We start from the raw sequence: 288,358 nt of genomic DNA on the forward strand, positions 1-288,358 counted from the left end.
TCCCCTGGAATGACTAGGGGCGCGACCAGACTGCGCCGTCGCCTTTGGGCTGTTCGGCGAGGTTCGTGGTTCGTATGGTTTGGGGACAGCCCCTGTCCTTGATCCGGGGCGAGTGAGTTCGCCCTGCCCCCAGACGCGCGCGGAGGCCGAGTGGCAAGCGGCTGTCCCAAGCGGCGGGTGCGCGTCCCCGCGCGCCCTGTGTTCGTTTTGCAGAGCCAGCCTTCGGGGAGGTGAACCAGTTGGGAGGAGTGTTTGTGAACGGGAGGCCGCTGCCCAACGCCATCCGGCTTCGCATCGTGGAACTGGCCCAACTGGGCATCCGACCGTGTGACATCAGCCGTCAGCTACGGGTCTCGCACGGCTGCGTCAGCAAGATCCTGGCGCGCTACAACGAGACAGGCTCGATCTTGCCAGGGGCCATTGGGGGCAGCAAGCCCCGGGTCACCACCCCCACCGTGGTGAAACACATCCGGACCTACAAGCAGAGGGACCCCGGCATCTTCGCCTGGGAGATTCGGGACCGCCTGCTGGCTGACGGCGTGTGTGACAAGTACAATGTGCCCTCGGTGAGCTCCATCAGCCGCATCCTGCGCAACAAGATCGGCAACCTGGCCCAGCAGGGCCACTACGACTCATACAAGCAGCAACAGCCGGCGCCGCAGCCCACGCTGCCCTACAACCACATCTATTCGTACCCTAGCCCCATCACGGCGGCGGCCGCCAAGGTACCCACGCCGCCCGGGGTGCCAGCCATCCCCGGCTCGGTGGCCATGCCGCGCACCTGGCCCTCCTCGCATTCGGTCACCGATATACTGGGCATCCGCTCCATCACCGACCAAGGTAAGGTCTCCAGGGCCGGGGGTGTGAGTGTGCAGCGCCTCCCCTTCGCTGAGGTTCCAGTATCTGAGGCCTCCAGGCCTGAGTATGTTCTAATCACCTGAGGCTTTTGCATTTGAAACTAAGGAGTCCTCCCGGAGAGGGGAGGGGGAAGGTGTCCTGCTCTCATTAACTTGAAATTCATGCCTCTCGTTTCCTTGCCACACACAGTCTCCTGCCTCATCTCAAACTACCAGACCCATAACATCCCCCCAGCCCCAACACATGGTTCACATTTTCCACCCTCCCCCGCCCCCTGCGCCGCGCCAGGCAGCTTCAGGCTGGCTGGCTGGCTTGGAGAGCGCGGCCCGGGCTGGACTTGGGACCCAGCCGGGGAGGCCGGAGCCGGCTTGGGGCCGCCGGCTGCAGACGCCGCTGCAGGCACCTCGCTCGTGGAGCAGATTCGGCCGCGAGGAGTCCGGCGCACGGGGGAAATTGCAGAGTTTTCCGTCTCGGGTTCTGGCAATCAGGCCAAATTTGCTCAGGCAGGAAGTTCAAATGTCACCTAATTGGTTTCATTCTTATGCTTCACTTCATTTTCCTCGGAAACGGAGGTCCAGAAGTTACTACTAGTAACTTGCATGTAGCTCATTCCGGGACTAATTTTCTGCTTTATTACTTCTCTCTCTCTTGATCTAGTCGTTCTCTATTTACCTTACCAGACGTCAATATCTATCTCAGGCAGTGGAACCGATCACTGTAGTGATGGAAAGAAAATGCCTGACGATTCCACGCCTTCCTTTCTTCCGTCTTTCCCCGTCTTCCCCTGCCCCTGCCGGTCCTCTGGAATGCGAGCGGACATTTCGTTGTCCCTGAACGTTTTCGGCGATGCCACCCCACTGTTCCTTTCCATTTTCACCTCTGACCTTGCCGGGTCGTCAGCGTCTTTGCTGCGTGGTCAGGATGACTCCTGGAACCCTTTTGCCTAGTCTGGCTTCCGTAGGAGACCTGTTTGTTTTCCTTTACTGCGTTGTTTAAAAAAAAAAAAAAAAAGGCGTTAACTTCTTTCTTGATGGGGAGAAAAAGTCAAAAGGCCTTGAACGCAGAATTCAAGTAATGCAGATAGAGAGCCTACCTCCCTAACTTCTCGGTCCAAAGATTTAAAAAGCCAGAGGAAAAATTAAATAGGAAAGGGAGAAAATAGCTTCTTTAATTATTTCTTGCCTTTTTTGGTTTGCCACCACATTGGCACAATTATCTCTTTAAGTAATTGAAGTAGGTAGGCCCTTGATTTCTCATCTTGTTTTCTATGAATTTACAAGATCCTTCTAACAGCCCAGTTTTGTCTTATTTGGAGCTGGTTGGAGCTTTAGTTGGAGAGAATTTGCCCTTGATTTATAGGATAAACTGACCTCACTGACATTTAAAGGAAGCTCCTGTTCATGGGAAAGTGTGAGATCAGCAGAAATGGGGGCTCACAGGGGGATCTCAATTTCTTAAGATAACTTCAGGCTTGTGCCCACCAACTGCCTTTTGTCTGGGAAGGTAAAGAGATAGGCAGTTCTGGGACAAAACATGGTTTCCTGGTGCAAATAGGAACACAATCTAATGGGTGGGGGCGGTCATAGTGGAAAAAAGTCTGACAGAGTTGAAAAGAAAACTTTTTTTCCCCCAGGGACTCCTACAATCAGAGTAAATGTCAGTTGAGACAGTATCGGATTATGGTGAGGAGCAACTCAATTCCAGATATTGTTGTTAATTCTGAGTGCCAGCTTTAAACAACCTGGTTTTTGACAAATTTGTGAATATAGCACTTTGTATAAAATGATCATCCTGTTGAAGCACCGTGTCAGATGGAAGTATTTAAAATCAAGTTCCAGTGGCTTTGTCAAACTTCGCTCCTTTACCCACAGGTACCAGGCACAAAAATACATTCCTTGTAATCTTCAAATACCTTCTTTGAAATTACACTTGGTCACAAAAAAGATGCCAATGATTCAAAACTTCGCTCCTTTACCCACAGGTACCAGGCACAAAAATACATTCCTTGTAGTCTTCAAATACCTTCTTTAAAATTACACTTGGTCACAAAAAAGATGCCAATGATTCAATATCCACAACCCTCAGTATTGTAATAATCAGTTTACACCATATAATTTTCTTTGCATCTCCATTAAGAACAGAAAGGATAACTGATGGCTTGACTCCTTTTTTAAACACTTAATAGTATTTTCTGTTTCTTAACCTTTTATTTCTTGTATTAAAAAAAAAAAACCCTCTGTATCCCTGCCACTGCCATTTGTGGGGTTTAGAGTGGTAATTGTAAAATTTATTTTCTGAGTTATATGCATGTAACCTCACATATTTAACGTGTCCTTTGCAAACACTATGGGAGGGTTGTACTCTGCCCTATAGGGTCGCCATGAGTTGTGTCAGAATCTACTCCACCGCAATGGGTTTATGCATACTCTAGGCAGAAACCTATGCACGTGTACTTGGCATGTGTATTGTAGGCAACGTTTAGTTATTTGTTTGCAAATGATCTGTGGGTCTTTTATTCTATCTGTTGACACAGTACTAGCACTGTGAGCACTTTTCTGGATATCTCCGTATGCCAGCGCAGGCACCCTTAGCCCAGGACACTCCTCTCTCCCTTTCCAGCCGGCGCCAGTCCTAGATCTTTGTCAGTCCTCACTCGGCCCTGGGTTAGTATTGAGGAGGAGGAGGAAGAATATGGTGCATCCAGCCTCAAGGGTTCTTTCCCTGATTTGGGAGAATATTGAGGAAATTTGGGAAATCTCCCAGGTTTCTTCCACTCGTTTTCCCGGGGGAGCGAGGACAGAAGGAGGAGGAGGAAAAAATCAAAGGCCGGTAGAAAAAAAAAAAAAATCTCCCCACAGGCGTGGGGGAAAAAGCTTGGCAGGGCCTACTCTGAGGAGTGTAAAAATCCACCCAGGCCCTGGACTGGAAGCGGAGGAGGCCGCGGTTGGGCCCAGAGCCCCTGGGAGGCCGAGGGCAGGGGGCCGACCCGAGGTCGGAGTCCTCGTGCCCTCTGGTCTTGGGTTCGGGTCCAGTCTCTGGAGGGAGGTTGGGGCTCCGGTCTGATGCCTTCTCCTCCTCCCTAGGAGTGAGCGACAGCTCCCCCTACCACAGCCCCAAGGTGGAGGAGTGGAGCAGCCTAGGCCGCAGCAACTTCCCTGCCGCCGCGCCGCACGCGGTGAACGGGCTGGAGAAGGGAGCCTTGGAGCAGGAAGCCAAGTACGGTCAGGTGAGGAGGCGAGGGTCGGGCCGCGTGGGGCCGCGGCGGCGAGCGGGGGCGACCGGCTTAGGGCGAGGGAGGACCCAGGTCCTTTCTGAGCCTCGACCGAGGGGAAGCCCAGGCCGACCTCCCGGGACTGCCTCGAGCCTTATCCGGGCAGATTGGGGCGTGACCAAAGCCCGGCCTTCGAGGCGGAGCCGAGGCCTCGGCCCTCGCCCCCGGGAGCTCAGAGCCCTGGTCGGGACGTAAGGGGGCTTCGGGCCGCGGCTCCCCGAGGCAGGCGCGGCCCGGGAAGCGCTTCCAGGCCTGCTTGGCCTCTGGAGGAGCGGGGAGGCCGCGTGTCAAGGCCTTTCTGCTGCTGGTACAAGGGCTGGAGTTATGGAGATGCGAAAGGCACGGCCAGGTGGCCTGGGGCCCCCAGAGCAACGCGGGTGGGAGCGCCTCGGACGCCCGCGACACGCGCGCCCTGAAGTCGGGGCCCTGCGGGGACTGCGGGCTGCCGGGGCCTCGCGCTTGGACGTTTCGGTGACTCTCAGAAAACGAACAACCGTGGCGTGTCCTAACATGAAGGGAAGAGGGGCAACCAGACAAACTCAATAAAGTTACCATTTCCCCACTAAAGGTCACATCGTAATCTCCCAAGGGATGTTAGTGAGAAAACCTCAAATTAGACCGACTGGCTGTGGACCGTTTAATTTTTCCTTCCCTCTGTCCCTTCCCTCCACTCTCCAAGAGAAAAAAACACCCACTTTTCCCCCCTGAGAAAAGCTACGCTACCACCACCACAAAAGCCCAAGAATTTTGGGTCTAAATTCATCATCACCCCGGAGTCAGGAGTTGCAAACTTAAACAAAAACAAACAAACAAACGAAAGGATGTTAAGCCTCCTAAGGTTTCCTTTGGCAGAACTGGGTAGATTTGCAAGGTTCTTAATCCTAAACCCCAATGCCAAAGTCTGAAAATACTCAGCTTTTATTTTATTACTTTGAAGCCTTAAAACTTTTAGTGCCTTCTTATCTGTCAAAAACCAGCTTTTTAAATTAAATGAAATTTGCTACTTCTATTCACTTGTAAAAAAAAAAAAAAAAATCAAGGGTGATTTTTCTCTAACAAAGGCTATTTCCACTCCGTCTTCTCTCCCTCATTTTATTAAAACAGAGTCACAATACATTTTAGTAGCCCTTCCATGGCAAATTTGCCATCACAGAAACCTAACATCAAGCAAAGAGTCCCTTTCCTGAGTCTTTTTCTAGTGAAAAGAATGCCATTGAGAAATTATAATAATGTATATCATTTTCTTTAACAAAAGGGTTGGCAATTCTCAGGGAAGTAGCCGTACCATGGTTATGAGCTCTGATCACCTGGCGCCATAGGCTTTTTAAGCAAGTTATTTAACCTTTTAAAGCCTCAATTTCTTCATCTATAAAAAAGGGAAATAAGAGTTTCATCCTCAAGAGATGTCATGAGGATTCAATGAGATAGTGCGACCATATGGAGCCCTTGTGGCATAGTGGTTAAGAACTCGGTTGTTAACCAAAAGGTCAGCAGTTCAAATCCACCAGCTGCACCCTGGAAACCCTCTGGGGCAGTTCTACTCAGTCCTATAGGGTGGTTATGAGGCACCTAACAATACAACAACATGGCACACAGTAAGCATTCATTAAATATTACCTGTGATTATAAAGGGCAGTTAGAGCTAACTTCCAATAACAAGCAATTTTTATCCGAGTATTCTTTGCCCAGAGAGCTTATAGTCAACAAGTGTCAAGGCATTTTGTTCCAAACAATAGAGTCTATCTAAAGCATTTAGCAAAGCAGCAAGCGTTTAATAGGTGTGCAGTAATTTTTATTAGGTCATCATTTCTTAGAATAACATTGTGAAGTACAGAGTTGAAAAAGAGTCTGAATTCCCACATGGAGATGATGAATCCAGCCTGTAACAGCTGTCTCACTGGCCCAAAATGTTTTTACACTTATTTTCATTTTAACTGCTTTGAATTATTGACCTAGATTTTAAACTTGTTCAGAAATGGTTATGCATTCACTTCAAACCTAAATTGATGAAATATTTAAAATTCAAAACATTATTAAAAACAATTTACCCTGTGTGTTTTGAACAATAAAAATTGATTATATACTGAATATTAAATCACTAAATTCTTGGATTTATATAAGTAAGTCAGAAATAAGTGCTCGAATAAGTATTGTTCTAAATGCTTAAGAGAATAAGTTAAATTTTTTCCCAGAAGAAAAAGATGGTTTATATTAAACTCCCCTTTGGAAAATTCTTACATGTAATATGCAAATTTCCAAAACCCGGAAAAGTTTCTAAGCACAGTGCAGATCAGTGGATACTCTATTATAATGATTAAAATAGTGCTTGGTGCTGAAGATGTGCTAAGTAGCCACATAGACTATGTAATTTTTGTGAACAATTTTGGAATTTCCTTGAGGGTAAAATTATACATTAGTAGCTCTTCATAGACAAATATGCAAAGGTTAGATGTGTTATATTGTGTTTACATTGCTCTTACCAGTATTTAAAGGGCAGCTTTATTTTAAAAGTTATTTTTCAAAACGTTATCAGTATATTTCAACCAAAATGTAAACTCAAGTAACAGTTTTTTTTCTCCATTTATATTATGAACAAACTTTGAGGGTCTTTGGTTAAAGATAAAAATCTTGCAATTTTGGCACATGATATTTTCAGGGCATTTACAGTTATTAAAGAGTGCGGTATTATCTAATGCCAGGTTCATTTTAGTGTACAAAGGTAGAAATTAAGAATTCTACCTTTGAACATGTTTTCTTGGAAGACATCGGTACAATTACTAAAGGGGGTGAATTGACAACTGAGTACAGGTACAATTAATGACAGTAATCGAGAGTTTGTATTCTAGCTTAAACTGCAGATAAAGATGCCTAATTCCTGGTAATTATAACATTTCAGCCATACACATTTTATCTTTGGTTTGTGAAACATTAGTTCAGAATATTCAAACTTGTCTTAAACGTTAATATTACAGAGTAACTGATATTTTATAGTGCCATTCAGAAATCCATATTGTCTACTTCTGAGGATAAAAAAGGATAGAGGAAAGATAATATTTATTTTGACTTTTTCTCCTCTCACATTTAATTTTGGGCTAGAAATCTTTCATCTCAGCTAATTCTGAATGACAGCAATGTTCTCTGGCTCTTAGTGGCTGGTTCCCTTCTGTTGAAAGCCTAAAACCCCTATGAACACAATTGCACAGCAAAAGAACATTGTACAGAGAAATCGAGGGGTTGGAATATATCTGCCCTTTAAAATGCCTCCTTTTAAAAAACAGTATAAATAGCTGTGTATAGTTCTTGAATGGTTTTCTACAATTGGGCATACTTTCTCAGAAAAAATATATTGCATATATGGTACTTGAAGCAAAAGTAATCTAAATGTTAGATTTATAAGCTTTGAGTATCTTCATTTTTGGATAGCATATGTTAACTCAAACAGCAAGTTTAATATAGCATTTAGCTCCAAACTGGTATGTCAGAAATGGAGACTAGTCTGTAAATACTTGAACTTAAGAAAAAGTTAAGTATTGAGTTAAACAAATTGTGAAAATGGTTGAATTTGGAGACAAAAATTAATCTGAAACCCTTATGGTGCATTGTGTTTGAAATGACGATAATATTTCACAATCATGAGTGTAATTTTCTAGTGCATTATTTTAAAAACTGGCTGTCCATATAGACACATTGGTCTCATGAAAATATAAGTGAAGTTGCACTGAATTTTTCTTTATATAAAATAAAGTTAATAATTTTATGGTAAGCAATTTATAATTTTACAGAGAAGAAAATCTTAAGCAAACACTAATAGAGAGCCTTTAAAAATCATAATGTTATCCATTCTGCAAAACACCCTTTGACCTGGTTAACTTTTAACCAGTAGTGTGTTAAGGCAAAATTAATGATTATGTATCAGTAAAATGTGTGAGTAGATATACCAGTAAAAAGGCAATTAAAAATTTTCAGGGTCACATCAATTTTAATAAAAAGCTGGAAACATAAAATTTAGAAACAAAATTTAAATAGCAGCTTTCCATTCCCTTGGGACATTGAGATCTGCAGTGTAATAACTAAACATAATTAAGATCCTTTTGGATGAATGTTGAAACCATATTTACAACCATCATTTTATTCTATCGGATTTGTTTTACCAGGTCATTGAATAATAAATTAAGAAAGGAAGAATGACAGGCAGAAAAACAATTTCACAAAAGAAGAGAGAAATCTTGTTTATTTTCAGACCCGAACATTTTTCTTGCTCATGATGTCCAGGTTGAAATTTCAGGTGAAGCACATCTCTATTTATGGCTAAATCTACTTTATTATAAAGTCAAGGTAAACTCATTTTATCATAAGGAGAGGGCCACGTAGGACTGATGAGTGGATGGAAGATTGTAGATAGAGGACCAGACACTGTTATTTGCTTTTTCTTCAAGAAAGAAAATGTTGAGTAGCCTATTCCTAGAATTTGAAGGACAGCCTATAACCTCTAGTTGCCAGACAGTTGCCATTCCAGTTTCTTTTCGTGGTCACAAGTGTTTGGATACTAACGCATTTCCATTTTCTCTAGGGGGAATAAATGGAACAACCATAAATCAAATAATGAAATGCCTAGGTTAGAACTTTTATTTACTTTTTTCAACAGCTTTCTTAATTTTGCTTACTTAAAGTGTAATGCTTCCTCTGCGATAAAGAGTGCCTAGTTTCGTTTTGTTTTTTTAAAGCAAGAGTATCACATCTTTTTCTTTTACAAACCTGTACTAACTTAAGTTTACAAATGTTTATGAAACACCTGTGATGTGTCCTGTCTTGTGGGGATGTTGTTGTTGTATGCCATTGAGTCGATTATGAGATGATTAAGGCAAGCCTCTGTCCTCACACAGTTTACAATCTAGCCCTCTGCCAAAACATCTTCTCCACGTATCCATTCATATTGTTTTCTAAAAACTGGCAAATCTACATTTCTAACATTTTAGAGCAAGTCAAATGAAATCTCCTATTCTCGTTCATTCTTGTGATAACCTTACCTAGAAAATATATCCCACTTTATGTATTTTCCCAAATGTCCTTTAATGTCAGTGGGATGAAATCTATCTTTTTCTAAAAATGATTCAACAATGCAAGTACCTTACTTATACCAGGGTATGCAATCTGACCTATTTTACTTTGTATTAGTAAATCTCATTCGCAAAATTAGGTAGAAGAGAGTTTGCTTCAGGGAGGACCCTTGCACAGTTCTTTAGAGGAAAGAAATCCCATAGGCTCTAATGGAAGATCCCCATGAAAAAGGGGTTGATGGGCTGAACCCTTATTTATGGAATCTTTAGGTAAAGTAATTTTCAAAAATGAGATTTCCATTACATGCCCATTGCTGGGGTTTCATTTGGAAAATTTGTTTACTCTTCCCTGGGGATTCCATATGTTGGTTGATTTATAAATCATATTTACAATCCAATTAAATAGAGTAATTTAGCATGTTTGCCCCCACTATATTTATGGTGTACATTTGGTAGTCTCTATTCAGCCTAACTAGCTTTTCAGATTAATTACATGCCCTTCACTGAAAACATTAAACAGATTTGGGAAGTTTAAGTCATGTACTTTTTTACTGGAAAAGGATAAACAAATCAATGCTACCTGTAGTTGTTTTCCTTTGCGGTGGAAAATTTTACCCTTTCAGTGATTGCTTCATAAATAACAATTACTTTACCCAGTAGAGATTTATATCGTTCAGTAATGCCATGTTTCAAAATTAATAGTGAGAAATGGACGTGTTTATTGAGTTCTCAGAATGAATGGACAGGGAAGGTGGCAGGAGGCAGGTACGTTTTAAAGCACGTTTGTTCTCTCATCTTGCTTATGCCATTTTTCCAAATTTCTATATCTGAACTTTAAAAGCAAAAAACTAAAATTAAGACAGCCCCTCCCACCAATATCCAGGTTATAATTTAACCTGAAGAAAAGTCAAGAGTTGTTTATATATTGTTTAAGGTTAAAGATTTCTATCCATTTTTTTTTTTAAAGCAAATAGTTTAGCCTCCCTTTGCCTTTTTCTACAAGATGAGGAGGTCAAACCTCTCCGAATTTCCCTTCCTACCCTTCCTTTCTGCAATATAGAGGGGATTGCATCACTGAAATGCCCCGAAATACTTTGTGGATTTTGAAGAACATTGAAATATTGAATACTAATAAGAACTGTAACATAAAAGCAAGTTTGGAGCATTAAGCATAAGAAAGTGGGCAAATAGGGAAAAATTAGTAGTATTTTTTACAGTTGACAACTGAATATAGTCGTGAAATAAGTAAGACACCTGAAGCTAACACAGGCCTAAAACCAATATTCTGCTGCCCCTAAATCCTAGGACCTTTGTCCAAGATGAAAGTCCAATTCAGTCTGGTTTCTTGGAAAACCGTATTCCAGGGGGAACATCTCTGGGCAAAAGAAGTGGGTCCATGTGAGAGGATTGTAGACATTGCAGCAGAATAGCTGAAGAGCCCCAAATACAGGGTGCACATCAAAGAAGAGTAGAGAGGTTCCATAGGCAAGGGTGGAAGAGGAAGACAGTAAAGCAAGTATTTCAGAGAGACCTGTAATTTTGCATAATAGAAAAACAATACAAAGAAAAAAAGAATGGATAGGAAAAATTAAATTGTGATGAAAAATAGAACTTGCCAACAGATTTTCTCCTCTAACTAGAACATGGCTTCTGTCATGTATAATGGTGAATCTTTTAACCTTATGTACTTGTAAATCGCTGAGCAAACCTTTTCATTATTTTTAAAGTAATTTTCACCTCTTCATTTTCTCATTATCCTTATTTTATTATTCTTGGTGTGCACTGGTGTCAATAGTATAAAATATTGATTAATGCTAGAACAGAAGAAGCCAAATACAGATGCGGACACCTTTTCATTACCAAATTGGGATGATTCCGTTCCAAACTGGTTTCTCATGGATTATTGGGAAAATCCTAAATAAAGATGATCGGAGCTATGATCTCTATGTAATGCCAGATTTCTTCTGCAATTCAATAGCTCTCCATCTTGATACTCTCTTCCCGAGATCCTTAAAGTGTTTCTCTTTTGAAAAGGAATGAGTCATTCTCAAAAAAAAAAAACAAAACAAAAAACAAAAAAACAAAACAAAACAAAAAAAACTTTTTTTTTTTTTAAAGAAGTTAAGAAACAGAGTGAGGATCGAGAATCAAGTTCTAGAAGAGGAAGGAATCTTTTATCAGGTGTTATCTCAAAAGATGTTCTGGTCAAATTATATTTATCTTTTAATTAAATTGTATCTATCTTTTAATTGTCCAAAAAGAAGAGCACAATATGCTACATAGGACCCTGAATCAGACAGGGAGATAAATTCTTTTAATCCATGGTCACTGACTTGCTAATTGGCATTGGGTAAATGGCTAATTCCCTTTGTCTATATTCTTGTGTATAAAAAGAGGGTAAGATTTCATTTGTATTCAACAGTGATATGCAATGGTTAAAAAATACAGCGTAATCCTTTGGGACCCTTGAAATACATTTTAATTTCAATTGAATGTTATGCAGAGCCCCAGCGGTGCAGTGGCTAAGAGCTTGGCTGCTAACCAAACGGTCAGCAGTTTGAATCCACCAGCTGCTCCTCGGAAACCCTATGGGGCAGTTCTACTCTGTTTTATGGGGTCGCTATGAGTCCAAATGGACCTGACTGGAATGGTTACTCATTATACTTTATTTTATAATTATTATAAACCCAAGAGTTTATAGTGAGCTATAATCCATTAATCCTCATTATTTGGTAAAATATGTTGGATATTTCTTGGTGCCCTGGTGGTGCAGTGAGTGGTTAAGAATTTTGCTGCTAACCAAGAGGTTGGCAGTTCAAATTCACCAGCCGCTCCTTGGAAACCCTATGGGGCAATTCTACTCTGTTCTACAGGGTTGCTTTGAGTCGGAATTCACTCAAAGGCAACAGCGCTTGGTTTGTTTTGGGACATACGGCATACTCAAGAAACCTTTGTTTCCTTCTCCCTTCCCCATTCTTCAAAGCATAAGCACTTTGACAAACAGAAAATCATGAGGTGTGCATTCTTGCAGGCTAAGGACACAAGGCTAGCCTCTCTACTCTTATTCTTATTTTGACAGAAATCCATAAGTACTATTAAATCACACCCATGTACTTACTCTGTAACCTATTTATCTACTCTAAATTGAGAAAATAGTTTTTAAGACTCCACTATTGCATTCTCATAGATGTGGGGGTGAAAATTGAGCAAACAATTTGTATGCTGCAATTGAATTAGAAAACAAGTATCTAATTAACATGTCTGATTTACTTAACTCTAAGGATTAAATTGCTTTTCATAGTACTAATTCTGTTACTTAGGTTCACAAGGAAGTACAATGATATGTTAGTTCATTCATGTTAACAGGAAACAGGACTTAGTCTTTATTCCTGAAAAATGTTGAAACTGAGGGGAAAAATTAAGTTACCTGAAGAAGGATGCATAGTGTTCTTCCCAGAACCAGGATTAGAAATCAGGGTTTTTGGTGTTGTTAATAGTAGCGATACTAACAATAATTTATCGAATGCCAAGAGAGCGCTGGTTTCTAATGGAGCTTGTCTGATAGAGCTGCTGCATTTTGTCTGCAAACTAAGATTTTACATTCAAATTTGCTTTAAGAGATTTATTTGTGTGGCTTTTCAAAATCCCCACCACAGGGCCCAAAAACATTGCAAGCAAATTTTCCAATTTAAAAACCATGCATATACAGTTCTTTTGTATTTGGATAGACAGTTTCCTTTCTGATAAAATAGCTCTGGAAGAAATATACCCAATCTTCATCAGAAGCTCTTACGAGACAAACTACCTGGTTTTGCATGTCCTTTGTTCAACAGGCATTTTCAACATGACATTTTAAAACACTGCCCATGTTTTATTTAACCAAGGTCGTGCTCATTTTGAGTTTCTACTCTGACAGCCCACACTCCGTGCCCTTCTTTACTGGAAATGAAAGCTACACCAGGCTTTTCAGAAATGCCTCAACAAAAGAGTCAAACAAAACTGAAGGATGGGGAAGTTGACAAAGGCAATACGGATAGCTAGACAGACTCTAAGAGTATTTAATCATCATTAAATCTTTTCTCACCCTCCATCTCCTTCCTAGAGTTCCAAATAGCGAAAGCAAATACTGTGAATATTCCGGTGGCAACCTCCTCGAAGCCTTTATGGAAAGAATAATATCTTGCCTTTTGACATGTTTGTTTAGGTAGCAAGATCACGAATGTCTTTAGAATTGTATAATTAAGGGCAAACCTAAAAAATCAGTGTACAGTCAGAATATGGCAGGTTTAGTCAGAACTCACATTCTGCTTCTTTCTACAAACCTGTGAAATGTCAACTAGTGTAATGTGATTGTTTTTTTACCTCTTCTCTTTCCCTACTCCTCTCAGGCACCAAATGGCCTCCCAGCTGTGAGCAGTTTTGTGTCAGCATCCACCATGGCTCCTTACCCTACCCCGGCCCAAGTGTCGCCTTATATGACCTACAGCGCTGCTCCTTCCGGTTATGTTGCTGGACATGGGTGGCAACATGCCAGTGGCACCCCGCTCTCCCCCCACAACTGTGACATTCCGGTATCACTGGCGTTCAAGGGAATGCAGGCAGCCAGAGAAGGTAGTCATTCTGTCGCGGCCTCTGCACTCTGATGGGAGATTCTGTCTCCAGCAGCTTTACCCAGGTCTCCCCCTCTCAGCTCATCCTCTTCCTCTTCCCAGGTCTCAGACCCCACCCCTCCTGCCCCTCAACCCTCCTGCCTCCGAGAGCTGGCTTTATGGACTCACATCCTTTGTGGTGACAACACTTAAATATTTCTTGCCACAACTTCTCTCTCACAGAAAACCGGACCTGACTTCAGGATTAAAAACCAAATGCAACGTTAAGGATTGAATGAGACATTTGGGTTGCCCACACACTGTTTTAAGTAGTGAAGAAACCTGCACCCCTCAAAGGGCTTAAAGAACTTTTTAAAACTAGTCTTTGGTAAAACCACACATGTGTATTTATTCTAAATCAACCTGAACTTTTGAAATGTGCAATTGTTGAGATTTTGCAAAATCAATAAAGGAAAATACATATAGAAAAAGAAGTTATGCTACACCCTCTAATCAAATAACGTAACCAAGAAAGCCTTAATTCATCATTAGGAAACCAATCAATAATTGACTTGTTTGAGTGATCCTTTGTTTATTTTTAAGAAATGACCTATTTTGTTGAAAAACATGCATAGAACCTGAACAATGTCTGAATTTAGCACCTCCTGGCATTTTGACTTGGTTCCAAATATAATGATGTTTATGTTTTCTATTAATTTGTAAATATGGACTCTGAATGGCATTTGTGTTTTCATTCCATGGGACAGCCCCCTCCTCCACCCTAGATATAAATATATATATATATTTTTCTTTCTTTTCGAAAAGGTGACTTTTTGGCAACATCTTTGTCTCTGTTTGGTGGTGGGCTGCTCGGGCTCCCGGACCTGGCCTTGCCCCCAAATTTTGCGTGTGCCGTGAAGGTTTCAACATCTCATGAAGGACGTTTTTCCCCCCAACAGCAGAGGACTCAAAAAAAGCAGATAAAACAAGCCAGTTTCCCATTTTGTATCCTAATTAAACAACACACATGCCAAGCATATAAAGACCAGAGGGTGGAAAATATCTGAACAACAAGGCTCTAAAGGAAGTCACTTAGAAACTTAAGTTTAATGTGAAATGCTTTGAAAGACACTTAAAATGAACTTTATGTCGTGAAAACCACTGTGAAACAAAATTGTACTGTTATTGTTGGCTTACCTGTGTGTTCAGCTATCTCAGACCAAAATTATGTTGTAATTTAAGGAAAATGTAAAAGTCTGCTCTAATGAATGTAAAAATGGCTTGCTGTGAAGTTTACATTGTTGTACAGAAGCATGTTTCATGTATAGGCAATGGTGGTGGTATTAGAAATACAAATGCTATTTAATTTTAACAAACTCCCCTTATTCATTTTTGGAGTTACAGGACACAGTTTAACTGATAAATCTTTCTAGATCAATTAATTTTTTCCTTTAATGTTAATAATAGAGCTGTGAGATGTGTGTGTGTGTGTTGTGTGTGTGTCTGTGCATGCATGCATGAGTGTGTGATTCTGTGTTGTATTTTAAAAATAACTGATTTTCTTGGGCGTAATGCTACAGCTTTTTTTTTTTTTTTTTTAAATCCCTTCTGTTTAGAAAGTTCTTCCTTGCTTGGCAACACAGGTTTGAAAATATCTTTTTAAATAACTGGTACCATTCATCCATTGGAATTGTTAATATATTGGGGTTTTTTTTTTTTTTTTGGTGTGAATTCTGTGCAATAGCTAAAAGGGCACATCACTAGGTACGGACGTTGCAGATGCAATCCTGAGGTGATTTTGATTTCTTCCTATTTGTGCTGTGCACAGCCTACATGGCAATCCAGTTCCGCCACATTGGTTTCATGGCTTTACTTCAAACTCAGATGGCTAGATTAGCTAGGTTTTTCAAATCACTAGGATATAAACAGTAAGCAGATTTCTGACACACAAGTTATGTTCAAGGAAATGAGTTTACCAACCAGCAGATATCTTATAGAGAGCTTTGAACTGCATTTATTTCTAAAGCACCCAAAATTCAGTGCTACAAACAGAGGATTATAACTTCAGGAGAAGAATAAGCAGAAGGAGCAGATGAACTCTCAGGGCCATAGTCTTCCTTTGATCTTGTAAAACTCCCATTGACATCTGGAGTTCCCAGTCTGGTGAGAAAATAGACTATAAACCAAATGGAACAAAAGTACCAGTCTGATATTTTGGTGGGAACTTTAAAACCACACCGAACAAGGACTCTCCTACTGTCCAGAAAAACTGACATAAGGTACAAAATTATTCTTTGTCCAGTGTTTTTAGGTGGCCATAGGAGTCTTTAAAAAAACCCCAATTGTTTGTATAGAAACACAACTAAGTGTTATTTTCTTTAAGTTAAGAAATCTCTTGTTATTATGCTATTTATGATATTTTTCCTGGTTCTTGTATTTTAAAAAATCTAATATCGATGGTACCAAGGTTTTCTTTTTTCTTTTTCCCCCAGGTCTTACCCACAATGAGTTCACATGGAATAAGTTTAAAAAGGCAACAGAAAGCCCCAATACAATTTGCTATTCAAAGCAAATTCTTATTTAAAGCCACTTTAAAAAACAGGAGATGGAAAATGGGATGGGATATGGGCTTGGAATTGTTTAATTAAAAAAAGTTGGTATTGTTGGTTAATGTTGACATATCTCCTCTGTTTCTCAGAGTGTAACAGTGTTGTTTTTAAACTGGCAAATGCACTCTTCAGAGAGCCTGTTCTATCCCATCCACATGGAGAGGTTCAAGGTTCAATTTCATGGCCTTATGCGGCCAGCATGCTTCCTCACAGGATGTGGGAGTACAGTTGTTACCTGCAAGGATAGAATGCACTTGTGCAACAGATATACGTTCTTTTTCTTAGCTTTTCTGCTTTTAATGACCCTCTTATTGGATATTGGGCTGAAATATAAATTAAAAAAACACGTTGGAAAGGATGTACAACAGAAGGCTGTATATGTATATACAGTATGTCAAAAAGCCTTTTATTTTTATACTTTGCTCTAAATTAATAAAAGTAATAATTATGATGTTATCTTTTACTTTTCATTTTCAAAATACTTTAATGGAATATCTACATAATTGAAATATTCCGTAGTGGTAGTTAAGAGCAGGCGCCATCTGGAACATGCAGCCATTTTAGCTACTCAAGTAGCGTCATTTCAGGGTACAGATAGAGAATTAAGTGTGGTTCTATCAAGACCAAGAGGATATTTTTTTGGAGTGTGTTTTTAACACAGGAATCCTTGGAAATGCTAAGAATATACATCTATTTTAAAACATTTCCCCCTTCATAATACATAATTTAACATTGTAGATGGCGGACTTCACACCTGAGCTGTCACTTAAAATTAATAACCTGGAAATGCAGTTTTACTCTACATGTTCATAAGACTGAGGTAGGTAAGGGTTCTGAACAAAGACATTTGGAAGCAAATACAGACAGCAGAAATGGGCCCAAGGAGTGGTTCCAAGTTATGATTTAACATCAAGAAATTTTAGCAATAAAATTTGCCTTCGAAGAGAACTATGCGAGGGAAAGTAATAATAATTTTATGGTTTATATTTGTAAAAAAAAGAAGACTTCACATATCGTGGGTTACAAATAGGAACTTCTTCAAACAACAGTTCCAAATGTAAAAGAGATTTGGGGAAATACAGCTGAGATGTGTCTTATTACTAAAGAAAATCAACCGATTTACATTCTAACATTGTACTAAAAAACCCCAAAAAGATCACTTTTGTGTACTTTAACAACATTTCCTTGTGCCCTTTAAGTATCATTTATGGACAAATTTAATTCCTTATGAAAACTGTTTAAATTTTTTTTATCCACTCTTTCTTTGAGTAATTCTTAAAAAACTCCCCACACGATGATTTATTTTCAAGAATTTAAACATTTCTTGACCTCTTAGGAAAAAATAATCATCCATACAATGAATTTTAATTGTGAAGCAATGCAAGAGGAACACATATGACAGAAATTATATTGCTTTTATTAAATGTCTCTGATTTCTCTATTCAATTTATATACCTCATTACTTTGTATTATTTTTATTCTCCCAGTTTTATGTACATAGCCAAAACTATAGTCTTAATGTACCTAAAGATATATATTTTTTAAGTATTGAAATATGTTTAGCTCTTCACCGAAACTGTTTTCCCCTTTATAATTGTATGCCCAGCTTGGGGATCCGTATTCTCTCCTCTTCATGGTGCTACTTAGCAAATACTCATTATTTCAAGGAGGAAAAACACTTCGTAGGCAATCACCAGCTCTTCTGAAGCCATGAATAGGTGTATTCATAAACCAGCAGCATCACTGCACCACCTAGAAAAGAAAAGGACTGGTTGTTGTAAATCTTGTGAAATATCGACATCTTTCCCACTGGACTTTTGAATTCATGAAGGCCCATGCAGCCTACCTAATCAACAGTTCTCAAACTCCAATATATACATACATGCACATATGTATCTATGCATATAATATATACATATGTATATAACTATTGTGTAAAACCAAGACCATCTTGAGTCTTCAAATACATTTTTCTCCAGTGGTTTCTATAACTTCTATCATTTCTCATCAGATTCTTTTTTCAGGCATTTTAATTTTTAAAAGTAAATAAATATAGACATTTAGTCACCTAAGGGCATGTGGCTTTCTTACAGACAGAAATCTTCAGATTTTTTTGTATGTAGGCAAAGGATTTATCTTTTTCAGTTCATAATTAGCATTTTCAGTCCATAATTAATCTAATTGCATTCAAGAAAGCAATCTCTAAAATGGTGCTTGATGATGAGTCTGGTTTTCTCTTTATAGCTTTGAAACTGGATTGCAATGTGAAAAATGGCTTCTGAATATTAAAAAAAAAATGTACTGCAAAACTTAAAAAGAGGCTGAAAGCTAGCTTTCATTCGTTTATCTGCCTCAGTCTATATGGATTGAACTTGAAAATCTGGTAGTGGGAGTTGGGTGGCATGAGACTGTTATTCGACTTGAAAGAGAAGAGTTATGTAACTGGCAGCAAAGAGGCTTGCTGTGTGATATGTCAACAGATAAATGATACAGGAAAATAGGCACCGAGGCTGCTCAATAGCCATTGGGAGAAACATTTGTATGTGGGTGATTCTGTGTTCTATCTAGTGCAGTGGTAGCACTTGCCTTGTGCCTTTTAGGATAGAAAATCTCTATCCTTTCATGTGTAACTGGGTGAAAAATATTACAAAATCGAAATGTTGACAAATAGCCTGAACATGACTTAGAGAAGACTTGGCTGCATCAATAGAAGGCTGACTTCAGACAGGAAAAAATACAGCTTGGTTTTGATCTTAGTTATTTTGTACCCACTGCTGTATGCTGCTGCTTTTTTTTTGTTGTTGTTTGTTTAATCTACAGGGTGCACATGTTTGTGTAACCATATACCTAAGATAATTATTGGCCTTTAATTTTCATTTTTGACTCATGAAGACACTGTTTTATTAGACTTTTCGCAGCTGCTGTATCCCTCCTCGAGCTCTGGCGAACACAAAGGAACACGCCACAGAGGGTCGTTAATATGTATGTAATAGCTATGTTTACCCTTATTAACTGCTCACAGTGTAAGAAAAGAACATGCAGAACTGGATTAGTTTCCAGCCAAGTGATTCTAGAAGTTTAAACCACAGACATCAAGATTCTCTTCTTGTGGAACGTGCCTGATCACTAGCTACATAGAGCTGCTAGGCTGTTAAAAAATAAAGGGGGCATTAGATTGAATGTTTCTTGAGAATAAAAATTCCAGGTTTACCTTTCTTTTCTTCTTTACTGTCTTTTTTTTTTTACCCTAAACTCAAAAGTCTTGCCTTTTTACCTTTCTTTCCTTTGAAGATGCTGGGACTTGTGCATTTGGAATGAAGTTCTTGAATGAGGTTTCCAGTTATTTCCAGTTTGGTTTAGCCTGGTCAGTAAGTTCACAGCAACTCTTTTCATTGGATTTAACACCATAGCAATTCAGGACACCTCATGCAAAAACATTTAAAAAGCGAACCAAACATTTGCAAGCCTCTAACAATACTTGGGGTCAGATTATTTAAGAGTTTTGGATTAAGGTTCCAGTCAATTGCCATTTTAGCTAAACTTTCCCTGGTCACCACCCTTTCTGGGCCCATCCCCTTCTGAGAAAGCTGGTTTAGGGCTAGTTCAGTGATTTTCTCTAATACTAGGTCTACTTGTAGGTTTGTGTTGTGTGGTGAAGGAAAAATGCCATATATTTGCCGAGATGCACAAAATTCTTAGCATTTTTTATTATTGGGTTAGTTTTTACACACAGGCCAATGACTAACAGAAGTCAGGTTTGCATCTCAAATATGAAATAAAATCCACGCTTAAATGCCTAGAAAGGTTGGGACAGGTAGATGGAGAACTGTGGAAGTGTTCTCTAAATCCATGAAAGTGTCAACTGTTCACCTTCAGTTTACAGACTGTTCTATTTTTCCGGTTGGTAGAAATGCTGGTTCATTGGGCTGAGATCTAGATATAAATTTGCATGTGTGTGAGTGTGGTAGGGGAGGAGGATGTTGGAAAAGGAGAGAATGAGAGGACTGGGAAAGAGAGAGGAGAGGAATGGGAGAAGGTTCTAGGGAAGCTTACCAGGATGTCTAAGTAGGTGAGTGTGGCCTAGTTAAAAAACAAAACAAAACAAAACAAAACAAAACAAAACAAAATGTGTGGTTTAGTGCATGCTTTTGGACTTATTCACCAGGCTGCTATAATCCAAGAATATTTGCCCAGGCGGTTGAGTCTGCAGCAGTTATTTTCTTATCTATTTACATAGAGGCAGCTGACTCTCCCTGTGGGAATGGCAGCCAGTTTTTTTGTGGGCTAGAGTCTTCAGGTAAGGCCCTGAGCCAGGAGCCTCCACAGCCATACTGACAGAGGCCAGGAAAGGTTAGTGCCCGGCTGGGCCCTGGCTTCCCACTCTCCAGAAATGACTGTGAAGACAAGTGGCTCTTGCTGTTCATGGAGGCAGGTTCCCTTCCTCTTCTCCTTCTGCAATGAAGTTAGGCAGGAGCAACAATGAACCAGGAGCACAAGGAAAAGTTTTGTTGGGTCGGTCCCTCCCCTTGAACAAGAAGCCACTGTATATCCCAGTGCTCCCGCAAACACCAGTGGCTGTGAGTCCTTTTCTATTGACTTAAGCCAGCATTTGGCTTCTCAGCCTCCAGCAAGGTCCTAAACAGCAATTTTTAACAAAGTAGAACATTTCCAATGGATGACTTCAGTATCTTGAATATTCTACATAACTTTATATCCTCAAGGTTTCTCTCTTTCATAGTGTGGTCAACTTTTATTGTGTTGCTGATAGACACAAATAAGAAAAGAAGAGGTACTAGAACAAAAAGAAGGAAGGATATAAATAGTAAAAACATCATTACCTGGTCCAAGCCTCATAATCTTGGGAATCAGACCTTTGTACAAAGCTAAAAACCTGTAACCAGAAAGGAAAGAGCAATGTTCTTATTCTGAAAATGAAATGGGGTCATACCTCAGTTTTATTCAGATGCTGGCCCAATACACACACACACACAAATTTATTTGAAATTACACACATCCCAAACCAGACGGTATGTGGCTTAGTATTCTCTGCAGCAAATTGGACAAGGGGAAAGAGTTAATCAATTCTTTATTACCCAAGCTATCCTGATCTTGTCCAATCAGAAACAAAACTTTCAGCAGCGAGATGGTTTTTGCTTTCAAGACAGGTCTGACTTTCAAGACAGCTGTGTATATGGACAAAATGGCTTTTGTAATTGAATTTAAAAGACCACAAACTCAATCTTCACATTAGGAAATATGATGCAGTTTAGATCAAAATAATAAAATATTACTTGTTTACTGGTGAATAATAAGGCATGGGTGAGGAGGGATGAAGAGACGGAAAGATTGGAAAAAAAAAACGATCAGAAAAAAGGCACACACTTTAAAAAAAAAAAAACTATTTCCACAGAACTCTCATATTTAATATTCCCAGGAGAATATAATTAGATGATATTTTGATTAGATATACAGCCAGAAGATAATTATTCTTCAGCTAGCCCATATATTAATAGGGCATATAATATGCAATAGCATGTTATGAAAACTGGCAAGTAAAATGTTCACCTTCGTCTTCTGAGGCAAACGTGCAGCAGACTGTAAGATTGTGGCTCCTAGTTTTGCCAGCATCTCATTACTGTGTTTATCTTGCTGAGTTTATCATACATTCCTCAGAGCTTCTTAGACACACACCCAATTTTGGAGGACTTAACAGCTCTCCTCAAAATGGAAGTACAATATGGTTTTAACAATACCTGAGCCTTGCATATTTATTAAATAAGAACGTGTTACCCTTCTTCCTGGTAGACTGTTGCTATTGTTTTAAAACAGGTTCTGTACTTGATCTGTCCAGGAACTGGCTGAGGCCCTTGAATCCTACTTTTGGCAACATCAAAAGGGATGTTAATGACTGAGGCTATTGTCCCCGAGAGAAGACCAATCCCAAATTTTCTCAAAAACTCCAACTTTGGATCCTGAAAGAAAAGAAGAACAAAATAACAGAAAAGGAAGTAGAAGCCCCTAAATAGGTTAAACACTATAAAGCAATATGTATTTAAGCAGAGCATTGCACTCCCCGGCACCCTCCTGTTATTCCAGCGGAACACATTAGGATTTCCTAGGCTGGAACTTGTTTTCTTGACAATCCCATTGGCTATGTTTTTACACATGGTCTAAATTGCTGAAGTACACATTTCCTCACACAGGATTTATAAACACAGTTCATAAAGAAAGACTGGTATGGCATATGGGGATGATTTGTATAATTGGGCTTCACAATGTACTTAGTATTACTGTATCAAAACAGGAGAAATCCAAGCACACTATTAGCTAATTGGCCAGAATATTTTACAAATGACAGCAACTTCCACCATGAAGCCTACTAAAATGCTCATTTGTGTGTGGACCCCCAAATGTTAAATTAAATCAAGGCTACTCTCGGTCTGCTGCTATTCCCCTCCAGGTTTTTTGCATTTATTTTCACGTGTAGCTGATCCACTGTACTGAGAAGTGCTAGCTTCCTGTTATTAACAAACCAACTTGGGGCGGCTGCAAAACAGCCTGTGACATTCTGTGCATTATAAACAGTAGTAAGTCACTGGACTAATTGGCTGAAGAATTTACAACCCATTGTTTCTGAATCTTATTCTTGCTCCATGGCAAAGGAAGAAAAGGAGAGAGGGAGCAGGAGAGAGAGAAAGAGAAATAATATTTTTTCTTTCCATTTGAATTTAGGTCCTGCAAATTGGTCTGATTTAATTTTCCACCCTCCCTGCTCTGTTTTCTGACATCAAAGTATTTAATTAAGTCTTATGTGGGAGTCACTTTCCTTCAGCCTATTTTTATGCCCAGTGAGCTCACATTATGCTTTGTTATAATGAATTTGATGGGAAGTTCTCATTATGTTTTCAACTTCAGTTTGTGCCCTGAAACGAGGTCATATCACATACCCCAAGCTGCCGACTGAGACCCCTCTTCTCCTGCCTTCCCCATGCAGTTGGGAATACAGCAAGCACCCCTTTTTTTAGTCAATAGATCAGAAGGAATCTTTGCAGAGGAGCAATACAGGGTTGTGCCACGGTACTATTTTATCTAGCAGAAAAACTAAAGGGGAGAAAACATCCCTGCATAATTGAAAAAAAAAAAAAAGGTCAGGTCTGAGCATTTCATATTTCCATCTTCTATGGAAAAAAAAAAAAAAAAAATTTTTAAAACTTCCTGAAGTTCTGAAATTTTCGACTAAACCAAGGGCCAGTAACCACCACAGAAACTCCTATGTGGTTACATAGAGCAAGGGGTTCCGTAATAATGCTTGGATCTAGGCCATACAGGTGCTGGGTAGGTTTAAAGGGATTTAAAAACCAACAGGGTGTTTCAACAGGAAAAACAATGCAGTGATTGCAGTGTGAGTGAGGTGTGTTTAAATAGTCCCCACCCCCCTTTTTTCCTCTTTTACAAGGAGAGAAAAATGCCTTTATATTACCTCTCTCCATTATGGCATAGAAGCAAACTGGATGTGGTCGCTCTGGAAGACTGGAAACTCAGGACCAGCTCTGGCTGTCTGACCTCCGATGAATCACCTACTCAGTGTCCCCGATATGTAGAAGGGAAGAATTTAATACCTGCTTACCTATGTACTGTATGATTATTCTGAGAAATAAAAGTGGTACTAGAAGTGACAGTGCTATGAATGTTGTACAAGCCTGGCAGAAAATAAATGGTATTATTATGTAGCCTGTTTCCCAAAGACAGAAAGCACCCTCCTGTCAGATACTCTCATGGCATCCCTGTGACACAGCCAAGCTGTCTTTCTTTTCAACTGAGGACAGAATGAAAATGATGATGATGATGATGTGTGTGTGTGTTGTCCTTTGGAAAGTTTGGGAGACCTCTTTAAGCAGTCAGCCTCTTCCTTCTTCTGATGTATTCGCTGAGGGTCAGAGTTGAGGACAGAGGATAAAATAAGAAACTCAAATGAAGGTCATTGTGCTTGAGACACTTTGTTGGAGATCAAAACCTAAGATCTCCAAACCATCATACTGTTCACTAGCAAGAGTACTGAAATGGGACAAAGAAGTGAAGATATTTGTGTCTTATGTGAATGCTCATCAAAGTGTGGCCTCATCAGAGGAGAATTTTAACAATTAAGTGGATAGGATATGTTCTGTGGAAACCAGTCATCCTCTTTCCCCAGCCAATCCTGTCATTGCCCAACGGGCTCATGAACAAAATGGCCATGGTGGCAGAGATGGAGGTTATGCTCAGCAACATGGACCTCCACTCCCCAAGGCCGACTTGGCTACAGCCACTGCTAAGTGCTCAATCTGCCAGCAGCAGAGGCCAATACTGTGTCTCTGATATGGCACCATTCTTCAAGGTGATCAGCCAGCAACCTGGTGGCAGGTTAATTACATTGCACTGCATCCATCATGGAAAGGGCAGCGTTTTTTCTTACTGGGATAGACATTTACTCTGGAAATGGATTTGCCTTTCCTGCCTGCAATGCTTCTGCCAAAACTACCACCTGCGGGCTCACAGAATGCCTTATCTACCATCATGGCATCCCACACAGCCTTGCCTTGGATTGAGGGATTCACTTTACAGCAAATGAAGTGCAGCAATGGACACATGTTCACAGAATTCACTAGTCCTATCATGTTCCCCATTGTCCTGAAGCAGCTGGCTTGACCGAATGAGGGAATGGCCTTCTAAAGAACAATTATGGCTCCAGCTAGGTGGCAATACTTTGCAGGGATGGGGCAATATTCTCCACAAAGCTGTATATGCTCTAAATCAGCATCCAATATATGGTGCTATTTCTCCCATAGCCAGGATTTGTGGGTCCAGGAATCAAAGGGTGGAAATAAGAGTGACACCACTCACTATTACCCTTCATGACCCACTCGCAAAATTTTTGCATCCTGTCCTTGTGACCCTGTGCTCTGTGGGTCTAGAGGCCTTAGTTCCAAAGGGAGGCATGCTTCCTTCTGGAGACAAGACTAATTCTCATTTACATCTTATAAGTGAATGGATAAGGGAGGGAAGAAAACAAAACAAAAAAATTATACATATATGTATACACACACGCATACGCATATTAATAAACCAAGGAAGAAATACTCATAACAATTACAGTCCTTGTTTCTGCAGCTGGTCACCTGGTTGTAACTGGTATTTAGAACTACCTTCTTTCATCACTCATTCCACATTCCCTTTATACTGGGCAAGTACCTCAGCTGGTCATGGTTCTTTGCCTGGTTGGGTGACCCAAACCTTCATTCCTGAAGGGTCTGGGCCGTTAGCAGTTATGTGAGAATTGAGTTGCTGTAGTTTTTCATTGACTTTAATCGTAGCTCATGGTAGTACTAAGAGATGACCTAAGGGTTCCAGATATGCTCTTCTTTACCGCCATTATGCAACACCAATCTGATTTCCCCTTGGTAATCAGGATCAATCACACCCTTCTTTGGCTGTTGATCCAGAGGCACGAGTGTTGAACCCATGTTTCCTGTAGAGCACTTCATAGCACAATAGTAAGGTCCAACCGAGCCAAAAAACCAAACCCATTGCCATAGGGTCAATTCTGACTCATAGCGACCCTATAGGACAGAGTAGAACTGCCCCATAGAGTTTCCAAGGAGCACCCGGTGGATTTGAACTGCCAACGTTTTGGTAGCAGCTGTAGCTCTTAACCCCGACACCACCAAGTTCCAACAGTAGATCGCAAATCCACATGTGCATCAGAATTTCCTGGGGGAGCATTACAAATACAGATGCTTGGGTCCTACCTCAGATCTGTTGCCATTATTGTTGGTTGACATCAAGTCGATTATGACTCATGGCCACCCCTTGTGCATCAGAGTAGAACTGTGCTCCATAGGGTTTTCAAGGCTGTGACATTTGGAAGCAGATCACCAGGTTTGTCTTTCAGGTTAGCTCTGGGTGGGTTTGAATCACCAGCCTTTTGGCTAGTAGTCCAGTGCTTAACCGTTTGTGCCACCAGGGATTCCCTGTCTCAGACCTACTCTGTCAGAATCTCCTGGGAAGGTGCCTGAGACTTGATTTAAAATTTTTTCAGGACTTCGAAAGCTGCCAGGTGGAAAATCCTTGTCTGGGAACCTTGGATTTTGATGCTCCATGCACTCAAAGCAGATGGCCAGTTGCAATCCCTGTGGGCATTCTAAACTAGCTGTTGTTGAGTCATCTCTAACTCATGGCAACGCCATGTGTGTCAGAGTAAAACTGTGCTCCATAGGGGTTTCAGTGGCTGGTTTTTCAAAAACGGATCACAAAGCCTTTTCTGAGGCACAGCTGGGTGGACCTGAACCTCCAACCTTTTCGTTAGCAGCCCAGTGTGTTAACTGTTTGTACCATCCAGGGACTCTGTGGGCATTCTGGGGAGTAGAAAAGTCCTCTTTGGATGACCAAGGGGGTTTCTCTCACCATTTGGCCTCTGGGTACTTGGTCAATCTTTTCTCCTGACCCCATGGTCTGCTTTATGCTAGCAATCCAGTCTCTCTGCTCACTTCTGCTTTCTTTGCAACATGTCACCAGCCATTCTTAAATGAATGCAGCCTCTCAAATATCCCTCCTGTATGTCTCCCCCTGGTTGTTCCTACCTCCCTAGGTCTAGTTCCAGTGTTCATTACCCTCACCATGTCTTGCTGTCTTTCTATCCTTTATCACAGTGGCTCTAGAGTTCTCTTTTTATAAAACCAAACATGGTTCTACTATTTCCCTATAGGGTCACTATGAGTCGGAATCGACTCGTCGGCGCTGGGTTTCTGGGTTTTATTTCCCTACTCAAAGACCCTCAATAGTTCCCCAGTACATGAAGAGGAAAGAAAGACAAAACTCGATTTGACATTTGTTTCTTTTCTACATATGCTTCCAACTTATCTTTCTTCTACAAGTCCTACACTCCCCTGCCCCCCCACCCATATTATAGTCACAGAGATTAATTCATAATTATTCAAATATGCCAACCACTTCTGCAACTCCATGACTTTCTTTATACTACTCTGACATTCTGGGATGTCCTTCTCCATCATATTCATCTATTGGCATCCCACTCTTCTTTTAAGGCCCAGGTTTACTACCACATCTTCCAAGGAATTTTTATGGATTGTCAAAATTGATTTCTCCCTTCCCTCTACTCCTGAAACACTCACAACCATTGCCCTTGCTGTGGCCCACTTTGTGTTTGGTTTATTTTTGCATGTATCTATATTCCCGGATGGAAACCCTGCTGTCATAGTGGTTCAGGTGCTAATCAAAAGGTTGGCAGTTCAAATCCACAAGTTACTCTTTGGAAACCATATGAGGCAGTTCTACTCTGTCCTATAGGGTGGCTGTGAGTCAGAATCAACTCGACGGCAATGGCGTTGGCTTGTTTTTTTTTTGTATATTCCTTGACGGAATATATTCACACAGCATAGAAGCATGTGTTACTGTTCTTTGTGTCATCCATTGCACAGTGTGTACAGTAGGTGCTAAATATATGTTTGCTGATTGGCCTATCAATGTGCTTATTTCTTTATTTTTGTAGGGATAATTAGAATTAGGTTTACCGCTTAATCACTCTTTCTCAAGACAAAGTGTCTTCTAGCTTGGAAATGAGTTCCTACTAGAATTTTATATTTCTGTCTTTCTGTCAGGTGGCATTAACACGGGGCATGATAAAGCATGGGACATTTGGAAAGTGGACTATTTCAGTGTGGATGAATTGAGACTCTCAAGTCATAGAGGCAGACTAGGACTCATCATACCCCACTGCTCAGTTACTTACAGGCAACAGCATGACATGGCAGCCTGTGACCCATTTTGAGCAAAAGAATGCAATGGGCATGGAGCAAAGTCTTGAAATATTAATTTTTGAGCTTTTCTTTCTTGATCTTTCTGACTTTTCCTCTAGTAGGCAGAGGCATCCACTTGCCCCAAGAAAAATGAGGTTTGTTGACTTCGTTTTGATTATCAAGAGCCTAATTTGCAAACCAAAAACACTTAATATTACTTTCTCTCTCTCTCTTTATAGTCCTGCTACATCAGTCCTCATTCCTCTTGGAGGCATAATCTTGGAGAAGAATGGGTACGGGGGCAAAATGGATAGAGTCCGTGTGGAGAGAAGGTATAAGGGGCCCCACTAGGAGCTGTAGCCAGAGAGCCATCAATGTGTCAGACCCTTCCTTGGCATTCTGGTGAGCACTGAGTAGCCACCGAACAGCATCTTCCTTGGAAGCTGCCCTCATAGAGTTGGGGGAGGAGGGAGTATTCCACAGCTGCTGCCGAAGCAGGCCCATGAGAAATATACAGAGATAGACCCCCTAGTGCCTGCGACACTGCTGAGTACCTCCAAACTGCCCTGGACAGACAACCTCCTTGTCAGCAGCCCAGGGCCCCAGTAAGCTGGGGAACAGTGAAGGTGGTGTGGAAGAGAAAGTTCCAACCCTGGTCCTTGGGTAAGGTTACTATTATTTATTTAGAAACTTTCCTTTGAGGCTCTCAAAGAGGTGTACATCCTTGTGAGATGGTCAACAATTCCGCCTTCATTTTGAGGGTTAAAACTTCATGGCAGAGAGGGGTTACATAACATTTTGCAGTTATCCTACTGGGCAAGTGGGGGCAGTGCTGGTTCAGTGGTAGAAATCTCACCTTTCATGTGGTAGGCCTGGATTTGATTCCAGGCCAACGCACGTCATGCACAGCCAACACCCATCTGTCAGTGGAGGCTTTCGTGTTGCTATGATAGATAGGTTTCAGTGGAGCTCCCAGACTAAGACAGACAGGGAAGAAAAGCCTGTTGATCTACTTCCAAAAAATCAGCCTGTTGATCTACTTCCAAAAACCCTATGGATCAATAAGGAAAACAATGCTTGAACAAAATGAAGGCCTAAAAAAGAGATATTGCAACTGAAAGGGATGATAACTGAAATAAGAAATACAATAGAAAGACTTACCAACAGATTTAATCAAGCAGAAGAAAGAATCAGTGAATTAGGGGATAAAAAAAAAAAGATAGTTAAAATTACAGACACTGAAGAGCAGTAAGAATGGGGCTCAAGAAGGCTGAGCACAGTTTAATGGAATTATGGGACAACAACACGAGACAATATATGCATTATGGGAATTCCAGGAGATGAGAGACCAAAGGGAAAGAAAGAATATTTGAAGAAATAATAACAGAAAATTTCCCCAATCTAACAAAGGACATGAATCTACAAACCCAAGAAGCTCAAAAAACTACAAGCAAGATAAACCCAAAGAGATCTACACCCAGGCACATCATAGTTAGGCTCTCAGAAAGTAAAGATAAAGAGAAAATCCTGGCAGCAGTGAGAGAAGCAAACAGTCACATACAAAGGATTCCCAATAAGATTAAGTGCAGATTTCTCCTTAGAAACACTGGAGGCCAGAAGGCAATGGAATGCTATGTTTAAAGCGCTGAAAGAAAAAAACAAAATACAACCGTCAACCAAGAATACTATAAAAAACCCAGCAAAAATATCTTTCAAGAATGCGGGTGAAATTAAAACATTCCCAGACAAACAGAAGCTGAGAGTTCATAACCACCAGACTGGTCCTACAAAAAATACTAATGGGATCTCTATAAGTGGAAAAGAAAAGCCACTAGAAAGAAATTCAAAGTATACATAAAAAGAAAGTTCCTCAATAAAAGGACATTCATGAACAAGTATAAGGGCTAGTAATAAGGTATTTATACTTGATAATTATAAATGTTTTATCCTTCATGTTCTTTAAAAACAAATACATAAAAAGCAAGGACAAAATTATGTTGCAGAGCACATGAAATATAAAGATGTAATTAGTGATAACAGTAACAAAAGAGGGGGAGAGGAATGGTATAGATACAGAATCTCTTTCATGTTACTGAAGTGAAGTTGGTACCAACTTACCCTAGGATGTTATAAATACAAGCTATTAAGTGTAATATTCATGGTGAGCACTAAGAAAATATATTAAAAAACACACACACAAAATGAGAGAAAGGAACCAAAAAGCATCACTACTATAAATAGACAAAACAAAAAGAAAGCAGTAGTAAAGTACAAAGACAAAGAAGGCTTACAACACATGAAAAACAACAAAGTAGCAGAAGTAAGTCACTTTTTATCAGTAATTACAGTAAATGTAAATGACTAAATACTCCAATCAAAAGTCAGAGAGTGGAAGAATGGATTTAAAAAAAATCAAAAACAAAAACAACATGATTCAACTATATGCTATTTACAAAAGACACACCTTAAAGCCAAGCACACAGATTGAAAGTAAAAGGATGGAAAAAATATTTTATGCAAATAATAACCAAAAGAGAGCTGGGATGGCAATCGTAACATCAGACAGAGTAGATTTTAAGACAAAATCTGTTAGAAGAGATAAAAATGAACATTATATGGTGACAAAAGGGTCAATTAATCAAGAAGATCCCACAATCATAATTACAGTTGCATCCAACACTGGGGCACCTAAATATATAAACCAAACACTGATAGAATTGAAGGGAGAAATAGATAGTGCTACAATAATAGATGGAGATGTCAATACACCACTTTCCATATTGGACAGAACATCTAAAAAGAAGGTTAACAAGGAAACAGAGGACTTGAATGACACTATAAGCCAACTAGACTTAACAGGCATTTACAGACCACTCCACCCAGAAACAACATAATAGACATTCTACTCCAGTGCACATGGATCATTCTCCAGAACACACCACATATTAGATCGCAAAGGAAGTCTTAACAAATTTAAGAAGATTGAAGTCATACAAAGTATTTTCTCTGACCACAATGGAGTGAAGCTAGAAATCAATAACAGAAACAAACTTGGAAAATACACAAACATATGGAAAGCAAACAACACATTATTAAACTACCAATGGATTGAGAAAGAAACCAAAAGAAAAATCACAAATTTCCTAGAGTCAAATGAAAATGAAAGTACAATATACCAGAACTTATAGCGTGCAACAATGAAGGCAGCACTCAGATGGGAAACTTACGCCAGTAAATGTCTACATGAAGAAAGATCTCAAATCAGAAGCTTAACTTGACAACTCCAGGAACTAGAAGAGAAGAGCAAACTGAGCCTAAACCTACCAGAAGAAAGGAAATAACAGATCAGAGCAGAAATGAAATTGAAACAGAAAAATAATAGAGAGAATCAATAAAACTAGAAGTCGGCTCTTTGAAAAGATCAATAAAATTGACAAACCTTTAGCTAGACTGACAAAGAAGAGAAAAGATGCAAATAACCAAAATAAAAAATGAAAGAGTGGCTATTACAACTGACCTGAGAGAAATAAAGAGAATTATGACAGAATATTATGAACAGCTGCATGGCAACAAACTGGACAACCTAGATGAGATGGACAAATTCTTCAAAACACACAACCTACCCAAACAGATTCAAGAGGAAATAGAAAGTCTCAACAGACCCATAATAACTGAAGAGATCAAATCAGTGATCAAAAACCTCCCAACAGTAACAAGTCCTGGACAAGATGGCTTCACTGAGGAATTATACCAAACATTTAGAGAATTGATACCAATACTGTTCAAACTCTTCCAAAAGATAGAAAAGGAAGGAATACTCACTAATTAATTCTCTGAAGCAAACATAACCCTGACACCCAAACCAAAGATACCACAAGAAAAGAAAATCATAGGCCAATATCTCTTACGATATAGATGCAAAAATTCTCAACAAAGTACTAGTGAACAGAATCTAACAGCATATTAAAAGAGTCATACTCCATGACGAAATGGGATTTATTCCAGGAATGCAAGGACTCTTCAACATCAGAAAATCAATCAATGTAATAAAAAAAAAAAAAATCAATGTAATACACCACATCAATTAAAACAAAGGAAAAGAACCATATGATCATCTCGATGGATGCAGAAAAAGTATTTGATAAAATCCAATGTGCTTTTTTTTGATGAAAACCCTAAAGAAGATTGAAATAGAAGGAAAATTCCTCCATATGATTCAGGGCATATATGAAAAGCCAACATCCAACATTATACTTTAAGAAGAAAGGTTTTTCCTTGAAATCAGAAACAAGAAAATGAGTGCCTGCCCTCTCCACTTGTATTCAATATTGTATTAGAAGTCCTATCCAGAACGATAAGACAAGAAAAAGAAATAAAAGTATCCAGATTGGAAAAAAAAAAAAAAAAGCAAAATTATCTCTAGTTGTGGATGATATTACCCTATAGATAGAAAATCCCAAAGAGTCCACAAGAAAACTTCTAGAGCAATATATGAATTTATCCAATTTGCAGGGCACAAGGCCAACAAACAAAAATCAGTTGGGTTTCTATACACAATGAGAAATGAGAAATCTGAAAGGGAAACTAGGAAAACAATTCCATTTACAATGGCATCTAAGAGAATAAAATACCTAGGAATAAATCTAATTGGGGATATGAAAGACTTATACAATGAAAACTATAAACCCTGCTGAAAGAGATTAAATAAGATATAAATAAATGGAACCCCCACTCGTCTGTCAGTTTGTCTTACTGTGGGGGCTTGCGTGTTGCTGTGATGCTGGAAGCTATGCCACTGGTATTCAAATACCTGCAGGATCACTAATGGTGGATGGGTTTCCGCTGAGCCTCCAGACGAAGACAGACTAGGAAGAAGGCCCCAGTGGTCTACTTCTGAAAAGAATTAACCGACAAAAAGTCAAATAACCCAGTCATAAAATGGGCAAAGGACTTGAATAGACATTCACCAAAGAGGACATTGAAATGGCCACCAAACACGTGAAAGGATGTGTCACTAGCCATTAAAAATCAAAGCAACAATGAGACACCACTTCACTCCCACTTGGATGGTTAAGATAAAAACAAAATCAAAAACAAAAACAAAATCAGAAAGTAACAAATGTTGGTGAGGATGTGGGGAAATTGGAACCATTGTACATTGCTAGTGGGAATGCAAAATGGTATAGCCATCTTGGAAATCAGTAAGGTGGTTCCTCAAAAAACTAAAAATAGAACGATTATATGACCCAGCATTTCTACTCCTAGGTATACGCCTAAAAGACTTGAAAGCAGAGACTCAAACACCATTGTTCATTGCAGCACTATTCACCTTTTGGTGGAAACAATCTAAATGCCCATCAACAGATGAATGGATAAACAAAACGTGGTACATACATGCAATGGAATACTCCTCAGCCAGTAGGAGAAATGAAGTCTTGATACATGCTACAATACGGATGGAATTGGAAGACATAATGCTAAGTGAAATGAGTCAATCATAAAAGGACAAATACTGTATGACCTCACTTATATAAAAAGATAAGAAAAGACAAATGTATAGAGAACAGAGTTTACTAGTGGTTACCAGGGGTGGGAGGGAAGAGTAAAGGGAGGGTTAACAGTGATGGAAATATCACGTTATTTAAGGGTAGAGTTGCACAACCAATTATTACAATTGCTGTCAATAAGTTATACAGCTGTAAAAAAGTTGAATTGACAAAAGTTGTGTGATACTTACAACAATCAGCAAAAAAGAAAAAAAGAAAGAGTAGCTCCTGAGGCTGATTATGTACAACCAAAAACCTCATGAGATTTCGTTTCTTGGTTTGGAGGTTTAAAGTCATGGTTTCAAGGGACATCCCAGTTAATTGGCTTAAAAATGTTTAATTCCTCTGTTTTACCTCCTAGTTTGAAGTGTAGTGCCTGTGGTTTTGAAAGATTGTAAGTGGCCATACAATGCACAACAATTGGTCTCTATTTGCCTGGAACAACAGAGGATGAAGGACAGTCAGGAATAGGAAGAGGATATGGGATGTGTGGCTAATTGATTCCATGAGCAACTGCCTCCTTTGCTGTGAGACCAGAAGACCGGATGTTACCTGGCTACCATTTGAACATTTTGATCAAAGATTCCATAGAAGAATCCTGATCAAAAGGGGGAAAGTGTAGGACAGAATTTTAAATGCTAATGGACTCCAGACTTCCTGGAGCCATGAAGATTAGATGAATCCCTGAAACAATTGTCCTGAGATAATCTTTACACCTTAAACAATAGTTTAGCTTAACTAGTTAAAAAAAAAAAAAGTCTGCCTTGACCATTATGCTCTTTTAAGAACAATCTATATAGGGCCAAATTGACAACAACAACTTGAAAGATTAGATAGGAACCTTAGGGGACAGTGAATTTATGCAAATGGTGGAAAAAGAACTCAGAAAACGAGGGTGAAAATGGTTATACAACCCAAAAATGTTATCAGTGTCACTAAACGATACATGTAGAAATGGTTGAATTGATCTATGTTTTGCTGTGTATATTCTCAACAACTACAAAATAAATAAAATTACATAAAAAACAAAACGAAAACCCTATGGACCACCACTGTCTGATCCCATAACGCATGGGACCGAGTCATGAGTCAGGGGCTCACTGGATGGCAGGTAACAACACCACCAACAATAGTAGGCAAGTAGTGGCATTAGTAGGGGGGAGAAAAAGCTTCGGGGAATTATCCTTTACTGTTCTAGCCTTGAAATAAGTTCTTAACTTGAGGTCCTGGAGCAGAGGAGAAAGTAAGCAGTATAAGGAGCTCATTCCATAGAGCCCAACTGAGCTCTTGTGGGAGGGGATAAGAGGAGGCGAGGGCCTTGCCCAGGCTGAGATACTGGTTGCTGAAGATGACAAAGTTGAGTGAGGCTGACCTGCCCCAGGAACAAAGGTGGGGTGGGGTTGTCACCTCTACTTAGATCCCATTAATTCTGGTGTTGCCTTTGGAAGCCCCTGCTACCTCCCATCCTACCACCCCACTCCCAGAGAAAGAAACACTCCCAGCTGCCCCTCTTGACCTCTTCCCTTCCTGTGAGCACACCATTCCCCGTCCACGGAAGAGGTAATGATATAATAACACTAAACATTTAAGCACATTTTTTGTGCCAGATACCGCTAAGTGCAAATTTTTACGTGTTACATCAATTAGTCTTCACAGCCTTTGAGGTAAGAACTATTATTACTCCTGATTTGCAAATGAGTTAACTGAAAGGTTGAGTATAAGAAGGAAGTTTTTGTTACATCCAAGTGAACCCACAGACTTTGCTTCAGGGCTTAGTTTTTCTCCTGATACATCTTAAGGGTTGATGGGTGGGGTGGTGGAGGAGGTGTCCTGAAATTATAAGCAAGGCTTCTGTGTATGCGGATATGGTCTTTTCAGGGGAGACTGTCTATACTATTTTATTAGGCTTGTAAAAGCTTAAAAGCAACTTCATCTGACTGTTTTCCCTATTGGTAATTTTATAAAGGAACCCTTTCGTAGCCACATTTTTTCTCCTACACATATATTGATGGCATGCATTTTCAATATTGAAATGCATGCTCACTAATTGCTTGTGTTTCAATTTTTGGTTGGTAATATGGATCTTGAGAAATATCTGGTAATGCAAGCCACCAATCAGGCTAGTGGCACTATGGTGCCACCGATCTGTGGTACGACAATATACCAAGAGAGTTAGGTAAGTAATTTATTTCAGGTGCCGTTCCATTAGATTACATGGGGAACCTTTGGTTTTCTAAATATGACACAGAAAAACAAAAGCAAATCCATCAGGACTCCCAAACTATCACACAGGAAAGCCATAATTATGCTTGCAAGCATTAGCTCACAGAAATAAAGGAAAAAGAAAAAGGCAAAAGTTTATAAAACTAACACATCCAGGAAGCATCACCTAATAGAATGCTCAACCTGTACAACAATGAGGCTCCAACTCTGATCTGCTGAGCTTGACGTATTTCAGAAGGGATCTACCTTGACACTAAATGCATTAGAACCGGAATAATGCCTTACCTCTGAGGTCCAGAGGCGTAAAAAATGGCCGGCATGTGGTTTATGCCAATGTAACGAAAGAGGTAAGGAAAGAGCAATGTGAGGTTCTGAACACTGGGTTTGAAAACAGGGACACTAATTTCATGGGAGTTATCAGGCAATTCACCTTGGTGAAAAGATTTCCGTACACATTCCCACTCTAGAAAAAGATTACTCATACCTCAACCATATCTGTTAATTCAGTGGCTCTCACAGTTTGGTCTTGGGACCACCATCATCACCATCGTGTGGAAGCTTGTTAGAAACACAGGTCAGGATTCAACCCCAGCCCTACTGAATCTAACACTCTGGGGGTAGAGCACAGCAATCTGCTTAACCAGGTCCTCCAAGTTATTCTGATTGATGCTAAGGTCTGAGAACTACTACTTAACTGATGTGTACAGTTCATCCTCTTTGGGCCTTTGGGCTGTATAAGTGATGCTTTTAAGCCTACTCTTAATTACTGGCCCCTAGAGATGCTAGGAAACATTTTAAAGCTTTCTTTGGTGAAAGGCAACTCTGGATAACTCTGCCTTACTTCTCCTACCTCCAGCTTAGAGGTCCTGGTGGTATAGTGGTTAAATACTTGGCTGCTAACCAAAAGGTGGGTGGTTCAAACCCACCAGCCTCTCTGAGGGAAACAGACTGCTTCTGTAAAGATTACAGCCTTGGAAACCCTATGGGGCAATTCTACTGTCTCCTATAGGGCCACTATGAGTCCGAATTGACTCAACTGCAATGGGCTTTTTGGACCCCCAGCTCACTCCAAAGAAAGAATATATTTTGCCTATCTGTGAGGTCACCTGGTCTGAGTGATATCTAGTCCCACAATTAGAATGGGTCATTCTGTACTGGCTATCAGTGAACCACTCCAGCATTTCTGTCAATAACCATAACAATAAATAACAAAATCAGCAGCAAAAATAAAGTAAGACACTGGCAAATTTTTTAAGAAGTGGATCGCCAGGTCCTTTTTCCTAGCTTATTTTACTCTGGAAGCTCCATGAAACCTGTCCACCATGGGTGACCCTGCTGGTATTTGAAATACGGGTGGCATAGCCTCCAACATCACAGCAACACAAAAGCCACCACAGTAAGATAAAATGACAGACGAGTGGGCAAATCTGCAGCAAAAGGCCTCTTTAAAGTGTTAAAAAGCAAAAATGTCGCTTTGAGGATTAAGGTGTGCCTGACCCAAGCAATGGTATTTTCAACCACCTCATATGCATGCAAAAGCCGGACAATGAATAAGGAAGACTGAAGAAGAATTGATGCCTTTGAATTATGGTGTTGGTGAAGAACACTGAATTATACCATGGACTGCCAGAAGAACTAACAAATATGTCTTGGAAGAAGTACAGCCAGAACGCTCCCTAGAAGTGAGGATGCTGAGATTACGTCTCATGTGCTTTGGACATGTTGTCAGGAGGGATCAGTTCCTGGAGAAGGACATCATGCTTGGTAAAGTACAGTGTCAGCGAAAAAGAGGAAGACCCTCAACAAGATGGATTGATACAGTGGCTGCAACTATAGCCTTAAGAATAACGATTGTAAGGAAGGCACAGGACCCGGCAGTGTTTTGTTCTGTTGTACATAGGGTCGCTATGAATCAGAACTGACTTGACACACCTAACAACAACAATAGCATATGTTTTGTAAATTTTTTACATATAACATTTATATATATGTAACATTTATATTTATAAAAATATGATATTTATATATATTATTGTTTATATGCCTGGAGCCCTGGTAGTGAAGTGGTTAATTGCTCGGCTGGGTCTACACTGGATGCTAGTGTTGGGTTTGAAGGTAACAGTCCAGAGAGGGAGGGTGGTTGTATAAACAACAATCCTGGGGTTTCACCACCAATGTTGTGTGACACAGTATCCAGCTTCTGTCTCTTGAAAATTTAGTCACTCTTCGAGTGTTTAGGAAGTCACCATGCATTAGCAGCTAGTCCTCTGACTAGAGTATCACATGGCCTTGGAATCTTATTTTGCTTTTTCTACTAATTTATTTTAAAAACTGGAAGAAAGTGATGATGGTAGTGATGACACTTACTGTATGCCAGGCATTTTGCTAAGCACTTCCTGTGATTTAAACCTCAAGAAAATCCTTGAGGCTTACAGAAATTCACTACCTTATAAAGGAATATAATTTTGAATTATTCAAAAGAGAGCTAAGATTCTATTATTTGGAGGTAAAGAAGCCAAAGCAGTGAGGAGGCCTGAAACTTTCACACATCTACAAGTAGAATGAGAGACACACGCTCATGCTTGCCTCTCAGGACTGTGTTCTAATTTAAACGACCTAAGGAGATTCAAGGGGATCACCTCTTAGTCCAAGAAAAGACTTAAAGCAGTAGAAAATAAAATCCAAGAATCACAAGATTAGAAGTGAACTGAGGGTATCGCTTAACGAAAAACCCCCCAAAATCAAACCCATTGCCCTCGAGTTGATTCTGACTCAGAGTGACCCTATAGGACAGAGTAGAACTGCCCATGGAGTTTCCAAGGGGTGCCTGGTGGATTCGAACTGCCAACCTTTTGGTTAGCAGCCATAGCACTTAACCACTATGCCACCAGGACATCAGTTAGCCTAAGTAAAGTATTTAGGATGGATTACACCTAAATGATGTAATTGAATACCATTATTGATGGAGAATCCATTCTGTTATTCAAAATTCCCAACTTCCTTCCATAATTTTCTCCAACAGTCACCAATCAGGAAACTCCCCTTGCTCCTAGCCTCCTACATTCCTCATGCATAAGCTTAAACTATTTTACTCTGGTTCTTTGCCCAGTGGTAAAGGCAAGCAAATGTCACAATTCTGTATGTAATTCATCAGGATTTACAAACCTTTATTGAAATAGGCTTTTCTTCTTCATGCTTAAAAAACACAGTTCCCTTTAAATACTTATTTACAAGTAAATTATTTTTGCATCTATGGGTTTTATTCTTATAAGCGTTTTCTGTTTTTGTTCCTTGTAAGATATGTGGCTTATAACTAAACTGGAGCTGAGTAGCCTGAAATATTAAGAGATCTTACATGCATTGGCCTTATATTGTGATGGAGATACAAAATAAAATATTCATAGTTTATTTTATAGTTGAATTCCCCTGCAAACATTTGTAGGCTGATGTTACTATCCCACTTGACAAATGAGAAAACTGATACAGACAGAAGATATAACTTGCCAAGGACACATGGCTAACTAGCAAATACCAGAACTGGTAATTCACACCAGCTTCTCTAACTAGAACTGCCTGGCAGTTTGCACCACACGAGATCTTTGCGTGAGTGTAGAGCAAGAGAGACATGTTCTCCAGCCCCTCTTTAGGGAGATGAATGAGTTTCCCTAACAGGACACATTATTTATGGACTCCCCACGGTGTAACAAGAGATACTAAAAAATCAGCACAAAATGTTGGTGGCTGTGGCATTCCACAATCTCTAAAAGTTCAAGGAAAGGTGCCAAGTTATCAAATGACTCGAAATAGTTAACAATTAACCTGCCACGTATTTGTAACTAATTTAACCATCTCAACCAAACTATACACCCAGCAGCTAACGAGAGCATCAGTAATTTAAGGCAATGGGACTTAAGGAGTTAATATGCACAGAGGCAAGATATTTTGATTAAGAGAAGTATATGTGCCCCCCTTTACCTTCCCTGGCACGGGCTCTGATGCCCTGCTTAGTGACTGGCCAGCTGGCTGCTAGTTTGATAAACAGCAAACCTTTGCCCATCTCACAGGCCTTTGTGATTAGGGTCTGGCAACTTCAAGCAGACATTCCACAAAGAGACATGACAGAAGGAGGAGGTTAGGGAAGATAGGGAGCAGGATTTGTTAGCTAGTGAGGACCGGAAGGGGGTGAGAAGACTGGGCAGGAAGCCTGCTACTCCCCACAAGGCAAGGTTGAACAGAGTGTGCAGTGACGGGGCATTAACATATACATAAATGTCTAGTCCTAGAATCCTCTTCCCATCTTCTGCCAACCCAAATCACACTTGCTTTGCTTCTTGTAATTCCTTCACTCTTTAATTCTCCCTGGTACCACACCAAATCTGAGATCCTCTCTGACTTTGGCTCTGGGTCATGTTAAAAAATTCTGTAATGACCTAACCTGAAGTTGGTCCACCCTGGTTCCCCAGACAACCTTAAAATGAGCACATTGATAGGAAGGTCTTCTGTTCATGATTGGCTTTGGATTAGCGTAGACTGCGTTTGACGGTGCTTGTCAAAAATTGCTAAAATAGGTTTTCCATCTGAAGAACTGAAATTATTGTTCAAAAGCAATTCAAGGAGACTGCCACAAAATCCTTTAGATAAGAAAATTAAAGAACATAGTACGAGGAGCTGGATAATTTTCAAGGTATCATGAAAGTATTTCTTTGCAGAGCTCTTTTATTCTGCTCCGTCTACCTCAAATGGGTTCATGAGTTGTTTGTTGAAGAGAACATCATGGCCACGATAGGGCGTTTCAAAAAGAATTGAAAATTTTATAAATTTATTACTCAATAATTAAGTTATATATAAACGTGTAGTCCAGGAGCCATGGTAGCACAAACAGTTAAGTGCTTGGCTGCTAACCAAAAGGTTGGCGGTTCGAACCCATGCAGTGATTCAGTCGGAGAAAGTCCTGGCGATCTGCTTCCGCAATAAAACCCCATGGAGCACTTCTACTCTGTCACATGAGGTAGCTATGAGTTGAAAATGACTTAATAGATCCCAACAACAACAACAAACACGTAGTCAAAAGGAGTTTGAATAGAACCTATGAGAGGTATTTCCATAATCTTACAAATGCTCAATTTGTACTAAGGGCACACAGAAATTTTATACTTTAATTTACCCCAGGCTCTTTGTAGCACATTACCATTCAGAAATTCAAGCCGGATTCAGAAGAGGACTTGGAACAAGGGACATCTATCATTCTTGATGTCAGATGGATCTTGGCTGAAAGCAGAGAATACCAGAAAGATGTTTACCTGTGTTTTATTGACTATGCAAAGGCATTTGACTGTGTGGATCATACCAAATGATGGACAACATTGAGAAGAATGAGAATTCCAGAACACTTAATTGTGCTCATGAGGAAACTGTGTGTAGATCAAGAGGTAGTCGTTTGAAGAAAACAAGGAGATACCAAGTGGTTTAAAATCAGAAATGGTGTGCATTGGGGTTGTGTTCTTTCACCATACTTATTCAACTTGTATGTGGAGCAAATAATCTGAGAAGCCAGACTATATGAAGAAGAATAAAGCATCAAGATTGGATGAAGACTCATTAATAGCTGGTGATATGACACAACCTTGCGTATTGAAAGCAAAGAAGACTTGAAGCACTTACCGATGAAGATCAAAGAATATAGCCTTTAGTATGGATTACACCTCAACATAAAGAAAACAAAAATCCTGTAACTGGACCAATAGGCAATATCATGATAAACGGAGAAAACATTGAAGTTGTCAAGGATTTCATTTTACTTGGATCCACAATCAGCACCCATGGAAGCAGCAGTCAAGAAGTCACACAATGTATGGCATTGGGCAAATCTGCTGCAAAAGACCTCTTTAAAGTGTTAAAAAGGAAAGATGTCACCTTGAGGATTAAGGTGTGCCTGATCCAAGTCATGGTAATTTCAATCACCTCATATTCATGGGAAAGTTGGACAATGAATAATGAAGACTGAAGAAGAATTGATGCCTTTGATTATGGTGTTGGAGAAGAATATTGAATATACCATGGACTGCCAGAAGAATGAACAAATCTGTCTTGGAAGAAGTACAGCCAGAATGCTCATTAGAAGCGAGGATGGTGAAACTTCGTCTCACATGCTCTGGACATGTTATCAGGAGGGGTGAGTCCCTGGAGAAGGACATCATGCCTGGTAAAGTGGAGGGTCAGTGAAAAAGAGGAAGCCCCTCAATGAGATGGACTGACACAGTGGCTGCAACAATGGGCTCAAATATAGCAACAATTGTGAGGATGGAGCAGGACTAGGCAGTGTTTCCTTTTGTCGCACATATGGTTGCTGTGAGTCAAAACCAACTCGATGGCACCTAACAACAACAACATAACGTCATCAGTAGCTATTATGGTGATCATGATGCAGTTCTTTCAAGGCTATGAGCAAGAGGTGATACAAACACTAGGCTCTTGATGTATCCCTGCCAGAAGAAACCACAGAAAATTCACTCTAGTAATAAATCTTTGAAAGTTTTATTTCCTTTTGAATCATCTTGCACATTTTGACTTCAGAAAATCAGTTGGAAAAGTCTACCAGGACATCCCAATTAATAAGACATTGAATGGAGGATGGATGAAAGTATAGATGGAGGGATTCTCATCTGGCTAAACTAAAGGCTGTTCTTCTGTGGAAGATGAGTCCATGTGGCAACCTGGCAAGGGGCCAGGTGAACTAGGTGAAGATGTGGAAGGCCTGCTTGTTGGGAGTAGTCTAAATAAAAAAGACTCAAATGCACAGATATCTACACATTTGAAAGAGTGTAGTACGATGATTAGGAGCCCTGGTAGCGCAATGGCTGCTAACCAAAAGGTTGGTGGTTCAAACTCACCCAGTGGCTCTGTGGGTCAAAGACCTGATGATCTGCTCTCATGAAGATTATAACTTAGGAAACCTTGTGGGGCAGTTCTACTCTTGTCACATGAGGTCACTATGAGTTGAAAACTGACTCGACAACACCTAACAACAATAACAGTACAATTATTAAGAGTTCTTTGGTCAAATTGCCTGGGACCAGACCTTTGACAGGATCCAGTGAAGACGGCCACCTGTAAGCACCCTTCAACCTCCAGCTCCTGAACTCATATGCTCTCTGCAGGCTTCCTCAAGAGCCTCTGACAGGGCAGCATTGTGCCATGTCACATTCATCGTTGTATATATACTGAGTCTGACGCATCATAGGTATTTAATAAATGCTTTCCCTCTCCTTTATAAAGACATAATAAACAAAGAACCAAGGTCTCAGAAGCAAATTACAAAGGAGGTACATACACATGCTAGTTAAGCACCTGGTAGCAACCGCAAGGCAAATAATAGCAGCTCATCATTTTGCCTTGCCCACAGCTGGCAATGGTGGTCATGAAAATGATGTGGTGCGTTAAAATTATAGTTGCCTCCTGGTAACTGAACAAGGAGGCAGCTTGAGCGAGAATGAGCTGCATTTTTTTTTTTTTTTAAAGAGGAAATTTGCATTTAGATATTGTTGGTTTTAGTGGCTCCAAGTCAGCTAGGGGTAGAGTCATTCTCTCTTACCTTGGCTCTCTTTTTTGTTTTGTTCATATGCTCTCACAAAAGTATTTTTTTTTCCTTGATGTTATGGCATCATGCCGTTTTGTCCCCAGTGAAAATGCCTGCTATTAAAACTTAATTAAAAATACAGTTGTTTCCACTTCACAGCTATCAGAAGAATCTGTTAGTGTTTGTTTTCTCTTCATGTCAAATAATTTTAGGAAATGCTAGCTCCTTACTCCACAGAAGGTCACTAACTAAAATGAGATGGGTTTAATTGATAAGCATTCTTTAAGGAATGTGGAGTATTCCCAAGATCCTATCATTGCAAGGCTCTGGGCTTTGGAATGAAATCAAAGTCCTTGTTAAAAGCTCCACATCTAAATGTAGCCATTCAGAAAATAGCCATGAAAATTCCTTTTCCCCCCTAAGCTGTCTGTTCTTTGGACATGTTATCCGGAGGGACCAGTCCCTGAAGAATGGCACCATGCTTGGTAAAGTAGAGAGTCAGTGAAAAAGAAGACCCTCATCAAGATGGATTGACACTGTGGCTGCAACAATGGGCTCAAACATCTCAACGATTGTGAGGATGGTGCAGGACCGGGCAGTGTTTTGTTCTGTGGTACATAGGGTCCCTATGAGTCAGAACCAACTCTACAGCATCTTACTTCAACAACAACGGCATTTCTTTAAAGCGCTGTCAAACTGAAAATAAGCTCAAAGATCTAACCCACTTAGCCAAAATTACAAAATAAATACAATGGCAAAATGGGTTAGCATAAAAGTTATCACTTCATTATTTCCAAAATACAAATACCTTCTGAGAGTCAATTATGTCACTGGGTATTAGCGTGCAAAATGAAGGAAAGTATTTATGTATTTCCTTTGGAGCCCTGGTGGCTCAGTGGTTAAGAGATATGGCGAGCTACGGCTGCTCACCAAAAGGTTGGCAGTTCGGATCCACCAGCTACTCCTTGGAAATCCTATGGGGCATTTCTACTCTGTTCTGTAGAGTCGCTATGAGTCAGAATCTACTCAACAGCAATAAGTTTGGGTTTTTTTTGGGGTTGGGAACCCAGCAGGATTTTTCTGTTTTGGCATGTTCTGTTTCTTGCCTCTATAAAGGCACTGATTCCAAGGAAAACTAACAATGCAGGTTCCCAAAACAAAATTCTAAAGGTTGAGAAGCCAGGACAAGGATGCACTGAGATGCTCTGATATTGAGGTAGGCAGCTGATCCAGAAGAATTCTTTGAAGCAAGTTTGTTCCATGACAGTCTACTTCTGGACATCTTTTATAAATAAACTTTTCCCACACAGATTTAGCTCCACTTATGTAATATGCTTGTTGGATCTGCACCCTCAGTTAAATAATTTAAGGGGAGTAAATTGCTAATATTACATGTCTAAAATATTCTGTCCCAGTTGACCTCTGAAGCCTCTACTTTCCCCCCAGTTCACCATGTGCCAGCTACCCACATTCTTTATCTTCTCCCAGGTCCCCAAGCCTCTTTTTGCAGTCGCACACCCTGTTCTTCATCTTGGTCTGGCTAACTGTCATCCTTAAGGTCCCACCTAAACATGCTTTCCAAAAGAAGACCATTCCTACACCCCCGCCCCCTTGCCCTGACCCCATGATAGGTCTAGATTTAAGGTCCTTGGCTTCTATACATTCTAATAACTTGATAGTTGTCTTTTATGGAATGTATCACAATTGCAGCTCCCTGTGTAATGATTTGTTCATTGCCTCCTTTGGAAACCAGTTGCCATGGAATCACCTTCGACTGATGGCGAGTCCATACCCACAGAATGAAATGCTGCCCTGTCATGTGTCATTCCCATAATCAGTTGAGGGTCAGATGATTGTAATCTACAGGGTTTTAAGTGGCTGATTTTCAGAAGCAGATCTCCAGGCCTTTCTTTGGCAACTCACAAACCTCTACTCAGTGGCTGTGCATGAGGTGTATTGTCAGGGAATGGAACCTGAGTGTCCTGCATGAAAGGCGAGAATTCTGCCACTGAACCCCCACTTCCTCCATCTGTTTCCTTTACTAAACTGTAAACCCCATTAAGGAAGGGGCAGTGCTGATGCTTAGTAAGACGGTGCCTAGCACATGGTAGATGTGCGATGGATACTTTTGGAATGAATGAATAGAATGAACCCACTGAGAATCTAAAGGTACTTGCACCTCATTTCCATCCACTTGGGTGGTGCCTGACTGGAAAATTTTGGCCTGAAGTTTATTTAAGAAAGCATCTGAACCCCTGCCCCCCTTCTCTCTGCCTTCCCCCTTCCTTCTCCCCAACGCACACACTCCAGGGAGTCTGTGCAAACTGCCGATGAAAGATACGACTTTTACCACAGAATCTTGTGTCACATATCCTGGAACTTTATAGATAATACATACTTGTAGTTTCCCTTTTCTCCTCCAGTGGTTACCAGAAAGGAGAGTTGTTCTTAATGAAACTTTAATGCTCTTGCCCTTTCCATTACCGGATGATTGGTAAGACTAATGATCAACTAAGAGAGAATCAGAAAAATATATAGTCATAAATTAAATCCTATTATGTTCTAATTCTACTGAGATTCTTCTCTTCAAAATACAGACAGATCTGTCCAAGTTTTCCACTTAAACCCAAAGGTACATTTTTCATTCAGCTCAGTGCACACCTTAGGGAAGAATACAGAGCTCAATCATGAAACTAACACGTTTCCACATTTCTTCTGATAAACTGAAGCGTGTCTGGCACCACCATCAGATTTTCTACAGGATTTACAAAACAAATAAAATATTAAAAACCGAAAAGAAAAACATTTGTAATTCTAAAAGGCCATCTTCTCTGGACATTACATTAGAAGAAAATAAAATATGTTCGACTTAATGCTGTCTGTAGTAAAGCGACCACAGGGACGGGTCTAAAATGGCTTATTAAGTAAGAAAGATTGAACATATGAAAAATTGTTCTTTCTTAGAACATTTCTAACCCACATATGTCATTTATATCATGGCAAAATTCAAAACAAAACGTCTATTGTTTTTGGAAAAATAACCTGCAAACATCTTTAATTAGGATACAAACTGAAAGCATAGTTCAATGCCGTTGACAGCCATGAGCCTTGGCAAAGATTTCTACTATTATTTTACTTCTGGAACATATGGAAAGCAGTAAATATCGAAATAGAAGACAAACTTATTAAAGAGATGTAACACTTTAATCTTAAAATTCTCATTTGCGTCAACATTGCAAATTATATGCTCTGAACATCCCCAACTTGGAATGGGAATGAAAAAAAATTCATTTTTGCAGTGAAAGCTTACTCCCATGGGTATTTGAAAAAGATGTCAGCATTTAAGTTAATTAATATCTGTTCCTAGTTTGAGAAGTGACAGCCTCTTTCTGGGGAGATGGGATAATTCTTTATACTGACATTTCATTAAGTGCAGGATGTAAATGAATGCCTTCATTACATGAATTTTATGGTCAGTTAATATCCAAAACAACCTTTTCTCTATTGTAACCACTTATTCACCATTCAATGGGAACAGCCAACTCTAAAAAATAAATCTGAAAGAATATATAACACAGGGCATCATTTTCAAATTAGTAACCCCCAGTTATCCTAGAGCTGTGTCTTATAATTCCATGCTTCTATGGATTATAGACTAAGAATGTGAAAAGGGAGGACAACGTCACAAGGGTGAATGAGGGAGAAGAGGAATGTAGTTATATTTCTGGGTATTCTGGCTATTTCACGTATTTAAATTTTTGTCACTGTTTTTAAGAGATAATTTATGTGGTGACAAAATGGAAGGTAAAATGTAAGGTTAAAGCAGTACGTGGTGTACGGTGGAGAGCTCTGACTGGTTTGTCTCTCCCACCCCCTGCTGTGTGACCTCAGAAAAATCACTGCAGTCACTTTCACCTCTGATCTTAATTTCCCATTTGGTTTCCTTCTCTCTAAATGACAGTTATCGTGCTGAAGATCAGGCAGAATCAGAGTGTACAAAAATGGTTTTAATAGAATCAAATGGCACAGACGGTCAGGCCATTTCCGTAACTTGAAAAACATATCTGTAAGAGAGCACGATTCTGAAAAGTTAAAGTTAAAAAACCCTCTCTCCCTCAGGGGTGGATGTCTGACTGAAGTTTACTGTTTACTGTTTCAAGTTCTACTTGAGCGCTGTAGATACAGCTGTAGAACTGAGTCAAACAGAAAAAGACAAACTAGGCACTCTATTTTATGAGGTCATGTTAAATTTTCCACTGATTTATTTTGTAATCATTTTTAAATACATGCTTAATGTAAAAAGCTTCCAACAGCTTAGATGGTTAAAGAAAAAGTACCTTCCCTCTGCTTCTGCTTGCTCTCTCCTGCTCAGTCTTGAATTCTTTTTCTCTCTCAAACACACACACACACACGCCCCTCCCCATTCCCACTTCCCAGAGATAATCATTATGAACAGTTTCTTGTAAAATCAAAAGCTTAGAAAATGGAAAAGATTGCAAGACAACTTACAGATTTTTAAACAATATTACATTAAAGGAAAGCTAGACTTATCCCATGCCAGTCAGAGTTGGTGAAGTCTCAAATTCCCTTGGAAGAACAGAATGACCAATTGCTAGGTGAGGGAATTGAAACAATAACCCTGTAAACAAACCGTCCAAAGCGTATGGCCAGAGACAGCCTACAGCAAAGATGGAATAAAGCCTTCGAGGAACACCACCTCCTCATCATGGTTTATAACAACTTGGTGACGTTCTTCAACATGTTTTAATGATTATCATACCTTCCCCTTCACAAAGGATTGATTTATTATGGTTTAAATTTAAAGAATACTGGTTTCCTAGTACTGAATCAGGCTTAGATTACATAACACATGAAGTCGATGACTTTGTTCTAGACAAAAAAAAAAAAAAAAAAGAAAGAAAAGAAAAAAACCCCAAAACTTAGTGTTCATTTAAGTGAAAAGGACTAGTTCTGGTGAAAAATTCCTCACGCAGATCAGCTCTGTTAGTTGCCCTAGAGTCCATTCTGACTCCTAGCAACCTCATCTGTGCCTAGTAGAACTGCTCTATAGGTTTTCAATCTTGTGACCTTTTGGAAGCAGATTGCCAGACCTGACATAAGAGGTGCCTCTGGGTGGGTTCGAAACTTTAGGCTAGTAGTCAAGCGCTTAACTATGTCTGCAACCAGGGAGTTCGGTTATACATACTATTTCCACCACGTGCCTCACCACCTCTCCTCCTTCCCCCAGCACTGGCAACAGCACCATTACGCTTAACTGTTCTATGGCAACTTGAAGTTCACAAACTACTTCATATATGAATTCTCAACACAATCTTGCCAGGTACAAAGAACAATCTTTGCTTTCCAACCTACAGATAAAAAAACTGAAGCTCTGAGCAGGAAACGAAGGGCCCAAGCTCATTCAACCAGGAAGTGACAGTCTTCCTCTCTCATTTAGGTATGCTGATGACGTCTATCTCCAACTCAGATATCTCCTCTCGAGCTCCAGAGCCCACGTCCAACCCCTGACTCAACATCTGAATTTTGGAGTTCCAAATGCAGTTAAACTCATAGCTTCCAGGCTGAGCTCATATTATTCTGCATAAACCAGTTTATCTTTCATTGGTTTTCTTTCTCAGTCAATAGCATCATTATGTTTTCAGGTGTCCAAGCTGAAAACCTAGGCGTCATGTTTACTCCCTCCCTTTTCTCAGCATGCATACATATTCCATCACCACTTTCAATATATTTTGTCTCCTGAATATTCCTCAAATCTGTCCACTTTGTTTCTCCACCATGAACACTGTAGTGCAAGACCCCACGATTTTGAATTTAAATCATTTCCCAGTGTACACTATGCCTTTCCCTTACCACCACCCCTACTCCTTTCTCTCCCCACACTGCAGTCAGAGTGATCTTTTAAGAGTACAAATGTGACCAGACAATTCCTCTCCTTAAAAACCTTTGTTAGCTTCCCATGCTCCTTAGATAAAAATAAGAAGGCTTGGCATGGCCTGCAAGAGCTGGTATGATGTGATCCCCACATGTCCCTCTAGCCACACTACTGTCTTCATCCTTTTGCTTCAGCTGCATGAGCTATTTTATTTTATCCAAGGCACTCAGCTCCCTCCCTCTCTAGAGTCTTCACGTAAGATGGTCCTTATGTCTGGAATGCATGTCCCCATCTGCTGTCATCTACTGAATCCTAACTCATTCTTTTGCTCAAACGTCACCTCCCCATGGAAGCCTTCCGTGACCACCAGCATTATACTGGGGCTCTCTATTGTGTGCTCTCTTCACTCTTTTCCTTCATCATTTATAATTGTGTTTGTTTGTTGACTTGTTTTTATCTGTTACCTCCATGGCCTTGTAAGCTCTGAGACAGCTTCTCACCATTATATCCTCCAGTGCCTGGCACAGGGCTTGACACATGTTAGAGACTCAATACACATGTGTTAAATGAATGACTGAAAGTCAGAATTCACACTTAGAGCTGCTGACTCCAAATTTTATGTGCAGTGTTTTCCCCATCCCACAATATAGGAGAACAAGTGCCCAAGTCATTAAATGCAAAGGAATCGGTTCTTTTAGCTTGGAGACTTACCTCTGAACCACAGGGTACATTTTAGCACTGTCAAATTGTTAGTAGTCAAATATGCAGAAAGTAGTTCTTTGGTTTTCTCCATTAGTGTCTCAGTATAGCAAACTGCAGTGGAGTTTGATCAACTTTCACTTTTTTCAATGACAAATGATATTTCACTAGATTTCTTCTTATTAAATACTTTAAATGGGGGCTGCAGGAATATGTTCTAGTCACAAGCTCTCAGTATGATAAGAATTATAACAAAATACAATATTAATTTTTAAAAAAGTATAGTAAACAAAATGTATCCTTTCTTTGAAAAAAGTCAGATAATACTTTTAGTCTTCTGCGGGTCCTGGTTACTTGATTAATAACTGCTTACTAACTAGCATAATCTAGATATGGGAAGTGCTAGTTAACACAGAATTCCTTTTGCAAAATGCTGGTTGACAGTTCAATGAATATAATTAACAAAAATTGAACAGATCCTGGATATAGTAAGACACAGGAAGAACAGTTCACTTCACACATTTTCTGCTCTACTATATTCTCCAGAGGGTTTCCTGGGTAGTGGAACCCTCTCTACACTGCTGAAGTCATTGTCAGGATTTTAGTTACTGCCCACAAACGTGCCTGCTCCAGCAGTCTGCTGAGGCAACTTGGCAATGAGGAAACTTCCATTTTCAGAATCATTTCTCCAAATAAATATTTCACTTTCTTAATATAAAGATTCTATTGTGTTATATGTGACCTTAAAATCCTTAATTCTTTTTCCTCTGGAGCTCTGCTTTTGGTCAGACTCATTACGGTTCTAGCTATAAGCCCTTCAGCTGTACGTTTTCTCCTAGCTACCTTGTAAACCAGTATCAGCTCATATAGTGACCTTCTTAAATGCCAACATGTTTCTTTAAACCCATTGGCATCAAGTTGATTCTGACTCATAGTGACCCTATACAACAGAGTAGAACTGCCCCATAGTGTTTCCAAGAGGGGTCTGGTAGATTCAAACTGCCGACCTTTTGGTTAGCAGGCTTAACTCTTAACCACTATGCCACCAGGTTTCCAACATATCTCTTTAGTATCTGCTAAAAAAAAAAAAAAATCTTTTCCACCTCCCTCCCTCCCTTACTTCCTTCTTTCTTTCCTTAGTAGTCAAGCACTTAACTGTTTGCACCACCAGTAAGTGGTTTTATAACATATAAATTGACAAATAAAAGAACATTCAATCTATCTATCGTGTGTAATTTCTGTCTGCCTGAAGTCTTTGGCTAGCTGGAGAAACGGAGGCAGGCCACTCACCCATACTACATGGATTACACGTCTGAGAATCTAAAAAACAGGGCCAACTCCGTGGGGTGTGAATGTGCAGTCACACAGGGCCCTGTCTTTGGAAGAGTCCCCGACTTGGTTTAATGCTGTACTGCTGCTGTCTTGAAATGTCAAATGGTATTTGAACAAGTGGCCCCACAATTTCATTTTGCACTGGGCCCTGCAAATTATGTAGCTGGTTCTTGATAAAGAGAATCACAGAGTCTTAAGGGTTGACCTCTGATGTCACGCAGGACCTGAGTGTTTACACTATGATGAGCTTGACAGTAGGAGAGCTCTGAAGGCCACAGGACTCAGAATTATCAATCAATATACATCGCAGCCAATCAGCAGAGATCTCGGACCAATGAAACATAAGCTTCTACTCAATAAATGAGATTTCCAAATACAGTGAAACTTGGTTAACAACTGTGGTTTGTGAAGCTGAGGCAATGCCAACAGATGGTTAATGTGGAACAGATCTTGCATTCAGCTATTACTTGAGATAAGTCTTGGTCTTTGCTATAACACAAGGGAGAGCTGGGCAAAGACAGGTATAATCAACTTTACTGAAAAGTTTGGTGATAGCCATATTTGAAATATTTTTATGATTTACAAAGCATCCTTTAATACTATTCTACCAGGCAAAATTAAGAATTGAATTCCCATGGGAAAATGCCTGCATGTGAAAAATGTTTCCCCAACTGGTGTTTTCCAGGATGGCATTGGGCTTCAAGCAAGCAATTTGATGGTGGGGTGAAATACTGTGATGTTATAGCTAAAAAGATGCTCAGTTTTAAAGCATATCATGTGCTACTGTGATCTTCTTGAAGAAGCTGAAGGGATGCTGGCATTTGTAAGCTACCATTCCAAAAATTATCATTATTATTTTTATTTTACATCCAAAGCATATGATCCTTGTCTGCCTTGAGCACTATGCTCTTTTAAGAACTATCTATATGGGACAAAATTGACAACAGCAACTCGAAAGATTAGATAGGAAACTTAGGGGGGGCAGTGAGTTCATGTTAATGGGGGAGAAACAACTCAGAAAAGGAGGGTGAGGGTGGTTGCGCAACTTGAAGAATATAATCAATGTCATTGAACTGTACATGTAGAAACTATCGAATTGATGTATGTTTTGCTGTGCATAATCTCAACAAAAACAACAAAATAAAACAAAACGAACTCCATTGATCAACAATTTCCTCTTCCTCAGACTGGCAGATGATACAGACGTTTGGTAATATTCTGTTCACAAGATTGTAGGGAGATAAACACACTCTTAAAAAAAAAAAAGCTAATGATCCTAAAAAAAGTTGATATACTACCTACCCTAATTAACTCAAGTGAATTTAAAAATTAATATCTAGGTAAAATTTAAATATTAAGTTGACATTTTTCCCCATGAGCTAAAATTTTATTTGGGATATTAAAATTTCAACTGTTATGAGAAAGTTATACTTAAGAGATAAAAATGAAGTAATAACACATTTCTAGAAATTCTTACTAGTGATAAACAGAAAGCATTCAGGTGTAATAGCACATTCTTCAAGGGGATGAATTTTGGCATTAGACTTGGGTTCAGGTCTCTGCTTTGCTATTTACTATGTGACCTTGGGTAATTTACTTGATCTTTTCAGGCTTCAGTTTCCAGATTCGAAATAGGAATAACAACACTCAGTGCATAAAACTGGTATGAGGATCAAATTAGATAATAGGCAATTAGATAAGCGTTCAGCAGTGCCTCCACATCTATCATTGATGGGATTTTCCAGGATTTTACCCTATTAAATAGTTACCTGATTGACAGGAACAATGTTTTTGACATTGTAGTAGAAGCCAAAATAAACCATGTTAAAAATCCCATGGCGTCCCAAAGTTGCGGTAAATCCTTTGTTGAGGCCCTGGAATCCCAAGCCTTCTTTCTTAATGATGTGTCTTGCATAGCTCATAGTGGATGGTTGCTGCAGAAGAGACAAGCAAAGTCAGAAACTTCATCTTTGGGACCACGAAATAAATTACTGTCTTAGCTTTCCTTTCAGTCAGAATTATTAGGGACCTCTTTCCAAACATGAATCATCATGCCTACATCTGTGCTTTTAAAAATTAGAAAACCCAAAAACTAAACAAAATTACGTGCATAACAACGGGCTTTACAGGGAAGATAGCTGGCAAAGAAATAAAAAAAATCTTTGGTGGAATTAGTGAAACCAATGTCATGTAATAACTATCATCACCTTCATCATGTAAATGACTGTATCCAATTCTGTATTATCCACACTAATGGAGGGGAGTGGCTGTATAGACAAATTGGTAATACATAACTGGGCATAATCCAGAAAGCATTTATATGTGGCTCCTGAATCCTTTATGTGATTTTCTAACACAGCATTTCTACTTTTGGAGTTATGTTTTTCTAAAGCTAATGTTACAATTAGTCTTGATTCCATCGCCTCAATAATTTAAATGGGCGCTAGGTTAGATATCTGCCATGGATAAATAGCAGTTGATTGTACACTTCCTCAAGAAGGTGGGCAATCAACGTGTGCATCACTTGCTGTGATAAATTATAAATCAATGGTGTTGGGAGTACTGGGTTACCTTTAATTTACTCCTTTCCTGTCCTCTGATTGATTACCCAAGGCTGAAAAGCCTAGACTGTTGGAATCCAGGCTGTTGCTACTTCTGGAACTTGTTAAAGAGCTCACTTCAGTTTGCCGTGAGGTTTACAATTCATTACAATACAATTACAACAATTCACACGGGTTTTTTTAAAAAAGATTGAATGATTGTTTCTTTTCTGGAGGAGCTGCACAAAGGATACCTCTCCTCATATTTGGCTGAATAGTAAATACGGGGAAATGCTCAATATTTTAATTCTTTTGCCCGTGAGGCACGCACTGACATGATGTCTGTTTGATATTTCATCTGGAGCAGTTGTTGGAGGGTCCTGGCAGACTGATGCGCTTTTCCTATTAGCCGATGTACAATTCAGGCTACTTCAGCAGAACAGAATAGAATAAATCCAATCAAGGCTTTCATCCAACTTGTATTTATAGCTGTCTAATTGATATGATACATTTAAATGAGCTTGTTTATATAGTAAATCCTGTAGTTTTTGCTGATAAATGTTTTAAAAACCAACCAGCTACAATTCCGCATTCAAGTTCATCTTTTCATTTAAGAGGGTCAATTATATCAAATTACATTAACCTTAAGGAAATCCTTTTTTGTAACATGAAAAAATCCACATGAGACGGTATCTTAAACAACAAAAGACATTTCATTTAGGAAAAACAAAAGTTCTCAGAGGGTTAAAGTTTACTCTCTGTTCTGCAAGATGGGATTATTTTTTTGGTTTGTGTTCAGACGCAATGTCTGTCAGCCCAAATTATTTATTCTGGTTTTCAAAACAGACTCAAGGACAAGTTGAGCAGAAGCTCATTTCTGCTGGAAGGACCCCAAGAGTGCTGAGCAAACCACCTGGGCACCTCTAAGTCTCTTTGTCTGAGGAAGGCAGCCTGGGGAGAGAGGAAATAAAAGAAAAGCCTTCCTGGGGATGGGAGGAATAGGGCAGAAGTGAGGCCACCCATCCCAGGCTGACCAACACCAATGCTCCCTGTATCCAATCTAAGCATCCTTTCCACCCTCAATCTCAGGACCCCAAGAGAGGAGGGACGGGGAACTCAGAGGCCATCTCAATTCTGGAGCAACAGAGGAACTTGTTTCTTTGAATGAAAGTAAAGTGGCTTTCCTCTAAAAAAACTGAAACAAAACAAAAAAACTGGGCCTAAAGGTGCTCCTATTGTTTAGAAATCTTAGTGTGCTAAAGCATGGAGGCAAGGATGACTGAACTAAGTGTTAATTAATTATCATCTTATCATCAATATCTTGCAAAGAGAGGACTTCTACCAGATCTTGCCTTGGGTGGTGGGTGGGTACAAAGAAGGGTAACACATAGATTTTGAACTCAAGTGCTTTGTCGTCTAGCTGTCCATAATTAAGTAAATCAGAGAGTTAGTAGCACAATAACTTGGACAGCCCCAGGTTTGAGTCTCAGGACTACGACTTTCTAGCTTGGGCAAGTATTTTATCCTTTCTGATTTATCTTCACTTCCCTCATCTGTAAAACAAGGATAATAACAGAATCTTCTTCATAGGATTGTTGTGACGATTAAGTTAGTTGAAGAACTTAGCCCAAGCTAAGTTCACCATAAATTAGCTGCTAATAGTGATGGAAATTTTGCTGATAATGATAAAATAAATAACAAAAATAATAATAGTTGTAATAATAAAATATCAGGTAATTTTTTTTGTTCTTGTTAGTTGAAGGCAGTGGCAATCAAAAGGTGGGGGCTGATTTGAGGGGGAGGAAGAACACACAAAACTAGTCCCTTCCTTCCATTTTATCTGGTTGCCCTTTCTTTTTCCCAGAGTCCTGGACTCTTGTGCTGAGGTCCACCAGAAATGCAACCAGAAGGCAAGATAACAGGTCTGTCTCCCCTGAGGCCCAACCAAATCCAGCCCCAGGGCTAGAGATTTCCTTTCATATCCTAGGAGCTTTCCTTTTAGGAGCAGTAGAGGATACTGTAAATTGGCCTCCTGCCTCTCCCTCAAAGTTAGCATCCTTAGTAAAAAACCTCCTCTTGGCAAGTATCTGGACTATAGAAGCAGGTCTGCATGAGAGCAATGGAAGAGCGGACAAACTGGGCCTCCATCTCTACATGTCTTACAGCCTGGAGAGAACTTTCATACACGTTATTAGGTATCTGAAACATAGTAAGTGATCATAAATGTGATCCATTATCATAGATGTTCAGTACTTTAATATACTATCTTATTTTATCCTCTCAACTCACCACTTCTCTGTCAGTTTGTCGTACTGTGCTGGCTTGCATGTTGCTGTGATGCTGGAAACTCTGCCACTGGTATTTCAAATACTAGCAGGGTCACCCATGGTGGACAGGTTTCAGCTGAGCTTCCAGACTAAAACATACTAGGAAGAAGGACCTAGCAGCCTACTTCTGAAAAAACTGGTCAGTGCAAATCTTATGCATCAGAATATTGTCTGATATAGTGCTAGAAGATGAGTCCCTCAGGTTGGAAGTCAGTCAAAACATGACTGGAGAAGAGTCGCCTCCTCAGAGTAGAGTCAACCTAAATGATGTGGGTGGAGTCAAGCTTTCGAGACCCTCGTTTGCTGATGTGGCAAGACTCAAAAGGAGAAGAAACAGCTGCCAACATCCATTAATAATTGGAATGTGGAATGTATGAAGTTTGAATTTAGGAAAATCAAAAATAAAATGGAATGCATACATGTCAATATCCCAAGCATTAGTGAGCTGAAATGGATTGTCATTGGCCATTTCGAATAGGACAATCATATGATCTACTATGCTGGGAATGACAAAAATAAAGAGGAATGGCATTTCCTTCATCGTCAAAAAGAACATTTCAGATATATTCGTAAGTACAATGCTGCCAGTGATAGTATAATATCCATATGCCTACAAGGAAGACCAGTTAATATGACTATTATTCAAATTTGTGTGCCAACCACTAATGCCAAAGATGAAGAAACTGAAGATTTTTAACCAAGTTCTGCAGTTTGAAATTGATCAAACATGCAATCAAGATGCATTGATAATTACTGGTGATTGGAATGTGAAAGTTGGAAACAAAGAAGACGACTCAGTAGTTGGAAAAAACAGCCTTGGTGATAGAAACTAAGCAGGAGATTGCATGACAGAATTTTGCTAGACCGATGAATTATTCACTGCAAATACTTTTTTCAACAACATAAACAGAGATTATGCTGTGGACCTCCCCGGATGGAATATAGAGGAATCAAATTGACTACATTTGTGGGAAGAGACAATGAAGAAGCTTAATATCGTCAGTCAGAAAAAGGCCAGGGGCCGACTGCAGAACAGACCATCAATTGCTCACATGCAAATTCAAGTTGAAGCTGAAGAAAATTAAAGAAAGTCTACTACAGCCCTGGTGGCGTAGTGGTTAAGAGCTACGGTTGCTAACCAAAGGTTGGCAGTTTGAATCCACCAGGTGCTCCTTGGAAACTCTATGGGGCGGTTCTACTCTGCTCTCTAGGGTTGCTATGCGTTGGAATCGACTTGTCAGCAACAGGTTTGGTTTTGTCTCTTGGCTTACTAGAGCCAAAGTACGACATTGAGTATATTGCACCTGAATTTAGAGACCATCTCAAGAATTGATTTGTGCATCGTATGCTAATAACCATAGGCCAAATGAGTTGTGGTATGACATCAAGGACATCATACATAAAGAAAACCAAAGGTCGTTAAAAAGACAGGAAGGAAAGATAAGACCAAAATGGATGTCAGAAGAGTCTCTGAAACTTGCTCTTAAACGTAGAGTGGGCTACAGTGAACAGAAGAAAATATCAAGCAGAAGAGCTGAACAAAATATTTCAAAGAGTGGTTTGAGAAGACAAAGTAAAGTACTATAACGAAACATGCAAAGAGCTGGAGATAGAAAAACAAAAGGGAAGAACACACTCAGCATTTCTCAAGCTGAAAGTACTGAAGAAAAAAAATCAAGCATTGAGTTGCAATACTGAAGGATTCTATGGGTAAAACATTGGCTCTGGAAGCATCAAAATAAGATGGAAGGAATATGCAGAGTCGCTGTACCAAAAAGAATTGGTTGATGCTCAACCATTTCAGGAGGTAGCATATGATCAAGAACCGATGGCACTGAAGGAAGAAGTCCAAGCTGCACTGAAGGTACTGGTGCAAAACAAGGTTCCAGGAATTGACTGAATACCAGTTGAGATGTTTCAACAAATGGATGTAGCACTGGAGGTGCTCACTTACCTATGCCAAGAAATTTGGAAGAAAGCCTCCTGGCCAACTGACTGGAAGAAAACCATATTTGTGCCTATGCCAAAGAAAAGCGATCCAACAGAATGTGGAAATTATCGAGTAATATCATTAATATCACAAGCGAGTAAAAGTTTGCTAAAGATAATTCAAAAATGTTTACAGCACTACATCGACAGAGAACTGCCAGAAATTCAAACCAGATTCAAAAGAGGATGTGGAAAGGGTGTCATTGCTGATGTTGGATGGATACTAGCTGAAAGTAGAGAATACCAGAAAGATGTTTCCTGTGTTTTATTGACTATGTAAAGGCATTCAACTGTGTGGATTGTAACAAATTATGGATAACATTGGGAAGGGTAGGAATTCCAGAACACTTAATTGTGCTCATGTGGAGCCTGTGCATAGACCAAGAGGCAGTCATTCGAACAAAACAAGGGGATATTGAGTGGTTTAAAATCAGAAACAGTGTGCATTAGAGTTGTATCCTTTCACCATCCTTATTCAATCTGTATGCTCAGCAAATAATACGAGAATGTGGACTATATGAAGAAGAATGCAGCATCAGGTTTGGAGGAAGACTCATTAACAACCTGTGATTATGCAAATCACAAAACCTTACTTGCTGAAAGTGAAGAGGACTTGAAGCACTTACTGAAGAAGATCAAAGAATACAGCCTTCAGTATGGATTATACCTCAACATCAAGAAAAAAAAAAAATCCTCACAACTAGGTCAGTAAGCAACATCATGATAAATGGAGAAAAGACTGAAGTTTTCAAGGACTTTGTTTTACTTGGATCTACAATCAGGGCCCATGGAGGCAGCAGTCAAGAAATCAAAGGACATACTGTATTGGGCAAATCTGCTGCGAAACACCTCTTTAAAGTGTTAAAAAACAAAGATGTCACCTTGAGGACTAAGGTGCACCTGAAACAAACCATGGTATTTTCAATCACTTCATATGCATGTGAAAGCTGGACAACGAATAAGGAAGACCAAAGAAAAATTGACGCCTTTGAATTATGGTGTTGGTGCAGAATATGGAATATTCCATGGACTGCTAGAAGAATGAACAAATCTGTCTTGGAAGCAGTACAGCCAGAATGCTCCTTAGAAGCAAGGATGGTGGGACTTTGTCTCACATACTTTGGACATTGTCATGGATTGAGTTGTGCCCCCCAGAAATATCTGTCAACTTGACTGGGCCATGAGTCCCAGTATTGTGTGGTTGTCCACCATTTTGTGTGATTTCCCTGTGTGTTGTAAATCCTATCACCGTGATGAAATGAGATGGATTAGTGGCAGTTGTATTGATGAGATATACAAGACTAGGTTGTGTCTTGAGCCAATCTCTTTTTGGGATATAGAGGAGAGAGGCAGACAGAGAGACATGGGGACCTCATACCACCAGGAAAGCACTGCCAGGAGAAGATCATGTCCTTTGAACCTGAGGTTCCTGTGCTGAGATGTTCCCAGACCAGGGGAGAGCTGATGGCAAGGGCCTTCCTCCAGGGCCAACAGAGAGAAAAAGCCTTCCCCTGGGACTGGTGTCCGGGGTTCAGACTTTAAGCCTGCTGGGCGGTGGAAGAATGGACTTCTCTTTGTTGAAGCCATCCTCTTGTGTTTCTGTTATAGCAGCACTAGATGACTAACACAGAAGTTATCAGGAGGGTCCAGTCCCTGGAGAAGGACATCATGCTTGGTAGAGGGCCAGTGAAAAAGAGGAAGACCCGCAATGTGATGGAATGACACAGTGGCTGCAATAATGGGCTCAAATATAGCAACAATTGTGATGACGACACAGGACTGGGCAGTGTTTTGTTCTGTTGTACATGGGGTTGCTATGAGTCGGCACCAAACAACAGCACAACAACAATCCTCTCAACATGTGTGTGAGATAGGAATTATTATCCTCATTTGACAGATGTGGGAACTAAGGCTCAAAGGTTAAGTTTCTTGTCCAATATCAGGGTAAGTGGTAGATTCAGAGCTCAAACCAAGTCCCCCTGACTCCAAGTCCATGGTTTTATACACTGTTCAGTTCTGCCATCTTAAAGCAATTTATCTGATTGTTTCTTTCAGCAGCCCTGGAAGGTAGGCGTAGTTTCCTTATTTTGTGTGAAAAAACTGAGGATTTTAAAATGACGTTCCCAAGGGAAAAGGCCTGGTAAATGGCTTAGCCAGAATTCTACATCTAATCCAGTGTCCTCTCCACATTGATTCTTGCTATGTAGTCAGTAAAGTTTTCAGAATTTGGTAATCCAGCTAATATACATAACAGATACACAATAGCACAAATGTATTTTTCTGGCAACTTGGGGTCTTGAGGTAAAGGAAACTCTGTACTCTAATTCCTATAAAAAGGGTGATAGTTTTTTTTTTTTTTTCCTTCATTCAGGGACACTGTATCACATTTGTAAACAAATATTTAATTAGAAAGGCAAAACATGACTTCCACTAGGATGCTTAAATAGGAAAATACAGAATCATTTTGACTAGATCTCTGTAAACACAAGGAATTTTACTAAACTTATTTGATTACTGGGCTTCCATTTCAAAACAAAATGGTGACTGATTAGCATCATCAGCCAAATGATTCCAATACTATCTAATCCAAAAGGTCTGTGGTGGGGGAGATTCCAGTTCAGTTTCCCTCTAATACTTAGATTCACTTCAATTTTCATATTTAGTTACCAATTGTGGGCCAAATTGCAGTCTAACTTTCCCAGGTGTACCTTTCATTGACTTCACCAGAGCTGTAGGCAGAGAAGAATAAGTGCATCGGGACATAGTTAATATTTGCACTGCCCTCCATATTGGTTTACAGAAATCTTCAGTTCACTGGTACCTGCTGGAAGTATTTCCATTTGAAGTAACTCAAAGTCGTCTTTAATTTTGATTTCTTCTATTGCCAGCTCCTATTTTAGGAACTCCGTGTTCTTTCATATATTTGTACATTGAACAAGTATCTACTGAGTGCCTTCTAGTTGCCATGTACTGTGCTAGATACTTACCTGACTTAATGTCTTAGCCTCAGTTTCAACATCCATCAAATGGGGATAATAGTTTCTAGCTCTCCTGCTTGTTGAGAAGATTAACTAAGATAATATATGTAAACCACTGAACATCTGTGATAATGGATCACATTTATGAGCACTTGCTGTTTCTGGTACCTAGATGCCTAGTACACTGTTTTGTTCATATACTAGACACAAATATTTTTGTTTTGATTTTAACTTGGAGAGATATGCTGATAATTTCTATACATACCCATGATAATATTCCATGATAGTATGGCATATGGAGTAAACGTGGAATCAGATTTCTGTTTAAAAAGTCCAAAAGTGGTTTAATTAAAACAAGATTCTTCACTTAAACAGTGGTCTCAGGCACCACTTTGGATTACTGATTCTTCATTCTGAGAGCCCAGCGTTACCAACAAATCATCAAGATGACTTATGGCAGCCTGAGCTATTTTTTCTTGAGTTCTTCCATCCAACTACTGACCATACTTGGCTCTGATTAGCTTGTGAGATCACAGACAGAAATGTTGAGCAGCCAGCATTGTTTCCTGGGTAAACAGCTATCGGAGTATGGCCAACTGGTGCAGGCCTTTGGCCATGTCAGTGGATTTCCTCCATCTCTAAGGCCAGAGAGGAACTATAGGCACACCATGTCAAAAGAAAGCACGCTCCACATGTGTTCCTTTACTTGCTTCCTATGGCAAGGTGAATTCTGTTGTGTTTTAGCGTCAATGGAATCATGGTGTTGTATTGGATTTCATCACGTGGCTGCAAAGCAAACCGGATAAGACCTTTACACAATGGAGTGAGTGTCCATACTTAGGGTTTCAGAAAAATATGGCTTTGTTATAAAAAAGGAGACCCAGTTGCTACATTCAGGTAGGAAAATAGCCTTGCTTTTCAGGAGACAGAAGATCGCCTATGTTTTTCATTACTCAAATGAGGTCTTGAAGCATTTTCATAAATTTGAAAAAAAAAAAGAAAGAGAAAAACTTTCCTTTTATTTGAGAACAAAATGTAAGCAAAAGGCAAGGAATCAGGTTCAGACGCTCCCATTTTATTGTAGCTTAGATCTTTCATTAATTCATCATTACAGTTTATTTTAATAGGGCATGGTGGTGGACCAAAGAAAATACCCCAAATGTCATTATATTCTACCTAGAGTTTGACAAATAGTTCTATTTTTAAACCATCTGTGAGTGGAGAATAGTTTGTTGTAAACAAAGTCCCAGATGTTGAGCCACAGGGCTATGTCAACATCAAGTTACCATCCAGCCATCATTCCTGGAGGGGCACTTGGCCCTGCAGGTGAGGAGAAGCTGACGCTGTTGTCTTGTCCGTGCACAGCTGGCAGAGTGGGAGGGAAGGCGATTGTGCTGGTGGCCACAGGAGTTACAGCACAGAGGAGACTAGAAACAACAAAGGCGCCTTTGCTTCTTCACTGGTTCCAGAAACGTCTGATTTTCCTTTGAGCTTCTTAATTCTCCAGGTATCTTTATCGCAGTGTAAGCAGTGTAATTGACTAGAGACCTCTTGATGCTCAGCTCCTTAGAACTACTAACTTTGTTGGGCTTTATTTTCCTTATCTGTAAAACGGGGTTTAAAATGGGGATAAACCCCCAACCTTGCAGGGAAAATGGGAGGATGTGAAAAATCAAATGTGTGTGATTCACAGTGGCTATCAGTGCAACATCATTGGAGGGACACCTTGGCAGAAATCCTCAATAACTTTTTCATTACCCAGCTGTGTGTTATTTTGTGACATAAGCATATATTACTTTTATGATTTAAAAATACTTAAAAAATTTAAAAGATCAAATAAAGGAAAAAAAACATTTAAAGTATCTTGCATGGTGTCTGGCATATAGTATATGTTCCATAAATGGCAGCTATTATCATAACTTCAAAGTCTTTATCCTGAAAGCAAAAATCTAGGGTTCCTGGTGCAGCTGAATGGAAGACTGAAGTATATTTTCTTTAAATGATAATAGAGAGGCAACTTGGCTGCTGTCTTAAGTATTGTTGAAAGATAACTAAAGGAATGGATTCATATACATAATTCACTTTTCTGCCCACAAGAATCATAGACTGGAAAGAAATAATTTATGTACTGAACACTTGCCAGGCAGTATTTCACACAGTAATGCAGGAAAAATCTGAACTTAATTACATCATCATGAATGCTGACATGCCGTTGAATCTGGCTTCTTACACTATCTGTAAACAGAGCCACATACTCACTCTCTATATAACTTAGTTTCTACTCTTCCCCTTCCTTGAAAGAGATGATCACAAAATACAGCCCTTCTATCCACTTTATGTTGACTCTCCATAGTATAATTAAGTTCCGTTAAACACTTATTGATTGCCTATGGACCAAGTAATCACTAAGCTTTGTGATATCATATATTATCTAGTTGGTAACTATTACATTATTAAGCTCTCAGGATAAAGTGTGTAGAACTATATGTAGAGGTGTTATCCAAAACCAGAACCAAACCCCAAACTAATTAAAAAAAAAAACAACTCTGTCTTTAAAGATTCTACCATCAATAACACATTTGATATCTCTTCACTGATCCTTAAAATTATAATCATGGAGCAAGTAGGTAGAAGACTAATTATTCCTTCCTTAGGCTGAACATCTTTAAAGATAAACAGAGGTAAAACAGACTTTTGCAACTTCTTAAAGGTTTAGTTTCATATTTGGGGGTGAGAATGATTATGCTCATATGTAACGGAGACAAAAATGACAGAGTAGAAGCGAAACCTGTGCCCCAGCCACACATCAGAGGCAAATCCTATAGACCTCAAGGGAAGGAAAACATAACCCTGTAGCCAAATAATAACTTTGAAGTAGATTTCAAAGTGGAGAGTAAAACTGGGAAACAATTCATACAAGACTGCTCCTGGGGAGAAATTCACATTTTCCAGGCGAGCAGAGAACGTGCCAGCCAAACACCAGTTGGCTTAGCACAGCCGATAGGGACTTCTAGTTCTAATAAATACACAAATAAAGAACTAGGCACCCAGTTAGATGCGAGAAAGTTCCTATAAGGTCAACAAGCTAGAAAGTCACATTTTTGGGCAAAACTGAACGTGTAAACCATATCCTAGAGAGATATATCCTTATCTATAAAATGGGGATAAAACCACCAACCTTATAGGGATAATGGAATGATTTGAAAAATCAAATGCGTGTAAGCATAGTCCAAAGCCAAAGAGACTACAAATCAGAACAACACTTTGCTTGGGTTTAGTTTGAAGGACAGGGGGAAATTTGGGCCTATTCCTATTTTATCTGAACATGTTTTCTCACCCACTGAACCAAACCAGAGCATGACAAAGCTGTGATTACTTTGCTCCCCACAGAAGGTCAAGCATATTTAAATTAGAGACCGGTTTCCTTTATCCACTGTGAATTTTAGATCCTGGCCAAGATTCTGGTGTTGGAGTTGGAGGAAGTGTGGCTGGGATTATAGTCTTTGACTGATATGGAGGTAATTTAAAAAGTAGAGGCGAGACAAACACACCTATTGAAATAATTTATACAGCGGTTGGAACAATTTGGGGGAGGTATCAGGAACCAAATAACCACAATTTCCTTTAAATTTTTAGAATAGTTTATGGCTAAACTGGGTGGGAGGGCATATTTTGTGGGTAACATATTTGTGACTGTCTAGAGAATCAGCCCTAAACCACAGAGTAGAGAACCCGGGCAGCTGGAACCACCAGATACCTGCCATTATTGCACTTGAGGCTCCAAAACTGTAGTTCCTATCACTCAGCTACCAAGAACCATAACAGAAGCTGCTTCTGCTCTCAATCAATACTGCTCTTGGTCCTTGGTAAGAGGTGCCCCAGCTCTGGACCCCATGCTTCAAGGGACCTGTTCTGGCCCTCTGTCAGCCATGTCCTACCCACAAGGCCAAGTAGACATCCACCCAGATCACATAATTTTCCGTCTAGATCATGCTCTTTGTACCCAGGACTGGGCATGCCCTGTCAAATGGCCTCCAGCTCACTTACAATAAGTCTTGTACAGGCCTTTTCCATTGAGGGTGGACCAGGCAATGAGTACAGCAATAGCATCTTATTAGAGGGATATGTGTGTGTGTGTAGGGATGTGGGTGGAGGGCGCTTAGACAAAAACTCTGTAAGTAATATCATTTAGATTACAAAAAAAAAAAAAAAAAAAACAAACAAAACCTGAGCCCTGTTGTCATTAGGTGTAGTTGAGTCGCTTTTGACTCATAGTGACCCTATGTCACTATGAGACAGAGAATGAAGCTCTGCCCAGTCTTATGCCAAACTCACAATCATTATGCTTGACTCCATTGTTGAAGCCACAGTGTAAATTCATTTCATTGAGGGTCTTCCTCCTTTTTTTTTTGCTGAATCTCTACTTACCAAGCATGATCTCCTTTTCCAGGGACTGTTTCCTCCTGATGATATGTCCAAAGTATGTGAGACGAAGCCTTGCCATCCTTGCTTCCAAGGAGCATTCTGGCTGTACTGCTTCCAAAATGATTTGTTTGTTCTTCTGGCACTCTGTGGCGTATTAAATATTCTTCTTCAACACCATAATTCAAAGGCACCAATTCTTCTTCAGTCTTCCTTATTCATTGTCCAATTTTTGCATGCATATGAAGTGATTGAAAATACCACAGCTTGGGTCAGGCGCACCTTAGTCCTCAAAGTGACATCTTTGCTCTTTAACACATTAAAGAGGTCTTTTGCAGCAGATTTGCCCAATGCAATACACTGTTTGATTTCTTGACTGCTGCTTCCTTGGGCATTGATTGTGGATCCAAGTAAAACAAAGTCCTTGACAACTTCAATATTTTCTCCATTTATCATGATGTTGGTTATTGGTCCATTTATGAGGATTTTTGTTTTCTTGATGTTGAGGTGCAATCCATACTGAAGGCTGTATTCTTTGATCTTCATCAAGCAAGATTGTGTCAGCTATATAACGCAGGATGTTAATGAGTCTTCCTCCAGTTCTGATGCCATGTTCTTCTTCATATAGTCCAGCTTCTTGGACTATTTGCTCGACATACAGGTTGAATAAGTATGGTGAAAGGATTCAATCCTGACACGCACCTTTCCTGACTTTAAACCACTCAGTATCCCTTTGTTCTGTTTGAGCGACTGCCTCTTGGTCTGTGTACAGCTTCCACATGAGCACAATTAAGTGTTCTGGGTTTCATTCTTTGCAATGTTACCTATAATTTGTTATGATCCACGCAGTTGAATGTCTTTGCATAGTCAATAAAACGCAGGTAAACATCTTTCCGTTATTCTTTGCTTTCAGCCAATATCCACCTGATATCAGCAATGATACGCCTCATTCCACGTTCTCTTCTGAATTCGGCTTGAATTTCTGGCAGTTCCCTGTCGATGTACTGCTGCAAAGTCTTTTGAATGATCGTCAGCAAAATTTTATTTGCATGTAATATTAATGCTATTGTTCGATATTTACACATTTTTTGTTGATCACCTTTCTTTGGAATGGGCACTAACATGGATCTCTTCCAGTTGGTTGGCCATGTAGTTGTCCTCCAAATTTCTTGGCATAGGTGAATGAGTACCTCCAACACTCCATCTGTTTGTTGAAATACCTCAGTTGACATTCTATCAAATCTTGGGCAAGATTCTAAACTCCATTCTCTTCCAACATATCACTGTCTTCCTTTTGCTGCATCTTCATCACTCTACCATTGCCTAGAAGACTTTATGTGTAATAAGTATAATATTGACTACTGTTGCCCTAAGTTGTCTTCTACTGCAGAATTCCTCTCTGCTGTACCAACGTCTTAGGAAGTTTTCATGTTTAAAAGGACCACCTTCTTCTTCACCTCTTCAGGCTGAAGAAGAAGGGAAATCACAATTAACTGTGTAGGATTCTACCGTGGTTCATGCATAAGACATGGGGGTAGAAGGGCTGAACAGAAACAATGCCTGAGAACTCATACTATTAGCTATACAATGAGAGCTATCTACCTGCAAAATAAGCCTTCCATGGGGAAATTGGAGCCCTGGTGGTGCAGTGGTTAAGAGCTACAGCTGCTAACCAAGGTGCTGGCAGTTCAAATCCACCAGCTGCTCCTTGGAAATCCTATGCGGCAGTTCTACTCTGTCCTATAGGGTTGCTATGAGTTGGAATCAACTTGACGGCAATGGGTTTTTACAGGGAAACTGCTTTGTTTTTCTGAAAGGTGGTTGTCGAGCCATTTGGCCATTCAACATACAGCCCATCCATTGAGTGTCCTAACACAACTGGTAGCTATAATTGACTGAAAATGAGCTTAGTTCACAACCTTCCACATGAAAGAACTAAGAAAGCTTGATCAGGAACCCATGTTAACTTTATAGTACTACTTCAGAGGAAGAATATCTTGATTATGGTAGAATTCTTCCCAAAGTGGCCTCAGATGTTTTGAGTTTCATCTTGCGCTTCTGTTCCTCTATACTAGATATTTGTAGCAAATGGATATCCAGCTATTACTGATTATGACTTTGGCCCTGCATCTGAGTTTAAAGGCCTTATGAACAGGTGCTATAGCTTGGCTGCCAGCTCTTGAGCCTTGATAAAAAATTCAAGCTGAATGGATGATATCAGCAGCTAAGAATGACCTAAGGTGAACAGAAGACTGACCATCACTCAGTAAGCGGTTTTTACTCCCATAACTGGAGTCAGCTGTGACTGACTGCCCACTATTAATGGGGCAATATCTCAAGATAAATCTGCTTCTATTTAAACTTAAAGATTTATAAGATCAACTTGCATCTAGAAATAAGTATCATTTGTTGAGTGCCTACCATGTGCCAGGTTCTGTGTCAAGCCATTTGTATACATTATCACATTTAAATTCTCATAAAAACCATGTTGTAATGATAACAACCAACATTTATTAAACCATCACTAGACACCAGATGCTGTATTGACAGCTTTATGTATATTGTCTCATTTAATGTCCATTATACTATTTGATATGGCTCTTACTATTATTCTACCCTAACGAAGAAGGACACCAGGGTATAGTCAGGGTAGGAAATGTGAAGCCATCACATACTCAATAACAGAGCTCCCTCCAGGGTTTGTGCTTCTAACCACTGCACTGCAACACCTTGCTGTAAGATCGATGGACTGATCAGGTACATTTTACTAATGAGGGAACTGCAAGTAACTTGTTCAAGGCCATACTGTTAGGAAATGGTAAAGAACATTAAGGGAAGCTGGTGTGTCTGTCCCTAAACCCTGAGCCTGTTTTTGCCAGTTCACAGTTTGCCTTCCTGTTCTAGGCGGCTCTATTTATATGTGTGCTTCAATAATTTGTACACAAGGTTTACACTTTGTTAAATTATAGAGCAGGAAAAATGGAGACCACTGCTTCTATGAAATCATAGAACCTGAGCTATGCAAGGCTGAACCCAAAGGTGAGCCAGCAAGTCATTCCCACTGGATCAGCTGAGAAGGTTTTCCCCCAAGGTGAAGTTAGACCCTGACAGAACCATTAGTAATTTTGGATGCTTTACATACTCTTCTGCTTTATGCTGTTCTGTATTTTCTAAAATTTCTGCAATAGCAGGTATTTTTAGAAGTAAATATTCACAGGTGATACATGAATATACTTCTTATGTTAAAACATTCAGCTACGCAAAGACCTTCCCTTAAACTCTTAACTTCCCCTTCCCTATTCCAATCTTCTTCCCAGAGGTAATCACAGGTAGAATTTTAGTATGAATTCCTCTAGTCCTGTACTGTCCCCTATATGGTAGCCACTACCTACATGTGGCTATTGAGTACTTGAAATGTCATAGTTCAAATTGTGATATGCTGTTAAGCATAAAATATATATCAAATTTAAAGACTTAGAATGAAAAATAAATAAATAAAACATCACCGGAATAATTTTTATACTGATTCTTGGATAAACCAAAAAAAAAAAAAAAAAAAAAAAAAATCCCATTGTCTTTGAATCAATTCTGACTCATAGTGACCCAATAGGACAGAATAGAGCTGTTCCATAGGGTTTCCAAGGCTGTCAATCCTTATGGAAGTAGACTGACATATTTTTCTCCTGTGGAGCAGCTGGTGGGTTTGAAATACGGATCTTTCAGTTAGCAGCCAAGTGCTCAACCACTGTGCCACCAGGGTTCCTTTTGGTTTTTGGATATTAAGGGTTAAATAAAAAGTATTATTAAATTAATTTCTCTGTTTCTTTTAACCTTTTTAAATACAGCTACTAGAAAATGTGGCTCATATAATATTTCTATTAGACAGCCCTGATCTAGAGTCTAGATCATTTTCAGTGCATTTACATATACACACCCATTGCTGTCTAGTGGATTCAGACTCATACTGACCCTATAGGACAGAGCAGAACTGCCCCATAGGGTTTCCAAGGAGCAGCTAGTAGATTTGAACTGCCGACCTTTTGGTTAACAGCCATAGCCCTTAACCACTGTGCCACCAGGGCTCCCATGTACATACACTTATCTGTATATAGAGAAATATGTAGCTTTTTGGTGTTTCCTAACACAAATACGCATTACTTTTATATTTTGTTTAAAACTTTTTCTAAAAGGAAGTATAATCTTTAAATATAATAGACATTAAGGCTTCTCTGTCTTTCTTTTATACTTATTGACAACCTACAAAGCCCCAGAGTGAGGGAAGCGATAATCATTCTTTCTGAAACAAATGCTGAAGTGAGCACACCTAGTATTTGGATTAATTTAACACAGGTACAGGCATACAAAAGGATATCCTCTTGCTGGATAAAAGAATGTGCTAGTCAGTGGAGAAAGACACAGGTGACTTTGGCATTAGTGGGTCCTAGACAACAGACGTACAAGAAGCGGCTGCATTTGCCAAAAATGACCACTAGTTATTTTTAAAAAAGTAGATCACAACTTTTCTACTCTTATCATGTCATCTATTTCTCTCAGACATTTTTTTGCAGCAGGTATAACCCTATTACTTTATGTTAGTCACTTTTAAATGTGATCCATATGGCCTCTAAAGTGCCACATCAGAACAGTGCGTTAGTTCAGCTACTGAATCCTCACAGCTCGTGTAAATAGCGCTAATGTGTGTAACCTATGCAATCACGATTTTGCTAAGTTCCGACTAGTTGAAGTAGTATTGCAAGGTTTTATAATGTATCTAATAGTTTTTATTTTGTCTGAGTAAATATCCGACAATGGCCAGTTCAGTGGATGATGCAGAAGAAACGCTCCCAAAGAAGCTTCCCCAACCCCCCACTTGAAAAATGGCTGAATCTGCATAAACAATTTGGGGACTGAGAACACATCCACATGCAGCACGTTCTTGTGCTGGTATGGAAGAGCGTTTACTGTGTTCTAGTGGTTAGCAAGAAAGGCCTTAGCACGTGCAAAACACCACCAGCTCTTACTTGGCCTCAGTATAGCACCTCCTTGAGGCCAGAAGAGAGAAAAAAGAACATTTGGCGTGAACAAGCAGAGGTGCTGTGATAACTCTTATTATTTCCACTCCTGGGAATGCTCCTTGGTGCTTGGTCCCATCTGTGCCCCTGTGGTTACAATTGCATGCTGCCTTGGTAAAGGACTGCACTTGAAGGCTGGCTTTTTCTCTTGCCCATTCATTGCTGCCCCAAGACAAGCTTCCTGATGGGTAAAATGGGGTATTGGATGAGGGATTCCAAATTTTCTTCTAGCTGGTCATTCTCCCAGTCTAACAAACCAAATTTTTCCTGGGTAGATTCCATGGGGGTTGTTTTAAATGTTCCATGTTGGTAGACCATTTGAAAAATGTATTTTTTTTTCTTTTCTTCATATTTCTCGTCATCTTTTTTCTTCCTTCAAGGAAGAATAGAGAGAAAGCAAAACGGAAACAAAGACTAGAGGAATACAGAGATTTGAACTTTTTCTGAAGTACTATATATACTGCTACTAAGACAACTGTTTGAAATTAAAAAAAAAAAAAAAACTTTGAATTAAGATTGACTTCATCTGAGTAGATACCATCTGCTATTGCAGCCCAACCCCATCCCTCAGGTCTTGGCAGCTACAGGTGAGTAGGGCCCCCCTTCTTCCCCACACTCTTGCCCAAGCAGCTGCCAGGGAACTCTCAGGCAGTATCAGCAGGCAGGAAGCGGGGTGGGGGTGAGGGAGTCTCCACCCATTAGCAGCTGCTTAAATAGTAGGCAGGGGGGATCTTTTCTACAGAAAAATTCAGGTCAGCAGATACTCCAAACCAATTTATACCACATGCTACCCAGTTGTGGAATTAAATTAAAAGGCTAAGAAAGGACCTAGAATGCCAATCCCATTGTTTTTTCCCCTACCTTATGCTTGGCACCCAAGAGAATAAAACAAAAACGGTTGGACTTCGTGGTTTAAAGGGGATTCTTAAGCAACTGGAAGGAAGTGAAGGCAGCATACACTAAGGGAAGCTGTATTCATGAAACATCATGTACCAACGATTAAATGTCAAGATCCATCATTGTCCAAGCGGTGACGTCTACACAGGTTTAGTAACTTGCTCATTCAGATTTAACCGAAAGACAGGCTTGACAGATTATCAGAATCTCTGGGGGAGGGGCGTGGGTGGAGTGCAGAAAGGAGTGAGGTAGTTTTTAAAATGACTTCATAATTTAAAAAAAGCACAACAATGTTATCAACTCAGTTGTGCTTGCTACAGTCTATTTTATTTTCATGTAAAATCAAAATTTTATTTGGAAAACATTTCCAAATAAATCATTATAGATTACATTCAAATTCAAAAATAAAAATGTGCAAACATGTATTTGTCCATCAGACCTCAGTGCATTTTTGTTAACACTTTCCTTGTGGAAGAAATTTGACTTTTTTTAATACTGCTTCCTGAACAATACTTTACTATGTATTTAACAAGTGGATAAGAGCTGGGCTCATATTTTTATATAAATACTTAAAAATGTATTTTTTATAGTCCCTCAACAACAGGAAAACATTAAATGGTTACCTCTGCAAATGTGTCCCGATTGGCTTGCAAGCCAACTTTTACTACCTCAAAAGGGTTAACCACGATGGCTTCTGTTAGTCCAGATCCCAGTCCAGCAATGGCAAATGTCTAGAGGAATTAAACCAATCAACACTGTAAAGCAAGTTATCATGCGTACTGGGTTAAGCGTCCTATTCATTACACTATGCAGCTGACTGTAATGATGGGAATGGAGAAGCCTACATAAACGCACCATACACCATTACTAAACAGTTTAGTTCTTGATTAGATGCTGACAATTCATGAAGAAGAAATTACAGAAGCCACAAACCACACCCTAACAATTCAAAATAAAACGTCAAAGCCCCATCAACGAAGACTTTTTTACCTTAACTCAAGGGACGGCTGTTTTACTGATTCAAGGTGGACACTAAAACATCCACTCACATCGCAATTAAAAGAGAGTTTGAACTGTAAAAGGACAGCTTCATTTTTTAAACATCTCCTTAAATACATTTATTGAGCATATAAAGAAATCCAAGGAACAGAACCACAAAACGTTTATGAAAAGCTAAATTTCAGGTAACAAACAGCATAGCTGGAAATATTTAAATCTATAGTCATGTTCCTAGAGTCACCATTCTAGGCTATGAATAAACAAAAATGATTTTTTATTCATCCCTTCCCCATTTTTTTCTTTTTACAGTGATTACCTTATTCTTCTGGACCAGAATTAAAAGCTTAGGTCAGAAATGGCTAGGTTGTTCTGAAGGGCTCAACTAAAATCTACAACACTTATCAAAGGATGACTGTTTGTAAGGTTCTCTTTGGCCACCTGCTAAGAATTTCTTAGGGGAGAAATATGTGGCAGTCTTCTCTCGTAAAGATTATGGCCTCGGAAACCCTATGGGGCAGTTCTACTCTTGGCCTATAGGGTCATTATGAGTCGGCATTGACTCGATGGCACCCAACAACAACAAGAATTTCTTCAATAGGAAAGAACAATTTTCTAAAATTTTCCTCTAAGTAGAATGCTTAAGAGTTTTTTTAAGAAAAATCTGTGTCAAAAATAACCACTACAACAAAACAAAAACAAACAAACCCACAAAGCAGAAAACAAAACAAAGAATCAAACCTCTAAAAGAGATGCTGGAAAAAAATAATTCTTTAGTGCTAAAGCTCTAATTTCCAGGAGAAGAGGCAGTGCTGTACACAACTAAACCAAAAAACCAAACCCACTGCCATCAAGTCAATTCCGATTCATAGCAATCCTATAGGATGGAGTAGAACTGCCCCGCAGAGTTTCCAAGGAGCGCCTGGCAGATTTCAACTGCCAACATCTTGGTTAGCAGCCGTAGCACTTAACCACTACACCACCAGGGTTTCCTGTACACAACTAGGAGAGAAAAAAGCCAGCGAAGATAAAAGAACAGATAACTCTTATTAGGGGTCTCTAATACCTTTAAAAGAGGAGAATAAAAGAGAGAAGGGAGAACGAATGTTCTAAAACATTCCAAGGGAAGGCAAGGTGGAATGAGGGCAGAGTTCACAGCCAGAAGGTCTGCGTTCAGGTCCTGGTTCTGCCACTTACTGCCTGACCGACTGGGGCTGCTATGTACAGTAGTAGTTTGTGCACAGACAAAGGTGCCCAGCTACGGGGGTGCTTGGAGGCTGAAACCCAGCCTGCATCATGCTTGCCAAGCCTGAGTACTGGAGCGCTATCAGTTGGAAGTAAGGGGAACCTTTCTGTAATTCTACAAAAGCACCATATGTGCTAGCTGCAGCTCTGTGTATAAATCATTTAACCTCTTTGAAGTCACGGTTTTCTCATCTGTAAAATGGAGATAATAATGTCCAATTCCCCTACTTCACAAGAGTACTACAAGGATCAAAAATATGGATGAAATCCCTTTGTAAAGTGCTGTATAAACACCCTTGGTTTTGTTGCACATAAAAACAGAGAGGAAGAATGGGATTACATACAGATTCTGGGAGAGAGGGAATAATAACTAATGATGTTTTCCTTTTATCCCCCTTCATTACGATTTTAAACACATTTGTATAGGGTAACAGACCAAATATTTTGTTCATGTGTCTCAGACTTCCATCACGGAAGCCAAAAGTGGGGGGAAAAAAATACTAGTCCTAAATTCTTCTGACTGGGAAAGTTCAAACCCAGATGTTCAGGATTTTATTGCTTACTAAATGAAATCTTCCAAGTAATTCACTTTTTTGTTCTTCTATAAAACTCAGCAACATTTGCTGTCAGAACTAGTGTTCAGCAGTCCCTTGTCAAAAGAATTGACCAGCTATCAGCAGATCGTGTTACTGAGACTGCTCCAGAGACAGGAGTTAACCGTCTGTTTCCAGCCTCCTGGCTTTTCATGTGAGAACACCAGGGGACATTTAAATGGCTGTTTAAGTGTCTAGCTGTAGCAAAAAGAAACTAGAATGAATAAGTTGGAGAAAAGAGAAAAACTGTATACAGTTTACACACATTGGGTTATAGTAGCTGGAGTGGCCAAATGCTTTTTGGTTTCAATTCTCAAAAGAGTTGAAAGAACTGCAATCTCTCACATGTACCAACGCTTGACACAAGAACAGCCAGCTGGCACTCTGGAGACCATATTTTATTGTCTCTTGCTAGGAAGTTTTTAATCCTCTTTTTACCAAGATGTTTCCAAAGTTAAGAATGACAATAAGGGAAAACACCAGGGGATTTAAAAAACAAAAAAAACAAAAAAAACAGATAATTTTAGGTCTCATGTTACCACCTCTTGATTCCTATAGCTACCTTGTTTCATCAGAAGGCTGGAAAAGTGATTTCTTTATCATAATGGAAAGTGATACAAGTAGGGTCCCCTTCTTAGAAAGGGGATATGTATGTATGTCTTAAAATGAAAGATACTTCTTCTTGGATAGTCCATTTGGCAGAGTAAATATTCTGAAATGAACCTTTACAGGTAAAGTAATTAAAGAGTTGAAGCTCAGAACACTGCCTCTCTGGTTGAGTGTGAAGATACAATTCAACAGAGCAACTGAGGCATTTTCCTAAAGGCTGGAAGATACAGCGCCAATTGGAAAGCCAATGCAGATCTTGTTTTGTTTTGCAGATTTGGAGAGAGCAATTCTTTTTCTGAGGCTCTTGTTGCACACATATTTGTAGAATCCATTTAGTCAATATAATTTCACACCAAGAAGAAAGAGAGGGGTGTAGGGAAATGTTCCAATTACCAAGTGATTTTCACATAATAGTTGAAAAATCATTTTAAAATCACTATTTTCCCTGACTAAGTTGTTTACAGACATTCCTATAAAAGGTCCTTCAGTCTGCATCTAACCACAGAATGCTTTTATTCTGAAGTCCAAGAGTCCTATTTTTACTACAGGTTGAGTAAAAGCTGGAAAAATGATCTGTTAGGTAATAATCTTAGGCATGTTGACTTTTGCATAAATAGATAGGTATTGTATGTATGTAAACATGTGCATGTTTTGGCGTTAAAAGAGTCTTTGATAAATGTACTATTTATTTTATATTATTGACCGTATCTCAAATGGGCCTTTCCACATATATCATTATTATCATAAATTCATCACTGGGAGCTATAAAATAGCCAAATTGTGAGTTATTAGGAAGATAGCTTTCAACAAGTAGCTGAACATTGAATAACTTGAATTCACGTTTTAGTAGCTGGGCTTGGAGAATCAAAAGAGTTTTTGTTTCCAGATTTTGCTTTATGAAATAACACATACACTTAAGTATAATAAATACTCTCACTTACCAATGCTGGTGACAGTGACACATATTCTAGCAATTTCTTGTACTGCTCAAAGGTGAAAAACTGTGAAACAAAACCAAAACCAGAGATTTATAACAATTTCCTGCAACAAACCCTTTAATTGACTCAAATTTCTTTAGTAAATCATTATATTAGCCAGCATAAAAAAAAAATGATAAACTATCTAACAGTTTTTAATCTGGTCTCGGGTAGTTGCTATTGGATCATGCTTTAACATTCACATTTTCAAATGCAGCAATAATAACCTACAGAAGAGCTGATGGAGTCCTTTATAGCAGTAAATGAACCATACAGCTTCCATTTACCATGACTATTTTCGGCTTCCCCAGACATCAATAGACTTCTTTTTTATGGCAGTGAATCAAAATTATAGGCGTGAGACCTGAAATCTTTGGTCTCCTATGTTTTCTCTAAGAACTGCTTTCCCAGTGAATGCTCAGTTTTCTGACCCACTTGTAAAAGACATCCACTTCTCAGCTTTGACTTGCGTTTATATTGCTCTGTCTCCTCTCTGTTCCATGGACTTTGTAGACACTACATGATGATGAAGATGCCATGATAAAGATGGAAAGACCTGATGAGTTCATCTAGTCCTTCTCCTGCCTTAAAGTAAAACTGTCTCCAACTTAAATGAAGAGAGATGCTTATTTTTTTCCTTTAAAATCTGATGATGATGAAGGTTTTCTTGGTTCCTTGAGCAGATGTTGTTTTATACAATTTTCTCTGCCAATTAATTTCTATGGAGGTAAATCTAATCAATCATATCACATAATATGGCAAAGATTAATTTTTTCTCCTCTCTCTCTGTATTTTATATTTTGGGGAACATCTCTGCTTGAACACGATGTTTTGCTCCTGGGTACTCTGTCAGGTAACTGCCATCATCACTGATAAGGCCTATTTGTAGGTCCCACTAGGATCTGATTTTAAAGTCCCCAGAAATGATATAAGATTAAAGGGTACCAAATGTTCCCTACTCTATTACCTTATCTTGGAAGACAGTCCTGGTGATGTGCTTCTGAAAGGTTGCAGCCTTGAAAATCCTATGGAACAGTTCTACTCTGCACACATGGGGTCTCCATGACTCAGAATCAACTTGACAGCAACTAACAAAAACATTACCTTATAGTAAAATGGAGGAGAAAAAAAATACAGATATGGGGGCCAAATAATACTCTGGTGTTAGAACGAGGTAGTTCCCTGTAGACATGGTTGTAATGAGTCTTTGGTCACAAAAGTCTTTATACCACTAGCAGATTTTAAAGACCCAGATACAGCTTTTGTGCCATTGTCCTTTAAATCAACAACAGATGTAGACTTTTCTAGAAAGAGAATTCATTCATTCACTCATTCAACAAATACTGGGTGCCTCCTGTGTTCTAGGCACTGGGACTGCAGTAGTAAACAAACAGGAACCTCTGCTACTCGATGTAACATTCCAGTAGATGATGATAACCCTGAAAGCATCCTGGGGTTAAAATAGTACTCACCACGGACCACCACATTTCTGATGAGATGTTGTTGTGGTTATGTGCCGTCCAGTTGGTTCCAATTCATAGTGACCCTGTGCACAACTGAACAAAACACTGCATGATCCTGTGTCATCCTTACAATCGTTGATGTGCTTGAGCTCGCTGTTGCAGCTACTGTGTCAATCCACCTCATTGAGGGTCTTCCCCTTTTCCGCTGACCCTGTACTTTGCCAAGCACGGTGTCCTTCTCCACGGGCTGACCCCTCCTGACAACATGTCCAAAGTATGTAAGACACAGTCCTGCCATCCTTGCTTCTAAGGAGCATTCTGGTTGTACTTCTTCCAAGACAGATTTGTTTGTTCTTTTGGCAGTTCATAGTATATTCAATATTCTTCGCCAACACCACAATTCAAAGGCGTCAATTCTTCTTCAGTCTTCCTTATTCATTGTCCAGCTTTCACATGCATATGATGCAATTGAAAATACCATGGCTTGGGTCAGGCGCACCTTAGTCTTCAAGGTGACATCTTTGCTCTTCAGCACTTTAAAGATGTCCTTTGCAGCAGATTTACCCAATGCGATGTGTCTTTTGATTTTTTGACTGCTGCTTCCATGGCTGTTGATTGTGGATCCAAGTAAAATGAAATCCTTGACAACTTCAATCTTTTCTCCGTTTATCATGATGTTGCTCATTGGTCTAGTTGTGAGGATTTTTGTTTTCTTTATGTTGAGGTGTAATCCATACTGAAGGCTGTGGTCTTTGATCTTCATTAGTGCTTCAAGTCCTCTTCCCTTCCAGCAAGCAAGGTTGGGTCATCTGCATACCAAAAAAACCAAACCCAAACCCAGTGCCATCTAGTCGGTTCTGACTCATAGCGACCCTACAGGACAGAGTAGAACTGCCCCATAGAGTTTCCAAGGAGCGCCTGGCGGATTTGAACTGCCAACCCTTTGGTTAGCAGCCGAAGCACTTAACCACTGCGTCACCAGGGTTTCTGTCATCTGCATAGCAGGTTGTTAATGAGTCTTCCTCCAAATCTGATGCCTCGTTCTTTTTCATATAGTCCAGCTTCTTGTATTATTTGCTCAGCATACACATTGAATAGGTATGGTAAAAGAATACAACCCTGACGCACACCTTTCCTGACTTTAAACCAATCAGTACCCCATTGTTTTATCCAAACACCTGCCTCTTGATCTCTGTAAAGGTTCCTCATGAGTACAATTAAAAAAAGTGTTCTGGAATTCCCATTCTTCACAATGTTATCCATAATTTGTTATGATCCACACAGTTGAATGCCTTTGCATAGTCAATAAAACAGAGGTAAACATCCTTCTGGTATTCTCTGCTTTCAGCCAGGATCCACCTGACATCAGCAATGATATCCCTGGTTTCACGTCCTCTTCTGAAACTGGCCTGAATTTCTGGCAGTTCCCTGTTGATATGCTGCAGCAGCTGTCTTTGAATGATCTTCAGCAAAATTTTGCTTGCGTGTGATATTAATGATATTGTTCTATAATTTCCACATTCAGTTGGATCACCTTTCTTGGGAATAGGCATAAATATGGATCTCTTCCAGTCAGTTGACCAGGAGCTGTCTTCCATGTTTCTTGGCATAGATGAGTGAGCACCTCCAGCGCTGCATCCATTTGTTGAAATATCTCAGTTGATATCCCATCAATTCCTGAAGCCTTGCTTTTCGCCAATGCCTTCAGAGCATCTTGGGCTTCTTCCTTCAGTACCATCGGTTACCTCTTGAAATGGGTGAACATTGACTAATTCTTTTTGGCATAATGACTGTGTATTCCTTCCATCTTCTTTTGATGCATCCTGTGTCGTTTAATATTTTCCCCATAGAATCCTTCACTATTGCAACTCGAGGCTTGAGTTTTTTCTTCAGTTCTTTCAGCTTGAGAAACGCCGAGCATGTTCTTCACTTTTGGTTTTCCATCTCCAGCTCTTTGCACATGTCATTATAGTACTTCACTTTGTCTCCTTGAGCCGCCCTTTGAAATCTTCTATTCAGTTCTTTTACTGAATGTGTCTGTCAGTTTGTCGTACTGTGGGAGCTTGCGTGTTGCTGTGATGCTGGAAGCTATGCCACCAGTTTTCAGATACCAGCAGAGTCACCCATGGAGGACAGGTTTCAGCTGAGCTTACAGACTAAGACAGACTAGGAAGGAGGACATGGCGGTCTACTTCTGAAAAGCTTTAGCCAGTGAAAACCTTATGAATAGTGGTGGAACATTGTCTGATATAGTGCTGGAAGATGAGCCCCCAGGTTGGAAGTCACTCAAAAGATGACTGGGGAAGAACTGCCTCCACAAAGCAGAGTCAATCTTAATGACATGGGTGGAGTAAAGCTTTCAGGATCTTCATTTACTGATGTGACATGACTCAGAATGAGAAGAAACAGCTGCAAACATTCATTAATAATCAGAACCTGGAATGTATGAAGTATGAATCTAGGAAAATTGGAAATCGTCAAAAATGAAATGGAAAGCATAAACATCGATATCCTAGGCTTTAGTGAGCTGAAATGGACTGGCACTGGCCATTTTGAATTGGCCACTCATATAGTCTACTATGCTGGGAATGACAGCTTGAAGAGGAATGGTGTTGCATTCATTGTTAAAAAGGGAATTTCAAGATCTATCCTGAAGTACATCGCTGTCAGTGATAGGATAATATCCATATGCCTACAAGGAAGACAAGTTAATATGACTATTATTCAAATTACTGCACCAACCACTAAGGCCAAAGGTGAAGAAATAGAATATTTTTTTTCTCAGCTGCCGCAGTCTGAAATTGATCGAACATGCAATCAAGGTGCAGTGATAATTACTGGTGATTGGAAAGTGAAAGTTGGAAACAAAGAAAAAGGATCAGTAGTTGGAAAATATGGCCTTGGTGATAGAAACAATGCCGGAGATTGAATGATAGAATTTTGCAAGACCAACAACTTCTTCATTGCAAATACCTTCTTTCACCAACATAAACGGCAACTATACATATGGACCTTGCCAGATGGAACACACAGAAATCAAATTGACTACATCTGTGGAAAGAGATGATGGAAAAGCTCAATATCATCAGTCAGAACAAGGCCAGGGGCCGACTGTGGAACAGACCATCAATTGTTCATATGCAAGTTCAAGCTGAAACTGAAGAAAATCAGAGCAAGCCCACGAGAGCCAAAATATGACCTTGAGTATATCCCACTTGAATTTAGGGGCCATCTGAAGAATAGATTTGATGCATTAAACAGCAGTGACTGAAGACTAGATGAGTTGTGGAATGACATCAAGGACATCATCCATGAAGAAAGCAAGAAGTCATTGAAAAGACAGGAAAGAAAGAAAAGACCAAGATGGATGTCAGAGGAGACTCTGATGAGATATGTACTAGAAACCATTAACCATGGAAGTAAAAGTGTTATCATTTTAGGTTTTAAAGATAATTTATTTTTCTTCTATCCTTATGATCATAATCATCGCTATTCTTTGACAATCACCTTGCTGAGATTTTGAAGTGAGCAGTCCTGGGTCTGAATCCTGGCTATGATACTTAGCTGTGAAAGCATGGGAAAGTAACCTAAACTTTCTGACTTCCCAAAACATAAAACTTACTTTTTGGAGTTGTTACTAAATAAGATAATTTAAGTAAGATTGCCTGGCACATGGAAGACTTCCAGTAAATCTTAGTTTCCATCCCCTTCTTCACTTTAGTTGCTAAGGGAACCATAGATGCCTTGGTTATTTGTACCACTTGTGAGAGCCTACTGTGGCCTAGGAAACATGCTAAGACCTTTGCATGTGCTACTGCATTTAATCCATACAACAACATCATCAGGTAAGACGTTATAGTACAATCATGATTGCCAATTTGTAGATGTATATCCTGTAGCTAGTGAGTGGAAAGATTGGGATTTCCCTCTAACTCCAAAGCTTGTGTATATTCCTAACTACTATACTATACTGTACTGTACTGTACTACACTACACTACACTATACTATACTAGGAACTCTGTACTGTACTAGGAGCCCTGGTGGCACAGTTTAAGAAGTCAGCTGCTAACCAAAATGTCAGCAGTTGGAATCCACCGGCAGCTCTTTGGAAACCCTGTGGGGCAGTTCTACTCTGTCGTATAGGGTTGCTATGAGTCAGAACTGACTCTATGGCAATGGGTTTTTTTTTTTTGGTTTTTTATACTATACTGTACTATACTATACTAGAAACCCTGGTGGTGTAGTGGTTAGTGCTACAGCTGCTAACCAAAAGGCTGGCAGGTCAAATCCACCAGGCGCTCCTTGGAAACTCTATGGGGCATTTCTACTCTGTCCTATAGGGTCGATATGGGTCAGAATCGACTCTACAACAAAGGGTAAAAAAAAAAAGGGTACTATAGTATACTATAGGATACTTATTCATTGCTAAACTGTGACTGCTAGTGGTTCAGGAAGAGATTCTCTGCCTTAGGGGTTTTCTTGCTGCTGGGGGACAGGGTCTTCTTGCCTCCTCTGACACCTGGAATAGCCACACAGACCCTGGAAATCCTGGAGTGCCTCAAGGCAGAGAATTTCAAACTTTTTTTGAACACAATCTACAGCAAAAAATATTTACCCACCATACTCATAACACACACACACACACACACACACACGCACGTTAGTAAGGTCAACACGTAATTAAGTTATTTACTACCCAAAGTATGACTAATGAGTTTTGAAAACATTCATATTTAATCAAGGTTTTTGGAACTTGGACATAAAATTCAAAATCCAATTAACTCTGCTATATTGTTAAACCCTGGTGGTGTAGCGGTTAAGAGCTACGGCTGCTAACCAAAGGCTCGGCAGTTCGAAACCACCAGATGATCCTTGGAAACCCTATAGGACACTTCTACTCTGTCCTCTAGGGTCGCTATGAGTCAAAATCTACTTGACTGCAGTGGGTATGTTGTTGCTGTATACAGTCAAGTTGATTCTGATTCATAGCGACCCTATATGACAGAGTAGAACTGCCCCCATAAGGTTTCCTATGTTGTAATCTTTATAGGAGCAGACTGCCAGGTTTTTCTCCCATGGAATGGCTGGTGGGTTTGAACTGCTAACCTTTTGGTTATCAGCTGAATTCTTAACTGCTGCGCCACCAGGGCTCCATAACTACGCTATATAGGACTTATATCTTAGAATGTAGACAGTGGTAGTCTGGCTGCATTTGTCCCAGGGAGAGGGGGCTGGATCTGGAGGACAGGGCACTGTGGTCCCTGGAGAAGTATAACAAAATTGTGGTAGGGCAGGGGAAGGTCAGTACATTTTGTCATAGTCTGGGTGAACCAGCTCTCCTAACTGCTTTTCCCTTTGCTTTCAGTCCATGCTCACTAAGCAATCTTCTGATGATTAATCTGACCGTAAGAATACTCAGGAGAAAGATGTGGCAGTCTGTGTGTTCTGGGATGCCATTAAATTATGGGCGAAGAGTCGATCCATTTGGGTCTTGATTTTTAACAAGTTTAACTTGAGTAGTGCTCAGTCTAGGGCTGATTATTTCCCACTAATTTTTTTTTTTTTTAATGAGACAGGATTTTTCTGAGTACCCTTCCCAGTGCTCTGTGAATTTTGAGGTTTCCCAGTTTGGCTGGTGAGAACAAGTGCTACTCCCAGGCCTGCGTGAGTGCAGAGCACCATTTCCTCTAATCCTTTTGGGTGGTTCTTTCCCTGGCCTCTGTAGCTTCCTCACCTGCATGCACTGCCCAGTACTCAGCTGAATACTTGAGGGGCTGCAGATTTCTGGTGTTTTTTCTCTTTGTCATTCTCTCAGGTACTCTGTCCTGTGAACTCTAGCTGCTTTGGTCTCTGCAGACTCTCAGCCCTGTCTCAATTCAGGGGGTTTACTGGGTTCTGTCTGCCTGAATCCCCTTCCCTTCCAGGGTGCCTGGAATTTCTCTCAAGGCAGTTAAAGTGGGGCAATCCTAGGACTTATCTCATTTGTTCCTGGTTCTCAGATAGTGTTATCCTTTGTTGCCTGATGTCCAGTGTCTTGAATACCATCACATCATACATTTTGTTCATTTTTGTTGTTGTTGTTTCAAGCGGGAGAGTAAATCTGGTCCCCGTTACTCTATCCGGGCTGGAAGTAGAGGTCTTTGGTCTTCCAGATTCTCCAATGTGGAAATTTGGGGGAATAGGACAGGAATGTCTTCTGTTATAACTTAGTGAATTTTCTTTGTTTCTCTCTATATATGTTTTGTTTATTCATTTAATATGAATTGAACATCTACTATGAGTTGTTGTTAGGTGCTGTCGAGTGGGCTCCGACTCACAGCCACCCTATGTACAACAGAAAAAAAACACTGACCTGGTCCTGCGCCGTCCTCTCAATGGCTGTTATGGTTGAGCCCATTGTTGCATACACTGTGTCAATCCATCACTTTGAGGGTCTTCCTCCTTTTCACTGATCCTATATTTTACCAGTATGATGGTCCCTCCTGATAACATGTCCAAAGTACTATGATAGTTCTAGGGATCTAGGGACATAGTAATGAACAAATAGCCTTCACAACTTACCATCTCTCATGACTTTAGTTAGCATTATGGAGTCCTTGAAAATCTGAACATGGAAAATGCTGTGTCTACACCTATAAAGCTCAAGACTAGACTCTGAAACCTGGAATATGGTGACTCCTATCTCCGAGGTCCAGTTGCTCTGTTTCTGAAGTCCTTTTTTTTTTTTTTTTTTGCTAACTGCAATACTACCTTAATTTGCAAAGGGAAAAATTTCATTTATTTAGCATTGGTAAGCCTTATTATTTTAATGATGAATCTCATTTCAAAGAATAGAGCACAGAAAAACTTAAAATTGCTTCTGATTATAGTAATGATGTAACTAAAATGTGAGTAACATGGAAGATACACACACACACACACACACACACACACAGTCTCTGAAGTAAACTTTGAGGACATACGATGAAGCAGTTTATGATGTATGAAATCATTACCATCAGGTGATCGCTTTCCTTACGGATCCTAAGATAAATACCTATAAAATGAATGTTTTCAGAAGTTGTGTCGAAAAACTAGTGTTATCCATCTGGCAAAGATACACTTAACTCCAAGTTATACTTAAAAAGCCAAAGTACTTACCATATGTCTCAATAATTTTAAGGTAAAATCTACTTGAAACAAGATGTCTGGGATACATACACTATATCCAGTTGCCCAAAAGTTCATCTGTTAACCATTGTTCTGGCAGAGAACATTGCTTTTTTACAAGTAGAGACTAACTCAGTTTTGTAAAGCTCAACTTTTTTTTTTTCTTTTTCATAAAAGAGTGTTCAACATTGATAAAACCTAATCCTTTTAAAGTTTAAATTGTCTCCAATACGTGGTATTATGGAAAAAAATTCCAGGGAAAACTTTAATTATAATTTACTTACGAATGTAAAACACTGAACAAATGAATATATCATTTCATGGAGACAAAGTGACTTTCCTTTTAGGCAGGAACTCTGCTCTGTTTGTTTACTTGGGCAATCTTTTATCAAGTGAAGCCATTTCATAATTCAATTCAGCCCTTTTGTGTACTCTGGTGAACTTTTTCCAGATTCTCCACGGCGATTCAGATCCTTATAATGAAATTTGTATTGAAGTAATAATACAAAATCACAAAAGCTACAGCAACAGAGAAGATGAATTTATAAAGTATGTTTTTAAGCTTTGTTTTCTGAAATTGAGACTCGAACCAGGTCCAAGTCCTTGACATAATGTAAAAGTTTGGTGTTTGTGTAGGTACGGTGGTTATTTTATAATTTTTAACTTAGTCACTGAGTAAAATTATGTAAGCGGCCCCTTCTTACCTTCCGAGAATATTGGGGATACAATTGAGTAATGCATGTGAACAAAAGCTTTATGTTATTAGTCGGAAAGGAATTCTTTAAGTCTTTCTTATCAGTATTATGGAAAGACAAAGCCATATTTGGTCATGTCTGTGGTGTGGGAGAGACTGGTAAGAGTCACTGTTACCAATTCTTTTGTCTCAGAAGACATACGAAAAAAGTGATCAAATTTAGTTCTTTCTTTCCTGAAGGTCCTGCCAGATCCCTTTGTTCCTATCCAGATACTGAGCCAACAAGTATACATAAATCTCCACAGTTATATGGTTAAAAGGATGGAAATCCAGGTAGTGGAAGTAATAATATCGTAAGACCCAGAATAAAGGATTTTTAACAGAAGAGACCAAGAGATAAAATGAAGTTAGTAGGCAAATAAATGTGTTATATAAGAATCATATCCAGTGAAATCTAGTGTATTTGATCACTTTGTTTGTAAGATGCTGGGAATGATTTGGGAGAAGTATTTTTCTACCTTTCTTCTCCCTTTCTCTTTTAAATATAATTATTGCTCCAAAGGAAAATTTCTAAATTTCTTTGAGAAAATGTCCAAGCTATTCTGTGGCTGCTGTGGTTTGATTACATGAATTTCATTCACTACTATGTTTTTTGTTTAATTTTCCCATTAGAAAGAGAATGCCTTTACCTGAAAAAAACAAACTCACAGTATATGCTTACTTGAGAGATTGACCAAGCCTAATAATAGTAAAAATTACACTATAATTTCTAAATTAAGTTTTTTAGCTTATTTTCACTTGATGGGAAGGTAGGCAATACTTACCTTCACTGCCCTTTTTGGTGTTTCAGCCATAATGGGTGGCAGAATTCCCTTGTAAAAGCCGAACAGCCTATTGGAGAAATAATTTTACACAAGGATAAGTAAGGGTGATTCTGTCATTGCTAATGGATAAAGCAACAAATCCTAAAGTGTTCCCAATTATTCAATGTAGTATACAAATCATCAAGTCTTTCTTGTTTTAATTCTAAGGTAGAGAAATGATGAATTCTGCGTTTATTTGAATTATGATATTCAGAAGATAAATAAATGATACTGAGGCTAGAGTCCTTTAAGTAAGGTGCTAAACACAACCATGAATTGTACCTTAAAGATGAAGTTGACCCTCCTGACACTAAGAAATTTGTTTTCTCAATTATACAGTACCCATAACATATTGCGTCAATTCTGACTCATAGCAACCCTATAGGACAGAGTAGAATTGCCTCATACAGTTTCCAAGAAACACCTGGTGGATTTGAACTGCCGACATTTTGGTTAGCAGACGTAGCTCTTAACCACTGTGCAACCAGGGTTTTCAACTGTATAGTAGGTAGCTTCAAGCTACCTGTTGTTGTTGGGTTGAGTTGGCCTCCCACTCATGGCTACTCCATTCACAATGGAACAAAATGCTGCCTGATTCTGTGACACACTCATGATGGTTGGGGATCAGACCGTTGTGATCCACAGGGTTTTCATTGGCTATAAATCAAACCTGGGTCTCCCACATGGGAGGAGAGAATTCTACCACTGACCCACTAATGCCTCACTCAAACTATCTTCAGGCCCGCATTTACTTCCTTGTGGTAACCAAATGAGGTTAAAGTTATACCTCAGCCCACTAGATTAAAATCTTCTGAGGCTAACGAGGTGATGAAATCCTAAATTTTAGTTGTATTAAAACAAAGAAATTAATAAGCTCTATAGCAACATTGCCAGGGTTCCCAGCCTTTCCCTCAAATAGTTACAATTTTTTAACTTCCTTGAAGGAAGAGGAAGAAGGTCATGGAGGGTTGGTTACAAAGATGTATGTTGCTAAGAGAGGAAATGTCAACCTCCCTGCCTGATAGGCAATCTCACGGGACGTGGAGGCAGCTATTGTTGCCAGTGTCAAGGGTCTGTGGTCATACATTCAGAAGTTTTTGGGAGAAAACCCAAAAAGGAGTGGAACGTGCATATGATAAGATTTATAAAAGCTATCGCTTATTTCTAATTTGGAGCCCTGGTGGTGAAGTGGTTAAGAGCTCAGCTACTAACCAAAAGGTCAGCAGGTCAAATCTACCAGCCACTCCTTGGAAACTCTACGGGCAGTTCTACTCTGTCCTATAGGGTGGTTAAGAGTTGGGATCAAGTCGGCGGCAATGGGTTTGGTTTTTTGGTTTTATTTCTAATTACATTTTAGTTTTCAAAACTGCAAATTTCTCTACCCTGAAATCTTCATATGCGTGCCATATCCTCACTTTAAACCTGAAAATATATAAATAGAAAAAATACATCACATTATTTTCTGAGGTAATTAGTTTTCCTAGTAAGCCTGTAAGTGGCTACAGATAAGGGCAGGCCTCAACTTGCCCTATTTTCAGATACCCATGTATCATGGCCCCTACATGTATGAGATGTTTGTTGTACTGTGGGGGCCTGTGAGTTGCTATGACGCTGGACGCTATGCCACCGGTATTCAGATACCGGCTGGGTCACCCATGGAGGACAGGTTTCAGCTGAGCTTCCAGACTAAGACAGACTAGGAAGGAGGACCTGGCAGTCTACTTCTGAAAAGCATTAGCCAGTGAAAACCTTATGAATAGCAGTGGAACACTGTCTGATATAGTGCTGAAAGATGAGCCCCCAGGTTGGAAGGCACTCAAAAGATGACTGGGGAAGAGCTGTCTCCTCAAAGTAGAGTTGACCCTAATGACGTGGATGGAGTAAAGCTTTCAGGACCTTCATTTGCTGATGTGGCATGACTCAAAATGAGAAGCAGCAGCTGCAAAAATTCATTAATAATCAGAACCTGGAATGTACGAAGTAGGAAAATTGGAAATCATCAAAAATGAAATGGAAAGCATGAAAATCGATATCCTAGGCATTAGAGATGAAATGGACTGGTATTGGCCGTTTTGAGTCAGACAATTATATAGTCTACTATGCCAGGAATATTTGACAGTGTTGCATTCATTGTCAAAAAAAGCATTTCAAGATCTATCCTGAAGTACAACGCTGTCAGTGATAGGATAATATCCGTATGCCTACAAGGAAGATGAGTTAATATGACTATTATTCAAATTTACGTACCAACCGCTAAGGCCAAAGATGAAGAAATAGAATATTTTTATTAGCTGCTGCAGTCTGAAATTGATCAAACATGCAATCAGGATGCAATGATAATTATTGCTGATTGGAATGCGAAAGTTGGAAATGAAGAAGAATCAGTAGTTGAAAATATGGCCTTGGTGATAGAAACGATGCCAAAGGTTGAATGATAGAATTTTGCAAGACCAATGACTTCCTCACTGCAAATACCTTCTTTCACCAACATAAATGGTGACTATACACATGGACCTCACCAGATGGAACACACAGGAATCAAATTGACTACACCTGTGGAAAGAGATGATGGAAAAGCTCAATATCATCAGTCAGAACAAGGCCAGGGGCTGACTGTGGAACAGACCGTCAATTGCTCATATGCAAGTTCAGGTTGAAACTGAAGGAAATCAGAGCAAGTCCACGAGAGCCAAAATATGACCTTAAGTATATCCCACCTGAATTTAGAGACCACCTGAAGACTAGATTTGATGTATTGAACACTAGTGCCCGACGACCAGATGAGTTGTGGAATGACATCAAGGACATCATCCATGAAGAAAGCAAGAGGTCATTGAAAAGACAGGAAGGAAAGAAAAGACCAAGATGGATGTCAGAGGAGACTCTGAAACTTGCTCATGAATATCAAGCAGCTAAAGCAAAAGGAAGAAACAGTGAAGTAAAAGAACCAAACAGAAGATTTCAAAGGGCGGATCGTGAAGACAAAGTAAAGTATTATAATGACATGTGCAAAGAGCTGGAGATAGGAAGCCAAAAGGGAAGGACGTGCTCAGTGTTTCTCAAGCTGAAAGAACTGAAGAAAAAATTCAAGCCTCAAGTTTCAATAGTGAACAATTCTATAGGGAAAATATTAAACAATGCAGGAAGCATCAAAAGAAGATGGAAGGAATATACAGAGTCATTATGCTAAAAAGAATTAGTTGATATTCAACCATTAAAGAGGTAGCATACGATCACGAACCAATGGTACTGAAGGAAGAATTCCAAGCTGCTCTGAAGGCCTTGGAGAAAAACAAGACTCCAGGAATTGACGGAATTTCAATTGAGATATTTCAACAAACAGATGGCAGCGCTGGATGTGCTCACTCGTCTATGCCAAGAAACATGGAAGACAGCTCCTGGTCAACTGACTGGAAGAGATCCATATTTATGCCTATTCCCAAGAAAGGTGATCCAACTGAATGTGGAAATTATAGAACAATATCATTAATATCACATGCAAGCAAAATTTTGCTGAAGATCATTCAAAGACAGCTGCTGCAGCATATCGACAGGGAACTGCCAGAAATTCAGGCCAGTTTCAGAAGAGGATGTGAAACCAGGGATATCATTGCTGATGTCAGATGGATCCTGGCTGAAAGCAGAGAATACCAGAAGGATGTTTACCTCTGTTTTATTGACTATGCAAAGACATTCAACTGTGTGGATCATAACAAACTATGGATAACATTGTGAAGAATGGGAATTTCAGAACACTTAATTGCGCTCATGAGGAAACTTTACAGAGAGCAAGAGGCAGTTGTTCGGATAGAACAATGGGGTACTGATTGGTTTAAAGTCAGGAAAGGTATGCGTCAGGGTTGTATTCTTTCACCATACCTATTCAATGTGTATGCTGAGCAAATAATACAAGAAGCTGGACTATATGAAAAAGAACGAGGCATCAGGATTGGAGGAAGACTCATTAACAACGTGCGCTATGCAGATGACACAAACTTGCTTGCTTAATGAAGATCAAAGACCACAGCCTTCAGTATGGATTGCACCTCAACATAAAATAAAAATCCTCACACCTGGACCAATGAGCAACATCATGATAAACGGTGAAAAGATTAAAGTTGTCAAGGATTTCATTTCACTTGGATCCACAATCAACAGCCATGGAAGCAGCAGTCAAGAAATCAAACTAAGCATTGCACTGGGTAAATCTGCTGCAGAGGACCTCTTTAAAGTGTTGAAAAGCAGGGATGTCACCTTGAAGACTAAGGTGCGCCTGACCCAAGCCATGGTATTTTCAATTGCATCATATGCATGTGAAAGCTGGACAATGAATAAGGAAGACTGAAGAAGAAGTTACGCCTTTGAATTGTGGTGTTGGTGAAGAATATTAAGTATACCATGGACTGCCAAAAGAACGAACAAATCTGTCTTGGAAAAGTACAACCAGAATGCTCCTTAGAAGCAAGGATGGTGAGACTTCATCTTACGTACTTTGGACAGGTTGTCAGGAGGGATCAGTCCCTGGAGAAGGACACCATGCTTGGCAAAGTACAGAGTCAATGGAAAAGAGGAAGACCCTCAATGAGGTAGATTGACACAGTGGCTGCAACAATGAGCTCAAGCATAAAAACGACTGTAAGGATGGCAAAGGATCGGGCACTGTTTCGTTCTGTTGTGCACAGGGTCACTATGAGTCGGAACCAACTTGAAGGCATCTTACAACAACAACAGCATGTATCATGGGGCTGGAGGCTTTCTGATGTCTCTGCAAGCTTCACTCCAACTCCTTTAAATTGGGTTCTGCTTTTAGCTGCGCTTCTGGAACAAGAAAGCTAGAGCTTATCCAGATTAACTCACTGTGCCATGCTTGGATTCACTGGCTTACACGGTACCCTTCAGTGAGGTGAGCAAAGGGCATATCTTACAGCTTCAAAATTGTTAGCTCCTAGAAGGAAGGGATGGAAATCCTGGTGGCGTAGTGGTTAAGAGCTATGGCTGCTGACCAAAAGCTCAGCAGTTTGAATCCACCAGGCACTCTTTGGAAACCCTATGGAGCAATTCTTCTCTGTCCTATAGGGTCACTATGGGTCCGAATAGACTGGATAGCAACGGGTTAGAGGGCAGGATACTGTTTACATCTGGAACCCCTTAGGGCGTTTACCTCAGAGCCATTTGTGTGGTGTGTGTGTGTGCATGCACACGCATAACCAGGACGCAAATATTTGCTAAGTATATGGATTTCGTGAAGTGGAAGAGAGGAATCGAATGGAGTAAGCCCTGATAAGGGCTTTTGACTTAAGATAGTGCTAACATTATGACTAGGAAGTAAAGTAGGCATGCTATTTGAAGAACTCTGGGAATAAATTCTCCCTTCCTCCTTCCCATTCCAATTTCAACTACTGATTCTTGAAATTCTCCCATCAACACTAATTTCCTCTAAACACTCAAAAAATGTAAATACCAACATTTTTTTATCATTTAAATTTCAGTATAAATTATTTTATCTTTTTCAGCAGGAGGCTGAGCTAAGAATAGGTTTGGTCTTCCCCAAAGGTAAATGTGATTATCATGATGTTGCTCAATGGTCCAGTTGTGGGGATTTTTGTTTTCTTTATGTTGAGGTGCAAGCCACACTGAAGGTCATGGTTTTGGTCTTCCCAAAAGGTAAATGTGATTTTCTTGAGTAAATATTCTATATGTATTAAAAGAGGTTATAGTTCTGTTTTTTTTCTGTGCTCATCTTTCCACATCTGGAAGATTATGCCTGGTTGTGGGAAGCAAAATTGAGAGGGGCATTTAACGAAAGCTTTTTTTTTAAAGGGAGTGTTCAGGTTAATAGAGGGACCTGATATTCCATAAAACCCCATAAAAGAAAAAAAACAGTTATAGGAAGAACAGTTGCTTAGCCTGGAAAAGATCTTAGGGAGAGACATGATGAACATGTTGGATCTCTTGAAGGATGAGCATGTAAGAGAGAGATTAGACTTTTCTGTTTGTTTCCAGGTGGTACAGCTAGGACCAACAGGTGGAAACAACAAGGAAAGACATATTTTTTGGCCCAGTAGGAGCTTAATACAAGGAGGGTATTCTAATAGTTAGAACTATCTAAAGATAGAATGGACTCTCCTAAAAAGTAGTAAGTTTCTCTTTATGGCCTTTTTTCCAAGCAATCTTGAATGGCCCTTGGTCATGGATGCCAGAGATTGGATATACACAGCAATGGATAGACTTGATTGCCCTCAAGGTTGGTCTATTTCAACCTCAGATTTGGTTATTCTAATAAAAAGAAGAAGACCTGAGTAAGTGCTTTTCTAAAGAGACAAACTCTGCCTTTCTTCAAGTTTTTGCCTAAAGTATAGCACTGGTTATCTGGAAGAGAACTAAAGTCTTACAAGTAACACAGAAGGTCTTCATTTTATAAGTGATGGGAGAAAATATTAAAAAGAAGTGTAAGGCAGGAGGGAAGAGAGAAGTAGCTGAGAGAACCATAAGGTCCAACCTGAAAAGAGCTGGGAGGTCCAGAGCCCTCTCCTTCATGTTGGCCCTGCTTCCTTGATGCTCCCTCCCTCTCTGCTTTCTGCTTGGCTCCTTTCATGTGCAATCATACTCTCCACTACCACCCCCACCCATATCACTGTCCTGAGCTTTCTCAACAGGGAATGAACAGTTTTAAATGGAAATTCTCGAGGACCACAGGCAGTCTTTGCTGGCAAATGCAAAGCTAGAACTATTTCCTTACATTGTTTTCACTGATTCTTATGGTGTATTCATGTAATAGTGGACATCTATGGAGTGGGAAGTAACTCTCATTGAGTCAGTCCACCTTGGGTTGACACAATAGCCAAAACAATGGACTCAAACATATCAATGATCATGAAGATGGCAGAGACTAGGCAATGTTCAATTCTGTTATGTACAAGGTTAAAGCTCTAGGATATACCATAGGTATCCATGCTTTCTATCACCTGGAGAAAGCCAGTCTGCAGTGATAAAAGAGAAGGAAACTACCATTCAGGGAAACAAAGAAGCAAGACGGAGAAGTCCTGGTGCCATTTGGGATCCTCGTTCCAGGTTTTCTTTAAGCCTCACTGTATCTAGATCCTTCCTGAACATTGCTTATTTCACTTTACATTTGATTCTGTTAGATATCCAGTAACATTTCCAATAAATTCCCTCATTTACTTAAGTTTGAGTTGGTTTTATTACTTACAGTCCTGAGTCCTGGATCCAGAAAGTAAATCTTGGGACCCCTACAGCCACAGTGGCTGTGGCAGTACCTCTTTGCCATGCATGTCTTTTCAACTGAAGAGACTTTTGTCAGTTAAGATTGGTCCTGGGGCCAATCAGAATGGTTAACACCAAAATGTGAGCAAGAGAATGGGAGCCAGAGCTAAAGCTGATGAGCTATTTTTCTGACTTGATTAGAAAATGATTGAAAATTTTCATATTGTAAAGTATGATATACAGATTCTAAAAAAAACAAAAAGGAATTGTAATGTTTTAGAAGGGAAATTCTTTTCTCTTCTGAAGAACTTATGTTTATATCCACACGCACCGTTAATTTTGTCAACTTTTTCTGCCTTCAGATAGCTTACCAGAGCATTGAACAGGGAAGTTTAGAGACTTCCTGACATGCATATCAACACGCTACATCCTGCTTGCTTCTTCTCTTATTCAGTCTACCAGTTGGATGAAAGGAAAGTGGGATTTTAGACATCTATGCAGCATTAATGGGAGCTCTTTCCCCGACAGAACAGCAAAGGCACCATCCTGGTTTTAAGTTTTGACTCACGTCAAGCCAGCTGGAGAAATCTTTGAAACAGGCACCAGAGCCAAAGCAACACTTCCCTTAAAATTGTAGTATGAACCATGTAACAGTCTTCATATTTTGTCTCTCGAAGTTATTCCTTTTAAAATTAGAGAGTTTGATTGTAACTATTTTGTATTAGAAAACATTAACTTGGATATTTATGGACTTTTCCTAATACTGTTATAGGCAAAAATAGTCAACATTTGTTGAATGCTTACTATGTTAAGAATGTTTGGCATATGTACCTGCATTAATCTCATTCAACTCTCACAACAATCCTTGCAAGTAGTTGTGATTATTTTCTTCATTTTGCAGGTGAAGTCTACCGGCACATCACTGCCTGATGGAGGGCAGGGACTCAAATCAAGTTCCGTTACCCCCACAGTACATGTGCTTGACTATTTGGCTATGTTGTATTACAGTTTTTCTTGTTATAAAAACTTTTGAAAAGTGGTTATTTCTATTGCAATGATACCTTGTCATTTCTTATTTTAGGAGGATGCAGAAAAGGCAATTAAAAATCAGGTCTCTATTCTTATTTCCAATCAATTCTATTTTAAAGTAAGGTGAAATATTAGCTGTATAACTCGTTAAGTAAATTAAAAAAAACACTTGCCGTTGAGTCAGTTCTCACTCATGGTGACCCCATGTGTGTCAGAGAAGAGCTATGCTCTACAGGGTTTGAAATGGCTGATTTTTTGGAGGTAGATTGCCAAGCCTTTCTTTTGAGAGGCCTCTGGGGAGTTGAACCTCCAACTTTTGGGTTAGCTTCTGAGTGCGTTAACTGTTTGCACCACCCAGGGACTCTATATAATTGCTAGGCCTGAGCTAAGATGAACAAAATAATTTTTATGAAAGCTTTTGGTTTATCAGCTAAATATTTTCTAGTTGAATCAGAATGAGAGAAAAAAAAAAAAGTAGGTCCTGGGATAAACGCTGCCTTTAAGAGGCGTACCGGAATAATTCTGTCAATGTAAGGGAAACATAATGCATACTTCAGTAATATAATAAAACACTGAGCTATTAATGTTAAATATTAAAAATAAAAACTCTTATTATGCAAAAAGTTGGTGGGGAGTACTGTTGGTTACTGATCCCACAGAGATACCCCCCATCCCCTCTTGTCTCTTGGGAGCAAAACCCTGATTTGGTGTTGGTGTTCACTATCTCTGGGCTGGGAGAGGAGAGACCTTCTTCAGACCAGGGGGTAAATCAGGATTATTCAAGGCAATCATGGTGGTCCCATTCCCTTGCTAGTGAGGGGGTTAGGCATGGACACGTGACACTAGCCCATGGAACCAGTGGAGAAATCTGTTGGAAGTTTTGAATTTTCTCCCTAAGGAAAAAGGCACATGGGAGGAGAAGTGACTCTTTTCGCTAGATGTTGTCCTAGCTGCAAGAGAAGCCTGTGTACCCCAGGCATGTAAGACATCCCTCGCCATAAGATGAGGGTGGCCAAATAGAAAGATGGAAAGGGTCTAGACTTTGGTGATACTCTTTGGCTGCTAAATTGACCAATCCTAGCATCCTACCTCTAGATTTCTGGTTACATGAAATAATAATAAAAAAACCTTTACTATTTGAGCTGCTTTTAATTTTGTCTTCTCTTAAGCTGAAGCCAACAACGTTCTGATATAAATAGCCTTTAGTATCCCGATTTCTGAAATAGTCTTAAATTAAATAGCCTTTAGTATCCCAATTTCTGAAATAGTCTTAAATTCTAAATCTTAAATCACAGTTTAACATAACTGTTAAATGTTAAGCAGAGCATTTAGGAGGAGACTGTGAGGACCATTTGGAAAATCATTTTAGATAGTTTCTCTCAGGGAGACTATTACGCATCAAAACACTATATCATTAGTACGATTTCCTGTGAGAGAAAGCCATACTGTAGATGGAACATGGAGAAACTAGCAGACCAAAGTCATACAGCAAATATGAGAATGGGGTACCAGGTCTCCAAAGCCGTTAAATTGTGATGGTTAGTACACTAATGAGAGTTATTGTTCAGGAATGTAAGTAGACACAGAGTGCTATGATATTGGATCACATTTGTTTTTAATTGTGTAATCAAAACAAGGCCTTGTATTACTTATGTACATCCATAAAATGAAGATCAAAAACTACATCGCACATGTTCTTCTCAAAGACACAACTCACACAGCTTATTTGAAATACAGATTTGTGCCAAAGCCTACAAAATAATTTTACTCCTCATTTCCTCCCACCCTCATTTTTAAGGTTGGCTTTACTTTGGGGAGGCAGCTCTTCCCCAGTCATATTTTGAGTGCCTTCCAACTTGAGGGGCTCATCTTCCTGCACTATATCAGACAATGTTCTGCTGCTATCCAAAAGTTTTTCACTGGCTAATTTTTTCAGAAGTAAATCACCAGGTTCTTCTTCCCCGTCTGTGTTAGCCTGGAAGCTCTACTGAAACCTGTCCACCAAGGTGATCCTGCTGGTATTTGAAATACTAGTGGCATAGCTTCTAGCATCACAGCAACACACAAGCCACTACAATACTACAAACTGACAGATGAGTGGTGACCAAAATGAGAAGAAACAACTGTAAACATCCACTAATAATTGGAATGTGGAATGTACAAAGTATGAATCAAGGAAAATCAGATGCTGTCAAAAATGAAACGCAATGCTGAAGATAGATATCCGAGGCATTGGTGAGCTGAAATGGACTGGTATTGACCATTTTGAACCAGATAATCACATGGTCTACTATGCCAGAATGGCAAATTGGAGAGGAATGGCATCACATTCATTGTCAAAAAGAACTTTTCAAGATCTATTTTAGGTTATCGTGACGTGCAATGCTGACAGTGAAACAATAATATCCATATGCCTACAAGGAGGGCCAGTTAATAGGAATATTATTCAAATTCTACACCAACCACTAATGCCAAAGATGAAGAAACTGAAGATTTTTTACCAACTTCTGCAGTCTGAAATTGATCAACCATGCAATGAAGATGCATTGATAATTGCTGGTGATTGGAATGTGAAAGTTGGAAACAAAGAAGAAGGATCAGTAGTTGGAAAATACAGCCTTGATGACAGAAACAACACAGGAGATCACATGACAGAGTTTTGCAAGACCAACAACTTATTCATTGCAAATACCTTTATTCAACAACATAAAGGGCAACTATACATGTGAACCTCACTGGATGAAATATACAAGAAACAAATCGACTACGTCTGTGGGAAGAGACGATGGAGAAGCTCAATATCATCAGTCAGAACAAGGCTAGGGGCCAACTGTGGAACAGACCATCAATTGCTCATATGCAAGTTCAAGTTGAAGCTGAAGAAAATTAAAACAAGTCCATGAGAGCTAAAGTATGACCTTGAGTATATTCCACCTGAATTTAGAGACCATCTCTAGAACAGATTTGACATATTGAATGCTAATGACTGAAGACCGTACACGTTGTTGGATGATGTCAAGAACATCATACATGAAGAAGGCAAAAGGTCATTAAAAAGACAAGGAAGAAAAAAAGGCCAAAATGGATGTCAGAAGAGACTCTGAAACTTGCTCTTGAACACAGAGTAGCTAAAGCAAAGGCAAGAAATGAGCTCAATAGATATTTCAAAGGGTGGCTTGAGAAGACAAAGTATAGTATTATAATCGAACTGCCAAAACCACTGCCATGGAGTTGATTCTGACTCATATTGACCCCATAGGGTTTTCAAGGCTGTAAATCTTTATGGAAGCAGACTGCCACATCTTTCTTCTGTAGAGCCATTGGTGGTTTCTAACTGCCAACCTTTCGGTTAGCAGTCGATGGCTTTAACCACTATATAAGTATTATAATAAAATGTGCAAAGACCTTGAGTTAGAAAACCAAAAGGGAAGAACACACTAGTCATTTCTCAAGATGAAAGAACTGAAGAAAAAATTCAAGCCTCCAGTTGCAATTTTGAAGTATTCTATGGGCAAAATATTGAACAATGCAGGAAGCATCAAAAGGAGATGGAAGGAATACACAGAGACACTTTACCAAAAAGAATTGGTCAATGATCAACCATTGCAGGAGGTAACATATGATCAAGAACTTATGGTACAGAAAGGAGAAGTCTAAGCTGAACTGAAGGCATTGGCAAAAAATAAGGCTCCAGAAATTGACAGAATACCAGTTGAGATGTTTCAACAAACAGAGGCAGCACTGGAGGTTCTCACTCATCTATACCAAGAAATTTGGAAGACAGCTTCCTGGCCAACTGACTGGAAGAGATCTGTATTTGTGCCCATTCTGAAGACAGGTGATCCAACAGAATCTGTAAATTATCAAACAATATCATTAATATCACGTGCAAGTAAAATTTTGCTGAAGATAATTCAAAAATGGTTGTAGTGGTATATTGACAGGGAACTGCCAGAAATTCAAGCTGGATTCAAAAGAGAATGTGGAATGAGGGCTATCATTGCTGATGTCAGATGGATCTTGGCTGCAAGCAGAGAATATCAGAAAGATGTTTACCTGTGTTTTATTGGCAATGCAAAGGCATTTGACTGTGTGGATCATAACAAATTATGGATAACATTGCAAGGAAAGGGAATTCCAGAACACTTAATCGTGCACATGAGGAACCTGTACATAGACCAAGAGGCAGTTGTTCAAACCGAACAAGGGGATACTGCATGGTTTTAAAATCAGGAAATGTGTGTGTCAGGGTTGTATCCTTTCACCATACTTATTCAATCTGCATGCTGAGCAAATAACACGAGAAGCTGGAGTATATGAAGAAGAACTCAACATCAGAATTGGAAGAAGTTTCATTAACAATCTGCAATGTGCAGATGACACAACCTTCCTTGCTGAAACCAAAGAGGATCTGAAGCACTTATTGATGAAGATCAAAGATTACAGCCTTCAGTATGTATTACCCTCAACATCAAGGAAACAAAAATCCTCACAACTGGACCAGTAAGTAACATCATGTTAAATGGAGAAAAGATTGAAGTTGTCAAGGATTTCATTTTACTTGGATCCACAATCAACAGCCATGGAAGCAGCAGTCAAGAAATCAAAAGACGCATTGCATTGGGTAAATCTGCTGCAAAAGACCTCTTCAAAGTGTTAAAAAGCAAAGAGGTCACCTTGATGACTAAGGTGTGCCTGACTCAAGCCATGGTATTTTCAATTGTTTCGTATGCATGGGAAAGTTGGACAGTGAATAAAGAAGACCGAAGAAGAATTGATGCATTTGAATTATGGTGTTGTTGAAGAATACTGAATATACCATCGGCTGCCAGAGGAGTGAACAAGTCTGTCTTGGAAGAAGCACAATCAGAGTGCTCCTTAGAAGCAAGAATGGTGAGACTTTGTCTCACGTATTTTGGACATGTTATAAGGAGAGACCAATCCCTGGGGAAGGACATCCCACTTGGTAAAGCAGAGGGTCATCGAAAGTGACATGGTTTGACACAATGGCTGCAATAATGGGTTGAAACTTAGCAATGATTGTGAGGATGGTGCAAGACCAGGCAGTGCTTTGTTCTCTTGTACATAGGGTCGCTATGAGTCAGAATTGACTCAGAGGCACCTGATAATAACCATTTTTAAAAGTGTGAAACTATTTAACATATGGGAAACTCCAAGGTCATATAACAACCAATGAAAAGATGCTGTTTGTATGGAAGCAAGGAAATGTGGAATTTCCTGTGAGCTCCAGCTTGTGTTCAGTCTTGCTGGTTCATTTACAGTAAGTTAAACCTTGGAAGAAGCCTTCCTTCTGTCTCTCTTTTCAAAACCAAAACGAAAGCAAACCAAACCAAAACAAAACAAAGAGACCCAAATCCTTTGCCATCCAGTTGATTTTGACTCATGGTGACCTTATGTGTTACAGAGTAGAACTGTTTCATAGGGTTTTCTTGGCTGTAATCTTTACAGAAGCAGGTTGCCAGGCCTTTGTTCTGAGGTGCCACTTGGTGGGTTCGGACTGCCAACCTTCAGGTTAATAGTCAAGTGCAAACTGTGCCACCCAGGAACCTGTCTCTCATTAGTGGGGTCTCAGGCACAAACTTTAGACACCCATGAAAACAAGACAGATCCTTAATTAAACGTCTTGTACCTGACATCATCTTTAATCCATTTAGATGGGTGAAAAAAAATTACTTGCTTTAAGTTAGCTACTGACATCTGAAGACTGTGCTAACTAGTGGGTAGACAGGGGAATGCTTAACATTCTCAAAATTCGACTCAGGTAAAGAAGCCAAAAAGGAACCACAAAATCACATGTCCACCTTTTTTCCCCCTTTGCCCCCTCCGTGTTGGTTTTGCTGTTATTTTTCTAGTTTATTATGTAGAAAATGTTTTTTTTTTTTTTTGAAAATCATCTGTACGATAGAGTTGGACTGCTCTTCAAAGCAGGCTGGGAAATTTCCTAAGGTGCTGGGCTACTAGTCAGGTTTTTGTGTTAGGAGCAGTGACATGGAATCTTTTCTGCGCAGCCCCCGATCAGAAAGAGGAACTGTGCAGTTGTTTTACAACTGACCTTTGAAGGGAGCCATACCCTGTTGTCTATCACAGAAAGGTTAGCATAAAACCCAAGTGACAAATTAACGAGAAGATGAGCATAACGAAATTACAAATAAAGTATCTTCCCACCTAAGAGCAGAACAGAGGAGCCCTGGTGGCGCAAATGGTTGAGTGCTGGACTGCTAAGGGAAAAGTCGGTGGTTCGAACTCAGCAGCTCTGTGGGAAAAGGCCTGGCAATCTACTTTCATAAAGATTACAGCCAAGAAAACACTATGCGCAGCTCTACTCTGTCAGGTGAGGTTGCTATGAAGAGTCAACTTGACGGACCTAACAGCAAAAACAAGAGAGAAACAGATAAATGCACAAATCTGTCACTTATGGAAACTGAGGCTTTCTGGTTGTCAGAAATGAGGTGCTTTGGGGCCCAAACTGCAGAGATTTCAGCAACCATCACACGGGGAATAGCAAGATAGATACATGTATATTATCCTAGTCTGAAAAGGCCAAAGAAAGAAACGATTTCAAAGTGAAAAAGCCATTTGCAAAGCCATCTGCAGCACACTCACATGCAGCATGAGAAGGATGCTTTCACCTGGAGCCCACTCTTTGCCAAAAACCTGGCATCCAGCAAACGTCCAGAAGAGCAATAATAGTCACCTGTGAAGCATGAAATAGGAGCGACAGGGAAAGTGACATCAGATCCCCAGTTGGGGAAATTGGAAAGCATTAACACGTCTGTATACTTAACAGAGCACAATTACTACATTTTATTTTGTTTCAACAGTCAGGACTTAAATGAACATCACCATTCAGTTTTGTTCTGGGCAATGATCCAAGCTCATCTTTGGTACAGTTGATTTTGAAGCCTCACAGTCAATCATATCTTCACAATTTGTTCTTCTTTCAGGCTTCAGGCATCCTCCTGATTTCCATTTCTTGTTTGGAAGCCTTGAGTCATCTGTTCTGGCAACATGACCAACCCAAATCAGTCATTTTCTCCAAATTATATTGAAATAGGGATCTTGCTAATTTGTTGTTTTCTTCCTACTTCTTTCTTTCACATAATTTTCCCTGTAAGGATCTCCTAATACAAAGCTGATTGAAGGCATACAATATCCTCTTTCTTCTGCTGCGATCGAATCCAAGTTTCTTACCCACATGCTGTAGCTCTGTAATTAAAACAATGGAGGCACATTCAGCCCTGGGTTATGAGTGCAAGCCTTCCATTGCTGGCTGGATTGCGGATCCCAGGGCAGAGTACGGCCCCTGACACTACACCTTTAGGCATTATTCTGACATCACTTACATTCCACAAGTTTCAGCAGTTTACAGAGTCTAAATGAAAGAGTGGGATTTCAGGCTCTGTTATTTGAGTTATGTAGAATCTGCAATCTGGAGCTTACAAAATTGCATGCATTTTGGGCCATTTTCATTTAGATGAAGGAGAGAGGGAAAACTATGTATCCTTCAAAGGGGAGGAAAACCAGCTCAAAAAGAGTAAGTGACACACTCTTTTTTTGTTTGTTTGTTTTAAAGCAGCAAATAAACTTCAAGGAAATGCAACACAGTGAACGTTTTAGCTAACTGTCTTAGACAAGCTTTCCCTATTCAACTCATATCAGGTCTTCAGGCATAAGCAATATAGTCACTATCATTCATTACAGAGAATTAATCGAATTACCTTTCTGCATATGACTGTTGGATATATTTGTTACCTGAAAATCATACCACTGTCATTACACGCTGCGTGGAAGAATTCTTTAAAGTTTTCTTGAATACACATTTTCAATTGAATGTTCAGTATGAATTTACCATGATAATTAAACTTTGTCGATGTGTCTAAAATAAACTACAACTTTGATCTTCTAAGATAAAAAAAAATTAGTTTAGCTGTCAGTATCATTTAGGAGCTAGGCCCATGGCTCCATTCCCTGGAAAGTTGGCAGCTGCTCGATGCACTGAACATGTTGCACAGCTCAGCCCAAGGAAGGCATTAGCATAATATAAGAACCAGAACCCTGATGGAAAATGCTAAGGAAAGAAAAAAGGAAAAAGATCTTTGAGAAACAACTAAAGTGTGGTAAGTAATATTGGTAAGATTTGGGTAATTGTCCCATTAATCTCTAAGTGAAGAGACGTTTATTACCGTCTTAATTTTCAGTGGCAGCAGATTACCTTGCTTATAAAGATGAACAAACACAATTCCATTGGGAAGCAAGAAACACACAAGGCAGAATTTCACTCATGCACATGGCAACTATGAAGAAAAGGACTTTAAAAAAAAAACAAAAAAAACTTTATTTCTTAAACTAGGATTAAAAGCCAGGAAAGAGGACCTGATTGTGGTGTTAAAAAGTTCTTTGCCAGCCAGCAGTTTGCTCTATGAGCTGTGCTGAGGGAATTCCTTGCTCGATTCTAGTCGCCCCGCCCCATCTTTCTAACTTCCTTAGTTCCTGATTTTTGTCCTTCTCGTTCATGAAGTAACTATCAGTCATTCATTCACTCACTCATTCATTCAACATATTTTGTGCCAAGTAGTAGAATATATACTCTTCTTGGGTCAAATGTTGACACAGTAGTCCCATTGTCCCCAAATCAACCAAGACCCTAACTATTTTAAGAAGCCTTTTCTGAGACAGTAGATAAAATCTTGATATTCCACTTGCCTGAATTACTCCACCAAGATGTTGTCTTTCATTTTATATTAAGTGACTGGCACAAAGTAGACACTCAGATACTACTAAATGTATATAGTGTACACATGAGTATATGCTTATACGCATCATTGGAATCGACTTGACGGCAGTGGATTTTGGGGTTTATATACTTAGACATAGACATGTATACATATACATTGTTGTTCATTGCCATTGAGTCAATTCTGACTCATGGCAACCCCATCTGTGTGAAGTAGAAGTACTCCATAGAGGTTTCAAGGCTGTGACCTTTTGGAACCAGATCATCAGGCTTGTCTTCCAAGGAGCCCCTGGGTGGGTTCAAACAGCCAGCCACTGGGTGACTTGAACAGCTAACATTTTGCCTTGTAGTCGAGCACTTAACTGTGCAACCCAAGGACACAGTATACATATACCTCCACATATAACCCACTGCTGTCGTGTTGATTCCGACTCATAGCAACCCTAGGAAACAGGGTAGAACTGCCCCATAGAGTTTCCAAGGAGCGCCTGGTGTATTTGAACTGCCGACCTCTTGGTTAGCAGTCACAGCACTTAACCACTATACCACCAGGGGTTCCACATCCACATATATAGAGCCTATGTATCCTCATTAATAAATAGTGTAAATGACTTGTATATTTTTAATGGAATAGTGCGTGTATTTTAACATGATTACCATATTTAGTCCGGGTTATAAACTGCTTGAGGGCAGAGACAACGGCCACTCCTGTTCTTTATCTCCACCCCCTGGCATTTAGTATTAATTCAATGCTATCTGTCAATAAAGGCCATATGGTGTAGTAGGCAGAGTATGGGCTTTAGAGCCACATTCCTTGGGTTTGAATTCTGGCTCAACCACGTGCTAGCTATTTATCCAGTACGGCAAACCTGTGGCATAAAAGGTGAGCAAATTAATTCTAAAGCATTGCTGGTGGACTAGAGATGATTTTCTATGCCAGCTGTGTATACAAGTGTTTATAGAAATGTCTTAGTACATTGTTACAAGTTACATAATTGAAAAGCTTGATCTAGCTGCAGGGCTATATTTGACCACAGATAGAGCAGAAAGCCTCAGAATTCAGAGACGTCCTTCACAAATGAAACCTTACCTAAGTGTGTGACTCAGTGCCTCAGGAATGCACACTCTGTGGAGAAATTCTGCTACAATCAATTCATACATTTTTGAGGTCAAAGATGTTATGAATCCTAAGTGCATTGAGCAGACTACTCCTGATGTATAAGTCACATTTGGAAGTATATTAACTCTTCATGGCCACCAGTTACTGTTGTTGTTAGGTGCCATCAAGTCAGTTCCGACTCAAAGCAACCCCTATGAACAATTGTTGCTATGTTTGAGCTCATTGTTGTAGCCACTGTGTCAATCCATCTCACTGAGAGTCTTCTTTGTTCCTGATCCTCTGCTTTAGCAATTAAAGTGCCCTTCTCCAGGGACTGGTCTCTCCTAATAACATGTCCAAAGTACTTGAGACAAAGCCTCATCATCCTCAATTCTAAGGAGCATTCTGGCTGTACTTCTTCCAAGACAGACTTGTTCATTCTTCTGGCAGTCCATGGTATATTCAATTCTCTTTGCCAACACCATAATTCAAAGCCATCAATTCTTCTTTGGTCTTCCTTATTAATTGCCAGCTTTAGCATGCATATGAGGCAATTGAAAACACCACGGCTTGGGTCAGGTGCACCTTAGTCCTCAAAGTGACATCTTTGCTTTTTAACACTAAGAGGCCTTTTGCAGCGGATCTGCCCAATGCAATGTGTCAATGATTTCTTGACTGCTGTTTCCATTGGCATTGATTGTGAATCCAAGTAAAATGAAATCCTTGACAACTTCAATCTTTTCTCCATTTATGATGATGTTGCTCATTGGTCCATTTGTGAGGATTTTTGTTTTCTTTATGTTGAGATGTAATCCATACTGAAAGCTTTAATCTTTGATCTTCATCAGTGTTTCAAGTCCTCTTCACTTTCAGCAATCAAGGTTGTGTGATCTGCATATTGCAGGGTGTTAACGGAAATTCTTCCAATCCTGATGCTGGGTTCTTCTTCATATACTCCAACTTCTTGTGTTATTTGCTCAGCATACAGATTGAATTAATAAAAAAAAAAAAAAAAGAATAGGCATGGTGAAAGGATACAACCCTGACGCACACCTTTCCTGATTTTAAACCACAGAGTATCACCTTGTTCTGCTTGAATAACTGCCTTTTGGTCTACGTACAGGTTCCTCATGAGCACGATCAAGTGTTCTGGGATTCCCATTCTTCACAATAACATGTCATTATACACAAAGTCAAATGTCTTTGCATAGTCAGTAAAACACAAGTAAATTCCATCTTGGTTATCTAGTGCTGCTGTAACAGAAATACCACAAGTGTATGGCTCTAAGAAGGAGAAATTTGTTCTCTCACAGTCAAGGAGGCTAGAAGTTCGAATTCAGGGTGCCAGCTCCAGGAGAGGGCTTTCTCTCTGTCGGTTCTGGGGGAAGGTGCTTGTCATCAATCTTCCCCCAGTCTAAGAGCTTCTCAGTGCAGGAATCTTGGATCCAAGGACGCGCTTTGCTCCTGGCGTTGCTTTCTTGGTGATAAGAGGTCTCGCTATCTCTCTGCTTGCTTCTCTTATTTATATCTCAAAAGAGACTGACTTAAGACACAACCAATCTTGTAGATTGAGTCCTGCCTCATTAACATCATAGAGGCAGAATTTATAACACATAGGGAAATCACATCAGATGACAAAATGGTAGACAATCACACAATACTGGGAATCACGGTCTAGCCAAGTTGATACACAATTCAATCCATAATAACATCCTTCTGGTATTCTCTTTTTTTAGCCAAGATCCATCTGACATCAACAATGATATCCCTCGTTCCAGTTCTCTGTTGATATACTGCTGCAGTGGTTTTTGAATTATCTTCAGCAAAATTTCACTTGTGTGTGATATTAATGATACTGTTTGCTAATTTCCACATTCTCTTGGATCACCTTTCTTTGGAATGGGTACAAATATGGATCTTTCCATTGGTTGGCCAGGAAACTGTCTTCCAAATTTCTCGGCATAGACAAGTGAGCATTTCCAGGGCTGCATCTGTTTGTTGAAATATCTCAATTGATATTCTGTCAATTCCTGGAGCCTTATTTTTCACCAGTGCCTTCAATGCAGCTTGGACTTCTTCCTTCAGTACCATCAGTTCTTGATTATATGTTGCCTCCTCAAATGGTTGAGCATCAACCAGTTCTTTTGGGTGCAGTGACTCTGTGTATTCTTTCCATCTTCTTTTGATACTTTCTATGTCATTTAATATTTTGCTCATAGAATCCTTCAGTGCTGCAACCCAAGGCTTGAATTTTTTCTTGAGTTCTTTCAGCTTGAGTAATGCTGAGTGTGTTCTTTCCTTTTGGTTTTCTAACTCCAAGTCATTGCACATTTCATTACAATACTTTACTTTGTCTTCTTGAGCCACCCTTTGAAATCTTCTGTTCAGCTTTTTTACTTCATCATTTCTTCCTTTTGCTTAAGCTATCCTATGCTCAAGGGCAAGTTTCAGAGTTTCTTCTGACATCCATTTTGATGTTTTCTTTCTTCCCTGTCTTTTTAATGACCTTTTGCTTTCTTCTTGCTTGATGTCCTTGATGTCATCCCACAACTCGCCTGGTCTTTGGTCATTAGCATTCAATGAGTCAAATCTATTCTTGAGATGGTCTCTAAATTCAGATGGGATATACTCAAGGTCATACTTTGGCTCTTGTGGACTTGTTTTAATTTTCTTCAGCTTCGGCCTGAACTTGCATTTGAGCAACTGATGGTCTATTCCACAGTTGGCCCTGGCCTTGTTCTGACTGATGATATTGAGCTTCTCCATCATCTGTTTCCACAGATGTAGTTGATTTGATTCCTGTGTGTTCCATCTGGCGAGGTCCACATGTGTAGTCGCCGTTTATGTTGTTGAAAAAAGGTATTTACGATGAAGAAGTTGTTGGTCTTGCAGAATTCTATCATGTTACTGTAAAAAAATTCTATCAGTTACTGTAGCACATTCCAAAATTATTTCTTGAGGTGCCCCCTAGTGGTACCAGAGATAAATGCAACTAAAGAATAGTCCCAATCCTGCCAAATAACCAGGCTTTGGACCAAGACATTTTGTAGATTACAAATCACAGTTTAATTTAGCAGCCTTTCAGTTCACTAACTTAGGCTCCAAAGGAATCATATTAAAAACAGGTTGGACTTCTAACTGAAGTGAGACTGTTGAGGGAAACTTTAAAAATAATAATAGCAATCATTGTGCTAAATGTTTTACAAATACTATCCCATTCGATTTTTATATGACATAAATATTGTTCTCTTCATTTTATAAACAAGAAAATGGAGACTTGGAGAAACTAAGCAACTTGCCTACAAGCCACACATGGAACTCGGATTAGGATGCAGGTATATTCTACTCCAAAATCTCAGTCATGCTATGCTTTGATTTGCATGTTCTTCTGGAGAACAAAACCAAACCAAACCCATTGCCACTGAGTCGATTCCAACTCATAGAAACCCTGTAGGACAGAGTAGAACTGCCCTACAGGGCTTCCAAGTTGCAACTGGTGGATTTGAACTGATGAGATTTTGGTTAGTAGTGTGAGTTCTTAACCACTGCGCCAGGGTCAAATCCACTGGGTCGCTTCATTCTACCTCCTGGCTCTACTGCTTTTTCCTGGTCTGGGTCTCTAACGTGGGCTGAAGGCCTTTGCCCCAGGCTCTCCTTGATCCCTTGGAGGGGTTAAAATTTGAATGGCAAAAGAGCTGAGCCAGGGTTTGTCATTCACAGTCCCCTGCATATGTTTTTTAAGTGCCTGATTTTTATTCAGTGGACTGAAACACTGGTTAAATGAACAATCACTGAGCATTCTGGATATAATAAATCAAAGCCTATAAATATTTTATGGGCTTTTGGATGTGTACAGTCTTCCAGATATCTTTGAAAAAGCATTTCCTTCATCCACTAAAACCCACTGCCGTCGAGTTGATTCCGACTTATAGCGACCCTATAGGATAGAGTAGAATTGCTCCGTAGAGTTTCCAAGGAGGGCCTGGTGGATTCAAACTGACGACCTTTTGGTTAGCAGCCATAGCACTTAATCACTATGCCACCAGGGTTTCCTGATTCCTTCATACTACATTATTATCAATGAATAATTAAAGGTTAATAATTTTCCAACCTAACTCCTTCAACATCCTAAAAAACTATGAGTTGGATAAACTAAGTAGAATCCAAGGCACTTGGAAAACAATGCAGAAGACAACCCTAGGGCTTGGTTTTAGGATTCCTGCTCATTTCATCCAGTCCTATGACTTTAATTATTACCCATATGCTAATAACTCTCTAAATCACATCTCCAGTTCATCCAGTCACCTACTGAACATCTCCACCTGGATGTCTAATAGGTATCTGGTAATTAACCTGCTGAAGAATGAACTCCTGATTCTCACTCTACAAACTTGCTCCTCCCACAATATTCCCTAGATCAGTTAACAGCAATTCCATCTTTCCAGTTACTCAGGCCAGAAAGTTTGGAATCATCCTTAAGTCTCCTCTTTTATTCATCTCAATTATCCTGGTCCAAGCCCTGATCATATCTCACTTGAAACATTGCAATAGCCTCCTACCTGGCTTCCCTATGGTTTTTTCTCAAAGCACTGCTGGAATGGTCCTGTTAAAATAAAAGGTGTATCTTGTTACTCTTCTGCTTCCAACCTTCCAATGTCTTCCCATCCCTCGGAGAGCAAAAATGAAGTCCCTCCAAAGACTCCAGGTGATCTGCTCCCACCCTACGTTTTAATCTCTTCTAACCTCATTTCCTACAACTCTTCCTTTGCTTCACTCCCCAACCTCCAGTCCCACTGGCCTTCTTCCTCTTTCTTGATCCAGGTACACTCCCACTCTAGGGCCTCTGCATTTGCCATACTTCGCCTGGGATCCTTCTCCCCAGGTATCCTTATGGCTCACTACTCACCTCCCCTGAGTCTTTGCACAAACCTTCCCTTTTCTGTGAAGCTTGACCTCACCTCTCTATTTAAAATCGCAACACTCCCACCTTACTACTTATCCTTTCTCCCTGATTTATTTCCCTTTATAGAATTTATCCTCTTCAAACGTACTTTATAGTTTATCTGCTTATTTCATTTACTTTCTGTTGCCCCCACATGGATGTCAGCTTCATGAGGACAGGACATGAGTTTTTGTCTCTTTTTTTTTGCTGATATATCGCCAGGGCTGACACACAAGAAGTGCTCAGTAAATATCTGTTGAAAAAGAGAATAAATATATCATATTCTTACCAACTACCATCTGGGGGTCTGTGAATAGAAAATTACATCTGGCATTTTGAACTATTGCAAGATCAGTCTCTTTCACCAAACATCAATTTTTTCTGGCTTTTTTGGAGCCACCTACACATCACCAGAAAAGGCTATCAATGAAGAAGGTTTTGGGCGTTTGATCTGGTGAACATGAGTAAACTTCTAGAATTGGCAACAGAAGAAGCCTAGATTTAATGTGCATTATTATCCCTAATCACCTACCAAGCTGTGGCAGCAAACACCATGTTTACCCACCCATTTCACCCCTAGTCCTTTTCGATGCAGGCAGAACCTAATTCTACAGTTCCCACATCCTTGAGCCACGTGCTCAGAGAAGGCATGTTGGTTTAGTCACCTGGTCTTATTCTCCTGGCTTCTAATTGATTTAGACATGAGCATATGACTTAATCCTAGCCAATGAAACTTGAGGGGGGCTTTTGAGAGAGGCTTTCCTTCCTAATAAAGAGGTTCTTACGCCTATATCCAGAGATTCTGATTTTGAATTGTGGCGTTGGAGAAGGGCATTGAATATACCACGGACTGCCAAAAGAATGAACAAATCTGTCTTGGAAGAAGTATGACTAGAATGTTCCTTAGAAGCAAGGACGGTGAGACTACGTCTCATATACTTTGGGCATGTTATCAGGAGAGATTAGTTCCTGGAGAAGGACATACTTGGTGAAGCAGAGAGTCAGAGAAAAAGAGGAAGAGCAATGAGATGGACTGGCGCAGTAGTTACAACAATGAGCTCAAGCATAACAATGATTGTGAGAATGGCACAGGATGGGGCAGTGTTTCATTCAGTTGCACACAGGGTCACTATGCGTGGGAACTGACTCAACAGCACCTAACAACAATTGGGCTAATGAGGAGTCCCTGGGCAGTGCAAATGGTTAAGTGCTTTACTACTAGCTGAAAGGTTGGCATTTGGGACCCACCCAGAAGTTACCTCAGGAGACAGGCCTGGCTATCTCCTTCTAAAAGATCACATCCCTGAAAACCCTATAGGTTTCAGCAGTTCTACTCTGCATAATTCAGTCACCATGAGTTGGAATATACTCAATGGCAACTAACAGCAACAATTGGGTTAATGACCTGGGGCAGTTCCTACCCGGGTAGTTTATCAGTTAAGAAGAAGCCCAGAGTACTTAGGAACCATTATCACAGTAATTCCCTCAGGAACATCATGAGACCATCCTCATTTTACTTTCTAATCTAGAGGGTCCTCACTTTTTTGAGTCAAAGACTGCTAATTGCCAGCATGCTCCATGCCTCTGATATGACCATCTCTGGCCTCTGAGACCAGGAAGCTACAGAGTTTCTTTCGAGTCATCATCACTGAATGAGATACCAGGTTCCATCTCTCCAATACCTGTGGGTTGGAAGGGCTTTGTTCTTCTGAGGGCTACTTCTTGGTTTCCTCTGCTGTTTATTTAGAAACAATCCTGAGACATGCCCAAAACAGATTATCTTGCCTACTCCTTCTTAAAAGAGGTTAATATTTCATTCCACCTCTGTCTACCAAGACTAGGAGAAATCTTGAATGAGATAAAGCATGTTTTCACTTTTTAAACACTAGAACAAAATTTAAACGAGGGTGCTTTTCTCTCATTCTGCTAACAGTTAGGCACTTTGCAGAACAGGTACAACAGGAAGTAGCCCCTGCTGTCGAGCAAGCAGGACCACACCTACCGCCATCTGAGCTGAAGAATGTAGGAAAATACTTTCCTTATGCTTTATGGAATGAGCCAACAAAGAAATCAGGCTTCTCTGGTGGTTCTGCAGGTGACTGCTTTTTAGAGAAGCAATAGTGCACTGAGAGTCTGGCTATAGACTTTGCTTCTAAGATGATTACTTACTAGAAGAAAAGAGGCCTGTGGATTATCCACTAATCTTGGTGTTTACACTGCTCACTAAGGCCACTGACTATCTGGGTCTCTTTTGTTCTAAGGAATTCCAAGTCCCTTACACACAGTCTGTATTTTCAGTTTGTTTTCAGCACCATTAATTTATTTATCAGCAAGTATTTCTTGAGCACCTGCTATATGTCTAGGAGTTGTGGTTCAGTGGTAGAATTCTTGCCTTCCTTGCAGGAGACCTGGTATTGACTCCTGGCAACTGCACTTCATGTGCCACCCACCACCCATCTGTCAGTGGAAGCCTGAGTGTTGCTATGATGCTGAATAGGTTTCAGCAGAACTTCCAAACTAAGACAGACTAGGAAAAAAGGCCTGGCAATTTACCTCCAAAAATCAGTCAGTGAAAACCCTATGGAGCACAACAGGTCCGACCTGCAACCCTATGGTCAATGCTTTGGTCTGTTGTGCATGGGAACGCCAAGAGTTGGGGCCAACTCAGTGGCAGCTAACAGCAACAACAAATTACCAGCAACACAACTAATGTGACCATTTAAAGGCAAACATGCTGGAATTTTATAAATTATGAAGTTCATAAACTAGAGCGATCTGGCCACAATGTTTTATTAATATGGTAGTTTCTCCATGAGGCAGGAAAGGCATAGGAGTGTGTTTTTGAGGAATACTAAGTAATGGAAAGCCTACCTTTACTTAGTCAAAAAAATTGTGTAGCTGACAGATTAAACTGGAGTCAATATTTGGAGTTTGAATATTTCTCTTCGGTAAATTCATCCATTCATCCAACAAATAATTGAGAATCTGCTATGTGCCAGTCATGGCTGTCTGGGCAAGGGATGAGCGATGAACCAGTTAGATACATTCCCCATGCTCACAAAGCCTGCCTCCTGCTGGGGGAGCTAGACAATGAACCAGCAAGAAACAAATGAACAAAATGATGCCAGACAGTGAAGACTCATAAGGAAAATAAAACAGTGGGGTAACTGGTTGCTATGGGGGATGGTAGAAACCCTGGAGGCAAAGCAGTTAAGAGCTACGGGCAGTTTGAATCTACCAGGTGGTTCTTGGAAACCCTGTTGGGTAGTTCTACTCTGTCCTATAGGGTCACTATGAGTTGAAATTGACTCGACGGCAACAGGTTTGGTTTGGTGATGGGGGTGGACCAGAGGCTACTAATTCAGATAGGGTCTCCAGGGAAGGCCTTACTGAGAAGACACCTATTGAGCTACAGAAACTTTATTTGGAAGAGATGCAATCTACTGGAGAGAAATTTTGAAATGAAGAGTTTTAGGAACAAATCACTATAGATATTTTGGGAGGCTGCTGGGAGGCTGTCTCTATGTCTTTGCTTTGTTCTTCACCCAGTTAAGATACACAAACCACGATTCCCAGTGTAGTCTCTGGAATGCTGTAAAAATTAATCTTAAAAATATTTCATTCCTTTTAGATTTACCCTTCTTCTACAGGAAACTTAATGCATAGTACCTTCAGACTATTTGGTAAGACCCACAAGAAGCAAACAAGTTACAAGAAGCAAAGCCAATATTAAATATAAAATTATAGAATCTTAGCATCTTTGGACTAGGTAGGACCCTCAGGGTCCTTCAGTTCTCACCTCTGAAGTTGATTTCTCTCTACAATGTTCTCCTACCCAGTGGTCACCCTGCTCCTGATCAAGCATCTCCAAATGTGGGGATGCTGCCCCTTCTCAAAGTGCCCATCCATCTTGGGATGGTTCTGCTGCTGGAGAAACCCTCCTGCCTTGAGCCCAGATCCATTTTCAGGGACTTTCATCTGATTCTACTCATCAGGCAGTATAGAATAAGTCTGATGCCAGTTTTTTTTAAGGAACTGCAGAATTTGAAGATAGTTGTTGAGCACCTTGCTGTCTCTCTTTCGTGGACTAAACATCTCAGCCCTTCATATGACAAGGCCCCAGAACTCTCATTAACCCACCTCAGAGTCCCAGGGCCAGGACCACACTGAGTGTGGTCTGAGGTGGGCACAGTAGAGCAAGACCATTATCCCCTTGTTCCAAATGCTATGTTACTGTTCCTGTGGCAAAAGGTCCAGCTTTGCGTCATCCACAACATCCTATTGTTTGTGTACACACACCTACACACCCCCTACCCCCACGTACAACCTGCTACTGCAAACCAATCACTCTCCACTTCCTTCAGGGTATAATAGAGGATGTGGGTGGGGGGAATGAATTAGGATAAATATGTTCCAAGTACACTGACATGGAAAAAAAAAAAAAAAAGCCATTGCCATCGAGTCAAGTCTGACTCACAGGGACCCTAGAGGACAGAATGGAACTGCTCCATAGAGTTTCCAAGGAGCGGCTGGTAGATTTGAACTGCCGACCTTTTGATTAGCAGCCATAGCTCACGGTAGCTCTTCACCACTGCGTTAAGGAGAATTGCGTAACATACATCATCTTATTACACCTTTATTCACCCTAGACTCTTGGAGTCTAAGTAGCTTGTCCACACAGTTAAGAAGTAATTAATTGAATTGGGATGGAGCCCAGGCCTTTCTGATCCTGAAGCCTCTGGTCTGTCCACTGCATCCCACACATATCCGCACACCATACACAGGAGGGCACTTAAGGTAAATCCCAGGATAGCAAAAGCAGATGGCTGAAAATACGAGAGAGACAGTCTCCAAAAGAGGAAAAAGTATAATATGAGGAAAAGGTAAATTTAATAGGAAAAATATTAATTCAGATACTTATTCTTTGTATGCCTTCCTATGAAATTTAAAAACTTCCATAGAAATGTATTTTTAGCACTAATAACACAGCATGTGGAAAGAGAAAAGAAATTACATTTGCCCAGGTGAGCTAAGGGGTGAGAAAATGGAATTGAAAAAACCCAGTACATACCCCATTATCATGACTGTTAACTTTAAAATTGGTATTTGTCATGAAAATTATAAATGCTAGAGAAATGATGTAGGAAAATAAGAAAAATTAATTGAAAATGATATAAACTGCTATCTATAATTCTAAAATAAAGGCAAGAGAGGAAATAAAAGGCAGCATTCTATTTACTCTCAATCTTTGACAAACCTTGAATTTGTCATTCAAAGCATATTTCCATTAATATTAAGTAATAACGAACAGAGACAAATCTGCTAACTGACAACACTTTAGAAAATCTGACGACTTTTTTCCAGCCATAGGTGGAGGTTCCCAACTCATGGAAGAAAAAAACAGTGTGATATTCGAAAAGAATTCACAGTTACTACCACCATGAAATGGAGGAAGTGGTGGTTCCATGGTAGAACTCTCACCTTCCATGCAGGAGACCTGGGTGAATTCCTGGCCAATACACCTCATGCGTAACCACCACCTGTCCGTCAGTGGAGGGTTGTGTGTTGCTACGATGCTGAACAAGTTTCCCTGGAGCTTCCAGTGTAAGATGAACCAGGAAGAAAGTCCTGATGATCTATCTCTGGAAATCAGCCAAAGAAAACCCTGCGGATCATAAAGGTCCAGAAAAGGTCCAGAATGCAACCTATCATGGGGACCACACAGGACCAGGCAGCATTTTGTTCACTTGTGCTTGGGGTCACCATGAGTGAGTGGTGACTCAATGGCAGCTACCAACTACCGCCACCATGAAGAACCCTGCGTGTATTGAGAAAGTGGGCACTTTGCACATGGAACATTTCTATGAACCACATGTGTGCACACGTATACACACATATATAGCGTTTTCTCCTCTCCATCTCTCAGTGTCCTGTCATTGATTCCCGTGCAACTGATACTTCCATAGGGCCTGGCAACATGACCATGTTCCTGATGAAGGCCTTAGAGCTCTCTTCCTGCCTCTGGGGCTGAGCAGATTCTGTGCAGCAGGCCTGGCATCTCCACCAGGATGGCAAATGAGAGCCTGGGATGCAGGCCTGAAAGTGGATTTCCTGCCTGGCAGAGCCAAGCACTTCCAACTGTCCAGCCAGATGTTTTTCTATATGGTCTTGGCAGCCCTAGCTTGGGATAGAGCCTGAATTTGGCCTGATTTCTACACTGAAAAGCTTGATGGAATGCTGGGGTGGTGCTATCCCGTAATAAAAGAAGTGGTTTTTCAGGTGGGCGCACTGTTCCCATTTGCTTTGGGAGTCCCTCCAAGGGGGAGAGGGGCTTGGGTAAAAGTGGATCTGTCTGTCTAGTCCAGCCAGGGCCAGGGGGAGGAGTGGGGGCGTGGAGGCTGAGGGAAGGAGGATGGAGAAGAAAGGTTCTGCGTGATTGGAAGCTGGTGCCAGATGGAGCTGGAAGACAGTGCGCTGCAGCCTCCCTCCACACATGTGTGGCCACCAGGGAATTGCTTGGCTATGCACACTGCTTCACATCTGTCAGCTAAATCAAAGATGCATAATTGAAGATGCAAAGCGAGAAACATTACGTGGTTCGTAAGACACTCCCTAAAGGATTTTGGATTTGTAATCCAGTGAGGTGATTTTAATGAGACATGAGTCTAGCATTCTCATCTGTGAGAGAGGATTCTCACTCCAGCTGGGTTCAAGAATGCAGAAAACTTTGTTATAAAATGTGGGTAGTCTTTCTTTCTTGGTCACTGCCTGTCCACTTCTCTTGGTGTCCTTTGGCCTTCCTCTCAAAGAAATACCTTCTTTTGAAGCTTACGTAATTTCTGAGCATGAGGAATGCTCAGGCGATGCTGTGACCTAGACTTTAAGATGAACGAGCCAAGGAAGGACGTGGTAGGTAAGACCATTGGCCTGATACAATTTCTTAGAACCATGTGTAAACATTTCCAAATGTTTCATCATGAACACAATACAATCCAGGATAAAAATTCAAACAATACCAAAGTTTGGAAAGCATGAAGTAAAAAACTACAAGTGTGAATGAGATTCTTTGCTCCCATTCCTACAGCAGTGTTTCTCACTGATCTGTGGTGAAGGAATAATCTTTCTTTTTTCCAGTCCTCATGGATCAATACTTTTGTAAAATACAATAAAAATTAATTACTAGAATAATTTACAAAAAAAAACCCAAAAAACCCAAAGACATACAAAATACACCTTCCCCTCGTTTTTTAAAAGCTCACTTGGATGTCGGGGCAATGTCAGATTGCTACGAATATTCCTAAACTCTCAATTTATGTGCTTATTTTGGACCACACTTTGAACAGTACTGGTGATCAGTTGTCAACAAGTCAGTTCTGACTCATGGCAACTCCACATGTGCCAGAGTAGAACTGAGCTGCACAGGCTTTCGTATAGCTGATTTCTCAGAAGTGGCTCACCAGGCCTTTCTTCCAAGGCACCTTTGAGTGGACTTGAACCTCCATCCTTTCAGTTAGCAGTCCTGCCTGTCAACTGTTTGCACCGCCCAGGGACTCCATAGAGCTGATAACTACTCATTTCCTCCTAGGAATTTTCAAGAATTTCTATACATGTCACATTTTTATGAACATATAGATAAATCTTTTTTAAGAACTTAAAAGGAATCATATTAAATGGATTGGTTTATAACTTACCTTTTGTACTTAATATATTTTGACATCTTTCATAGTAACCCTTAAAGACCTACCTCATTCTTTTTTTATGGCTGCCTGGTATTTCATAGTACGGATGTACTACAATTTTTTTTTAACAAGTCTCAACATTTATGGACAGGCAGGTGGTTTCTAGATTTTTCCTTGTTTTTTTTTTTTTTTAAATTGTACTTTAGATGAAGGTTTACAGAGCAAATTAGTTTCTCATTAAACAATTAATACACATATTGTTTGTGACGTTGGTTGCCACCCCCACAACATGTCAACACTCTCTTCTTCTCAACCTTGGGCTCCCCGTTACCAGCTTTCCTGTGCCCTCCTGCCTTATCCTCCTTGCCCCTGGGCTGGTGTGCCCATTTAGTCTCATTTATGGGCCTGTCTAATCTTTTTTTGGGAATCTTTGCTGAAGGGTGAACCTTAGGAGTGACTTCAGTACTGAGTTAAAACGGTGTCCAGGGGTCAGACTCTAGGGGTTTCTCCAGTCTCTGTCAGGCCAGTAAGTCTGGTTTTTATGTGTGTGTGTGTGACTTAAAATTTTGTTCTACACTTTCCTCCAGCTCTGCCCGAGGCCCTCTATTGTGATCCCTGTCAGGTCAATTTGTAATGGTAGCTGGGCACCATCTAGTTGTTCTGGACTCAGTCTCTTGGAGGCTGTGATACTTGTGGTCCATTAGTCCTCTAGACTAATCTTTCCGTTGTGTCTTTGGTTTTCTTCATTCTCCCTTGCTCCAGGTGGGGTGGGACCAGTGGAGTATTTTAGGTGGCTGGTAGCAAGCTTTAAAGACCCCAGACACTACTGACCAAAGTAGGATGTAAAACATTTTCTTTAAAAAATATGTTATGACAATTTTGCTTGATGTCCCCTGAGATCATGGTTCCCAGCCCTCAGTCCAGTAATTTAGTACCTCAGGGAGTCTGGAATATGTCCACGAAGCTTCTATGATCTTGCCTTGGTCAAGCTGTGCTGACTTCCTCAGTATTGTGCATTGTCTTTCCCTTCACCAAAGTCACCAGGTATCTACTGTCTAGTTGGAAACCCTGGCGGTGTAGTGTTTTAAGAGTTCGGCTGCTCACCAAAATGTTGATATTTCGAATCTGCCATGCACTGCTTAGAAACTCTTTGGGGCAGTTCTACTCTCTTCTATAGGGTCGCTATGAGTCGGATTTGACTCAATGGCAACAGTTTTTTTTTGTTTTTTGTCTAGTCAGTGTTTTTCCCTCCCCACTCTCCCCTCCCTAAGCCTAAACAAAAACCAAACCTGTTTTTTGAAGCGGCCGGTAGATTCAAACTGCTGACCTTTTGGTTAATAGCCAAGCTCTTAACCACTGTACCACCAGGGTTCCCTCCCCTCCCTAGTAACCATCAAAAATTGTTTCCTTCTGTGTGTAAACTTCTCCATGAGTTTTTATAATAGTGCTCTCATATAGTATTTGTCCATTTGTGAATGACTTACTTCACTCAGCATAATGCCCTCCAGATTAACCCATGTTGTGAGATGTTTCACAGATTCATCATTGTTCTTTATAATTGCATAGTATTCCATTGTATATATGTACCATAGTTTGTTTATCCATTCATCTGTTGATGGACATTTAGGATGTTTCCATCCTTTTGCTATTGTGAAAAGTGCTGCAACAAACATGGGTGTGCATATGTCTATTTGTGTGATTGCTCTTTTTCTTTAGGATATATTCCTAGGATTGGAATTGCTGGATCATATGGTATTTCTACTTCTAGCTTTTTAAGGAAGTGCCATATTGTTTTCCAAAATGGTTGTACCATTTTGAATTTGCACCAGCAGTGTATAAGAGTTCCAATCTCCCCACAGCCTCTCAAACATTTATTTATTTTTTTATTGTACTTTAGATGAAGGTTTATAGAACAAACTAGTTTCTCAACAAACAGTAAGTATACACATTGTTCTATGACATTGGTTACCAAACCCACGACATGTCAATACTCTCCCTCCTCAACCCTGGGTTCACTATTACCAGCTTTCCTGTTCCTTCCTGCCTTCTAGTCCCTGCTCCAGGGCTAGTGCGCCCCTTTAGTCTTGTTTTGTTCAATGGGCCTGTTCAATCGTTGGCTGAAGTGTGAACCTCAGGAGTTACCTCATCGCTGAGCTGAAAGGGTGTCTGGGGGCCATAGTTTCAGGGTTTCTCCAGTCTCTGTCAGGCCAGCAAGCCTAGTCTTTCTTTTTGAGTTAGAATTTTGTCCTACATTTTTCTCCAGCTCTGTCCGGGACCCTCTATTGTGATCCCTGTCACAGCAGTCAGTGATGGTAGCCAGGCACTATCTAGTTTTACAGGATTCAGTCTGGTGGAGGCTGTGGTAGATGTGGTCCATAGTCTTTTGGACTAGTCTTTCCCTCCTATCTTTAGTTTTCTTTATTATTCCTTGCTCCCAAATGGGTGAGACCAGTGGAGTATCCTAGATGGCCACTCACAGGCTTTTAAGACCCCAAATGCTACTCACCAACGTAGAATGTAGAACATACTCCTTATAAACTATGGTATGCCAATTGAGCTAGATGTTTCCCAAGACCATGGTCCTTACATCTCTCGGCCCAGCAATTCAGTCCCTCAGGGAGTTTGGATGTGTCTATGAAGCTACTGGAAGCCCTGGTGGCATAGGTTAAGTGCTATAGCTGCTAACCAAAAGGTCAGCAGTTGGAATCCACCAGGCATTCCTTGGAAACTCTATGGGGCAGTTCTACTGTATCCTATAGGGTTGTTATGAGTCAGAATCGAGTTGACAGCAATGGGTTTGGTTTTTTTGGTTTTATGGCGCTACCATGACCTTGCCTTGTACAGGTTGTGCTGGCTACCCCAGTATTGTGTAGTCTTACACGTCACCAAAGTTTCCACTTACTATTGTCTATTTAGTGTTTTTTCATCCCCTCCCTTGTATTCATCAAAGATTGTTTCTTTTTGTATGTTAACCTTTTCATGAGTTTTTACAGTAATGGTCTCATACAGTATTTGTCCTTTTGTGATTGCCTTATTTCACTCAGCATAATGCCCTTCAGATTCATCCATGTTATGAGATGCTTCAGATTCATCATTGTTCTTTATCATTGCGTAATACTCCATTGTGTGTGTGTACCACAGTTTGTTTATCCATTCTTCTGTTGATGGGGATCTAGATTGTTCCCATCTTTTTGCTGTTGTGAACAATGCTGCAATGAACATGGGTGTGCATATGTGTATTTGTGTGATGGCTTTTATTTATCCAGGATATATTCCTAGGAGTGGGATTACTAGATCATGTGGTATTTCTATTTCTAGCTTTCTAAGGAAGTGCCATATTGTTTTCCAAAATGGTTGTGTCATTTTGCATTTCCACCAGCAGTGCATAAGAGTTCCAGTCTGGAGCCTCTCCAACATTTGTTATCTCCTGTTTTATTGATTTGTGCCAGTAATGCCGGGGTGAGGTGGTATCTCATTGTGGTTTCTATTTGCATTTCTCTAATGGCTAGAGATTGTGAGCATTTCCTCATGTGTCTATTGGCCACTTGAATGTCTTCTTTGATGAGATGTCTGTTCATTTCCTTTGCCCTTTTTTTAGTTAGATTATTTGTCTTTTTGTTGTAGAGATGTTGGATTTTCTTGTAGACTTTAGAGATTAGACCTTTGTCTGATTTGTAATAGCCAAAAAAAAAAAAAATTTTTTTTTTTTTATTCGAGCAGGTAATGTCAGGGTGAAATAGTACCTCACTGTGGTTTTGATTTGCATTTCTCTAATGGCAACATTTCCTCATGTGTCTGTTAGCCTCTCTATTTACCTACACTGTTCATTCCCTCTTTTATTGTTCTAACATTATTGTCATTTACAGATTGACCTGTCTGGTTCCCTGTTGTAAATTTCTTAGTTTTGTTTTATCCTTGCTTTCTTGAGCTCTTTATCCCTTCGTTTGATGCTTAGGGTTCCAGGATTGATGTTCACATCTGATTTACTTAGTTATTCAGGTCTTTGCTGTAGAGGGGTGGAGTGGTGCTTCTGTCTATAGCACCATGTTGCCTCTGCCTCTCTCTAGATTTTTCTTATAGTCAAAATTTGTTGGCACAACCTCCAGAAATGAAGTGGTGTAAATTCTATAAACCTTTTGATGCTGAAGTCACCGCTAGCACTTGCTAGAATTTCTGCTTCGTGAGCAAAAGGCAAAATGTTTTGGAGCCCAAAGATCCTTTTATTTGAAACCAGTTTGCTAGCCTCTCTGAGAGTCACGGTGGCAGTGAAATGATCAGAATAATCATTTGTCACCACCCACAGTGTAAGGCATGTCCTCCTCCGGAGGAGAGGGGTGGGTGCCCATTGCAAGATGGTGGGGTTGGGTACTTTTAGCAATAGAGTTCACCTTTTCCATTAAATAGCAGAAAAGTGAACATGCAACAATGAATGTAGCCTGCCTCAGTGGGTCCCAGACAGCTGAAAGCACAGCACAGCCATTCAGGGAACATTGAGCTCTTATCCCGGTGGGTCAGACCTTACCAGGGAGCCTGTGTTAAGGGGAGGGTAGCCTGGTAACTAACCTTCATCTCAGAAGTGAATTTGGGGCTCTAGATGATTCCTTGTGTCATTTTTTTCACACTACTTCTAGGGCTTCAAGTAGCCCATTGTGGGAGCAGTTAGCTTTGTGTGTACAAGCCATACTCCCAGGCCGGCAGGTCTAGTCAAGATGAACCTGAGCATTTGGCCCTGGCAGTCTTGCTCCAGGCACAGGGCATGACCCAGAAGAGGGGCGTAGTGTTTCTGATGTTTATATTTCAGATGTCTGCAGTGCAGCCAATTATGTCAGGTCTCTAGGCATGGATTGAAATACTGGGAAGGATTTTGTGTCGAAGGCAAATCTGCTCAAGCAGAAAGATGAGTTTTCCTTTCCACTGGGTTAGCTAGGTCAAAAGAAAAAGGAAGTTCTAGGTTTGTGCCATGAAGTTCATCCTCTTGGGTTTGGTTAGCCCAGGTGGGAGAAAACCAGCAATAACTCCCCCTCTGCATTGCAGCTGAGAAGAGAAATAATCTCTGCACCCCAAAGACTGACAAGGACCTGAAAATTTCCTGTGTGAGAGCTAGACATATACAGAGAACCAGTGAGGGAATCTAATTCTTTGGTTTTGCTAAAACTTCAAATGGTCCTGAAGAGAGCAGCCCCGAGTAAAAGCATCCAGGCTAACAACCAAGTTCACGTTACACATGAACTCTGATGAGTTTCATCAAGGGCTGATTTAGCTTCACTGAATTATTCACGTCAAAGGAGGCTCAGAGAGGGGCTTGGGCAAACAACCTAGAGACATATGGGCGTTTTCACTCTTAATCTCACGCTCAGTCTGGGGGCTGAATGGCAACCAGTGTCCCGGGCATTGCCTGCACGGGGAGATGGCTCAGTGCTTGGCAGTGCATCAGTGACCTGCCAGCCCCTGATGTGGCAGCTCCTGCGGGACTTTTTTAAAACCCTGCAAAGAGTCCTTTGAGCAGAAACCTGCCCCAGCAGGCCTGGCTTACACATCCCTTCAGAAATGTTTTCTTTTTCTTTTGAATATGCTCTTTTGAGTGGGCACCCTTCCCATTCTCAGCCTCTTCCATAGAAGAGGAAGATGCCATCTAAATCGGAGTTAAGCAATTTTAAATGTGTGCCTAGTTTCCCTCTCAGAAAACCAGAAGACTCCCCACGCTGTAAATATCATTTCTACTTCAAAATTCTCGTGTGGGACGTTTTGTTGTGCTGAGATGGAGATACTTATTCTTGTCATTGAATTCCCTGATTTCAAAAAATACCGGCCACATAGGCTCTGAACGTTTTTTGTTGCTGAGACAGTCACAAAACCCTTATGTTCTCTCAGCACTGTTTGGACTGAGATAACCTTATTTATGTCTTACAAAGAAGCAAACCAAGTCCCCAAAAGGGGAAAGGCCAGAATCACAGAATAATCCACTTAATATGGACCTGTTTCCCTTTTGTTGTAGATTGAATTGTGTTCCCCCAAAACATGTGTCAACTTGGCTGGGCCATGATTCCCAGCATTGTGTGATTGACTGTCTACCATTTTGTCATCTGATGCAATTTTTCCATGTGTTGTAAATCCCACCTCAATGATGTTAATGAGGCAGGATTAGAGGTAGTTGTGTTAAAGAGGCAGGACTCAATCTACAAGATTATGTTGTATCTTGAGTCAGTTTCTTTTGAGATACAAAAGAAAGAAGTGAGCAGAGAGACAGGGGGACCTCATTACTACCAAGCAAGAAGAGCCAGGAGCATGAGTCCTTTGGACCCGGGGTCCGTGCACTGAGAAACTCCTTGACCAGGGAAAGATTGATGACAAGGACCTCCCCCTAAAGCTGATAGATACAGAAAGCCTTCCCTTGGAGCTGACATCCTTAATTTTGACTTCTAGCCTTCTAGACTTCTAGCTTCCTCTTCTCTTTGTTAAAGCCATCCACTTGTGGTATTTCTTTTATAGCAGCACTAACTAAGACAGCCTTACAGTATATAACTGTCATCTCCACACAATAATGACTAAAGCATTTAGTACAAAGGTAAACTGTTAAGTCCTGGGACAATTTTTTTCTAACCTCATCTAAATAAGTCAACTACTATACATCTGCCTGCACGTTTTCTCTCTGGGTAAGTGAGGAGAGAATCTGGCTCTCGCTGGCAGCTTACTGAGGACTTGTGTTCCTGGGATTGCCCAGAAGACTTTAGCACTACGGTTCTAGGGACAACAAGGGCCTCCCCTTGGATGCATCCTTTGCGCTGCTTATTTGTTCTGCATCACTAAAGACAATGGCAAAGCCATCACAAGTCTCATTTCACCAGGTGTGACTAAATAATTACCTGTTACATTATTACCACCACCTATCAGTTTGTTGTGCTATGGTGACTTGTGTGCAGCTATGATGCTGGAAACTATGCCACTGGTATTTCCAACGCCAGCAGGGTTCTTGTGGTGGACAGATTTCAGTGGAGCTTCCTAACTAAGACAGAAAGGCCTGGCAATTTACTTCCAAAAATTAGCCAGTGGAAACCCTATGGATCACAACAGAACATTGTCCGATACAGTGCTGGATGGATGAGCCCTCTAGATTGGAATGCACTCAAAATATACAGTGGCCACAACAATGGGCTTGAGCTGTGAAGATGGTGCAGGACTGGGCAGCGTTTAGTTCTGTTGTACATGGGGTTACCATGAGTCAGAGATGCCTCAACTATAGCTAACAACTAACAAAAACAACAACACATTAGTGCCAGGTCAATTCACGGTAATACATACATACATACATAAATGCCTCATAGATAATAAAACCTGCAGAAGTTACCCTAAATTTTTTTCTCTTGCATTATCATACACAGGTAAGGAGAAGATTATTTTCTACTTTCTGAGGCCTCTCAAATTTAGTGGCAGTGAAAAGTTCAACAAAAACTAAGCACCCTGCCTATCACAGGGAAGGTGCTGCCAGCATCACACTGTCACACCCAGAGTTTGTCTAAGTACCCAAGATGTTTCTGTTCCAAAGGAAATGGCTTAGTCAGAGGTGTCCGAGAGCAAATAACTACTGCACATACTCCCGTCTAACTCCTTTACTCATCTCTCTGTCTACTGATAACATGGAATGCTAGCATGTGTGTATGGGAGGGTACCCCTGCAGGACAGTGCTTTGGCTCCTTCCCAAATGCTATATCAAGAGTGCAGGGAAAAAAGGGGGAAAGAGGAAGGGAGGAAAGATGATCACAAGAGAAGAGAAAGGCGAGGGGGACCCTGGGGGAGGGGCAGAGAAATGGAACAACCAGAACGTAATTAATGAGAGTGTTGACATATTGTGAAAAATGTAACTAAGGTCACTGGATAACTTGTGTAGAAATTGTCGGATGGGAACCTAACTTGCTGTGTAAACTTTCCCAAAAAACACAATAAAATATTGTTAAAAAAGAGAAAGGGAGAGAGAAGAGAAAGGAAGGAGAAAAAGGAAGAAAGGAAAGGAAAAAAAAAACTGAAAATGTATACAGGGGTTTCTGCCTCCTCTTCCTCCTTGTTATTGTTTTTATTATTATTATTAATTGTTGCATATTTCTTAGCAGATACTTACAGGCTGTGGAGCCTGTTCTTTGAAAATCAACTGGTTGTCTAGACCAGGCTTAAAAGCGTCTCTTTAACTACAGCCACAGAACCCGTCCCTCTTCCCTTTCATACTGGGCCTTTGTGAGCTTTGTGAGCTCCTGCCTTCACCATTATCTACTGAAAGGTTATCCGTGCCACGTCACCATTCAGTTTGTGCATCCAAACAGAAGCCTGGAAGCATTTTTCACTTGCTTAGGTTGGCACCGCTAGCCTGTAGGGTGTGACTTTGCTACCCTCCTTAGTCCTTTTTTTGTTCTCCTCTTGAGCGCTTATCACATTAATGTTCTGCTCTGTGCCAGATATGTCCTTCATGATAGCATTCACTTCAGGAAACTTCCTTGAAGGGAAAGCAATTATGCTTCTCTTTCTTAAAAGATGCAAGCAAGGAAAATATTTGTTACTCTCTTTAAAGGGTAGAAGCTTTGGTGGCACAGTGGTTAAGAGCTACAGCTGCTAACCAATAGGTTGGCAGTTCAAATACACCAGCCACTCCTTGGAAACCCTATGGGGTAGTTCTACTCTGTCTCCTCTGTCCTATAGGGTCACTATGAGCTGGGATCAACTTGACGGCAATCAGTTTGGTTCGGTTTTGATAGGGTGGGCTCATTGAAAGCTGACCCCACAAATTGTAGAGACTTCCAAATAGCATTTTCATATGCTTTGCAACAATTACTGAAAGTCAGTTAATCTGCACAAATTTTCACGGAGAATCATAAACTGCTTTTTGTAGATAAAGTAACAAGCCAATAATCTTAACTGGCTTTTCAGAGGCCACATCATGAGTTGGAAAAGAGCCAGGTAAGAGTTCACTTTGTGAATCATTACTCTGGTCTCCTGAAATTAGGATATATTCGCATAGAAGCAACTTACATAAGAATTAACATGGGATAAGTCTGTGGTAATAAAAAATGATTTATAAAAATATGGGCTATTATGACATTTAGAAAAGTTTAAATGAATTATCTGATCAACTATAAAGAGAGGCAAATTGACATATAATAGGTTGGATGGCTTCAAGAGCATAACTTCCTCTAGTTATTAGGTGCTAATTGTTTATTTTGTATAGATAATATCTGGGTTTAATGTCAGTCTTTGTTCTTTTTCCTTCCTGCTGACAGATTTCTGTTTATATTATTACTTAAGGCTGGGGTATACAGACAAAAGAGAATAAAATGCATAGCTCAAATCTACTCATTTTTACCTTGTTAAAATCTTTCAAAATGCAGATGGCTGTAGGGGGAATTATACGTAGATTTCAGCTACATAAGCTGTATTTGCATACATACAAGCAGGTACCATGCAGTAACAAACATAGCAAACCAACACACTACCGGTACTCGTTAGACCTCTTACAGAACTGAGGTCCTTTTTCCCTAGTGACAATTCAGGAGACAGTTGTTACGTAGTCAGAAAAACTTTTATCTCAACAGTAAAAATGATCTATCAATAACAGTTAATACTGGGGTGCTTTTTATATATCAGGCACCAGGTAAATTGTTTTATACATGTTATTTTATCTAATTCTTACGATAATCCTGAGGCAGATTTTTAAAATTCCATTTGTTTTACACGAGGAGAGACTGAGTTCAAAAGCAATGCCAGCAGAGGGGTGAGGCGGCTCTGGGTCCAAATGTTGCCTCTCATTGAGATTGCTCCCCTGACTTGGCCCCCAGTGGAAACACTATGTCCTGGGAAAGGTGGCTGTGAGAGTTTAAGTAACTTGCCCCAAGTCATCTATATAACAAGATTTCAAACTAAATGTATGATACCAGAATTGTGGAGCTTTTAGAAGGCTCATATTTCCATGAATATCACAAATTAATCTGAGTTTGAAAATATAAACTCTCATCAATTCTAGTGTAAAGTGGTTATCAAATGTGGTGATTTAGATTTGGAATTGGATCCTGGTTCAAATCCTATCTCCGCCACTTAGAAAAACCAAACCCAAACCCATTGCGGTCGAGTTGATTCTGACTCATAGCGACGCTACAATACCAAGTAGAACTGCCGCATAGGGTTTCCATGAAGCAGCTGGTGGATTTGAACTGCAGACCTTTTGGTTAGCAGCCATAGATCTTAACTACTGTGCCACCACTGTGTAACCTTGGACATGGAACTTAATCTCTCTAAGCTTTACTCTCTTTATCTGTAAAATGAGATGGTATGTTATGCCCATCTCTTTCATTTGGTATGAGGACTAGCTGAAATAATGTTTGTAAAGACCTTGGTCCTGTACCTGGCACATAGTAAGCCCTCAGTAAATCTTAGTATTATTATATCTCTGTAAAATTTTAATATATGTCATTATCTCTTTTTTTTTTTAAATTGTGCTTTAGATGAAACTTTACAGAGCAAATTAGTTTCTCATTCAACAATTTAATATGTCATTATCTTGAATTAATCCAACACACTCAGGCAACTTAGCAAAAATAAACCCATTACCTAAATTGTATAGGTCCTGGTAGTTATGTGGATTAATGAGCTTATAACTACTGTAAGAAGATGAAGATCATGTCATAATTATCTTCCTCTAGCTTCAAGGGGGGAATCCCTGGTGGCATAGTGGTTAAGTACCACAGCTGCTAACCAAAAGGTTGGCAGTTCGATTTCACCACGCGGTCCTTGGAAACTCTATAGGGCAGTTCTACTCTGTTCTATAGGGTCGCTATAAGTCAGAATTGACTCAACAGCAACGGTTTTGGTTTGTTTTTGGTTTAGCTTCAAGAGTCTACACTGAACCATGCAAAGAAAAGAGATTAGGTCTTGGAATTTCAAAAAGTAACATTGTAATTTTATAAAACAGGTAAAACGGACTAATTAAATTACATTCAGTGTAGACCACAAAACAACAGACAAAAAATGGATACACTGATTCTGGGGTGGGATTTAATTAGAACCACAAAGGCCCAGGCTCCAGGTTTTTCTCTGGAAGGATTTAGGACAGAGAAAACATTCATTTGTTTATTTGCTCATTCATTCAATTATTATCTCTTTCATTCACTTAACAAATTTTATGAAGTGCTAAGTTGTGCTTAGTGTTGGAAATACTGGGGTGAATCATACCTGCTTTTTCCCCTGTCCTGTGGACTTTTCATTCATTGAGGGAAGGAGAGGATATTACACTTATGACAAACAATTGATTAACTGCAGAGGCGATGAATGCTTTCAAAAAGAACTATGTGTCTCTGTAATCACTTCACTGCTGGAGGTGGGGAGAACAGGGGGAAGCTGCTTGAAATATTCGCCCGACCACCTCAGGTATTTGGGTGTAAGGGAGCTTGAAATAGATTTTATTGACTTGGGTTCTCTGCTTGATTTTAAGCAGTACTCACGTAAGAGCCAGATACACCGGAGAACATTGAGAAGACCAGAAAAGCAGACCCTTCAAGTCTACTGGCCACAGGCACTGTGTACACTCCCAGGACAAAATTCATCCCCAGGAAGGAGTCAGTTAGGAACATTCACTTGGACCCATAACAATGCCACAGTTCTGGGTCAGACTGTTGTTGTCTTTATCACTCCTACGGCCCAACTTGCAATGGAAACTGTATCTGAGTCCTGGGGGACAGCAGCTGTGAGGTAAAAATAGAAGTAATGGAGAAAAAAAAAAAAAAAGAGTGGTTTTCATATACAATCTCCCTGAGACACTGGAAACACAAGCTGCACTGCTTGGAGATCAAGGTAACGGTAACAAAAGGGATTCCAGCCAACGTGGCTCTGATACATGCCGAGCTCAATAGCTCAGGCAACGACCCAAAGTTAAGGGTTCCATCAGCAGGGGAGGCAGTAACCATAGCTTTCACGGTAATGGGAGGCAGTGCTCCTAACGCGTTGTTTTGATGGTAGGTTCCCATGCAAGAATGACAAAGCATCCCACATGGCTTTATGTGCTACAGAGCCCTTCTGCAAGGGAGCCCTAAACTGGGAGGAAGAACATGGTGGACTACAAGAAAACTGACTGCCTTGCTCTTGAATACATATGAAATCCTCTGTGGAAAATTCCAGAACGAGTTGAGAGGACAGGAGGGCCTATGTCCCTTCACTTTAAATCTGGGTGGGCTCTATGATTGCTTTGATAAATAAAATATAGGGGAAGTGATGCTGTGCCAATTTCTAGGCCGAGGGCTTTTGCAACTGGAAGCTTCTACTTCCTGTGTTTTGAATGCCTGTTCTTGGTGCCCTGAGCTGCCACGAAAGAAGTCTGACTATCCCAAGCCATTGTGCTCTGAGGAGGGCAGGCAGATGAGGAGGCCCATGAGATGCCATGTGGAGAAAGTGAAATCCAAGGAGTGCCAAGGTGCCAAATGTGTGATTGAAGAAACTATCTTAGAAGTGATCATCTAGTTCCAGCCACCTCAGCTGACCATGTGGAGCAGAGAGGAAACAACCTGCCAAGCCCTTCCCAAATTCCTAACCCATGAAAGGGTGAATAAAATAATATGATTGTTTCAAGCCCCAAGGTTTTGGGGTAGTTTGTTATACAGCAGAAGATGACTAGAATCAGAGGTCTCATGGAAAAGTACAAGCACCAATGCTTTAGCTGACGAGTTGTTGAGAATAGAAACCTACATTGTTTATCATCGTTTACTCTTTTGCTTTCTGTCTGCTGTAGCCTTGGAAAACTCATATTATTCTAGAAAAGATGAAGAATAAGAAAGGAAGAAGATGGTATGCTGTACTGCTTTGGTTTTCCTCCTGCCTTTCTGCTTTTCCTGTTAAGTCCCAAACACGTGTGTTCCAAAACGACCTGTGTTTGGACTTTTCCCCCTCTCACATGGACGTGATTTGCTCTCTTCAGTTTCAACTACCCCTTTATACACACAGGCTTATGCCTCTTGCTTCAAAGCCTATTCTGGGCTACACGTTCTTGCTCTTGACTGCCTGCTTGATACCTCTTTGAACTGCCTTCCTGGAACCTGAAACTCAGCACATCCAGAACCAAACTCTCTTCCCACACAAAGCCAGTTTCTCCACCCACCTTTCCAACTTCTGTTAATGGAGCTTCTTGAGTTGCCAAGTCATTCCTTTCTAAAACATTTTTAAGCCCCTCCCATTTCTCTAGTTCTGGCCTGGACTCCTGCAATAGCCTATAATTGGTTTCCCCACCTCGCCCCATGTCTCCCAACTATGATCTAAACCCTTGTTTTTCTCACTGTGAATTGCAAAACAGTAGTTTTTTTTTTTTTTTAAAGGAAACAGAAACAGAAGAAAACCGAATAGAGGGCATCAGTATTTCATACACAGTAAAGGTATTACTTTGTAAAATTTTTGTCTCAATTAAAAAAGGTTTAAATATGTATGTACCATGTTACAATGCCAAATATATTTCTGATCAAAAAAAAGTTGAAAAACACTGCTCTAAGTTGTACATTCCTGGCTGATGTCCCTAGGGTACGGTTCTGGTCATATCACCCTCCTGCTTAAATGCCTCTGATGGCTACCCATTGCCTACCAAAGGAAGTGCTTGCCCTCAACCTGGGTCCCATGGCCTTCCTGACTTGGTTCCAATCCCCCTTTCTAGCTTACCTCCTATCACTTTTCTTCTCAAGCTCCTACCCAAAGTGGGCTGTTGTCTGTTCCCAGAACATATCTCGTGATTTCTGGGATTTGGGTCTTTGCTTAAGTTACTCCTTTTGCCTGCTCTGGTTTTCTCCAAATATTGAGTCCCATTTCAGTGCTCACAAGACAGTGTGGTCTGGTGGAAACAGTCAGGCCTAGAGTGAAATCAACCAGAAACTGACTCCAGGCTCTGTCACTTACTTGCTGGGCAAGTTATATCATCAAGAGACTGATTTTCCTCATCCCTAAGAAGGGGACCTTATAGGATTAGCATGAGGATTACATGAGATAAAAGCACATATTGCATTCAGCACAGTATGCGGCACCCAGTAGGTATCTTATAAATGGTAGGTAATATCTCCAACATGTCTAGTACTTTGAGATAATATTTATAATAATATAGCTACCACTTATATTATTATAAGTATAAATATGCCATAAATGTTGATGGCACTCAAATGTTAGTTTTCTTTTGCCTTACTCCAAGTTTTCTAATTTTATTCTACTTTGTATTATAGTGATTCTTGTGCTTGTTATTGCTTTTATGGACTTAGTGTCCCTATATAAGGGACCCCCCTTTTTTTTTTAAATCTATCTGTGTCTTTCTCACAGTACTTAATATAATGCCTTTTATATAGGAAGTAGTAAAAAATTGAATGGGATCTAAAGTAGAAATGCTACCATATTGTAGCCAGAGAAAAGCTGTACATCTGTGGGCCCTGCGTAAATCAACCGAGAGTGAATCCTAACTTTATTCTGACTTTGCTCTGAACCCAAAGGATGGCTGCATGTATACCATTTAAGGTCTGTATCCATGAGTATCCCTCTTAGAGTGGAAAATATACTCTGGTGTTACTATTTGCCTTAGAGAGAGGCTATGAAGATCAAGTCTATAAATTCCCTGCAGTACTCTGGGAAAGTCAGTGTAAAAGTAAAAAAACAAGAATCTAAAACCAGTCATTTTAGGGAGAAAAAGGAGCCATCAAATCTTGAAAAGTTGGAGTGAGTCAAATACACCAAAGATCAAATGGGTAAATCCCAGGACTGCACTTACTCACTTCTTGTAGTGAATGTTCTTTTCCTCCTAATCCATTATGCTAATACATATGCCACATTTTATGAGGCCAAGGTGAAAACTAATCAGGCTCTATTGTAACTAAGCCTGTTTAGCTGACACATGACACCCAAACGGATTTCTAGCCAGGCAAATCAAGCCCGCTGGTATCTGCTGGGAGGTGATGAATAATGAGGTAATCACAAAGGATTGTCTCACCAGGGTAGTTTGTGAGGAGGTGGCAAAACAGGCTTCGGATCTGAAGCTTTAACCCTTTTTTACTGGACATCTGGTGCTGCACATACTGCTGTGACTAGGCTGTTTTAATCCTGACACACATCTGGGCCGACTCCCATGGCACTGCTTCATTGAATTTTGTGGTGTGGAAAAACATGTAGCCGCCTGCCGCTCCCTACTCTAAGAATCTTCAGCATTCCAATTGGCTCTTCACATTTCAGTGGCCCTGGAGTCACCCACCACTAATAGCCTTTGTTTAATGCCTTCAGTACATTTGGATGGGCTTCTTATTGTAACCATCAGAGAAGGAGGAGCCAGGCCCAGGCTAATTTGTTGCCCAAGGGAGGAGGGTGGAAGGGAGTCAGCTGCAGTTTGAGCGCTCGGAAGCAAGAATGATGCACCCAATATCAGTGTCAGCACCAAAATGAACAAGGTGAGAGGCAGTGTGTCACCTTCTCTTAGTGCTGACAGCCTTAAAATGACAAAGAGAAAACCCAAACCAGTAAGGGGACAATGACTTGGGTTTGATCACTGGTTGTTTTGTTTTTAATAAAATAATCATTAAAAATAAAAATTTCTACGATAGCACTGCATGCCCCTCTTAACCTGATTCTGGTTTCACCTCTTCCAATGCGTTTGATTTCTTGACTGCTGCTTCCATGGCTGCTGATTGTGGATCTAAGTAAAATGAAATCCTTGGCAACCTCAATCTTTTCTTCCTTTATGATGCTGTTGCTTATTAGTCCAGTTGTGAGGATTTTCCCCATAGAACTCTTCAATAATGAAACTCAAGGCTTGTATTTTTTTCTTCAGTTCTTTCAGCTTGAGAAATGCCGAGCATGTTTTTCTTTTTTGACTTTCTCACTCTGGGTCTTTGCACATTTCATTATAATACTTTACTTTGTCTTCTCGAACCACCCTTTGAAATCTTTTCAGCTCTTTTATTTCATCATTTCTTCCATTTGCTTTAGCTACTGTATGTGGAAGAGCCAGTGTCATAGTCTCTTCTGACATCCATTTTGGTCTTTTCTTTCTTTCCTGTCTTTTTAATAAAATTTTGCTTTCTTGTATGATGTCCTTGATGTCAGCCCACAACTCTTCTGGCCTTTAGTCATTAGTGTTCAATGCGTCAAATCTGTTCTTGCAATGATCTCTAAATTCAGGTGGGATATATGTCGGTGGAAAAGAGGAAGATGCTTGAAGAGATAGGTTGACACTGTGGCTGCAATAATGGGCTCAAGCATAGGAACGATTGTGAGGATGGTGCAGGACTGGGCAGTGTTTCGTTCAGTTGTAGAAAGTGTCGCTATGAGTTGGAATCAACTCAATGGCACCTAACAACAACAATGCTGGCAAAATATTGAATGACACAGGAAGCACCAAAAGAAGTTGGAAAGGATACACAGAGTCACTGTACCGAAATAAATTGGTCAGCTTTCAGCCATTTTAGGAGGTAGCATATGATCAAGGACTAGTGTTATTGAAGAAGTCCAAGGTGCACTAAAGGTACTGTCAAAAAATAAGGCTCCAGGAATTGACAGAATACCAACTGAGATGTTTCAACAAAGAGATGAGGCACTGGAGGTGCTCACTTGTCTATGCTAAGAAATCTGGAAGACAGCTACCTGGCCAACTGACTAAAAGAGACCCATATTTGTGTCCATTGCAAAGAAAGATGATCCAAAAGAATGTGGAAATTATTGAACAATATCATTAATATCCATGTACTTTGGAAAAAAATTTTTTTTTTTTTTTTGAAAATATGGCATTGGTGATAGAAACGATGAAAGGATGCTGGAGATTGCAGGATTGAATTTTGCAAGACCAACGACTTCATCATTGCAAGTATCTTTTTTCACCAACATGAACAGCGACTATACACTTGGACCTCTCTAGATGGAATACACAGGAATCAAATCGACTACATCTGTGGAAAGAGATGGTGGAAAAATTCAATATCATCAGTCAGAACATGGCCGGGGCCAACTGCGGATCAGACCATCAATTACTCATTTGTAAGTTCAGTTGAAACTGAAGAAAATTCAAACAAGTCCACGAGACCCAAAGTACGACCTGGAGTATATCCCACCTTAATTCAGAGACCATTTCAAGAACAGGTTTGACACATTCAACACTAATGACTGAAGACCAGATGAGTTTTGGAATGACATCAAGGACATCATGCATGAAGAAAGCAAGAGGTCATTAAAAAGAGAAGAGAAAAAGAAAAGACCTAACTGGATGTCAGAAGAGACTTTGAAACTTGCTCTTGAAGGTCAAGTAGCTAAAGCAAAAGGAAAAAATGATGAAGTAAAAGAGCTGAATAGAATATTTCGAAGGGTGGCTCGAGAAGGCAAAGTATTATGATGACATGTACAAAGACCTGGAGATAGAAAACCCAAAAGGGAGAACATGCTTTGCATCTCATGAACTGAAAGAACTGAAGAAAAATTTCAAGCCTCGAATTGCAGTAGTGAAGGATTCTACAGTGAAAATATTAAATGAGGCAGGAAGCATCAAAAGAAGATGGAAGGAATACACAGAGTCATTATACCAAAAAGAACATTTCAGGAGGTTGCATATGATCAAGAACTGATGGTCCTAAAGGAAGAAGTCCAAGCTGCACTGAAGGCATTGGTGAAAAACAGGGCTCCAGGAATTGATGGGATATCAACTGAGATATTTCAACAAATGGATGCAGCGCTGGAAGTGCTCACTTGTCTATGCCAAGAAATTTGGAAGACAGCTACCTGGCCAACCGACTGAGATTCATATTTATGCCTATTCCCAAGAAAGATGATCCAACTGAATGTGGAAATTTTCGAACAATATCATTAATATCACATGCAAGCAAAATTTTGCTGAAGTTCATTCAAAAGAGGCTGCAGCATTACAGTGACAGGGAACTGCCAGAAATTCAAGCTGGATTTAGAAGAGGATGTGGAACTAGGGATATCATTGCTGATGTTAGATGGGTCCTGGCTGAAAGCAGAGAATACTAGAAAGACGTTTCCTGTGTTTTGTTGACTGTGCTAAGGCATTTATTTGACTGTGTCGATCATAACAAATTACAGATAACATTTTGGAGAATGGGAAGTCCGGAACACTTTAATTGTACTCATGAGGAATCTTACATGTATCAAGAGGCAGTCCTTTGAACAGAACAAGAGGATACTGCATGGTTTAAAGCCAGGGAAAGTGTGCGTCAGGGTTGTATCCTTTTACCATACCTATTCAATCTGTATGCTGAACAAATAATCTGAGAAGCCGAACTATGTGAAGAGGAATGGGGCATCAGGATTGGAGGAAGACTCATTAACAACTTTTGATATGCAGATGACATAACCTTGCTTGATGAAAGTGAAGAGGACTTGAAGCACTTACTGAAAAAGATCAAAGATTACAGTCTTCAGTATGGATTACCCCTCACCGTAAAGGAAACAAAAGTCCTCATGGCTGAACCAATAACCAACATCATGATAAACAGAAAATATTGAAACTGTCAAGGATTTCATTTTACTTGAACCCACAATCAACACCCATAGAAGAAGTAATCAGCAAACCAAAGGACATATTGCATTGGGCAAATCTGTTGCAAAAGGCCTCTTTAAAGTGTTGAAAAGCAAAGATGTCACTTTGAGGACTAAAGTGAGCCTGAACAACAACAAAAAAAAAGCCATGGTATTTTCCAGGGTTTCTTTCTTTCTTTTTTAAATTGTGCTTTTAGTGAAAGTTTACAAATCAAGTCAGTCTCTCATACAAAAACTTATACACACCTTGCTATGTACTCCTAGCTGCTCTCCACCTAATGAGACAGCACACTCCTCTCCACCCTGTATTCCCTGTGATCATTCAACCAGCTCCTGTCCCCCTCTGCCATCCCGTCTTGCCTCCAGATAGGAGCCACCCACATAGTCTCATGTGTCTACTTGAGCCAAGAAGCTCACTCCTCATGAGTATCATTTTCCATCTTATAGTCTAGGGCAATCCCTGTTTGAGGAGTTGGCTTTGGGAACGGTTCCAGTCTTGGGCTAACGGAGGGCCTGGGCACCATGAAGTCCAGGGTCTCTCTAGTCTCATACCATTAAGTCGGGTTTTTTGTTTTTTTTTTTTACAAGAATTTGAGGTCTGCATCCCACCATTCTCCTGCTCCATCAGAGATTCTCTGTTGTGTTCCCTGTCAGAGCAGTCATTGGTTGTAGTTTTTCTGGTCTCAGGCTGATGGAGTCTCTGGTTTATGTGGCTCGTTCTGTCTCTTGGGCTCATATTTACCTTGTGTCTTTGGTGTTCTTTATTTTCCTTTGCTTCAGGTGGGTTAAGAACGATTGATGCATCTTAGATGGCCACTTGCTAGTGTTTAAGACCCCAGACACCACTCACCCAAGTGAGATGCAGAATTTTTTTTAATACGTTTTGTTATGCCTATTGACCTAGATGTCCCCTGAAACCAAGCCAAGCCATGGTATTTTTAATGAACAAATCTGTTTTGGAAGAAGTATAGCCAGTGTGCTTCTTAGAAGGGAGGATGAGGAGACTTCATCTCATGTACTTTAGACATGTTATCAGGACGGACCAGTCACTGGAGAACGACATCATGCTTGGTAAGGTAGAGAGTCAGTGAAAAAGAGGAAGACCCTTGATGAGATGGATTGACATAGTGGCTGCAACAATGGGCTCAAACATAGCAATGATTGTTAGGATGGTGCAGGGCCAGGCAGTGTTTCGTTCTTTGTACATAGGATTGATATGAGTCGGAACTGACTCAACAGCACCTAACAACAACAAATTTGGAAGTGTAGTGGTGGGGATCTTCTCTAGATGATGTAACTCAAATTTCTTTGTCATAATTTTCTATCTTGTTTCTTTTAAAAAATTCTACCTCATTTCCAATAATTACAAAATTTTTGTCCATCTGGAGATTGGGGCATGCATATGTTCTCCCTCTGCCTTCAAGTATTCTCATGGATGTAAGAACTTGTTTTTGAAGGAATAGCCCTTCAAATATTGCAGTTTTTAAAATTTTATCAGTTTTAAATGTTCAGAATTTGACTTTTTCATCTATCAACATTGGAAAAGGATTTTTAAATAAAATACTAGTGATTACAAAACAGAATTAAGTTTCTAAAAATCCCAAAGAGAATCTATTCTCTTGACGTTATTTGCTTCCACGTATCCAAATGCTCAACAAGGATGGCAATTTATCTTTGCCTGATCCTTGTATACATTTCTCTTCTCCCAAGTGTATATTAGGATTTTTAACTTTCCTTAGTTTCTTAAAATCCTTTTTAAAATATGTAGTCCACATTTTTCCTACAACAATAGTGCCCATGACAAGAAGACTGAAATATATCTCTCAGGGTCTTTGTGAAACCTTGAGTGGCCCAGAAATGCTTATATTGCTGTGTCATTTTTATTTTTACATTCTTTAATCAAGACTTCTAACACCTTTTTTTGGAACAACTGTTATTTTCTACCTTATTTAGCATTGAATCTTCACAGGGCGTAGTGTGGAGATTTGTATGAAGAATAAATACATTTCCCACTAGGTCAGAGACTGACATATTTGAAGGCAGCAGCTACGTGACTGTAGAGAGCTGTCTAGGTTCCATCTGCATCCAAGTCACATGGCTCCAGTCTAGACAGAGCTTGGTCTCTAAGACTGGGACTTGAAGTATTGCTCTGCTTGGTTTATATCTATTTCAGAAAGCATTACACTATGTATACACAGCATTTGTTGATTATTTATGATTTCTGGTGATTTCTCTAAAATGCTAGGCATCAGGCTCTTGGTGAAGCATATAATCCCCTATTATAATTGTTTCTATCAGGAAATCAGATTTGACTTATGTCTTTCTTACTTACATTACCTTTACTGGGAAAATAGGTAGATTTGGAGGCTGCTTGTATTTCATTTTGCCATATGTAATTATGTTATATGTATAATCAGTCTTAAAAATTTGTTGGCAATATGCTATTACTCTTATAAGCTTCTCGATTTTCTGCTTATCTGTTTTACTTAGATGCTGTTTAACTTACACTTTGATGTCTACCTTATGCTCACTTGTAATGCTAGTTCACTTCTCGATCAAGGAAGTCTAAATTTAAAGGCCCTTCCTGGGGGTCAGATCTAAGATGCTGCATTCTGACTTCATAGTGCAGAAACTGATATGTCAACATTCCACTGTGATAAACAACAGGTGAAGATGTTGGTTTTCAAGAATAATCTCTTGTTAGCTCAAGTTTTGTTATCTGACAGCCCATCTGGTCTTTAGCCTGACTGCTACATTTAAACATTTACTGTGCTTTTTAAAATTATTATTGCCTAACACAGTCATGTGCCACATAACGTCTGTTCAGGCAATGTCTGATCTCATATCTGTCCATGGTCCCATAATGTTATACTAGAGTTCAGAAATCCCAGAGAATGGGATGTAGCGGATGTAACTGGATGTAGCGAATGCAACAGCTTCCCACATGCAACACATGTATCTCATGTCTCTTGTACACAAAGTGATTGCACTGCCAAGTGTATGATGGTACAGTACACATATAATCTATAATACATATGTCTTGCTAGTCATAATAAATGCCAATGTTACTAACTTATATATGTACTGTACTTTTTATCGTTATTTTAATGTGAACTTTCCCTACTTACAAATAAGAATTAACTGTATAACAGTGTATGCTTTGACTCGTAGTTAGCAGCATTCAATCTCATGTATTGTATGTCTCTTAAGCGTTGTAGTGCTACCTCTCTGTTTAATTTTCTTTTGAAAACATTGCCGTAAGTGCATCATTGCTCTTCAGCAAAATCAGTGCTAGTGAAAGCAGCTGAAAAAAGCAAAGGAGTGTCAATTTGGAGGGGAAACAAAACGTATCCCACATGGCTTTGCCAAGTATATAACATGGTGTTGGCCTAATGTCCAAACCACATGACATCCTATTTCAGAAGAATATACAGTGGATGTCAAGTGATGCGTGAATGCAGTTTCCTTAATTTCCCTTAATTTGTAAATCTCAGCCTTCCTCAAGTATTGTCTTGTATTGTATGAGTTTTAAAAAACAGAAACAACACAACTGAAAGAAAAAAAATAAATCATCGATTCAATCTTATTTTTGCAATTTGTCATTTTGGGATGACTGCCAAGAGTGAATTTTTTTGATGGGACTTATAAATGCAAAGTACAACTCCCTCCATTGTTGTCAGAACAAAGTTCACTTACTCTGAATGGCTCAAGATATGTAAACACAGCTGGTCCAATAGCGTGAGTGGCAATGAAACACACTGCCATAGAAGAGACTGGGTTCAGGTGTGACCTGAGGACTCAGATACTCTTGTGTGAAACGCCCAGAGGCTACACTCTATCTATACCTGACTGTGAGGAAAAATATGTGCTCTAGAGAGCAAAATTTCAACAAATCTGGGGAACTTACATAAAGTTGCCAACTTTTAATCTTGATAAGAAACAAAAAATATGACCATCTACTATCACCGTCATTTTATAAAAAAGGACATTTAACATAAAAACTCTAATAAAGAATACCCCTTTAAATAGAATACATTTCAGCATTACAAAAAACCCAGTCTTCTCATTTAGCAGTGCACCAGCGAAAACTTACAAGCATTGTGGTGTTGGGGCTCGCTGGCCTCACCCCTGTGAGATAAGCACTGATTATTGTTGGGTAGTGTTCTGAATTTATAAGCAGCATCAAATGGGGAGCACCATTTTCCTTGGGGCCAAGCAACTGGAGAGCTTGCCAAATTGTAAGACTTCACACCCTTAGAATAAGCCACTTCCAGGGCACAGCTTGGCCACAAAGCACTGCTCACAGATGGCATGGGCTCCTTTAGGACCCAGTCATGTCACTGAGAGCCTTCATAAGAAGTGAAGAGAGAGAACTCATGTAGCCTGGCGCTCAGCAGCCGTATCTCAAAGTAAAGCAAAGGAAAATATTTAGGATCGTCAAATCTAACCCAGACCCTCCAAAGTACGTTTGGAAATTTTTGATATTTGGAACGGGTAAATCCTGAGACATGAAAAATCTCCAAATCTATAAATGTGGAGATACACAGGTTCCTGGATTTTCCAAGAATTATTTATTTGAGATATGTATATTTCCAAAGCATATTAATCTTCTCACAAAAAGCAAATGTTTTTACAAGATTTATTTGTTTTATCTTGCATATGATGACTATTTTTCTTTTTTCACAGAAATCAAGTTTGTAAGCACCTTAAGAATTACTGCCTATCCCAGGAACAGAGACCAAAACAATCTTACTGGAGAGGTATGCTGGATGGCTGACTAGGGTAGCTCACTAGCTCCTCAATCACTTTCTAACACCCGCTTCAAAGTACATGTGATTCAAATTTGAACCTCAGCAAAACTTCCAATTAACACATCACAAACCTTCATGGTCGATTGCAAATATTCAAAACCTGGAGTGTTAAATCTGTGAATACCAAGGGTCTCCTGCATAGTTCTTTGGCAGTTCAGTGTTACATAATTTGGGGTGAGAAACCCATGTTACTGTTGGGAATGGTAACAGTCACTTAGCTGCATCTTCCTTTGTTGCAATTGAAAGCACAGTAAAAGAAAAGCAAAATATATTTTTAAAAATGGATACCCCAGTTGTCCTCATGAATCTCTCTTATTTTCATTGCACTGGCAGGACAATAAATAGACAGCGTGAGTTAAGAAATTGGGAGATTACTGAACATTGTTCAGGACAAAAAGCTGTTTAAAGGTCTCTTTATTGTGGGGGTACTATGCTAAAGAAAAAAAAATCTCACATTTAACAGCATTCTTCAGGATTTCATGTTCTTTCAAAATAAACTTAAAATACTTTGTCTGGCTGCATGCATGATGACAGATTTTGAGAAGAAAAAAATCACCTACCAGCCACTGGGTGGCTAAACAACAATGTGGAATGTTTGTGTCTTCTCAGCTGTGAGTGATGAGTTAGTCCCACCAGACACTGCTGTGATACAAGACTCACCATCTAAGGCACCCCACGTCACCAAAGGCTGTATCAACTAATGTTCCTCTCAAAAGACCCTAAAAGGCATATAACCGATAAGTCAGAAATAGAATACGTGATGGAAAAAGACTCTGCTTGGCTCATCTTCAGAAAAATTTCATCAGTCACAGAGGGAATATGTTCAAAAGTTTAAAAGACAAAGCAACATACATCTATTGAGTATTTATTAGAAATCTAGAACTGTGTTTTGAATAAGTTATAAGAAAAATAAATGGTCCTTATCCTAAAGGAACTCAAAATCCTGTGTTGACAAGAAGCAGCATACTAAAAGCAAATGTGATACTAACATTTACTGAGGGCTTCCAGACCCCTCCATGGTGCTATTTCATCCTCATAATTACTCTGTGTGAACAGTTCTAATGTTGTCAACAGGTTAATGAGAAAACTGAGGCTTACAGAAGTTATGTAATTTACCCAACCAGGTCTCTCTGGCACCAAAGCACATGCTTGGAACTATTGCACCATGCACACATACATACATAACAGTGGGAAAAAATAGAATTGTAACACCTTAAGGCGATGGTTCAGAGATAGTCATTGATAGCTTATGTAACAAATAAATGTATTATATTAAATGTCCATCTGACATTTGTAGATGTCTTGGATTAATATGTCTACCGAGGGGAATTCCCCAGATACCAGCTCAAATTCCTTCTTTCTCCTGTGGAGGGAACTTCTGGGAGTGCTTTCTTTGCACTCCTCTAACAGCACATGTCACAATTCGCCATTTATTGCAGTGATTTATGTATTATTATAATTTCCTATTACACTGAAAGCTTTTGTAGAAAAAGGACTTACTAGCTTTCTTAATATTCAGTGTTTTATATATATACCCAGAACCCAGTGCAGCTGTAGCACTTAACCACTACACCACCAGGGTTTCCATATATATATATATATATCCCAAAACCCCAGTGCCATTGAGTCGATTCTGACTCATATATAGTAGGAACTATATATTTGTAAATTCTGACAGTATAAGAAATTTTCATCAGGTATGGGAAGTAGCCACCCAATATGTACTCTTGATTTCATTGATTATACTGTTAGTTTCTACAAATTGTTTTGGCTTACGTGTTCACATATATTATTCCACGTGACACTGGAGAAGACATTAAAAAGGCAGCCAAAAATAAGATGTATTTGTCAGTATTTTTCCTGAGATTACTGCAGGTAAAGCCAGTAAGAGGAAAAGAACTGAGAGTTTGCTAGAAAAATTTTAATAACAATACACTCTGGGCTCCACATTTTAATATGAACAGAAATCTTCATATCCATCTTACTAGCCCAGGTTGAGTTTATTTTAGAGACTATCCTATCATTTCATTTACACAAATTAAAGTAAAAAGTTCATGTTTCTGTTTTGGAAACAACCAATGTTCAAAATATTTTAATGAAAATTTAAAATAATTATAACTGATCCCAGTGGCACTGATGTACAAAATTATTTTACTCAGTACCTTTGTAGCATAATGATATTACAAAATATAGCAGCAGTAATCATGTGCACCATTCTTATCATTCATGAAATTTTACTCCCCACATTCAAGAGTTGGTCTCTTTGAGTAGAAATTAATTCCCATAGAACTTCTCATAAAAAGAGATATGTCACCTAATTTAGCAGCCTGTTTCCAAGGTCCCATCCCAGACATTGCATCACCTGGAAATGCATCATCTTTGAGACATTAAGCACCAGCATCTCATTTTTCTATTTTAATCCCTCCCCTCTCACTGTCGCAGTTCAATTATACCTCCCTTTCATCCAAACCTACTCCCTTGATTTCTTCCACTCATCTCAGTCTGTTGAAACTTCTGGGTTCTCCTCTTTCCTTAGACTTGATATACTCTTTTGTGCAATTATATTCAGTCCCTCACTCAATTCTTGAAACTCTCCATCAACTGCTTTCTTGACTCCTATCTGCAGGTTCTAGCATTATTGGAGAATATCACATGACCTGAAGATTTGTGCCACCTCAAATATATGGTGTCCAACGTCAGCTCGAAGACTAGTGACAATTCTGTTGTGAGTTCCTGGTCTTGTCTCCCTTGCATTCTCATAGGTGTTATTTCAAACCTTCACATCATTTTTCTCAAGTTCACTTTTCGCTCTTAGCAGATAATCTTGCCTTCTATTTCACAGAGCAAACAGCCGTTATCGGGGAGATATCTGTCAACATCCAGCTCCCTACCTTCAAATCTATTTACCTTCACATGTCCTGTCTCTGAGAATTACTAATATCTCTCCCTGTTAGAGTGTATTTTCCTACTGACACTGTTGGCTCATGCCTTCTTAGAGGTCCTCACCCATCAGTTATCCCCTTTCTTACATAAAACTAGCTTAAGTCCCTCCTATCTTAAAAAAAATAAACTGACCATTCCGCAAGCTTCTTTACTTATCAGTGATTTCATTCTTTTTATTCCCTTCTAAGATCTTTCAGAGAAGAGCTTATACTATCTCCACTTACTCACCTCCTGTTTGCTCCTCCGTCTGCTACAGTCTGTCTGCCACCCTGACAGAGGCACTGAGAGCAGGCTCCCCAAGGTCACTAATAATCTCCCAGCAGCCCTGCTAATTAGCACTCCTGTTCAGTACCTCACTGAGGTCTCTCTGCTTTTCACACTATCGACCCCTCCCTCCTTCTGGTTACTAGCTGAGTGCTTAACTGTTTGTGCCACCCAGGGACTCCTCCCCATAAGGCAGGTACCCCCATTTTCAGAGGAAGAAATGGAAGCCTGGAGGTAATAACATGATTATGGTCACACAGGAAACTCTGGTGGTGTAGTGGTTAAGTGCTGTGGCTTAACAGTTCAAATCCGCCAGGTGCTCCTTGGAAACTCTATGGGGCAGTTTTACTCTATCCTACAGGGTTGCTATGAGTTAGAATCGACTCAATGGTACTGGTTTCTGGGTTTATGGTCACACAGCTAATGAGTGGTAGATCCATGATTTAAACCTGGATTACCTGAACCCAAAGGACAAGAACAAGAGAAGGAAAAGTGTTTGTCCTCCAAGAGCTTAAAGATTAGTTTGAAGGGTAAGACTGAAACACCTGAAACAAGACCATGTGGGTAATGTCCAAATGCCTCCCTTAACTTCTAGTTCTGTGACTTTGCTGACCCAGGAGATACATTACTTTGATGTCTCTTTCCTCCCTCAAACTAACATTCAATTCCTCTTCCCCCCAAAAGCCTTCTTTTCTTTCAGATGCCACCACCTCTCTCTTTATCATCCCAGCAGAAACGCTTGGGATCACATAGCTGGTTAATTTCTCTCTTATCATTTGATCACTGTGACCCTCTCCCCTCTTCCCATAATTCCTTCCTTGCCAGTGTTCCTTCATTGGGGCCCTTCTCTCCGTTCTCCCAGGATCTGCACTTACCACAGCCCACGTGACCTCACTCCTGGGATACTACAAAAGCCTCCAAACCTATAGCTCCACCCAAACAAGCACAACTTTACTCAATTGTTCTCTGTGGGATTTAGTTCTTATCAAGACTCCCACAGCACTGAGGGCAGGGAATGTACCCTAACCTTTTTTATATCATCTTAATGGCAGTGGTTCTAAATCATTTTTCCCCTATTGAGGATTCCTTTCAGAACTAGACTACAGACTCTCCTCAGAAAAACACATATACACAAAAAAATTGGCTGATAGTTTCATATCGCTAGAGATCTATGAATCCTAAATTAAGATCCCTGCTTTCTGAACATTGATCACATTGGTCAGTGTATGTGTGCACCGCTCTCTGCTCTCCAATGCCAGTGGAAGTAACTGAAAAGCTACCTGTGTGCTAAGTTTCATGAGGGCAGAATTCCGTTGGCTCAATTAAGGTGGGTCTTGACCTAGACTTTCAGGAATGGGTAGAATTGTATAATTAGAGAAGGTAAAAAGGATATTCAAGGCAGAAGAAAAGCACAAATAAAGGCCTGGTAGTGGAAACCTAGGGGACATCAAGGAGATCCACTTGAAGAGACACACGTCACGCTTGAGAGGAGTGAAGAGTGTGTAGACGTGATGGTTAATTTTATGTGTCAACTTGGCTAAGCTATGTACCCAGTTGTTTGGTTAAACACTAATCTGGATGTTGCTCTAAAGGTATTTACATGTGATTCATATTTAAATCAATTGACCTTAAGTAAATTGGATTACCTTCCACAGTGTGGGTGGGCTCATCCAATCGGTTGAAGAACCTAAGATCAAAAACTGAGGTTTCCTGAGGAAGAAAGATTCTGCCTCAAGGCTGTAAATAGACATCCTGCCTGAGTTTTCAGCCTGTCAACTGACCTATAGATTTTGGACTTGCTAGCTACCACAGACTCATGAGCCAATTCTTTAAAATCTCTGTCTATCTTATTGGTTCTGTTTCTCTGGAAAACTCTCACTAACACGGTAGGAATGTAAGGTAATATCAAAATTGACTTGGCACAGAAGGCAAGTATAAGTTTCTGAGCAGAGAAAAGACAATGGTGAGAAGAGATAAAAGAGAGGAGAGAAAGCAGAAAGGCTGCTGGCTAGAGTGGCTATGATGGTAGTAGTGGGAATGGAGAGGAAGTGAACTGGAGGAATGTTCCAGAAGAATTTCCAGGATTTGGTGAGGGATGGATTAAGGGATCTAGGATTGGAAAGAACCTGGGCGATGGGAGGAACAGTGGAGAAGGAGCCAAAACCACTTGTGGTATCTTCCTCACGACGATGGTGTGCCGTGCACCAGACTAAAGCCAGCATGGTTTTTCTCTTACCAACTTATAGTCTAAACCAGATACCAATATACGTATCCAACATGCTTCCCAGAAAACTTTCAGAACAGTTCGACGAAATTCTATTAAATGAAATAAACATGAGTAATGTTTTCAGGATGCACATCAAAATGCCCACATTGAAAACATCTCAGAGAACTGAAACACGGTGCTCTGCATGGAACCTGTTTTTAATGCAACATTAGCCCTGTTTTCATTCTGTTACCAAAAGTGTTTTTAACCATAGCAGGGTTAATAATGCCAACTAGCATTTTTATTGGCGCCACATGGCTCCACTTCATTTTCTAATGGTGGCAGGACCAGGGTTTCTGTTCTGGGCACCACCTGAGGGTGCACGCTTGCATCTGAGGATGCTCTCACAGGACAGAGTCAGTGACAAACCTTTGCATAGGTGCAAAAGTGTGTTCAAGCAGCAGCAGCAGCAGTTCTGTCCGCCCATGTTCCCATACACACCCCAAATCACACGCCAGGGCCAACCTGTGTATGTGTGCCTGGTAACAGTTGTGGCAGAAACTAAGTGATCAGGTAACTTTCTGGACTCTGGGATGATGCAAAAACATTTTCAGTGTCTGAAACATTCTCTACTGTGTTCAATCATTTTAAGTTAAACTGGCCATGAACTTAAATTTGGGGGTGGGGGTCACCTCACCATCAGTTTGTTACTTGAAAATATAATTCTAATTGTTGAGAGTAAGACCAAATTCAATATAGACACATTCATGCCATAGGGTGGGTGTGAGGGGGAGGTCTTTATCATTACCCCCATTTTATCGATTGGAAAATGGAGGCCCATGTGAGCATAAAACTAGCTCTCAGCTATAGAAGGAGGCAGTGTGGATTAATGCAAGTCAGGAACTATATCCTGTGGCCTGTACCACTCCACCTCACCCCCCAGAGCCTTCACCAGTAAAGCAGTACCCAAATTTGTATTGTTTCTGGTATGAATAATTAGGAAAAAACAACCCCCTCCCCAGCTGTCTGGTTAAACACCAGTCAAAATATTAAAGAAAATTTTAAGAGCTTGGACATTATTTTCACCTTTGTTGAAAATCTCCCAGCACCAACACAATGATCAGCCAGGGTGTCAGATAATTTGTTGATGAAAGTTATTAGTCTTTGGCAGAGGAGTCCAGGCACCATACATTAGCTCTTAATGCCAGATTCGAAGAATATTTAAATCAAGTTGTGGTTTGGGGTGTTTTCCAGCACAGAATTCAGTACAGCACATTTGACCTTGGTTGGCTATCAGCACAAGATATTTTGTCTTAAATCAGGCTTGTCACGCAAGAAGTTCAAGAGTTCCTCAAAGAAACGTACACATCCATGCAGTCTGGATGATCAAGTGCTACCAAAGGCTTGGTGCCAGTTATTCTCCAGGCTGGAGAGAGCTCCCAGTTTAGCTCATCTGCAGGGATGGTTCTATTTGAGAATGTACTGAGAGCTGCATATAACCAGCATAATGTCTTTCCTAGAGCTGACTTCACCTTCCCATTTAAAGCCAGCAATAATCTCAGGGTTTGAGAAAGCCGAATTGAAAATGACCTAGGAGTAGTGACCTTAGGTGCCCCCAGATTCGAGCACATTCCTTCCTTTTAGAAACAGACCTGTGAGTTAAGGCCAACCAGATACACTCTAGGAGACAAGAAAGGGAGTAGCAGGAGTAAAGGGCCAATCTCTGTGTCTCTTTTCCCTTCGCCAGAATGGAGAAGGAGCCCTGGTAGTGTAGTGGTTAAGAGCTTGGCTGCTAACCAAAAGGTCGGCAGTTCAAATTCACCAGCTTCTCTTTGGAAACCCTATGGGGTAGTTCTACTCTGTCCTATAGGGTCATTATGAGTCGGAATCAAATCGATGGCAACAGGCTTGGTTTTTTTGGTTTAGAATGGAAAAAAGGTAGGAGTAGAAACGTTGACTGAGCACTTACCATGGGCCAAGCTACCTGGCTATCTTACTCCACAAACCAGTTCATGATTCCCGTTTTACAGACAAGGAAACAGAGAATCCAGGATCCTGTATCCTAACTATACTACATACATTTGACAATTTGCTTTTTAAACGTATTTTATGTAGGGAGCAAAGAGGTTTGAAATTGGACCTATTGGCTTAAATGAATTTTTGGATGCCCTGTACATGTCATCTATCTTTGCTATTCCTGATTCCACATGAGAGGACAGATGAATCAATTATTCTACTTAGTCCTTGGCCTGAGGGGCTCTCAAGAAGGGTGCTAACCAGGAGGAGATGGTCCATCGCAGCATCTTGATGGGTTTTTGTACCCTTATGGCAAACAAAATTGGCTCGAGAAAATGTAGTCAGTCCTGCAGGAATGGACCAGGGACATACATCTGAGGCCTGACCGTTCCTCTCTGGCATAAAGGTGGATGCTTGCGAATGGGGCAAAGCTAATGAACCACACGCTCTTGATTTGCTTCCTTCTTTTGTATGCAATTCTGATTCCATTTGGGTCTTGGCTTTGGCAACAAAACTAAATGGAACCGCCCAGCAAGAAGAACAAATATGTTTATGGGGTTCATCAACATATATTTAATAGACTGACAATCCTTCTGCCAGTCTTCCTGGAAGTCACCTCGCGGTGCCTGACTTTCAGCATGTGCAAAATGGAGATGTATATATTCCCACCCCCCCATCTACCCGGAGGGATAGTGAGAGGATTATAGAGACAATAGCCATAAAGCTAATTGAGCTTCTTACCAAAACGTGCTACTGCAATACAAATTATTATTAGCATTGCCATTGTTATGTGGTTTAAAATTACAATACGGAAAGCAGGTTATATAGATCAGTGTGTCAGCGTCCTGCATAATTTAAGTTCAATTTGAAGTGAGTTGTCTTTGCACGCTCTGGTCCTATATTAAAGCATTCTTTTGATGAAAGCACATTCAGGGGGCCAGATGTATTCACCCTGCAAGAAGAATAATGAAGGTGCAAGAACAGACATGTACAGGTAACACCTGTGGAAAATGGATGTTTGAGCTCTCAGTTCTGTAATGCATGTTTATATTACAAAGTCCAACCGCATTGAAGTGGGGGGACTCTTACAAGTCTATTTTAAGTGCTTAATGTACAGATTATGTTGCCTGAGATCAGCTGGAAACAGATCCTGAGGTTTTGCGTGATAAGTGAAAGATTTTGAATGAAATAAAAAATGTAGTATCACTGAACATTATTTCTTGGGGACAAATGTGATATTTTTAGCCATTTAAGAACCTGCCCATGGGTTTGTTCCTTGGGAGGCACCCTGGTGTACAGGCAAGAGGAGGGCTCTGGAATCAGACACTCTTGGATTTATTTATTAGCTGTGGACCCTCAGGCACCTTGGTTTCCACCTATAAAATGGGGACAATAAAACCCACCTCAAAGGTTGTTGTGAAGATCACTCAATGTAATGTGTATAAAGAACCCAGCACCAGAGTAGGCACTCATTAAATGTTATCCCCTCTCCCTGCTGTTTGGCACGTTTCATGCATCTATACGGTTCTTCAAATACAATTGATATACCGACTTTCTTTCTTTCTTTTTTTTTTAAACCTACGTTGGAATACTTGAACATGTTGAATCCAAATGCTGGGGAACCCAGAGGTGATTTTTTTTTTCTATAGGAAACTGACTAAAAAAGTTGTTCTGCAATTAGGACAGGTCCATCCAGAACAGGCCAGTTAGGACACAGCTCTATTTGAAAACTAATCAGCAGAATCTCCACAAAATAAGTTCTAAAATATTCCCAATTTACTTCTAAAGTACTAGGGACATCATTTTGCAGGTAGAGACTCTTAGACAGTTTAACCTCCCCCACCCCATACGCTCTCTCTGCAAAATGCTTTCTCTGAGTTCTGAGATCACTCTGATTCTTTTCTCTCAGAGCACAAGATCCTGTGCAATTTACTGCTCCCTTCGCCCTCTTTGGGTTGCCCTGTTAGATGATCCTGCATTTTAAAATGCCTTTGCTAAGGGACATTTAGGAAAACTAAAAACAAAAACAAACAAACAAAAAAGGCATGAAAATGAGGTGGTGGTGGTAGGGAAACTTTGAAAGAGTTTGACGTATGGTTCTACACCCCAGGCCCCAGCCTCTGTACAGGAAATGTTGTCGGCCTCAGTAGAGGCCCACAGTCTTTCACAGCAATTAGAGCTGATGGAACTGAGACCCCTTACCTCTCTGGTAATTATGAGCTTGTGGTAGTAAAATAAACACACAAGGCCACTGTCCTCCCTAAGATTTTTCTTGCTTGAGGGTTGCAGAGACAATACAAAGGGTCTTGACAATGAAAGTTAGGGTTTGGGGGCAGGGGCTGGAGTTGTGCTGTTTAACATTTGCTCAGTGGCCCAGGATGAGCTGGAGTAACACAGAAAGTGTGGCACCTGCTCACGTGTACTTGAAAGGGTATTTCATCAATTGGCAAGAGCAGTGAAGAGAAGGGAAGGAGGAGAGAGGCCATTGAGATACAGTCAAAGTAAAAATAGCCCTTGAAAATACTCTCAGAATATCCTGAGAAGCCATGAAAACTATGGGGGGAGCAGCCACTTATTCTAATACTGGCTAGGTCCTCATTTATTATACTATTTCAGGGCTGCCACTATTCCTTTTTCTCTACTTTGTAATGGACCAAATGGCATTTTAAAAACATTTACAAAAACAATAGACAGCAAATGCAAATGGTTTTAAAACATACTTAGCATGCCATTTCTAGAATGTAATTTCTGGATTCTTTCAATAAGTCAGACTTTCTTCAAGAATTTCAAAAGTTAATGATGAAATTGACATTAATTTCGAAAAGATGAAAAAAGTAAATACACAGTCCATTTTATATTAAACAGAATTAATATTATTCCAAGTAACTGTATAGCCACATTAACAAAACAGACGTGAGTGTTGAATATTAAGTACAATATCATTTTCTAGAAATCTTTTCTTATTCAAATAAGTTAATAAGTCTTTAAAAATTATTACTTCTTCCTATGAGGCAGAAAGGTGTCTAGTTAATGTAGGATTAACTAAGATGGAGAATTGCTTTGGTCTCATGTTATTTTTAACACCTAAATTCCCTGTTTGGGTTTTTTCATGCATGAACAAATGGTTTCTGTGAATAGTTCTTTGCAAGCTTGCCTGTTCTAATCAGAATGCTTGTGCAAAGTGTAAACTTAGCTGTATCAAACCAAGAAGGCGAAACAGTATAGACACTCTGAGAGTAATTTGTTTGATGTGAGACTGTAAGCAACTACAAACACTAACTTAAAGCACATTGCTTTCCATACTCCGAAAGGAAAAAGACTAGCATTTCTGGAGTACTTTGCCATTTATTTTTCAAGAAATGGAAGAAATAAGTGGCCACTTTTATAACTTGGATATATTTACAGCGTTGCTTTATTTTCTTAAAGCATAACAACATCCATTCATCACTGGAGAGTAACAAAGCAGTAACCTGATATATGACAAATACGAGGAGCTTAATGGCTGATGTCCATTACCGATGGGTCTCGTTCACTCTTTGGAGGAGACTGGCACCGAAGGATTACTGAGCAAACAGAGTGCCTGAAAAAACTTGCACTCCACCGTCTGTCATCGGGGCCCTGATCGAGGGCATTACCTGAGAACTAAGGCTCTTATCCAAAGCTGCAAACCAATGCCATTGCCAACAGTTCTTAACAAAGAGCATGGATCATGGAAGGCTTAACCACTGAGGCAGGCAGCTGAGGACAGCGCCTCCCAGTAGCCCACCCCTTTCTGGATCACCTGAGCCCAGGCACCACACTACCCTTTAATCGTGGATGGCCACAGCAACTGAGGACAGGTATCCTGGATTTGCACGTGTTGAAAACAAAAAGGCTCCAAATATTCTCTTGTAATACTATAAAATATTTAGCATTTAAATGACGTCTTTGATTTCCCAACCAACGAAGGAATGTGTCTATACATACGCTTAAAATTGTGATGGCTATCTTTGGACTCTACCGATACTGAAACTATGTGCTTTGCTGTCATCTCTCTTCTCCTTTCCTAAGGGGACCTCATATTCCAGAGAACTAAACTTGTCTTACTGGTTTGGCCCTCATAAAAAGTAAGTCACTGCTTTCTCTCTAGTTATTTTACTTACCTAGAAAAGATCAGTTTTCCATCCATAAGGGTTTATGGTTTAAAGGACTTATCGAATCTAAAAAGAATTCCAGGTGAAAACAGGATTTTTGCAGATTTGGTTTATTTTTACTGTGTTTGCAACGAAATAAAATATCTATAGATTTCCCAGAAAAACGTGTTTACCTAATGCTTCTTTGTTGTCTTTGTATATTTTATTTCAAGTATGTATTAACATTTGGGTATTTGTTAATGGTGCCCACTTAATTTCATTTATGGGCTGGTAAGTAGAGACATACAAATATTAATTTTATGACAGAAAAAAACTAAACTTTATAGGAAGTTGGATAATTCAGAGTTAATACATTGCACTGCTATGGTAACTTTTCATAAATAGTTAAATTCAGTGAAATGAATAGTAGGAGTCATGGGAGTGTTGAAGTCTGCTACTGACAATCTGGTTTTCCCTAAAGTATTTCATAGATTTTTTGTTTGTTTGTTGTTTTATGGGGAGACGGTTACAGGGGCACAGATCTCTTCGGGGAAGAAAGGATAAGGATTAGATTAACAGTAGGGAAGAACATGATTTTTTTTTTCCTAAGAGAACCGTTGATAGTTTGACATACACATACAAAGTAGTCACTATGCTTTTGTTTTACTAGCCCCTTCCCCTCATTAAGAATTGAAATTCTATCAATCCTCCTCAAGAAAACAGGCAGGATTCACTATACTTGATGTTTCTCATTTGGCACAAATGCATTTGTAGCCAGAGTAGGATAAAAATAAAAGTTTTAAGCAAAAATATGGAAAACTAACAAACGAGCAGGAAAAAAAAAATTTTTCCCATATAAAAATTTATCTTCTTATTATAGTTGTATTTTAGAAAAAATTTTTTTCCTTGCGTATTCCAGCCAAATCAATAGCTGGTAAAAAGAGAAAGAGATATACAAAGTCCTGGTTAGGAACTTTCAACATGAGGTCTGCAAGCTTCACAGAGCGGCATTTAATATGCTGGCCCCAGCACCCAGAAGTTTTGTTGTTGTTATGATTAAATTTTATTTCTGAAATTTAGTGGCATCTTAGGATCTAAGTATATTTTCAGGGACAATTCCAAGGTCATAAACAGAATAATGACAATTAATGAGCTCAAAGGAAATGTCCAAATCAAAATACACGAATGTCACCAAAGCTTCATTTGTTGTTGCTGTATGCAGTCCAGTTGAATCTGACTCATAAAGACCCTACAGGGCAGAGTAGAACTGCCCCATAGGGTCTTCTAGGTTGCAATCTTTTAAGGAGCAGATAGCCAGGTGTTTCGTATCTTTGAAAATGTCTGGTTATTTCTAAGCCTAATTTTTGAGGGTTGGTGTATTATCCCCAGTTTAAATCTATAAATTGTCTATATCTCCTCTTCTGTCTTCGAAGCTCAGACATGTCTGTTCTTGCCAGGTACAACGCTGAATGATAAGTTTGCTCTGCTTTAGCTCAGAAAAAAAGCTATGGATTCAGCACTGTCAATCTGCAAAATGCTTTTGCATATATTGTATAAATATTCAAAATGGTCTCTAGGCTGCCCATATTTAAACAGACAGCTCTCATAATTCACTCAATTGTTGATTATTGAGATTTTTTTGTTTTCCGAAAAGCCTGCAACACTTACAAGGGTATTTTTTTTTTTTTAAAAAAAGTCCTCTGTTAGAAAAGCCACAAAATAATGGGATTTTGGAAATCTGGTTGAAGATGAAAGGTTAGCTAGCACACACAATTGTGTAGTGATGACTGCTCTGTGTTTTGAAAAATAAACTGTTCAAAGCAGGAATCTGGGAAGGTTGGACTATTACAAAACTGCATATAACATCATTGTGCTGGAAACAAGGGAATGCACATAGCCAAAATTTATATTATATTGTAAAAAGAACATGTTGTATATCAATTTTCATTTAATAATAGAGTTCAGAATTAAAGTTAGCAAGAAATATCACCAAAAGATCTGTTCCTCCTCTTTTTTTAATCATTTCAAAATAAATAGCAAGAAATTAGTGAACATAAGCAGACTGCTAAAGGCTTTCAAATAATTGTTTATGCTTCTCTTAGAATCTAATTGAACAGTAGTATATTTCTAATAGGATTCTCTCAGAGCATTACAGAAACCGATTCTCTCAGAGCATTACAGAAATCTGAAATTGTTTGAGGGAAAATCATGCTATAAGTTGCTAATTAACTAATAAGGAAACGTCTTTTTCAAACGAAAGTATTCCTATTAGGAAACACGATAGATTCATATATTACTTTGAGTTTAATTTAAAACCGCACCATTAAATCACTTTTCTCAGGGAAAGATTCTACGCTTTATAATGACATTCTTGTTCATTCCTTATTTACTTCTTCCATCTAAACTAAAACACTTTACCTTCCTTTTTTAAAGTCTAGAAATTTCTTTTGTAAAATCTCAGTCAAAACCTCTAGGTTTTAGTAACTAATGTCTATGAAGAAAAACCTGGCTTAATTATAGTTCTTAGCTCCACCAGCAGCCATTTTAAACAGAAAACTGGTTTAGTTGTGTTGACAATCACATTTTAAACTGATTCTTTCCAGATGAAAAGATACTTTTTCAAACAATGTAATAAAAATGTAAACTCAGCTGTTTCACAGACATAAAAGTGATTTATGTCACATGTACTGTGCTCGTGGAGGTTTTCTCCTTACACAATGGAAGTTTTATTTTAAGGAAAAGTTAATAATTAACAGCTAGGAAAATCCCACAATGCAGAGAAGCCAGCTATAGGGGATTAACCACCCCCCTTTGCTCTCCCACAAAAATCAGCCAATAAACCTGGTGAGAAAGCCATGTGATATTTGAAAGTTAAAAAGAGTCAACATCAGGATGGTCCTTACTTTTGGTGGGGGTGGGGCACAATAGTGATTGGAAAGAGGCACAGGAGGCTTCTGGGAGCTGGTAATATTGTGTTTCTTGATCTGAGTCCTGGATACATGAGTATCTATCTACTGTGTTCTGTATTACACTGTACCTCGATACAAAGTTTTCAAAAGAGATTATATATTAATCTTTTTTAATGGGAGCAAGAAAAACAAAACAAAACTACTGTCATCAAGTGGATTCTGACGAACAGCAACCCTATAGCCTAGAGTAGAACTGCCCCCTAGGGTTTCCAAGGCTGTAATCTTAGGAGAAGCAGACTTCCACATCCTTCTTCTTGGAGCAGTTGGTGGGTTCAAACTGCTGACCTTTCTGTTAGCAGCTGAGCGTTTAACCACTGTGCCACTAGGGCTCCTTTCAATGAAGCAATATGAAAAAAAAATTAATATAACTAGATAAGTGCTCTCTTCTTTATAAATACTCTGAGATTTGGTTGAACCATTAACTAGCCCCCCACAGAACTGAATTGCTGGAGGACTTAAAATTTTGCTGGTGGCTTTTGTGAGAATTCCCATACGAGACCTTAAGAAGAAACCCATCAGGTAGTCACTGCTTACTATGTATCTACTACCAGGAAGTGTGAAGAAGCAGTCCATCCCTGAATTTTCGGAGTTTCTAATTGGGGAGAGATTTATATGTAAAAAAATGATGAGAAAATATTTTACATTTTAGGAAAGAGACAGATGTGTGAGAGAAGGAGTGTGTATCTGAGACCTCCACAAAACGTGATCCTTTTGAACAGAATTTAACAGAGGCCTGTAAAACTCATGTGTTTAGCAGCATTTTTAGATGGCTATGAATCTGTCTTCTGCACATCCAGTTCCCAATTATGCCTGTTAATGGGAGGCAGACTACATGGATAATTGAAAACCCACAGTCAGGAGCTGTAATGTACTCCTCCTCCTTCAAAATTTTGGCCCAAGTATTAAATAAATAGAAAAAATGGGTCTGTGATCAAGTTGCTAATAAACTGTGACATGTCCAAAGTACAGGGCAAGAAAGGACACCTTCAGTGAATGATCCCTTGAAAAATCTAGAGTTGAACACATTGTATGAATACGTCCATGTCGCAAAAGCTTAATTTGGACATTTACTCTGTGAATTTTGGTATTTAAAACTGTAAAGTTTAATCCATCAGCACACGAAAAAATTTACTATTTCTATTTTCTCAATATATATTTCCTCTCTCATTAAAAAATTAACAACAATTTATTGGGATAAAATTTGATATTGTACATACTGAAATGGTACCCAGATGCCCTATAACACCATAAGCAGTTACATCAAGGAAAAAACAATTACTTTGGCCACTATCACAGATCACTTCCCCATCTTATACACTGCATTGTAAAGGCAGCCCTTTAATCTCTCTGGTGCTGTCTTCCTAATGCTCCTCTCTCTAGTTCTTTTTCACAAATCCTTGTCTTCCTCTCACGTTTGTCCTAATACAGGTGAAATACAAATATTATCTTTAAGCATACGTATATATAAGCATGTTTAGCTCTAACGAAACTAAAAACTCTGGGTGTAAACAAATGAAGTATGAGCAAAAGTATTGTGATCTGATCACCTCTGCATACTCTGTGGAAAATGCTACAGGAGAAGTTCCTCATAATTTGAAATCTCCTAATCAACTATTTACTGGGAAGTTGGAAAGTCATGTGCATGCTGGGTTGCAGCTGAATTCTGCCCCTGTTCTTCCACCCCCTCCAGGCCAGTCTGCAGGAACTGTCTACGTGTTTTCAGGTACCACTCATCCCAGGATAGTGACATGGAGAAGAAATAGAGATAGGATGCGGGGGGAATGGGGTAGAAGAGATAGATGGGCAAATTCCTTCTGGTTCTCACAATGTCACTAACAGAAAAATCCGAATAAACAGAATGCAGGGAAGAATTCTAGGCTCACACTTTTAGCAAAGAGGGAATGTGGGTGAGGGACTAACAAGCTATTACATACCTCACAATGATCCTACAGGAGAAGAAGCCTTTCCTCCTATTCCTCCCTCCCCAGACACACACACACACACACACACCCCAGCATGAAGACCATGATGGTCTGATAGGTGTCACGTTAGTAGTAGTTCTGAGTTAAGGAGAAAGGACGAGCGTAAGTATATGATAAACCCAATGTTAATGGACCAAATGTTTTCCGAGTGACTTGTGTACATCCACAGGGTCAAATTCAAACCCCAGAAATCCACGTGCAGTTTCCATAGAAATAACTATAAACACAAAGCAGGGAAAAATAGCTGCAGTCAGTCTTTTTCTCTGTATTGACATATGGCCTTTATTCTCTCCTGGCTTTATCTTTTGAATGGCAAGTTTTGGCTTGGTTTTATGTATACAATGGAACTCCATCGACTCACACACACCTTCAAGAGACCCACAGTAAAATATTCATTGTGCAGATCAGTATAGAAGTAGAAAAACTTGGCAAGAAGAAGCAAATCAAAGAAGTTCATGAAACACATTTATTTTATTGGGCAATGAAAAAAAATACAGACTTGGGAAGTGAGTATGATGTAACCTCTTAATAGAGATGAAGTTGTCAAGCAAAGCATCAAGGCAAATGCATCAAAAAGGGTCTGTGGTCAAGTGTAATGTAGGTAAAATACCATCAGGCAACGAACATGCAAAATCGGAGGGAGGTAGGTGCCTAGAGTGTTAACAACGGAGTAGAAATGGGTAAGAGGATGCCTCCCAGTTAGTGATGCTCACTTGTTCATTTCTCTTCAAGAATATTTTTGTCTCCTCAAAAGAAGAAGGGGGAAAAAATTAACTCTCACTTTTCATAAAAATTTAATGAAATAAAAAGCAATGGGCCTTGTAACACACTCGTGCGCACACACACATACACACACACACCCATTATGTAACACATTTGTTTCAGACTGAAATGGGGTTAGAAAATACAATCATATGATAAATAAAAAATTTAATTGTAGAGCTGCTTATTGATGATGTACATAACATCTAGTTAAGTAAGACATTTGTCCAAAGAATAAAAATTAAAGGTTTGTTTATGTCAATGGCTCAGAGCGTATGTGAAACTGACTCCAGAATAAACATTACAAAAATCTCATAAATTGCAAGTAATCCAAATTTTACTTGCAGCATGCATTTATGGATTTGCTGAACTTGTTTTTACCACACACCATGCTTGTGTTACTAGGGTCCGCTAGACCATTCTAGTGAGAAGTTTATTATGGCTTTGTGAATCAGGGAAATGAGAGAATTCCCAAGCCACCCTGGCATTGACTATAGCTTATTATAATAACTTTAAAGGTAACAGTAAAAAAACAAAACAACTATTTATATTGTTTTTGTGCTGAGGGCTTTTTGGGAAGTCATTTTTTAAAAAAACCTATTAAAATGTGACTTTATAATGCTTCTGGTGGTATATAGTTTATAAAATGATTTCTAATTCATCTATCTGACAGAACTAGAGCAGCTATCATCTGCTTCTAAAGTTTCAATGACAGAGGCGAGAAAGAAGTTCCCTCACACTGTCTGATTGTGGGAGTCAAATCTGAATGGGGGATACAGGAATTACTGAAAATATGGGTGGGGAGAGGGAGGTAATTTCTGCAACTTAGAAATAACCTTGTGAACAGCAAAGAACCTGTTTTACTGCACAAAAGAAATCTTAAGATTTGAATCTACAAAAAAAATTAATTTTGTTAAGGTCTGAAAATCATAATTGAAGTGATCAGTTTGATCAATTTAAGTTACACGTAAACCAGTCCATATGTGCAGAATTTTGCTCCAAGCAGAGCTTGTTGCACTATCTGATCCCTTAGGAACACTTCTGAAGGGCAGGTTCTTGCTGTGCGATTGTCGCATACCTGGCTCCACAATTCTGCTTGCCTAACAGATTCTAACAAAGGTTCAGACATCTTAAGAAAAGTGTAAAATGAACTATGAATCACTTAGACTTAGTGTGTCACTAGAGGTTTTTGTTTTTAAAGGAAGGATGTATTTACAAGGTTTGCTTGTAACCTCTAGATTTCTAATCCTGGGAGCCCAAGATTGAGAGTTTATTTCTAAAACTGAGACTAGAGAAACAAATCATGAGACTGACATGCATCCATGGTGTCTTCACAGTGTGACTCCAAGGCCCTAATCAAGGCCACCAGTCTTTCTTGGGACAACGGAAAGTAATTGACTGTTTTCCAGGCCGAGATTCCTGTCACCAACCCAGAGAAGGCACAGCCTCACCAGCCAGGAACCCAAACCACAGAATAAGTTACAGAACCGTGTCGGTATCATGAGCTGTGCCTGAAAGCTCACGGGCAGTTCATGCAGACTAGGCTGGAGGGGGCAGGGAAGAGGTGCAGAATTCAGCTGTAACATAGCATGCACACAACTTCCTCAGAACAAGTGAAACCTAAATGCCAAGGAGTTGTTCCAGCGCATCACAGTCATGGGAACAGTGATGAAGGACAGCTGTGGCGTCTCATCAAGGGAGGAGATGCCTTGTCTTATTTTTTAAGAAAGTAAAGTATTGCACAATGTAAATCAGAAGATTAGCTTCTAAGTCACTTAACTCTTAAGAGGAGCCAACAAGCCGATGCTCTAGGAACAAAAAGAAAATTCCACAGACACCATAATTACCACTTTATAAGCAATCTCTGCATTTCAAAACACTGTAAAGCTTTAAAACGCAGGCAATAGCCAGCATCACGGACATGATGGTGAAATGAATTTAAGAATAAATTAAGTCTTCGAAGGACTAAATAGTGTGTTCCCTGAATAAATTTTAAAAAAAGTAGTCATTTTCTTTCTTTTTAAAGAAACAAATCTATTTTTTAAGGCTTAAATTTTTAAGATATAGTTCAGTTTAGTCCAACAAACATTTATTGAATTCCTTCTAGGATTCAGGTTCTAAGCCAGGTCCTGGGGCGCCATGATGGGTAAGACAGAATCCTGATGCTTGAGTAGCACACTACTGCCTGGTGGTGAAGTGCTCATTAGTTTTAGATGCACACCTGATACAAAACTCCTTTATAAAAATACCTTAGAACCTCTCGGCTGCTGCAAGATTCTGGCATTTCCAGAGTCCATTCTGGCTATTCACAAGGAAGATATGCACATATTCACAAAAACTTACCCATAAAAAAAAAAAAAAATTCACAAAAACTTACCCATACCCATGGGGAAATTTGGTTCCATAGAAAACTGAGCCATTCGAATGTCACATATCAGCTTTGTCAGGAGATGTCTAGACAGTCTTCTCCAAGGGAAGAGTCAAAGCACTTTACTTAACTGCCTTGGGGCACTGGACTAAGCTAGTAAACCTGGTTTCTATTTCTAGCTCTGCAGCAGCTCCTCGCGACCTTTTAACAAGTTGCCTAATTTTTTTTTATCCCATTTGCTTTATTCAATGGAAAATAGGAGCTGGGGCATCAGGGTGGGGTTGTGGGTATGGTAAAAAGGGAAGTAATAGTAGCTGACTTGAACCTTGCTTAGGATGAGTTAGATGATTCTAAAATTCTTCACTTTTTGGAGGAAAGATGCTAGGAAAACAGATATTAGCAGTAATTATAACTAACACCAAATTAAAAATAAAATTAAAGTCAAGCACTGTTAATGTATGATCAGAAGGGTAATACTTCCACTAATAGGAGAGCAGTTTAGTTTTTAAAACCCTTCGAATGCCCATTCAAAATAAAGGCAGCCATCTAATGCTTTGGATACTTGACTAAGCCAAAGACTTTGTAATAGTTTAAAACTGGTTTTGAAACAGTTTAAAATAAGTTCTGCTCTCTCCAACAATGACTTAAAAAAAATTCAAGCACGCTGATTATGTATAAGCTACAGCAGACAGTAGAAAAAGATAATTTATATTACCAGCCACGTGGTTTGGAGTTATTGCTTTACTGTTATCTAGAAAGTTTGCATGGCCCGTGTGAATTCTGTAGCAATAGATCTCTGAACAGTAGCATCTTCCTTCTCAAGCTTTTACTTACTTCAAACGCCTGTCGTAAAACATAATTTGGGGCTGGGAAGTGGAGGGTAGTGAATAGTGGGGCGAATTAAGGGAACAGTGTTAAAGAAATCAACACAAAAACTTTTTATGTAGTTGATCCCAAATCGTATTTGAGAAGTCTGAATAGGATGAAAAGGTTTTCTCTATTCAGTAGTTTCAGTTAATCCTCAGTCCAAACATTTGCCCCAATAAACATTAGATTATTTTTATGTTAGCTATAAAGCTGTCAGTTCTCAATAAACAGATATGCTCCTGGTAGTTTTACCTTTGCTGTCAAAGAATTGTCAATAAGCATCCTTGCTCTTAAATTAAAACAAACACACAGAAAAGGACATATAAAATGGAATCACACAGCAGAGTTAAACAGGAGGCTGCTGAAATCCTAAATAAATGATATTCCAAATAGTTGGTGATTAGAAGTTGAACATTTTGCAATCTAAAGCAGCCAATGCATTGTTAACGCCTCGGTGTCTCCTTAATGGAATGCTATAACTTCTCCTATTCAGATAAGCCAGACCCTTACTTTAGTGTGTCTCAGTTAAATTTTATGTCCAATGTGTCCATTTGTTGTAGGAAAAGAAACAAGTTCAATGAAAGGGACACTTTGAAGATTTTTATTTCCTATGGGGACAGTTTACCTCAGTCTGGAAAGTCCCTTCATAGTTTTGGTTGTTTTTCTTTTCTGTGACTGAGAATGGTTATCTAAGAGGTGTGAAGAGACATGGAGGTTTTAAACTGCAAATATATTTTCCCACTGCTTGAATCTCTGCCATTTTTGCAGCTGCTTTAGGAAGGGCTGTCCCACAAACACGAATAGAATCATGTGACTGAAAAAATGATTTTTGCTTATATAGTCATTTTATTGCAGAATTAAGCTTTTAGAAGGCTAAAGCTGTGTCTTATTTATCTTGTGTACTGCCTAACAGAGGGCTCTGGACACATGGACAGTCACTAAATATTATTTGCTTGCTGGGTTATAAGTGTTCTCCTAAGACTGTAAAGAAAAAGACATAAATGTAGAAAAGACGTAGATTTCTGTTTCTCTGTGGAATAATGCTGTGGTTTGCCCTTCATCTCCAGTATGAAAAAATCCCTTCAAACATTAGGGAATTGGGTCTCATACCAGAGAGAAATTAAGGAATATATAGTTCGTCATTTGCCCATTGTCACAAAAGGAGAATTTCATTTATTCGTTTTTTTCATTTAATTCTCCGCCTGAAATGAGTAACTCTTTTTCTTAAAAATAAAGAAAGAAGGAAGGAGGGAAGGATAGAAAGAAGGAAGGAAGGAGAGAAGGAAGGAAGGAGAGCCTTTTCTACCAGGAGGTTCAAAACAAGAGATTAAAATAGGATATGCGGCACTTAGAAAAGCAACCTAGGTAAACAAAGAGTTTGAGGGCTGAAGGCAAATATATTGGGAATCTTAAGGTCCTTATGAATACCCCCTTTGTTCTAGGTAATAAACGTATGTGCCAAGGCTGAAAGAAAATGGATTTCCCCAAGGAATGCCCCATCACTGGGGAAGAGATCTGCCATCAAAGGCCATCACACTCTGGAGGTGTAGCAAAAAGATTAAACATTTAAGACAGCTGATGGGGTAGAGGAAGGGGGGAAGGCAGGGATGTAGAAAAGGCAAAATGTCAGCACCCTGAAAATGAGATCCACACACAGGAAAGGAGGAAATTGAGAGTGTCAACTTTAAACTCATGGTTTGTATCTTGTGGCCTTGAGCAATCTGTAGTTTAAGGAAAAAGATGGGACACTCTGTCACTCTGTTCATCTTTTTTTTTTTCTTATGTGTCAAACACTCATGACAGAGCCCATGCCAAAATGTATTAAGTAATACCCTTTGTCCTGAATGAGCATCTGAAAACAACGTAAAGGTCAGGTTACAAGAAGAGTTTAGTGCTCTAGCAAATACCACCAAGCACTTTAGTTTTTCAATTTTTGACTTATTTTCTAAAATTTGCAACTAGGCACTCAGCCAAAGCAGAACAGCTTATGTTTTTATTTTTTAAGTACATTAAACAAACAAACAAAAAACTAAAGTTGAAGTAAAGATCCAGAGCCAGATCACCTGGGTTTAAATACCTACAATAATACAACCTATGAGACCTTGGAGCAGTCCTTGAGTGGTGCATGGTTAACCTGCTCAGCAACTAACTGAAAGATTGGCAGTTTGAGTCCATTCAGAGGTGCCTTGGAAGAAAGGTCAGGTCATCTACTTCTGAAAAATCAGCCATTGAAAACCCTGTGGAGCACAGTTCTACTCTGAAACACAAGGGATAGATACAAGTTGGAATCCATTCAACAGCAACTGGCTGGTTGGCCATAAGACACTGGATAAGTCACATAAACTTTTGACCATGGTTGACTCATAATAAAGAATGATGGTTCCTGCCCCCATAATGTTGTTGTGAGAACTAAGCAAGTTAATGTATGCAATCCATTAGCAGAGTGCCTGCCACATGGTAAATTATTATTATTTTGGTTGCTTAAAATGATTTTTTTTGTTCTTAATTTTGTGATTTCTCTCACCAAATGTCTGTATTATTATTCCTGTAATCATTCTATCAACTAATTACAATATTTATTACCTACTCTGTGTTCTACATACTAGTAGGGTAAAACATGGTCCCTATTATTCAAGAACTTACAAAATGATTAACAAGTTAATTGCTGATGATGTATGGTATGGGTTATTGTATCTTATTTTAGGATTTCCTTTTGAATCTTTTTTTTTTTTTTTTTTTTACAGATTTTAGGTCTGTAGTGAAATTCTCCATCTCCTGCATTCTTGAACGTATTTATTGTAGCTTAAAAAAAAAGTCCCTGTCTATTAACTCTAAAATTTGAATCACTTATTGTCACTATTTCTCTTGCTATTTGGTCATTTGATTCTTCGTTTCCTAAGACCTTGTGATTCCTTTTAATTAAATTGCAGTATATTGTGCACAAAAAAATGGAAGAGCTTTGGATGATTCCTAAAAGAGGAATGAATTTTCTCCTAGAAAGCAGATGGAGCATAGCAGATCACCTTCATCCTGCTGAGGGTTTGGTTTTAGGCTTCCTTAGGGATAATGTAGAAACGCTGGTGGTGTAGCGGTTAAGGGCTACGGCTGTTAACCAAAAGGTTGCCAGTTTGACTCCGCTAGGCGCTCCTTGGAAACTCTATGGGGCAGTTCTACTCTGTCCTATAGGGTCCCTATGAGTTGGAATTGACATGACAGCACTGGATTTTTTTTTTTTTTTAGGGATAATGTATTTAAGTTTTGTCCTTTTCTCTAGGGCAGAGCCCTTACCCTTGGGAGTAGATCTGGGGTGTTTACTGGAATTCTTCCACCTGACTGGGTTTCAACTCTAATCTCTGTCTCCCCAGCATCATGGGGCTGCTGAAATCTCTGCTCAACTCTTTAGCTTCTCAACAGTTTAGGAAATAACAAATAACAAATGCTTCAAGGGGAAATTGCACACTGATCTTTGGGCTCACTTCTCCATAATTTCCTTCTTCTATGGGATTTTTGGTCCTTAAGCTGCAGCCATTTGGCAGCCTGAACTCTAACCTCCAACTCCTCTCCTCAGCTCAAAACTTGGTCTCAATTCCCAAGCCCAGACTTTCCCACACGATTTAGCAAATCTGGCCTTCAGGGGAAAATTTGGGGTGAATGTAGAGCTGACTGAGGTGGGCTTCCTTCCCTAAGGTTTTGTGGTCCTTCATAAGTCCAGCCTGCTTTGGTGGCTCTCTAATGCCTTCGAATAGTAGTTTTGTGTATTTGTGTCCAATGTTTTCAATAGAAGGATTGTTCTGATGCAAGTTAGTCTGCTGTAGATGGAACCAAAAGTCTTTTAATATTGTCTTTTAAAATTTTAACTCTTGATTTACCCTTAATTGCATTTTAAATGTTCTTTTGCTTTTACTTTGCTTAATATTTTAGTTGACCAGGAATGCTTGGTTTATATATATATTGTTTTTGGTCCCTCTGCTAATTAAACTCCAGACAGGAAGTGTTGTAAGAACAGTAGCAAAAACATAACACATTCTAAGCAATGGAAGTAGATAGTTTGCCCTTCACTTGCTCTTCAACAATCTTACCAGTTTTTCTATTTAGACTTTCCAGTACCACCAAGTATTATTTGCCAATGGTGAACCCTCTGAATTTAAAAACTATATGCCAAAATCCAACTCCCACCTTCAACACCTGAACGGCCATTAAAAATATTCTGTTGTCTTCCTGAGATAGTTACAAAGATGTTACTTTTCTGGAGATAGGGACAATTTATTGTCATTAGAACCTTGGTCTTAGTAATATCGTAAACCAAAAAAACCAAATCTGTTGCTGTCAAGTCGATTCTGACTCATAGCGACCCTATAGGACAGAGTAAAACTGCCCCATTGAGTTTCCAAGGAGTGCCGAGTAGATTCAAACTCCGACCTTTTGGTTAGCAGCCGTACCACTTAACCACTACGCCACCAGAGTTTCCAAATAATACTACGGGAGTCATAAATTTTTGTTGGCATTTGTTTTGATTTAACTACATTTAATTTATATATTAACGTGGCCAGAATAGCTAAGTGTATTAAACCAGGAAGTATTTAATTAAATTCAGCAAACACATATTGAATGATTAGATACAAAGAACTGTGTTATACATTAGAGAAGCCCCAAAAATGATTTCATGAGTTCCATACATTTAACTATTCCATACATTAACATTTTAATGAATGTAACTATTGTAAACAGTCACAAATAACTAGCTCAACATATGATAGCGAGAATAGAACTAGATAACAATAACTGTGCATATTTATCTACCACATATTGTGCTGAGTGCTAGCAACCCAGTAAAGTAGGTAGTATTATTACTTCCATATTAAGAATGAAGACGCTGAAGTATAATGAGATTAAGTAATTTTTCCAAGGTCCCAAAACTTATAAATGGAATTCTAATCCAGATCTCTTGGACTCCAAAGATAAATGCTGTCATAGAGAAACAAAGTGCTATAAAAGTGTTATAAAATAAAATAGCGACCCTATAGAACAGAGTAGAACTGCCCCATAGAGTTTCCAAGGAGCACCTGGTAGATTCGGACTGCTGACCTATTGTTTAGCAGCCGTTGCACTTAACCACTACGCCACCAGGGTTTCCATAAAATAATAGATGAAGGAAATAATTTCCACTTTGGATGATGAGAAAAGTCATCAAAGAGAAGGTCATATTATCTAGGTATTTATGGATGACCAGAACTTCCATAGCTGGATAAAGGGAAAAAGGGCATTCTTTGCTGATGAACATGCATGAGCAAAAACAAAGAAAAATTGTTGCAGGAGTTATAATTGGTTCAAAAGGGTTAGAACATAAGATGTATGTGGGTCCACTGGGTAAGATAAGGTTTGGAAGATACAGAGGGCCACAAATAAGTATCTAAGGGTTTCAGAGTTGTTTTTGTGTATTGTATTATTTATATCTTTCTGTGTAACAAATTGCCCCAAAACATAGTGGCTTAAAAGAACAACTTTTTATTATCAAACAGTTTCTGAGGGTCAGAAACCTGGGCCTCTGGCTCAAGGTGTCTCATGAGGTTGCAGTCAAACTCTCACCTGGGCTTGAGGTCTTATTTGAAGGCTGGAGGATTCACTTCCAAGCTCACTCATGTGGTTGCTGACAAGATTCAGTTCCTCCTGGGTTATTGGACTAAGGGCCAAGACTTCCCTTGGTTCCTTGGGATATGTGGCTCTCTGTGCTCATAGCTGATCAAGTGAAAAGTGAGAGACTAAGAGAACAAGAAGAGTGAGAAAGGGCATCCAAGATGGAAGTAACAGTCTTTTTATAGTCTAATCTAGAAAGTGACATCTCATCATGTCTGCCATATTCTCTTCATTGGAAAAGATGCAGTAAGTCCAGCCCACACTTAAGTTGAGGGGAGGGGATGAGAAGGGGAGAGAGTTGATAAGGGCATGAATACCAGAAGTTGGGAACATTGTGGGCCATCTTACCTGCTGCCCACCACATGAATCAATGGAGAATCAGCAAAGATTTCTGAATGTGAAAGTGACATAAATTTACCATTAGCAGTCACCCATGGCAAAAACTAGAAATTCATTCAATATTTCCCCTTCTCACTCAACGTTCATATCCACTGTTAACTCATTGTGAGGAGTTTAATTGTCAGTATCTTTTATTTCTAATGGCACCAAAAATAACAGCACATCTTACAATCATCTGTGTCTCAGATTCTAAGAAAAAGGACAGAAGGCCTGTGGTGGTCTCTGAGAGGGCAATTTGCACATGTGGGTGTAGAACTGAGTAGGTCATGGGTATTAAGGAGTGAGCAAGTGGGGAAGAAACATTTTTGTAATCTAACACATATTTCATTTTACACCTGAAGCCAGATTTCTAGTTATCAATATGTCTTTTGCTTAATGGATTACATTGCAACCATTTAATTTTGATTCCTTTATGAATGTATTAACTTCGGGGAATTTAATTTTTTTGAATTTTGAAACACTTGTTGATCCATTCACCAAAAACTGAAAGGATACAAAGTGGTAATGACACCAGCACATGTTCTTTTCTCTCCTTTTGATTCTTCTAACTTAGGAAAGACTTTATGTAAAGAAATTAAAGAACTCTTTCATCTAACACAAACTTAAAGCCTCTCTTTAAGGATTTCCAAAGCTCATCTCATACTTCATCTCATTTTTTTTTTTTTTTTTTTTTTTGTCAGCACTGGGACTGAGGCAACAAGAGATTTCCTGATACCCAGTGCTCTGTTTTCCTGTGAGATCTGTGGCCAGACGAGGAGAATTATGAACACATTGTTCATCACCATGGGAACAAGGCTGCTGCATATGGCTGGCATCTGCTCTAGGTTTTGGCAACCACATATTTCAACATACTTTGCAAGCATATGATAATTTTCATCCTCATCTGACATCTTTACCCAAGGAACTTTGAATAAAAGTTTTATCTAGTGTTCTGTGTGGTTCTTCTGGTTATTACCCAATATTCCAGTAGAGTTAGGTAAACACTAGCAGGAGAAATAACTGAGTTAAGTTCATGCAGTGGGTCTTAACCTCAAACTTTATCCAGTGACTTCTCTCTGAATGGGGCTCTGTCCTAACGACCATGATATCTTGGTATCATGGTCTGGTTGTGCCACACTTCAGAATGTATTGGAAGTCCAATTCCATTTTCCCAAGAGACCATTTATTTCTTTTTAAATGAAAGGTTTGAATTCTTCCAGTACAGATCTCAGGATCCAATCTTAAATTCTAGGAATCTCACTAAACTCCTTTGTCGAAATTTTCTTTTTCTTCTTAATGTGCATTAGATGAAGGTTTACAGAGCAAATTAGTTTCTCATTAAACAATTTATATATATATATATACCATACATATATATTGTTTTGTGACCTCAGTTGCCAACCCCACAATGTGTCAACACTCTCCTCTTCTCAACCTTGGGTTCCCTATTTCCATTCATCCAGCTTTCCTATCCCCTCCTGACTTCTTGTCCTTGCCCCTGGGCTAGTGTGCCCATTTAGTCTTGTATACATGGTTGAACTATGTGTATTACTGTTTGTTTTATGGGCCTATCTAATTTTTGGCTGCAGGGTGACCTCAGTACTGAGTTAGGGTGTCTAGGGGCCATACTCTCGGGGTTTCTGGTGAGTCTGGTCTTTTTTTGTGAGTTTGAATTTTGTTCTACATTTTTTTCCAGCGCTGTCTGGGACCCTCTATTGTGATCCCTGTTAGAGCACCTGGTGGTGGTAGCTGGGCACCATCTAGTTGGGCTGGACTCAGTCTGGTAGAGGATGTGGTAGTTGTGGTCCATTAGTCCTTTGGACTAATCTTTACCTGTGTCTTTGGTTTTCTTCATTCTCCCTTGCTCCAGATGAGTTGGGACCAGTAGAGTATATTAGATGGCCACTCACAAGCTTTTAAGACCCCAGATGCTTCTCACCAAAGTAGGACATTTTCTTTACGAAGTATGTTATGCCAATTGAGCTAGACGTTCCCTAAGACCGTGGTCCCCAGCCCTCAGCTCAGTACTTTGGTCCCTCACGGAGTTTGGGACATGTCTATAAAGCTTCTACGACCTTGTCTTGGTCAAGTTGTACTGGCTTCCCAAGTATTGTGTACTGTCTTACCTTTTACAAAAGTTACCACTTATCTATTATCTAGTTTAAAGTTTTCTTGTATGTAGAATGTAACCAATCACATCACCTCTTCCCTGCCTTCCCTAGATGCTATAGAGTCAAGTGAGATGAGATATGTGACAAGGTTTTGAACACGTATAGGACTGGTGTAAATCAGAGGCTTTGATTCTCTTATTATTAATATCACCGTTAATGTATTGACAGAGCAGGAGCATAATACATGACGTAGAACACCTGGGATGAATCCAGGTGCCAACAGATATGAGCTGTGGGACCCTGAGAAAGTTTCTTAATATCTCTTACCAGTTTCTTGACTAGAAAACTAGAGATCATACTTCCCACCTCCATACCTGCCAGGGCTCTTGAGAGCATCCAGTAAGGTAATAAATTTTATAAAGAGTAAAGGGCCAAAATGTAACAATGGCTTTGAATATAATCATTGTTACAACAATAGTATCTGAATCTTTTCCTTTCCTCCAGTTTCAAACCATGTAAGAGACCTGGAGGAAAGGTAAAGTTAAGTCATGAGACTACCCAAAAAATGCATGGACAGGTGAGGGGAATATTGTAATTGGGTGAATAACCAGATTCCTGGGCAGGAACTTGCACTCGTGGATGCTCACATGGCATTTGAAGCATGTGATTTACAGAGACAAATGTAGCAATCTAAATGATAAGCCATTCCATTAGAGTTCAAAAGCATGTACGTACATGTGTATATGTGTGTATCTTGCCAATGTTTATAACTTCTTAACTGTGTTCTAGAATATTAAAAATCCATGTGACCCTTTTCCTCCGTGGGAAATAAAATGAGATCAACTTTGCATATGTTCAGGAATAGAAGACTTTCTATCATAAAGATACTATACTGAACAATTAAGTTCTACAGAATCAGAGACACTAGGTGAAGCCAATGATGAAGATAAAATATTAACTCCTTTAATTTTGTCTATATCAAACCGTATCAATTATTTTCTACAGTAGGAGAATTAGGCAAAGGTAGAAAAATGTTTTAGGGTTATTTTTCTCTATTCTCATCTGAAAATGTTTGGTTTAACAATTACTAGAAAAAGGATTTTGCTTTTGGCAAAGACATATTTTTTTTCCCTGAAGCGATTATGTGTTTCTATCCCACCAGAAACCCAGAATAAGTTAAAATAAGGACCGGAAAATATTTCCAGTGGGACATCTCCCATTGGATATGGAATTCCCCTTCTGCCCCTCATTAACACTCTATAAAAAACATGCGGAGTATTTGCTCAAGCTCTGGATTGAGGATGCCAACCTTCCAGAAAGACAACTACTTCCACCCAAACAACTTGTCCTCCTTTCCTTCTTGTCAGCACCACGCTCTGAGAGAGGCTGTGTTTGGTCTCTTAATCAGGCCTTGCTGACGGGCTGACATCACTGCAAACGTTTTTACTTATTCTTTGGCAACAGTTGAATCCTTGCCAAAGGCCAGTCAGTAAGTCAGAAAGCGTTGCTAGTGAGAGGCTGAGGGAGTCGGAGTGTGACCGTCAGCTAGCAGTCTGTGGTGATGACAGGAGGAAAATCTAGGAGCTGAAACCATTTTAAAGGTCACTCTTTGGGCAGAAAAAGTAATAGAACTCTGGGACATGGAAGCACTAGGATGCTGCTATCTGGGCACTCTGAAAATCCATCATCTACTCCCTGATTGTGAAGATGGGGGAAAGCCTGTTCTACTTTACAGCCCAATATGGCTTAAATCAACAGCTATTTGCCTTTACAGTGGTATAAAATGATTTGGTAAAATATAAATGCTAGATAATATACCAATGGTTCAACTGCCTGTTTTTTTAAAATATTGAAATAACCCACTGTCTATTCTTCTTTTGTATTCTTTCTCCGTACACTTCATTCTTTCATTTTCAACCTTCGTTAAATAATCTAAGTTTAAAGGTCTTAGCAATACACCATAAGTTTTCTGTGAAAGAGATTACATATACTTTATTTAATAAGAACTTACCAAAGTGTAATATACTGTTGTGTTAGTTGCTGTCAAGTTGATTCTGACTCATGGTGACCCCAAGTGTGCAGCGTAGAACTGCCTCATAGGGTTTTCAATGCCAGGACTTTTTGGAAGCAGATTGCCTGGTCTGTCTGCTGAGGCACCAATAGGTGGGTTCAAACTGCCAAACTTTCAACTAGCAGTGGAGCATTTAACTGTTTGTTCCACTCAGGGACTCTCTGTAATATACTAAGCATTGCTAAGCCGTTTTTAAAAGGTACACAGATCATTCAAGAACAATGATGGAAGGTGCATTCCTGAACTGAAAGCACGTCTTCTCTCCCTTTCCAAAACAGAAGACATGGAAGAAGAAAATGGCTTCAGCCTGTTGTTGTTAGGTACCCTTGAGGTGATTCTGACTCATAGCCACTCTGTGTGCAACAGAATGAAACACTGCCCAGTCCTACGCCATTCTCATGATCCTTTTTATGCTTGAGCCCATTGTTTCAGCCACTGTGTCAATCCATCTCATTGAGGGTCTTTCTCTTTTTTGCTGACCCTGTACTTTACCAAGCACGATGTCCTTCTCTAGGGACTGATCTCTCCTGATAACATGTCCAAAGTAGGTGAGATGTAGTCTCGCCATCCGGTCCAGTTGTGAGGATTTTTGTTTTCTTGATGTTGAGGTGTAATCCATACTGAAGGCTGTGGTCTTTGATCTTCATCAGTAAGTGCTTCATCCTCTTCACTTTCAGCAAGTAAGGTTGTGCCATTTGCATAATGCAGGTTGTTATTGAGTCTTCCTGCAATTCTGATGCTGAATTTTTCTTCATAAAGTCAAGCTTCTTGGATTATTTGTTCCGCAGACAGATTGAATAAGTATGGTGAAAGGATACAATCCTGACACACACCTTTCCTGAGTTTAAACCATGCAGTATGCCCCTGTTCTGTTTGAACAACTGCATCTGGGTCTAGGTACAGTTTCCTCATGTGCACAATTAAGTGCTCTGGAATTCTCATTCTTCACAATGTTATCCATAACTTGTTACAATTCACACAGTAAAATGCCTTTGCGTAGTCAATAAAACACAGGTAAACATCTTTCTGGTATTCTCTGCTTTCAGCCAGGATCCATCTGACATCAGCAATGATACTTTTGGTTCCACATGCTCTTTTGAATCCAGCCTGAATTTCTGGCAGTTCCCTGCTGATGTACTGTTGTAGCCACTTTTGAATGATCTTCAGCAAAATTTTGTTTGCATGTGATATTAACAATATTGTTCGATAATTTCTGCATTTCGTTGGATCACCTTTCTTTGGAACAGGCATAAATATGGATCTCTTCCAGTTGGCTGGCCAGGTAGCTGTCTTCCAAATTTCTTGGCATAGATGAGTGAGCACTTTCAGTGCTGCATCCATTTGCTGAAACATCTCAGTTTGTATTCCATCAATTCCTGGAGACTTGTTTTTCGTCAATGCCTTCAGTGCAGCTTGGACCTCTTCCTTCAGTACCATCGATTCCTGATCATATGTTACCTCCTGAAATGGTCGAATGTCAGCCAATTCTTTTTGCTATAGTGACTCTGTATGTTCCTTCCATCTTCTTTTGATGCTTCCGGCATCATTTAATATTTTCCCCATAGAATCCTTCAATATTGCAACTCAAGGCTTAAATTTTTCTTTAGTTCTTTCGGCTTGAGAAATGCTAAACATGTTCTTCCCTTTTGGTTTGCTAACTCCAGGTCATATTCTGGACCTGGAACCATCCCTCACAAGACTTGCCAGCTAAATTTGCCATGCTTTATTCTCCAAACTCTAATTTGTTCTTTTTTTTTTACTCTTTTTTTCTATTTAAAGAGTGCTTTCGTGTGCCATCACTAAAAAAGCCTAGACAAGCCAGGGCTGAACCCTATAGTAGAGGAGCAAGAGCAGCTAGGACTTTCTGCTTTCCTCATTGTCACCACACAAAAACAAGGAAGCACTCAAGGGAGGCCTGCTGGGTACTAGGAAGGGCCTCTTTGATAAAACAAAAAGGAAGGGAGAGAAAAAATGTATGACAAAATGGATATTAGGCAATCAAGTTACCAGGAAACTCATTACAGATGTCACAGTAAACATACGGCATCCATCAAAAAATGCATTCACTTGGGCAAACCATACTTGCAAACCCAGTCAACACCCAACGATCTACACACAACTGATGTGTATTACAGATTATCTGCAGTGAGGTTAGTGTACAGTCTGTAATTTTTCATCTGAGTAAAGATCTTTGTTGGTTAAATGGTAGTGGGTATACAGTGACACATAAATCAGCTGTTTGTGAGCACCACTGTATCTATAGTCAGACAAGAGGCACCAGCCCCAGGATCCAGAGCACAATGATGCCAAGAACCACTCACCTTACTCCTGCCTGCCTATGCTGGGCAGATAAGTTGGTTTCCGTTGGATGATGAAGAGGGGTCAAGAGAAGACAGAAAAAGCAGCAGCAACTACTGGGCCCCATGAAGGTGGAACTTGGTTTAGGTGGTGAGGATGCTGACTGCTCAAATAACCACAATTCTCATTTGGGGCAAGTGTTAGCTCACCGTTGCCTCTTTGAACCCACATGAGGGTGAGATGATTTCCAAAAATTTATCTATTCAAAGGGCTTTCTATAGGCACAGGACTTTATATTTTCAGAGCATGCTTTAAAATTACCTAGCCATGTTAGATTAAGAAAATCAATTTTTAAAAAGTAGACCTATTAGGACACTAAATTAAACCAAAGACCTAAGAATGAATCCACCTGTGAAAAGAAAATGTCCAACTCTTACCAAGTTGTTGATTTAGGGTTGTAGAGGTCCCACTTCCTTTGTCTGTGTCATAAGCCACTCACTCCCATTCTTAATGAAAACAAGAGGGAGTGATTATACCTCCCGGGGCCATGCCATTTATGCCGTCTGAAAGGCACTTAAACGAGTGCACATTATCTCACACATCTGGAGTTTACCAAATTAGCCAATTATGCTGGAGCTCATAAAACGAGGCCTTAAATGTCATCTAACTAGAAAATATTATAATCACCAAGTGGTCTGATTGTAAGATGATACTTGGGGCAGCATCAGTGGTTACGGAAAACAAATCGTGAAACAAAACACAGTTCAAATGCCCCCCAAATGCAACCACATATTTTCTACAGCAATACTTTCTGAAGAATACCGTATTTCTGAAGGCACCAGCAATCAACATGTTTCTCATTTGAAGCTAAGTTTAATCTGGCCTAGTTGTTTCCTAGTTATTTGCCTTGGGCAAAACAAAGCCCAAATTTTTTTCTCGTAAGAGCACTAAGGAACATAGAGGAAGAGAACAGATTGACTGAAAACTATGGACTTAGCAGAGATATGGTGCTGTCTGCAAGAGATGGGGGTAACAACTGGAGTAAGAGTCGTGAATTGTCAGAGGTTGTGGCGTTGCCTCAGAATCACTAAGACCTGGTTGATTGAACATATACCGGTCTCTTAGAACTTTCATAATTTACTTGAAGGGAGAAATAAAAGCGGCTTTAAATCACTGTATGATTTGAGGCTAGGAATAGCAAAGGTTTAGAAGAGATATTTAAAAATTAGGGGTTCATAGCCACTAATTCCACACTGCAGACTTTCCATGCAATAAATAATAAAGTTTGGTTTTCAGTGAGAGGTGATAGAGTATAATGGAAAGATCATGGTATGCCACTAATACCTGTGTGACCTTGGGCAACTTTTCTGACCTCGAGTTAAAAAAAAAAAATTTTTTTTTTTTTGTACAAAACAAGGACATAAAGAGGCTTACTTCACAGTGCTGTGTTGAAAACGTTCTTAGTATAGTGCCCAGCACATGTAAGTGAATATTAGGTTCACATCTTTCTTTAACCATGTCATTCTGTTTAGCTCCTTTTTCCCTCTATTTCAGGAAGAATGGCCACTAGAATACTTCCAGAGAAGGAAGGGTGGAGGAGGAGCAGAGGGGACTGTCCCTTTCTACATTAGCATAATTTATAACCCATCACTCATCTGTGAACATCTACTATCATTCTCTTTAAAGGAATGACAGATACAAAAAGACTAGAAAAGCTTTCATTAAAGACATTGAGGCAAAGGGAAGTGTGGAGTGATGCATGAATACATATAAGTAGAGAGTCCAGCTGCTGTTTACCAGGTGGTTTTATAAACCTTATTAGTTTTAAAGGCACTAACCAACCTGGCAGAATCTTTAGGTCTTCTGGGCTCACTGTTTTACAGTAGATGGACCTATTAGTTTGTTTCTTTCAAACCAGAGAAAGATGAAGTCATGATGACAATGGAGATACTCTCAACAGTGACAAATTCCTTTTCTACTATTCTTCCCTGTGAGTTCTTCCTGCTCCATTAGAGAAAATGACAATGACCTCCTTGCTAAAAGCTAGCTAAACATGATAATTCTGTCATAATAGAAATCCTTACTCAGAATTTGGAAGACGGTTTTTTTTTTTTTTTTTTTTAACTTAACCTCACCTTGGTAAACCTGGAAACCCTGGTGGCACAGTGGTTAAGTGCTATGGCTGCTAGCCAAAAGGTCTGCATTTGGAATCCACCAGGTGCTCCTTGGAAACTCTACGGGGCAGTTCTACTCTGTCCTAGAGGGTCACTATGAGTAGTAGGAATCGACTTGACAGCAGTGGGTTTTTTTTTTTTTTTTTTTTTGGTAAACTTGGGTTGAAAAATTGTGTCTTTTATAAAACTACAGCGTATCTATGCTTTCAAGAACATTAAAAATCTTATAAGCAGTAAAGAGATTTGGACTCATGTAATTGAGCTATTATAAGGCGCCCTGGTGGCACGTGGTTAAGCGCTTGGCTGCTAACCAAAAGGTTGTCAGTTCAAACCCACCAGCAACTTTGAGGGAGAAAGATGTGGCAATCTACTTTTGCAAAGATTTACAGCCTTGAAAACCCTATGGGCAGTTCCACTCTGTCTCATACGGTCTCTAGGAATTCACTCAACAGTAATGGGTTTTGGTTCAACTGAGCTACTATCTCTATAAGCATGTGACTTCTGGGCAAATAGGTGGGAAATCACATCTCTAAGAATGGTTGGGGCACTAACTCACTTTCTTAGAGTGGGGAAATGGGAGATGTGTGCAGATTCTAAGTGTATTCACAGACTTTAATTTTTTTAAATTAACACTAGAGAAGGACTAGCATTTATAACCTGGAGGAGATAGGAAAAGCCAGCAGTGATGAATTCTAATTATGCTAATAGTCAAATTGATCCTTCTTGTAGGCCATAGATCAATCTGGCCTCTACGCCCGAGTTAGAAAAATATTTTTAAAATGCAGAATGTTCTCTAAAACGTAAGTACCAAAATCAAAGTGAATTGCTTTTACCACAAAAAATATTTAAAATACTGGATGTGTTCAAAGGTTTTTATTATTTTTTTATTTACCTTTTTTAAAATTTCTCTGTTTTTAACTGAAGGCTGTGAAATGTTCTTGCTCTGCATTAAAAATAACAAACAGCTTTTTCTTTTGTATTTTGACAAATATTTTCATCTCTAAGACTAGATACCTCCAGCTTTTAGCTACAACATGTCCAGAAAGAGCATTAATTTGCTCTAGAAGTGATTGCACATCCACTATAAGAAAAGGCCAGTTTTACTATACAAGGACCACACATACTGTATGTTTGTTATATTATTTGATATCAAAGCAGAAACATCAAATTCTTCCTAAAACACACATGAAATGAAGAGCCTGGCTCAGGAATTCCCACAACCCAATTTTTAGAGTTATCAGTTACAGCTTTACAGAACTCAGCAATGCTGACATTACTGTATTACAGGAAAGGCATGCTTTTATTGACTATATAATGTGCTATGATTTCTATAACTTTATATATATTTTGGGTGAAATGAACATGATTTTGATTCCACTTGTCATAAAAACAAGTATATTATAAATGTAAGACATTGCTGGAGAAACAGCAAGAAAAGCTTGATGATCTTCTGTTACTAGGTGACCTAAAAATATTTCATGAGGCATCTAGGTCATTATCATTATTATAACATGAGAGGAGTTATCTACAGCAAGAATCGTCATTCTTGATTCATTTGGCATAATTATGATGTTGGCGTGATGACTTCCACTCATTCGTTCAGCATATGCTTACTGAATGTCTCTACTCTGTGCCAGACACAATAAATCAGGGTAGCACATCGTGTGTGTGTGTGTGTGTGTGTGTGTGTGTATTTCAGCCAGCATGTGGTAGAGAAAAGACAGTCAGGAAGAGTGAAACTTGAGCTCATCCTTCAATGAAGAGGGGTAGTGTCTTGAGTGGAATAGGGGGTTGGGTACTCCAGGAATAGGGAATAGCACGTGAAAACCATGAGAGTGTGAGAGACCAGAGCACCGCAAACCGTTTGCTATTCCTAGAACATATCTATAAATGGGGCAGGAGCCTGGAGACAAAAGGAGGGCCATACCAGGGATAGACCTATACACCATGATAAGAGCTTTGGACTTTACACTCCAGGGCATATTTTTAAATATTTCCAAGATACCTTAAAGATGTAATAATTAAAAAGTGTAATACTGGAATAGAGATAGATTAAATTAATGAAACAATAGAAAATGGAGAAATATAATAGAAAATCTTAATTATGTATATGTGAAAATTTAATATATGAAAAAGGTAGCATTTCAAATTAGTGGGTGTCTTAGTTACCTAGTACTGCCATAACAGAAATACCACAAGTAGATGGCTTTAACAAATGGGAATTTACTCTCTCACAGTTTAGGCAGCTAGACGTCTGAAATCAGCCTGACAGCTCTAGAGGAAGGCTTTCTCTCTCTGTCGGCTCTGGGGAAAGGTCCTTGTCTCCTTTCAACATCTGTAGGCCCAGCATTCCTTGGAGACCTCCATGTGTCTTGGCATCAATCTTCCCTGCGTCTAGCAGGTTTTCAGCCCAGGGACCCTGGGTCCAAAGGATGTGCTCCTCTGCTGGCTCTTCTTTCTTGGTGGTAGGAGGTCCTTTTTTCTCTGCTTTTTTCTCTCTATTTTTTTCTCTTGTAAGATAAAAGGTGATGTAAGCCGCACCCCAGGGAAACTCCCCTTACATGGATCAGGGCTGTGACCTGAGTAAGGATGTTGCATTGTACCCTAATCCTTATTAACATGACCTAATCCTGCCTCACTAACTTAACTAACAGCTCACTCCCAAATGGGACCATAACCACAAGAATAGAGGCTAGTATTAAAACACATCACCAAATGGAAAATAATCAGATCACAAAATGGAGGACAACTACACAATACTGGGAATCATGGCCTAGCCAACTTGACACAGATGTTGGGGGGACAAAATTCAACCCATGACAGTGGGTAAAGGATAGATCTTTCAACAAGTGGTGTTTGGACAACTGACTATTTGAAAGTCAAATTTAATTCCCATATACCACCAATCAAAACCAAACCTGTTGCTGTCAAGTTGATTCTGACTCATAGTGACCCTATAGGACAGAGCAGAACTGCCCCATAGGGTTTTCAAGGCTGCAGTCTTTACAGAAACAGACTGCCACATCTTTCTCCCATGGAGCTGCTGGTGGGTTGGAACCACTGACCTTTCCATTAGCAGCCCAGCACTTAATCACTGCACCACCTGTGCTCCTTCTCATAAACCGCCAAAAAATCTCAGCTGGATTAAAGATTTAAATGTAAAAAAATACCAGAAGAAAATGTCCATAATCTTGAGTTTAGGGAATTAAAAAAAAATTTGACATCAGTGTCAGACATCATAAAGGAAAAGATAGACAGATATGATCATAAAATCACAATCTTCAAAAAAAATCACAAACTTGTGAAAAGTGTAAGAAATTATAATTGTAAGACAAATGACAAACTGGGAAAAATATTTGCCATCTACGTAACAATCAAAAAATTTGTTGTCGCTGTTGTTGTGTGCCGTCAAGTTGATTCTCACTCACAGAAACCTTGTAGTACAAAGTAGAACTGTCCCATAGGGTTCCCTAGGCTATAACCTTTATGGAGAGCCCTGGTGGTGAAGTGGTTAAGCGCTGCAGGTTGCTAACCAAAAGTTCGGCAGTTCAAATCCACCAGGCACTCCTTGGAAAACCTCTGAAGTAGTTCTACTCTGTCCTCTAGGGTCGCTATGATTTGGAATTGACTCGATGGCAATGGGTTAATCTTTATGTGAGCAGATTGCCAGGTCTTTTCTCCCTTGGAGGGACTGGTGGGTTAGAACCATCCACCTTTTGGTTACTGGCCAAACTCTTAACCATTGTACCACCAGGTTCCTTTTGTCCAAAGATTAGTACCTATAATATATACTGAGCTCCTACATAACCTAAGAGAAATATGCCAAGGTCACAAACAGGCAATTCATGAAAGAAATGATAGCTAACGATATAAAGGTATGCTCAATCTCAGTAACAATCAAAGAAACTCAATCAAAACAGTTTCACTGCTCACATATGGTAGTTCTGGAGCCCTGGTGGCACAGTGGTGAAGAGCTGGGCTGCTAATCGAATGGTCAGCAGTTCCAATCTACCAGCCACTGGTTGGAAAACCCACAGGGCGGTTCTACTCTGTCCTGTAGGGTCGCTATGAGTCAAAACCGACTCAGAGGTGGGTTTGATTTGGTTTTATCAGACTGTAAACGGGAGATGGATGTGAGTAACAGATATATCAAATAATGATTGGTAATGTCAATGTTAGAGAGTGGGGAAGTAGGAACTCTCAAATACTGAGGGTATAAAATCAGTACATACTTTTGGAAGGTAGTTTGGCAATATTTATAATTTAAAATGTGGGTATCACTTGATCCTGTAAGTCCACGGCTAGAAACCAGGGCTTAGAACCGGTTCTTCCTGGTTTAGTCATAGCCCAGGAAGTGAAGCCGGAACAGAATATTTTTTGCTCTGTTGTGTATAACAGAGCCCTGGTGGCACAGTGGTTAAGACCTGGGCTGTTATCTGCCTAGAGAGGTAGTGAATTACAATAGTTAAGAGCACGAACTTTGGGATCAAACAGACCTGGATTTGAGTTCAAGCTGCACAACTTAAGTTATGTGAACTTGGGAAAATTGCTATTATTATTACTGTTATTGCTTTTATATAATTGTTATTTCCAACCAATCCTCTTACGAAAAGAACGTTCAGAAACAAATCTAATAATATCCTTTGGAAAATTATGGTGGATAGAGTCTTTAACTGAATCTGCATATCAAGGACAATTTTAGTTTATGTAACCAAAATAGTACATCTGTCTGTTCATCTCATACATGATTAGGATAATGGATTTGACGCATTAATCTTTGATACAAATCTGGTTTGGTCCCATATTCATAAACCACAACATAAAGAAGGAAAACATTTGGGCATTATATTTAAGTATCAAAATAAAGAACTGTTAAGTTTAGATAGCTCCAGTTATGAGAACTTTACAAAGCCTTCATGCCATAAATCGAAAGTTGTTTTCTAGTCATTAAACTTATTATTAATATCCTTTTGTGATAGTTTCCGTTGTGCACATATTCAGTTTTCAATCGTATTATCAGACAAAAACAACAAAGCAGGATGGTGCCTTTTTAAATGTTTTCTTTCCTAATAAGACTAGGAAACTAAACCATTCAAAATGAGAAAACATGTTAAATAGAAAATCTTTGTGAGGAAATGCAGTTAACTTTATTTCCAAAAAAAAAGTTATCAAGCTTTCATCAACCTAAGAATAATTTTATACGCACACACCCACACTCCCACATCAACGTACAGTCTGTGTATAAAGAAGCATACATACCCTTCTGTTCGGAAAATCACCCGAAAACTGTCTCCTAAGCTTTTGTAATGGTTTGGGTCAGTTGTGCCTCTCTGAATCTGCAACCTAGAAACAAAATCAATCAAACAAACAAACAAAAAAAAATCCAAGTTAAGGGTTTGCCAAACGGTTCTTCTCATTTTTCAAAGCCTTAGAAAACTCAGCTTTTTCAGATTAATCTAAAATATCCTGGGCTTTGTTACAATTTTTATTGATTTATCTGCCATATGTAATCTTTACCTTAATTTTGTAGCTTTAAAAATTCTGATATTTCTCTGTATTTTAATAAAACTATAGAAATAACTTTTTTCATCTGTTTCTTAGCCAGGCAGAAACACCCTGAGGCACTTATACTTTTTTCTTTTGGGAAAAGCAAACACAGATGTCATAGATTGTTTTAATGTATAATTCAAAATTCTGAAGATGCATATGAAACAAATAAGTAGCTCCATTTCTTATCTTAATTAGTGTTCCTTGATGGTAATATGATACAAAGGTTAAAAATACAGAGCAGCTAATGTGGCCTATCTTTGATCCTGCTTGTGAATTTGGAATTCACTCTGGCAGACGGGAGCCTGTACTTGGAGCAAGAGCTGGGGGTCATATTACTCTACAGTTTATTCTCACCACTTTATGATGGAAGAGGATTGGTTGTTATAGGTAGCTCAGGCTATCTGGATCTTCTCAGAAGTGCAGTGCTTTGCATATAATTAGTGCTCAATAAAAAGATACCTCATTTTAGAAAACTAATTTTTTCCCCTTCTTTCTGAATATGATTATGCATCTCAGAACTCTAGCCTTCAAATGCAGAAGTTTCCAGCATGAGGGTCTTAACTTTTTATTTTGTATTGCCCCACAAGTAATATTATACAACTCTATACCTACTAATTGCCAAACTTTAAAATATCATACATACTCAACTTTATAATTTATTTTCTTTGACAAACACCAATACTGGCATTCTCAGTTTTACAAGGCTGGACAAGAGCTACATCTCCTAAATTTGAACTGCATGGAGCCTATCAGAAGACTGTGAATTAGTATAGCTAGCTCATTTAAATGGGCACAATTCCTCTTCTGGATCCAGTAAGGAGCTCTTCCTGTCTAGGACCTAGAACAAGATTTGATGGCCATGCAGATTCATCATGGTTGAGTATTTCTGAACTATAGCATTTGGCTGAGATAACTTGGTACTTTGGGTACAAATGAATTAACAGTAAACACAAAATACCACCATGGAAGAATTATACAAAAATTCGTTCAACAAATAACTTTGGAACATAAAGAACAATTTCCAAAACATGACTTTGGTTCTAGTTCAAATATAAATATTTCCCTTTGCATTTTCACACCTATAACCTATATTCATTGTTGGTTATGAAACACTTTATGTCTAGTGGGAAAATCTAAGATTCTTCTTTAACTATCCTTTTAAGAAAATTATTTTAAATAATTTTATATGTTACAAAAATATTATATGCTCATGGGTTTTTCTCATAATGTCTGTAATAATCTTTTATTAAATTTATTTACCTCACTCAGGGGGTCAGAAGGTGGCTGAATGGACACAAAAATAGAGGGTGGAGAGAAGGAGTGTGCTGTCTCACTAGGGGGAGAGCAACTAGGAGTATATAGCTAGGTGTATACAAATTTTTGTATGAAAGACTGACTTGATTTGTAAACTTTCACATAAAGCGCAATAAAAACTAAAAAAAAAAAAAAAAAGTCCATTTACCTCAGTAAAATTTCTTTCTAGATGCTTTTCTCCCAAATCACCAACTTTTTTTTTTTTTAATGTTTGTCATATGATATAAAATGCTAAGGTTTTACAAAAATTCAGGGCATTATCTCACTCTCAAGAGCATGAAACAGAAATACAAGAAAAAAAAATTAGTATATAGGAAAAAATATCCAAAACGTCAAGTAGCATCGGCACTGAGTCGCCCAGGTGTTCATCGGGGGAGCAATTACTGCTTTCTGTGGAGGGTCAGGAAGGGTTTCAGGAAGGAGATGGGATTTGAGCTGGTCCTCATGGGATTCAGAGAGGCAAAAGAATAAGGGGGAGGAAGCATTCCAGGTGGGGAAATGATAGAAACAAAGGCCAGCAAAGGAAAGCTGTCCTTTCTAATGGTCAAAAGAAGTGAGGGAAAAACATCTTCCACCATAGCAGTCTGTCCCACATTTCCTTGAGGTCAGATGTCACGGCACTGATTCAGTCGCTTGGAGTGGGTGGAGACCTGAGCTGGTTAGAGGAGGGTGCTTATGAGATAAAGTCAAGGCGCAATATAGAGCATTTGACCTCTTTCTGCTCCTCATCGGAGCACTTCGGCCAACTCTGCCCAGAGTTGTGTGACTCCAGTCCTAGAAGGTACTGTGAAAGAGCCAGCAGATGGACCAAAGAAAGTACATCATAATGCTTAGATAATCAATAATTGCAATTCTTTAATTGCCAGGGTTAGAGGTGTTAGCTTTGTCTACGATGTCTGCCCGCTTCTCAGGTAATACTAAGGTGGTTCTTCTGTCAACTTCTGTAAAATGAGTGCAGTTATTTCATAATAACTAGTTATCTAACTTGGCTATTGGAAGTCTAGGCACTTCACTCACTGGTTGCAATTATTTCAGAATCTAACAGAATATTTCCAGTCCATTATTCATTCAGTTGATAAAAGTTCTTGGGCACTTACTATGTATTAGGTACTCCACTATTTTGCAGGGGGAGAGGGTTTACCAAAATAAATAACATATGACCCTACCCTTTAGAAACTTACAGTTAAGTGAGGGAGATATGCAAAGACATGATTATCATACATAAGGAATAATGGTTAGGAAGGGTGTTTTGAACTTTCAGACGTCAGCCAATACATTTTACTGGCACTAATATGAGTCGGAATTGACTCGACGGTACTGGGTTTGGTTTTTTTTTTAACTAAACATTAATATCATTGTTATTGCGGGTAATCTCCTATCTACGGGTGGAATGAGGCTGACAGAAATTAGAACTTTGTAGAGACATTGGAAGGAAGAGGGGAAATAAGGGAAGGGTATCACAAAACATCTTTGGGCTAAATATCTGCGATTCAACTTTATTCACCCGTTTTAGAACAAGCAACAAAGAGAGTCAGTACAATCCTCAAGGGTTACTCCATTTAGGAAGCTAAATGCCTGATGAGTGATCCTATGTTAATCACAAACATGCACGGCAACATCAAAATAACATGACATGAGGCGAATCCACGAGTTGAGTTGTATGAGCAATGTGAAAGGATGAGTAGGCACGGCAGGGAAATCATTCCTTCGGTAAAGCCTCCCCACCATCCTTTATTATGCTAAAGGAGCTGGAGGTCCTGTTAATAAGCTAGGACAAGTAGAATTGCCTCTTCTACTGTGCATCTCACATATACCATGTCAGCACGTTGCAGAGAAAATACATGCGGTATTTAGTTCCATTACACATGCCTTATTCTGATCACAGAGTTATCAGTTCTTCTAAGCAATCTGTTTCAAGTTGATATAATTATAGTGCATTTTGGTCAATCATGTAAAATAGCAATTTCCTTCTTCCCCTCCACTACATTTCAACAACTTAAAAGGTTTCTCCCTTGGACTGAAGCTTTACATCAGTGTTTCCCAAGCTGCATTTTGTGCTAACAAATTCTCTCTATGCTCAGAGAGAGAATTTTCTGGTTACGTAATACAATCCTTTGTAAAATTACAAAGGCAAAGCTACACTACTCTTGATTGTATTTAGAAGAAAAGGTTGAACCTTTCCATTGTCCTAATAAAAGCAGCTTAGACACATCTGGAATCTCCATCTGAGTAACTTCTTTTATTAGAATGAGAACTTGCTGCCAAACTGGCAAAGTGGACAATGGAGTAAGATTCAAGGAATATTCAGCACCTAACATTTGTTCAGAATCAAACATGAAGGAATGAGTGTGCCTTAAGCCCTGTGCTACATTGCACAGTCTGTAGCAGTGCCCATGAACACAGTACCATACACACTTAAAAGATGGTAGGCAACAGGCCCTAGAATTCGCCACACCATAAATATTAAGCCAGTTACTGTGGACATCACCAGGGCAAGAAAGGGCTTCTCAAAGTTCACAAACAAATGTACAAGCATATTTTTTAAAGCCAAAGAATGTTCTCACTAAAATGTTTTCATCTAAACTTGTCAAGAACCATGACTGTAGCATTTCTCTCTATTTTAACTGTCATGTTCAGTCAGTGATACCAAATTTTAAGCTAGTCCATTGTTGATTCTTAGCATAGTTAGAAATGCCACTTTACCCATTCATCTTCTCTCAGCACTTCTAAACTCATGTCCATAAGAAAGATATGTCCATAGAAATAAAATTGTTTGGTGCCTTAAAAACCTTAGGATGAGGTTGTTTGAAAAATCCTAAATCTTGAGTTTATGAAATGTCTTTATTGCGAAGGTAATTTTACATCTATCGTCTTCTTTTATTCTTAAAAAATACTGATGGGGTCTATTCTGGGGAATGGAGGCTTCAGGATATACATATAAGAGCTCTGGTGGTGCAGTGGTTAAGTGCTCGGCTGCTAACCGAAAGGTTGGCCGTCCAAACCTACTAGCCACTCTGAGGGAGGAAGATGTGACAGACTGCTTCCATAAAGATTACAGCCTTGGAAACCCTATGGGGCAGTTCTACTCTATCCTACAGGGTTGCTATGAGTTGGAATCGACTTAACGGCAATGGTTTTATATATACATATATATAAAATGTGTGTGTGTGTACATATATGTATGTGGCAGCAATTGGACTTATGTATACAAAGGGCATCAACTGAGTCGCAAGGGATCAGATTGGGGTAGGTGATGAGATTTGTCAAGCTGTATGTGCATAGAACACAGACTGCTTTTCAGTTAGGTCATATGATTATTTGAGGTGCTTTGGGGAAGAGAACTGATGGAGATTGGGTGGGAACACAAAAGCTGTTCCAAGCTGCCCCTTTGGCACTGCCACCAATCCTAAGCAAAGCAGTAAGATAGGTGAAGTGCATTTCTAGCACCACCTCTAGATCATTTCCCAGTTCAAAAGTGCTCTTGTGCTGCTCTCTCCTACCTTCTTCCAGTCAACCTTCTCTCTGGAAAGCATTCACATCAATCATTCATCCTGACTGAGACTGAGTTTGACATGCTCTCTCAGAACTTGTCCTTTGTTAAAGGGATTTCAGCTATCAAAGGAAGGGTAGGAAGGTTTTGTTTTGTTTAGGGTTGAGATGCAGAAATCCCTTACCATGAAAGACAGCCCTGAGTGGCATTTTTTCCCTAAGTGGCATTTTATGCCAACGCAATGCACTAGACTATATAATAATTACGCCTTCATGTTAAAGGAGATAAAGCACTTTGGAGAACTGAGACACAGGCTGGGAGCTACCAGTTATAACTCCAGGGTTGCCACCAATTCATAGTGTAAACTGGTGAAATTAATAATCTAGTCTCTCTCTGCTTTTCTCCTCAGTAGTAAAATGGAAGAGCAGATATTAGAAGTCAATTTAATTTTAGAGGGAAAGCAACAGACAGACACATTATTTGAGTTTGTTAGCCATAAAACCCACCAAACCAAACCCACTGCCATCAAGTCGATTCCTACTCGTAGCAACCCTATAGGACAGGGTAGAACTGCCCCCATAGAGTTTCCAAGGAGCGCCTGGTGGATTCAAACTGCCAACCTTTTGGTTAACAGCTGTAGCACTTAACTGCTATGCCACCAGGGTTTCCAGGGTTTTTGTTGGCTATAGAGAGGGCACATATTTAATTTCGTTTTAGAAAGCCCCAAATTTCATATTTTATAGAGGTGGGAAGCTACTAAGGAAAATTGTACACTGATAATAAGTGGTAATTAACCTACTGAAGCTCCTTACAGAGGTTATAGTAAATATGTTATGAATAAAGCTTATTAGCAATTACAAGAATGTTGTATGGGGTTCTTAATAAACACTTAAGAAACTCACTAATGAACCAGAGATTAATAGACTAAAGGTTTGCAGTTGCAGAACACGTTAGAAGGATAACTGTAGGCAGATTAAATAAAGATTTTAATTCAATTTAATTAGCTTAATCTTACCAAAATAAGATGCTGCTCCTATAGCGTCTGTTTGCTTTCTTACTGGTTGGTTGAGCATGGCCAAAATAAGACCCAACACGTAAAGGTATGATTGAGGTTTTGAAATTTAGGTGAACTCCTACCTCACCACTTTGGGGAAAGGCCGTAGAAAATGTATCTTTAGAAAAATTCTATCTATGCTTGTTTCCCATACTCTGAAAAATCACCTTCCACTGAGGCTGTCCCAAGAAAAGAAATGCCAACTTCCCACAGAAAGGATAACCACTGAACGGGATGGGAGGGAGGCCTCTGCATTTGTTATCCTGTAGCAAGACCATACATCCTGGTGGGGAGACAAGGCAGCTGATTTTGAAGAGATTATTCCTTCAGTTTTCTTTAGCAAGTGCTGGGGGAAAAGTTTCTTCCTAACGTTTAACATGTTATCCACATCCATTTTCATTAACTTACATACATAACTTTATTGTTCCAATTTTAAGTACTTGGCGAATGTGAATGTAACTGAAAAAAGTCAGTTATAGGTATTTTGTTTTATTTCAGATTAAATATAATAATCCATATAACATTGTCTTCACACTGTTAAGAGTATAAGAGTCCGCTTACTGTGTTGGAAGAATGTGGTTTACTGTTCTGGAGACAGAAACTGAGATCCCTACCTGTGCAAGGGGTACACTTAAGAGTTTTAGGGACCCAAAGGTGATTAACACCCAGGCCCACTACAAAGGAACAAACACTTGAGGGCCAAGGTGTTAAGAGATGTTAGTAAAGAAAAAAAAACCAAACCCAGTGTATAAAACAAGGCAGAATACAAGTGTTAAATAGAGATTCTAAGAATTCGGTTCACCTGTGATTTAAGCATTGCTCACTGGGCTCACAATCTAGTCCTAGCATCAACTAACACTCTGACATAATGCCATCAAGTCCACAGGGTCGTGGGGTTTGGCTCTATCCAAGCAGTGATCAGTGACATGAAGTTCAAAAGTTGTCTGCATACTTATACTTGGCTGTGCATCAAATTATTCTAAAAATCTCAGGGAAAGAAAGATGCTTTTGCCAGATTGTTGCTTAGCCATTTCCCCAGGGAGTTTCTTTATAAAAGAAATAGAAACCTATACCTGGTAAATATTAAAATGTCTCTTCCCTGTTTAAAGATCGCACATCTTTAATAGGTGTAGGTGGGATGGGCTAGGCTTTGGCTTAGCATTTATGATATTGTAAAGGAGACCAATAAATTTCTCTATGTTATTATAAAACAGTTTATAATTGGAACAAATATGTAACCTGCAGTGCTCTGTGAGCCTAGATAATTACTATAGATACAGTAACAAAATCTTGGCAAGGCTACAAAAGCAAGGGAAATCTTCTGTGCTGTGTAATTTTGAACATGTTTTTTGAACAGAGCCTCAAAAATATTATCTCTCTGAAATATAAGTTCAACCCAGATAGCTTCATTATACTTTAAGTAATTTCCTGTGATCCTAGACACATCTAATTGCTGTCTCCCACAAGCCAAGGAGATTTGAAGACTGATATTCTGTGATTATATACTTTATAATTCACACGTTAACTGTACATTTAAATATCCTATAAATGGCTCATCATTTTGCCAACCACAAATTTTATTATAATAAACATTTACCTATGTATCCATTGTTGATGTGGTGAAACAGATCTAGTTTTTTATAGCTCATAATTACAAGACATGGTGCTTTTAGTATTTTGAATCTACATAAAATTTGACATTGCAAAATGAATTGTGATAAGAGAGTTTATTCTACCATCTGGCACAAGTTCTTCCAGTTGTTTATATTACTTATGGGATAATAACTAAGTATGCTGACAATATAATTCTAAAATTTATTTTAATGACGATATGGTAGTTAACGAATCAGAGATGAGTGATCATTAGAGATTACAACCAAAATCTACTAATGTTAAACCACAAAGTAATGAAATAGGCTAACTGACATAGTTGTGTAATTAAAATGCTCCAAGCATAAACTAGTCTCAATTAAACAAAAGTTTGACTAACATGACTGTCAATCACTTTTCTTTGTAAAATATGTCCATCAAGTCATAAAATTATGCTTAATACGCTCCTTGGAAACTCTGTGGGGCAGCTCTACTCTGTGCTATAGGGTCACTATTAGTTGGAACCGACTCGAGGGCACTGGGGGTGGGTATGAGATTATAGTGCTGTTGTTTTTTGAATATATGTATGTGGATATATACATATATTTAATTAAACTTCTTATTTAATGCCAATAAATTGATCTCACACCCAGATGTACCTACCTACATTCTCTCAAGTGCACTGACCTAGGATGGCCATTACACTGATTAACTGGCAAGACCAATTTGTACTTGGGAAATGACAGAAGGATGGACCACAGGTTAAAAATAAAACTCATATATCAACAAAATGAAAATAGAAAGAGTTATATGAACTTCAAAAAACCAATAATAAAATTACCATAGTCCTGACAAGTATCATAGTTTTCCCATATTCCCAAAATAATTACAGTTTTAAAAATTTGACTCCACCCCTCCCCCCCCCAAAAAGATTAGCTATCCTCTTTCTCTGATCTTCCCCATCTACTTCCTGTATGCTGGAATTCTTCTGACATTCACCAATAGCATTTACTGCTTGGGGACTGAGGACCACACAAAACCATTCTCACCTGTTGAACCTCAGCTCATTGCTCAGGATAAGACTAAAGTTCTTGATTTCTAGCCCCAATAAAAGAGTTCCCTCCAGAACAGGGAATGCGAAATCTGTCAAATCTGCCAGAACTCTCTGACTGGCCCTGGGAACTGAGCCACTTCACAGAAACTAATTGTGCGCTAGAGAACATGAGCCAGGGCCCCAGCAAGAGAGAATGTTAGGGAATACGGAGTCTCTCGAGACCAAATATACTATTGCATCTTATTTTAACTGATAAAATGTCCTATTTTATGGTTTACTTAGCACTGATAAGGATGTTTTTCAAGAATATCAGAGAAAGAAAAATTAAAAGAATGGGTGGTTTCTTTGCATTCACAAGCATAAATGCTTATGCTAGAAAGAAATTTGGGGAATGGAGATAATAAACTCAGCTAATAAGGAAGAAAATATGCTTACGTTTATCATAGCTGAGCAAATTTTCAAGGGAAGTTTTTATTTTTATACCAGGCTTGACCTCACATGTTGCCAAGATTTGGATCACTTGTTATCAGTTCCAAATGAGGATACAGTTTTCAAAAGCATTTTATAGGTGGACAGGACCCAAAAATGACAAAGAAAGGGTAATGATACTGCTTATTTGTCTATCACTTTTTACTTCGTGAGAATTTTTATATATATGATCTTATTTCAGGATGCTCTTTAGTTTCACAGTTTTCTTCTATTTGTAGGGTTAAAAACCACTGTGGGGGTTGAGGGGTGGGAGGCTGGGATAGGGAAAATACCGGCTTGGAGTTACCAAGTCATCAAACTTAGAGTAGATTTCTCTGAAGTCTCTCAGTGGTACTGTAAATGCATCACTAGTTCCGTGAATGACCAGTAAAATTCTTTCTTTGAGCCCAAGCTTTCTCATTTGTAAAAAGGGAATAATGCTACTTACACATCACTCAACTGACTTTGAGGTTTACCTCTGGAACCCTAAAGAAATCATTCCTGAATTAACTGTGCTGGAGAGGGTCAAGTTTCAGAGATGCTAAGACTGAGTTCATTTAAGTTGATCCCTCACTGTCAGGGACATTGACTGTGGCTGAAGAGAGATCTTTTCGTGGGGGAGATGGGATGGCCATCTTTGCAGAAAGATTTAGATAGGGTCATATTTGAAGAGCAAAAGATGTCATAGGACCCCTTTCAGCCCTCTCATTATAGCCAACTGGATTGATTTGGAACCACCACCACAACAAAAGGATGTTTCTATATTTAACATCTATTCCATGGGGTTTACTGTATTCATTTCCAAATGGTTAAGCACCTACTGTGTGCCTGGGGAGCATTATCAAGGCCAATATCAACTTTTGAGCTCTGGATAACTTTTACTTTCTTTTCTCCTCTCTCTCCCTTCCAACTAAATCAACTAATACTTTTAATGATGAAATCTCCATTATGTCATGAGCTCAAGCTCAAGAGAGCCCCAGTGGAAGGGTGCGGTTTCATCATTATCATCACATAACATGCTAAAAATAATTACAAATCACTTAGAACACTGGCAACAGAAGAGGTGCATGGATTATTCCCACCCAGAAGCAGGCCTAACTTATCCACAGAACTTGTGCAGGATACTATGCTTCACTAATTAACCAAATGTATAATAAAAAACAACTACCATTTTTGGCAGTATTACAGGTGGCAAAGCACTACAAGACAGTTCAAGTCATCTAATTTTATAAAATGCTGACCTAATTCCAAATAACAGCTTTTACATAAATGTAGCTTCTTTTTAAAACATAATTACCTTTTAAAAAGTAACTCTCTGTTCTACAAATTAAGATCCAAATAGTTGGGTATCTTCGGTAACCTAAAAAAAATACTAAGGACTTAACACAAGACATTGATTTAAAATGGAACCCTAGTGAGAAACCTACAGTGAATGTATAAGGGTTAAATCTCCTCCTTCAAACTTTTGCCTGGGATGAGTCTGGTTGCGTCCAATGAAACCTCCTCATTCTCATTCCCTATTGTTGTCTTGTGCTGTTGAGTCCATTCGAACTCATGGTGACCCCATGTGTTATAAGTAGAACTGCTCCATAGTGTTTTCTTGGCTGTAATCTTTACGGCAGCAGATTTCAAGGTCTTTTCTTCTTTGGTGTCACCGGGTGAGTTTGAATCACCAACCCTTCAGTTACCAGCTGAGCACAAACCATTTGCACCACCCAGGGATCTTATTACCATTACCTAATTCCTGGTGATGCAGTGGTTAAGTGCTTGGCTGCCAGCAGAAAAGCCAGTAGTTTGTACCAGCCACTCTGAGGGAGAAAAGACCTGGTGATCTGCTTCCATAAAGATTGCAGCCAAGGGAACCCTATGGGCAGCTCTACGCTGTCCTATAGGGTCACTATGAGTCCGAATCGACTCGACGGCACGCACCACAATCATCACTAAATATAAATGCAAAGAGTAGAATTAAACATTGGGAGTTCCATTCTTTCTCTTGACAAATGACACCTTACAACTAAGCATAAAAAAGCAAAAAGAGTTCCCACAACAGTGAAATTTACAGATAATTCAAGCCAACTAACATTTATTGAGTGCCCACTCTGTACTAGATATCTAGGTGTTGTCCAAAAAACCAAATCTGCTGCCATTGAGTTGATTCTGGCTTATAGTGACTCTACAGCACAAAATAGAACTGCTTCATAGAGTTTCCAAGGAGCAGCTGGTGGATTCCAACTGCTGACCTTTTGGTTAGCAGCCGTAGCTCACTATAGGTGTTAGCCTCTGCTTAATTAAGACATTGACCTTGTTACAGAAGTTTGCATTTTACTAGGGGACAAACATGTAGCATGAAAACATTAATAACAGGCAAGTCTTCCCTAGATGGTCTTAGTCTTGCTTGCCTCCCTGAACAGTACATAGGGGCCCAATGTAGCATATCTGTAGTACCTGGGTTGAGTGGGGAATCATCCATTTGAATGTGAATTATCCTGCTGTGCTGTTACATGGTGACCTCCTCAGACTTAGCAGGGTTTGAGGCTAGTCCTTACACTAATGGCCTCACAGTGCTTTTCTGGTTCTTTGTGTGCCCTGTATAGTTTTGTTCTATCTTCTCCCTTATTGCTGGCAGTGAGCTACTATTTCTCATCTTTCCCCTTCCTTTTCTCTCAGCCTTTCTTGCCTGCATTCCTTCTATGTTCTTTAATTCACCACAGAAAATCAGCAGTGGGCTAAGAACCAGATAACCCGGATTGGTACCAGTTTTAGTGAGGGTCTGAGGGCCCTTCTATGAGTCAAATCCGTGAACATTACTGCCTGGCCTTTGCAACGTCTATTTGGCTGTTCAGAGACTGTTTTTGCATGAGTTTCGTTTCTCAGTTCTGCCCCAGAGAGCTGAGCTTCTGAGATAAGTGGCCTCAGGTTGAGTTTGAACTTTCCCTGAGAATGGGTTGTTCTGAGATGTGAGAAGAGCCAGACAGCCTCCGTTTTCCTCTAGTATTCTCTATCCCACAGCCTCTGGTGGTCATGCTTAGGTAGAGCACTTCTAGGTGATAAGGTCTCTCCTCCTTGTGAGACGATGGTCCTACTACCATGTGGTCTTATCCATTCTGGCTTCCTCCACTCCCAGGGCTTAAGAAAATATTCTTTAGCTCCTGGAAGCTTAATAAGGACTAATGTATAACTTAAGTCATTGATGACGATGATGATGATGGTGATGATGATGATTATGATCATGGTATAAAACACAGCTGACGCCAGTCTTAATGATCCCTTCTTCATTCTGCTTCCTTATTTGTGTTGTGGATCCTGTTTCTGTTTGTTTCTTCAAATAAAATGCCCTTCTATGTAGTGTGTATTTGTTTTCCACTTCTGCATTATGGACTATGTGGTAAGTGTCTGTTATTTAGATTCTCATAGATGTATGTTTAGTTTGACAATTTGAGAATAATATGAAAATGTCTGTTGAAAAACCTATACGTTTTCAGAATTCAGATCAAATTGCTGTGGTTGTCTCTTGGCTCTGGTGGTATTGCCCTATCCCTTTTGTGGGGGGTGAAGAGAGAGAAAGAAAAAAACAAAAACAAAAACCCCACCACAAAGGATTCTGCTTCCCAGTACAAATGCTTTTGGAACTGCTAAGCCCACTCTTATTCATGTGTTAGGTCAAGTTCTGGCAGAAATCACAGGACAGCTGCAATTCCATACTTTGAAATGTCTCCTTAAAAAAAAATCCTGATATAATTTATAGGATAGTTGGCATGTATTCCCTGTTTTTTTTTTTCAGCCCCTTGAATGTAGACAAAGCACGGGGGAAATGAGTATTTTCAATGGTAAAGTCAGTATATTCGCAACTTCAAATGTGGGGTGCCAAGATAATTTTCTGCAAGTAGGCTTTGTTCAAATATATATATTTTTGGTAATATTACTTGTGTCAGGTTGAGTTTGGGTTAATGATCAAGAGAGTTAAATAGCTATGCAGCTTCAGAAAGTGTTTTTATGACATAGGTACATTTTTTAAAAGGGAGCCCTGGTGGCACAGTGGTTAAGAGCTATGGTGAGCTACAGCTGCTAACCAAAAAGGTTGGCAGTTGGAGTCCACCAGCTACTCCTTGGAAACTCTACGGGGCAGTTCTACTCTGTTCTGTAGAGTCACTATGAGTTGGAATCAATGCTACAGCAATGGTTTTTTGGATTTGGTTCACACAAGTGAAGATATCACACTTTTAGATTCAAATAAGATACGGAAAATTAAAAAAGAAAATCCCAAGTTTAAACATTCTTGAAATGTGAAGTTATAAACAATTTTTGGTTAGTTTGCAACATCATTTTCTAACTGAGCATGCCTTTGTCAAGGGCTTTGGTTGCCAGGACTGACACATCTCAAGGTAAGTCAACATAACAAGGGAATTGGGACTGGGACATGGAAACCCATCAGGGACTTTGGCAGGACTGATAAGTTGTCCAACAAAACCTTTTTTTTGATGGAGTTGATGACATCTACACAGCCAGTACATTTCCCAGCTCCCATACATCCACTTGCAGGTCCTACAACTTGTTCTTTTCAATGGAATAGAAACAGAAGTGATCATGTATGTCACTTCCAGGTCAAGACTTTTCAGAAGCGAGTGAGGCCTTTCCATTTTCTCAGTCCCCTCTGCAAGATGGAAGCAGAGGACTTCCAAGCCCTACTAGATGCACAGCCACAAGATGGGAGGAGCCTGGGTCCCTAAAACACACACTCAGAAAAACCTCCCACCATTCAGGTATGCCCACATTGGACTATTATATGAGTGAAAAATATATTCTATTGGGCTAAACCACTGAAGTTTAGGGGCTTATTTGTTACTACAGCTAGGTTTGCCTTAACTGATACCAGAACCAACATTGAACTGTATGTCTGCCTCTCTACATGTTCTCTCTGCAGACCAGTTCCTTCTGGTTACTCATGCTTTCTGCCCTCTCATAGCACTGGCTCGGACAGACCAACCTCCACCCAAAAACCAAACCCACTGCCCTTGAGTTGAGTTTGACTCACAGTGACCCTGTAAGATATAGTAGAACTGCCACCATAGGGTTTTCGAGGCTGTAATGTTTACAGGAGTAGACTGCCACATCTTTCTCCCACGGAGTGGCTGGTGAGTTCAAACCACCGACCTTATCGTTAGCAGCTGAGTGCTTTAACTACTGTGCCACTAGGGATCCTAGACCAACTCCAGCCTTGGCATAACATGACTACAAACCACTCCTTTTTGCAACCCTGTGTGCCAAATATCTGTCATTTGCTCCTCCAGATCCTTTTCTCTCTACCCTTTCCTACCCTGTTCTTTGCTAATCTGACTTGATTACATCAAATGACTGCTGTGTTATCTGCCTTCCAGTTGGATTTGGTCAATGAAGAGCACTGGCAGGTGAAAGGAGGGAGGGAGAATAACATTGGGGTACTTATTCATCAAGGTCCTTCCTGTGAGGCTTCCTCAGGCTTGCTGTCTCTGGTGCCAAAAGTTCACTGCACCTCTCAAGAAACTGTCTATTCATGACTTCTGTCTTTCAAGTTCTGGTAAATTTTCCTTTCACCCATGCCTTTGAGCTTAGTTCTACATCTGCTGCTCCTAGCCCTCAGGATCCTGCATTATTGCTGTGGTTTCATTACATCCTACCCATACCTTTGTGATTAGTCCATAGAAGCGAGGATGGTGAGACTTCATATTCCTTAGTTTGGACATGTCATTAGGAAAAACCAATTGTTAGAAAACGACATCATTTCTGGTAAAGTCAATGGTCAGAAAAAACAAGGGAAACCCTCTATAAGAGGGACTGACATGATAGCTGCAACAATGGGCTCAAACATACCAACCGCCTGAGGTTGGCACAGAACCAGGCAATGTTTCCCTCTGTTATTCTTAAGGTTGCCATGAGTAAGAGCTGACTCAATGGCAACTAATAACAACAACTTCAAATTATCCTAATTTGAAAGTGCAATCAGTTTCTTCTTTGTTGTCTCACTGAAAAATTGTATCTCAGTTAAAATTCCTTCGTGGTTGTCCTTATGTCAGCTGTCTTCTACTGTTCAATTAGCCGGTCCAGGGGATGGAGTTATAGTACAAATGTGGTTGTCAAGCCCACTCCTTTAGCAGAGGCTATGAGTGGTAGCAGCTCACAGAGAAGGGGGAAGTTTGCAGGAACCCCAGAATATGTGTACCAAATAGTACACTTTCATAAGAAGGTGTAAGAGTTACCCTTCTTTTTGTCATTCTTCTTCAGCTATACGAGTGCCACAGCCTACTGTTACCTTTTTTTTTTTTTTTGTTAGCTTCACCACTGAGACATCCCATCATTGTTTTTTTACAGGGTTGTACATTGTGAATAGTTGCATATTCCTAGTACAACACCACTTAGAAACCAGAGTCTTTACATTTAAAAATGGAAATCTTTCTTAAAAACAAAAGGGAGAAAAAGTAGAAATAACTATTGAGTTATGTTTTACCATGTTATTTCTTGGAGAAAAAAACAAAACAAAACAGAAACACCTTTGTACCAACGACATTCACAATATATCCCATGCAGTATTTGTATCCAAAGAGCTAATCACAATGACTTACATTTATGTCATTTTTACTCTGTCACATTTCTTAAGATCATTCACATTCTTTTTACTGCCATTAATTCTCAGCAAAAGGTGTTATATAAGCTAGTCCCAAATGAATGAGAAATTATTATTACGCACACAGCTCACAGCTTGCCATTCAGTGTGAAAAGTGTTTCACGTATGGGAGTTAAAGAGGGTTTAGTATATCGCTTAAGGTATTATAAAGATAGTTGTCTTAGTTATCTAGGGCTGCTATAAGAGAAATACCACAAGTGGATGGCTTTAACAAAGAGAAATGTATTCTTTCACAGTCTGGTAGGGTAGAAGTCCAAATTCGTGGTACCAGCTCCAGGGCAAGACTTTCTCTCTCTGTTGTTTCTGGGGAAGGTCCTTGTCATTAATCTTCCCCAGTAGAAGAGCGTCTCAGCGCAGTGATCCCGGGTCCAAAGGGTGAGCTATTCTCTTGGCTCTTGTTTCTTGGTGGTATGAGATGGTCATGTCTCTCTGCTCACTTTTCTCTCTTATATCTTGAAAGCAATTGACTTAAGACAAAACCTAATCTTGTAGATTGAGTCCTGCCTCATTAACATAACTGCTGCTAATCCCACCTCAATTAACATCGTAGAGGTAGGATGTACAACACATAGGAAAATCACATCAGATGACAAAATGGTGAACAATCACACAATACTAGAAATCATGGCCTGGGCAAGTTGACACATATTTTTGGGGGACACAATTCAATCCATGACAATGGTTTATAAGAATATCCAGGTACAGAATCAGTTCATTTTTAAGGGCTTATTTTTCTCAAAATATTTTATCTTAATAACTTAGTAAGTCTTTGGTGATAAAAACAGTATCCTTTTTCTTATTATGGAAAAGAAGAACTAGAAAACACATTCCTCCCCTGAGGAAGACAAAATGGAAGAAAAAAATTTTCTCACTCTACTTAGTTTTAAAGTTGCACGTTTTATAATGCTATAGGTTAAGATTGTAAGATATTTATTTTTCCAAATTAAGACATAGGACGGTTAAGGTTGTGTGTGAACTTAGTTGGGCCATAATTTTCAATGGTTTGGCAGTTATGTAATGACGTAGTTTGGCATAAGTAATGATGTAGTTAGTCATCCTTCATTTTGTGATCTGATATAATCATCTTCCATTTTGGGATCTGATGTAACCATCCTCCATTTTGTGATCTGATGTGAGCAGCCAATAAGTTAAAAAGGGAGTTTCTTTGGGGGTGTGGCCTGCATCCAATATATATGGATGTTCTGGCAAAGCTTTCTTGCTTGTTCTGGATCTTGCATCCAGCTTGTCATCATATTACCTCTGGTTCTTGGGACTTGAGCCAGCAGCCTGCCGTATTGGCTGCTGATAATGAAATTCATCAGCTTCCACAGGCTGTGAGCCAGGAGCCTACCAGCTTACCTGCAGATCTTGGATTTATCATTCTCTGCAGCCTGTGAGCCAGCAGTCTACTGTCCGACTTGCATTTGTCAGCCCCTGCAGCTACATGAGTCGGGAGAAGGCTATAGCCTGACACCTGACCCACAGACTTGGGACTTGCCAGCCTCTACAACTGTGTTAACCATTTCCTTGTGATAAATCTCTCTCTCTATATACACTTCACTGGTTTTGCTTCTCTAGAGAACCCAGGCTAAGACATTTGGTATTTAGAGTGGTTCTAGAGAAACAAAATCGTAAGGATGGGTTTTCTAAATTGGTTCTCAACTCTAACTAGTCTCAAAGGTGCTGATGACTCTGCCTCCAGTAGTAACTAGGGTGCTGCTAATCCATGGCATGAGGTGGCAATATTAATACAAAATCTATCACCACCAATAGATTAAGTATTGGTGAGAAGTAAGGCTCTGGGTGATTGCATGTTTGATACTGTTCTACAATTTGTCAGAATAAGAAGTGTAGTGAAGCTGGTTGGTTTGTCATACTTCCCCTGGACAAAGTGAAAAAAAGAGATGAGCTCTAGGCTTCAGAGTCACAGCTTAGGTGCTGCATAAAACACCTCAAAGTTGCCATTTGCCCTGAAAGAAAGTCTTATTTCTTGTAGCAACAGAGCTGTTATTGCTGAAAACCAAACCCACAGTCTTATCATAAGAGTTCTGAACCTCGAATGGTGTCTGAAGTTAAAGTGAGGGCATTGGTTGGGAAGAAACAGGATCCTGAAACTTGAGATGGGGACATATGGGCACATAATCAGGAAGCTGGGGACATCGAGCCCCTAAATTCTGTTAAAACACTCCTGCCAGTGGAACCAGCTCTCTTACTCTCATCTGAAGAGATTACCCTATCTTTGTCTGCTAAGCCACCCTCCTCAGTAAAAACATTATCTCCTCCATCCCCCTCTGATGAGATTAACCCAGCTGTGTCTGAAGAGCCTTTGTCTGAGATATCGCTTTGGGTGGCATCTGAGTCATTATCTGGGCATTACCTGCAGCAGATGCCTTACAAGACATTGCTGAATGTCCCCTGGACCCACCCCTACCACCCATTTTTTTCTTTTAGACCTATAACTAGACTTAAGTCCCAAGTAGCCCAGAAAGATGAAGAACAAAGTGTGACCCAGGAGGAGGTATGGTACAGTCCAAAAGAACTGCTTGATTTTAGTAATTTTTATACAAACAGAAACCTGGGGAATATAAGTGGGAATGGCTATTAAAGGTGTAGGATAATGGTGCAAGGAACATAAGATTGGATCAGTCTATCTAAATTTATTGATATGGGCCCCACTAAGTACAGATCCTTCATTCAATGTTTCAGCTCGAGAGGTTAGAAAAGGATCTAATAGTTCATTTGTTCGGTTCACTGAAGCACGGATTAAGGGTGGCTTGCACTAAATTGAGCTGAAGTGCCAGACCTGCCTTGGTATACTGTAAAAGAAGGTATCCAAAGGCTTAGGAAAATTGTCATGTTAGAGTGGGTTTATCAGGTTAGACCCACAGATCCATTTGTGGAATGCTCAGAGGACACATCTTTTACCATAACTGTGAGGAAAAAATTAGTGAAAGGAGTCCCAGCATCCTTGAAGACTGCTGTGATTTCTATTTTAGGTAAATTAGATTTTTCAGTGGAAACTGCCCTAACTGAATTAAGACACCTAAATACAATGGGGCTGATTTGATCCCATGGTGGAAGGGGCCAAGTGGTAGCACTCAATCAACAAAGAGAAGGTGGGCGTGGTTAATGTGATGGACAGTGGATTCAAAGCAGTAATCAGAATAGTCTGACCTGTATGGACTTATGACATTGGCCACTTATCATGGTGTCCCTAGGAATGAAATAGATGGGAAATATACTAAATATTTATTTGATCTGTACAAGCAGAAGAATTCTAGGTCAAGTGACTGGCAGTCTAACTTGAATCACCAGAATAGAGTCATGTCCCCTCAATCAATTTCCAGACTTGAGCCAGTTTATAGACCCACAACCCCTTGAATGAAGGGGAGGCTGGGTCCCCTTAAGGAAGAACCCCACCGCATTGTCAAAAATTTATTCCACAAATCTTTCTCCTAACCTTCCCCAAAGGGATCTATGGCCTTTTATGAGAGTGACTGTTCATTGAGGAAAAGGAAATAATCTGACTTTTGGGGGATTACCAGACACTGGCTCTGAACTGACACTAATTCCAGGAGACCCAAAGTGTCACTATGGTGCACTAGTCAGAGCAGGAGGATAAGGAGGTCAGTTTATTAATGGAGTCTTAGCTTCGGTCCATCTCACAGTGGGTACTCAAACCCATCCAGTAGTTATTTCCCCAGTTCCAGAATGCATAATTGGAATAGACATACCCAGCAACTGTCAGAACCTTGACATTTGATCTGTGGACTAAAGGCTACTAGTGTAGGAAAAGCCAAGTGGAAGTCAGTAAACAACTGCCTGTACCTAGGCAAATAGTAAACCAAAAGCAATACTATATTTCTGGAGGAATTGCAAAGATTAGCGCCACATCTAGGGCTTGAAGGATGCAAGGGTGGTGGTTCCCAACACATCTCTATTCAGCTTGCCTGTTTGGCCTGTACAAAAAACAGATGGATCTTGGAGAATGACAGTGAATTACCATAAACTTAACCATGTGGCGACTCCGACTGCAACTGCTGTTCCATTTGTGGTTTCATTGCTTGAGCAGATTAATATATTTCCTGGTACCTGGTATGCAGCTACTGATCTGGCAAATGCATTTTTCTCCATACCTGTTTTGAAGGACCACAAGAAGCAGTTCGCTTTCAGCTGGCAAGGACAACAATACACCTTTAGTGTCCTACCTCAGGTTATATTAACTCTCCAGCCCTATGTGAAATTTAGTCTGCAAGGGCCTTGATTGCCTTTCCCTTCCACAAGACATAACACTGGTCCATTACATTGAGGACATTATGCTGATTGGACCTAGTAAGGAAGAAGTATCAATGACTCTGGACTTATTGCTAAAACATTTGTGTGCTAGAGGGTGAGAAATTAATCCCACAAAAATTTAGGTGCTTTCCTCCTCAGTGAAATTTCTAAGAGTCTAGTGGTGTAGGGCATGTCAAGATATTTCTTTTAAACTGAAGGATAAGTTGTTACATCTGGCCCCTCCTATGACTAAAAGGGAAGAACAACACCTGGTGGGCCTCTTTGGATTTTAGAGGCAATGTATCTGTCATTTGGGTATGCTACTTGGCCTATTTATCAAGTGACTCAAAAAGCTGGTAGTTTGGAATGGGGCCTAGAACATGAGAAGGCTCTGCAACAGGGTCAGGCTGCTGTACAAGACACTCTGCCACTTGGGTCATATGATCCAGTTTACCCAATAGTGTTTGAAGTGTCAGTGGTAGATAGAGATGCTATTTGTAGTCTTTGGCAGGCCCCTATTGGTGAATCACAGTGCACACCCTTAGGATTTTGGGGTAAAGCCCTGCCATCCTCTGTAGATAACTACTCTCCTTTTAAGAAACAGTTCTTGGCTTGTTACCAGGCCTTAGTAGAGACTGAACACTTAACCATGGGCCAGCAGGTCACCACGCAGACTGAGCTGCGCATCATGAACTAGGTGTTGTCTGACCCACAGAGTAATAAAGTTGGATGTGCACAGTAGCACTCCATCATTAAATGGAAGTGGTATATATGAGATAGGGCCCGAGCAGGACCTGAAGGCACAAGTAAGTTGCATGAGGAAGTTGCCCAAATGCCCACGGTCTCCACTCTTGTCACATTATCTGCCCTTTCCTAGTCTGTACGTATGGCCTCATGGTGAGTCCCTTATGATCAGTTGACTGAGGAAGAGAAAACACATGCTTGGTTTACAGATGGTTTTACACAATATGCAGGCACCACTCAGAAGTGGAGAGTGGCAGCACTGCACGGTCTTTCTGGAACCTCCCTGAACGATAGGAGTGAAGGGAAATCCTTCCAATGAGCAGAACTTCAAAAAGGGCACCTGCTTGTTCACTTTGCTTGGAAGGAGAAATGGCCACATGTGCATTTGTACACTGATTCTTGAGCTGTGGTCAATGGTTTTGCTGGATGGTCATGGACTTGGAAGGAACATGGTTGGAAAATTGGAGACAAGGAGGTATGGGCAAGAAGTATGTGGATAGAATTCTCTGAATGGGCCAAAGAAGTGAAAATATTTGTGTCTCAAACGTGAACGCTCATCAAAGGGTGACCTAGGCAGAGGAAGATTTTAACAATCAAGTGGATAGGATAATGTGGTCTATGGAAACCAGTCATCCACTTTTCCCAGCCACTCCCACCATTGCCCAATGGGCTCATAAACAAAATGATCATGGCAGTAGGGATGGAGATTATGAATGGCCTCTGCAACGTGGACTTCCACTCACCAAGGTTGACTTGGCTACAGCTATTGCTGAGGATTCAGTCTGCCAGCAGCAGATATCAACACTGCGTCCTAATACCATTCCATGAGGCTATCAGCCAGCAACCTTGTGGCAGGTCGATTACATTGGACCACTTCTGTCTTAGTTATCTAGTGCTGCTATGACAGAAACACCAAAAGTGGATGGCTTTAACAAAGAGAAGTTTATTCTCTCAGTGTAGTAGGCTGTAAGTCCAAATTCAGGGTGTTAACTACAGGGGAAAACTTTCTCTCTGTTGGCTCTGGAGGAAGGTCCTTGTCATCAATCTTCCCTTGGACTAGGAGCTTCTCTGCACAGGAACCTCAGGTCCAAAGGACAGGCTTTGCTCCCAGTGCTGCTTTCTTGGTGGTATGACGTTCCCCTGTCTCTCTACTTGCTTCCCTCTTTTATATCTCAAAAGAGATTAGTTTAAGACACAATCCAATCTTGTAGATTGAGTCTCATCAACATAGCTGCCACTAACCTCACCTCATTACATCATATAGATAGGATTTACAACATATAGGAAAATCACATCAGATGACAAAATGGTGGACAATCACACAATACTGGGAATCGTGGCCTAGCCAAGTTGACAGATATTTTGGGGGGACACAATTCAATCCATGAGAGCTTCCATCATGGAAAGGGCAGCATTTCACTCTTACTGGGATAGGCACTTTCTTGGGATACAGATTAGCCTTCCCTGCATGCAGTTCTGTCAAAACTACCATCTGTGGACTTGCAGAATGCCTTATCCCCCATTGTGGTATTCCACACAGCCTTGCCTTGGATTGAGGGACTCACTTCACAGCAAATGAAGTACAGCGATGGGCACATGCTCATGGAACTTACTGGTCTTACCATGTTCCCCATCATCCTGAAGCAGCTGGCTTGATAGAACAATGGAATGGTCTCCTAAAGACACAATTATGGTACCAGCTAGGTGGCAATACTTAGCAGGGTTGGGGCAATGTTCTTCAGGAGGCTGTATATGCTCTGAACCACCATCCAATATATGGTGCTGCTTCTCCCATAGCCAGGATTCGTGGCTACGGGAATCATGGGGTGGAAGTGGGACTGGCACCACTCACTATCACCTCAGGTGTTCCTGTCCCACTCACAAACTTTTTTCTTCCTGTTCCCGTGACCCTAAGCTCTGCTCATCTAGGGGTCTTAGTTCCAAAATGAGGAATGCTCCCACCTGGAGACACAACAAGAATTCCATTGAACTGGAAGTTAAGAATGCCACCCTGCCCCCTTGGACTCCTCATGGCTCTGGATCAACAGGTAAAGAAGGGAGTTGCCATATTAACTGTTGTGATTGATCCTGACTACCAAGGGGAAATCAGATTAGTGTTGAATAATGAAGTTAAAGAAGAGTATGTTTGGAACACTGGGGATCCCTCAGGGCATCTCTTAGTACTAACATGCCCTGTGATAAAAGCCAGTGGAAAACTACATTAATCCAGTTCTGACATGACTACTAATGGCCCAGACCCTTCAGGGATGAAGGTTTGGATCACCCCACCAGGCAAAAGACCACAAACAACTGAGGTGCTTGCTGAGGGTAAAGGGAATATGAAATGGATTGTGGAAGAATGTAGCTCTAAATACTAGTGACGGCCACGTGCTCAGTTGCAGAAATGAGGACTGTAATTGTTATGACTATTTTCTTCATTGTTTTATTATACATGTATGTGTGTGTGTATATATATATACATATATATGCATATATACAAAAATTATTCTCTCAGTGTAGTAGGCGAGAAGTCCAAATATACTATATACATACATGTATACATATACATATGGTAGAAACACTGGTGGCTTAGTGGTTAAGTGCTACAGCTGCTACCAAAAGGCTGGCAGTTCAAATCCACCAGGGGCTCCTTGGAAACTCTATGAGGCTGTTCTACTCTGTCCTATAGGGTCACTATGAGTTGGAATTGATTCAACGGCAACAGGTTTGGTTATATGGAGCCCTGGTGGCACAGTGGTTAAGAGCTCTGTTGCTAACCAAGTATATATATATATCTAGACTAGACGACACTGGGTTTGGTTTTGGCTTGGAGATATATATATATATATAATATTTTTGTTTTCTTTCCTCCCTTACATAAAATATAAGAAATGTAAATGGCGCTAGTTCATTTTCGGTTGTACATGTTACTTGTATCATGTTAGCTGCAAATATGACTTTGTAATTGTCTTTATTTATTAAGGAGATTTGTACAGGTGCCAAGTTGACAAGGGGTGGGTGGACTGTGATTGTTAAGGTTTTGTGTCAACTTGGCTGGGCCACGATTCTCAAAGGTTTGGCAGTTATGTAATCACCCTCCTTTTTGTGTTCTGATGTGAGCAGCCAATCAGTTGGAAAGGCAGTTTCCTTGGGGGTGTAGCCTGCATCCAATATATATGGATGTTCTAGAAAAGCTCACTCACTTGTCCTGGATCTTGCATCCAACTTGTCATCATCTGACCTCCAGTTCTTGGGACTTGAGCCAGCTGTCTGCTGGATTGCCTGCCAACCTTGGGATGCATCAACTTCTGCATCCTGTGAGCCAGCAGCCTGTCATCTGACCTGCCAATCTTTTATTTGTCAGCCTCCACAGCCCGTGAGCTGACAGTCTGATCTTTGTTTCATCAACCCCTGCAGCTACATGAGTCAGGAGAAGCCTCCAGCCTGACGCCTAACCTATGGACTTTCGACTTGCCAGCCTCTACAACTGGGGTGAGTCATTTCCTTGAGATAAACCTCTCTATGTATTTATGTATATACACTTCACTGGTTTTGCTTTTCTAAAACCCAGCCTAAGACAATATATTCTTAATGATTGTTACTGCTGCCCTTCACCATACATAGGAAACCCACACCTTCCCCTCCTCAATGTCCCACTTCATCAATTTCATGACTTCCAAAAGCTTAGATTTACTAGGACTTTATGATGGAACTCAAAGTGAGAAATGCTTATTTGTTTTTAAAAGTCATAAGCTGATCTAATGGCCACAGTCCCCCACACAAGACCTCCAGCATACATACAGGCATAGCTAAAATCAAGGAATAAGCATTCTTAGAAATTAGTCCAACACAAGAGCATTTTATTTATTCAGGTTTCTAGTAGAGCTATAGAAAGTGATTTATCTTTGTTGTTATTATGCTACTTTTAAATGAAAACTACATACCAGAAAGACCATTAAAATAGCACTAAAGCTTTGAGTAAAATCCACAAAGACTTAAAACTGCACTATCTAATGTGGTACCCACTAGTTAGATGTGGCTACTGAGCAATTGAAATATGGCTAGTGCAACTGAGGGGCTGAATTTTTTCTTTTAATTTAGATTTAAACTTAAGAACTAAAACTAAAGATATTTTTCCATTAAATATAACTTCATTGTTTTTCTAGGACTACATTATACTTTAAACATTGTATCTCATAAGATATTGTATTATAGTAAGTATGCACTCTGCAATTTTAAAAACGTGGTAAGTAGCAAATTTAAAAGTATACACTCACACACACACACATATATATATATACGCACATACATATGTTGTTAGGTGCTCTTGAGTTGATTCTGACTCAGAGCAACTTTATGTATAACAGAGAGAAATGTTGCTGTGCCCTGTATCATCCTCACAATTATTGCTATGTTTGACTCACATTATGTTTCTTTTGGAAAGCTCTTGCTTGGATGCTAATATTTAAGGTTAAATGCTAGATTTATCCACACAGTTGTGCCATAATACATGCAGTATTATGAGAGTTGTGTGCAGGGAGATATCTCTAGTACTTAGAGTAGGTACAAGAGTTAGGAAAAAAATCTAAATTTCAAAACTCAATTCTGCTCATATAAACTTAGTGCTACTAATTGTGTGATGTTGTTAGCTGCTGTCATGCGGGCTCCTGACTCATGGCAACTTCATGCACAACAGAAAAAGATGCTGCCCGGTCCTGCGCCATCCCCATGATCAGTTGTAGATCAGACTATTGTGATCCATAGGCTTTACATTGGCTGATATGTGAAAGTAGATTGCTAGGCCTTTCTTCCTAGTCTTTCTGAGTCTGCAAGCTCCACTGAAACCTGTTTAGGATCAAAACAACATGGAAACCACCATGACAGTTGGATGATGATTGTGCTATCGGTACACTGGCTCAGAATTAGACTGGGTATAAACCAAACTAAATCCACTGCCACCGAGGCAATTCCTACTCATAGCAACCCTATAGGACAGAGTAGAACTCCCGCATAGGGTTTCCAAGGCTGCAAATCTTTAGGGAAGCAGACTGCCACATCTTTCTCCTGTAGAGCAGCTGGTTGGCTCAAACCACCGACCTTTTGGTTAGCAGCCAAATACTTTAACCACTGTGCCACCAGGGCTCCTGAACTGGGTATAACCTGTTGCTGTTGAGTCAATTCTGCCTCATTAATGAAGTTATTTATACAGGTTTAAAATAAAATAAATTTCCATAACAAGATAATTTTTATTGTCCCAGTTTTGAACTGAAAACATTAAATTGCCTCATTTAGTGTTCTTCAATCTTTCATAAGATGCAGCAACCCTTAGAATGAGGCCACGGTGCCTATTCCCCCCAAAAACTAAACGCATTGCCACTGAGTTGATTCTGACACAAAGCGACCCTAGCAAAAATGTTTTCTGAGATATCCAAAATGGAATCTACTGAATTAAATTCCTAAACCAGATGAACACTGAATAGGCTCAAGCACATGATGAGCTTTTCCTTCAAGCTGTTTAAGTCACAGCTGAAGATATCGGCATAGTCTGTTCGAAGTATAAAATTTGAGAAAGATCAACACCTAGACAGGCTTGAATCATTTCCATGCCTGTGTCTTTGATAGTTTAATAAAAATCTTCCAAACACAAGGGATTGTCAGTATCATCTTAAAGAAAACCAAATGCCCCACGCAAAAATAATCATTTTCTCAGGACACTGTTGGAAAGAGGCTGGAAATGTTCATGAAGAGATAAAAAACAACAACAACAACAAAAAAATTGCCGTTGAGTCCAACTCATAGTGACCCTATAGGACAGAGCAGAACTGCTCCATAGAGTTTCCAAGGAGGGCCTGGTGGTTTCAAACTGCCGACCTTTTTTGGTTAGTAGATGTAGCTCTTAACCACTACACCACCAGGGTTTCCTACAAAGAGATAGTGACTTGAAAATTACCAGAGTGAAGTGAAAATTAAAAAGAGATTTTTTTTCTTTGAAGTCACCTTAATGGCCCTATAAAATAATGCATATATCTTCATTATAACGAATCCTAACAGTGATTTGAGACCTTCCAACATTAAATTTTACACCTCTTTGTTTTTCCTTAGACAGGACAAGAGACACAAACTGGAAAGTGTGGGTCATATGGATCATGGCACCACTGCTATGCCTGGAATTCTCTTGTAAATATCCTATCGCTTTGAGGCTCAGAGGCCTGGCTAAAACAGCAGGGACAATCTCATTTGTACTTTTATAGTTGCAGAGGGATTTTCAAGAGTTAAAACAATTTTCCGTAATATTCTGTATTAACTTAAAGGATCTGAAGTGTGATTATCACACCTTTTCACACTTTTCGGCAGGCTGACAATTTGGAAGTAATTTTAGAAAAACAAACAAAATTATAAACGAATACCAACGGTAAGGAATTCTTGGGTACTCCGAAGAATCTGCTTTGCAACAAACTTTTACTGCCTGTTTGCAGCCTTCTGGTCTTTTAAGATTATTTTTTTTAAAAAACTATAAATGACTGTTTCTAGCCTTGTGAAAATCATCACTTCAAAGAAACATCTTGTGGTGCCCTCCACAATGACTAAACAAACCTTGGGAAATGAAGGAGGTTCCAGAAGTGTCACCCAATTTTTTTGTTTGTTTGATTAAATGACAAAGGACATTTTATTTTACCCAAATAAATGCTTATCATTTATCAGGGTTTGAATAATTTCACTTTGCCTAAAATTAGAAAAAAAAAAAAAAACCAATTTCATTAAAGTGTAAAACTTTCATATAAGCTCATGAAAGTTAATGTTTCAGTCCATTTATAAAGTGCATAGAAAACTATACCAAGTATTAAGGATATTGAAAAAATTGGACAAAAGGAAGTTTAAATCAGAGGCAATGAGAAGGGAATTCAAAGCAAATATACAGTACTATTAAAATAAATCACACACATACACCAAAACAAATAAACGCTTAAAGGAGATGGAATATACAAAGTGAGCTGATGGGTTGGAGAACAGATGGGGTTAAATGGAGAAACTCATTTGAACAGTTAACTTGTGGTGCCAGGAAGAATGAGTTTGGGGGCAGTGAGCAAGGTGTTTCATCCGTAGATGGGAAGGTTAAATCAGCAAGGGAAAGGACCTTGTTAGAGAGTTTATAAAAGGAGATAAGTGAACATCAGTAAGGGCTCATCACCTTTTTCTAACAGCTAAACTTATGATTTTGGAAAGTTCATGGGGAAAGTTCTAGAAATTTAGAAAAAAAATACATGCAGAGTCTAAGGCAAGGAGACTGATTACCTAAACAACAGGCAGAAATGAGAGTAAATTATCAAATAATTAATTTCTATCTACTTAGGAAAAGGTATTGGTTTCCATTGCACTTGGCTCTGTGAAAAGAAAATTGTGCCAGAACAATTCAATTTCCTCCCGTAGCTGAGCGACAGGTCACGTCAACCAACAGGAAGCAACAGTAAAAGAGGATGTCAAAACAGGCCAGGCATGAGAGAACCGAAATCCAGAATGTAAATTTGATAAGGGATTTGGCAAGGTAAGGATACACACAGGTACAGCTGTACTGTTTTAATAGTCCGACTTTCCCTATGAAAAAAATTATTTAAAATTGTGTGGGATAGATAATGAAGCAGTAGAAGACTTTTAATGAATGTGTATTTGCTGGCTCAAAAGAGCAAATCAGATAGATTTCCTAAGTTCAGGAGACCTTGGATTTCTTTGAAATCTCTAGGAATAAAGAATTCTATAAATTCTAGTGCACGCTTATCCTTGCTCTTCAGCCTTTGGCACATGTATCTCACTACCATCTTACAAAGCTCTATGAGTGAATGTATGGATTAATTAATTTTGCAATTAATTTTATAATTTTGTGCAGTATATAGAATTGATAAAATATGGTAAAAATAAGTCACTATGATGCACAAAAAGAAAACACAAGTTAGCACAGAGTAACATTAATATTCTAAACTACAACTGGATAAACTGCAAAGATTTCTTGTATTTGGGGAAAAAAGATTGAGTTTCAATCAGGCAAAGTCTCACTGATTTTTCAAGTCTTCAGTCTGGAATACAGTGAAAATAAAAAAGGCTGTGGAGTCACAGACAGACTTGGGTTCAAATCCTGCCTATACCACTTGCAGATTGCATTGAATTTGGACAAGAAATTTAAACCTTTCTGTTTCTTAATCTGGAAAAGTCATACCTAGCTTCCAGTTGCAGTGAGGATTAAATAAAACAGTATGTATAAAATTCCTGGCATGTTTGTTTCTCAGTAAATATTGGCTCCATTCTACCTCCGTCTTAACCCTAACCTCTCCTCCCTTTTTGCTTCCTAACTGCCCCTACACCTTGGAAAGAAAGATAGAAGATAAGGCTAAGAATAAAGCCCTGCCTTGTGAAACAGGAAAAGGGACACAGCCTCATTTCCTTTTAGTCTTAAACCCTTGTTAAAGGTTTTCTGACTCTACAACGAACCATTCACACTGGCTTGGCATTCTCATGGCGTTTCTCAGTTTTTCCATGTCAAATGTCAGCAAGCTGGATGAAACAGACTCCTTGTAAAGTGGCATTTTAAACGAAATTTTTTGCTATATACATATTAGCTAAAATTCAGTGCAAATATGAATACGATCACCAACAAACGCTAATACCACTAACGCTTAAAAAATAGTTGTCCCACCACATCAAGTTCACCACTGCAGCCTTGAACTAGAAAATCAATCTCTTCGTACTTATAAATATGCCCAGTTTTCTTAAGTAAACAAAAATCAATTTCCTACCCTGCTCTATAACATCTTGGTAACAATTTAGCACCTATGCATAAAGAAAGAGCCAGGGATTATAAAATCACTTGGAATGTATAATATCTAGACTGAGCAGATGTAAGTCTTTGAGGATTAATTTCATGCTGAGGGTCAAACTTCACTTTCACGATAGGCTAACCATTGCCTGGGGCTGCACAGATAATGAACCTGCCAAGGGATTAGCAAGGAAACACTTGTGTTATTATAAAGTGGATACACTTCCCTTTTTAACCAAGTTCATCCTACATGACGTTAACAAATTATCTGCCCTCTCTACCCACATTTCTATATAATGTGAGCCAGCAAGTGACCCTGAACCAATAGGACATAAGATAAGATCTTCTCAGTGCATGAATGGCTATTAAATTCTTCTGAGACAGCTAGACCTTCTGCAGGGCAACATAAGGCATTTTACCTCTGTAGGCCCCCTGCCTCCACTGAAGAAACCTTTCTTTGGTAATAAAGTCTCTAAATGGACACAATGACAAGAGCTGGGGAAGTCTTCGCATAAACATTAATCCCACAGAAAAGGAACTCTCCAGAAAATATAAATGATACAACTTGGTTTTGAAAAAACTCTTAAGGAACCTAATATATTCTAGATAAGAGTTAAATGACTTGCATTTGTTAAAATACAAAGTGTTTAGAGAGGTTTCTGATATGTCAGACAAAATATCCTTTTCACAGTAGAGCCTTTCTTAAATAACATTTACGTTCATAACTGTTCCTTAGAAGTGACGATGATGAGACTTTGTCATGCTAACTTTGGACATGTTATCAGGAGGGACCAGTCCCTGGAGAAGGACACCATGCTTGGTAAAGCAGAGGGTCAGTGAAAAAGAGGAAGGCCCTCAAAGAGATGGATTGACACAGTGGCTGCAACAATGGGCTCAAACATAGCAAGGATTGTGAGGATGGCACAAGACCAGGCGGTGTTTCTTTCTGTTGTCCATAGGGTTGCTATGAGTAGGAACAGACTCGATGGCACCTAACAGCAACAACAACAATATTCATAGATGTCAAATCTGTTGGCTTTTTCTTGTCTCTATTCTCAAAGGATTGGCTGCTCCTGCTTGAGTTTAAGTGGAGCCCCCACAGGGGCATCCCCCTCCTGGAGAATGTCCTCTTTTCTGAATGTCACTCACAGTTGTATGCCTTTAGTTATGGTCTCCAGGTACTTATCTTGTTTCTACTTGTTGACTGTAAGCTCCCTGAGGGCAGGAAGTTCATCTTCACTCACCTTTGGGTCTTCCTCAGAGTCTGACCAAATATCCTCGAGTGAACACTCGGCTATTATTGACAAAACCAAATCTAATTGGTTAGTACATTTGATTAAATTGTACAGTATTGGAAGCAAAGAAAATCTAACAGGCAAGAATAAAGAAACACAAGAGGAAGGAACATGTTTTTGAGCCAGAGCAGAGGAATTCTGAAGGAAATCATGTCAGATGACTGCAATTTCATTAGAGAAAAAGGCAAGCTCAGGTGAAGAGAGTGTGTGACTGGAGACTTGTGGAGTGGAAGGAAGCCTACAGAAGCTGCTATGGGGAGTACAATGGGAATTCAAAAAGAAATTAATAGAAGTATTGCCAAGTGGGACCAGGGAATGCGGAGCTGGGGGCAAGCACATGACTGACGTGGTAACGATGGAGGTCCAGATTGGGAGCCAAGTGAAGTCAGAAGGGCCTAGAAGACTAGGAGAATAAAGAGAAATCAAAGGGTGATAGTCTGGAATGGGATAAGAGAAGGTACAACACATGCAAGGGAGAGAGGCAATGGAAGACCAGGGGATGGGGGAGATGTGGTTCCAGTCACCACCCTACCAGCAGGGTAGAAGGAGATGATGAGAAGATATCTGATGAGAAGGGGGAAGGGGCCAGTGAATAGTGACTAATGATGGAGTGAGCTTTGGGATACCTAGGACTGACTTAGCTTGGGATCAGAGAGCATGAGGTGGTAGTGGACACTCTGGCTTTGCAGCTTCTTGGTTTTCTCATCTCCAGTGATCTGTCTCCACACTGAACTCCAACAACTCACCTATATGGCTAAAGCTTGACCTCATCACACTGGAGTACACTTCTTTTGTATAAGAGCTTTTTCTGTCAGTTGTATTTGTTACCATTTTATTAGGTTCAAGGGAAGATGGGGGAACTAGTTTCAGATATGTCAAATTAACTTTTTTAGAGCAAACAGTGCCATTTACTATTGCAATATGGCCTTTTACTAAATTGAGTTATAGGAAAGTTAATTTAGTTTCCTTAAACCAGCATTTAAGTTACAGAGGTGATTTACTGGCCAACATAAATTCCATTATTTAAACAAAACTGGTTCTTTGTACTCCCAGTTCTGTGTTCCCTAGGAATAACACCTGCTCATAGACTTATGGGGTCACCATGAGTCAGAATTGATTTGATGGCAATTGGTTTGGTTTCAGGTTTTTTTTCGTAGTAGACAGTGACTAAATATTTATTAAATGACCTCTGGTATATGCAAATGCAAATGCTATCTGTTCTTAAAATTCATTTTGTGAGATGAGTTAAGTGCGTTAAAGCCATGAGGATTTGTAATATAATTTATCAGTGTAATTGAACGAAAGCCTCTCATGGTTGACTATGAACACACTTTAATTAAGATTTAATAAGCTTCGTACGGAAAATTTTTGTGAGTAAGTGATCTTGGGTAAATTTCCAGTGATTCCTTTAAGGAAACATCAAATAAAAATATAATAAATTAAATATGTAAAGTAGTTACATAGATTAACTTCATCCAGCAGATGTTTTTGACATTGGATTTGTAGAGTGTACACTGGACATAAAGTGGGAGGTTGAACAAGGTAATGTTACTAACCTTTGAACAATTTGAAATTTCCATTAAGAGACTAGAAGGTGTTGGTACCTTAATTTGTACTTAACCAACCAAAATGCTTATTAAAAGAGAAAGGTGTGTTTCTTATGGTGACTACTAAGAAATGAATAAGACTTTCTACTCAACCCTAAAGATAAGCATCATTGTATCATGCGACCATAAAAGGAATGTTGGCTAATATGCCAAATAATACCTTCCTTATAAAAAAATTTTTTTTTATATACTGTAGTCTAGAGATCTGGTAGTGTAGTGGTTAAGAGCTTGGCTGCTAACCATAAGGTTGGCAGTTTGAATCCACCAGCCGCTCCTTGGAAACCCTATGGGGCAGTTCTACTCTGTCCTATAGGGCCGCTATGAGTTGGAATCGACTCAACGGCAACAGTTTTTGATATTATAGCCTAGAAATTTCAGGCAAAGCAATGTAAATTGCTTCTAACAATGATCTTTTTGAGAGATGGTCACAAGTTGGGAAATGGACTGTGGCTTGAGGGGAAAGCCCTAAGCTATCCCTCAGTAGCACCACCAATGTAGCCTTCCGAAGGAAATTGGGGCTCACAGAACTAATTCCACCAGAATATCTTTGATAGGCTTTATTGTCACATCTCAGAATAGAAGTGAATTCACAGTCAAAAATAAAAGCAAAAGTTTTTTAAAGTTTCCCAGATGTCATCTGGCAAAACCAGTAAGAGTCAACTCCTCAGTGTGACTAGAGAGAAGAGACTTTTCCAGTGGATAACAAAAGGCAGAATTTATTTCAACCACAAATATATTTGCTTTTATCTTTTGAAATGAGATGGTTTCTTAAGCAAAATAACTGTTATGCTATCCCTACTTGGAATTATCTTTTATCTATCAAATGTTTCAGTGTTCTCAATATCTTTAAAAAAAAAAAAAATGTTTTCCAAATGGGTAATCTGAGAAAATTCCTTACTAACCTCACTAATGAAAGCAGAAAAATAAGTTTGTTTTGGAAAGACTTTACTCACATAAACTTTCTTAAAATGTATTGTCCTTCAAATGGCTTGATGATATCAATTTCCTTGGATTAGGCTATGAACAACCAAATGTTGCTACCCAAAGATTTCCCTGTTTAATATTATAAAATATTACATAACATAACAAGGTTCTCAGAGTCTTTCTAAATTTCAGTTTGTTGTAACTTACAAAGATCGTAGATGAATCAGGAAGAAGACAGGAGGAACTAGAAGACAAGTAGAATAGCATGGAGAAGGGCAGCAGCTTTGACATCAGTGTTTTTGGCCTGCTTCACCACTTAGCTGTGTCACTTAGGAGAGCACTTAGCCCCTCTGAGTCTAAAAATAAGAGTATCCAAAGATGAATGAAATTATGTAAGGCAGTATGCTTGACATACCCAAAACCAAAAAACCCCATTGCCATAGAGTTGATTCCAACTCATAGTGACCCTATAGGACAGAGTAGAACTGCCCTATAGGGCTTCCAATGAGTGGCTGGTGGATTGGAACTGATGACCTATTGGTTAACAGCTGAGCTCTTAACCACTGTGTGCCAGGGTTCTGAATGACAGACAGCAGGTACTAAGTAAAGGCTAATTATTTTCCTTTTGGGACATTTGAGTAAATGAAATTTCCTTTTCTTTCCTTTTATGAAGAATCAACACAGTTAGCCTTGAGTTTCTTAAATTATAATCGAAGTATCAACATCTCTTAGATTGTCTCTTATATGTAGACTTTACACATATGAATTTCAAAAATATCAGTTCTTTCTCTCATGAAGATATCACCCTTCTCAAAACAAACAAACAAACAAACAACCCGCTGGGGTATGTTCTAACTAGAAAATGCATATAGATAAATACAAAAACATAATGCAGGTATCAATCAACTCAGGAGATATAACTTTGGGACTTTCAGTTTTATGCAAATTATTTATGATTTTTGTTTTATCTGTTTATTTTATCCACTCATTACAGTTCTTCCTCAAACATACAAAATCCTCCAAAACTTACAACTATCCCTTTGGCCAAAGGCTCTGCTAGTCTCAAAGGCTAAAAACCTCAGCATCACCTAGTGTTTTTTCCCTGCCTTCATTCCCTGGTGGTATAGTGGTTAACAGCTTGGCTGCTAACCAAAAGTTCAGCAGTTCAAATCCACCAGACACTTTGTGGAAACCCTATGGGGCAGTTTGACTACTCTGTTCTATAGGGTCACTGTGAGTCAGAATCAACTCCATGGCAACGGGTTTTTTTTTTTTTTTTTAATTCCCTGATCATAATTTCCCATAGATTTTTATTTCAAATATCTTTAAGATTTGCCCTTTTCTCTCCATTGCCACTCAGTTCCTAACATGAGTCAGTATTATTTCACAACTACACTCCTTTATTAATTCCAGCCTCTTTACTTACTCTTGTTACTATCTTACAAAAGTACTACTTTCATCTGGTTAGTATCTTGCTCAAGAACATACAGTGGTTCCCTCCTGCTTAGCCCATTAGGGCCAAACACCTATGTCTTGGGTTCAATATCCTCATAAGCCATTCTCCCTCCATGCATCATTTTAGTTACTGCTCTTCTACAAAGTGTATCCTTTGTCCAGGTAGATGAGGCCAAGGCACTGGCCCCCCCGACCACCGTGCTCGTTTCTTGCTCTGTGCTTTGTTCTTGCTGTTTTCTCTCCGTGGAGAATTCTCTTACCATATCTATTGTCCAAATCTTATACAAAGCCCTTTCTCTCTCTCTCTCTGTGTCTGTATTAATGGGTATAAATAGATAACATGAATTTTTGCTTGAATCATTTGATATTCAGTTGAAGACATCATGACATGTCATCCCTAAATACATTAGCACAAATGTCCTATGAACAAGGATATTCTCCTACATAGCCAAAATACGATTTCGTTCATGAAATTTAGCATTGGCACAATTATATTATCTAATATTCAGTCCACATTCAAATTTTCCCAATTGTTCCAATAATATCTGTTACAGTTTGTTTTATATCCAAGATCACATACTGTATCCAACTGTCATGTCTCTTTAGTCTCCCTTAATCTAGGAATGCTCCCCATTTTTTTTTTTTTTTTGGTCTTTTTTAAAAGAGTACAGTTGTTTGTAGAATGTCCCCAGATTTGACAAGAATACTACACAGGCGATGTGTCCTTTTCAATGCATTATATCAGCAGACTCATGATGTCAGTTTGGCCCATTATAAGTGGGCAAGGACACAGATTTTTAATGCTCGACAGCATATAAAAAGCACTAAAGGAGTTAGTTGTTGCAAAGGCATCTGACTTAGCATACAAATCCAGCTTTGATCAGGTAAATAATAATTTACTCAGCATTCATTTTCTTGTCACGCCTTATGGCCACGTCCTACCTCGTTTACAATTCCCCTTCAATTAGAGAAGTAAGAGCAAAAGTTGTCTGACAAGGAGAATTTTTCAGGCTCCAGATAAAATGCTGTGACAGCATCACTCACTTTTACCTTCCATGAGCGCATGCTAGAAGCCAGGTATCAGTGGGCACCGGCAAGCCCAGCAGCACACAAGGGCAGAACACAGTGAGCCAGACCACATAAAACCATGTCATCCACCGAAGGTGTGAGGAAGAGACAAAGCTGAATCTGAAACGTGACCCCTGGGCACTCAATTGTTTCCATTTTATTTTACCTAATGAGACAGGAGTTAAAATGTTGACCTGATCAGATTCAGATGGAAGCCCTAGAGGAGCGGGACCCCCACTGCCCTCCTGTCCCGACACCCTTTGTTACCTCCAAGTGAGCTGAGACCAGGCTGTGAACCATGTAACTAGAAGGCTTCCAGGTTAATGAAAAGCTTCAGCACTATTTGAAAACCTGGACAGAGGGTCATGCCGCCTCCTATTCCAAAGAAACTTCATGCAGCTCAGTAATAAAGTTTAATGAATGCTGGCCATTTTAAATCATGAGCCTGAGAGACTGGCCAAGGGCTAATAGTTTCCTTACAGAGCCTCTCCTTTAGCTGGGACACAGCAAGAACTCTAAAGCTGCACGGGAAGCCAGAGTCATACATGAAATGTAATATTCCATATGCCCAAACCCAAAGGGAAGTTTCTGAAAAGGGCAGTAAACATTTCTCACAAGCTGATGTTTTTATTAGGTGGTGGCATGCTTTGTGCTGGGTTTCATTAATTATCTGCAAAAGGAACTTTCTTTCAACACCATGTCGGATTTGACCTATTACAGTCATGTGACATAGTATAAAGCCAGGCTGCAAAGTAGCTTCTCCATCTTTCTAGAGGCACACGGATACAAGGCAAGCTAACATTTAGCTAAATCTGGCCCTGGAAATAGTCACATCTCCGAGAGTTTCACTCCTGGATTTATTTTGTATTAGTTTTAAAATCTGATTATCCTAATTGCTTAGAATAGCAACACAGAAATGGATGTTATTTTTGAAAAAAGTATGTAGCATAGTCAGAGTGCGTGAAAACTGTACAGAAAAATGTAAAGATCTAATGCAATTTTTATGCAGATGGATGCAATCCTTTCAACCTGGAGATTCATTTTAAAATATAGTAGAAGTTACGTTCCAGTTACCGAGTACATGGACTTAGATGTGCCAATAAGTCAAATCGTATTCTAAGACAGCGCTTACTTATGCACAGCAGAAGTCTAAGACGTGCCAAGCTGTGTTTGAGCCACTGGAACCTCAGGTGTGCACAGAACTTTCGCACATTTGAAAAGCCTCAGATCGAACCCTCTCAAAGAAAATTTCTATAGTGCAATATGATCCAGTGGATGGCCCAACTAGCATTCTGAGAGATTGCTACTTGCCTCAAGCTCCTTTTTCAACAAATGGGAATTGCTATTGGCGTCCACCTATTCTTGCAAAACAATTAGCTGGGACTTTAGACAGTCTCTGACAGGCAAGCCTGGGAATCCAATGTCAATATGGATTTGAAGATTTATAGGGTGGGATATTGTGATCGTACACCAGCACTTCTCCAGTTTTCCAGAGATCATAATTCCTACCTCTGTTTATTATTCAGTTTATGGTTGGAGTATAACAGATGATTCATTTTAATGCGATAAATGTTTGGGGGTTTGTTTGAGGGAAATAAAAGTTTATAGTTCAACACTGGACATAGATAGTAAACTGGAGTGTAAGGCAATATATTTCAAAAACATGGTGATTAGGATATTTATTTGCTCCTTTACACTCATGGCTCCAGTGAAGAGTGACTGACAGTGTCTACATTTAAACCCCAGAACCACATGACTCTGCCTTGCAACTTAGTGAATTTTCTTGCAGGAATTTTAGCTTTCTTAAAAAATTCAAACTACTACTTTCTAGATGTTATAGAAATTTGTAATTAAATGTTGGCAGTTTGAATCTACCAGCTATTCCTTGGAAACCCTATGGGGCAGTTCTACTCTGTCCTATACGGTTGCTGTGAGTCAGAATCAATTCGTTGGCAATGGGTTTAATAAGTAGACACAGGAGTCCTGGTGGTATAGTGGTTAAGTGCTTGGCTGCTAACTGAAAGGTCGGTGGTTTGAGCCCACCAGCCACTTTGTGAGAGAAAGATGTGGCAGTCTGCTCCTGTAAAGATTACAGCCTTGGAAACTCTTTGGGGTAGTTCCACTCTGTCCTCTAGGATTGCTATGAGTCAGAATTGACTCAATGACAATGGGTTGTACGTAGACAGCACTTACTAACTCTATACAAAACATCAAGAATAAGATATAATCAAAACAAAGTATCCCTGGCACATAGGAACTTATTAAAAAAATAATGCTTAGAAATATATAATATTCTCTACTAGTCAGGTAATCTCTACACTTAGCCAGCTTTTTGCTTAATTCATGCATGGATGCATGTATCCATCCATCCATTTATTTAGTCAACAAAAATTTATTTAGCTCAAACCATATGCCAGAAATCCTTGGGTGGTACATGATTAATATGCTCAGCTGCTAACTAAGAGGTCAGAGATTTGAGTTCAACCAGAAGTGTCTTGGAAGAAAGGCCTGGCAATCTACTGCTGAAAAATCAACGATTAAAAACCCTACAGAGCACAGTTCTACTCTGACAGACATGGGGTCGCCATGAGTTGTAATCAACTCGATGGCAACTGGTTTGATTAGGGTTTATTTGCCAGACACAGTTCTAGTTGAACTGTGAACAAGACAAGGTTTGTGGCCCCATTGAGCTTACATTCCAGCGAGCGAGATGAACAACACACAAATAGGCAAACGCATATATAAGCCCTAATCCTTTTTCACAATCCTCAAATGCAAAAGCTCTAAGAAAACAAAACAAAAACAAAAAAAACCTGATTTTCCCCTAAGTTTGTGGCAAAGTCATTTGGTGGTAAAATCTTACCTGAAAAAGAAGTGAGGCTATTTGTAGTCTTTATTCCATTCAGTGTGAATGTTTACAAGTCTGGCTGAAGAATTATCGTGTTTGACTATGGGGTACTGCTCCACACCCTGTTAGGGTGTTTTGTAATATACATAATAAGTAAATTCATAATATTTACTTTTATAAAATACAAAAAGTTTCTGCATTCTGAAACATATCTGACCCCAAGGGTTTTAGTTAAGGAGTTTAGATCAGTGTACATAACATCAGTTAGTGAATAAATAGATGCACGTGTGAATGAATGAAGAAATAGACCTTTAGAATTCTTTTTTTTTTTCGGATGAATCTGATAATTCCACTAAAACACATTTTTGCAATGTCTGTAAGCTGAAACTTGGCTACTTGGTCCTAACATTCATTGGTTCATTTAGTTGTTTGTACTTTTAAAAACACTTATTAGTACCTACTTTGTCTACTGAGGAGACTAAAACGAATAAGGCCTAGTCCCTGCGTTTGCAAACTACAGTCTAGTAGGGGAGATGGACGTGGAAACAGAAAAATGCCACACACTGTGACAGATGCCACAATCCCCTTATTCTGCCTGGGAGTACTTGGCAGAGTTTGCAGAGGAGGTGACATTTGAGGAGCGTTGAAAGATGAGTAAGTGTTTGCCGGGCAGAGAAGGCGAGGGAGGACCCTCTAGGAGGTAGATTTATATGTTCGAAGGCTCACAGAATTTAAGAAGGGCATGGCATGTTTGAAGAAAAGGTGAGAAGGTTACGGCGGTGGTAGCAGGGGGTGCCTGGGGGTAGACAGCTCTGAGGTAGGGAAGACGGAAGCCATCATAAGGCCTGTCTGTGGTCTCTCAGAGGAGCTTGGATGCTGTCTACAGGATGATTTCAAGCACGGGAGCGAAACAGTCAGCTTTTGGCTTTGTTTCGTTTATTTTTTCAGGAAGATGATTCCGGAAGCAGTGTAAAGGTTAGATGTGGATATGGACCAACAGCGACAGGCAGGCCCTAGGGTGAGGTAACAAAGCCTGAACTGAGGTAAAAATGGTCGGGGTAGACAGGGAGGCAGATTTGAAAGACACTTCTGAGGTAGACCCAGAAGGGTATGGTGACCAGTGGGGTTTGTGCAGGGAGGGAGGGGGAGAATCAGGTAGAAAAACGGAAACTGAGATAATTATCAGGTGCTGTTAAATATTATCCATCCAATCAATATTATCTGTCAACCTGTATTATCCATCCACCTCCTTTTAATTACCCTAACTCGCAAGGTCAACGATACTCTGTTTTACGTAACTGTGATGCCTGTTTATAAGGCACAATCAGATTAATTTTTTTTCCTTGTACTTAAGGACTTTCCAAGGGGACAATCAAAAAAAAAAAAAAAAGCGTACATTAAGAATATTCTCCATACTGGCAAGCCCCAGATTTGTTTCCAGTGTCATAAATCATCATAATTAACAACCTTTCAACTGAATGGATCCCAAAGCACTTTCCAAATTATGCAACTTTGGAGGTGAATTGCCTCAGCTGTCCAACAGCTGTCAGCAGCACTCTGCAACAGGGAGAGACAAGAGGGAGGATGCAGAATCTCCATGGAGCTCCTCGAAGCATTTAGGGCTATGGAATGCAATTCCCCAAACCGGAACTTGGCCCAGAGCAGGGTCTCATCTACTCCTGGTATAAATGCAGTAAAGCCATTTTATCCCCAAATGGTCAACAGATTTCTTTCTTACAAAAGATATCTGTGAATGGAATAAATACCAGCCCTCTGCCTGAGAAGATCACTCGTATATTTCGAAATACGTTTCTTATTTTGGTAATAGCTTCTTTAATTGTTGGTCAGGGCATGGGGGTTTCAAGCGGAACCTTAATTCTTTTTCACATGTTAAGAGATCAATAAAAAATTGTGGAACCGAATTGAATCAGGCTGTCTGAAACCTGATGGACTAAAATCCACTTTTTTTTCTGTCTAAGTTCGGGTTCTTTGGGGGGTCATTTTTGTAACCTGATAAAATTCTGACTTTTTCCCTGTTAGTTTTGGCCCAGCTGATTCATGGTAAATGCCTCAGAATATTCTCTTAATTCTCTGCGTTTCCAACTAGGGTTTCAAAGATTTGCAAAGTCACAAAATAAATATGGTGAATATTCTTGGAGTTTTAATTTATTGTAAGATTTGGAATAAACATAAAAGCTAGTATAATATGAAGTGTAATGTAACATTAAAATGAATGTTAAAGACAAAATATGGAAATTTGAGTTTGTTGTGGATTACTCGGTAGTCCCAGAAAGCTCTCCGCTTACTCCTCCTGGCCCCTATCTGACCATCTGTATTTATTCCCCTTCCATTTGATGTGGGGTAGACTTTGTAGAATAATTTTATGAAACACTGCCATAATAAGTGCTTTTATTTCTAAAGCCTGGCTCTTTTGGACAGCAGGGGAAATGAATCACACATTCGTGAAACGACACCCTGATTCAACAAATCTGATAGTAAGGAAATAACAGTGATCGAAAGGGCTTACATATTTATGTTTCATAATAAGCAAAAGCTATCACTACTAGCCTTAGAATAGTTTAAACCAATATAAATCTAGTTGATATAAATTATTTTATCAAGGTCATTATACCGGAAGAAATAACAACTTAGCTTTTTTCGTATAAATTCAATGAAATAAAAACTTCAGGATTGCCTAGCATGTACAAAACACTCAGCTAATAACTCTAAGTGATACAAAGTAAAATAAAATAGGAACAACTTTTTTTCTAAAGCTTTGGGCTGTGCTAATATTTGGGACAGTCAATCTACATTTCATAAAAATCAGTTATCCAGAGATAATCTCCAGCTAAAACTAATGCCAGAACTATAATGGACTCGTGAGGATCTCTTATCTTGATCAGTTAATTTTTCAAAATCAAGAGCTCAGATTTAAAAAAAAAAAAGAAGAATTTATTTTACTACTTCTGATTACTAGTTAATCAATTGCTCAATTACTTAATTAATCTATCTATTAATTCAAACCTTTACTACTCTCTGGCTATGTGCCAGTCCCTGGAGATAAAGTGAATTAATCACAGAACTTTCAGTCAAGTGTGGATACAGGTAAGTGAACAGGTGATTGGCGATAATTTGCATGTGAAGTGCTGTGATAAGGGAAACCTGGGAAGAGCACATGGTAACAGGTGGGAACCCGACCCATAACATATGAGAGAGAAGAGGTCTTTGAGAGGAAGTGAAGATCTAAGGATAAAGGATAAGAAATTAGCCAGGGGGAGGAGGAATGAGTGAGTGGAGGGAGAAGGGTGTTCCGGGGACAGGAACCAGCATGGACAAAGGCAGAGAGAAACAAGGAAGAGAGCAATGTTTGGAGCACAGAAATCAGGGAGAGAGAGTGGCCAAGAGGAGGAAGAAAATTTACACTGGGTTGATTCTAACAACAAGCAAGGCTGAGGAGTGTGGGCTTTATCCTGAGGGCAAGGAGGAGCTGAGCCCCAACGATCAGAGGCAAGCCTGAATTTTATTCAAACAGACAACATCCTGACTCCCTGGCTCAGAAAGTGAACAGGGTGTTCTTGCATACTTCCATTCACACCAATTCATTTTTGCAGAGATGTAATGATCGCTATCAATGACTGACTCTTGGCCAGAAATTCTAAGGCCTATTACATATATCAATTTTTATTACATATATCATAGTAACCTAACACAACTATTCCATGAGGTGGATGTCATGATCCCTACTTTACAGATTAGAAAGCTGGGGATCAGATGTTAAGTAATTGGTCACATCACACAGTTTGTAAGCTATGGAGCTAGGATTCAGACTCAGGCATTTATCATTCTAAAACTAAAATCTTTTTCATACCTTAGCTTACCAGCTACAGAAAGCAGGGCAAGAAGCTAGAAAGGTTCTGCCTGCGGTCTCTGTTAGGCAAATGCTTATGATTCCCAGAAAACTACTTAATCAGGCCTCGGATTTGACTGCCTTTTCTTTCAATCCCTCAAAAATGATGTTCACCAGGGTACCTGTAACCACCCTGGAAAATTGACAGATAGTTCATTTCTTTGTTATTACATATTACCTTCTTCATATTACCTGTACTCTCCAGGAATCTAATAGAGCCATAGAACAGAGTACAAAAGCCCTACTAAAGTCTCTGAATGGATTTTAGCACCATTCAGCAGAAAAAGAGAGCAGGGATTCGGCATCTATTTAGGAAGCAGTATTTTGGCCTTGATTACGCTCCATGGGACTCCTTCATTCACTACTAGACATTCAGACTTAATGCACACAGGGACCTCAGCAGGTGACAAAGCGTCCTGTTTCCTACCTGTTTTTTCCCGCTACTAAAAATGTTAGTAGTGAGATTGGTGATTCAAGATTGTGACTTTTTACCTACCATCCTCTTTAAATAAGAGATACAATGTAAAATTTTAAAGTAGAGTATATGCTCCTTGCAGGGAATTGGTGACAGCTCCATTTAAAGGAAAATACTCTTATCATGAACAAATTAACGGACGCTGGAGTCATTACTAGTTTATTAAACTTAGTCTTCACCATGTATAAAATCAAGTATGTAAAATAACTGGGGGCCACATATATCACATGGTTTGTTAGGGCCCAATCACACCTAATTTCAGTGGCTGAAGAAAAAGAGGCAAGCAATTAAGGGAGAGCTTGGTCAGCTTCTGGTCAACAAAGGACGGAAACCTGCACAGCTGGAGACAGTTCTGAGCAAATTGATCAGAATTCCTTTACCTTAACTAGAGCCTGGCTAACAAGTTGATACCTAGGAGTTTCTATAATCAGGCAGCAAGGATTTAAGAACACAGAAAGGCAAGTCACCTTGAAATATTATTCGGCGGCACCAAAGGGTCGGCAGTTCAAATCTGCCAGGCGCTCCTTGGAAACTCTATGGGGCAGTTCTACTCTGTCCTATAGGCTCGCTATGAGTTGGAATCGACTCGGCGGCACTGGGTTTGGTTTTTTCTAACCTGTGTCACTTTAAGGACCAGGGACACCTGTTAGGTTGCTATAAGATAGACTATTTTTTATGAATTAGCTGGTTTGCTGGGTAACAAAATGCTCTATCTGGGTGACAGGAGGATCAATCAGTTGAATGTGGATGCTTATAAAATAAATTGATAAACTGGATAAAGGATGGGGACTAGAAAAGCTTTGGAAAGTATTATGTCCAATGGAATAACATCTGGGTATTCAAAATGTGGTGTTACCTATAAAGAAAAAAGACTTACATTTTAATGTGTATTCTCCAACTGAGCAGTGAAAAATCTTCTCCAAGTTGTTCATCCCCAGAACCCCAGGGCGGGTTGCCTTATATATATTGACTTTTTGTTTGCTCACTTGCTCACTCCCTTGCCAAAAAGTTTTTGATGACCGCATTCAAAAACAAATTGGCTACTTTAAGGAGGTTTCCCTAATTCCTAAATAATGAATGTGGTACTCTGGAAGGATACCAAGCATATTAAACGTTTGGAACAATTAATGAAAACACTGTCACATATATATATATATCTATTTTTATAATAAAATAGACCTACTTCCATCTGTGTTGCTGTCAAATTGGTTCCCATGCATAGAGATCCTATAAGGACAAAGTAGAACTGCCCCATAGGTTTTCTAAGGAGTGGCTAATGGATTCAGGCTGCTGACCTTTTGGTAGCAGCTGTCACAGATTAAATTATGGCCCCCCTCAAAATGTATGTATCAGTTTGGCTGGGCCATGATTCCCGGTTTTGTGTGATTTTCCTATATATGTTGTAAATCCTGTCTCTATGATGTTAATGAGGGAGGATGGGCAGCAGTTAGTTAGGCAGGATTCAATTTACAAGAATGGATTGTGTCTTGAGGCAATCTCTTCAGATATAAAAGAGAGAAGAGAGCAGAGACTGGGGGACCTCACACCACCAAGAAACAGTGCCGGGAGCAAAGCACATCCTTTGGACCCAGGGTTCCTGTGCAGAGAAGCTCCTAGTCCAGGGGAAGATAGATGAGAAGGCCAACTGAGAGAGAAAGGATTCCCCTAGAGGTGATGCCCTGAATTTGGACTTATTAGCCTACTTTACTGAGAGGAAATAATCTTCTCTTTGTTAAAGCCACCCACTTATGGTATTTCTGTTATAGCAGCACTAGATGACTAAGACAGCAGCCCAATGCTTAACCACTGTGCCACCAGACACCACCACTCCTTGGAAACCTTACGGGGCAATTCTACTCTGTAAAAAGAGTGGCTATGAGTTGGAATCGATTGATGGCAAAGGTTTTTTTTTAACTCCCCTCCCCAGAAGCCCTGGTGGTGCAGTGGTTAAAGAGCTAGGTTGCTAACTGAAAGGGCAGCAGTTTGAACCCATCAGCTGCTCCCAGAAAGATGCAGCCTGTTTCTGTAAGGATTTACATTACAGCCTTGGAAACCTTATGGGGCAGTTCAACAATGTCCTAACAGGGTCACTATGAGTCAGAATCAACTTGATGGCAATGGGTTTGGTTTAGTTGGGACTCTCCCTCCCCACCCCTCCCCCCAACTTTAGGGTTATTTTTGCAGTCACGTATTTTTACTCAAAGCCAAAAAGTATTCAAAACACACTCATTGCTGATCCATATGAAAATGCGATATATCCTTTCCTCTACCCCATTTTTTTTTTTCTACCCCATGAAGCGGGAAAGCCCTAACAAGCAAAAGACATAGTCCAAAAGCCAAACCACCTACATGTATAACAACAACAACACTAACAATTACACTGTCCAATCTGTTTCCGCCCGTCAGCAGAAGGGGACCTGGTAAGTTTGCTGTATCATCTGAACACTTTCCCTGGATTCTACATCTTTTCTTAGCTATACTATTGCTATTTTGAGAAAAAACAAAACAATTAGACACACCTGCTTAAAGTGCCCTGTGCTCTGTTCACACTTCATGTTGTATTTTAAAGTGACAGCGTATTAAAATGTCATTGTAATTCCTATGCATTATGTGGCTTTAACAGCTGAAAGCACAATTATAGTTTCTAGCATTATGTAACTGAACCTGACTCACTCAGGGGGCCAAAAATTCATACATTACATGTTCCTTTCATAAAAACAGAAAAATTAAAGTGTACCTTCCCAGAAACTTACTAAGTTCCTCTTGGCTTTGTGTGTGTACTTACAGCATAGTCATAGTATTCTTTGGGAGTCTACTATAATACATGAAATTTTGGATAAGAAAATAGTCACTCTAATATTTCCAAGACAAACACACAGCTGACCATATTCAGCTCCAAATACGTATATAATAATAATTTTTAAAAATGTATAGGAAACACTCCTAAAATTTTACATGGAAACCAAATATCCTGAATTTAAACATGATGAATATCATAAACATGAAATGGAATCAAACGCTTCCACACACTGAAATAGAAAAATTGTAAATCTGTTAGAACATATCTCCCTGGTAATAAATTGTCGTTCTTATTGTGAAAACCAAGGAATGCTGCAAAGTACTCACACTGTAACACTGTCTCAGTAGCCAAAATAAAATCGAATATTACTAAGGAATCTGGCATTAAAACCAGAACAACAATCGTTCAAGAGGAAACAACATGATTAAATTGTTCTTTTGAAGACTGTAATGATAAGAGATGAATCACATATTCCTGATAAATGTTTTGGCAGGGCCATACTTCCATTGAAGTCTCCCAAGGACAACTCTAAATTGCAAAATCTGAGAAGTGCCCGAGTGAATGTTGTACTCAGATAAAGCATTTCACAGCAGGTTTGTCCGAATAATTCTCGGCATACCTCCTACGACTAGGTCCTCAATTTATCACCTTATAAACAAACGGGGAGCGGGGGGCAGGGGGGTGGCCGGTGGCACAGCTAACTGAAAAGTCGGCAGTTTGAATTCACCAGCTGTTCCTTGGAAATTCTGTGGGGCAGTTCTACTCTGTCCTATAGGTTCTCTATGAGTCGGAATTGACAGGATGGCAATGGGTTTTTTAAATAAACACTTTGCCCTCTTTGAAGTATGGTGTTGCTTAGACACACTTGATTTTGCTTATACCTGAGCATTTGTTTCTAATTTCTAGAAATCATTTATAAGATGCTAAGCAGCTCCAGGACCAACTTGATTCCCTCACGTCCCAGGACTTCTGCTCCCAGCCCAGCTCACAAGCACCCGATTCCCGTGCATGGCCTGGCTGCCATATCCTCGGTGTCCACCTCGGGAGAGGCCCTCTGCCCATTCCCACACGCAACTGTGTACTTAACTCTACCAAGTAGTTGATTATGCTGGGAAACATGTTTCCATGGCCACAGTTGCTCCAACTTGGCTTCTTTTGGTTCTGCTGGACCAGCAACAAATGCCACAGCTTTTTTATGGTCTGACTCCTGAGACTTTCATCAGCCAACACCCTATTTATTTGGAGGTCTTAGGTGTCCTCTGAGACCCTCCTACAAACACTGCTGCATTATACATCTAGTGCTTTTGTTCCACTTGGATTAGAGAGCACAGTCCGTATACTCTCTTATTTTTTATGCTTTTATACAAAAGTAGGTAGGGCAAAAAACTTAAACTATAGAAACCAGAAGTATACGTTTAAATATTTCTTCCAACTCCAGTTTGGCAACTAGGAGGTTGATGTAGCCTGTGTTCATTTAAAGCAATATTTTAAATTGGGATATAGCATTCCTTCATCCACCCATTCGTTCGTCCAGTTAACACGTATATAATATCTTTAGATGCCAGGTACTGTGCCAGGTGCTAAGAGTAAAAACACACATGTGACATGATCTCATACTTTAACAGAGGGGATCATAAGAAAATGAAGACATGATGTGAAGATGCATTTTACGTACATGCTAGATGTACACACACACACACAGAGACACAAACACACACGCACACAGAGTTTTATCCAGTGTTAGAGAAAGGAATGGTTAATTCTACTCAGAGATGTAGAAGAGCAGAAGTAGTTGTATTTGAGTTGGGTCTGGAAGGATGAGGGGATTTCCCCAGGCGGAGAAGCTGGGTGAGAGTACCATTCCAAACACAAATAGTGTGTATAGTGGTCAACTGTCTAGGTGAAGATTCTGGCTCTCTCCTTTACTCGTTTCTTGACCTCTCTAAGTTTCAGGATCTTTATTTGTAAAATTGGAAATTGGAATAATAATATAATAATGCTTCCTTTGTGGGCTTGTTGGAAGGACTAAAGCAGACTACATGGTAAATGACAGTGCACGTTGCTATTAGCAGCTGTTGAGTCGACCCCGATTCATGCCAGCCTTGTGTACAACAGAACAAAATATTGCCTGGTCCTGTGTCACTAGCATGTTTGAGTCCACTGTTGTGGCTACTGTGCCAATTCATCTTACTGAGGGTGTTCCACGCCCTTGGGCATTCTACTTCACCAAACACGATGTACTCTACTTGTGATTGATCCCTCCTGATAATGTGTCCAAAGCAAGCAAGTCAGAAATGTCCTGTTGTGATCCATAAGGTTTTCATTGGTTAATTTTTCAAAGTAGATCACCAGGCCTTTCTTCTTAGTCTGTCTTAGTCTGGAAGCTCTGCTGAAATCTGGTACGATCCTGCTGGTACTTGGAATACCAGTAGCCTAGCTTCCAGTATCACAGCAACACGCAAGCCACCACAGGATAACAAACTGACAGTGGGGTAGTGGAAAGAACAGTGCATAGCACATAGTAAGTGCTTGATAAGGTAGTTACTAACAATTTTTATTATTACATGTACTTACAGGTTGTGTTTGGGAAATACAGTCTGCTGTGGATAGAACATGTGTGCATCGGAGTAAGTGGATATGGCGGATGCTGGAAAAGATAGGTTAGGGGTCCTATGTGAAAGGCCTTGCACTTTGTGCTAAGTCTGGACTTACCAAAAAAGGGGAATCACGACGCTCATAGAACTCAATCAGGCACCTGCTAAGAAACCCAGTGTATAGAAACCTGCAGTGTAGGAAGGTAATTGGTGTTTTTATACTTTTCTAGAGCATGAGTCAAGGGAGGCATTTTGCCATCCTTGGAAACTGCCAGCGGGGGAGTGGTGGTAGCAGTCTGTCTAAGGGCAGGCAATAAGGTAATGCATTGTCTGTACAGAATTAAAAAAAAATAATACACCAACTAAAAGTTGGTCTGCTTTTTATTATCACCATGCCTTGGTCATTCTGAACAATCCAAGTGAGAAACTATGCTCTTCCTAGCTGGGTAAGCCACCCCCTTGGTATGCCAGTGCTTGGTTGGTTGTTTTATGAATTCTGAGGACTAACAAGCATGAGGAGTTGGTACCCTATTAATACCTCCTGATACTTAGACATGGGTTAATTCAGGAGCAGGAAGTGGGCCTGTGGTGCAAACAGCCAAACAGAAAGTTTTGGTGGGGCCAAATAGTTGGAAAAAGTTTGGGGCAGTTCCCAAGGTGAACAAGTTAAAGGGGGAGGCACATTAGGGGAGCCCTGGGAAGAAGAGGCCAAATGATACCGGGTAGTGGGCGATGAACACGAAGATACAGACACAGCAAATTAAAGAGGAGAGAGAGAAGGCTTAAAGCAGTGTACTTCCCTCATCTGTAGCTGCCTTACTATTGGTAGGTCATGAACCAATCCGGAAAGGTCCAGCCCGGTGGTTTTCAAAGTATGGCCCCTGGACCAGCAGCATCAGTGTAACCTTGACAGAATGCATATTATGGGCCCTCACCTCAACTGACTAAATCGGTTACTCTGGGCTGGGGTCTAGTTATCTGCATTTTAACCAGTCCCCCAGGTGACTCTGACACGTGCTAAAGCTTGAGAACCACAGGTTGAGCCCATTTGTGGAACAACTCCCTGAATATAATGCTATTTGTTTTCTGAGTTATGAGATCATATGTTGATGTTTTACTGGTATTTATGACATTTGCCACTTATCAATATTTATGTCTATTATACATGGGATCAACAATTAGTTCCTTTGCTTAATCCAGTGATCCTTGACAGGGGTGATATTGTTTCTCAGGGGGCATTTGGCAATGTCTGAAGCCATTTTTGGCTGTGACAACTGGGGGGCTACTGGCAGCTACTGGTAAAGGCCAGGGATGTTGCTAAGCATTCTACACCACATAGGGCAGCCTCTCACATCAAAAAACGACCTGGTCCCAAATATCAATACATAGTCCTGAGGTAGAAAAACCTTTTTGTAGAGTCCCCACAGCTATAATATCATCGGAACATTCACTTAGCGTCTGTTGTGGAGAAAAAGGTACTTCTGCTACAAATCAATGGGTTCTGCATAAAATCAATCTTTATTGCAGTATGGGCTTTCAGGAAATAAGGAATATCTCCAAGTTTCCCCCGATAGTGCCAAGGCTAAGACATCCCGGTTAATCTCACTAAGGAAGAAGTTTTCTCTAGGATCTCTATTAAGTTGGGGGAAGAAAAAGGCAAGGTGAGAAAGTCGGCATGCATCCTAGTGTCTTTGAACACAAATCCCCACTCGTGTGATGAGGAATGTTTACTGATTGGTGACTGACTCTGTTTATTGTTGGTCTGTAAAGGAAGTAGGAGCTTTATGACCCCAACCAGGAACTGCCTGCTTTGTTTGCTCTCCCTCTCCTGAGCTTGTCTTTCTGTATATTGTTTCTACCCTGACTTCATTCTTTGATTCCAAAGCAGTCGAGCCAGTCCTGATCTTGATCTCAAGTTTTAAGTCCTGGCTGCTCAGGCTTCGCTTGTAAGGAGAGAAAAGGGATTTTGGAGATTGTCAGTTCTGGGAGTGGGGGCTGGGAGTACAACCTTGCTGAAATGTTGAAGCAAAGATACCAGAGAGCACTTGTTGTGTCACCCACCTATAGCTCCCCTCTGAAATTGGGGGAGGCCAGTGGAAAAGGGGCTACTGGCACCCTCAGTAAGGGCTGTGCTAGACTTGAGGGTAAGTGATGTATAGAAGCCCCAGTACCCCCACATCTGGCAAATTGAGGGTACAGGAGAGGTGAATATAGAAGGCTACTCATTGAGTTAATTCAGCTAGAAGCTGAATGAGGCAGGAACTGGGCTCCATTGTGGGATAGTGAAGGAGCCCTGGTGGCACAGTAGTTAAGCATTCAGCTGCAAACCGAAGTTAGTGATTTGAACCCACCAGCCGCTCTGTGGGAGGAAGATGTGGCAGTCTGCTTCCATAAAGGTTACAGCCTTGGAAACCCTATGGGACAGTTCTAGTCTGTCCTATAGGGTTGCTACAGGAATTGGAATGGTTTGACGGTATTGAGTTGGGTTTGGTTTGGTGGACAGGATCGGATTAACCAGTAAACACAGTATGCACCGCCTTGCACTGAGCAAGGTATGCAAGCCTTAGTTGTATTTATTTGCTAATCTGTGGTGAGCAAGTTTACATGAGCTTCACCACATCTCTGATGTGGTGGGGGACAGGTAAAATTCTGTACTGCCTATTGGTGGGAAGGCACAATTGGGCTGGTGTACCTTGCTTATTGGGTAATCTGGCCCTGTTGGTGGGCTAGTGGGGCAGGAAGTAGACAGATCTCCTGAGACTGAAAACTGGGCAAAGGAAGTGTGTCCCACACAGAAAATTTGGAACCAGATGGAAGGAACAAGTGAGAGCCATGGAAATTTGGCTTGTTTTCTTTTCGTGTGATTTCAGGAAGCTTGTCAGCTATGCTGTCTAAGGAAGCTCACTGCTGGTGCAAGAAGAGGTTTAATTCCTGTGAACAACTCTTGGCATCTTTTTACAGAATGGCTTTTACAGCCCTCACATTTTCACAGGGTCTTTGCACTTTTACCACCGCTTGATGACTCTATAACACATTCCAGTAGCCAAACGGAAGAAAGTCCTGCTTTTATTTTAAAGGAGTTTCTTCTTAGTTAGTCTAAAAAAAAAAAAAAAAAATTTTTTTTTTTTTTTAAGTCTAAAGCATGCTTTATTTTAGACCTGGGGTTGCCTGGGCTTGAGTCCCCAGCGTTTCTCATCATCAACTGCAATGGAGGTTTGCAATATGAAAGCCCCTTCTCTGGAGAACTGGACCAGCACTGGAAACTCACTTCCTAAAAGACACGGAGTGGCCCTCAGCCAGGGGATGGAAACACCTTTCAGGCAGCACCGCAGGAGTCTGTATTTAAACAGGTGACCTCGCCCAGAAAGGCTCCAGATCCCATTACCGACTGCCCGGCCTGAGATGCAGATTTGTTTTTATGAGCTCTCAAGGCACACGTTGGCGGCCAGGAGCAAATATGAAGAAAACTTGCTGAGACCCCGCTCCTTTTTCACAAAATGTAAAGAAAAGAAAATTTACTCGGGGGCTTGTTGGGGCCCACTACATCTCTGTAAACGACCAGTGAGCAGAGTGGTCGCCATTCAATTAAAGTTTTTAAATGTACTTTTCTAAAGGGATAAGAAGGAGTATCAGATATTTTGGCCCTCCCGCTCCCTTCAGGGAATGGTTAAAAGAGGAAAACAGCTGCTTGTCTATGAAGCGGTTTAAGGGTCAAATATTGCTCTGCCCAGCGGTGCTGACATCACTTAACTCTCCCCAGGAGAGGCGCTCTGGCATCATTCACCGGCCTGCGCAGGCCTGAGGATGGGCCACGGCAGCTCCCATTCTCTGTCTCCTGGAGCACCTACAGGGTCAACAACTGCAAGTGAACACTGCAATTAAGCCGCGAAAACTTTGTTTTCGTTGGCTTTATCAGAAAAAAAAAATTGTGTTTTTTTTTTTTTTCATGATTTATGAAAACACAATGTAGCCAGTAAGTTAAAATGTGAATGTCAGTTTCAAGCTTTGCATAGTCATTAGGCTAATCATTAGTCATTTGTGGTTGACAGGGAGGGTTATAATTTGACACCTGGCAAAAATCAGGCAGATTTCAGAGAATTCAGAGCTGGGAAATGAGATGGAAAAAAACACCCTATTTTTCCCTAGGAGGTCCCATGAAGTAACATTTGCAAACCTCTTTTCTCTCCATAGAAGTGAATTAGCCGTGATTCAGGGCTGTGATGTCTCTCCATCTCTGATTGCTGAACGACCACCCCTAACCCCCACCCTCCAGAGCCTTGTAAACACCAGCCAAAGAATCCAGCTCAGAAGGTTCCCAGAAGTGAACCTCTGGGAATTAACAGAAAGAGATAAATAATGTCTCAACCTGATGCTTAGGCTACAAGAGACCACCAGAAAGTTTCAGCATCCATTCTGAAAATATTTTTTTGGAACCTCATAGAGTCATGGGAGAAAGGAGGTTTAGACTGACAGAATCCTTAGTTCCTGACTTCTCTATGAAGTTCACATTTTCTTCTGTCCACTATCTATGGCCATTTTCTTTTGTATAATGAGATCAAAATATTGAACCCTGAGTTTGTATTTTCTGACCCCCGACCTCTCACAGGTGTTCTGGCTCATTTCCTGAGAGTTATGTTTGATTTGGGAATGCTTCCTTCTTTTCTCCCATTCCCCTGTTACAGTTTGAAACCTGGAACACCCGCATACAAGACTCTGGCTATCTCCCTGTGCTACCCAACAAACACTCTCAAATGTTCTCTCAGAACTTGGCAAGCATCTGGACGGGGACAGTTTTCTCACACTCTGGGAAATCAAAATAGAAAACAATAGCTCTTTCCCAAATCTTCAATCTGAGGATAAATCTCCTGGTCATTTGTTCCCCTTTTTCTTTATATTTAACCCAAGAGTTCTCCTATTTTAAGTATAAACTGAAATCAAACAAATTATTTACCCAAGTTTTCAATATGTAAGAAGGAAACAGAAATGCTCATGTCGGATCCTTTAGTTCCAAACATGTCAGCAAAACTTTGAAAGTTATTCTTAAATCATTGCTTTAGGAGCAGTGATTAACATGGTGTTAATAAATTTCTTTCAGTCTGTCTCTCTCTCTTTCTCTCTCAGATCCCAAGAGAAAGACTAGAAAATATAACTTTTAGATGTCATGTATATTTTTGTTTTTAGATGAAGTTGGAGCCCTGCTTGATACTACTACTCTACAAATCCTGGTTGTCTTTAAAAAAGGAAATCATACGATCCCTAAAAAATCCTGATAAAAAGAGATTTCTACAGCTTTTAATTCAATAAGTGTTAGGCCAACCTACTGAGCTGTCAACTCGAGCTGCCTTCAGGAATGCAGCATGCTCTGCCTACTCCATCTGACATTATTAATACAAAATAACTAGTTTCATGAGTTGTGTGAGTAAAAACAAGATGTTGTGAGCACTAAAATAACTTCCTTATGGGGGGTTCAGTTTGACCTCATAGAGCTATCTGGGCATGATGCCCACTTGTTGCCAGCACCATGCTCGCATATCCCAGCTGCACACAGGGGAGTCAACCCTTCTTTTCCTAGTCCAAAGAAGAAGGGGCCGTTCATGCACTGGACTGGAAGAAAGACACTTGTGCCAAAGGAGAATGGACAGGAATGAGGGAGGCTTAACTATGCTCAGGTTCAAATGATAATTTTTAGGTGTCAGGAATAGTCAAGGAGAGGTCCTGGAAAACCACTGACACGCACTGAATATATAAATATTGTTTATGATTCTCTGTGGTGTAAAACTGTAAACCACAAGTTAAACACGGAAGAAACACTTACACTGTGTAAGATGTCAAGATTATGTAGCCAGAACATACAGACTGGGAAAGATTTTTTAGCTATGACACATCCGACAAGGGTCTAATCTCTAAAATCTATAAGATATTGCAACACTGCCACAATAAAAAGATGAATAGTCCAATTTAAAAATGGGCAAAGGATATGAACAGACACTTCACCAAAGAAGACATTCAGGCAGTTAACAGATACATGAGGAAATGCTCGCAATTAGAGAAATGCAAATCAAAACAACGAGATACCATTTCACCCCCACATTACTGGCACTAATCAAAAACCAGAAAATAACAAATGTTGGAGAGGTTGCAGGGCAATTGGAACTCTTATACACTGATGGTAGGAATGTAAAATGGTACAATCACTATGGAAAATGATATGGTGCTTCCTTAAAAAGCTAGAAATAGAAATACCATATGATCTAGCAATCCTACTTCTAGGAATATATCCTAGAGAAACAGGAACCACCAGACGAATAGACACATGCACACCGATGTTCATTGCAGCATTTATTCACAATAGCAAAAAGATAGAAACAACCTAAGTGCCCATCCACAGATTAATGGGTAAACAAGTTATGGTACATACACACAATGGAATACTACACACTGATAAAGAACAATGATGAATCTTCGAAGCATCTCATAACATGGATGAATCTGGAAGGCATTACGCTAAGTGAAATAAGTGAATCACAAAAGGACAAGTAATGTATGAGACCATTATTACAAAAACCCAAGAAAAGGTTGACGCAGAGAAAGAAGCAATCTTTGATGGGTACAAGGGAGGGAGGAATGGGGAGGGGAAATCACTAATTAGATAGTAGATAAGTGGTAATTTTGGTGAAGGGAAAGACAGTACACATTATAGGGGAAATCAACACAAGAAGACCAAGGCAAAGTCATAGAAGCTTCCTGGAAAAAAAAAAAGCTGCTGTGGAGTCGATTCCGAATCATAGCAACCCTATGGGACACAGTAGAACTGCCCCATAGGGTTTCCAAGGAGTGCCTGGTAGTTTTGAACTGCCAAACTTTTGGTTAGTAGCCAAGCTCTTAACCACTATGCCTCCAGGGCTCCAAACACATCCAAACACCCTGAGGGACCAAGTTGCTGAACCGAGGACTGGGGTACATGGTCTCAGGTGACATCTAGGTCAATTGGCATAACATTCATTTATGTTAATTTAAAAAATGTTTTACATCTGACTTTGGTGATTACCACCTGGGGTCTTAAAAGCTTCTGAGTGGCCATCTAAGATACATCTACTGGTCCTCTCCCATCTGGAGCAAAGGAGAATGAAGAAAAACAAAGACACAGAGGAAATGTTAGTCCAAAGAACTAATGGACCACCAGTACCACAGCCTCCACCAACCTGAGCCCAGAATAACTAGATGGTGCCCAGTTACCTCCACCGACTACTCTAACAGGGATCACAGTAGAAGGTCCAGGACAGAGCAGGAGAAAAATGTAGAACAAAATCCAAATTCACAGAAAAAGACCAGACTTACTGGTCTGACAGACACTGGGGAAACCCTGATACTGTGGCCTCCAGACACACTTTTAATTCAGAACCGAAGTCATTCCCAAAGTTCACCCTTCAGGCAAAGATTACACAGGTCTATAAAACAATAACACACATGAGAACCGTGCTTCCTACCTCAATCACGTAAATGAGACCAAATGGGCAATGCCTGCCCAAAAGCAAAGATGAGATGGCAGGAAGGGACAGGAAAATGGGACAAATAGAAACCTGGGATAAATAAGGAGAGAGTGTTGACAAATCACGGTGATTGCAACGAATGTCACAAAACAATTGGACTATAAAATGTTGAATGAGAAACTCATTTGTTCTGTAAACTTTCACCTAATGTACAATTAAAAAAAATAAAAAGATTGTGTAGCCAAAGAAATACCCATAAAATATGTGAATTGACCCTGTGTGAAGCTTTACACTGCCTGGCTCATGATTAGACCAAGAAATGGGCTTAGCGTTTTTCCAAAAACATAATTTGAAAATAAATTTAATAAACTTAATAATTAATATTTATTAAATAAAATAAATTCAATAAACCCTTACTGGGTTTTATGCACTTTATTAAATTTTAAATTACCTTTATTCAATCATTCATTCACCAAATGTTTATTGAGCGCCTACTTTATGTTAAGCCCTCTTCTAGACACTGCAGAGACATATCAGTGAACAAGGGAAAGAAGACCCCTTGCCTCTAGAAGCCTACATTCCAATGGAGATGGACAAACCGTTCAAGAGTACACAAATAAATAAACTTGACAAGACCAGAGGACTGGAGGAAAGATAAATAGGGTAAGGAGAAAAAGAGGAACACACAGGCCACTTTAGATGAGGTGGTCAGGGAACGCTCTCCAAGGAGATGACAACTGAACAGTGGAATGAAGGCTGAGAAGAAGCCAGTCATTCCAGGAAGAAGGGATACCAAGAGCACAGGTCCCGAGACAAGAAAGAAGTTCAAGGAATGGAGAAATTCAAGTGCCGGCTATGTAGTAAAAACACTATTTTTAAGCAATGAAAACATCGCTCAGGAAACATAGAATATAAACTTGGAAGAAGCCTTCAAGATCATTTAGGGGAATACCCTTCATTTCCAGATGCAGAATTAAGTCCCGGAGCAGCTGAGATCTACTTGCACAGCTGGGCCGATGGTGTGGAACTGGAACACTGGTTTCCTTGGTCTCCCTAAGTGTATCTTTCTGCGTTATCCATTGCCTCTCTGAATTGACACGTGTTATTTACATTCGCCCTTGATACTGACAGCCTTTTCACAAAGGGGGTCACCTCTGCTAACTTGAATTATCTGAATGAAAATGGGTAAGAATTCATTCTAACCAGTTCTTACTTTAAGCAAACACTTAAGGAAAAAAAACAACCTTTTTTCTTGTGTGTATTTGTTACTTTTAGGAATTGAAAGGGACACAAATATAAAGTTTACCTTAATTCTAAAGCCCGTTTTTCTTTGAGTATTTAGCAGTGCTGGATTAGATCTGATAGCAATTTAAGTTTGCCATCATATGTTGTTTTTCTTTGCAAAAAAGAGAAATGCATATCCCCGACAGATTTTGATCACAAACAATTGATGATATTCAGTTTAATTCTGGATTGTTTTTCCTATAAAAGGGAAGTATGTAATCTATTAGGTACTCACGAAAGTTTCACTGGAGAAAATATTATTCAATAACCCCCAAATGGGAAAAATTTATCCTGTAGGAACTTGGCCCAGAGTACGTAGAGTTGCGTCCAGAGAATATACAGCTCTATTTATCATCTTGCAAACTTTTTCATTATGTCAAAACTAAATCTCAGCTGTGCCCTAACTGCAAAACAAAAGTAATACAGGCTATTTTAGTCATCTCAATAGGAATATTCTGTGAAGTAATAGATTTTCCAGGAATGTTAAAGATTTTTATCAATTTTTGGTCAAGGTTCACAGTTATAATATTATATTATTAGCCTTGAATTTATATTTGTCTAAAGAAATTTGCGTTTTTTTTTTTCCTTGCTTTGCAAAGAGGGAAAATAATCTTTTCGAATGTTCACGATAACCATAGTTTTCACTTGTGCTAGAATCTCAACGATTTCGGTTTCATTAGGCTTGATTCCCACTCTAAGCTCAACTCAAAAGCAGCTTTCCCATAGGCACGGTCTGAGGTTCTAAGGTTCAGCTCACAGTTAGAGCTTTCTCTTCTCAAGCAGCCTCTTTTGCAGCACGTTCAGGTTTTCTCACACTATATGAAAATCCCAAGTAAGTACCATAATTTGTTTCCTCCACAGCAGATGACTTTTAAGAAATATCCCAGCCCTTTTAGGGCAGGCACCTGCTCTTTAGAGAGACAGCTAAGAAGAAAGCACCCCGGAAAAAATAACTTTATTTTCATGGGAGGCAGATTGCTTGGAGCTTAACAAGAAATCATTTATAATAACTACAATGGTACAAAGTACACAATGAACATCTTGAAGATGCCGAAACTGAAAATAGACATGGTATTGTTTCCAAATTTCCCTCCAAAACCTGTACTTAAAATAGAACACTATGTGAGAAAAGTTTATAATTGCATAAAAAAATACTTAGAAAAGTATCTCATTTGTTTGTAATTCAAAATAATCTCCAATCAGTTTATTTTATTTTTATATTTTATAGTCAGTGAAATCTAAGCCACAGCTTAGGCAAAATATATTATTAGAGGGGAACCTGTGATAGGCATTGGCCAAATAAGCAGATTAATGAAATTGCTGAAAATGTTAAAGGAGGTGGGACAAAACCCTGGATGGGGACTGGGGGAGGAACAGCGGAAATAGTCTTCATTCTGAGGCTCATTTTTAGAAGTAATTCACTTTCCCATGACAAAGATAAGAAAGCCATTTAAGAAGTATTTACCTTTCTGCTTAAAAAAAAAAAAAAGATGCTTGGGGAAACCCGTTGACAGGCTTGGAGAATGTTTTGTTCCTTTTACTTCTCATCCTCTGACTGGGACAGAGTTATAGAAGGAGAAATCTCGGCAGTTAAGGAGGTAAAGGAAGAGAGAAGTATCAAAACAAAACATAACTTCATTTATTAGCTAGGGGGAGAATCTTCCAAGCTAATTTAATTAGCAGAGGAATAATAGCTATCATACTTGAAACAAACACTAAATCTTTATTTTAAAAATTTAGATGAAACACAAATTAAGGCAAGATTAAACACTTTGCAAAGGTTCCTCAATGAGTCAGAAAAATAGCATGCTTCTCTAGGGAGTGATTTAAAATAGAATTCCATTTAACAAAATAATAATAATAAATTTAGAAATAATACTTTAAGATTATAAAGTGAGTTACAGTTGACTTAACTTAATAGAACTTTGTTGTTTTATGCGTGGAGGACTGACTGGACTTTTAAAAAAGAAAGGATTTTCTCCTTATTAACAACACCGAAAAATACTTTGTCTATGGTAGCAAAATCATTCTGCATAAGATCTTCAGGATGGATTTTTTTTTTTTTTCAATACCTCACAGCAACAGGTCATTAGGTATCCCCTTACTTTATTTCTTCCTCATTATTAGGCCACTGGAGAAATGATCCCACTGTCCAGTAGCAGCAAAGGTCAATGGGCATGGGAGCACTCCCTGTGCGTAAGACAGCCATTGTAACCAGCCCAGCATTCAGTGGGAGGACCACCAAAATGTAATGGAAGGGAAAGGGCAAGACTTTCTACTGTGGACCCTTTGGAGTTTTCTAGTTCGGACACAACCCTTGCGATACAAAAGAGAGGCAGAACATTGTCAAAGTAAAAATCCTAGAAGTAAGTAATATTAACGAAATCCCTTCCTTTCTCAAGATGGTCACATGCATCTAGAATGCAGACACACAGCATTCTGTAACGCTATACAAATAGGATTATTTTCCCTTAGTTTTAGGGTCATGCTTAGGTTATATTCATTTTAGTTAAATCTCCATGCAAATGCGGGACCTTTTCTAAAATTTGCCATGAATTCATCAGCAATGATGAATTTAATTTGTAATGCAGCACCTAGATGGGAGCAAAAAGCATTTTAAAAAAGCACACATTTATTCATTTAACAAGTATTCACTGTGTGCTGCAGCCCTATGATGTGCCAAGCAGAGCATAATTAATCGTTTCCTCTATCCCTTCCAAATATATTACCCTAATTGTGCATTGCTTCTATTTGTATTACTAAATGAAATCTTTAATGACAACTCGGTTGAAAAGACTGATATGCACAATACAGAGTTGCAGTGTATCCGCCACCCAGTACTTTCTTCCTTTGGCTCAGTAACTACAGAAAGACATTTCAGCTAAAGAAAACAAACCCCAGAGAAACCCTAATATGGTTATGCAACTTCAAAAGCAACGTTGAAACTACACTCACAATGTATTTGGGGATACTGTAACCGTTTCATACCACTGCCCTGAAAACCCTAGGTAGCAGTTCTACTCTCTACACGTGGGGTCGTCATGAGTTGGAATCAACTTGAAGGCAACTAACAGCAGCAACACGTTGCCTCTGATTGATTTAACTATATGACAAAGTCCCAATAAAAATATAGTTTATAAAAATGTGGTTCTACTCCTTGCTTGCTTTACTGCGGACACATTCTATCCATGGTTAGAAACAAGCCATGACAGTGGTCTAACCCTGAATTTTTATCCATGAAGAGAAATCAGGCATAACCATGGTCTAACCCAGAATGTGATCTTAATGTTATATACCACTGACAAATCATTAACATATGGAAATAACCCTCCCAGTCTCTCCATTTTTTGTTTTTTAATCCTATAGACTCTACTGCCTCCACTCTATATCCCACCCTAACCTCTTCCTGCTGTTCTCTCCTCATTTTAAAAGAATTATTTTCCTTTTTAAACAGGATCTATTTGGGAAAAATATTCTTCGTTCTTTTTTCTACCCTGCTGTTCTGTTGGCCCCGACAGCTGCTCAACGTCCCTTCCCCAACCTCTAGATTTCCCCAGCAGTGAAATTTTTAAGTTCACTGTTGTTTCTCCCCACCACCCGCCTCATTCCATTAAAAGGACGCTCCCCAGCCCTTGGCTCCCCACTCTCTGCTGGGCTCCCCACAAAGTAGGCTCTCACCCTAGACCGTCCTCAGATTTCTCTTTTTAATAAAGTTTGTTAAATCATTGCCTCTAAATCATTTTTACCCATCAGAGCCATTTACCTTCCCTCTGTGACAACCAACACTTATTCTTCTCTTACCTCCTGGAGCTGGTTTTTTTCCCTGTGACCCCACTCAGTAGGACAGAATGTGTTGTTTCAGGCTGTAGATAATATATTTCCATATCACTCTCCCAAACCACAGTATGAGCTCCGTAAGGGAACCTCTGCCTTGAGTTGTTACCCTTCCACTTCCACTCACTGCTAATAAAGCAGTTTACATGAATGAAATGAATGAGATCCACAGGTTAATACAATGGTTAACACATAAGAAAAAAAAAATTTTTTTTTTTTTTACACCCTCGACTTTTTACAGAACTGCCTATGGAGAATTCAGCAAAGGCTGATCCAGTGACCAGTCTGGGCTCATGGCATAAGAATCACCTGGGAGGTTGTTAAATATAAATATTGGTAGGCTACGCCCCTAGAGTTTCTGATTCAGTAGGTCTGGGATTTGGGAGCTACCGATAGACAGTGTAAATCAATCTTAATAGTGTGAGTAAAAGCCCCATAAAAGCGTATATAACAACACGTGGATGCCAAATTTTCAACCCATGCGAGTCTTTAGAATGCACACAGTGATCAATACATTTCAGGAGAAGTATGATAAGATTTTTCAGTCCAAGTTAAGTCCTGATGGGAGGAAGGCTGAAAGCCAAGGTATGCACTGCTCTTGTCTCCTCACCACTATCTGCATATGATGAGGTGTGAAAATGCCCCTCTCCTTCTCACCTTCCCCAGCATCCCTAGAAAATGTGCCCTGAAGTTCTCTTAAAAGACCAGCCTTTACAGGATCGGTAATTTATTTAGTTTGCACCTGATTCATGCCCCACTCGAAAATGAAACAAAACAAAAATAATGAAAAATGACTTGGGGTGAAACAGAAGTCTCTCTTCCTGAAGCACAACCAGCCATTTTCCTCCCTGGGAATAAAAATGTGGAAGAGATGTAAGCGAAAACCCTTTCAGACTGTAACTTCCATAAATACTTGGAGCTTTTCAATGCCAATTTCTCCACACACATATAAAACTGCAAATGCATAGTCAGTAAAATTCTCTCCCATTTAAACCAAAAAACCAAACTCGTTCCCATGGAGTACATTCCAACTCAGAGCAACCCCATGTGTTACAAAGTAGAACTTCTCCATAGGATTTTCTTCGGTGTAATCTTTTTTTTCCACAATTTTTTTTTTAAATTGTACTTTAGATGAAGGTTTACAGAACTAACTTCTCATTAAACAGTTTGTACACATATTGTTTTGTGACATTGGTTACCAACCCCATGACATGCCAACACTCTCCCTTCTTGAGCTTGGGTTTCCTGTTACCAGCTTTCCTGTCCCCTCCTACCTTCTAGTCCTTGCCCCTGGGCTGTTGTGCCCGTTTAGTCTCACTTTGTTTTATGGGCCTGTCTAATCTTTGGCTGACGGGTAAACCTCTGGAGTGACTTCATTACTGAACTAAAAGGGTGCCTGGGGGTCACACTCTTGGGTTTCTCCAGTCTGTCAGTCCAGTAAGTTTGTTCTTTTTTGTGAGTTAGAATTTTGTTCTACATTTTTCTCCAGCTTTTGGGACCCTCTATTTTTCTTTTTTTTATTGTTATCCCTGTCAGAGCAGTTGGTGGTGGTAGCTGGGCACCATCTAGTTGTACTGGACTTGGTCTGGTGGAGGCCATGGTAGTTGTGGTCCATTAGTCCTTTGGACTAATCTTTCCCTTGTGCCTTCAGTTTTCTTTATTCTCCCTTGCTCCTAACAGGGCGAGACTAGTGGAATATCTTACATGGCTCCTCACAAGCTTTAAAGACCTCAGACTTGGCTGTAACCTTTATAGAAGATCACTAGGCCTTTCTTCCACAGTGCTTCTGGGTGAGTTCGAACGCCAACCCTAAGGTTAGCCGTCGAGCGTAAACCATTTGCACCATCAACAGATCTTCCTCCCACCTAGGATACTGTTTATTTGTAGCTGACAACCCCTTCCAAGCAAGAGTATTCTTCTTACTAAGGAATCACCGGACCATCTCTCCTTCTGCTTCTTAAATATCTTCTTCATCTCGAGTGTTCTAGGCTTGTGCTCTCTAATATGCTAACCACTAGCCACATGTGACTACTGATCATTTGAAATGTGACTAGATCGTATTGAGAGGTGCTGATGTGTAAAATATTCCCCAGAATTCAAAGCTTTAGTATGAAAAATAGAATGTAAAGTAGCTCAGTAATAATTCTTCATATTGACTACATGTTGTTAGGACACTATTTTGCATATATTGGGTTGAATCATATATACTATTAGAATTAATTTTACCTGTTTCTTTTTACTTTTTTTCCAATGTGGCTGTTAGAGAACTTAAAATTACATGTGTCATGCATTTTATTTCTACTAGTCAACTCTGTTCTAGATGATGTCCAGCGTTTTGTTTTGTCTCAAACCTTGTCACCTATACTTCTTCAGCATCCTCAATCCCTTTTGCCAGTTTGGTCTACCCCTCTCTCATCTTGACACACCTACTCAGAACCCTCTCACCTCTCTTCCCCAAGACAGCCTCTGAAACTCCACTACAGGCTTGGGATGTTTTTGCCACCACCCTGCCAAGTAGTTTCTCTCTCTTTCTTTCAACAGATTTGTAAATCCTACCTCTTTCACAAAATCTTAATTTTTTTCCACGAAGACAACACAGCTGCCTATTATTCACTTTCTAGCTATTCCAATTTGGCCAGAGAACTCTCAGGGCTATCATTTCTGGTTATTACCAAGTACTCATTCATTCATTCATTCAACAGCATCTGCTGGCACCTCTTGGAGGCCAGACATCAAGCTAGCCACAGGGGACGCCTAATAATGTCGGCACATAGACCTAAAATGACATGTGGAATGATGTCAACAGGAACGCATAAACTAAACCAATGCTCTCCTGCCCTCAGACACACAAGGACTCTACTTTCAAACATTACTTCTGGGGAAGGATTTAAACACAGCGCTCACATAACACAAGCCTTCCGGCTTGGAAACTTGAAACTGCTTGACTCCATATTAAACATTTCCCCTCTCCCACACTTTGTATACTCCCTCGTGTTTCCTTGACTACTCTCTAAACTCTATTTGTCTTTGTATTTCCCTTTCCTCCAGTGATCTAGTATTAAATACCATGCTTTTTACACAGTAAGTATTTAAAAGACAATTTAAAACTCAAAAGACAATATAAAACTCCATGTATGTAATCCATACCCTAAGTGTGGATGACATGGCACCCACTCAGATCTCCCACATCTCCTTCCCCGAGGAAGTTATGACCTCCCAATGGGGCAGCTCACATCCAGTGACCAATGGAATGGGGTTACAAAAGCCTAGATCTCTGCCTCAAAGGCTGGCCTCTGTGCAATGTGGTTTATGCTTCAGGGCTTCACCCTACCCCCTAGGATCAGGCCAAATGTAGCCCTTACCTGAGACCACATCCTTACCTGGCTCTTTCCCCTTCCTTTTGGAGCTCCACACTCTCCATGTTCCGCCTGTTGAGTATAGCAAATCTCCGACTCATGCTCTGGTTCTGGGGAACCCTGCCTATGGGACCATCAAATTTTAGCTGCAGCTCTGGAGCTAACATGTCCCTTGGTAACAGTCATAAAACACCAAAGCAAGCTGGATACTTCCATACTTATATACTCTGAATTTTTGCATTGGTAGTTTGTGAACATTTTAGCATGAGCAGAAACTTGCTGTTTAGTGTTAGATAGTAATCAGAGGTAATTCAAGTATTCAATTAATCTACGGTGATGATAAAATGGCCCATCAATCACAACTATGATACAGTTAGCTGGTGTAAGCCAACAATGTATGTGTGATCAGTGCATTGCTGAGTTCTTGGTCAAATTAGGGTCTGGAAGATCCAGAAGTCATTCTGGGATCTGCATTCACAAAAGTACAAAGCTGGCGCGAGGCAATGATTTCCATAAAACACGACAGTTTTTATTTTTTCTACATACATACAAATTAACAAGTTCAATAGATTCTGAAGACGAAATTCCCCAAAATGCTATGTGTCCCCATCATTAAAAAACAGGTTAAAAGTGGTATGTCTTAGTATTGCACGTTTCCTGTAAAGTGGCCCTGTGTGAATAAAGCAGGACCTTGGTTCACTGTAACGAGTGGCTCCCCAATCTTATGGTAGGTGTTCACTGTGGTCCAAGAGGCCATTGTGGTATCTGTAGGCTCCGCATAGTTCTCCCTCCTGGTGACGCAACTCCACTTTTCCTTTCCGGCACTCCCCCACCTGCAGAGTTGTCAAGCACATAGCCTGGTCGATGGGGGAGGGTAGAACTTGTGACCCTGGCTGACCAATCAGAATATACGGCATCCTTGTTTCACACAGGAATGGAGATAAGACCCAAGCAGGCGGAATTAGAGTCCTTTTGCTGAATTTATATGGTTACTTAGAAGGGAGAGTTTTCCTTCTCTTGAGAAAATGACAGCTAAAATTTATTAGGCACTTATAATGTGCCAGGCACTGTTCTAAATACTTCATATATATGTTAATGCATATGATATATTAATATACATTATAAAAATATTAGTATAAAAATACATTGTTGTTGTTGTTAGACACTGTCGAGTCAGTTCTGACTCGTAGTGATCCTATGCACAACAGAACGAAACACTGCCCGGTCCTGCGCCATCCTTACAATCATTGTTATGCTTGAGCTCATTGTTGCAGCCACTGTGTCACACCACCTCGTTGAGGGTCTTCCTCTTTTCTGCTGACTTTGTACCTTGCCAAGCATGATGTCCATCTCCAGGGACTGATCCCTCCTGACGACATGCCCAAAGTATGTAATATGCAGTCTCGCCATCCTTGCTTCCAAGGATGAATATATAAACTTGTTCATTTCTCATAACTATGTAGATGTCATCATTGTTCCCATTTAAAAGAGGGCTCTGAGTTAAAGGGAAGTTAATAACCCACCTGAGATCACACAGGTAAGTAAGGAAGGGAGTTAGGATTTGAATCCAGGCAATCCGACTCTATAGGCCAAGCTCTTAACCACTAGGTTAACTTGTCTCTCTAAGAGAGAATGCAAACACCAAGGACCATGTACGCTTGAAGCTGCTGGGATCATCTTGGTGCCAAGAAAGGGAGGACACTCCAAAAATGAAGCCATAGGGAAAGGGAAGCTGGAGGGAGGGAGGGAGTCAAGGAGGGAGAGAGAAAGCAGAAGAGGGAAGGGAGAGAAGAGGCCACTCCAAAAATGAAGCCTAGACATAGGGAAAGGGAAGCTGGAGGGAGGGAGGGAGTCAAGGAGGGAGAGAGAAAGAAGAAGAGGGAAGGGAGAGAAGCGGCAGGAAAGGAAGAAAGAGGAGGGGAGGGAAGGGGAAAGGATAAAAGGGGTGGGAGAGAGAGATTTCTGATTTACTGATTATTTCATTTGCACCCCTGGAGAATACGAGAATATCAGGCCTGGAACCAGCCTCCTATGGTCTTCCTAGTTATGCAAATAAATAGAATCTTTTGTCATTCGTAGCCATGAGTTCTTAACCTGGGGTCCACCCACAGTTGTACACAAAATCCTGCTTGTATATGTGTATATGTGCATCTGTGGGGAGAATCTCAAAGTGGGCCTTGATTCTGCATAACTGCCTATGTATAGTATCTTAGTTATGCCTCCTTTTTAAAATCAGGTGGGGACATTCAGAACAAGCCAGTTATCATGTGACTTGCCTATCTATGTTCAAATAAAGTCTGTCCCTGGAGCTACTCCAAGTAAAGAGTTTTGAGGGCTGCCCAGGGGACCTCCACCCACTTAGCCAAGTGCCCCAAACCCACTGCCGTCGAGTGAATTCCAACTCATAGCAACCCTATAGGACAGAGAATAACTACCCCATAGGGTGTCCAAGCCTGTAAATCTTTATAGAAGCAGGCTGCCACATCTTTCTCCCTCAGAGTGGCTGGTGGGTTCAAACCACTGACATTTCAAGTAGCACTGTAACCACTGTGCCACCAGAGCTCCTTAGCCAAGGGCCACAGGGCCTGAAATCATTCCATAAAAGATTTATTAGCTATAATTTCCAATCTTTTAAAATGCAAAAAGAGTCCCTATTAAACATGCTGGATTGAAAGTGCTTGTTTATCTCATCTCTTTCTCCAAATCGCACTAAACTGACAGCGTGCCAGTCCCAGTTCTGATTTCCTTCAGATCCAGTCCTTGCTCTTCCCTTATTCTGCTGTCTATTTTCAGGTAAACTGACCCCTGTTAGGCTGCACTTCCCAGGCTCCCGTGGCCGCTGGATGGGTTCAGCTAATAGGATTCACTGGTGGGAGATTAAAGGGCGGGAGAAGGGTGAAGCACAGTATTTCTACCCTCCCTCTCCACACTCTCTGTCTCAGGTGTGAATCTGGCAGTAGCTGGGCTCATCTGAGGTTACTAGGTTCTAACTTCCACCAGGGATCAGTGGCTTTTTGGCTATGATAGCACCACCTCCTCCATTTGTCCTTTCAGCCAGGGGTAGTGGTGCTATTGCTAATCTCTGGGTTTCCCCACCATCCTCTGTTGGAACCTCAACAATTCTATCAACTCTATAATCAGTTCTTTGCATTGAGTTCCCATTGTTTAAAATACTCAGAGTAGCTTTTATTTTCCTGGTTGGACTCTGACTAATACAGACAGTAAAAGAATAATAATTACAAATAAGTATAAGCCCATAAGGACATAGAGGATGAGACAGGAAATACAACAGCGGATGTGTACGTCAATGCAGTTTTGTAAGATGGAAATGGATCGGCAACTGACTTAGCAGGGCATAGGAAGCTGCACCCTAAGTACCTGTAGAAGGGGATACCAATGAGAACCTAGGAAAGCCTCAGGCCTTGAAGACATCACATTCCTTAGAAGGTGGATGTTATGTGACTGAAAACAGGGGTACCAGTTGACAGTCCATATACATACTTGTTTCCCGCCTCCTCACCCCACAAGAGATTTGAGATTTACTCTCTGAAGAGAGTGAACCAGAGCAGCTCCAGACTGGAAGTCACTAGGCATGGTGGAGGGCGGGAAAGTGTCACAAAACTAAAAATGCAGTAATGATGGGAATTTAGTACTTGAGTCTAATCTTTTTCTTTGCTGAATGAAAGACAATGGATTCTAAAGGTTTATTTCCAAGTTCTTCCTTCATAGGATTTTTTTTTTCATTATTTTTTCACTCTGAAAGTGATCAATTCTGTTATGTGAGTATGAATTTGCTTCTATTTAGAAACATGGCCATCTCCTGCATAATTAATAGTGATAAGATTCCAGCATTCGTGTCAGCTTCTGTCCACTCTATATTACCTCCCAGGTGATAAAATCCTACCAATCTTGCATTTTCTACTTTTAATGCAAATTCAGTTACACCTATTTTGAGCTTTTAGTTTACAATTGCAGGTCTTTATTCAATATTGTTTTTATTGTTATACAGGTCAAATACCATCCAATATACAGGTTCCCTCTCCTTCAGGTCACCAGGAAGACTGTATTCCCCCGCCTCCCCTTGAAGTTAGGCAAAGGTATGTGACTAATTCCAATCAATAAATACCATTTTCAATGAAAATTTCTGTAAAACACAGACGATATAAAGCCCCAGCAACTTGGCACATCAATTCCAAGTAATACTCTGTTTGATTCCAGTACAACAAAATGATATAGTTTTTGAAGTTCATTGTAATTCATCAGAATCCCATTAGCTTATCAGAAGGTGAGCTTTTTGAGGGCAGGGCTAGTCTGGAGCCAATATACACTAGATATTGAATAAATATTTGCTAAACAGATAAATGAAGAATTGAAGGAATGAAGAAGTGGCCATAATTTCAATATAATGTCTTGTTTAAATCATTTTTATTTCTCCTATATTCTTGTTTGGACACTTTATTAATTTATGAAATTACTCTGACATGAAAAAAGAACAATTTATTCCTCAGTGAGAGTAGCAACCATATCATGGCTTTTCAAAAAAAGTTAACATAGAATCTAAAGAAGAAATGACAGTTGGTTTTGTTTTCTGTCTCTGAATCGTGTAAAAAGGTAGTTGCAGGGGTGCATACATCATGCATTTGAATATACTTTGTGGGTTTTCTTCTTTCTCTGTTTGACTTTTGTGACATGGGGCCAAATTCCCATCTTCTCTACTTCTCTTGGAACCCTGGTGGTGTAGTGGTTAAGTGCTACAGCTGCTAACCAAACAGCCGGCAGTTTGAATCCACCAGGCACTTCTTGGAAACTCTATGGGGGAGTTCCACTCTGTCCTACGGGTCACTAAAAAAAAAAAAAAAAAGTCACTACGAGTCAGAATTGACTTGACGGCAATGGGTATGGGCTACTTCTCCTGTTGTTGTTGTCGGGTGCCCTCTAGTCAATTCTGATCCATAGCAACCCCATGTCACAGAGTAGAACTCTCCCATAGGGTTTTCTTGGCTGTAATCTTTAGAGAAGCAGATCACCAGGTCTTTCTCCCAAAGAGCAGCCGGGTGGGTTCAAAGCGCCAACCTTTTGGTGAGCAGCTGAGTAGCACCAGGGCTCCTTTTCTACTAGAAATGTAATATTATTTGCAGGTTACAGTCATCTTTCCCTGCTTTCAGCAACCAGTCTAAGATTCTGCTGCCTCTAGGCAGATTGAGCAATGTGGCCCACCCAATGGCCAGACTGACTCATGAAGTATTTCCTAATTTTGGCAGTCAGGCTTTGTTTGACACCATTGTTGCATGGCACCATTTGCTATTAAGCTCCAGCCTAGGCATGGTGCTCTTTGGTTTTACACACAATGCAAATAAATGGAAACTTCCACTATACTCTAAGAGCTTCTAATTTGAAAAAGAGAGAGTTCAGTAATTTAGCCACAGGTTGTTCAAGATCATATTAAAACCCACAAGGATCTTTGCCCTGGTTTGTATCTCTCTTTAAGAGCAAATGCATGTTCCTAGAAATATGGCATTTTGCATTGCCAAACAGCTGTAGGAATTAATTCTTTAAGCACCATTTAAGAAGCTTACTAGAAATTTTGGAGTCTCACACCAAAACGCTAACTATTAAATAGCAATCTGTTACATACAATGCCAGATGAAAGTCCACTGTCATAACTCACTGGATGAAGTTTAGTCCTTACATCATTCTGATAAATTTAGATCATTTACCAGCATAGCCACAAATCATACTGTACGGTTTTCATGTGAAGGCAGTAAAATATTACATACCTTCAGATGACCTCTCAACAGAAATGCTTTTCACTGTTCACATTTTATCTGTCAAATAGTATTTTCTTTTAAGAAGTAAATATAAATGCCATTATAGGGAGAAGCTACCAGTCTGGGACAAGTTCTAGCATTTAGTGTTCTGACAGATCTGAACTTGGATATCAGCCAAAGTCAATAAAACTTGTTCATGCAGAACCTTACCTGGTTTTCACCACATCGAGAGGGTGCATCAAGCAGATTTCCACAAGACCTGAAAAGTGATAAAGAAAAGTCCAATAAACACTTATGTAAACACTGGTTCTTATTTCCCTGACCCTACTGATTTCTTGTGTATGAAAATTTAATTAAGGAACTTAGGACTTTGGATATACCAGCTAATAGCAGTAGGCTAGTGACAAAAAAACAAAAGCATATCATGATTCTACTTCAATGGATGCAAGATATGTGAGTGGCACAAGCAGGGGAGAGGGGCTGTAGGGGAAAGAAAATACAATCAGATGCCCTAAATCTCAGTGGACCAGGCAGGAATTATTGTATCTTAGTCCTGCTTAATAATTAAGTACATGTGGAAGGAAAGGAAGAAAGAGAAGAAAGAAGGAAGGAAGGATCTTTGGGTATGCCCCTAATTTACTAATATGGCAAATCATGAACCTCAGTGTCAGTATCCATGAAATAAAGAAAACGATGTCACTTAACTCACAAGGTAATTATGGGGGTCCAATATCTTTTTTTTTTAAATACCTATCAATACATTAATAGCTAAATAGAGAACATTTATTGACTGCTTAAAAAATTTTTTTTATTATTATGTGCCAGACATCGTTCTATGCACTGCTTAGGTCATCTCATTTAATCCTCACAAGAACTCTGTGTCATGGTAGGTATCCTTATTCCCATTTTACAGATGAGATAATCAAGGCACAGAAAGATAACTTGTCTAAGACCTCACAGCTAGGAAGTAGTCTTAATTCCTTAACCCGCAGAGCCCATGATCTTAATTATAATTACTACACAGTGTGAATGAACTTTTACAGTGTCTTGCAAAAAATTGTAAAGCCCTCTATCCCGTTGTCTAACTAAGCGGAGAAGATGGCTCAATTACTACAAACCACTGGCATGTAACAGTAGTAGTAATGGAATTTTAGTAGTAGTTGTTGTAGTATTGCAGTAGTAATAATCATAACAATCATCTTACGTGGAGTCCCCCAAGAGTGATGGTAATTTAACACATCATCAGTGATATGTGCAACTACTGGGCAAGGTATACAGTATTATCATCTTTAAGATAATCAGACTGTGGCTGAGAGAGTTTAACTGACTTGTGCAAGGCCACATAGAGTATTTGTGAGTGGCTTTTTATGGGCAGAGCATTTATCTTGGTTTCCATTTTCAAACAAGCTATTTGAGCTTCCACTGATTTAGTACATCTTCCCCTTTCATATTTATAGACACACGTCTTTTACTCCCCATACCAGTTAGGGCCAGAAATTCAAAACATCTGTAACCCTCCCAAAGGTCTGCATTGTTTCTGCAGGAAGCTCTTTCTGCGTAAGCCTGCTGTAGTTTACAACACCATAGGCATTGACCAAAACAACCATCTTACTTTGGCTAAAACTAATAGGATTCAATACTGATGTCTGTGCCAAAGGCTTTCAGCAGAAATGCTCCTTAGTGCTTGGTAACAAAGTCACTGACCCAGTCATAGTCTCATTGCCTCAAGATGGGAGGAGAAAGGCATAGAGGAACAGAGGCAACCAAATTGCTGGGCACAATGGCAAAGCTTCTTAAGCCACTGTTTTAACTTTAATAAAAACCCATCAAGTCGATTCCAACTCATAGCGACCCTATAGGACAGAGTAGAACTGCCCTGTAGGGTTTCCAAGGAGGCCCTGATGGATTCAAACTGCCAACCTTTTGGTTAGCAGCCATAGCTCTTAACCACTACACCACCAGGGTTTCCTTAACTTTAATAGTAAGCACTTTTTCTCAAGATTGTGTAGGTGGGTCTCTTTCTTCTAACCTATAAGATCTCAATATATTTTCCTTTGCTTTAAAATTCATTCACCTTGCAGTAAGAATCAGGTGATCAGAGTTTAGTCCTGATGTCTCCAGGGAATGATAGTTTACCCTAGGGTCACGTCTTAGTCATCTAGTGCTGCTATAACAGAAATAGCACAAGTGGATGGCTTTAACAAAGAGAAATTTATTTCTTCACAATGCAGTAGGCTAAAAGTCCAAATTCAGGGTGTCAGCTCCAGAGCAAGGCTGTCTCTCTCGGTCTTTGTCCTCAATCTTCCCCTGGTCAAGGAGCTCCTCAGGCGCAGGGACCCCTGGTCCAAAGGACGCGCTCCACTCCTGGTGCTGCTTTCTTGGTGGTATGGGGTCCCCCTGTCTCTCTGCTTGCTTCTTTCTTTTACGTCTCAAGAGATTGCCTCAAAACACAATCTTACAGATTGAGTTCTGCCTCACTAACACAACTGCCTCCCATCCTCCCTCATTAACATCACAGAGGCAGGATTCAACATACAGGAAAATCACAAAATATCCGGAATCATGGCCCAGCCCATTTGATACACACGTTTTTGGGCGGGGGGACATAGTTCAATCCATGACAGGGCATCAGTTCCTTTATCTGTAAAGGTTAAGAGTTTAGTGGTGACAGCTTGGTGCGTCAGGGGTAGAATTCTTGCCTTCCATGAGGGAGACTCTGGTTCTATTTCCAGCCAACACACCTTAAGCATAGCCACCACTGCCTGTCAGTGGAGGCTTGCATGTTGCTTTGATGCTGAGCAGGTTTCAGCAGAGCTTCCAGACTAAGATAGATTAGGAAGAAAGGCCTGGTGGTCTGCTGCTGAAAATCAGCCAATGAAAACCCTATGGATCACAACAATCCTATCTGCAACAGATCATATGATCTGGCAAAAGACTGGGCAGCATTTAGTTCCATTGTGCATGGGGTCACCATGAGCCAGAAGACAACTCGACTGCAGCTAACAACAACAGTTCTGCTTCTGATTTTTCATTCTTGATTCTGATTCTTGGAACTTTTTTTACTTATAACTCTAACTTAAAATTTACTGTGTAAGCTAGAAGAGGAAAAAGCCCTAATACTGTAAACAAAACTTACCCCGGAAACTCAGACTTTTAAAATTGCATTCCCACCGAGCACTGCAGCAGGTGTCTATTAGGTGTGCTTCTGACACCTCATGAGCAGAAGGGAACAAGACACTCAAAACCGTTATGCCAAAGCAAGTACGCAAAGCTTCTCCCAATGACTTGGCATTAGAGAGAATGTAAAACAAAGGTTATACATCAAAATAGCACTAGTTAGTACAGTTAGTACAAAAGTTTACCAAAAGAATCAACAATCCCAACAGTATATTAAACTGCTAATAGCAGAACACGCAGGATTTGTTTACATTTGTATAAACCTATTTGCCTGCTGGAGCCCTGATAGCGTAGTGGCTAAGAGCTCAGCTTCTAACCAAATGGTTGGCAGTTCAGATCCACCAGCCGCTCCTTGGAAACCCTATGGGGCAGTTCTACCTTATCCTATAGGGTTGCTATGAGTCAGAACTGACTGGATGGCATTTAACAACATCAATTTTCCGATTTGCAAAATTGTTCTAGTTTCCTGTGTGTTAATGGGCATTTCTGGTAATATACTAAAGCAGATCATTATAATTTTATGATTACTTAAAATTATTTTCTAACTTCTACTGTACACTGAAATATTAATTTTTCACCCAACAAATTTTCATTGGGTGCCTTCTGTGTGTCTGGCATTGAGGATAGAGTCTGGTGAGGGGAACAGACACACAATAACAAACAACAGTGCACAGGAAGAGGTACAATGCTCAGAGTTTATGAAAGCACATCAGAAAGAAGCCCCTGACCCAGCCATGGGTGGAGCGAGGGATTAAAAGGTAGATAGGTAAGGAAAGTGATTCCAGGCAGAAAGAAGACAGCATGGGTTGGTTAATACAGATTAGAAGTCCCTGGGTGGTGCAAACAAACTCTCGGTAACTAACTGAAAGGTTGACAGTTTGAGTCTGCCTAGAGGCACCTTGGAAGAAAGGCCTGGTGATCCATCTACTTGCAAAAGATCACAACCATTGAAAACTCTATGGAGCACAGTTCTGCTCTGAAACACATGAGGTTGACAGGGGTCGGCATTAACTGGATAGCAACTGGCTAGCTTTTTTTAAACATAAAAATTTTTTTTTTTTTTTAAACACAGAGTTTACTAATTTCTCTTTTCTTACGAAGATGAACATCTAACATAGGAAAGAACATGAGTCTGAGATATCAGGGTCTATTTTGTAATCCAGGAGCCCCAGTGGTGCCATGGTTAAAGTGCTCAGCTGCTAATAGAAAGGTTGGTGGTTTGAACCCACCAGCCACTTCTCAGGAGAAAGATGTGGCAGTCTGCTTCTATGAAGATCACAGCTTTGGAAACCCTATGGTGCAGTTCTACTCTGTCCTATAGGGTCGCTATGAATTGGAATCGACTCGATGGCAATGAGTTTGGTTTTCAGTTTATTTTACAATCCACCTTCGTTGCCAATTCAAGACACATCAATAAATATCAAGACAAATAAGACCTAGAAATTTCGTGTCACTAAACTGGCGTTTATTAAACTTACCAACTACAGATGGACACACAGTAAAGTGGTTTATTATCCTCTACCCATGCATAATGCAAAAATTGTATTGTCAACCATCAACTATAGAACCACTTTCTTTAAAAAAATAAAGTTACGAAGTCAGGGTATTTAAAAAGGAATATGAAAAAAAAAGCATGAAAATCTAAATACTTATAGATTTAGACTGGAGCTTTTCTTAAAAACTCTCTAGCCAATCTTAAATATAAATTTGTGTTTGTTCTTAGAACCAGAACAATAGACACTCACTTTAAAGATAAAATATCTTCAAGTTTGCTTATTTTAAAATGGCTTGGGCTATCTGTATCTTTCATTCATTTCGTGAATAAAAAGCAGAATCAAAACTTAAGCAAACCACAGCATGAAAGTAATTAAAACAACAATTTAAAACATACATTTTTCCCAAGCAACATATTGTACATAAGGAAGTTCAAAAATTCCTTTTGATATTTTCATTTGAGGCAACTGCTGATTTATCACAATAATAAGCAAACAAGAATTGCTATTAGATTTGTTTAAATTAGACAAAGGCTAATGGATGGACCTTATAAAAATTAAGGAAGCCTCAAAACTGATTGATATTGTGAAATTATCATATTGTAAATGTTTTCAATGCTCCTACATACTGATGCCACTAGTGAGTGTCTTAGCTTCTTTGTGCTGCTATAACAAAAATACCACAAGTAGGCAGCTTTAAAAAACAGAAATTTTGTTTTCTCACAGTTAATAGGCTAGAAGTCTGAATTCAGGGCATTGGCTCTAGTGGAAGGCTCTTTCTCTGCCTGCTCTGGGGAAAAATCCTTGTCTCAGTTTCTCTAGCTGGTCATCCTTGGACTTCCTGGGTTTGTAGGCTGTTCTGCCTCTGTACAATTCAGATCATGTCAGTCTTCCTCCTGTGTCTGTCTTCTTCTGTGCCCAACCCTTTCTTTTGTATTTCAAAAGTGATTAATTTAAAACACTCTACACTGATAAGGCCTCATTAACATAACTTACAAAATCCTGTTCCCAAATGGGATTACATATACAGCCATAAAACAAACACCCGTTGTCTTGGAGTCTATTCCAACACATAACAACCCTATTGGAAAGAGTAGAACTGCCCCATAGGGTTTCCAAGGAGCAGCTGGTGGATTAGAACTGCAGACGTTTTGTTTAGCAGCTGAGTTCTTACCCACCGTGCCACCAGGGTTCTTCTACAGGCATAGAGGTTAGGGTTTACAACACATGTTTTTTTGGAGGACACAATTTAATCCATAACTGTGAGCATGTCTGTTTCTGTAGGATTCAAATGACACTGGTCATGTGACTCTACCATAAGTATGGCACAGAGAGGCATGGGATATCCCTTGAAGCTGTATCTTGGGGTATTCCCTGAACGCTCTTTTTTGTCCTGGCTCAAGTACATGTCTTCACTAGAACCAATATTGCTAGGAAAGGGTAAAATTCACCTATTACAAACCCTTCTCCAAGGCTTCATCTTTTCTGAGAAGGTCTCCCTGCCTATTTAATCACAAAATTGTACTGACCATTAACTTCACTCACCTAACTTTTTCTGATATAACCTAGCTTTTCCTAATGTTACAAACACTATCATGCAATGATTGTAATCATACGGGCAAAAGAACAGTTTCTTTTCAGTGTTCAATTCCATGGGCTTTTTCACCAGAATTTTGTCCTCCAGTGAGGACACACACATACTTCATCTGAGGATCCTCCTATCCTTCAGATCTCAATTTATACAACCATTTCCCCAGAAAGCCCGTGGAGACTATTAGCTGTCCCCTAATATTTACCACTCTTCTTCCTTGCTACCGAGAAAAAAAAAATGCATTTCTCAATCTCCCTTGCTGCTGGGCATTACCATGTGACTAGGTTCTGGTCAATGGAATATAAGTGAAAGTGGTTTGAGCAACTTCTGTGAAGTACTTCAAAGGTAGAGAGTTTGTTCCTCTCCTCCCTCTTCCTCCTTCTTGGTGATGGAATGTGGGCATAGGGCTGGGGCAGCCATCTTGGACAATGAGGTGACTTTGGGCATGGAGGGCACACACAGCAGAGCAACAAGATAGAAGTAGTTCCTAATGTCATGAAGTGCTGTTGTCTACCTCCAGACGTTCATGTTAGAGAAAAATAAATTTCTATCTCCTTTAAACCACTGCTACCTGAGTTTCCTGCAACTTGCAACAGAACCTAAGTCTAATTGAAAAAGGAGCCCCTCCAAATGCTTCCATAGTACCCTGAACTTTATTATTACACAGCCCTGCAACTGTCTTTTCTTTTCTGAAAGCTCCATGAGGGTAGAGACTTCATCTGCCTCATTTGCCTTTTCATCCCCATCACTTTGCACAATGGCTGGCACTCGGTGAGCTCAGTAAATATTTGTCCTATAAATAAATGAATATTGATTAGGGTTTTAGTACATGCTGTTACGTCAGCTATTTCTCCTTAAAAAGAGGAAACTGAATTGGCAGCGATTTGTTCCACATCTAATCATTAGTTTGAGCATTCTACACATAAGCAGGTAAGGACAGAGAAATGTTCATGAATATGTTATGAAGAAAGCACAAGGAGTATCTGAATTCAGAATTGCAATACTGTCGATCACATATCCAGTTGCTGATCCACTATGTAAATGTGAGAAGGCAACCAATTAATCAGCACCCAATAGATTGACAAATGGTAATTGATAGCTGTGTGTGTACATTGTGCTAGGTGCTGGGGGAACATGGCCTGAGGCAGTGTCCATGGTGCCTGAAAGGCTGCAGGATTTCAAAGGTGGGCACAGAAGTACACATTGAGAAGGACCTTATATGTAAAAGGAAGACAGTGAGCAGAGAATCGCAACATGCAAAAAACTATATGTCGGGTCCAGTGATTTAGTGTTGTTATTTACAGTATCGGCAGTTGGAACCAGCAGTCACTCTGTGAGAAAGAAAGATGTGGCAGTCTGCTTCCATAAAGATTACAGCCTTGGAAACCCTATGGGGCAGTTCTTCCCTGTCCTGTAGGGTCGTTATGAGTCAGAATCGACTTGACAACAATGGGTTTCTGTAAATGTGTGAAATGTTGTTATTTATGTTTTGCATCAATTTGAGTCTTGCATTAACTGTTTACTTTTATCCCAAATTGTAAACCTTGCTCAAGGAACTATGTTATGGTTCTTGTAACACTAATGACAGAAAATATAGACAAATATTTCAGTTTTTTAAATTAAAATTTTAATTCTTCTGTGGCCTGGGTTTTCTTTATATTTGGGATAACTTGTCCTAAATCACAATCACAGGGCTGATTTCTGTGAGGTAAGAATTATCTTTAAATTATACATATGTATTCACCAGAAAGTAGTTCCTACAATCCTCACTCACTTTGCCAAAGACCACTGGCAGATATCTTATAACTCAACAATATTCTTTTTCCTCAGAGCTAGCAGTAAAAAACCACATCAAAGGCATCACTTCCCAGAAGTGATGGGGTTGTTCTTTTTCATTCCGGAGGTTTAAAGTGTTTACAACACGAGGCCAAAACAAATCAAGCTGCCAGCCAGTGCATTTTGACTCACGATGACCCCACATGTGTCAGAGTAGAACAATGCTCCACAGGGATTTCAATGGCTGATTTTTTGGAAGTATATCACCAGGCCTTTCTTCCAAGACACCGCCGGGTAGATTCAAACCACCAACTGTTTGCACCACCCATAGACTCCACAACATAAGGCAGAAGACCCATATTTTGCCCTTCTCTTTGCAACCTGGGCACAGAAAGGAGACAATGGAGGACGTGCTACTACATTCGTGGACTGATTTACTGTGAGTCAAGCCCCACTCCTGCTAACTCCTAATGGGATCCTAAAGTATAGAAATCTAGAATGCTGGTGTCGTTCCTGTGCCTTCCTTTCCTCTCCAGCTCTGTCTTCACCAAGGAACAGTGTTGCTTCAGTAACCTTTTTAGTGAGAGAATGTGGAAGATCAACTAGGTACCTGAAAAAAGCCTTACAAATATTTTATTAAAGGACTTAATTTTTATTTTAATGATACACAATGTTATTATACTGTATTACACATTGATCTGTTCTAAAATATATTATTTGAGAAACGAGGAAATCAATTTACCATTCCTTTGTCTACAATTCCATTACACACATAAATAATATTCCATTACATATATCAAAAAATTGCATTTAGCCTACCATACTGTATCTAGTAATATACAGAAATATATAAATGTTTGTCTCTCCACACTGTATCCCTCTCCCTCCCACCAGCCATTGTGGTACACATCTCCAGACGTTGCAGTCTGTGTGAATGGCACCCTCTGGACTTAGGCACAACCTGTGTAGGCAAACACAAATCAAAAGCTCCTTAAGAAGTAGGTGTATTTATCTTTATGTACCCACTGTGCAAATAACATCAAATACATGCAGTTCACTCAAGAAATTCTCTATCTACACTCACTCCCTTGGGAATCTTATTCCAACCTCTGGTCTTAATTACCAAGTATGTGCTGACAACTCCCCTGATTTACCTTTCTAGTCCAGACTTCTCTTTCAGAGTCTAAATATAAATATCCTATTACCTACTTGACATATCCTCTTGGATATCTCACAATCACTCAAAACTTTTCTGTCTGAAACTGGAATCCTGACCCTCCTCACCTCCACCCCCACTCTAAAAACAAACAACAATAAGCTGTTCCACCTTAGAGTCATCCTAGACTCTTCTTTTTCTCTCACAACCCCCTTCCAATCTGGAAATCCTGTTGGCTTTTCTTCAAAATGTATCCAGAATTCTATCATATCTCACTCCCTCTGTTTTTTTTTTTTCCTAGGACCCCGCTCTGATCCACATTGTGATCCTCATATCTCAGCTGATTAACAAAGGCAGCCTCTTAACTGTTCTGCCTCCACCCACCTTTGAACTCTTGCCTCTGTTCCCAGCCTGGGTTACTCTTTTAAAATGTAAATCAGCTCACATCATTTATCTGGTCCTCACTGGCTCTGCATTTCACTCAGAAAAACCATGCCTAATCTGGGTCTGTATTACTGCCCTGATCTCCTGTCTTACTACTGTCTCCTTCGCTCACCCTGTTCCAGCCATGCTGGCCTCTTTTCTGTTTTGAAAACTTGTCAGGAGTATTTCAGCTTTGGGCCCTTTGTCTAGGGATTCCCTCTGCCTGGAATGTTCTCTCCCCCCACCCCCCATTTCACTTGGTTAACTTCCTTCACATAGTCACACTTGGTTAACTTCCTTCACATAGTAAGTACCCCTGCCCCTCTTAACCTCAGCACTGCTAAGCCTCTTCCAACTGCTCTGCTTTTTCATTTTTCCATGCAATTGAATATAAGCTTCACCAGGACAGGTGATTGCCCACTGTATCGTCCACTGATATATGCTAAGTACCCAAAACTTGCCTGACATCTAGTAGATGCTCAATAAATACTTGTTGAATAAAGAAATTGAAAGATATATGCGTGTATTATATACACAAAACCTGCTACAATAATGAGATAATGATTGTTTTTCAGTGTATATGTAGACGAGGAAGTTGTTGGTGTACAGAAGGGGAACTTACTCAAGGTCATTCAAGGAAGCCATGATAATGTTCAAAATAGGAAGCAGGTATACAGATAGGCTCTGAGTCAGTATCTATCCTCTGTGTAGAATGAGTTGTTCCAAAGATAATCTTGATAAGCAACATTTTATGAAGCAGAGAACGTCTCCACAGCTCCACGAACTGCAAAGGGATAGCAGAGCAGACAGAGAACTAAAGCATTTAAGGATCACAGGATGTTACTTACAAGACCTGTTTTCCTCTTATCGGGTCAAAATTCCGCATTATACTGTGGCTCCTTCCTTGGCATTTTCAAATTAAATGTAAGAGTTCTCTTTTGTTCTTTGAAGTTCACCCTACTTTAAATTCTAACCCTTACCTTAACTGATTTTGTGTGGCATGTTTAACTCTTTAAGATGTAAAAGAATCTTCTCATTTTCTAAAGAGGACCACAGAGAAATAAATGGTTTCAAACTGTTCAAATTTCAAATTCAAAAATAGAACAGCTACAGACAGAACTGATATTTTTTCATTGACTCTGCTAGTCAAGCAAATCATTACAACATCCTATTTGATAGCCTGCCCAGAAAATGTGGTAGCCCTACTACATTATAAGCAATGTGAGACTCATAAAGGGAAATAAAATATATTATGCTTTCCTCTAATAACAGTTAAGGTGCACTACCTTTGTGGCAAAGTAAATTAATATTATGCACATTGAATTGGCCAAATAGGTAATGTGATTTGGCGGGTTTGAAAGCTGTTGTTAAAATTTATGCTGTTGGGCAAGCTACAGCTTTCCTTGAAAAAGTTTAAGGAAATACTTTCAAATAAGTTTTCTATTAACATTTTTTTTTTTTTTAAAGAAAATTAGCACTAAGCAATAGCAGTTAGCACATGTCTATAGGGAGTACAGTGATTTCCTCAGTGCATACGTCCTGCTCGCATAGAGTTTACTATCTAATTGACTTAAAATTTATAGAAATATATTTCAGAGGCATAAACATATGCACACATTATGGTCTTGATGGGGCATGTCCAAGGGAAGGAGAAAAGTTGAGACAGAGTTTAAAAATAAGTGAATTTTTTTTTTTAATTCACACTTTGAATGCAAAGATAGAAAGGTTGAAAGCTATTAAACTCATAAAAATCTCACTTGTAAACAAAGTTTTTGTAGTAATTTATTTTTATTAAATAAATGCAATATTTTAAAAAGTTGTTTGATATTTTAACTCAATAGAAGTTACTTGTTTATCTATGTTTTTTGTTATTTAACTCTATTTTAGATCCCAAGCAAGCCAGCTCCTTGGGTTAAATGGGCCAATTTGCAGATGTGTTGGTCCTTTATGGAAAGTTAACTATCATATATGGGCTTTAGCATGATCAGTAACGCAAGGAGGAACACAAGGGGAAAAATAAGTTGTGAATTAAGTTACCAGATGGGAAAATGCTTTTTAGAAGCGTATAAAATGTCTTTTAGAAAAGAGGAATGTGAGTAACAGAAAGAGAAATAGAGGTGTCACTTATTTTACAGAATAAAATATGTGTGTATAATTTTTTTTTCAAAAAAATGTATACTAGAATGTATTTATCTAAAGTGAAAAAATATTCAAGCTGACCAGTATATTAACACCGGAAGTTCATCAAAACCCAGAAAGGTAACCCCACAACTATGTTGAATACGGGGTTAGGACTCTATGGCGTGGGGTAGGAGGGGGACCTACAGAGTACCAGAATCTCTTCTTTTGACTTTACAGAAGACTTGCCAAATTCTGGGGTCTCGCCTTTCCTCTTCTCTATCAACCAGAAAGACAATAAAAATCTTTTGCTCTGCCTCAGAGTTTCTTCTTTCTCACTTGCAAGCCCTACAACATTGGTGCTTCCTTTCTTTTATTGAGTTGACTAGAAATAAGGAGCCCTCAATTTGTCATGAGTCGGCAACAGAATTCAGTATCCCGAGCCCCTACAAGATGTGTTGAAGGTGACTCTTACTGACCAGATTGTATGCCTCTCTTCCTAACTTTGTGCTCAGTGGTATCCTTGTGGTAGCTTGAACTCAACCATAGTACGAGTATTTACACTAGGGAAATTGGCAAATGCTAAAAATTAGGGTTTTGATTTTGTATTTCCCGGAGAAGAAGTTGTTGAACATTTACCAGCAAATCTCTTCCCAAATCTAACCACAATCCTGCTGCCCAGACTATGAGGTTCAAGTAGTTTTAAAATTTTAGTACATGGAGGTTTTTTTTTTTTTTTTAATTTCCAATGATTCTTTCATTTTGCTTGTCATAAATTTCCAAATATGCCATAAAATTAATCTTTAGTTTATATTCTCTTTTCATCACAATTTAATAATAAAAATTATGATCCTACCTTAGAATTGTAAATCATTTTTAGGAACTGATGCCCAAGAAAACCAACCAGTCAACCAACCCATCAACCACACCTATAATGTGCCACAAATGTTTTTATTATCTGATCACACAGAGGTTTGGTTATTCAAGCAACAGTCTTTCACTTCTGAAGAAGCCCCTTCCTTCCCCTCTTCTTAAGGTGTAAGCATCTTACAGAAGAGGAGAGGAAATGTTTCTGGAAAGTCAGCTCCACCTTTAGTCATTTGCTAGAAAGTCCAGAAACAGGAAGAAGTTCTCAGCCAAATACAGGGCTATTTTCAAAGGCAGTGGATGGTGTGGTGGTGTTGCTTAGTTAAGAATTCAAGTCTTATAGGTCAAAAAGTAACCAACTATTTCTTATCTATAAGTTACTGACAACAATTATTATCTAAGAAAAAGCATAATGAAAGTATGACACTTTCCTACCCATAATCATTAGTATTTTGCTCACAATCACATTATTCAACTCAATAGAATTAAAAAATGCTGACTTTTAAAAACATTTTCCACTATTAGCATATAGACAAGATTTCTCGAAGTTTAATTAATCATGTTACTATAATGCTTGCCTTTAGACGTTAGCCTCTAATTTTGTATTTGCTTAGAAAATGACCTGAAGCCATAGCTATACAATTTCTCATTTTTGAATGGTATTCTACGCCAGCCTCTGTGCCATGTCCCCATGAAGTCCAGCTCACTGACTCAGGTATTCCTGGTAAATTCCACATACCATATTCTTTACCAAGGTCTGGTTCGTGAGGGAAAAAAAAATGGAGAAAGTGACTCAGTGTCAGGGGCTCCTCCTTCAGTTACGTAGGCACTGATACAATTTAATCATGAAAGATTTCCCGTAAATGTGGGTTAAGCTAATCTTTACTTCCACATGAAAAACTCACAAAAATGAACCTGATTGCAGTTCATTTAAAGTGCCAGACAAAGAATAATATTTGGATACTACAGTATAAGACATTACATAAACACAAAGGCAGATAGATGTCATAACACAAATATTTGGTTGTAATAGCATTGAATATATTACTCCTGATAGGAAACATTATCTAAACAATAATCAATGTTTGATCCTGGTTAATATTCTTAAATTACTAGCTCACTAAAAACAATATTTGCCTCCATGGCTTCCATCCCAACAACCACTGTGGAATGTTTCTTTGCTACTGTATGACATTAAATGTGCTTTATCTCAGTTTTCTAGGTGCTATAGAAGCACACATCCAGGAAGGTTTTCATTCAACAAATATTTTTTGAGTACCAACTGTGAGCATAGTTCTTCCAGCGTAGTCCTGACTCCTAGATGCTAGAAGTGTTTTTCTGCTTGCTTCCACTTTCTCAATGGAACAGGAAGCAAGGTCATCAACTGAGAGTAACCACTGATGAGGGAAGGGATGTTGGAGAGAGTACAGAGAAGGTATGAAATAGTCATTTGTGGGACTAAGGGAGAGGATGGACCAGGAAAATGTAGTGCAATTACTGAATAGCATTAAGGATCCACTTGAGGCTAGTGGTCATGAATTTAGAGTGTGCAATTTTCTCCAGCTACATTCAGCTGTATGGGTCCAGGTAGAGAGTATGCAGAGTGGGAAGGGTAGGAATTAACCAGAAAGAGTGACTGTGAGGAAATGAAAGGAAGCAAAGAGAGGATGGATGCCAGGGAGATATAATGATTAATCATGGAACTTAAGCTTGGAGGAAGGGAACATGACAGGGATGAAGACAGTGAAAAAAGGTGGTAACAGTAGCGGCATATTGGTCCTTTCTGAGTCAGAGTACTAGAAGGAAAGAGCTGGTAAGATAAGAAATAAATTAACATTAAAATAGCTACTAAGCCCCATTTTTATTAATAAGTAGTAACTTTTTTTCCCTGTGTATTCCCAGTGTCTATCAAAATGTATAGTACATCCTCTACATATTAGTCTACATTGCCGTCAAGTCAACTGCAACTTATAGTGACCCTATAGGATAGAGTAGAACTGCCCCATAGGGTTTCCAAGGAGTGGCTGGTGGATTCGAACTGCTGACTTTTTGGTTAGCAGCCGATAAATAAAAATGTCGAGTGAACAAAAATTTGATCCTATAACTGGGTAGTACCAAGTATGTAAAGAACAGCTACATGGATGGATAACAGATTCACCATTCCCTGAACTAGATTCCGGAAATATTCTCTTTGTCTTTATTTGATCTTCAAGGGTCTTTTGAGCTTATGGTTTTAAAACTAAAATCATATGTATAATCATCAGGATTTGTACACCTTATTAAGTTAGTTTATTTCTTTTTTTAAATTTCTCATTAAAAAATGTATACATATATTGCTTTGTGACGTTGGTTTCAATCCCCACAACATGACAGCACTCTTCCTTTTTCCAGTCTGGGTTTCCTGTGTCCATTCCTGAGTCCTTTCCTGCCTTCTCTTCTTACTTTTGGGCAGGAGTTGCCCATTTGGTCTCATAATATTTGATTGAACTGAGAAGAAAATTCCTCATGTGTGTTATTATTTGTTTTATAGACCTGTCTAACCTTTGTTTGAAAAGTGAGCTTTGGGTAGTTTAATATGGTAGGTTAATATATTTAATAGCCAACCTACATCATATGGAAATGCAGAAAAATTCAAACATTTAATAAAACAATTATAAAAACAAATACAGGTCTGCAAAAACAGACTATTTTCATAAGAAACAAAATAAAACTACTTTAAGCTATAGCCTCTCTATGAAACATTTGAAATATATAATAAGTTCTCAAAAATAAATAGACAAATTCATACTCATATTCTGAGGCAAGGTTGGACACTAACTAATAAAACGTATTTTTTAAAGGACTTAATTATCTTAGGGAAGGCAGTACCAACGTTTTGTCAAGCAATTTAAAATGTTCCTCACTAAAAGAATCTCTTGACAGATAAGGGTTAAATTTATGAAAATTGCCCTAGAATTCCACAGGGTGCCCATAAAGTCTGAAACCATAGATGAATAAATACAATGTCATCAAGGGAATCATCAATCTGTAAAAAAGTAAATTAGTGCTATCTGTTTATTCAGACTTTATAGATACCCTGTTAATGACTTGATAGGAGAGTTGTGACTTCTTTATTCACTCAATGGCTAGGTTTAGTTAACATATAATTTTTGAACAGAGTCAAAATTGAAGAGGATCATTTCTGTTATTATTCTGTTTTTTCACATGCTACATTTGATGACACAAGAATCAAGCTCTTTTTCCTGTGAAACAATGACAGAAACTTAAGGGGTATCTATAATCCTGGGTGCCACGAATGTCAATTCCTCCTTTATTCCATGGTCCATGACGTCTCAACAAGATGACATTTCCCAGAATCCCTTGTGTATGACCATGTGACTAAATTCTCACTCATTGAATATTAGGCAGAAAGCTTAAGATTATAGATATGCCTCTTTCATACCAAATTTCCCTTTCCCAATAACTGGAACCTCAGTGTGACAGTGGCTCAAGTTATACCTCACAGATGACAAGACTGTGCCATAGGTACAGGATGGTGGAGCAACTATTGGAAGGAACCTATGTCCCAAAGTGACCATGAGAAGCAGAGATTCCATGCCGTCCTGGACCATTTCTATCAAGATTGTCACATGAAAGAAAAATGAACTTCTTAGTTCTTTAAACCACAGTATTGTTGGATCTTTTTGACATAGCAGTTAATTAAGCTTTACCCTGACTCATATAAAAGCCATATCAAACAGCTCCATTACAGAATTACTAACTACATTATGTATCCAAACAGAGGTTCTCATCCAAACACAAAATTCTGGAAACAGGATCTCAAAACACATTGTAATATCTAATACCCATAACCATTGCCATCGAGTCGATATCTAATAAGTGAAGACAAATTAAAAATAAATAATGAAATTTGTATATAAAATGGTATCTCACTCTTGAAGATTCTGAAACTGAACGTGAATTCACACATCCGATCTTGGTGAGGAGTTATTCTTGCTGGCGTGAAAAATGGCACCTTTTCTGAATCAAATCCAATTTACCACCAAGTGGGAAAGGAAATTATCCATCCCCACTCTCCCACCCCACTCCCACCCCCCGCCCCCATCATGAAGTGTGCAGAGACCAGGGCTGTGAGGTTACCTTAAGTCACTCAAGTTGTACCTAAGGCTTCTCTTGCCTTGGACTGAGTTTTGGACAGTAGTAATTGAAAATCAAGTCTAAGAACAAGACATTTAAACTTGCTGTGATGGAGGTCAGGAACAGGTTTATGTTGGGCCATAATAAAAGTATTAAGACAAGCAGGGAGGCTGAAATGCCATTGTCTAAAAAATTAAACAACACTATTTCTTCCATTTCAGAGTTTAATTTATTCAGTATTTGTTCCACACAGCTTTAGATACTTCTAAAAAATTCCTATTTGTGTTTTAAAATAGCATCTTCCTGGGTGAACGCATATTCCATGTTTTCTCTTTTACCTTCCCAATGAAACCTGGAGGAATTTGTTTAAGAGAACAATGCTTTCTTATTCACAAAGGTAGTCAATTCCAACAAAAATAATTTGTCAGGACTCCTTTGGTTGTTTGAGACGAAATTCAACACAAATCAGCTTAAATACAAAAGGAGAATTTGTTGGCTTGTAATTGAAATGACGGAAATGGCAGGGATGCTTGGCTGCAAGACTTTCTCTCCCCTACCCTCATGTTTGCCTGTCTCTACTTGTCTTTATTCACTCCTGCTGTAGAGCTTTCCTAATACAGAGAGGTATACTGCCTCTGAGATCAACAAATTCCCATCCTCTCATCTTTAAGATGAAAGAGGCAAGCAGGACTCTTCTCTGCTAACTGAAGCAGAAAACTCCCTGGAAGAGCTTTGATTGGCCTCATTTCAGTCACATGTAAATCCCTGAGCCAATCACTATGGCCAGGAGGTTGGGGAAATCTGGTTGGTGGAGATTTGGTTACATGTATACCACTTAATGGAGCACTTGTAGAGAAGATGAAGTTCAGAGTTTTAAACATCTTTGTTACATCTCTTTCTTTATAATTTGGGAAATGATAATACCAAGTTGGGAATATTTAAACAATACTCTTGCTACTTCCTCCTCTAAATAACTCATATCTTAATTAACTGACTCCCACACTAATAACACCCAATGACAATGGTACTGGGACTAATTAATTCCACTTCATCTCAAAAGTCACTTTCTTATTAGGGGCTCTAGTTTATAGTTTGGTTATTCTATATTCCTATGAGATTAGCAAACTTGGAAAGGAAATGAAATAGCTCAAGTTTTAAAAATATATATTTCATAAGATGTTATGTTAACTTGTGGATAAGGCCTTGGCTCACCCAAATTTGTCATTTATAAAGTATTTATCATATCAGGAAAGGTATGTAGAAATAGGGGAGACATAATCCCTGCTTAAAAGTTTTACATAATAACTCTGGAAACCATTGCAATAGGGTATCATGATTATTAAAACTGTGAACTGCTTCCTGGAGGGGCAAACAGAGGTAGCTTTGGCTGCATGTTACAATCCACAATTCAATTTGGCATAGAATCTTGCATAAAAGTATATCCCAAACCACTTTACAGAAGTGAAATTTCCACTCTAAAGCCAATATATGCTATACATTACAGAACAGCTGTGTGCAAACATTGCCTCATTGGAAAGAAAAAAACTCAATAGCATTAGGTCATGAGATGAAAATACAAAGGACAACTTAGGAGGCATGGACTATTATGGAAGGAAGAAGGGACAAGAGAAAGAACTGGTAAGAAACGAAACACATCAATTTGCAAGACTTAGAAATGGGTGTGTGACGAGTTGAAGACATACCAGAAATGGTTTCCCTGGACAAAAATGAAGGTGAGACATCTTTTGATATGACCCAAAGGAGTGATGGCAGACGTAAGTAAACGGAAAAGTATGAGGTAGACTGACAAACTTTCAAAGTAGTAGTATAATTAGACAGGATTAGTAATTTCATAATCCCATGGGAGAAAGGTAATAAAATGTATTTTGAGTTAACCTGAGTTATGGTAAACTCCATTATTTAGAAAGGATAGGGGATTAGATGTACTGTTAAAGCTAATTTCATATGCATAAATACTATACGTGTATTATGCACTTAAATAGAATTTTATAAAATATACTTAATACTAAGACAAACCATTTAGACCACATAGTTTTAGAGTCTTGCCTGCTTTCAAGGAAGCAAAAATAGCAATTTTTATTATATTTTTCTGTCTCAGAAGTACCATTTAATGGGAAATTGTGTTTAAAAAATGACAGATAACAGAGTTTGTTGTACTTAAACTGGGTTCAGCCTTTTTAAGATAAAATCCTATTTTTAAACAAAAATAGATTATTTTAAGTGAAAATTACTCCCAAGAATGTAGAGGGACAAAAACAAACAAGCAAGCAAACCAGCAAACAAAAAAAACTCCAACTCATTATCTTTGTTTAGGTTTTCTATTATTTAAATAATAATAAAATATTAAAAAAAAAAAAACAATTCAAATTCTACACTTTGGATATTTACTTGAAACTTAAGTTCCTAACTTTAAGTGTACTCCATATAGCAAATTAATCTTCTATGCACTGTGTGTAATAAACATTATTAAACTCCATGAAGTCCAAGATTATCCATTTAAGAAGGGGTTTACATAACTCATTAAAAGTTATGCACCTCTTTTAAGGGAATATACTCTTGAGTACTGGCATTTTCCACATGAAAATATGGTTAACTCTGTGTCTTGTATAAGTTATTAATGTTTGGCATCTGCTCATTTTAACTTGGCAGGTATCTCATTTTACATGACACAAGCAACACTATGCATGAAAAATGAAGAAAGTAAATCCATACTGTATTATTTCCCCCAAATGTTTGGAAATACTGGAAACTCAATTGGGTTGGGTTGTCGATAGATTTGATATGACTGGCCTTTAAGGGACATTGAATATTACACAGATTATCACTGATTTGGGCAGCTTGACAAGGGTTTAGCCATGACTAATTTTTTTTTTTTTAGATGATTCCCCATTACACTGGGTACAACTAAGTTTTTTTCTTTACCTTCCCAAATCCACAGTATTACTTTTTTTTAAATCCATGTTGTCTGGAAAAAACATCATTGTGTTCTTAGAAGGAAAACTTTGAGATTTTTTGTACTATCATATGTTTTAACCAAGATGATAGAATAAAGATTCCTCCCCTAAACTTTCTCATTTGTCCACCCTGAAATGAAAAACAGAATGACATAGTTGTTAACAGTGCCAGATCCAGAGTCAGAATGATAATCTAGATTTGTTGTTGCTGTTAGTGGCCACTGAGTTGGCTCTGACTCATGGCAGCCCCATGCACAATAGAACAAAATGTTGCCCCATCCTGCACCATCTTCACAATTGTTGGCACGCTCAAGGCCATTGTTGTGGCCACTGTGTATTTTGAGTGCTTTCTAACCTAGGAGGCTCATCTTCCAGCAATGTATCAGATAACATTCTGTTGTGAGGCATAGGGTTTTCATGGGCTAATCTTCAGAGTAGATTGTCAGGCCTTTCTTCCTAGTCTCTGGCAGCTCCACTGAAACCTGTCCACCATGGGTGAACCTGCTGGTATCTGAAATATTGATGGTACAGCTTCCAGCATCACAGCAATATGCAAGCCACCACAGTACAAAAAAGTCATCCTCCCTAGTCCCATCCTCACCTCAGAACCCAGTTATCACAGGCTGGAGATGGCTATTCATCCTAGGCAGGCTCTACTCTGGGGGTTGTTGTCTCAACTGTAGTCTTCTCTAAAGAGGGAACCATCCTGCAGTAGAAAAAGCCACACACACACACACACACACACACACAGAGACACACACACCAGCAACTGGACTTTGAAAACTTGGGTTTGAATTCAGTATGAAGATTCACAAATCATTTATTCCAGGATTTCTCAACATTTGGTCCAACTTTGGAAGGAGGAAGGTATCCATGAATGCCTAGAAATTATATGCTATGATTTTTTTTAAGTATTCATTTTTTTGGCAAGAGGAGTCTATGACTTTCAACAATTTTTCCAAAGATTCTCTGTCCTATAAATGTTCAAGAACCACTCATTAAGCGTCAGTATCCTCTTCTGTAAAATGAGAATACAAATAATAGCTGTCCCACCGGCCTTACAGGGTTGTCTTGAGTATCAATTTAAACAGAGTGTAAAAGCACGTTATAAGTCATCACTACACCAAAAACCAAACCAAACCCACTGCTGTCAAGTTGATTGCGACTCATAGCAACCCTATAGGAGAGAGTAGAACTCCCCCATAGAGTTTCCAAGAAGCGCCTGGTGGATTTGTACCACCAACCTTTTGGTTAGCAGCCGTAGCACTTAACCACTACACCACCGGGGTTTCCATTACTACACAAACGTTTGCTATCACCAGCCTTGCTGCCATTATTTTTTAGCAGTTAGTGTGAACATTTCTGATTACATAGTGTCATCCACAAGGAACTCAAAATCTTGTATCTACTTTTTGAGAGCCATGTCATAGCTTGCTCAAGCAGTAAGCATTGAAAAGATTGAGGTACTACATCCAGAAGATGGTCCGCAGGTGTGTTTTGTTCAATTCACGTAGTGCTCTTTAAAAAACAGATTGATTGTCAACATTTAGAAATCAAGAGTTTTCACATAAAAAATTCTGATGTCCAGGTTACTTGAAAAACTCAAATGTCTGGCATCCCTGAGCCACCTCCCTGCAATGCAACAACTGACAGGAGCTATGACAGGGGTATGTGTTCTCCACAGCTGAATCTGGCTCTCCAGCTTCCCTCTGACTAACTGACTGGCCATGTAGGCGTCCCTAGCCTATGGACATCAATCCTAAATCTGAACCTAGTAGAATCACTTTGCTTTGAAAATATATAAAATAAGGTGAAACACCCTCCTTTTGGTTCTTAGAAAGTTCTTTCACTTCAAATATATGATACTTAGAATAAACATGCAGGAAATCGAGGACAAATTGTAGCTTCCACATATACTGCTTTTTCTGTGAGTGAATTCTTGTCCTTTGAAAGAACATCTGTAACAGGAACATTGAAAGGCAAGAACCATGACATGATCATAAGATCCAAGAAACAGGCAGGTGATGTGATTGGGGAAAAAACTACAGGTTTAGCCAATGGAAAGTTCTGAACTTGATCCATGTGTGATGATGCACAAATCACTAGGGATAAAAAAATAAATTGATTCCTCATTTGTGATATGGGAGAGGCTGAAATAAATCAGCAACTCATAAACTCATAGGACCTCCTAATTCTGTCCTGAACAAAAATGTCACTTTTAATAAGAAGAAAATTGTGAAAAATAGAATGGCATTTGTTTACCTTGGATTTCATAAGCTAATGAGATTTCCTAATAGTGACTTTTACCTGGAACTTATGAAGAGGAAGAGCCACTATGAAAACTGAAAATGCAATTAAAGATTGAGAAGTTCTTAATCTTGTCCCTCTTAAACGTTCTCTTACGTTGTTAAGGGTCTCCAAATCATCAGTAACCTACTGCAAACTACAATAAAGGAGAAAAAATGGCACAGGGAAGCCATTTAAAATGATTAGGATGGACTCTCTTCCAACCCAGTTTTTAAACTCTAGTCCAAGATCATTTGCTCTAAGACATATTCTTTATTTGTCTAAAATTTGTGATGTTGGCATTAGAATTTTTATTCAAATAAAAACTACATGAATTACCTAGACCTACAGTTGCTTTGAGGATTAAGGTGTGCCTGACTCAAGCCATGGTGTTTTCAAACACCTCATACGCATGCGAAAGCTGAACAATGAATAAGGAAGACCAAAGAAAAACTGATGACTTTGAATTACGGTGTTGGTGAAGAATATGGAATATACCATAGACTGCCAGAAGAACAAACAAATCTGTCTTGGAAGAAGTACAGTCAGAATGCTCTTTAGAAGTGAGGATGGTGAGGCTTCGTCTCACGTACTTTGGACATGTTATCAGAAGGGACCAGTCCCCAGAGAAGGATATCATGCTTGGTAAAGTAGAGGGTCAGCAAAAAAGAGGAAGACCCTCAGTGAGATGGATTGACCCAGTGGCTGCAACAATGGGCTCACACATAGCAAGGATTGCGAAGATGGATGGTGCAGAACCATGCAGTGTTTTGTTGTACATAGGATTGCTGTGAGTCAGAACCAACTCGACAGTCACTATCTAACTAAAATTTATGCTGGATCAAGCACAATGGTAAATGCTTCAACAAAAGCTAAGTGGTGTAAAAGAGGCCATCCATTCCAGCAGTGTAGCCTATAGGAAGTTTTTCTAAACCTAATTGCAGGGGCCATTTGGGTTAGTGTGAGGTTGCACTGTAAATCTGCCATTCTTAGAGGGCCAGTTTTCTCGATGCATATTGAACCAATATTCCCACTATGAAACTCTGTAGGCTAGATTCTTTGCCACCGCGGTTAAAATGCTCCTCAATAAACTTGTCTTCACAAGAGGTTTGCCCACTCACGCGTCCCAAAGCCATTGTAATCTTCTTTGTTCAGGCTGATCTAACAGCAGGGACATTATTCTATTTCTTGACATGTTTAAAGTTCTCTAATGAATAAAGCTAACAGCTTATGGCTGCTTCTACTGTCACTTGATTACCCCGGAGGGGTTTCTTTTTTCTTCTTTTTTTATCTGTAAAATTGGCCTCCTAGTTTAACTACCTTGTGCATAGAAGTCTGAAGGGGAAAGCAGATCAAAGGTCAGCTCGCAGCATAAAAAGCATCGGTAGTTAATTAAAGGCAAATGAAGGACATCTGACCAGATTCTTTACAAGCCGCCTTGTCACACATTCAACAGTCTATAATCTCTGTGACCTTGTCCCTTGGTCCTGAACTGTCGCCAAACCTGAGAAATGGATATGTCTCAAGTTATATACGAATGAAAAAAAAATGAGAGGAATGTTCAGGGTATGGCTTAAAAAAGAGGAAGAGATGTGGAAGAACACAATGAAGGTGGAGATACCTGGGATATGCGGAAATTACCATGATTTTCCATTGAAAAGCAGCGAGTCTTTTCCCAAATTGAAAATAAAGAGGTTTGTTATAAAGAGCTAGATGATCAGATGATAAAAGGTAACACCTGGGAGCTAAGACTTAAAACGAATTCAGAATCTCTCACAGTATTTGTTGTTAGCTGCTATAGAGTCAATTCAGACTCATGGCAACCCCAGGTGTGCAGAGTAGAACTGCTTCATAGGATTTTCAAGGCTGTGACATCTTGGAAACAGATTGACAGGCCTGTCTTCCGAGGAACCTTTGAGTGGGTTCGAACAGACAGCCTTTCAGTTAGTAGTCAAGCCCTTAAATGTTTGTGCCAGCCAGAGGCTCCTCTCTTACAGTGTATAGTACTTGACTTTTTGAAAAACTTATAACTGGCTCTATTTTTTAAAATGTAATTCAAGTTTAAATCACTCAAGTAAAAAAAAAAATTAGTAAATATTTCTAATTTTAAAAGCAATACATACTCATTCTAAAAAACTCAAAAACTCCAGAAAAGTATAAGAAAAAATAAAAATTCCCCAAAAACTCACCCTCTGAGACTACTACTGTTAAGATTTATATTTAAATGGAGGAAAAAAAAAAATTCCAGTACCTGCTGTGAAAAAAGCAGTGAAGTCACACGTGGCGACTGACGTCTGTAGATGGCCAGCCGTTCTGCCACTTGCTGACTATGTGAGCCTCTGCAGGCATTTAATCTATATCGGTGTCACGAAACCAGCTGTCAGGGTCTACACTGACCCCTTAAAAATGTATCTCCAGTACGAATTAAAGATAAGCCACTGCATCCTCTATACTCTCCAAAGCAGTTGGATAGCTCTGGACTCTGACCGCTAGTTTATTGGCTGTAGGCCCAGAATAAGAAGACCTGGTGGCACAGTGGTTAAACGCTCAGCTTCTAACTGAAAGGTCTGTAATTGGAACCCATCAGGCCGCTCCGCAGGAGAAAGATGTGGGAGTCTGCTTCTGTAAAGATTAAAACAAACAAACAAAAACATTGCCATTGAGTTGATTCCAACTCATAGCGACCCTATAGGAAAGAATAGAACTGCCCCATAGGCTTTCCAAGGAGCAGCTGGAGGATTAGAACTGCCAACCTTTTGGTTAGCAGCCGAGCTCTTAACCACTGCACCACCAGGGCTCCTCTGTAAAGATTACAGCCTTGAAAACCCTAAGGGGCAGTTCTACTCTGTCCTATAGGGTCCCTATGACTACGAGTCAGAATTAACTCAATGGCAAAGGGTAGGGCCAGATTGGCATATTCTATCCCCCTACCCTCTCCTTCCACTTTCTCTTGACTAGAGATTGAGGCTTAAAAAAGGAAAGCTTACTTTACAGGATTGTGTAAGGAAATAGGGGGATCATATCTCTAAGAATGCTTTGGAAATGGCTAGTTATTTCTTAACTATTATTAGCAGTTATCGAGGAACTGTGGAGGACATTAAAAATGAATAAGGAAGGATCTACCTTTGCAGAGTTTTTATCAAGTACTTGGGGGCGTGAGACATAAACAAATAAAATGTTAACTAAAATTTGAATATAGGTTCAAAGTTACAATGCTGTAAAAATCTAAGGAGGGACTATAAAGAGTAGATTTTGGGCTTGCTTATCTGTTTTTTAAACAAACCTATCAGTACTTCTACTCTGTCCTATAGGTTCGCTATGAGTCGGAATTGACTCCATGGCAGTGGGTATCAGTACTAAGGAAACCCTGGTGACATAATGGTTAAGAGCTATGGCTGCTAACCAAAAGGTCAGCAGTTCGAATCCACCAGGGGCTCCTTTGAAACTCTATGGGGTAGTTCTACTTTGTCCTATAGGGTCGCTATGAGTCGGAATTGACTCGATGGCAGTGGGTCAATCAGTACTAATCAACACAAATGAGAATTATCCTTTTAAAAGTTGTCATCTCAGCCATCTATAAACATATTAAAAAGATACTGCCACTGTTTAAAACATTTTTGGATTTTGTAGGATTTGCTTGAGCTTGTAGTATGTAACTTTTAATTATTTAAAGTGGTATTTTTGAAGATGGACTCCATCTCTAGGAAGAACTGAGCATCAAATGGAACTATAGTGGTGAAGACAGGGGTTGATCAGACCAGATGATACCACCTCAGATACCACAGGAGATGTGGCCACAGAATAATGCAAGTGGTCCTAGCATGTAGTGCAAATTATTTCTGAGAGTGTTCCAAAAGTGGATGTCTAAAAAAAATTTTGATCTAAGGCAGCACCTTAAGCTAAGGTACTAGTTCAACTGAGTGAATAAAACGATTTCTTCCTCATTTAAAAAATTACGGGTTACTTTACATTCACACTTTGTAATTACACAGGACTTCAGAGGAGGGAAATAGGGGAAACCTTTCAAGTTTAATTTGGATTGGATTTGCTACTGAAGAAAAGACAAGATATGGTTGGGAGAACAGAAAGAAAAAGAATAAATTTCAGAGAGGTGGAATGATGTGTAAAAAGAAAGCATAAGGTATTGATGCGGGATAAGAGGAAATAAGAATTAGAAAGCATTCCGGGTAAAAGATATATGACCAAAAATGAGAGAAGAAGGCAAAATTCCAGAAAATGAAAGAATTTCAGTATGTACAGTGCTGTTCTATAGCAATGATGTCGTCTGCTATGAATGAAATGTTTCATAATCCATGCTGTCCAATATGGTAGCCAGTAGCCTTAGGTGGCTATTGAGCACATGGAAAGTGGAAGAATTGAAATTTTATTTTTATTTAGTTTTAATTAATTGAAACAATCACCAGTGGCCAGTGGACACCACAACAGACAGTGCAGGAACAGAACATGGAACGCTGTGACCAGGCCCTGTGAAATGAGGGTGGAGACAGCTAGATGCTGCAGAATTTTCCAGCTATTGTTTCAGTTGAGGAGCGTTAAGTTTATCCAAGGAACATGAGCAGCCAATGAAAAGATTAAGAAGGGGAGTAACTAACATGACCAACTTATTTGCTATTTTAGCCTCAGACTGCAGTGAAAACAGTGGATTGGGGTGGGATAATACACATTTGGGGACCATGCACATATGGGTGGTTACTGAAGCTGTGGGAGGGAATGAGACTACCCCGCACAAGTCTGAAAAGTGAGAAAAGAGGGCCTAGGACAAAACCCCCAGGAACACCAACAGTGCCATGATTCCTTTGCTTTTAAGTAAGTTTCATATTCATTCCTACATATTGTAACAAGCCATATTAATCTGCACTGTTGCGAATCTTTTAAATAAAAATCCCAAACTCACGGTCGTAGCGCCCTATAGCTCTCTGTCACCAGGCAAATCCTTGCGATTCTCCTGACTCCCATCCCACCTCTACCCCACTCTCCCCACATTTTAGGACACACTGACATATGGAAAACATTATTCCACATTCGGTTGTTTTTATTTTCACTCAGGACGCAATATCAGATAAAACAGAGTGAAATCTAATGTAAAAAAATTACCGATGACAGAGAATATATTAACTAAGCATGTTAAAAAAGAAGTTAATAAAAACATTAAAAAAAAATTAAGCTGGCATAGCTGTCAAAAAAAAAAAAAAGAATCCCTATTTCTCTCTTCCGTACATTTATTATCAAAGAACTATCCAATGTCTTTTCTACATTTGACAAGCCATCAATAAACCACTGACAACTAGTCACATCATAAAACACGGTAATATACGGATTTTTTTTAACGTGACATCATAATACGAACCTTTCTAGGTAAATGCAAACACTGATGATACCATTCCAGGGAACTGTAGTTTACTTTTTTAATCCACAGTTTTTACAATACGAATCAGAGCATTAATGGAGATGAAGAGTTCCTATGTAAAACTTTGAAGCATACAATGTAAAGATATGTAAATATTACTTTCAATCGTTTAAGTATATCAGACTGCCAAATGCTCTTATTTGGAGGAAGCATAGCTAGTAAATTAACAGAGATGTTGCTTGTTGTGCCTTAAATATTCATAAAAACCAGCGGGCAATGTAAGAATAAACATAGGGACCATTATGCATTGTTCTCATCACAGGAGCTCACCAATGTTTCTCCATAAACAGATTATGATGGACCTCGCCTTGGGCTATTCTTTCATTTAACAACCTTTTATTAAGTGTCTGCTAAGTATCAAAGTATAGACATCTTTAAGCATCATGCTGAGCAATTTTTACCTTACAGGTATGAAACGGAAGGTGGAAGGCATCACGTGCTGGGAGATAAGACATGGTGTGGTAGTGACAGGATCACATCTATATTTTTGGAGAGAAGTCTCTGGGAGCCAAATCAGAGTGGAGAGAGACTGGATTTGGTGACCCCAGTTAGAGGCTTTTACATTAACTTGGATGAGAAAAGATTAATGCCTGTAACTGGGAAGTGAAGGTGGGGATGGGCAGAAAGGGATATTTAGAAGGTAATGTGGGAAAAGAGAAATAATTCTGATGTTATTACCTGGGGCGACTGTTTTTCACCCCAGGGGGTATCTCTAAAGATATTAATCACTTCTTAGCCTCTATTTGAGGTACTCTCCTGGAAGTATACTGGAAGTGTTAAGCATTCCTTTAGTGGTATATTTTGGAATTACAGTCATTTCTTCATTGACCAGCCCTGTCAAGTAGTTAATGATCTGTGAAATTCTTAACTGAACCAGGAAGAGCTCTTTTAATTAATTTTTTAAATCAAAGATCTTTTTATTGTATTTTGTAATTTCAGATTTTTTTTTCCTTAAATGGGTTGTACCTATCTTTTAGTATATATTTTCTAGTTCCTTGGACTGTAAGAAAAATTTTATTGGCTTTTAATATGCTCAAAAAGAAAGAAAAGGAAATTGGACTCAACCCATTAGTTTTCTAAGAATCAACATACCACAGATTTTTAAAAGCACTTAGAGAAATTAAGGAGCCCTGGTGGCACAGTGGTTAAGAGCTATGGCTCCTAACCAAAGGGTCAGCAGTTTGAATCCACCAGCTGCTCCTTGGAAACTGTGGGGTAGTTCTACTCTGTCCTATAGGGTTGCTATGAGTCAGAATTGACTCAGCGGCAACAGGTTTGGTTTGGGGTTTAGTGAAATTAAATCAGCAGTTGTCACGGAGCATGGAAACTCTGTTCCTGATATTTCTTCCATTGCTGCTAATATTACTGCTACTACTACTATTACTAATTCTACAATTACCAGTACTATACCTAGTACAGTCACCACCACCATCACTACTAAAACTGGAAATACAAGACCCGTAGTGGTGCAAATGGTTAAGTGCTTGGCTACTAATCAAAAGATTTGCAGTTCGAATCCACCCAGAAGCACCTGGGAAGAAAGGCCAGGTGATCTACTTCTGAAAAATCAGCCACTGAACACCTTATGGAGGACAGTTCTACACTGGCACACATGAGGTTGCTGTGAGCCAGAATCGACTCAACAGCAGCAGGCTTTTGGTTTATATACCAGAAAAGAGTCTGAGTAGTACAAACGATTAATGCATTCAGCTGCTAACCAAAAGGTTGAAGGCTTGAGTCTACCCAGAGGCTCCTCGGAAGAAAGTCCTGGAGATCTTCTTCCAAAAAATCAGCCATTGAAAACCCTATGGATCACGGTCCTACACGAACACACATGAGGTCACCATGAGTCAGAATCAATTTGACAGCAGCTGCTAACTGGTATATATCAGAAACTATTATAAGTACTCTACGAGTATTAATTCATTAACTCATTCCTGACTTAATATTCAAAATTGTACTCTAAAGAGAGTACCACTATTTTTCCTGTTTTGTTGGTGAGAAGATTGAGGCACAGGGAGGAAGAGTAACTTGTCCAAGGTCACACAGGTATGAAGGAGCAGAGTCGGGATCCAATCCTGTGGTAGACTGTTACTTTGGTGGTCCCCAATAAACCATACTGCCAAGTATTCATGTCCAAGTGTGGTGCCCTCCCTCATTGACTCAATGCTTGGCCACATGACTTGCTCTGGACAATGGGGTATTAGCATGTGTTGTGCAAGTAGAGGCTTGATAAACCTTGCATATTGGGGCCCGCCCACCTGCTACACTTCTTGGGGCCCAGTTGCCACGTGATGAGAAGCCCACCCACATGAAAAGATCACATCGAGGACAACTGAAGTACTTTGGTACCAGGCAATAGCCAGTGCCAACTACTAGCCATGTGAGGAAGTCATCTTGGCCACCTGAATGTAACTACATGAGAGGCCCCAATCCAAATGAGCAGAATGCCTATGCGAGCCCAGAAAACCAACAGAATTGTGAGAGATGATAAAATGGTTGTTGTTTTAAGCTACTGAGTTTTGGGGTGGCTTGTTGTACAGCAGTAGAAAAACAAAACCCGATCTATTTGGCTCCAAAGTCCATGCGCTTAACCACTTTGCTATACTGAACTAAAGTTACCTTCCTAAACAATCATAACAACAACAACAAAAATGTTGCCATTAAGTCAATTCTGACTCATAGTGACTATACAGGACAGAGTAGGGCTGTTCCATAGGGTCTTCAAGGTTGTAATCTTTATGGAAGCAGTCTGCCACATCTTTCTCCCACAGAGTGGCTGGTCGCTTCAAACTGCCAACCTTTCAGTTAGCAGCTGAGCACTTAACCACTGCATCACCAAGACTCCTTGAATAATCATAATAATATGTATAATTTATTGATCATTTAAGGAGCCCTGGTGGTGCAATGGCTAAATGCTTGGGTGCTAACTGAAAGGTTGGCAGTTCAAATCCACCCAGTGGCACCGAGAAAGAAAGACCTGGTGATCTGTTTCCATAAAGATAAGAGCCAAGAAAACCCTGTGGGACAGGTCTACTCTGTCACAAGGGGTTACTATGATTCAGAGTAGACTAAAAGGCACCCGAAAACATTGATCATTTACTTTCTGTGTGTTTATAAAACTACTCGTTGTTCTATTTCTGTATTTGTGTCTTCCCTGCGTGGTTTACTATATGAACCTAGTATTCTTAATTTCTACCTCAAATCTAACATGTATCCTGAAGATTAAAAACAAATAAACTCTCCATTGCCAAGGCAGTTCAGTTTTACTGTAAGAACCAATTTGTAGAAAGAATTAGATCTATTTCATTAATTCTCCTGAGACTTTCTAGCAACCATGTTCACTTATTTATTCAATCATTTAACAAAATAGTTTATTGCACAAATACTATGTGCCAGTAACCGTGCTAAGCACTCTACATGCATTTGTTCCTCACAACCACAAGGCTGGAGATATACAAGGAACCATGTCTGAGGTCACTACGGCTAAGCGGCAGAGCCTGAATCCAAGCTCAGGTTGGTCTAACTGCAGTCCACGCTCTTTCCCCAAATTCTGCCACATTTGACGCTGCCACAAATCCTCGTGGATTATGACAATTATGATCCTAGATTCTGACTGAAGACATTTCTGAGTATTTAGTCTTATTAGAAAAGCATTCAAAAGTGCTTATTCCTACTTTCAATTTAAACTGATATAGTCCATAATTTAAGATAAATCTATAATTATTTTAAAATTAATACACAAACATAACTCATGTCAACATTAAAATCTGAGATTACATAGGTAAAAATGATGTAAGTACTAGCGTGCCATCAAAAGCAAATAGAGGTTAAACGAAATGTACAAGTTGTACGGAACTGCTTCCAAGGGAAGTCTTCAAGGATGTGGCTAGCCATAGCATTCCACTGCTTAACTCCATAGAAGAGGCCCGTTAGAAAGAGCTCGTGGAAAGTTGATCTCAGCACAGTATGTCCAGTAGTCTGCAATCTGTCTACACTGACAATGGAGTACTGACACAAAAAATGAGATCTGTACTGATACCTGCTGAAATCTAAAAGAATAAACACATTAGAGCATATATGAAGAAGGTGAAATTCATAAACTATATTTGCATGTGTGGGCAAAAGTTTGCCTATATGTTAGCTTGCAAAGATATTAAGGCTCTGACTAGATAGAGTCAACGCTCTATCCCTTAAGGCAGCCAGCCAACTCCAGACTAACCTACCCTCATTCAGTCTAGTTAGGTGCTCAACGTATCTCTCATATAATGTATCACACTGAATCTTCACTTTCTATTGACTTATCTACCTTCCCATTCTCTCTCACCCACACTACCTTGACGACAAACATATATATATATATACATTAAATCTATGTTGTCTTAGCATTTTTGATGAAAGAATGAATTCCATAGTAGGCCTCCCTCCAGCATTCTCCTTCCTGTCCCCAGCAGCCACTCCCTTGTGCTGCCCTTCCACCTGACATTGGCTGAGAAACTTTGTTTATTCCATTGAGAGATAACAGTAGAAAACTTAAGTTTTCATTATTTTAAAATCTTTTTACATTTCAGAAGACTTTTAACTTATATAGTCAGGATTTAAGGATCAGAGAATGAATGATATAAAAAGAAAGGAGATTTCCTAATACAAAAGCTAAAGTCTAAGCCCCTATATTACTTAAATAGTTAAGATTCAAAATATATACTGGAAAGAAAAACAAAAACTTAAAGTAGAGGTAGAAGCAGTGATATCTGAACTGAGTTTTGAAGGATAAGAACGGGTTGCCTGAGTAGATGCTTACAATCCTTTCCACCATTAATGGTAGAAAAGTAGGGGTTAGGAAATATGAGTGAATTCATTTCTTAGTCTATGGTAAGTCATATGTTGTCAAAAGAAGCTTTTACTGATCATTTAATTGCCATCAGAGTAAGTGAATTCCAGAAAATATTAAGTATTAATTATCTTAAACACTAAGTTAATATTAAAAGATGAACAGAAAGCAATACATGGATATGTCTTTGATAGGGGTGGCAACAATGGAAATTCTGAATTATCACAATAAAGTGAGGCTTGCAGGATATTCTAGAAAGGATCAAAGACTCGAAGAAATAGCAGGCTTTTACAATATAGGATTATACAGCTTATTGTTAAGTTGTGTAATAATAAATCATGTAATAATATGGTACAATTGCAATCATATAAGGATTTCCCTTAACAAATGGCTTTTCCAAGGCAGATCTTCCAACCTAATGGCTAATGCTCAATAGACACTGGCAGAAGGTGAACAAGAGCAAATGAGTACAAACTTTCTAAAAATCAGAAAGACTTTAAAGGAGATCTCCCTGTTTAGAATAAACACACGTTTAATTTGCTTCCAGATTCCCTTATACCTGACTGGTTTTAATCACCATAATGAAAATTAATAAATGAATTGTCAGTGCTTTAGGAGACAGCATAGTCTCCATCTGGCATATTTTTGGGGCTTGTGAAACATTTTCCAGTACTACCCAGTGACAGGAAACATCGGCAAGGTAAGCTCTTACAGCTGAAACGCAGCAGTTGATTGCCAATGGAAGCTACAGGAAAGGATGATTAATATAAACAGACTTTTGCCTCTGCTTCACAGCAGCATTACATAAAGCAGTGCTGCTTAAGGGAACTTTTGTATTTTAATTTCCAAGAGTCCATAGGGTAATGAATTTTTTTTTCTTCATCTTGTTTGATCTTTGATATTTAAGACCAACTTCTGTGCTTTGTTTATTTTTTTCTTTGCATTGGAAAAAGAACATAAAGTGAGTGACACCACATAATCAGGACTAATTGGTATCTTTCAGGGAAAAAAAAAAGAAAGAAAGAAAACACCTTTTATGATGAGCCAAGTGCAAACATTTTACAAATAGGATATCTTGCACCAAATAATCATGTCAGTATAAAAAGCAGTTATGTTGTATGCATGGAAGTATTTGTTAGTTTCAGATTTAATCACAGCAAGTGGTTTTAATTTATATTTCCCTAAAATTTGGCTATTATACAAAGCAAGTACTTTAAAGAACTAAATGATTGTCTTTTCCCTGAAGGAAAGAAACTGAAAGTTGATTTCAAGCTGCAAGGAATAATAGAGACAAGGCATTTTAAATAAAAATAAATAAATGGAGTAGATAAGCCATCCGGTGGCCAGCTTGTTTAATATAAGGAGGTCATCTAGCTTCCTTAAAAAAAAAAAAAAAAACTTACTACTTTTTCACCCTAAAATTGATCAGAGTGATGCAAAGTAACTGTCCCTCCTTAAAATACTATCAGCTATGTCGGGGTCTTCGTGTTCTACTTTTGGTAAGGTCTGTGTTGTCAGAACAGGTGATGACAGCAGTACTATTTTGTGTTATTTTAGCCGTCACTAGCCTTCCTAGTATTTTTCACCACTCCCACTTGCTGGCAGTATATCATGGCACAGTTTCAACAGAATTCTACTATGAGCTGTGAGCTAACTGGGAAATGTCAACATGTAAATCCATGTCTAGAATTAACCTGTCTTTAAGAAGGGCAAACTCCCACACTCTCCCTTCTCTCTCCAAACTTAATTACAGCAGAAGCACAGCAAACGGGCTGGAGGGGGCTGAATGAGGAGATGCTAGAGGCAATTCTATAACTAAAAGATTTGATAATCACACAAAATCCATCCTGGACGTTTTATCAAGGAACTAGAAAATAAGACTGTTCGTCTTGTGAGGATAAAAACTCTTCTAATTAAGAACCACATGGTTATCTGAGTAAGACTCTCCATCCCTCCAAAGTGAAAGGATCATGCCCTTCAGCTTGCTCTGATACAGGACACGTCCATTTCTCAGGTGGAACATCTGACTTTAATTCAAGAAATAGTGAGGCTCCTGCTGTGACATCCTAGAGGTATCATCACACTTTCAGGCATTGGCCTTGGCTGTGATCTGCATTTAATGACAAAAGGGCAACATTCTGTCTCAAGCCAAGTTCCAGGCTACATGATGGCTTCTCTTAGCATTGCCCTATGCTCATTGACCTTGAAAAACGACCAGTAACCACAGGACTAATGGGCAAAGTCCCTGAAGGTCATGGTTCCCATGTAACCTAATCAGTATCTCTAAATAATTTCTCTGAGTCAAGTTGACCAAGAGTCACGCTGGAGGGATATTGCTGCCTGAATACCTCAAATTAGAGGTGAATCTATAAGGATAACTGTGGAGAGACTATGAGAATAAAAAGAAATGTTCAAAACTTTTGGTAAGATTTGAGGAAGCAAAGAAGTAAACTGTAATTTTTAGGTTTTTTTTTTTTTTTATCACAATTGATTAAAGCAATGTGAGAAAATTTCACACAGAAAAGAACAAAGATCTAAGGATCTGGATTGTCTTCAACACAAGTGACCCCTGACAATGCTAATAGCATCCTGGGGACAATAAAATGACATGAAAAAGAACTCAGATGCTGTGTATTGAGGAGATCACTTCTTCTTTGGGCTATTTGTTCTTTGTCTTTGCAAAAATTAACTGATTTTACACCCCACCATTAGGGAGAAGGAATATAAATAAATATTCCTCATTCTTCCCTGTGCATATATAGTTCAAAGTTACTCGTATCGTTTCTAACATAAAACAAACAAAACACAATTTATTTCCAACATTAATTTTGCTTGAGGCTTCATTGAAATCCACTATTTAAATGGTGAACAATATGAAAATACTGACAAGGTTTACTAAAGCACATAAAAAAGATGATATCTAATTGTAGGCCATAATGACAAATTATTGATTTTGTGTAAACACCATAAATTTAAAGTGCAACTGATTTTAAAAGAATGGGCACAGAAATACAACAGACATTAAGGCTATCGTTAGCTTATGACTACTTCCTTCGCACTGTTGACTTCCAGATCTCTATCTCTAGCTCTGAGATCACTAAGCCCCAGACCCAGCTTTTAAACTACCTCCTGGCCGCTCCACCTGGATGTCTCACAGGCGCTTGAATCTCTGTCTCGCCCGAACACAATAGCTAATCTCTCTTCTCACCCCCACCATCAACCTCCTCCTCCTCTAGCTCTCCCCATACATTCTACAAGGAAACTAGATGGTGCAGTGGTTAACCACTCAGTGACTAACTGAAAGTTCAGCGGTTCTAACTCATGAGCGCATCCGCAGGAGAAAGAGGTGGCAATCTTCTTCCAAAAAGATCGCAGCCTTGGAAGCCCTATGGGGCAGTTCTACTCTGTCCTATGGGGTTGCTATGAGTCAGAATCAACTAGATGGCACACAACAAAAACAGACGTTCTATGTGCAGTAATTCACATCAAAAAGTTGGGCTTCATCTTAGATATCCTTAGCCCTCACATTCAGTTAGTCTCTAAACCCTGAGACTCGAAACTCCTTGATTTCTCTCAAATCTCTTCTTCCCTCTCCATTTCTATCTTCATCAAAGGTTTTAATTATTTCTTGCCCTGATTTTAACAATATCCTCTACAACTCCTTCTGCTTCAAGTTTCTCCTCACTCTTCACACATATCCTATACTGTTGTTTGACTATTTCCAGTCCTTCAGTGACTGTCTACCACCCACCAGATGAAAACTTATTCAAACTCCATCCTCACTGTCAGGACTTTATCCCCCATCCCTCTCCTCCCTCTTCTCTGTGGGCCCTAGAAAAGCACCTACGTGTCTTGTCTGACCCCTGTCCTCTGAACACAGGGGTTTAAAATGTCCCATGTTCTTCGTCTACCTTCTGAATGCTGTGTAGACACCCCCAAGCAAAGTTAAGATCTTTCCCCAAAGGTCTATGTTTCTATCACTTGTTAATGTTAATTTTGTACATATCTGTGTCCTTCCCACCAAACTGGGAGCTCCTCAAAAAAGGATACATGCACTATACATATTTTGTCCCTAGTATCTACCACAATGTATAGTGAGCGTATAGATGGAAATTTAATAATGTTGAACAGGTAAATGAACAAATGAACCAAAAAGGAAATAAAAGATGCTTTGATTCTTAGATTCAAATTTAAATCAGTATGACAGAAAATACAGAGGCAAACTGCTCACATCTATGGTTTGAACAGTCCCTAATCAAATGCTAATGAAATGTTATTTATAAAAAAGAAAAGTAAGTCTCTAAGAAACATAGGAGCCCTTGGCTGCTAACCAAAAGATTAGCTGTTCAAACTGACCAGCCACTCCTTGGAAACCCTATGGGGCAGTTCTACTCTGTCTTATAGGGTTGCTCTAGTCAGAACCGACTTGACAGTACCTAACAACAACAAGAAACATAATACAAATCACAGAAAATGTCAGGAGGGACTTTACATTTAGTGGTGTAGTGGTTAGGAGCTACAGCTGCTAACCCAAAGGTCAGCAGTTGGAATCCACCAGCTGCTCCTTGGAAACTCTGTGGGGCAGGTCTACTCTGTCCTATAGGGTCACTATGAGCAGGAATTGACTAGATAGTAACGGGTTATTGGGCTATTAGTAAAAAAGATTAAAAATATTCACAAATAATGGTTAAGTTTCAGGAATATAGATTATATTTTCAATTAATTTACAACCTAAGGGCAAATTAAATTTTCTCATCTGAAAAACTGAAACTGGCGTCATAATCCTTTTGGTCATTCCATGATTCTAAGTGTTTTCAGGGCCTACAGTATGTGATTTAGCATCACTTATCTTTATCTACAGTAAACATAGACCTTGAGGAACAGACAGACTCCTTACATGACACTGTGATGCA

General features: G+C 39.6%; 1 protein-coding gene across 1 annotated transcript; it reads right to left on the reverse strand.

The window, feature by feature from the left end:
• Nucleotides 1-18,074: 18,074 nt before the first annotated feature.
• Nucleotides 18,075-180,896, reverse strand: SLC25A21 (solute carrier family 25 member 21). The gene is made up of 8 exons (XM_003408461.3): nucleotides 180,739-180,896; nucleotides 86,222-86,288; nucleotides 76,055-76,114; nucleotides 72,294-72,401; nucleotides 53,215-53,379; nucleotides 22,175-22,356; nucleotides 21,223-21,275; nucleotides 18,075-18,136 (listed from the first exon to the last, which is right to left on the reverse strand). Exons 1-8 carry the CDS (start codon nucleotides 180,894-180,896, stop codon nucleotides 18,075-18,077), a joined length of 855 nt encoding a protein of 284 aa, XP_003408509.3.
• Between the last annotated feature and the right edge of the window lie 107,462 nt (nucleotides 180,897-288,358).

This window comes from Loxodonta africana, chromosome 10 (assembly GCF_030014295.1).
Source record: "Loxodonta africana isolate mLoxAfr1 chromosome 10, mLoxAfr1.hap2, whole genome shotgun sequence".
Taxonomy (NCBI): Eukaryota; Metazoa; Chordata; class Mammalia; order Proboscidea; family Elephantidae; genus Loxodonta; species Loxodonta africana.

What these genes read in the sequence shown, in the direction of transcription:
- SLC25A21 (XM_003408461.3), bottom strand. Translation starts at nt 180,896, where the DNA reads ATGAGAAGAACCGTTTGGCAAACCCTTAACTTGGATTTTTTTTTGTTT. An exon ending in TGTCACTGTCACCAGCATTG is followed by an intron (nt 72,402 to 76,054) that starts GTAAGTGAGAGT and finishes TAATTCCTCTAG; the next exon opens with ACATTTGCCATTGCTGGACT. An exon ending in ACATTGTTCCTGTCAATCAG is followed by an intron (nt 22,357 to 53,214) that starts GTAACTATTTAA and finishes CTTTTCTTTCAG; the next exon opens with GATCCAAAGTTGGAGTTTTT.